This window comes from Bubalus bubalis, chromosome 23 (genome assembly GCF_019923935.1).
Source record: "Bubalus bubalis isolate 160015118507 breed Murrah chromosome 23, NDDB_SH_1, whole genome shotgun sequence".
NCBI lineage: Eukaryota > Metazoa > Chordata > Mammalia > Artiodactyla > Bovidae > Bubalus > Bubalus bubalis.
Genome location: NC_059179.1, coordinates 39743425 through 40031782, shown reverse-complemented (window position 1 = coordinate 40031782; position 288358 = coordinate 39743425). Strand labels below are relative to the sequence as shown.

At 41.1% G+C, this 288358-nt stretch overlaps 3 protein-coding genes, 2 long non-coding RNA genes and 1 other non-coding gene across 16 annotated transcripts; 3 read left to right on the top strand and 3 right to left on the bottom strand.

Annotated features, from left to right (window-relative positions):
* Window positions 1-55583: 55583 nt before the first annotated feature.
* LOC102413093 (SEC23 interacting protein) lies at window positions 55584-95014 on the bottom strand. 2 transcript variants are annotated; one of them, XM_025273807.3, is made up of 19 exons: window positions 94778-95014; window positions 89430-89962; window positions 87066-87288; window positions 85879-86072; window positions 82881-82970; window positions 79619-79739; window positions 78932-79021; window positions 77932-78073; window positions 76314-76522; window positions 75814-75932; window positions 75267-75419; window positions 72781-72876; window positions 68026-68223; window positions 63970-64125; window positions 63484-63586; window positions 62138-62323; window positions 61103-61262; window positions 60516-60617; window positions 55584-57087 (listed from the first exon to the last, which is right to left on the bottom strand). In XM_025273807.3, exons 1-18 carry the CDS (start codon window positions 94938-94940, stop codon window positions 60536-60538), a joined length of 3018 nt encoding a protein of 1005 aa, XP_025129592.3. In that variant the 5' UTR covers window positions 94941-95014; the 3' UTR covers window positions 55584-57087; window positions 60516-60535. The 2 variants fall into 2 exon arrangements, with proteins under 2 accessions (XP_025129592.3, XP_025129590.3); XM_025273805.3 differs by having other exon boundaries at window positions 61103-61265; window positions 94778-95012.
* A 36-nt stretch (window positions 95015-95050) lies between these two features.
* Window positions 95051-98778, top strand: LOC112581526. The gene is made up of 2 exons (XR_003106083.3): window positions 95051-95313; window positions 98376-98778. It is a non-coding gene; the product is annotated as an uncharacterized LOC112581526 (long non-coding RNA).
* An 11667-nt stretch (window positions 98779-110445) lies between these two features.
* On the top strand, window positions 110446-146357 carry LOC102391377 (minichromosome maintenance complex binding protein). Of its 3 annotated transcripts, none has more exons than XM_025273810.3 (16): window positions 110446-110707; window positions 126056-126141; window positions 126741-126881; window positions 127000-127041; window positions 129183-129284; window positions 129784-129928; window positions 132497-132648; window positions 134049-134149; window positions 135219-135397; window positions 135738-135861; window positions 137064-137181; window positions 138753-138918; window positions 139857-139990; window positions 140885-141049; window positions 143764-143852; window positions 144490-146357. In XM_025273810.3, exons 1-16 carry the CDS (start codon window positions 110650-110652, stop codon window positions 144599-144601), a joined length of 1914 nt encoding a protein of 637 aa, XP_025129595.1. In that variant the 5' UTR covers window positions 110446-110649; the 3' UTR covers window positions 144602-146357. The 3 variants fall into 3 exon arrangements, with proteins under 3 accessions (XP_025129595.1, XP_025129594.1, XP_025129593.1); XM_025273809.3 differs by having other exon boundaries at window positions 110494-110707; window positions 135219-135391; window positions 144475-146357; XM_025273808.3 differs by having other exon boundaries at window positions 110498-110707; window positions 144475-146357.
* A 586-nt stretch (window positions 146358-146943) lies between these two features.
* Window positions 146944-240794, bottom strand: INPP5F (inositol polyphosphate-5-phosphatase F). 8 transcript variants are annotated; one of them, XM_044935077.2, is made up of 22 exons: window positions 240354-240794; window positions 215962-216042; window positions 215197-215290; window positions 209335-209477; window positions 192858-192994; window positions 178662-178790; window positions 178273-178437; window positions 178099-178155; window positions 176302-176500; window positions 175497-175676; window positions 174547-174614; window positions 168493-168617; window positions 167377-167454; window positions 166350-166470; window positions 165226-165354; window positions 161065-161182; window positions 159077-159275; window positions 153142-153213; window positions 152118-152191; window positions 151532-151660; window positions 150876-150963; window positions 146944-149197 (listed from the first exon to the last, which is right to left on the bottom strand). In XM_044935077.2, the coding sequence occupies exons 4-22, from the start codon at window positions 209405-209407 to the stop codon at window positions 148042-148044; spliced, it is 3297 nt and encodes a 1098-aa protein (XP_044791012.2). In that variant the 5' UTR covers window positions 209408-209477; window positions 215197-215290; window positions 215962-216042; window positions 240354-240794; the 3' UTR covers window positions 146944-148041. The 8 variants fall into 8 exon arrangements, 7 of the variants coding, with proteins under 7 accessions (XP_044791012.2, XP_044791013.2, XP_044791017.1 ...); XM_044935078.2 differs by lacking the exon at window positions 215197-215290; XM_044935082.2 differs by lacking the exon at window positions 209335-209477 and having other exon boundaries at window positions 215197-215309; window positions 240354-240792.
* On the bottom strand, window positions 200352-209328 carry LOC123331358. Its single transcript, XR_006547940.2, has 2 exons — window positions 207287-209328; window positions 200352-200582 (listed from the first exon to the last, which is right to left on the bottom strand). It is a non-coding gene; the product is annotated as an uncharacterized LOC123331358 (long non-coding RNA).
* Window positions 219227-219333, top strand: LOC112581662. The gene has a single exon (XR_003106282.1). It is a non-coding gene; the product is annotated as a U6 spliceosomal RNA (small nuclear RNA).
* Window positions 240795-288358: the final 47564 nt, after the last annotated feature.

Genomic DNA, 288358 nt, shown 5'->3' with positions numbered 1-288358 from the left:
ATCTGAGCCACGAGGGAAACCTCGCTTAACATAGGAAGAGGGTTAAGGGGCCGGGCAGACAAGTACATTAACATATGCTGCCATCAGCTTTGGCTGGATTTCTTACAGGTAAAAAGAATGCAGAAAATGTTTATTCCTTCTTCCAAAGACAGTACAGATTCTTTGTTCTAAAGTCAAGAATTTACCAGCCCCTGCAATTTGAACAGTTTTATTCTTTAGATGAGGATTGAAGTAATCTGATTTGCTTTGACACTCAGGGAGTTCATGGATTCATCCAGTCATGCAATTCTGCTGTAAGAAATGTTTTATTAATTACACCAAGGTATATAAAAAATTAAAAGTTAAGTTCCCATGATGCACATATTCTGTTTCAGTTACCTATCAGCTTTAACCTTTTATTTCAGCCATAAAACTCAAATTATGTATCAAATAAAATAAAGATCCATTCCAATGAATTAAAATTAGCTGTCCTTTTAACATGCTCTTAAACTATTTTTAATTGATAACTTGCTGATATTAAATGGTCAGTTCAAAGATGGAAAAGCATTACTTATAAAGAGTAATCTTCAAGCAGACACTCTCAGATGGCCTTATGCTTAAAGATTCTATTTCAAGGCAAGCTCCACTGCAGTTAGAATTCTAACGAACCCCACAGAATCCTTTAACAGCCTAGGTGGCAAGGAATGTTCTCCACCACCAGGATCACTTTTTTTTTTTAATTCCATTGCAATTTCTCTCAAAATACTTTTTATAATTGGAGGATAATTGATTTACAATGTTGTACTGGTTTCTGCCATAAACACATATGAGCATAATTATATATATCCCCTCCCTAGCAAGCCTCCCTCCCAACTCCCATCCCACTCCTCTAGGTCATCAAGGCTCACTTTTAAAGTGCAGAACTTGCAAGTCAAAGTTAAAGGTAAGGAAATTAGCCATGTGAATATGCATTCAAATCAGCCAACAAGCACAGAATCTACTGAGACCCCACTCGTGGTAGCTAATGTGCCATGTGTCAGGTGCTGCTATATGCAATTTGTGGGTATCAGTGAATTCTCATGACACCTTCAGAAGTGAGTACTATTATTCTCGTTTACAGAAGTAAACTGAGAAATAAAGTTTTACATGACTTGCCCAGATCACTTCACTAACAAAGCACAGAGCACCAGGACTCTAAACCAAATGGGCTCCAGAGGCCAGGATCCTCACCTGTCCAGGACACAGTGGCCTTACATCCTGCCTTCAAGGGGCTCGCAAGATCTTCGAAGGGATGAAACCCGTCCATGTGAAGTCAGAGACCTTGAGTAAATCACTGCAGTGCTTGATGGCATAGGGTGAAATGGTTCGTACAGAAATCATCCCCTATCAATCACTGAGGTGTATGCCAACCACCACGATGGTCAGGGAAGGTGGGAAAGGAGGTGCCTGAGCCTGAAAGGACAGACTGAACTGGGTGTAGGGGAGCAGGATTTGGGTGCTCACAGCCCAGAGGGAGTCACAATTTGTCTCTTCTTTGTCACAGAACAGAGTTATCTGTTTCCTTTCATGTAGCACAGGCCAGAAGTCACAGGTCACCAGGAAACAGGACAAAACCATCCAGATGAAAAGCTGCAAACCCTTGCAACAGGGTCACAGACTCATCCCGGTTTTCCTGAATTTCCCTGGTTTCTGCCAAAGTCCTGAGTTCCCGAGACCCTGTGTCCTGAGCAAATAAAAGGATGGCACGTCAAATTCTAATCAGAGAAAGACAGCATTTTGAAAAGAAACCGTTTAAAACAAAGCCTATGCCATGCACTTTTTACACTAGGTAAGGAAACCCCTCAAAAGATTAAAACCTTGGAATCTGAGCTCCTCTGGTCACTGCTACATAGAGGCTGTGGAATCTTAGAATGGTCACCTCACCACTCTGAACCCAGCTTCCTCACCTGCAAAATTTAAGGTTTGAAGTTGGATGAGCTTCAAGGTCAAATTCAATGCTAATAACCAGCCTAAAATTCTTTTCTTTTTTTTGGCCATACAGCATGTGAGATCTAGCTCCCTGACCAGGAATCGAACCTGCACCCCCTGCACTGAAAGAGCAGAGTCTAACCACTGGACCACCAGGGAAGTCCCAGCCTGATATTCTTGAGTTAACATCAGTGTTGGTGAGAGTGCCCTGGCCATAAACACACACACACACACACACACACACACCCTATACAAACACACACCCATGCACATCTATACACAGTTTTCGTATTTAGGGGAGCATCTCATGCTGTATGTTATTTTTCATCTGAGATAGAATTCATTGGAAATGCTCTCTAAGATAAATTAAGGTTTCTTTTTTCACCACGATTCTTTCAGAGTTTTAACATTTCCTAAAGGTCTGATGCTGTAAAGAGCAATATTGCATAGGAACCTGGAATGTGAGGTCCATGAATCAAGGCAAATTGGAAGTGGTCAAACAAGAGATGGCAAGAGTGAATGTCAACATTCTAGGAATCAGCGAATTGAAATGGACTGGAATGGCTGAATTTAACTCAGATGACCATTATATCTACTACTGCGGGCAGGAATCCCTCAGAAGAAATGGAGTGGCCATCATGGTCAACAGAAGAGTCCGAAATGCAGTACTTGGATGCAATCTCAAAAACGACAGAATGATCTCTGTTCGTTTCCAAGGCAAACCATTCAATATCACAGTAATCCAAGTCTATGCCCCAACCAGTAATGCTGAAGAAGCTGAAGTTGAACAGTTCTATGAAGACCTACAAGACCTTTTAGAACTAACACCCAAAAAAGATGTCCTTTTCATTATAGGGGACTGGAATGCAAAAGTAGGAAGTCAAGAAACACCTGGAGTAACAGGCAAATTTGGCCTTGGAATACGGAATGAAGCAGGGCAAAGACTAATAGAGTTTTGCCAAGAAAATGCACTGGTCATAACAAACACCCTCTTCCAACAACACAAGAGAAATTTCTATACATGGACATCACCAGATGGTCAACACCGAAATCAGATTGATTATATTCTTTGCAGCCAAAGATGGAGAAGCTCTATACAGTCAACAAAAACAAGACCAGGAGCTGACTGTGGCTCAGATCATGAACTCCTTATTGCCAAATTCAGACTTAAATTGAAGAAAGTAGGGAAAACCACTAGACCATTCAGGTATGATCTAAATCAAATCCCTTAGATTATACAGTGGAAGTGAGAAATAGATTTAAGGGCCTAGATTTGATAGAGTGCCTGATGAACTATGGAATGAAGTTCGTGACATTGTACAGGAGACAGGGATCAAGACCATCCCCATGGAAAAGAAATGCAAAAAAGCCAAATGGCTGTCTGGGGAGGCCTTACAAATAGCTGTGAAAAGAAGAGAAGCAAAAAGCAAAGGACAAAAGGAAAGATATAAGCATCTGAATGCAGAGTTCCAAAGAATAGCAAGAAGAGATAAGAAAGCCTTCTTCAGCAATCAATGCAAAGAAATAGAGGAAAACAACAGAATGGGAAAGACTAGGGATCTCTTCAAGAAAATCAGAGATACCAAAGGAACATTTCATGCAAAGATGGGCTCGATAAACCACAGAAATGGTATGGACCTAACAGAAGCAGAAGATATTAAGAAGAGACGGCAAGAATACACAGAACTGTACAAAAAAGATCTTCACGACCCAGATAATCACGATGGTGTGATCACTGACCTAGAGCCAGACATCCTGGAATGTGAAGTCAAGTGGGCCTTAGAAAGCATCACTATGAACAAAGCTAGTGGAGGTGATGGAATTCCAGTTGAGCTCTTTCAAATCCTGAAAGATGATGCTGTGAAAGTGCTGCACTCAATATGCCAGCAAATTTGGAAAACTCAGCAGTGGCCACAGGACTGGGAAAGGTCAGTTTTCATTCCAATCCCAAAGAAAGGCAATGCCAAAGAATGCTCATACTACCATACAATTGCACTCATCTCACACGCTAGTAAAGTAATGCTCAAAATTCTCCAAGCTAGGCTTCAGCAATATGTGAACTGTGAACTTCCTGATGTTCAAGCTGGTTTTAGAAAAGGCAGAGGAACCAGAGATCAAATTGCCAACATCTGCTGGATCATCAAAAAGGCAAGAGAGTTCCAGAAAAACATCTATTTCTGCTTTATTGACTATGCCAAAGCCTTTGACTGTGTGGATCACAATAAACTGTGGAAAATTCTGAAAGAGATGGGAATACCAGACCACCTGATTTGCCTCTTGAGAAATTTGTATGCAGGTCAGGAAGCAACAGTTAGAACTGGACATGGAACAACAGACTGGTTCCAAATAGGAAAAGGAGTTCGTCAAGGCTGTATATTGTCACCCTGTTTATTTAACTTATATGCAGAGTACATCATGAGAAAAGCTGGACTGGAAGAAACACAAGCTGGAATCAAGATTGCTGGGAGAAATATCAATAACCTCAGATATGCAGATGACACCACCCTTATGGCAGAAAGTGAAGAGGAACTCAAAAGCCTCTTGATGAAAGTGAAAGTGGAGAGTGAAAAAGTTGGCTTAAAGCTCAACATTCAGAAAACGAAGATCATGGCATCCAGTCCCATCACTTCATGGGAAATATATGGGGAAACAGTGGAAACAGTGTCAGACTTTATTTTTCTGGGCTCCAAAATCACTACAGATGGTGACTGCAGCCATGAAATTAAAAGATGCTTACTCCTTGGAAGGAAAGTTATGACCAACCTAGATAGCATATTCAAAAGCAGAGACATTACTTTGCCAACAAAGGTCCGTCTAGTCAAGGCAATCATTTTTCCAGTGGTCATGTATGGATGTGAGAGTTGGACTGTGAAGAAGGCTGAGCGCCAAAGAATTGATGCTTTTGAACTGTGGTGTTGGAGAAGACTCTTGAGAGTCCCTTGGACTGCAAGGAGATCCAACCAGTCCATTCTGAAGGAGATCAGCCCTGGGATTTCTTTGGAAGGAATGAGGCTAAAGCTGAAACTCCAGTACTTTGGCCACCTCATGCGAAGAGTTGACTCATTGGAAAAGACTCTGATGCTGGGAGGAATTGGGGGCAGGAGGAGAAGGGGACGACAGAGGATGAGATGGCTGGATGGCATCACTGACCCGATGGACATGAGTCTGAGTGAACTCTGGGAGTTGGTGATGGACAGGGAGGCCTGGTGTGCTGCGATTCATGGGGTCGCAAAGAGTCGGACATGACTGAGCGACTGATCTGATCTGAATTTTACTTAGTCTTAATCAATTTCACAAATAATAATGGGGGGAAATGCTCTCAGAATAAACTGGCTGATAACAATCAGAAGCTAGTTTTCGTGAATGGTAGCCCTTATCTCCCAGACTTTGCAACCTGGGAAGGCAAGATTAGACAGGACTTAGACAAACAACAATGGGAACTCTGCTCCAAAGAACACAGCCCCAGTTAACTGTGCTACCACACAGTTCCCACGTGAAGAAAGGAGTAGAATTTGTGTAATAGATTGATTGCTGAAGGATTGCAGTGCAGGACAATTCAAGTCAACAAAAATCTCTTAGCACGTAGGCCAAAAGGAGGTGCAGCTCAGCAAATCTGACTGAAGTATAAGCAACTCAACTTCAATAAGTGGAGCAAAATGGCTGTGAACACTCCATTTTCCATGTTGATATTGGGGAGGGGGGAAGCCGACGCTCGGGTAACTTGCCAAACAGTAAATCACGCAATCCGCCCACCAGTCCTATGTGCCCTGCTGCGACACTCTTGCTCTGTTTTCCATGGAACCAGGGCCAGCTCGGTTAATCAAGTCTTTGTCTCCTAAAATAGACCATATGCTCTGGGGAATAGACTCAGACTATGAACACTGATGCCCTTCTGAACTGACTCAGCTTTGTGCTTGCCTTAGTTCCACCTGCTTCTATGGAAGGCAGGTGGCAAATAAATGCACAATTATGTTGTCTTATCTGCTGAAATTGGGATACATCTCAGGTAAGGGTCACACTGTCCATCAAAAGACAGAAGAATTGGATCCTGGGCATCTGATACAAAATCAATAAATATTTCTTCTTTTCATATCAGCAAGAGGGATATCCTGTCTTCACTTTATAGGAACTAGTCCTACAGAGAGATTACAACTTAACCCCCAGCATGCCATCTCTGATGGGCCGCAAGCATTAACTTCCTGCCATTTTATATCTCCAAGTTCAGTGTCAGCGTGTAAGGTCAGATTTATTTTGTTGTTGCTATTGTTATGGAGTAAGAAATAACAACCCACTCCAGTATTCTTGCCTGGAAAATACCATGGACAGAGGAGCCTGGCGGCTACAGTCCATGGGTCACAAAGAGTCAAACACAACTGAGCAACTGTACGTGCACGTGCACACACACACAAGAGGGTTAATGCCATAAAACTTACAAATAAAAGAAATCAAAAAAAATTTTAGGGTTTTGGTTAGGCAAATGTTTCTTAAGTAAGACACAAAAAATACAACTGATTTTTTTGATGTTTTAAAATTAATAAATTGGACTGCATCAATATTTAAATCTTCTGCTTCAAAACCACTTTTTATTGTTAAGACAATAAAAAGACAAGCCACAGGCTGGAAAAAAATATTTACAAAATTTATATCTACCCAAAATATATAAAATAATTCTTACAACTCAATAAGAATAAAACAAATGGTCAAAAAATTTGAATAGACACTTCATCAAATAAGATATATGAATGGGAAATAAGCACAATTATCATCAGGGAAACACAAATTAAAATCACAATGGAATACCACACACATCCACTAAATAGCTAAAATTAAAAAGATTGACACTAACAAGCGTTGATAAAGATGGGGAGAAACTTGAACTCTTACAAATTGATGGTGGGAGTATAAAATGATATAAGTCAACTTCTTATAAAGGTAGTGTACAGATACGATAATCACAGAAAACTAGTCAATCTAGTCACACTAGGACCACAACCTTGTCTAACTCAATGAAACTAAGCCATGCCGGTGGGGCAACCCAAGACAGGCGGGTCATGGTGGAGAGGTCTGACAAAATGTGGTCCACTGGAGAAGGGAATGGCAAACCACTTCAGTATTCTTGCCTTGAGAACCCCATGAACAGTATGAAAAGGCAAAATGATAGGATACTGAAAGAGGAACTCCCCAGGTCAGTAGGTACCCAATATGCTACTGGAAATCAGTGGAGAAATAACTCCAGAAAGAATGAAGGGATGGAGCCAAAGCAAAAACAATACCCAGTGGTAGATGTGACTGGTGATAGAAGCAAGGTCTGATGGAGAAGACTCTTGAGAGTCCCATGGACTGCAAGAAGATCCAATCAGTCCATTCTAAAGGAGATCAGCCCTGGGTGTTCTTTGGAAGGAATGATGCTAAAGCTGAAACTCCAGTACTTTGGCCACCTCATGTGAAGAGTTGACTCATTGGAAAAGACTCTGAGGCTGGGAGGGATTGGGGCAGGAGGAAAAGGGGACAACAGAGGATGAGATGGCTGGATGGCATCACTGACATGATGGACGTGAGTCTGAGTGAACTCCAGGAGTTGGTGATGGACAGGGAGGCTTGGTGTGCTGCGATTCATGGGGTCACAAAGAGTAGGACATGACTGAGCAACTGAACTGAACTGAACAGATACTATAAGAACCAGCAATTCCAATCCTAGTTGCTTACGCAAAAGAAACGAATGCATTCAGTTCAGTTCAGTACAGTCGCTCAGTCGTGTCCGACTCTTTGCGAACCCATGAATCGCAGCATGCCAGGCCTCCCTGTCCATCAACAACTCCCGGAGTTCACTCAGACTCATGTCCATCGAGTCAGTGATGCTATCCAGCCATCTCATCCTCTGTCGTCCCCTTCTCCCTGCCCCCAATTCCTCCCAGCATCAGAGTCTTTTCCAATGAATCAACCCTTTGCATGAGGTGGCCAAAGTACTGGAGTTTCAGCTTTAGCATCATTCCTTCCAAAGAAATCCCAGGGCTGATCTCCTTCAGAATGGACTGGTTGGATCTCCTTGCAGTCCAAGGGACTCTCAAGAGTCTTCTCCAACACCACAGTTCAAAAGCATCAATTCTTCAGCACTCAGCCTTCTTCACAGTCCAACTCTCACATCCATACATGACCACTGGAAAAACGATAGCCTTGACTAGACGGAACTTTGTTGGCAAAGTAATGTCTCTGCTTTTGAATATGCTATCTAGGTTGGTCATAACTTTCCTTCCAAGGAGTAAGCATCTTTTAATTTCATGGCTGCAGTCACCATCTGCAGTGATTTTGGAACCCAGAAAAACAAAGTCTGACACTGTTTCCACTGTTTCCCCATCTATTTCCCATGAAGTGATGGGACTGGATGCCATGATCTTCGTTTTCTGAATGTTGAGCTTTAAGCCAACTTTTTCACTCTCTACTTTCACCTTCATCAAGAGGCTTTTGAGTTCCTCTTCACTTTCTGCCATAAGGGTGGTGTCATCTGCATATCTGAGGTTATTGATATTTCTCCCGGCAATCTTGATTCCAGCTTGTGTTTCTTCCAGTCCAGCTTTTCTCATGATGTACTCTGCATATAAGTTAAATAAACAGGGTGACAATATACAGCCTTGACGAACTCCTTTTCCTATTTGGAACCAGTCTGTTGTTCCATGTCCAGTTCTAACTGTTGCTTCCTGACCTGCATACAAATTTCTCAAGAGGCAGATCAGGTGGTCTGGTATTCCCATCTCTTTCAGAATTTTCCACAGTTTATTGTGATCCACACAGTCAAAGGCTTTGGCATAGTCAATAAAGCAGAAATAGATGTTTTTCTGGATCTCTCTTGATCCAGCGGATGTTGGCAATTTGATCTCTGGTTCCTCTGCCTTTTCTAAAACCAGCTTGAACATCAGGAAATTCACAGTTCACATATTACTGAAGCCTAGCTTGGAGAATTTTGAGCATTACTTTACTAGCGTGTGAGATGAGTGCAATTGTGCGGTAGTTTGAGCATTCTTTGGCATTGCCTTTCTTTGGGATTGGAATGAAAACTGACCTTTTCCAGTCTTGTGGCCACTGCTGAGTTTTCCAAATTTGCTGGCATATTGAGTGCAGCACTTTCACAGCATCATCTTTCAGGATTTGAAAGAGCTCAACTGGAATTCCATCACCTCCACTAGCTTTGTTCATAGTGGTGCTTTCTAAGGCCCACTTGACTTCACATTCCAGGATGTCTGGCTCTAGGTCAGTGATCACACCATCGTGATTATCTGGGTCGTGAAGATCTTTTTTGTACAGTTCTGTGTATTCTTGCCGTCTCTTCTTAATATCTTCTGCTTCTGTTAGGTCCATACCATTTCTGTGGTTTATCGAGCCCATCTTTGCATGAAATGTTCCTTTGGTATCTCTGATTTTCTTGAAGAGATCCCTAGTCTTTCCCATTCTGTTGTTTTTCTCTATTTCTTTGCACTGATCGCTGAGGAAAGCTTTCTTATCTCTTCTTGCTATTCTTTGGAACTCTGCATTCAGATGCTTATATCTTTCCTTTTGTCCTTTGCTTTTTGCTTCTCTTCTTTTCACAGCTATTTGTAAGGCCTCCCCAGACAGCCATTTGGCTTTTTTGCATTTCTTTTCCATGGGGATGGTCTTGATCCCTGTCTCCTGTACAATGTCACGAACTTCATTCCATAGTTCATCAGGCACTCTATCTATCAGATCTAGGCCCTTAAATTTATTTCTCACTTCCACTGTATAATCTAAGGGATTTGTTTAGGTCATACCTGAATGGTCTAGTGGTTTTTCCCTACTTTCTTCAATTTAAGTCTGAAGTTGGCAATAAGGAGTTCATGATCTGAGCCACAGTCAGCTCCTGGTCTTGTTTTTGCTCACTGCATATTTCCACACAAAACATGCATGCAGATGTTCAAAGTAGCTTTATTCATGACAGCCCCAAACTGAAAACATCCAAATAGCCATGAATAGGTGAACAGAGCAACAAATTTTGATATACCCATACAAAAGACCACTACTTAGCAATAAAAACAAACACACTACTAATACGCACAATATGGATGAATCTGAAAAATATTATATAGAATGAAAGAAGCCAGGCACAAAATACGTATATCCTGTGTGATTCCATACACGTTAAATTCTAGAAAATGCAATCAACTCTAGAGTGATATAAACAGATCAGTAATTACCTGGGGCCTGATGTGGAGACAGATTGACCATCAGGGCACAAGGAAGTTGGATGTGGTGGAAATGTTCTGTCTTATTTTGTTGGTGGTTATTTTATACATTTATCAAATTCATCACAATTAAAACCGGTGCACTTTATTTTATGTCAATTTATCTCAATAAAGTTGACTTTTAAATAAAAAGGGAGGGACAGGAATCGCCTAGAAGAGACATTAGCATACACACTGGCAACAAATTGAAGCATTCTTCCCAAGATGATCAGAGAACTGAGAGGAAATTTCTAAAAAAGCTAAATGTGTTTTATCCTCCTACTCATACAAGCACACTTTGATAATGACAAAACCTAAAACGCGTATAAAGTTAGGTTTGGGTGTTTTGTTTTGTCTTGGCCACACTGCGAGCAGCAGCGTGCGGGGGTCTTACTCCCCAATCAGGGATGGAACACACATCCCCTGCGATGGAGGCACAGTCTCAACCACTGGACTCCCAGGGAAGTCCCAAAGTTACGCTTGTTTGTGCCTGAAGGTCGGCAAAATGTCAAACACAACTGAATGCATTATTTCCCAAATCAGGATGTTCAATTAGTCCTCTAACATTGATAAGTCAGAAAGATATGCGTTATTATTAATTACCTTTATTTCATAAATTGTTTCTCAACCTCATTTCGGGGAAATCATAATTATATTTCTACAATTTTCACATAATTTCTATGTTATTGATAGCAGTGACCTAAATGATTAAATAATCAGAATGTAATAATATTCCAATGTACAAAATTGGAATAACTTTTTATTAAAAATACAAGTTAAAAGAAAACAATAAAATGTTTAAATTGAAATTATTTTATGCTTTTAAAATAGGGGTTTTTTCCCTAACATATTCCAAAGTGTTGGGGGGTGGGGAAGCATAGGGTATATATGGACAAAAATAAAATTTTTACTCAATGAAGATAAAAATTTTAAATCAAAAGTACTTAAAACTAAGGTCATTTAATTTTTTGAAAATGTAATCAAGGCATATTAAATATATATTATAGAAGTAAAACTATTCATAATTTTAGCATTCAATTTCCATGCAGCTGCCTATATAAAAAAATCATGCTTCATTAGTTGAAAAATAATATGCAGTGCTTTGAGCTTCTCTGGTGGCTCAGTTGGTAAGGAATCTGCCTGCAATGCAGGAGGCCCGGGTTCAATCACAGGGTAGGGAAGATCCCATGGAGAAAGGAATGGCAACCCACTCCAGTATTCTTGCCTGGAGAAATCCAGGGATGGAGGAGCCTAGCAGGCTACAGTCCATAGGGTCTCAGAGAGTTGGACATGACTGAGCAACTAACACTTTCCCTTTTTCTTCATGCATTGTTTTAATATTGCAGAATATTCTCCAGCTGCCATGTGTAACGACTGCAAATACCATGCTAATTTATGATATCCCTGGAACCAAGGACTGGAACACAAAGAGAAGAAAATGAATGTTGGCACTACTGGGAAACAATAAGTCTTTATGCAAGAATCTATTGAAAGTTAATTAATGATAAATTAATTAAATTGTCTCTTCTTTACCTCAGTGCTCTGCTGCTCAAATCCTTATGTAATAAAGCAGCTCCCACACAGGCAGCAGCACAAGCCTCACCCTTCCTGGCATTTGGGGGCAGTTGCTTTGTTCAAGGGCAAAAGACCTGCAGAATCTTTTCCCTAGGACCTGAATGGAGCTCGTCACAAAAGCAGATGCTTGGGTTTTTAATTAGCATTAAATCATACTGTTCCTAAGTGACAAAGCTACCCACGTGTTCTCTAAGATACAGGACTCTCTAAAACACAGGGCTCAGGGCAAGATCCCCTCTGCCCAGGTCCAAGGGCAGCCCTGCTTATGATATTTGTCTTAAAATTTTAGTCAATATATCTGCTTTTAAGATCTATTAAATTCCTTTTTAATTATACAAGTAACATGAACGTATTTCCTTATTGCAAAAGTATTAACACTTTAAAGATCTGGCTACAGCCCAATTCATCCATCCACCCCACCCCACTGTTAACAACTACAACTTCAGTACAAGTCATTCTAAATGCATTACATCATAGTAGTAGTTAACAGTTTTTACATATTTACACTGTGTAATACATTTGCACATATTTACATTGTTCTAGGAATTTTATGTCCATCATCTTTTCTTAATCCTCATAACAACTTCATGAGACAGCTACTTTCAGTTCAGTTCAGCTCAGTCGTTCAGCCATGTCTGACTCTTTAGGACCCCATGGAAGGCTTCCCTGTCCATCACCAACTGCCAGAGCTTGCTCAAACTCATGTCCATCAAATGGGTGATGCCATCCAACCATCTCATCCTCTGTCGTCCCCTTCTCCTGCCTTCAATCTTTCCCAGCACCACGGTCTTTTCAAATGAATCAGTTCTTCCCATCAGGTTGCCAAAGTACTGGAGCTTCAGCATCAGTCTTTCCAATGAATATTCAGGACTGATTTCCTTTAGGATAGACTGGTTGGATCTCCTGCTGCCCAAAGGACTCTCAAGAGTCTTCTCCAACTCCACAGTTCAAAAGCATCAATTCTTCAGTGCTGAGCTTTCTTTATGGTCCAAATCTCACATCCATACATGACTACTGGAAAAACCATAGCTTTGACTATACAGACATTTGTCAGTAAAGTAATATCTCTGCTTTTTAATATGCTTTCTAGGTTTGTCGTAGCTTCTCTTCCAAGGAGCAAGCATCTTTTAATGTCATGGCTGCAGTCACCATCTGCAGTGATCTTGGAGCCCAAGAAAATAAAGTCTGTCACTGTTTCCATTGTTTCCCCATCTATTTACCATGAAGTGATGGGACCAGATGCCATGATCTTTGTCTTCTGAATGTTGTTTTAAGCCAGCTTTTTCACTCTCCTCTTTCACTTTCATCAAGAGGCTCTTTAGTTCCTCTTTGCCTTCTGCCCTAAGAGTAGTGTCATCTGCATATCTGAGGTTATTGATATTTCTCCCAGCAATCTGGATTCCAGCTTGTACTTCATTGAGCCCAGCATTTCGCATGATGTACTCTGCATTTAAGTTAAATAAGCAGGGTAACAATATACAGCCTTGACGTACTCCTTTCCCTATTTGGAACCAGTCTATTGTTCCATGTCCAGTTGTAACTGTTGCTTCTTGACCTGCATCCAGATTTCTCATGGGGCAGATCAGGTGGTCTGGTATCCCCATCTCTTTAAGAATTTTCCACAGTTTGTTGTGATACACACAGTCAAAGGCTTTGGGGTAATCAATAAAGCAGAAGTAGATGTTTTTTCTGGAACTCTCTTGCTTTTTCAATGATCCAATGGATGTTGGCAATTTGATCTCTGATTCCTCCACCTTTACTAAATCCAACTGAAACATCTGGAAGGTTTCAGTTCACATATTGTTGAAGCCTGGCTTGGAGAATTTTGAGCATTACTTTACTAGCGTGTGAAATGAGTGCAATTGTGCGGTAGTTTGAACATTTTTGGCATTACCTTTCTTTGGGATTGGAATGAAAACTAACCTTTTCCAGTCCTGTGGCCACTGCTGAGTTTTTCAAATTTGCTGGCATATTGACTGCAGCACTTTCACAGCATTATCTTTTAGGATTTGAAATAGCTCAACTGGAATTCCATCACCTCCACTAGCTTTGTTCGTGGTGGTGCTTCCTAAGACCCACTTGACTTTGCATTCCAGGATATCTGGCTCTAGGTGAGTGATCACACCATCATGGTTATCTGGGACATTAAGATATTTTTTATATAGTTCTTCTGTGACAGCTACTTTACATCCCTGTATTCTTGTATTTACTTATAGAGGATCTGTAACAGTGTGTGTGTGTGTGTGTATGTGTGTGTGTATCATGCTTAAGGCTTAGTTCTGAAACCTACTTTGTTGTCTTAACCTCAGAAGAGACTTCCCTGGTGGACCAGTTGTTAAGACTCAGTGCTCCCAATGCAGGGGCATGGGTTTGATCCCTGGTCAGAGAATAAAGATCCCACATGCTACACAATGTGGTCAAAAAATACTGATAATATTAATAAGGCAAAATATATCTTGGAGACTTACTCATGCAAGGACATTTACATCATACTTTCTTTCATAATAGCAAAAGGTAAATGTTAGTGAAACTTGCTTTGGGAAGAAACAAAGGTTTTCTAAAGATCTTCAGAATGTCCCATTTACTGAGATTTCTAATTTTTCATTTTCTAATTAGCTTCAGCTTCTGAGATCCACAGGCAATTCGCCACCAGGTGGAAGGTTAACAGCACAGCTGGCCAAGGCAAAACTTTCCCTGTTCAAATGTCCAATTTTCTGGGCATCATCTTTCTCCCACCAGACAGCTCTCTAAATGAAAGAGCAAAAGTCCCACCAGGCTATTTCTGGATGATTTTCTAATAAACACATAGAATTATTCTAAACAGGATCTAATAAATACAAAGGAGCAAAAATTAAAATATCCATACAATTATTCCTTAATTAAAGAAGCTCTTCTTACACTGGACTAAATCACCAGTCTCCTCAGTCTTCTCCCAGAGCCAGCATCCGGGCACCATCAGCAATTCTCTGGTGTGTTCTGAACCGTCCAAAGCGCCCCTGTGAGCCACAATACCCTCTTCCTTTGCCCTACTCCCACTTCCTTCTCCACTCCCAAAATAGGTAAATCGCTTCATAAGTGTAGCTTTCAACTTGGTGTTGGGAGAAAACCGATGTATTTCACACTAAAACTGAGTGTCTGATACTTCCCCTTTCAGAACTGTCTCAAGATGACTTGTTTTTTTGTTTGTTTGTTTTTTTAATTCTCATTGGAGTATAGTTGATAGATATAACTAAATCCTGTTAGTTTCAGGGATACAACAAAGTGAATCAGTTAAACATATACATATATCATTCGATTTTAGATTCTTTCCCCATATAGGTGAGCATGGCTTGTTTTAATCCAAAGCCTCTATTTGTGAATTGAGATTCATTTAGGGAGACATTTAGGCACAGAGAGAAGGCCCAAATACTTCCTCCTCTTTATTGTTGTCAGTAGGAAAGATTAGCTCATTAATATTTAGGATGCATCAAACAAGTCGTGCCAGAAAGTGGTACAGAGTGGAGCTCAACATAAATAAACAAATAAAATGAACATCATGAACTAATCAAGGCTGCTGGGACCATAAACCTGCAGGCAAGAGATGAAAAGAGAAATGGAGCACAATACCCACAGATTTAATCAACATGGATATTTTTATCCTTTTTTCTTTGCAATTGCAAAGTAGAAATCAACCCCTTTATAAATCAGGGGTTTGGTCTTTAGCATGCTAGAACTTTTCTCTTTCTTCATGAAAAGAAATATCGGGATAATTTTTCTATCACCTATTTGTCTCCACCTATTTGTCTTGTTGGGAGAGTCTTCCACTGTCACCGAGAATCAGTTAGGAAAAGAAAATTCCTGAACACCCAGCCACACAGGTCCTGTCTGGCAATTCTGCATGGTTTTAAGGCTCTCTCACCCTTATGCATGGTCGGGGAGGGGAAATTTCCCCTTCTACTCCTCTTGAGTTCTTGTGGCTGCACTAATAATAAAATTGACATGAGGCTGATTGACGGGAGAAAAGAGAAACTAATTTTAACTTGGGCACATGGAGGTCTTACAGAAATGGGGCCTAAGAAGTAGTCAAAGCACGCAGCTTTTATACTTTTTGGACAAAGAAGCAATAAATGTGTAAGGAATTTGACAGGACTAGGAAACTTAGGATGTGGAAACTTAATGAGTGACCAGTCTAAACAGAATCGGACCTGGGGTAGTACATTAGAAGAATCACTACCTAGCTGGGTAACATGGACAAGTTGGTGAACTTCAGTAGGGCTCTGTGACAGAAAGACCAGGAAGGAGGTGACTCAACAATACCTCAGGTTTCTTCCAACTCTAGAAACTCTGCGATTCTACATGTAGCCCTACCTAAACAGCTAAAATCAAAATACTCTTCCAGGGACTTCCCTGGTGTCCAGTGGTTAAGAATCCGCCTGCCAATGCAGGGGACATGGGTTCAGTCCCTGGTCCAGGAAAATCCCACCTGCCATGGAGCAACTAAACCCATGCACTGCAGCTACTGAAGTCCAAGCGCCCTAGAGCCTGTGCTCCACGACAAGAGAAGCCACCGCAGTGAGAAGCCCGCACACCACAACGAGAGAGCAACCCCTGCCCGCCGCAACCAGAGAACGCCTGCACACAGCAATGAAGGCCAAGCACAGACAAAAATTAAATAATTAGTTAGTTAATTAACTGCAGTGCATGAAATTAAAAGACTCTTGCTCCTTGGAAGAAAAGCTATGACAAACCTAGACAACATATTAAAAAGCAGAGACATTACTTTACCAAGAAAGGGATGTCTAGTCAAAGCTATGGTTTTTCCAGTAGTCATGTATGGATGTGAGAGTTGAACTATAAAGAAAGCTGAGCCCGAAGAATTGATGCTTTTGAACTGTGGTGTTGGAGAAGACTCTTGAGAGTCCCTTGAACTGCAAGGAAATCCAACCAGCCCATCCTAAAGGAAATCAGTCCTGAATATTCGTTGGAAGGACTGAGGCTGAAGCTGAAACTCTAATACTTTGGCCACCTGATTCGAAGAACTGACTCATTTGAAAAGTCCCTGATGCTGGGAAAGACTGAAGGTGGGAGGAGAAGGGGACGACAGAAGATGAGATGGTTGGATGGCATCACCAATGTGATGGAAATGAGTTTGAGTAGTCTCCAGGAGTTGGGATAAACAGGGAAGCCTGGCATGCTGCAGTCCATGGGGTCGCAAAGAGTTGGACATGACTGAGTGGCTGAACTGAGTTAATTAAAGAAAAAATAAAACCTCTTCCAAGTAAAAATATATGACATACCTAACTGCAAGATGTTTGATATCTTACAAACTTTTTAAAGAATGAAATTGCATTCCATTCAGGTGATGCTAAAGACAATGGAAACCAAAACCTCGTTTTCAAGTGCCATAACCTAGAGTTCCTCTAAAAAATTCCCAGGAGAAATGTAGAAGTACTTTTTCTCATTATACAGACCATCATCCTGAAGTCTTACACATACAGTTTGGAATATTTGCCTTCAAGAATCCCAAGCTAATTTATATTACTTTTTAAAGTACCTTTCTTTGTGCCAAGTCAGTGAGAAACAGTGAAAATAAATGCCTTTAAAACTTTACAGAACTTAAGTGTTTCTAAGAACAGCCTCACCTTCAGCCCATTCTGCCCAAAAGTACAGTACATTTCATAGTAATTATTGCTTCACAGTGGGATTCGCCAAGCATTTATTTTAAATAAGCTCTTTTGTGGTATGACAAATGAAATTTTATATATAAACCATTATCTTTACACAACTTTTCAAAAACATAAAACAATAATCTGTGCATATGTGCATGCTAAGTCGCTTCAGTCATGTCCAGCTCTTTGCAACTCTATGCACTGTAACCCACCAGGCTCCTCTGTTCATGGGATTCTCCAGGCAAAAATATTGGAGTGGATTGCCATGCCCTCCTCCAGGGGATCTTCCCAACCCAGGGATCAAACCTGTGCCTCCTGCAGCTGCTACATTGCAGGCGGATTCTTTACCACTGAACCACTGGGGAAGCCCAAAACTGTAACAGCTAGTATTTGTTCAATGCTTCATTTGGTAACAGCCTATATCCCTGGTGTGTTTTGGCTTATTGATCTTAAGAAGAACCTCCCAAGCCAGATACTATTTTTCCCCACTTTACCTGTGAAAAAAGTAGGTTCGTGTTGGTTGAGAAAATTTGAGTTCACGCACACAAAAAATAGAGAGGAATCCAGAGTCTGCACTATTATATAAAATAAGGTGCCTACAACAACCGAACCTAAGATACAGCAGGTGGTAAATCGGAAGCTAAGGTCAACAGCTGACTGAATGTTCTCTTCAGGCTCCCCGTGATGTTAAATCACTGGGATTATCTATCTTGATCTTTGAGGTCTACCTTAATCAGATTGAAATTTTAAAGTTAAAAGACAGTATCACCCTGGGACCTCCTTGGTGGTCCAATGGTTAGGAATCTGCCTTGCAATGCAAGGGAAGCAGGTTTGATGCCTTGTCGGGAAACTAAGATCCCACATGTCACAGGGCAACCAAGCCAGAGTGCAGCAACCACTGAACTCACACACCCCACTAACAGGTCCCAGAGGCTGCAGCGAAGACCCAACGCAGCCAAACACTGAGACAGATAAACAGCATCGGCCTGCTAGACCCAGGGAGACTCCATTAATTCACAGTTTCTCATGCTGCGGTCATTTCCATACCATGCGTATACTTTTTGCCATATTCATGTATCACTCAAACTATTATTTACTTAATGTGTGTGTGCATGCATGCTAAATCGCTTCAGTCGTGTCTGATTCTTTGCGACCCTGTGGACTGTCGGCCGTCGGGCTCCTTGCTTTCATTTAAAGCATCTACTTTATTTCAAAGAGTTATACAATATCTGAATTGATCGGTTTGGTGTTCTAGCTGTATTTTTTTCAACTACTTTAAATATATAGCCACCTAAACTTTAAAAACCATTTGTATATCTCCTAAGATTATTTCTTGTTAAATTTTTGGCAATATACATCACAATAGGAACATGCTGCGATTGAAAACCTGAGGCTTCTGGAACTATGATAGAGATAAAAGATAGCAACAGCAAGGGCATTATCGGCCGCTGACAGGAACCTTGTACTTAGAGAATGTCTTTACCAATAGACACAAGTGCAAGTACAAATTCAACCCCCCCATCTGTGACTTTTAAACCCTGCTCAACTGTCATGAAGAACTGTGAAGAAATAAATATGGTTCCAGGGAATAGTTTTTGTGATCCTCTAAGATATGGTTTGCCCTTACATTAAACATAACACTGCATAGCTTTTAGAATTAGATCTTATTAAGCTCTACCCACCCCCCATTAGAATTTTTTTCTAATTATCAGATATTTGAGTTGACTTTGGAAGGGAAACTTCCCACGGTTTTATAGAGGACAGGATTTCAAGGTCTTCACTAATCTGGGAACTAAGTTACTGACACGTGGCGCCTCTGTACTTCTGTAAAAAGAAATTCCCATAAAAGAAATGGATTTTATCATAGCGCATCATCCCAGTGACAGGAACATATAGGCATGAAGCCAGCAACTATGGCCACATTCCATTCACTCGTTTTTCCTCTCATCCTTACAGCATCAGGCTTATTCTTACATCTTAGAGTCTTGAGAGCTGATTAATCCTTCAGAAGAAAAAGGCGATGAGCCAGAAAAATAGATGAATCAGTAGTTAGCATTGACAGCTTTGAGACCACAATACATTTCCTGTGGACCTTGCAGGCAGTTTTAGAATGTACTGAGGAAGCAGGAGAAAGACATGGGGCGGGGAGCAGGTATTAGGGAAGCATCTGATGCTCTTCTCTATAATTGTCACCCTTATTTCATGTAGAAAAAGGAGCTTTAGACTCTAATAATGGAGAAAGGAACTACACATTCCCATGCCCTACCATTTTACTCTGTTCAAAGAGATAAATAGCATCATAACACTCAAATCACATAGGCTTGAATTTATGTTAGGGAGGTAAGCATGCCCACTGATACTTCCATAAGAAGTTTAATTTCCATTTGGCCTCTATTTACAAAACCACAGAATTTGGTTTTTGTTTTTGTTTTTTTTAGAATGTGAAACACTTTATTTAATTATGTTTTTAATTATTTGCCTTGTGGTTAACTAATTCTTTTTTAAAATTCCAGTCTTAATTATGTTTATAATTAACATGTAGTAAGTACCATGCTGCTACTGCTAAGTCGCTTCAGTCGTGTCCGACTCTGTGCAACCCCATAGACGGCAGCCCACCAGGCTCCCCCGTCCCTGGGATTCTCCAGGCAAGAACACTGGAGTGGGTTGCCATTGCCTTCTCCAAGTAAGTGGTTTTTGTTTTGGTTTTTGGTTTTTGGTTTTTGTTCCTTAAACGAAATGTCTTTAGCATACATTAAAAGCATCTTCAGGCTGGTCCGATGGTAGTGGGTTACCAGAACTTATTAACGTTAGTGTCACTAAGGTTGGTATACAACCCCCCACTGCTAAATTTGACTGGCTTAAAAAAATAAATAAATAAAAGCATCTTCAAAACAGTCACCTTTTGTTTTCAAGTCAGCCCATGAGCCCTCTTAAAGAGTAAACTAAAGAGTGTTTAAAATAACTACTCATCCGATTGGCCTATAAATCACATGAGATAGGCAAGATAAGAACTTTGGGATTTCAGAGAGAGATTCTCTGAAATTATGAAAAAACAATGTAACTCGATGGGGAGGTTGGAATATAGTCCTACAGTGCCATGATGTCAAATGTTAGCCCACAGATGTGGGTTTCTCCACCTGCCTAGAGTTTTGGAAAATTCAGTTAATTAGCTGCATTTAACAATTGGGAGAGCACACAGAAAACTGTGGGTTTCCAACTGCACTACCCTCCAGAAGGTAGAGAGAGGAAGACAGGGGAAGCGGAGAGGGGCGAGCAGGTGGTGTTAAGCCCAGCTGATGACAGAATTAAGAGAGCACTGGGAAATCCCAAGTTCTCCTGTCAGTAGCCGAACCAGCGTTAATATTGCCATGACCCTTCTTAGGAGGTGGGTAATGTCTGTAAGCAACATGTTGCAGGAGAGATGAGACGGGTCAATTTCTTCATGCTTCCAGACACCACCAAAACTTTTCAGACACATTAGAAGCCAACTCAGAAGCTATCTTTCCAGAGTTTCTGGGAGGTTGTTCAAGTACAAGTTTGGAATACATATGAATGCTGCTGCTAAGTCGCTTCAGTTCATGTCTGACTCTGTGCGACTCCATAGATGGCAGCCCACCAGGCTCCTCTGTCTATGGGATTCTCCAGGCAAGAACACTGGAGTGGGTTGCCATTTCCCTCTCCAATGCATGAAAGTGAAAAGTGAAAGTGAAGTCGCCCAGTCGTGTCCGACTCTTAGCGACCCCATGGACTGCAGCCTACCAGGCTCCTCTGTCCATGGGATTCTCCAGGAAAGAACACTGGAGTGGGTTGCCATTTCCTTCTCCAGTACATATGAATGTGCAACAACAAATGCTGAGACATAACATAGCTTTCATTTCTTTAAATCAACTCAAATGTAGGTAGCATCTGCGAAGCCAGCCACAGTCACCATCTAGAGGCTCACTGTGGCAGGGTAGGAATTGTTGAGTCTGATGCCCTGAACAGGGAGGATGGGGGTGGGGGACCCACCCTTGCTCCCAGGGTCATCTACAGACATCCCTGTGGGAAGTTCCTTGTCCCAGAAAGGAAAGTGGACTGTTGCTCCCATCCATGTTCAGTGGCCAGTCCCATGGGCAAGCCCTTATGGGCTGTGATTCAGAAGGGTGCTAGCCAGCTATCGAACCAGCGGCCTCAGTATGTTCAGCAAGGTGAGCTCATTAATTGAGCCAATCAGGCACCAGGACAGGGAACTGGAAGAAGATATTGGAAATCTATGGCCAAATGGCTGTAAGAAAATAGATAGGTAAACAAAATAATTTGCAGGGAGTACATGTGTGAAGAACATATCTAGAAGGATGCACACCAGATATCCACACTGACCTTCCATGAGGTGGTTGGGGAGACCGTCATCGCTGCTCGAGCTTTCTACAGCAAGCCTGTATTGCTGTCATAATTATTAAAAGTTTCTAAATAAAATATTTCTAAAACATTAAGTATATGATATTTATATAATATATGCTACATGTAGGAATATGTGCATAGATAAAAGCTTATCTCTGGGTGGTGGAATGGTGGGTAATTGTTTTCTTCTTTGTAATTGTTTGTATCCTCCAACTTTTCTATTTCTATTGTCTGGGAAAAATACATTAACAATAAGTTCAAAGGTACATTTTGTATCTTAAATCATCTCTGAATTACATCCTCTCACTGCTAAAAATTTTCATTAAAACAGAAAGCGCCCATTTGTCTCCCCTTGCCCCACTCCAGTGATTTTCCAATCTTGTGTCCCCCTGCAACATGTCATCACTCACAGCTATCCGCCTCGTGACATCTGCTGACAGGGCCAATGAATGACAACTTTCAAACAGAAGCCCCGCATCAAGACTGGCTCAGAAGTAAACATTTAAAGGCATCCGACTCCTGGCCATCATCGGGCTCTGTTCCTAGTTCCCAATGTCCACAGCCGCTGTGTTCAGATCAGGACTCAAAGCATAAGTCCTACCAAAGATGACTACAGACCAACAGGTGAGGAGCAAATCCCCCCGGGATGAGTCCAATTTTGTGAGAGCCCCCAGTCAGGGGTTGTTGGAGTTTCAAATGGCTTTATCTAGAGTAGATTCTTGGTAAAGAGTATATGATAAGCTTGCGCTAGATAATATGTATATGATAAGCTCAAATTCCCAATACTTTGGCCACTTGATGCGAAGGGCTGAGTCATTGGAAAAGACCCTGATGCTGGGAAAGACTGAGGGCGGGAGGAGAAGGGGATGACAGAGGATGAGATGGTTGGATGGCATCACTGCCTCAACAGACATGAGCAAACTCTGGGAGACAGTGAAGAACAGAGAAGCCTTGTGTGCTACAGTCCGTGGGGTCGCAAAGAGTCAGACACAACTGAGTGACTGAACAACAAAAGATAATATGGCTGAACCATCCACTACCCTCATTCATGAAACCTGTTCCTGAGCTTGTCCTAAATCCTATAAACTTCTGACACATGTTCTTGGTGTAAAACATGGCTGATGGGTTTTTGGGGAAATGCTCCCCAAACTCTTTAACACAGAAAAATTCATACATGCTAACACCTAATAACAGAGTATTATAGTAAATATATACCAAATAACAGAAACATACAACCACAATAGTTTCTGTACAAAGGGACTTGGTGAAACGTGTCTCATCACATTAAGGATGTGGGACGCAAAGGAAGGATGGAAACACACACACGCGCTCACTCCAAGCAAAGAAAGGCCGCTGGATGACCCTGTGACGCAGGAATCGTGCCCTGTGGCCCCATACTCCCCCTACCCACAGTCTCTTTGGATCATAAAAAGTAGGCTACATTCATGTCCCAGGGGCTGTGGCCAGGTCATGTCCAGACAATGGAGACAACAAACTATTTGCATCTAAGTGCAAAGGGTACGGTCCAAATTTTTAAAAATCTAAATAGCGGTGCTATCTGGCAGAAGCGATTCCCCATCTTGTGCCTTCCCCATCTATTCTCTTACCCTGGAGCAGGAAAAAGAAGGCAGAGAGGTGAAGAGGAAGGGAGGGACCCAAAAAAGCCTGACTTTGGGCTCTGCTCCCAGAAGAGCAGGTGTTGAAGGCTCCTGGAGGAGACCCAGATGGATTAGAAATCCCAGAGTGGAAAGAACCAAGCCTCACCTGTCCCACCTGGAGCCCTGGGCATCTTCTACTTTGTCCCTTGTGCCACAAAGCCCAGGAAGTAACCACACAGGGAGAGCAGCAAGAATGGTCGGGAACTGAGGGGGTCCACACAGTCCCCACAACCCTTCCAGAGGTCCAGAAAGGCAAGAGAAAGAGAACCGTGCTTTCAAAGAGCCTCCAAAATGAGTGGTCAACTCAGAGCCCTCTTCCTATGATTTCAATGCTTCCTATGACACCACAAGATTGGGAGACACCGTGGTAAGAGTTCTCCCATTCCAGCTGAAAGAGGGTTTTATCCCTAGTGACTGAGAGTTGACCAGGTCCTGGAAGATCCAGGAAGATCCCAAAGGACCACCACAGGGTCTGAGGCTATTAATACTTTGCTTGGGCACCTTCTGGGACAGTCAGAGGCCGTCACAGGGGCAGGGGATCTACTGACACTCACAGGTGGCCAGGTGAGCCAAGCTCGTTGGACAGATGCTGGGGTTCAGAGTCTATCCATCCCAGCATTCCTGCCTGGCCCGATGGCCCTGCTACTGGCACTTCAGCCAGAAAGGGATTGAACAGGAACCCAGAGGGTGTGTGCAGTAGGTTCCAGGCCAACTGAGAGACTGTGGACAGGTAAGTTACCTTCTCTGAACCTCACTTTTCTTGACCATCGGAAGGGACACAGTCTCCCCCCGGGGCCTTGGTGAACCACATAGAAGGCCTCAATAAATGGCAACTACTATTTCCCACCCTGGACACCAACTGGAATTCTCTATCTTTGCCACAGAATCCTTACAAAATCGTCAATGTAGCAGAGTGTTTGGCCAAACACTATTTCACTTATGCCCATGGCTTCCTCTCTCCTCAAGTCTGCGTTGAACACATCTGCACATACTTGCCTTAGAAGTACATAGGAAATGTATGAGGAAATATTTTTTAGAGACTTACTTCAAAAGGTGCTTAATAATGTTGATCTTCCTGCTTACCAGGCATTTTGCAGGTGTTTTACAGATATAATCTTATGACCCTAAGGGGTCCTCATGTTATAAATGAGGACAAGAAGGTAAGTATTATCACCTGTGTTTTACATGTATGTAAACTGAGGCCATTAAATCACAGGAAGTTGTCACTAAAAACAGCAACAATCATAGGTAGTATTTTTTAAATATTTATTATATGCCAGACACTATTTTCTTTATATACAAATTAAATAGATATATAAATATACTTGTGTGCCTGGCACATACTAAGCATTAAATGTGTGTTAAAGACTTAATATTATCAGGAGTTTTCACTTAATCTCCTCAACACTCCTCAACCACTCGTAAGAAGTGGGTACTCTTATCTCACGGGAAATCAGGACACAGAGAGGTAAAACAAATTGCCAGGATCTCAGGGTCCTCTGTTCCATGGGTGAAACAGAGATTTGAACCCATAGAGCCAGATCTCAGCTATCACAATCTTTTGCTCACAGCTGGGAAATGGTAAAGATAGAATCTGAACACCAACATCTGTCCAATCTCACATCTCGTGGCCATCTCGATAATTTGCAAGTTAAAAGTAGAATCTGAACCCCAACATCTGTCCGATCTCACATCTGGCCATCTCGATAATTTGCAAGGGTCAGAACTCATTTATCTAGAGAGAGCTTGGTCAGCCTCTGTTCTGCATGCAAGCTGAGTGCACACTGACCCCTCCCTCTTCCCAGGCCCTCTGGAATGTCTGTCTGCTTTGCCCAAATCTGAAGGTGGCAACTTTGTGCCAGACAGACAAGCAAGGTAAGGCAGGCAGTTAAGTTACCATGAATAACAATATCCATGGCCATCAAACCCTAGAGTAATGCTGCTCGCCAAAATTCAGACATCTCTGGGACTTCCCTGGTGGTCCAGTGGCTAAGACTCCAAGCTTCCAATGAAGGGGGCCAGGGTTCAATCCCTGGTTAGGGAACTAGATCCCATGTGCCACAACTAAGACCCAGTGTAGCCAAATCATAAATAAATAAAATTATTTTTTAAAAAACTTAAAAATTCAGACATCCTAATATCTAAAGCACACTTAATTTGCTCTCCTAATGGGGGGTGTGAACCCTCCCTCCTCCAAACTTTCAGAGCATTTATTGAACTCTCTCATGGAATTTCTCTCATCCTGGTACACATTATGGTTATTTAAGAACTTCTCAACCTTTGTGGGCTTCCCTGGTGGCTCAGATGGTAAAGAATCTGCCTGCAATGCAGGAGACTGAGGTTCAATCCCTGGGTCAGGAACTTCCCTTGGAGCAGAGAATGGCCACCCAATCCAATATTCTTGCCTGGAGAAGTCCATGAAAGAGGAAAAAGTCAGACAAGACCAAGGAACTAACAATTTCAACCCTTCTAGAGTTAAATGCCCTGAGAACTGTATGGTTAAAAAATAAATCTGGCTACTGTGTAAGAAACATGTCCAAATAACAATGGCTTTAAAGAGATGGGAGTTTGTTTCTCTCTCATGAAATGCTGCAGAGGCAGTGTGGGGGCTGGAGGGCCACTCTGCTCCCCTGTGTCATGCAGGGATCCAGGCACCTGCCATCTGTGACTCCCCATCCTCAAGAGCGTTGCCTTTATCTGTCTACAATAGTTCCACATCTTGTCTACACTCCAACCAGTAAGAAGGGGGAACTGTGGCAAGGAGAAGAGAAGTCCCTCCCTTCTAAAGGCAGAATCGAGTTAAAAGTTCTTTCATGACTCAAGGAGCTCACATCCAGTGCTCTGTGACAACCTAGAGGGGTGGGATGGGGTGGGAGGTGGGAGGGAACCTCCAGAGGGAGCAGACATATGTATACCCATGGCTGATGCATGTTGATATATGGCAAAAACCAATACAATACTGTAAAGCAATTTTTATCTTCCAATTAAAAATAACTTTTTAAAAAAGCTCTTTCCCTGGCAAAGAAAGAGAGAGCCTGTAGGAAAAGAAAATGAACATCGCAAGGGACCATGTCTTAGGAAATACACTCAAAACGATGTTGTCTGCATGCAGACAACATTTTTTCATCCATCAAATATGTGTAAAATGCTACCATATGTCAGACACTGAGCTAACCCCTGGGAGTCCAACAGAAGGCGTTTACAAGCAATGGGTGAATAAATGAATGAGCCCTTTTATGGAAGAGCAATCTGGAGGGAAGACCATGAAAATTTCATGAGGGCAAATAATTTAAAATATGGACACAAGTAATTTCTTCCCACAGTAGGTCATAGATAAAAACAGACATATTTAAAGCTGAATTTTCCATGACTTGCTGAAAAATATGGAAAATCAATTATAAAGAAAGTGAACAAATAGACCTGATTTATTGGGCTATGCTGCCACTAGCAAAATCTTGAGTTTTTACTTTAATGACTTTTTCTGTGTTTTTTTCTGAAGCACATTTTTGCTTTTTCCCTATAGAAAATATACAACAACAACAACAACAAAAAGACAAAAAAATGGTCACTCACTGCACTTAGATAAATATACAGGTCTAAAACCAAATTCTTTCTGTGTCTTCTATAATAAACATTCGAGGAGTTTAACCTGGGAGAGGAACCAAAAGTTCAACTCCAATTTATTATTATTTCTAATTATTAATATTTCTAATATTAATATTTCTTTAATAATAATGTCAGTTGGGCTGCCACTGGAAGGCACTATCATTTTCAGCCACAGACATCACCAACCTGGGTCATCTCATTTCCCAAATTCCATTAAGATAGAACTTCCCAGATGGTGCCATCAACCCTCCACCTCTCCCCACTGTGAAAAAGTCCAACAAATGATTTGCACTTAGCATTTTAACCAAAATGTGAGTAGCAATATGAATAGTAATATTAAAGAGTGAAATCTTAAAATTCAAATGTAAAAGAGATGGATGAAAATTGTGAAGTGGATTAAAATGAAGCTGTATTTAATTAGAATAAATTTTTCTGTGCTCAGGCTTTAGGTTTCAAAGAGGTAGAGGTGAGCCCTAGGAATCTGTATTTTCTTCCCTAGTGTTGTTAACATGTGATGTTTTTCTCCGCATACATTGCTCCTGAGAACCTGAGTTCATTTCTCCTTCCTCTCCTTGGCACCTAGACACACCCTACTTATTCAGTGTGCTGTTTCTAGGAGGGCAGCTGCTGTACCCCTTCTAGCATCTTCCTTCCAACTGCATTAGGCTTGACTGAAAGGAATAACTCATAAGCATTAAATAAAAGCTACTCATCTGGAGGAAGCAGAGTACTGTGTCTTTGAATTTTGCGGTTCTCGTCTTCTGTGACTTAATTGCATGCTTATTTATTCTGCTGTGGTAATAAAGCATTTGGTAGTGTGTGTGGCAAACAGTTATTATTGTTTAGGACTTACTATAAGAAGGCACAATCCTAAGTTCTCTGAGGACTACGGAGACTCATTCATTTATTTAAATGCTTATGGGGCTTCCCTGGTGGCTCAGTGGTAAAGAATCCGCCTAATAAGGCAGGAGATATGAGTTCAATCCCTGATCAGGAGGATCCTACATGCCAGGCTGCAGAGCAACAGAGCCCACGTACCACAACTACTGAGCCTGTGCTCTAGATCCCTGGAGCCACAACTACTGAGCCCACCCACCGCAACCACTGAAGCCCGACTGCCCTACAGCCTGTGCTCTGCAACCAGAGAAGCCACTGCAGGGAGAAGCCGATGCACTGCAGCTAGGGAGCCGCCTCGCTCTCTGCAACCAGAGAAAAGCCCATGCAGCAACAAAGACCCCATCCAGCCAGAAGGGAAAATAAATAAGCAAAATTATTTTTTAGAAATGCTTATGGGACTTCCCTGGTGGTCCAGGGGTTAAGACTCCGTACTCCCAAATGCAGGGGGCATGGGTTTGACCCCTGATCAGGGAACTAAGATCCCACATGCTGCAGGATATGGCCCAAAATTTAAAAGATTAATAATGCAATAGTATCAGTTTATTAATTGTAACAAATGAATCACACCAGTGTAAGATGCTAATAATAATGGGAACTGAGTGCTGGGTATAAGGGAACACTACACCATCTTCTCAGTTTTTCTGAGATCTCTTGGATGCTCTCCCCAGCGTGATGCTTTTCAGCAGCTGCCCCTGCCCCACCTTGGCAGAAAATGGGAGGTTTATTCATTTGAATGGGTATAAAAAGATGGGGGCACCAGCCCTAGTTGAGGGACAGAGTAAGATACTGAAAATAAGACTGATCTACATATTAATGTTGAAACACTCAGCTCTCCTCCCTGACTCAGAACCCAGGGGAAACCAGGCTTCTAACCCCAAGAAGGAGAATTCAAAATTCTTCTCTGGCCAATTCAAATGAAAAGACATAAAGACAGTTAGGAGAGAGGGAGGAATCCCCAGTGAAATGGTCCTTCCACCCATGGTGAGGCGCTCTATCAATAAGCCCAGTCCCACAGGGGTTCTTGGTATCTCAAGCTTAAAAATAATTATCAGATATTTGAGTAAAATCCTTAACATGAAAGAAAAATAGTAAAAAGCAATTTAGAAGAAGTAGACACTCTAAGAACAAAAGCTTCAAAGCCACATTTAATATTCTCAGGGCAATAAGAGAATAGTTTATCTCCATGAAATTAGAACAGGATGCTATAAAAATGGGGCTTCCCTGGTGGCTCAGCTGGTAAAGAATCTACCTACAATGCGGGAGACCTGGGTTCAATCCCTGGGTTGGGAAGGTCCCCTGAAGAAGGAAAAGGCTACCCACTCTAGTATTCTGGCCTGGAGAATTCCATGGACTGTATAGTCCATGGGGTCGCAAAGACTCGGACATGCCTGAGTGACTTTCACTTTCCCTGAGCACAAAGAAGAAAAAAGTAGAAAAAGAAGAAAAAAGGGGGGGCTCTTGGGAGTTAAATTTTTTAGCAGCCAAAATGAAAAACTCAGAAAACAAAACTCCAAAGGGATGAAAAATATTAGAGAAAGAAGAATAGGAGACCAGTCCAGGAGGTAGAATAATAGTAGACCAGACCACTCACATAAGAGGGGCACTCCCAGAGGAGAGAACAGAAAAACCACAGGGAAGAAAATTAACTTATTTATGTTTCAAGAACATTCTTCAGAATTTAAAGGATGAGTCAGCAGGTTGAAAAGACAACTGACAGTGGATGCAGATAGATGCACACCCAGACACATGATCATGACTTTCTGGAATATGAGAGACATGGTCTAGCCAAACGTAATAGTTCCATGCCCTCCTTGCCAATGACTGGCTCAGGACAGGCCATGCGGTGCAATGCCAGCCACTGAGACGTGAAGGGACGTATGCCTTAGCTCTCCGGGCAAGGTCTCTCAATAACTTACATAGATGCAGGAAGAAAGACTCCCTTCTGATGCTTCTGGATGTTTGGAACTGCCCTAGCCATCTTCAAACCACAGCCTAAGAAGACACACATTTAGTAAGTGGAAGAGCTAGGTCTCAAGTCTGCCTCCAAATTCCATGTTCTATTTTTAATAAATGGTACTGCATTATTATTAGCCAAGCAGCATGTGGGAATCTTAGTTCCCCTTCCAAGGATTGAACCCATACCCCTTGCAGTGGAAACGTGGAGTCTTAACCACTGGACCACCAGGGAAGTCCCAAATCCCATGTTCCCATGTTCTTAGCTCACTGTCTACACTGAAAGACTATCCACAGATAACAGCCCGAGGGAAAAATCATATCTCCTTCAGTCACAATTGCTTATATATCAAGTGCCTCTAATTAGCTCACGGTACTTTTCTAGAGCCTTTGTAACTTGAATTTGTATACTTACTAGTACTAGAAAGTAACTCTAGATCATAAATCCTCAAATATTAATAACCTGGAAGTTCTAGTAATAGCAATTATCACTTTAACCTACAACTCATTCAAAATGTCATCTAATAAACAAGTATAAAAAGAAGACTGTTTCACTTTCAAGTTCATTTATTTTCATGCCAGATAGCAGATTCAGATATTAATTCTCTGGCTGGTTAAAGCAACAGAACAAAAGAGGCCAAAGTCATGAATCTGAACTCCAGGTAAAGCAGTTTAATTATCTTCACCACTGACGTCAATCAGTAGTTTTTCAAACAATGAAGTGTGACTCTAAAACAAGAGGTGAGCTTTATCATGAGACAAAAAATAAAATGAGGTGGTCAAATTGGGGGTGAGGGGTCATCCTAGCCCTGCAAAAAAAAAAAAAAAAAAAAAATGCCAGTAGTTAGAAAGCATCTTTAGCAACAAAGGGAAGCTATTGTGCTTTATGGCTCAGTCTCACTGAATGAAATGATGTTAACTGCTTCCTATGGAGTGATGACACCCATAAACCGACACCGCTGCCCAGGTCACCCTTCTAGATGCCAAGCCTTCATAGCCAACCACAACTCTACAGCTCCTCCTGAAGGTACCATGGCTATCTCAGCCTCAACATAGTGAAAATAGCCCTAGACTTTCTCCTTTCCGTCTTGACGAATGGCACCACCATGCAACAAGTTGGGAAACAAACCTTAGAAGCCATTCACAACCACTCCTTGCCCCTCAACAAAGGTCTGCACATCCTTCCTTCTCTCTCAGTGTTTCTTCACTTTGACCCTCTCTTTGGCATCCCAGTCTAGGCATCTCTTTCCTGTTCTATTTCAGTGGGTTTCTAAGTAGTCATTCTTTTTCTAGTATCTTCTCTCTCCAATCTCCATAGTTACTAGAGTTATACTAAAAGGCAAATCTGATGAGATGAAGCAAAGGAGGAAAGTGGAGAGGTGAGTGTGTGGTCCATTGGGCAGGTAACATGGGTGTGTGTGAAAGTTTTAACACAGGGGAGTAACATAAACTTAAAAACTTTTTTTTTTCTATCAAATGGACATAGGGTCTCATTACTATTTCAGTTTGTGTTTTTCTGACTGATGTTTGAGCATCTCTTTGGATATGTGTCATTCATTCAGGCTTCCTCTTCCATGACTTGTCCATTCATGTAATTTCCCTTTTAATTCTTTTTCCTAATTTATTTTCCTTTTTCTATACTGAGTTTTAGATGTTTTCCCTACACTCTAGAAGTTAATTGCTTTCCAGTCATAGATGTTGCACCTGCATATTACCAGCTGTCATCTATTTACTTTGATGATATCTGCCTATTAACAGCAGCCAAAGAAGTCTGTTTTAAATACCTTCGAGTCTATTGTTTTCTTTAGTGTATACACTTTGAACATCCTATTAAGGAATCCTCCACCACTCAAGATCATAAAGAATTAGCTACATTGTTTTCTATAACATAGCACTTTTATCTTTAAAGTCAGGTCTTTAATCCACCAGGAGTTTATTTCTGTATATAGTAGAGATGAGGATCCAACTTAATCTCCAGATAACAAGCCAAGATTAATTGCCAAATAATCCATCTTTTCCCTAGCTCTCAGATCAGATCAGTCGCTCAGTTGTGTCCGACCCTTTCCGACCCCATGAATTGCAGCGCGCCAGGCCTCCCTGTCCATCACCAACTCAGGGAGTTCACTCAGACTCACGTCCATCGAGTCAGTGATGCCATCCAGCCATCTCATCCTCTGTCGTCCCCTTCTCCCCTAGCTCTATAAAATACCAAAACCCCATTTATACGGGATCTATTTCTAGATGCTTTTCTGTTCAATCGGGCCTGGTTTTATGTCTGGTTCTGTAATATATATTAATATCTGGTAGTGTTAGTCATCTTTCTTTGCTCCTTTTTGTCCCCAAGATATCTCAGATATTCTTGAAGTTTTATTCATCTATGTAATTTTCGGAATCAGTTTATTATTAAGTCCTCTCAAAATACTCTTGGAATTTTATTTGGAATCGCATTGAATTTAAAAATTAAGTGAAATCAATAGTTTTATAATGTTATCCTGTCCACAGCTCTTCTTTCATTTACATTTTATTTTATATTGTCTAATAGAGTTTCAAACTTTTCTTCATAAAGATCTTGAGGCTTTTTATTATGTTAACTCCTAGAAAATGTAAAGGTCTGTGGAGCTTCTAATTGTTTTTGTTTTCATTTTATAATGAGTTATTTCTAGAGTAAGAAGATGCTATTAATATTGATTTTGTACCCAATTTCTTTCAAATTTGTGCTATGGTACATAAATCACTGTGTGCTTATTTTGCGTGTGCTCAAAAGATCGTATATTCTGTGTTGCTTAAATTCATCTCCGTTAATCTGGATTAACTAATCATGTTATTAAACTCTTCTACATCCTTGGTAATTTTTTCTGCTTATCAGCTTTTGAGCATATGTTAAAATCTCCAACTATAACTCTTGATTTATATACCTCTCATCTTAATTCTCAGAGAAGGCAATGGCACCCCACTCCAGTACTCTTGCCTGGAAAATCCCATGGATGGAGGAGCCTGGTGGGCTGCAGTCCATGGGGTCGCTTAGAGTCAGGCATGACTGAGCGACTTCACTTTCACTTTTCACTTTTGTGCATTGGAGAAGGAAATGGCAACCCACTCCAGTGTTCTTGCCTGGAGAATCCCAGGGATGGGGAAGCCTGGTGGGCTGCCGTCTATGGGGTCACACAGAGTCGGACACGACTGAAGTGACTTAGCAGCAGCAGCAGCAGCATCTTAATTCTACTGTATTTTGCTTTATATATTTCAAGGGTATGGGATGAGGGGTATATGTCTATAATCATTAGATCTTCTTGGTTTATTGTGCCTTTCTTCAGCATGCAACTCTTTATCTTTGATGTTTTTCCATAAAATTGTTTTGATACTAAAACTGCTCCTTGAGCTTTAGTTGCCTCGTGTATCTCTTTTCATCTCTTTCTTTTCAGTGTTTCTGTGTCCTTCTGTTTCAAGTGTAATTTGGTAGATAATATGTCACTAGATCTCGGGATTCTCTCATCCCAGAATCTCTGACTTCGGCAGTCATCCCTCTTTCACAGTACTCTTGCTTCTCAGAGGTCTCGTTTTTAAAATTACTTAAACCATTTATTTTATGTTGGGTATAGCCAAGTAACAATGCTGTTTCAGGCGCACAGCAAAGCAACCAGCCATACATATACATGTATCCATTTTCCCCCAAACTCCCCTCCCTTCCAGGCTGCCACATGACACTGAGCAGAGTTCCATGTTCTATACAGTAGGTCCTTGTTGGTTATCACTTTAGATATAGCAATGCGTACATGTCTATCCCAAACTCCCTAACTATCCCTTACCCCCATTCTTCCCCGCCCTGAACCATAAGTTCATTCTCTACGTCTGTGAGCCTGTTCCTGTTTTGTAAATAAGTTCATTAGTATCATTTAAATTCATTTGTATCATTTCTTTTTAGATTCCACATATAAAGGATATCATAGGATATTTCTCTTTCTCTGTCTTTCTTCACTCAGTATGACAATCTCTAGATCCATCCATGTTGCTGCAAATGGCATTATTTCATTCTTTTTAATGGCTGAGTAATATTCCATTGTATATATGTACCACAGCTTCTTTATCCATTCCTCTGTCAATGGACATTTAGGTGGCTTCTCCTCAAAAGTCTCTTAATTGTTCTTCTGCGTTCACCATTATTCCCTTAAGACTAACTATTCCTTGGCTAGTGATGGCTCTCTGGTAGGGAGAATAAGCCCTACCTTGTGCTTCTCCAGGTGAGTTGGAGATACAGAGACAGGAAGTCCCAACTGGGGCTTTCCAAACTCAAGCAATTCCTGCCTGGTCACCCTGCAAGGAGAGCAGTGACAGGCACTCTGGACACATGGCAGTGGGCACTCAGTCAATCAGCATGTTCATCTGCCTGCTAATTTAGATTTCAGAGTTTCAAACAACCTGAGTTCGGATCCAGCCATATAAATCAAAGGTTTGCTAATTGCCCTGGCTCACCAGGGTGATGTAAGAGAGCGAGAAAGCCCAAGTATAACCAGTCCACCATGGCTTTGGCTTCCTACCTTGAACCCATCTCTCCCCTTTCTCCCAAGAGTTTAGGGTCAGCTGTAAAGGGAGGTTTTGAGCACCAATCCCTCCCTAACTCCTCTCAACATCTCTAGGGTCAGATTCAGAAGTTGTTGGTTTCCTTGACCAGAAAATAAATTCTCAATAGCCCATAACAGAGATGTGTTTTCTTTTGCAAGATATTATGCAACTGTTTGTTGCCTGTAAATCAACTTAATTTAGATATTTAGCCTCTCCCATGGTCAGGCTGGAGAAGGCAATGGCACCCCACTCCAGTACCCTTACCTGGAAAATCCCATGGACAGAAGAGCCTGGTAGGCTGCAGTCCATGGGGTCGCTTAGAGTAGGAAACGACTGAGCGATTTCACTTTCACTTTTCACTTTCATGCACTGGAGAAGGAAATGGCAACCCACTCCGGTGTTCTTGCCTGGAGAATCCCAGGGACAGGGAGCCTGGTGGGCTGCCGTCTATGCAGTCGCACAGAGTCGGACATGACCAAAGTGACTTAGCAGCAGTAGCAGCATGGTCAGGCTGGTGGGAAAATACAAACTCTCTCTCTCTTGATTTTCAAAAAATGACCTATTCACGAGGTTTCAGAATAAAAAATATATCTAAAAAGTGATACTGTGAAAATCTTCCCATCCCCAAATATAACCACTGATAATGGTTTGTCATCATTCCAGAGTTTCATTATATAAGCAAGAGTATATACACACACACACACACACAAACAAGAGTAAGAATGTATTATACATATAAATACACAACACACAGTCTTAATGCTCATTTTTTCTGCAAAGTACAGCATACTCTACAATCTAACCAGCATTTCACCTATGTTATTTCACTTAACTATCTGGGAGATCTTTCTCTACAAAAAGGTCGAGCGCCTTTTTTACAGCACTACAATCTCACACAGCGTGGAGAAGCGTGATTTATCTAAGCATTTCCCACTGATAGACATCGAGGTTGTTTATAGTCTCTGCCATTACAAACAATGCTGCATTTAATAATACAGGGCATTTAAATGAAGGTGAGAGGAAGGGAACAAAACAGCCACGGCATTTCATATTGTGAGTCTTTCCCAGTAATTTCTTTCTCTTGCTGCTGCTGCTTCCTGCTGCATTTTTATTTTCCTGGAAGCCACATGTGAATGCTTGATTGCAGCTTCTACATTGTACAGGGTCATTTTAGTGGTTGGAATTACACAATAAAATAGAAAAATGTACATTTGTGAGTAGCAACAGCAGCAGCAAATCTTGCATTTGTCCAGCGCTTTCTGCAGTCACGAGTGCTGAGACAGCAAGCTGGTGGGGGCTTTGACAGCTCAACACACAGTGGCAGTCAACTGAAGACCCCCCCCTTCTGCCTCAGCACTAAGATGCCCAGGGTTTGCTGCTCAGGCCGTTCTTCCAAGGGCTACAGAAACCAAAGAAGGCACACACGAATTTCATCCTTAATGTGCTCTAGCTTTCAAAAACCCACTGGCACATACACATCAAAGAATTGAAAGCAAGGACTCCAAGTGCTATTTGTTCACCTACAATCAAAGCAGAAGTATTCACAATAACCAAGGTGCGAGACAACCCCAGTGTTTACTGACAGATGAATGGATAAACAAAACGTAGTACGTACATATTAATACACTGGGATGTTTTTCAGCTTAAAAAAGGTAGGATAGTCTGACAAATGCTACAATATGGATGAACCTTGAGGACATTAAAGTGTTAGTTGTTCAGTGATGTTCAATTCTTCATGACCCCAGGGACTGCGGCCTTTCAGGCTCCTCGTCCATGGAATCCTCCAGGCAAGAATACTGGAGTGGGTAGCCATTCCTTTCTCCAGGGGAACTTCCCCACCCAGGGATTGAAACTAGGTCTCCTGCATTGCAGGCAGATTCTTTACCATCTGAGCCACCAGGGAAGCCTGGACATTGTGTTCAATGAAATAAGCCAGACACAAAAGGACAAATAATGTATGTTTCTGCTTACATGAGGTACCTAGAGTCATCAAATTCATAGACACAGAAAGCAGAACAGTGCCTGCCAGCATTTGGAAGGGAGTGGCAAGTTACTGCTGATGGGTACGGAGTTTCAGTTTTGCATGATGAAAAGAGTTCTGGAGATGGATGAAGCCGATGGTTGCACAACAATGTGAAAATATTTCATGAGACAGTACTACACTTAAAATGGTTAAGATGGTACATTTTATGTTAGGTGAATTTTGCCAAAATTTTTTAAGCATGTAAAGAGTAAAAAAAAAAAGATTAGTAGCCTCTTGATTGATGTCAGTCTTTCAGTATCAGCAACTGTAAGTAGTGCCTTTTCTGATCAAATCATTTCTCCATGATCCTTTTCCCACAATCAGTGAAGGGAGTTATGAAGAAAAGATCTTATCGTGAGGATGGTGGAAGTGAGACTGCAAATTAATATTAATCAAGCCCCCACTGAGCTGGGCACTAAGCTCAGCTTCTTTATCTCATTCGGTCCTTATTAAAGCTCTGCCACACTTTCTTCATTTCACAGATGATAAAACTGATGTTCAGTAAATACAAAAGAAAAACAACTGAAAATTATTAGTACTCATAAGAGTGAAGAGTTAGGCAAATAACATAAGATTATGAATAATAATCAATACTTGCCCATGTACTAACAATATCCAACTTGAAATTGTTTTTAAAAAATCATCACATCCACAGCAACAAAAACTACAAAATACTGAGGAAACACTATAAAGAAATACAAATAAGAGAGGGACTAGGACAAGGGGATAGAGTGAAAAATTCACTTTTTACCTGGTGCAACAGACTGAACATGTATGTTTCCCCCAAGTCCAAATGTTGAAATCATAACCTCCAACTTTGCAAACGAAGGTCCATATAGTCAAGTCTATGGTTTTTCCAGTGGTCACGTATGGATGTGAGAGTTGGACTGTAAAGAAAGCTGAGTGCCGAAGAATTGACGCTTTTGAACTGTGGTGTTGGAGAAAACTCTTGAAAGTCCCTTGGACTGCAAAGAGATCCAACCAGTCCATCCTAAAGGAGATCAGTCCTGGGTGTTCATTGGAAGGACTGATGCTAAAGCTGAAACTCCAATACTTTGGCCACCTGATGCGAAGAGCTGATTCATTTGAAAAGACCCTGATGCTGGGAAAGATTGAGGGCAGAAGGAGAAGGGGATGACAGAGGATGAGATGGTTGGATAGCATCACTGACTCAATGGACAAGAGTTTGGGTAGGCTCTGAGAGTTGGTGATGGACAGGGAGGCCTGGCATGCTGTGGTTCATGGGGTCGCAAAGAGTCGGACACGACTGAGTGACTAAACTGAACTGAACTGAATGTGATGATATTAGGAGGTGGAGCCTTTAGAAGGTAATTAGGTCACAAGGGTGGAGTCCTCACAAAAGGGATTAGTACCCTTATGAAAAAGACCACAGGGAGCTCCTTCACCCCTTCTGACATGTGAGGACACAGTGAGAAGACAGCCGTCTACAAATCAGGAAAGTGGGCTCTCACAAGATACTGAATCTACTGACACCTTCATCTTGGATTTCTCAGCTTCTAAAACTGTGAGAAATAAATTTCTGTTGTTTGTAATACACACAGTCCGTGGTAGTTTCTATAGCAGTCCAACAGACTAAGATATCTCATATTACTTCTGTACAATTTTATATTCATGGGACTTCCTTGGGGGTCAGTGGTGATGACTCCATGTTTCCTCTGTAGGGGATATGGGTTCAATCCCTGGTTGGTGAACTAAGATCCCACAGGGCATGATCTTTTGCAGTGAAGCCAAAAATAATAGTAATTTTATATTGTATTAAAATGAAATGTCTGCCTAGTGGAAAAAAAAAAAAAAAAATGATGCCCTGGGCCTAAAGTAAAGACTTCTCCAGGTTGCTGTGAAGACCAAATGAGATCCAGCACAGTGATGGCTTCTCCTGGTGCCTGATAAAATAAATGCTCTGTGGATGGAGATTTCTCTTAATTCTCTGAATGGAGAGCCAAATATCAGATAAGTTGATGCTAATAATGGTTAGAAATACTCTTTGAGTGAGATTTTAATTTCCAATTTTATGCAACAATTTTTTTGTATAACTATATATTTACCTAAAGAAAAAGAACACAATGAGAATAAAATATTTTGCAGTATAATAATTACAGAAAATGTGTATGAGTTCATCAGTTCAGTTCAGTCACTCAGTCGTGTCTGACTCTTTGTGACCCCATGAACCGCAGCACGCCAGGCCTCCCTGTCCATCACCAACTCCCAAAGTCCACCCAAACCCATGTCCATTGAGTCGGTGATGCCATCCAACCTTCTTATCTTCTGTCATTCCCTTCTCCTCCTGCCTTCAATCTTTCCCAGAATCAGGGTATTTTCAAATGAGTCAGCTCTTTGCATCAGGCGGCCAAAGTATTGGAGTTTCAGCTTCAACATCAGTCCTTCCAATGAACACCGGACTAATCTCCTTTAGGATGGACTGGTTGGATCTCCTTGCAGTCCAAGGGACTCTCAAGAGTTTTCTCCAACACCACAGTTCAAAAGCTTCAATTCTTCGGCACTCAGCTTTCTTTATACTCCAACTCTCACATCCATACATGACCACTGGAAAAACCATAGCCTTGACTAGATGGACCTTTGTTGACAAAGTAATGTCTCTGCTTTTTGATATGCTGTCTAGGTTGGTCATAACTTTCCTTCCAAGGAGTAAGTGTCTTTTCATTTCATGGCTGCAATCACCATCTGCAGTGATTTTGGAGCCCAGAAAAATAAAGTCAGCCACTGTTTCCACTGTTTCTCCATCTTTTTGCCATGATGTGATGGGACCGGATGCCATGATCTTAGTTCTCTGAATGTTGATCTTTAAGCCAACTTTTTCACTTTCATCAAGAGGCTCTTTAGTTCTTCTTCACTTTCTGCCATAAGGGTGATGTCATTTGCATATCTGAGGTTACTGATATTTCTCCCGGCAATCTTGATTCCAGCTTGTGCTTCATCCAGCCCAGCGTTTCTCATGATGTACTCTGCGTATAAGTTAAATAATCAGGGTGACAATATATAGCCTTACGTACTCCTTTTCCTTTTTGGAACCAGTCTGTTGTTCCATGTCCAGTTCTAACTGTTGCTTCCTAACCTGCATACAGGTTTCTCAAAAGGCAGGTCAGGTGGTCTGGTATTCCCATCTCTTTCAGAATTTTCCACAGTTTATTGTGATCCACACAGTCAAAGGCTTTGGCATAGTCAATAAAGCAGAAATAGATGTTTTTCTGGAACTCTCTTGCTTTTTCGATGATCCAGTGGATGTTAGCAATTTGATCCCTGGTTCCTCTGCCTTTTCTAAAACCAGCTTGAACATCTGGAAGTTCATGGTTCACGTATTGCTGAAGCCTGGCTTGGAGAATTTTAAGCATCACTTTACTAGTGTGTGAGATGAGTGTAATTGTAGTTTGAGCATTCTTTGGCATTGTCTTTCTTTGGACTGGAATGAAAACTGACCTTTTCCAGTCCTGTGGCCACTGCTGAGATTTCCAAATTTGCCAGCATATTGAGTGCAGCACTTTCACAGCATCATCTTTCAGGATTTGAAATAGCTCAACTGGAATTCTACCACCTCCACTAGCTTTGTTCATAGTGATGCTTCCTAAGGCCCACTTGACTTCACATTCTACGATGTCTGGCTCTAGGTGAGTGATCATACCGTCGTGATTATCTGGGTCATGAAGATCTTTTTTGTACAGTTCTTCTGTGTATTCTTGCCACCTCTTCTTACTATCTTCTGCTTCTGTTAGGTCCCTACCATTTCTGTCCTTCATGGAGCCCGTCTTTGCATGAAATGTTCCCTTGGTATCTCTAATTTTCTTGAAGAGATCTCTAGTCTTTCCCATTCTATTGTGTTCCTCTTTTTCTTTGCATTGATCACTGAGGAAGGCTTTCTTATTGCTCCTTGCTCTTCTTTGTAGCTCTGCATTCAAATGGGTATATCTTTCCTTTTCTCCTTTGCTTTTCGCTTCCTTTCTTTTCACAGCTATTTGTAACACTTCCTCAGACAGCCATTTTGCTTTTTTGCATTTCTTTTTCTTGAGGATAGTCTTGATTCCTGTCTCATGTACAATGTCACAAACCTCCATCCATAGTTCATCAGGCACTCTGTCTATCAGATCTAGTTCCTTAAATCTATTTCTCACTTCCACTGTAGAGTCATAAGGGATTTCATTTAGTTCATACCTGAATGGTCTAGTGGTTTCCTCCACTTTCTTCAATTTCAGTCTGAATTTGGCAATAAGGAGTTCATGATGTGAGCCACAGTCAGCTCCTGGTCTTGTTTTTGCTGACTGTATAGAGCTTCTCCATCTTTGGCTGCAAAGAATATAATTAATCTGATTTTGGTGTCGACCATCTGGTGATGTCCATGTGTAGAGTCTTGTCTTGTGTTGTTGGAAGAGGGTGTTTACTATGACCAGTGCGTTCTCTCGGCAGAAGTCTATTGGCCTGCACCCTGCTTCATTCCGTACTCCAAGGCCAAATTTGCCTGTTACTCCTGGTGTTTCTTGACTCACATGCATATATTAAAATGCATCAGTCAAGGAGTTAACAGTAGTCAGAAGGCAGCTGAATCAGGGATACAGGGTCCAAATTAATGGAATTGTTATTAAAGAATTTTATGATAGAGAAAATGGTATATATTTTATGCATCTTTTTTTTTTGTTTTAAGGCAGAAACAGGAACCAAATTTAAATTGGGTCAGGGTAGTAAGAGTGGCAATGTTTAACAATCTAGGTGGCTTATTTGATCTTTTCAGGATCTGATTTCTCTGGTTCTTAAGAAACTTTTCTAACTCCTTGTGAATGTTCACTTCTTTTGAAAGGTGAAGTTCACCAACTCTTGTACATACTTAAGGAGATTAATTTTTAAGCTCTCTCCTCTGATGCAAAATGTATACCACCTCCTCTCCTTTCATGTTACTTCCCACTGGGATGAGCCAGGCACAAAAATCTGAAGAAGCCTCAGCTATTATTAAGGCAGGAATATGTGGCTGCCAATCAGACTGAAGACATGGGTTGAGGAGATTTAAAAATAAACTCATTCACTAATTCCATTAATTCCTGTATGACAAAAATTTTACATCCATGAACTCATCTAATTCTCATAATACCCCTAAAAAGTGTAAATAACCATTATCATCTTTATTGTACATTTTAGGACTGAAAGCTTCAAGAAGTGAAATCACATGATGAGTAAGTGGTGGAACAAAGATAGGAAACCTGGTAATTCCCTGGTGGTCCAGTGGTTAGGACTCCACGCTTTCACTGCTGACCGGTTTCAATCCCTGGTCAGAGAACTAAGATCCCACAAGCTGAGAGGCACAGCCAAAGGAAAAAAAAATTGGCAATGTGTTTCCAGCCCCTCAGCAGGAGGCCAGCGAGGACACACGAGGCACTGAGTGTGCTCCCCTGGGGCCACAGACAAAAGCGCAGCGAGAGGAGAACTCCACCGCTGGGTGCGCAGAGCTCTTACGAAGACCAAAGACCGAAAGCTGGTCCTTAGAAACTGCACCCCGAAAGAGAGACGGGTGTGGTAAGAATTTAAAGGCAAAGCTCTGGAAGCAGTTGTGGGAATTCATAGCCACGGTGCTGCCCACTGAGCTGAAGACATTCTTGCCAATAGCAACTGAAGGAGTGATTTCAAGCCACCTAGCATTTTATCACAATGTGCCTTAGCGTGTGGCTTTCTTTGTGTCCAGACAAGGGTTTACAGTGTTTCTTGAAACCATTCACCAGTTTTGGAAAATCCTCATTATCTCTTCAAATAATGCTCTCTCTCTGTCCTCCTTGCTTTGTGGACCCCAATTACACATATTTAGATTTTCCACCATATTCCATATATCTCTTACACTCTTTCCTGTGCTTTCTATCTTTTTCCTCTGTGAGTTTCAATCTATTTCTTTCTGACTTTCTTACCAATCTACTATTTGTCTCTTCAGTTATGTCCTACCTGGTATGAAATTCACTACTGAATTCTTATCTTCCATTACTATAGTGCTCAGTTCTAGAATTTCCATTCAGTTATATATATGTGTGTGTGTGTGTGTGTGTGTGTATATATATATATATTAGAACTATATATATATTTAGTTAGAACTATATATATATAGTTTATATATATATATTTAGAACTATATATAGTTCTCTAAAATTGTTAATCACTCAGTCATGTCCAACTCTTTGCGACCCCATGGACTGTAGCCCACCAGGCTCTTCTGTCAATGGAATTCTCCAGGCAAGAATACTGGAGTGGTTAGCCATTCCTTTCTCCAGGGAATCTGCCCAACCCTGGGATTGAACCTGGATCCTTTACTGTCTGAGCCACAAAGGAAGCCCAGTTCTCTGAAAGAAGTCTCCAAATTGTCATCCTATTTCTTGACAATATTAATCGCCGTTATTTTAAATCTGTGTCTAAGAAACCCCAATGTCTGGATGTACTATGCTGCTGCTGCTGCTGCTAAGTCGCTTCAGTCGTGTCCGACTCTGTGTGACCCCAGGGACGGCAGCCCACCAGGCTTCCCCATCCCTGGGATTCTCCAGGCAAGAACACTGGAGTGGGTTGCCATTTCCTTCTCCAATGCATGAAAATGAAAAGTGAAAGTGAAGTCGCTCAGTCGTGCCTGACTCTTAGCAACCCCATGGACTGCAGCCCACCAGGCTCTTCCATCCATGGGATTTTCCAGGCAAGAGTACTGGAGTGGGGTGCCATTGTCTTCTCCGGATGTACTATAGGTCTGTCTTTTTTTTTTTTTTTTTTTTTGGCTTTTAGTCATATAGATTAGTTATCATGTATGCAAAACTATACAGTAAATTTGAAGCTCTAGATGATGTTATCTTCCCCAAAAAATGTGTTTTGCCTCTTGCAGGCAGTTTGGAGACGGGTAGATCACTTTACAATCAAGGATTGTTGCTGCTAAGTCACTTCAGTCGTGTCTGACTCTGTGCGACCCCAGAGACGGCAGCCCACCGGGCTCCCCCGTCCCTGGGATTCTCCAGGCAAGAACACTGGAGTGGGTTGCCATTTCCTTCTCCAATGCATGAAAGTGAAAAGTGAAAGTGAAGTCGCTCAGTCATGTCCAACTCTTAGAGACCCCATGGACTGCAGCCTACCAGGCTCCTCCATCCATGGAATTTTCCAGGCAAGAGTACTGGAGTGGGGTGCCATCGCCTTCTCCGAATCCAGGATTAAGCCAATGTAAATCTGGGCCATAGTCCTTGTGAAGGCTGCTCTACTTCTGTTTTATCCCCGTCTGAAGGAATAGCTTGTTAGAAGTCCAAGTTGAAATGATGGGGGTCTTTTTCAGAATCCCTTGTACCTCGCTTCTTTGGTAGGTCTCTGCTACCTTCAAACACTTTTTCCATATATTTTCTAGTTGTTTTTAGTGGGAGGGTTGGTGTACAATCAGCTAGTCTACCATCACTGGAAGTGGAAGTCTCCCTTATGGCATCACAACTGAAAAACGTTATGAGTTGGATGATAAAAATTGGGTGGGGAAAAAAGCTAAAAAGGAACAAGAATATTCTGGAAGATACTATTGCTTGGTAAGAGACAACATTAGGTGGGTTACTCTGCTCCCCTTCCTCCCTTCTTATATACATAATTTGGATTTAAGACTTTTAGAATGTAAATAGAGAGTCTGAACAGATTTGTGAGGAAACGATACACTAAAGCCAATAATTACATGTTCTGAAATCAAAGTTTTATGATCAAAGGCAAATTTCAAGTTAAAAATTTTAACTTTTTATTTTATATTGGAGTATAGTTGATTAGGGTCTTCCCTGGTAGCTCAACTGGTAAAGAATCCACCTGCAATGCAGGAGACCCTGGTTCAATTCCTGGGTCAGGCAGATCCCCTGGAGAAGGGATGGGCTACCCACTGCAGTATTCTTGGGCTTCCTTGGTGGCTCAGATGGTAAAGAATCCACCTACAACTTGGGAGACTTGGGTTCAATCCCTGGGTTAGGAGGAGGGCATGGCAACCCACTCCAGTATTCTTATCTGGAGAATCCCATGGACAAAGAAGCCTGGCAGGCTACAGTCTATGGGGTCGCAAAGAGCTGGACTAGACTAAACAACTAAGCACAGCACAGCACATAGTTGATTAACCATGTTGTGGGTTTCAGGTGGACACCAAACTGATTCAGTTATCCACATACATTTATCTATTTTTCAAATTCAACAATTTTCATTTTTAAATGAGTAAATAAGTGAATGGAGAAGGTGATGGCACCCCACTCCAGTACTCTTGCCTGGAAAACCCCATAGACGGAGGAGCCTGATAGGCTGCAGTCCATGGGGTCGCAAAGAGTCGGACACGACTGAGCGACTTCACTTTCACTTTTCATTTTCCTGCATTGGAGAAGGAAATGGCAACCCACTCCAGTGTTCTTGCCTGGAGAATCCCAGGGACGAGGGAGCCTGTTGGGCTGCCGTCTATGGGGTCGCACAGAGTCAGACACGACTGAAGCGACTTAGCAGCAGCAGCAGCAAATAAGTGAAATTAACAAATACTACAAAAGAGATTTTAAAAATTGCTAACATTAGCTACATAAGTCAGATCAAGTTCTAAAGTAAGATGTATGTCCCAAATGAAAACAAATGAATGCAATATACATCAAATACACAGCATAAACAAGACAACTCAAAACTTCCTGAACTAGGAACCCTTTCCAGAAGATTCTGAAAGGTCAGAAACTCAATCATTAGGCTTACACGATCATACATGTAAGCCATACTTAAATGGCATCCACTGGTGAAACCAGTTTGTAGTTTAGAAACAATTTACCCCCTTTTGGTTAAAGAAAAAAAAGGTCAGCATGTTCTAACAGAGGAATGTCTTCTAGAATTCATATTTCCCATCACTGTCTCACTTTTTTTTTTAATTTAGTTTTTTAGCAGAATTATTTTTGGCCTGAAAAAAATAGAACCACCACTTTACTAGGTAGCTAAGTGACTGAGTTAAATCTACTTGAAACCTACAGGTTGGGAAATACCAAAACAACCATTCAGGAAACAGAATCTTGAAGGTGATTTTAAGGTTGAAAAGAGGTTGTACAAAGACTCAAATAAAATCAAGGGAACAAAGACTTATTTCCTTAGCAACTTCCTATATCATTTGACCTCTGAGAAATCTTAAACCTATTCAGTGATTGAATTTAAAATCTAATTCACATGTTCACGAAGCTTTCTCTGAAAGGAGGTTCATCAAAAGGTTCATTAGCAGGGGCCTCCCTGGTGGCTCAGTGCTAAAAGAATCCACCTGCCATTGCAGGAGACACAGGTTCCATCCCTAATCCAGAAAGATCCCACATGCCTCGGGGCAACTAAGCCCACGTGCCACAACTACTGAGTCTGTGCTCTAGAGCTGGGAGCCACACTACTGAAGCCCACGAGCCCTAGAGCCTGCGCTCTGCAACAAGAGAAGCCACGGCAATAAGAAGCTCAAGCACCACTAGAGAAAAGCCCTCGTAGTAACAAAGACCCAGCATAGCCAAAAATAAATAATTTATTTTTTTTAAACAGTAAAAAAATAAGTTGATCTGATCAACTTCTATGATGTATGTATGGTGTATCTAGATGTATGTAGATAGATAGATCTACATCTATCCACACACACATACATATGCATATGTATATGGAAAACTGAAAACAACAAAAAATAAGTGAAAGTAAAAATCAATTTGACTTTATAGAAAATTGTTTCCATAACAGACAAAATTTAAGAAACAGTAAATGAAAAAAGGAAGTTCCAAATATTATAATGTGACCCCATTTTACTAAGGAAAAATGCAAAATGGTGAGAGCAGAATATGTGTGATCGTTATTTTCTCATTTATGCTTCTCTGCATTTTCCAAATTTTCAGTCCAACACAATGCCGAGAGCTATTTCATGTTTATAAATTTCAAGGACCGTGAGAATTGCCTGTACTGATAAATAATGTATTTCCACACAGAAACAGAATGATGCCACAGTCAGAGGACTGGACTTTGAGGGAGACTTGAGTTCAAGTCCCAGCTTCACCGCTCACTGCTCTGAGTCACTTTAGACAAGTCACAGCACCTCTGGGAATTTTGGTTCTCTCATCTAATTAAAGATGGAGATGCTCATCCCCAGCTTGTCTCCCTCCCTTAATTAGTGCAAATATCAAATGCAAAAAGTTCATGAAAGTCTTCTGCCAAGAGGAAAGTGAGGTTCAGCAAAAGGAGTAACGCTAACTATTAAAGCTGCTTGTAAAGTTTTTTTAATGGATCTGACTCAAGTTTATAAAGTTTTAAGACTGTATTTTGCATCGGAAAAAAAAATATCCATCATCACCACCACACATGTTCCCTCGGGTGAGACAAATGTGGGATCCTGACAAAGCACCAAAGCAGGAGTGGTGGACAGGTAGGTAGTATCCGCCCATAGGGAGAAAAAACAAAATGTTCTCACAAGTCACTAGAGTGAAGAAACAGCTGTCCCAGGTCCCCAGTGGTACCTTATCAACAGTTACATGAGGCAGAAAAAGACAAGGGAAGGATACTGTGGGAGACCCAGCCACATGTGAAGAATAGGAGGACTTTTTTTCAGATGATAACACACTCCTCTCTCTTCCAAATCCACTAAAGAAAGAATATTGGTCAGCAACCTCCAAGACTTTGTCCAAACATTGGAGGAAAACTAAAAGCTTGAATTTTCATCTCATTTTTTAAAAAATTTTCTTTTCTCTACTCTGACCACAATGCCACCAGTTACTTATAATGTGATCTTGGATAGTCACTCCATGTTGCTGATCTCAGTTTCCTTATCTATAAAATGGGCCAATGCCATTCTGATGCCACAAATGCCAGAGTTACATAAAAAGGAGCTATTCTCTTTGGGATTCAAAATGGACACAGATGAACTTGGGCTCAGGAGATTGCAACGCTGGTTTTGTCACTATCTGCGACCCTGACCAGGCTCCCTCCCCTTTCTGATTCTCAGATTGCGGAGGACTTGTTAGGAGGAGTCCTGTGCCCCCAGCTCCAGCCACAGTTCAAGCTCTGCACATCCACTGATCTCCTAGACTGGGCTATTTCTAGCTCGCGTCATCTGAGCTAGGATGGCAGCCCTGTCTGACAAGCTGACCTTGTACAGGTAGTGCTGCCAGCCTGCCTGGCAGCAATACAACTGGGCTGTTGTTATAGTTACAGAAATACAGACTTACATCGAACTGTCCATGGGCTCTTACTGTCCAATAAGACTCTTCGTGGCCAAAACTAGAAATTTGTGAATTTCCAAGTCTTCTTCCCACTTCTCCTCCAACTTCTTCCCAAACTGACCATGTAATTTTGTTTAAACTACCCTGAACATTTGTTTCCAGACTTTCACTCTGTAACTCTCCCAGGATGAACAATCCAGGATATATAAATCTTTGTCCATTTTTTCAAAGACTCTGTTTCTCAGAGTGAAATTACTGGGTTAAAAGGTACAGACCATTTTAAGGCTCTTGATACATATTACACCAAATTGTCTTCTGGAAAAGAAGTATCAGTTGATATTTCTGCCAGCAATGGATGAGCTTTCACGCCAATCTTTTTTTTAATTTGGCATTATGAGCAGTTAAAAAAACAAGTCCCTTCTTTTACATTTTAATTTGTATTTTTTAAGGTAAGTAATGAGGATGAAAATTTTATTTCAAGTGTATGAGTCTGTTTTAGTGACTTATCTGTTTGTGACCTTTTCAGATATTGTAACTTGCTAAAAATTCATCAAAGAAAAATCTGTGGAGTACTTTCTTCCACAGCTAAAAAGGATGGGACAGTTAATTCCAGACAAAAGTTAAAACTGTGAAATTGATTAATGTGAAATGAATTTTAGCCAAATATTGTTAACACACACATTGTTTATAGAAATTAAAGCATATATACTTATTTTTGTGAAATGTTTTCTTGACTTAAAGCAGGTTTAAGAAAAACTGATCTTGTTCTCTACTTCACCATACTAAATATGTCTTATGAACAACGGTGTCTTTTCTTTAGATGTGACACTCTTAAAATGAAATAAAATTCAAAAGCAAAAAAAATAAAACTGAACACTTTAAAGTTGGTTGGGATCTGCACTTTGCAGAGCTAAACAGCTATAAAATAAAAACTTCTTTAAATATTCATTTCCCTTTGGGGCCTGGCAAATGGGAATTTAGTTTCAGCTAACTGCACACATTCACTCTTGCAATTCAAGAAAGTTCTTTCCAGAACTTTAAGATATGCCAAGAGGAGCCTTCATGCTCCTCTTTCAGCTCCAAAGAAAGTGAATGACAGACGTGACTCTACAATCCAGCCAGCAGACTGGATTTAATTCTCTGCAGATAAGCAGCACATGTTCAGCTATCGATGCCCAAGGATTCAGAAACCTTCCTCTTTACAGATTTCATCTGGAAGGGACTGAGACTCAAATTCACCCATTCAAAGCTCATCGTGTACAGTAGAGGTAAACTCTAATTTTCAGTTGGCAAAATATTGTCATTTTCTAGAGAATAAAACTCCACAGGCCCCAGGCAATAAGAAGTAATGATAGAGGGAGATAATCACACACAGTCATCCAAAGACCACAGCCTGAGTAGACTCAGGTGTTGACAAAACTGACTGGGAAAAGAGGAAAGAAAGTGGAAGCATTGAAGGCTTGATTCTGAAATTTGTTGAAAAATGAAAAGTGGCATCAGAAAATGAATTTTAACGGAAGTTCTGTAAAAGATACTTGAGCTAAAAGAAATGAAACACAGCCTCAAAAAAAAACAACTTTCTATTACAAGTGTATATTTTGAATTATAAGACTGAAGAGTTGGCCTAGCGAATGCTGAATAAAATAAACTCCCTCCCTCTCACACCCATGACCTACCTAAAGAATTTCTAATGAAAATGACAGAAACCTTCAAAACAGACAAGAATTTCTGAATGTATCCAGAAAAGTCCATCTAATAAAGGGTATCACAGATATTATTTAAAGAAACTAAGTATTTTGACCTGAGATGATACTTTGGGAAAAATTACAGTTTAAAGAGATGGGAATACCAGACCACCTGACCTGCCTCTTGAGAAATCTGTATGCAGGTCAAGAAACAACAGTTAGAACTGGACATGGAACAACAGACTGGTTCCAAATCGGGAATGGAGTACATCAAGGCTGTATCTTTTCACCCAGCTTATTTAACTTATATGAAGAGTACAGCATGTGAAATGCCAGGCTGGATGAAACACAAGCTAAAATCAAGATTGCTGGGAGAAATATCAATAACCTCAGATATACAGATGACACCACCCTTATGGCAGAAAGTGAAGAACTAAAGAGCCTCTTGATGAAAGTGAAAGAGGAGAGTGAAAAAGTTGGCTTAAAGCTCAACATTCAGAAAAATAAGATCATGGCATCTGGTCCCATCATTTCGTGGCAAATAGATGAGGAAACAATGGAAACAGTGACAGACTTTATTTTGGGGGGCTTCAAAATCACTGCAGATGGTGACTGCAGCCATGAAATTAAAAGATGCTTGCTCCTTGGAAGAAAAGCTATGACCAACCAAGACAGCATATTAAAAAGCAGAGACAGTACTTCACCAACAAAGGTCCATCTAGTCAAAGCTATGGTTTTTCCAGTAGTCATGTATGGATGTGAGAGTTTGACTATAAAGAAAGCTAAGCACTGAAGAATTGATGCTTTTGAACTGTGGTGTTGGAGAAGACTCTTGAGAGCCCCTTAGACTGCAAGGAGATCCAACCAGTCCATCCTAAATGAGATCAGCCCGTGTTCATTGGAAGGACTGATGCTGAAGCTGAAACTCCAATACTTTGGCCACCTGATGCAAAGAACTGACTCATTGGAAAAGACCCTGATGCTGGGAAAGATTGAAGGCGCGAGGAAAAGGGGACGACAGAGAATGAGACGGTTGGATGGCATCACTGACTCGATGGACGTAAGTTTGGGTAAACTCCGGGAGTTGGTGATGGACAGGGAAGCCTGGCGTACTGCAGTCCATGGGCACAACTCACAGAGTCGGACACAACTGGGCGACTGGACTGAACTGAACTGATTCTTTGAGTGGGGAGGGGATTTTATAATGTACCTTTTCACAGGAAAAGTTTTGTAATAAGGTGTTTTATTAAATAGGGGGAACAGAAAGCATTAAATCCAGATCCTTAATATGAAATTCCAGCCTATAAAGGACACCTTACCAGGTAACTGCATGTTTAGAACCATGCACCTCCTTCCCTGCCAGCCACTTGCTGAAATCTACACATGAAGTCTTCCTTTTACCTGATGGATGCCCACAAGGGTCAAGATGTAGCTGTGAGATGAGAAACTCACGTTCCCACTGTGTCTGGGGAGGGGTGCAGGTGGAAGACAGAGAGGCAGAGGCCGCCAGCCTCAGGGAAGGGAGGAAAGGCATTCTTATCGGCTTTTCTGTGCCCTGGGGCTTTGCCTCCCTCTGATGTGGAGGCTGGAATCCCATGCTAGTCATTCTCCCCTGTTGAACGATGCTCTTTAAGACACCTGTGACCAAACCAGGGTAAAATGTCGATTCAACATCACCAAGCAGCACTGGCGAAGCAGCCCTATTTAGGATTTCTGGAGGGCAGAGGCTTTGTGGAGAAGGTGGGAGCCCGAGGCTCTGGTCTCCTGCAGAGGCCAGGAGGGGATGATAAAGGAAGAGCAAACTGGGAAAATGAATAGCCAGCTTGGTTCATACTGCGGGAGCAGCAGGAAAGGCGGCAGAGAGGCTGGGGCAGCGGAGAGAGGAGGACAGGAAATTCTGAACCAGAGAAAGCCCCCAACAGGGAGAGGGGAGGGCAGAGGATGCTGGAGGGTTGCACGGTGTCTCGGTGGCCTGGGCTAAAGGAAAGCCAGGGTGATGGCAGTGAGAATGGAGAACCAACCCCAAGGGAACATCTAAAACCTGGGACCGGTCACTGAGACATTCAGGCGGGCACACAAGCTAGGACACCTCTACACTCTTTTTTTAAGGACAAAGGACCATCTTTTTATTTCTCTTTTCAGTTCAAAGGGTAGTTATTCAAACATTTAGGTCCTGTTCAGACCAATATTTGGGAATCTCCACTAACGAGGCTTTTACCCTCTACGTTAAAAAGAAAAAGCACTCCAGGTGCAAACAACAAAGCAAATTATAATCCACACCTCCTAAAACTTACCCTTTTCTTTCAAAGGATCCTTTGAAAATGCTTTTGCTTGTGGGAGGGAAGAAAAACAAGCAGGGGAGGTAGTGTTGTGACTGCCTAGGTGTTTCAAAAAGAGGCAATTTGCAAGTATCTTCCTATAGCAGAGATCTCCTTCTATTTTTGAGTCTTAAGTACACTCTATTCTTCCCTGCCATTAACTGTGTGGCCCTGGCAAGATGGCTAGCTTCTGTGAGCCTCGGTTCTCTTATCTGTAAAATGGAAGAATAAACCTACTCCCATGGGGTTTCTGTAAAGACACGAAAGAGTTTGCACAGCGCCTGAAACACAGTCCATGCCCCAAAACACAAATTCCTCTCCCCAGTTCTATTCTAAGGAGTAACATTCAGAACTATTACAGCCTCCTTCATGAGAAGCTTCTCCAAAAGTGAGAAGTACTCTCCAAAACAGTTTTTTACCTACTGACTAATGAGACAGTGCAGCCTCTTCATTTAATGCTTCCTTCTTGCAAGTCTCAAAGCAACTGAAACGCATTTAGACAGTTCCTTGGAAAGAGAAGCAGGCAGGTCTCGGAGATACAGCTGGGCACATGCTCTGAGAGACACAGGAAAAAAAGAATGCCTCTTGGCTGGTAGTGAGCACTTTCCAATATTCCAAACCACGTTCCTTTCAGCAAGAGTGAATGCCAGCAGGTGGCTTACAAAAAGAAAAAGCACCACTAGAAATGTTGTCTTTAAAACAATTTTAATGAAAACCATACTCAACACATTCAAACAGCTCTTATTGTGCTTCACGCACAACTTACTTTCTTCCAGTCGCCCCACTGTGTGACGCCGTTTTCCCGCTCAGGTCTTTCCACGTCTTGAACGCACTTTCTTTCCCCACTTGGGCCTGGCTGCCACTGCTCACCTGTCTTTTAGGTTACAGAGAGGCAGACCCTGGCATCACCAGAGGCAAGGGCAGGGGTCCATCCATGGCAATTCATTACACCCTTCTCCACACTTTGGAGTATATGAAAATCTCTACGATAAAACTTTTCAAACGTCGCTCTTTAACAGGATAAGTGAAAGAAAAACACAGTGGGTCACCCCAGGTACACCGACTCCACCTGTCCATGAACCTGAACTGCAGCTCAGCCCCTAGCAAATATGCAGCACTGGCCACTGTCTCCAGGATGCGTCCTCGCTAATCCCTGGTCTGTTCTACAGGTCACTCTGAGGTTTCCTGTATTAAACATATACCTTGACCACTTACTGTCACGAAGTGTGAATACCATCTAAATGCGTTTCAGTTGCTTTGAGACTTGCAAGAAGGAAGCATTAAATGAGGAGGCTGCACTGTCTCACGAGCGCCCACTAGTGTTAACAACATGAAGTCACCCTCAGAGCTCTGTGGGGCCAAAGCTGAATGCATGCCAAGAGACTTGTCATGTCTGACTCTTTGCAACCCCATGGGATGTAACCCGTCAGGCTCCTCTGTTCATGGAGCCAATAGGTTTGAGAAAATCTGCAGCATAGTTGGTGTTTTAAAGCAGGAAAATAAAATATCAGGGAGAAAAGAAGGCAGAATTTAGGGAGGAAAACGTGTTTTTTCGATCCTTATACCAAAAGGAGCTTAGAGAATCAGGGCACGTAGAAGTTATTCAAAGGTGCTTTCTCAGAGTCCCACTGACCTGCACGAAGACAGACTCAGGAGCACTACCACCCCCGCCACTAGCCCCACCCCAACTGGCTCCACATCTCCTGTGTCCTCCCGTCACCTCCACCTCTAGACCTGCACACCTGCAGACACCTGGCATCTGGAGGACGTTCCGCCCTCCCGCATCCCTCAGAGACAAGAAACCTGGCCGAGTGCAGCCCAGGGAGGACTGCAAGTGGCACAGACGTGGGTCTTCCCTGAATCTGAGTGCTCGTGATAAAAAGAGCAACAGTAGTGATAATTAGCTAATGTTCTGAGCGCTTACTAAAGCCCAGAACCACTATATTCTCTTTACTCATATTTTCATTTAAGCTTCACAACTGTGAGGTTGAGGAATTTCATCAAAGAAGAAACTGACCAGAAACACTTTGCCAAGAGCTTAGGCAAAAATGATCTTGCGTGGGTCCCACAGCTAAGAGGAAGAGAGCTTGGACACAACGGCAGGTGGGCACCAGTGGTCTTTAACATACTGTCAAGATTCTGGTAAGCTCACTTTAGAGGTGAAATACCAGAAAAAGACTGATACCTGTTGGAAGTCTTATAGAAATAGCAAGGAGTCAAGTCAACTGACGGTCCATCTGGTGCTTTGCAGGGAGACGGACAAGAGCAGAAATGCCATGTCAGCACCTCAGCTTGTTGTTCAGTCGCTCAGCCATGTGACTCTTTGTGACCCCACAGACTGCAGCATGCCAGGCTTCCCTGTCCTTCACCATCTCCCAGAGCTTGCTCAAACTCATGTTCATGGAGTTGGTGATGTCATCCAACCATCTCATCCTCTGTCATCCCCTTTTCCTCCCGCCTTCAATCTTTCCCAGTATCAGAGTCTTTTCTAATGAATTGGCTCTTCGCATCAGGTGGCCAAAGTATTGAAGCCTCAGCTTCAGCATCAGTCCTTCCAATGAACATTCAGGACTGATTTCCTTTAGGATTGACTGGTTTGGTTTCCTTGCAGTCCAAGGGACTCTCAAGCGTCTTCTCCAACACCACAGCTCAAAAGTATCAATCCTTTGGTGTTCACCCTTCTTTATGGTCCAACTCTCACATTCATACATGACTACTGGAAAAACCATAGCTCTGACTAGATAGACACTTTGTCAGCAAAGTAATGTCCCTTATTTTTAATATGCTGCCTAAGTTTGTCATAACTCATAACGGAACTAAATTCTATCAACTCGCTTTAGAGGACCTGCCTTGGGGAACTATTAATAACTCATACTAACCAGTGCCAAATCATTGGCACAATGAGAACCATTAACTTGGAGTAAAATCAGAGCATTCAGTGTCTGCAGCTCAAAGCATCCTAGACAAACCAGACCTAGGTCGTCCTTACCGGTTTTACAACAACTCTTTGACCTTCGATTTCAGACACTGGAGCTTTTTAACTTTAGTCCCGAACTCTGCATATGAAACAATTTCAGAATCACTAGAGGCTTGACTTCCCTCATTGGAAGAAAATGAGAGCATCAACCCAGGTTAGGAATGGGTAGGAGGGTCCTTGGAGAGGATGAGCTGCTGGGGAAAAGAAGGTCAAGCTTTACTTAACAGCTATACCCTCATCTAAAATATTTAAATGGGGAGCTTTCCTGGTGGTACAGGGCTTAAAAATTCATCTCTGCAGTGCATGGAACACAGGTTCGATCCCTGGTCTGGAAAGATTCCACATGCCTCGGGGCAACTAAGCCCGTGGGCCCCAACTACTGAAGCCTGAGCACCTAGGGTCCATGCTCTGCAACAAGAGAAGTCACAACAGCGAGAAGCCCTTGCACCGCAACTAGAGAAGGCCCAAGAGCAGCAGCAAACACCTGTGCAGACAAAAACAATAAATATATTAAACAGAAAGCAAAATTAAAGAAAATACGTAATTTGTAAAGGGTTTGGTCTGAACAGTCATTCTAAGGTCTCTTATTTAATTCTACTTCTGATTTTCTAAATTGTTTTATTCAACAAATATTTGGCAAGTGCCTCACTTTGTGACAAGACTGTGCTAGGCAGGGCGGTTATAACAGTGAACAACATGCTGATAAAGAGACTCTGCCCTCAGACCTACTTACTGTTTTGACTTTAGGTTTGTTTTTAAGAAACTGAAGAGGGATATAAATACATGCCCCCAAATTCTACGTTATATCTTCTGAAGTGTTAAAATCACAAGATTACTAAAACTGCTCTGGTGTATGTTTCTACTATGGACACTGGTTCAAGGGTTTCTCCTCTGCTCAATGTTCAGAAAACATAGGTTGAAAAATACAGACAAAACCAGCTGTAAGTTGAAAAATCAAACTGGATTTTATTAAAATATACATAAATAACTCTTATTTTTATTTCATCAGTTGGGGAAGTCAGGAGGAAATTAAGTGAAAAGTAACAGCACTGGTGTCGAGAAGTGAAGGCCAAGAGGGAGCGGGGGGAAGCGCACTCCAGCCCAGATCTGCCACCAGCAGCCTGAGAAAGGCATTTAGTGTCGTGTCCTTGGATGCAGAACAAGGTGGTTAGAACATATGCTGTCTGGGGTCAGCTGCAGTTCAAAAACTCTACTGTCCTAATTCTATTATTAGGAGCAAATGCTATAGTTAGACATTAACCATAGAGCAGATGCTCACAATGAAAAGTAAATGAACACTGAACTCAAAGGAATACTTTTAAGGAAGACAAGAAAATTACAGAAGTTTTCTGCTTTAGAAAAATGCACTGATGTTACTGTTTTATTCACACTAATATATATACACAAAAAATGTGTATCATATGTGGCTTTCAAAAAATTCTATGTTCCATGAGAACTATGTAAACAGTGTCAAACGTTCCTACTGCATAACAAAAGCAGATCAGCATTCCCATAGACTATTAGGAAAATATTCAGATAATCTGAAGTTACAGTAAAACAAAGTAAAATATCACAGAACAGTCTTTTGATGAAGTACAGCTACAGTCTAGAAGTTCATACTTCCCAATACTTTGGTATAAGTGAAATTAATACAAGGCAAAAAAACCCAAACCCAGAAAAATTCTACTGTGGTTCTCATATTAACTGCAACTTCAGCAATAAGGCGATTGCACAGCTACCATAGGTGACAAAATGGAGAAACTTCTTGCTTCCTCCCTGCTACTAGCGGAAGCGACACTGGGAGAGCGTTCACAGGACTTCCGTGAGTGCAGAGCGTCTCACTTTCTCTCACCACTCTCCTCCCAGCAACAGCCTGGAAGGCTCCAAGACCACAGCGGAGCTTGGAACAGAAGTGATTTTGGTTACTTCCGCTTAACAAATACAAATAACCCTGCATTGAAGCAGCCCAAACTATAATTCACATTTAAAAAATTGAACATAAATTTTTAAAAAACTGTATTATTATAGTTTCTTGAGAAGTCTGTAGAACATACTACATTAATTTTAAAATGCAAGTTTAATAGACCACTGACAATAGTTTTTTAGGAAAAAGAAACAACCATTTGCATGCAACAAATATTCTTCATTGATATCACATATTACTTTGACAACTGTACAATTGAACTGGTCTGAGGAGTTTTAAACTGCATCATTTTAAACATTTCTTTTTCTCATCTACACAGTCCAAATGTGGTACTGGTTTTTTTCACTGTCTTTTTGTCCTGTATATTTTCTTTAAAATGAACCCCTACATCTGAGAATGACAGCACAGGAACTGTCGATGAATCACTTTTCTGTCAGCCATCCCAGGAGCGGACTGGGAATGTCCTCCGAGGATTTTCTCAGCACTCTAATTTAGACCGCAAGCTTCTGCAAAGACAAGAGTCTTGAAAAGAAAAAAAAGAGTCCTCGGTCAACTTTACAAACTTACAGACATAACACAAAAACTCACTGTCATTCCTTTCTAAAATAAAAGAACACACTGTCAAGTGACAAGCAAACACTGCAAACTGCCTGGAAGAACAAGGTCCGTGAACACAAAGTCCTCAGACAGGCTTTCTGGAGGGACAGAAGGCCATCAGGGAGTGTTCAGTAAGGTTAACTAGCTTAATAATCTTCAAAACAAAATGAGTACAAAAAATAAAAGACAGAACATAGTGAATTATCTGTCAGGTTAATATGAAGCTTTTTAAAGAGCGATTCTAAAATTTAAGGACAGAAAAAAAATTCAGCAAAACTGTCGATGCCTGAATGAACCATGTATAGAAGGACTGTTACGATTTTAAATTATTTTATAGTGTCAGTATACTGTTAGGAACTAAGCTCTTGCCTAAGTTTTACAACCATGTATAAGAAAAAATAAAACAATTACAGTGAACAAATCATGTGTAAGCTGAAAGGGTCTTAATTTTTCATAGCAGGTGATGATGTCACAGTCCTAGAACTGCTATGGTTTGGATTTTGTTTGTTCTGCTTTGTTTTGTGCAGAAAGAATGTCAGGGGAATTTAAATCATTTCAAAATTCATTTGGAATAATAGCCAAGACTATGGTATCCTAAGAAATTGGACTACCAGATATTAAAAACTTTCAATGAATCTAAGACAGCATCAATTGTAATATGCAACACTGTTTTATGCATCATGCAAAGAAAAGATGCCTGGGGTGGGGAGTCTAAAAGGCACAGAGCCCCTCACAAAAAGTGGGGATATCAAATCCCCAACAGCCTCAATGAGGGGTAAAAATATAATAATAAAAATAATAATGCTTCCTCCAGAAAGAAAGCAAAGACGCTGCAGACCACTTCTCTGACAACAGGAAGGAGGGGAAATTCCTTGATATTGACCTGGTGCCTCCACCCCCACCAGCCTGCAGATTTTATGACCTGAGTGCACACTATCAGCACAGGCCAAGAAAATCTGAAGCAGAGAAGGTAGTTTCTTAAGACTCAGACTAACAGTGCCCCCCAGTGACTGGTAGAAGAAAACTCAAACCCTCTCAGGGAGAACTCAACTTTCATTAAGGCAACAGCTGCTTTTTAAGATGCATTCCAAATGTAAAGATGCTGAAATGCAAAAAATATGTAACTTGAAATCAGTAAAATATGGCATACAGATAAATAAGTCAATAGAAAAGATGTCAGAAAACCTAGAAAACAAATACTGGGTGTATGAATAAAAAAAGTCAACAGCACATGATAAAATCATCAAACCAACAACAAAAAGGTACATTATTCAATATATTGCACAGGCAAAAAGATGAAATATTTAAGAAAAAAGTTAAATTCCTCTCTATACCATATCCTTCAAAACTATAAAGTCAGGTGAAAAAACAAAACCATATAAAAACTAAAAAAAAAAAAAAAAAAAAGTAATTATCTAAATAATATTAAAAGACTGGCCTGCACATTTTTAAAACATGCTCCCTGATCCTACCCCCCAAAAATAAAAGGGGGTATTTATTAGAAGGCAAATGCCAAACTCAAAAAAAAACTGTAATGACAAAACATTAATTTGACTATCAAAACTATAAATCAATAAGAAGCAAAAATATCATAGCCCCCACCTCCAGAAAAAAGCATAAAGGTCAAAAACAGGCAATTGACAAAAGAAGAAATGGCCAGTTAAAAACACTTAAACATGCTTAATTTCACTAGTAACAGAAATGCAAAATGAAACAATGATCTAACAACCTCTGGGCTTCCCAGTGGCACTAGTAGTAAAGAACCTGCCTGCCAATGGAGGAGACAGAAGATCCATGGGTGGGGAAGATCTCCTGGAGGAAGGCATGGCACCCCACTCCAGTATTTTTGCCAGGAGAATACCATGAACAGAGGAGACTGGAGGGCTACAGTCCATAGGACTGCAGAGTTGGACATGAATGAAGTGACTTAGCATGTATGCATAACAATTTCTAGCTATCAAATTAGCTTTAAAAAACAGTAATAACCAATATGGATAAGGGTAGAGAAAAACTAGCACTTATATTGACAGTAGCTATGAAACTTCTGCAACCCTTCTGAAATATAACTTCCCAATAAATACAGATCAAAAATCTTTTTAAAATGTGACAACTCTTAGATTTAACAATGCTTCTTCTAGGAATTTAGGCCAAGCAAACAGAGATGCACAAAAAGTACGTACAACTACATGTTAAGAATTATTTATAATAGAGAAAAATTAGAAAATCACCTAAACATGCCACAGTGGTAGATAAATTAAAGATTTTAATAAAAAGAACTATGAATGAAATACAACTATTAAATATAATGTATCTCTGAAGCACTGTTCATACTAGTAAACCTATATGCCCAACAGTAAGGAATAGTTAAAACAAATTATGGTGTAACAGTCAATGAAATACGACACAATCACTAAAAAGAATGAGGCAACTCTTTTGTTCTGATATATATTCTGTCTGTCTGAGATGATCTTCTTTCCCCAGATATCCACCTGGCTCAGTTGCTCCAATGACATTCTATCATTTAGGATGTCCCCTGCCATTTTATATACAACAGCAACTTGTTCCCATCTCAAAGGTATTCCCTCTCCGCCTTATCCTGCTGCTCTATTTTTAACCATCTGACTCACTTCCATTGTTTATTTATTGTCTTTCCTCCCCTACAGGAAAGAAGATCCTTGAGGGCAGACACTGTGTAGTCCATTGCTGTGACCCTCAGGGCCTAGGCACTTAGCAGGTAAGTAAGGTGCGCAGAAAATGATGGATAGATGCTGGGTGGATGGATGGATGGGTGGGTGGGTGGATGCGGGAAAATCACAAAGATACAAAGGTGAGAAGAGTGGGTAAAGTTGGCGGTGGTCAGAGCGGGGTTCTCTGGCTTCTCTCCAAAGTGTGTGAGAGTAGGGTCATGGTCAAGGGCTGTGGGAAACGTGAGGAGAGAGAGGAGTAAAATAACAGTCACCTCAGGGTGTGGGGAAGGGAATTTGCCAGCACAAGCGTGGCAGAACCATACTGCAGGCTTGACTGCCCACTGGATGCTTTGGTCATGGATCTGAAGCGAGTATGGGGAACACAATTGCCTGGCTTTTCTCTGGCCATGTGCTGCTACTCGGGGGAGGTTCAGAGTGAGACACAACTGGGTCTCCTAGGACTAAGATTTTGCCAGGTGACTAAGAGAGGAAGAGAAAGACATGGGACTCCCCTGGTGGTCCAGGAGTTAAGACTCTGCTCCCAACAAAGGGGGCCCAGGTTTGATCCCTGGTCAAGGAACTAAGATCCTACATGCTGCAGGGTGCAGCCAAAAAAAAAAAGCCTCAGAATGAAGCCTTCAGAATTTATACACAAAATAAACTCACACAGTGAAGCTGAAGTTCAATCAATGCTGGGGCTGTTCTGGACTAATGTTCATTGTTCGATAAATTTCTTTAAGTAATAACAGAGCAGTATCTTCTGATTCCCTATTAAAAAGAAAAGCACATTTACTTAAGAGATAATGAGAAATTAACCTCTATGCATAAAGGTGGAAAGGCAGCTTTGGTTCTATTCATCTCTACCTAAGGAGGGCAAATGAAAACAAAGTTGTGTAATCTCAGAGCTGTCCTTAAAAAATGGATAAAGACTGATCAGCAACAAAACAGCTGTGCTGCCGTTCTCCTTGGTGACACAGAATATATGAAAGGATGGTGTTCAAAGTCCCCACCATTCCCGCTCTGAAAGGCATCCCAACAATATGTGCAAGTACCAAGGCCTCTGGTCAAACGCAGGTGACACGCTGCCATCTTGTGGGTAACTAAGCTAATGGGGGAAAAGACTGATTTTGAATATATGGGCGTTCAAATTAATACTCCGTAACAAATGCTAATTCAGCAAGAATCTCATGGAACCGCGGTATGTGCCGGCACCTACAGGCCACATGAACACTTCCAAAGGTGGAAATACTTACCAATAGCATAAGTGACTCTGAAGAGCGAAAAGATATTCATTAAAACTCTCTATTGGCTTTTCTTGAAGAACGTAGTCAATTCGACGGCCTCCGTTCAACATTCCAACCTTTCCTAAGTAGTCCTCATCCTTGGAAAAATCTGGACTTTCAACAATCTTTTCTGCTAGAATTCAAACCATTTCAATATCAAAGTCAATCACTTAATCATTATCCTTTGACTTTAGCTGACTTTCTGGGCTCAAGAGAAAATTGCTTGACACACGCAGCAGCCTGGGGAGCTACCAGGCTCACTTCCCATTCCTCCAAAGAGCCAGGGGGAGAGGGGCTGGCTGCCCGGGAGAGAGGAGAGAGAGCCAACCAGCTGACAGGAGTTTTGAAGAAAAGGAGTGAGAGAGCATTGCAGAGAGAAAGGAAATAGAATTAGAACCTGAAAGAATCAAAAACATCACGGCACAACGACTTGACATTGCACGTATAGTCTACAGTGACACAGTCAGACACAGGAGAGCTTTTCTCACAGGGGGTCATTCAGATGCCTGAATACCAACTTAGTTCTCAACTCCGACATTCCATTCTGGCCTTATGAATCTCAACAAAATTTAAAGCCTGTACAGTAAAACCTGGGCTTCCCAGGTGGCTCAGTGGTAAAGAATCTTCATGCCAGTGTAGGAGATGCAGGAGGAGCAGGCTCAATCCCTGGATGAGGAAGATCCCCTGGAGGAGGAAATGGCAACCCACCCTAGTATTCTTGCCTGGAGAATCCCATGGACAGGAGCCTGATGGGCTACAGTCCATGGGGTTGCAACTGAACAGCAACAGAATAAAACCTGCAACTATCAGCCCAAAACCTAGTTTAAAAAGAAAGGATGACATGCGTTTTGAAGTACAGTTTGTACAAACAGTTTTTCCTTTATAGGAAGAGCCTCTACATTTCAACAAAAAGGACTATAATGGAAAAACAGCATCAAATAATTCATGTGTGCTTTGTTCACAAATAATTTTTGCACTGGAAAATGCCTTAAATGTCAAATTTACCTTCAACTACTTGCTTTTCTTCTTCTTCTTTGATCTGATTGGCTACCTTCTCCAATTCTTCTTGCAACTGAGTTGAAGAGGTATGAGCACGGGCAAATTCGTTTAATGTCTGCCAAGCACTTTTCAGAGAGCTAATGAAACCCTGCTTCAAATCAGATCCCATACGAGAGAGACTTTCTTTCAACTCTAAAGAGATTAAGACGACATAACAAGGTATTAGTTACTGGGTAAAATTCTGCACCACAAAAACTAAAACACAAGTTACATTATCCTCAGACTGGTAAGACCTCTTACTCGTCTCTTAAATGTCAAATAAATACATGGGAGTTTCTCAGCCAAGAACGCTCAACATGTTAAAATATTCTGTGGAGTCTTACTCTATTATTTTCTTAATGACTAAACTTGATCCAGCCTAAACCTATATATTTTCTCTCTCCAAAAAAAAAAAAAAAAAAGACATAATTCAAATACCATAAAAATGTATAAGCACATTTAAGGGCCTTTTTTTATAAGTCAAAAAATGGGCCCACAAGACTAAAAAGATGACTGTTTTTCTAATATGTATTGGTGAATGGTTTTGAGAATTTGAGATTCTGATATAATCACAATTTAAACTCCTAATTTAAAAATGAAACTACTGCCCCTTTACTTTTTCTACTTTTGTCTAATAAATCATATTTTAATTCAAAATCTTAAGAATATCAAAGTATCAAATTTCTCATTTTAACTTCAAAAGTTATGTTTGAAAAGCATGATGCAAGCTTAAAGAAAAAAAAAAAAAATTTAAGAGGGCATGATCACTTTTCCTTCTTTTAAACCTATGAATAAGAAGTAATATACACCATTAATAGACATAAAAGAAACCTAAACCCTACTTGGAATATTATCAATCCATTTTGTTCAATAAAATGTATTTAAAAGAAAAAGTTTATTTATAGTTACCAAGGAAAAAACAGCTCACTTGACTGAGCATCAAATTTATTTCTTGATGGTTTGGTCTTTAGTTCAAAATTAACTCTGCTTCCCAATTCCAAAAACTTTTACCAAGTTTTATCAAAATGTATGCATCTCACTTTATCACCAACTTCCCCCATTCCTCATTATATCAACAATTATATCAATTGTATCAACAAATATCAAATATTATCAAGAAATCATCAAGGAGAAGAAACTCTTTTGTAACTTTATAGCTCCTCCAAATATTTAGTAAACAGGTTCTGAACATAGTAGGCACTTAAATAAGAGCTTAGTGTTAAAATGCAAATGACAGGAAGAACCCAAATCATTAAATGACAGGTCACAAAATGACAGGAAGGAAATGAGTTTTTATAGCATTTTCTCTTTACCTAAATGAAGTCTTTTTCTGCCTTTGTGATGTGGAATGAGAACTGCCTTCAGGTCCAAATCTGGTACAATCATAGGTTCTAATCGATATGCCACTGGATCAAGCTATAAACAGAAGAATTAGAAATTTATGAAAAGCTGTTTTGAGTTATGTATCTTAGTTAAGTGAGAAAACAGATAACTAGCAGAGATTTTTATTTTTTTTCACACCTTATTCAAATACTGGTAATTTTATAAGATGACATTTTTTAGTTTGTGGAGAAAATTACTTTGCAAACAAAACAAAAGAATCATTTCCCTGAACAAAGGCTTTCTGGTAGAAAAGTTTATTGCAAAGTATCAGACTGTATTGTTTAGGTCAGAGGGCTGAGTTGTACAAAATCAAAATCAGTTTTAATTCCCAAGAAATAAAAATCTGAGACTCTATCAGGATAAAGAGGACTAGTGCTTTGTCTTCCTCAAAGCGGAAGTAAATGCAAGTCACTCACTGGGTGATAAATATTGAAGAATCCTTTGCAGGTAGGAAGCCTGTAGTTTTCATCTATCCTATCCACTCCTCGAATAGTGAGAAACATACCAATTGGAGATCCCAAGGCAAAGAAAATCTCTGGTTCAAAGTCTAAGGAGCTGTAAACAACAGAAACCTAGGAAGAATTAGAAAACAATGAAAGACAGTCATTTCAATGTCATGAAACACAAATATCAAAGGTTCAACTAAAACTTCACTTAATTAAAAGCACCCCAATACAGATGATGGTCTGCACGGTGTGGCTTACGATGCTAATGATCACTGTAATGGACAGCTGCTGCTAGCACAAAAGGACCAAAAAATTTCCCTCTGAAACCTTTATCCACAATTACATCCTCTAACTAGACTTTCACTTATTGTATAAAGCATAAAATACACAGTGTACAGAAGTATCATCCCTATGTTAGTTACAAATGTGGTCAAAGCTGCAGACTCTAGAATCAAACTACCTGGGTTTGAGCCCTGACTCCACTCCTCACTCTGTGTCTTCAGGCAAGTTTCTCAATCTCTCTTGCCTCCACCTCAGTTTCCTCATCTATAAAATGGGAATCATAACAATGCCAAACTCATAAGGTGGTTGAAAAACCACACTTAATAATCAAATCCATATAAGGTGCTTAGCATATTTTAAGCATCCAATGACTGTGACTTTTATTACAACTACCATCCTCATTCATTAGGCATGTTTCTCTCCATTAAAAGATGACTTATCCCCAAAGAGCTCCTGTGTGGGGGAAGCTCACATGTAGCCTTTCAGCTCACAGAGAACTGTTAGCATAAGAGAAAGCACCCACATTCGGACAGCTCTCTGTACTTTACAAGCTCTTTTGTTTGCTGCTCAGTGACAGAAATTCTGTCTCCATCATTTCAGTATCCTGAGAATGAAGAACAAGGAATGGCATAATCAAGGGCATGACAGAGGTCCACTGAGAGCAGAGGGCATGGCAGGGACCTTCATGCCCACGTATCAGACGAAGACAGTGAAGCCCAAGTAGGTGACGGCACTTACCCAGGAGCACATGGTGAGTGGCAGAATGACGTCTAACCCCAAATGCAAAGCTCTTTCTACTAACTAGGCTGCCCTTCTAACAAAGTCTAGACTTCACATCCCTTGGTTTGCCCCTAATTTGCAAATTCAATAGTTTATGCTACTAATGGGGACCACAAAGGAGGTGCTCTCAAGATTATGCATCTTCCCTCAGTTCCAGAAAAAAAAAATAAGGTTAAAAAAATTATAAACTGGAAAAAATATTTACATGAAGGGGCCAACATCCCTAATATGTAAAGAATTCTTCAGTACCAGTAAAGAGAAAAGCAACCCAATAGAAAAATAGGAACACTAGTACATCATTGGAAAAAAGCAAAAAAAAAAAAAAAGGCATAAAAAACAGATGACAAAACATCTAACTTCTCTAGTGCTCAAAGAAATACAGTGAGATACAGTTAGCACAGGTATAAATAAAATACTAAAAAAAAAAAATTAAAAACTCCTGTTTGCATGTGAAAAAATTATTTCTTTAGAAGAAGTTATAAAAGTAAGAATATGACATTTTTAAACAAGAATGATAGTACTAGCAAGGGAGAGGAGAGAGAGGCAGTCTTATAAGCTGCCAGGGGGAGTACAAACTTTCCAGGGGCAAGTAGCAATAACTACTAACATTCTTGTGTTCACGGCTTTTGGCCCAGCTATAAATATTTCCAGTTATATAACTGCAAGAAAGAATAAAAAATGTTCACAGAAAATTAGTTTAAAACTGTTTATCACTGGACTGCTTAACAGAGTGAAAAACTGCCTACATGTCCAATATTATGGATTGAATGTGTTACCCCCAAAGAGAACTGTACCAGTACCTCAGGCTTTCTTTGGAAACAGAATCATTACAGCATTAAGGTGGGCCCTAAATCCAGTGACTGGTGTCATTATAAAAAGGAGAAACCTGGACACAGAGACAGGGAAGTGACGTGAACACAAAGGGAGGTGACCACGTGAGAATGGAAGAATGGGGTGGGGGGCTGAAGCACACTTATACCAAAGGACGCTAACCAGTGCTGGCAAACCATCAGAAGGGAAAGAGGCAGGGAAGGGTGCCCCTACAGGGCTTCAGGGGGGAGCAAGGCCCTGCTGACACCTGAGTCATGGACTTCCAGCCTCCAGAACTGTGAGACAGTAAATTTATGGTGATTAAGACCACCCAGCTTGTGATAGTTTGTTATGGCAGCCTATTTAAAAAATGGGCTTTGTGTTGGATAATTCTGCCCAACTGTAGGCTAATAATGTTAAGTGTTCTGAGCATATTTAATGTTTAATGTTCTGATGCTGGGCAGGTTAGGTGTATTAAATCCATTTTTGACTTTGGGTATTTTCAGGTTATAATGGGTTAATCAGGACGTAACCCCATCATAAGTCAAGGAAGACCTGTATAATGTTCTAGTATTTTCCATTTTTATTAAAATAGATATGTAAATATACGCTCAAGAGTCCAAAAGGCCTTGTTCAAACTGCTTATGGTAATTCATCATGGTTAAGGAGATTATGAGATTTTTTTCCCCCTCATCTTTTCCTTAATCAGTACTTTCTGGCTTTCTGGCATGAATGATGCACACTGTGAATTACCGCAACAACCCTCTGGGTAACAAAGGAGATGGCATGGGACCTGGACTGGGTCAATCAAACCATGCCCCACTCCCCAGGCAATAAGAATTGGTCCAGAATGGACTTAAGACTCAAGTCAAGTCAAATAAAATCCTTCCTTAAAAGTTGCTTAACTGGACCTATTAGGTAGATTCCTTTACCTCTATGGTGATGAAGCTATGAAGAGGGGAGTCCAGACCACCAACACCCACAATTCCATGTTCACAAATGCCAACACTTCCAAGGAGAAGCAGGCAGTGAGAGTGTCCTGGTGATGGGGAGGCCCTGTTTCCACAAACCTACTCTTCAGCCTTTACATGCAGCTAAGAAAGTATCTGTCCTTTCTTATTGCCTAGAGTCTGTTAAAGTTTGCTCATGTTTTAAGAAGACATTTTTGGGGACTTTCCTGGTGGCTCATATGGTAAAGAACCCACTTATAATGTGGGAGACCTGGGTTGGGAAGATCCCCTGGAGAAGGGAACAGCTACCCACTCTAGGACTCTGACCTGGAGAATTCCATAGACAAAGGAGCCTGGCAGGCAATAGTCCATGGGGCCGCAAGAGGTCAGACACACCTGAACAACTTTCACTTCACTGGTGGTCCAGTGGTTAAGGATCCACCTTGCAAGCCTTGCAAGGTGGGGAACGCAGGTTTGATCCCTGATCAGGGAACTAAGATCCCACATGCCGTGGGGCAACTGAGCCTGCCAGTTGTAACTACCAAGCTCGTTTACTCTGGAGTAGGCAAACCAATAAGTAAGTTAAGGAAATAAATAAAAATCCTTTTAAATGCAAATTTTATGAATGAATTAGGCTTAAAAGCTTGAATAGGTTGTGTCAAACATCCAGCAATATTTTCTGCCTTCTTTAAATCAGTCATGAACTCACTTAAGAGATTAGAACCATACAAATACAAATAAATTGAAAGTAACCTTCTCTAAAAAGATTTTAATATTTTTAAGCCACTGTGAAACAAGTTTATCATTAAATGCAGCATTATCAACTACTTGGTAGGTTTTTACAGAAACTATTTCCCTCAGGGAACAACTGTGAGTAATAAAAAAGCTTAAGCATACTCTGAAAATAATTTTCTATCACCACTTCTATTTCTAGTGGCTGAGACACTGAACGCTATAAAACCGAGAAGTGAAAAGATTTAAATAGAGACAATTTCAAAGGCGAGGTGATATGTTCAGTACACATTCAATCCCTTATTTCTAACATTATGAAAGCATACTGTTTTTATTAAGAGAAAATCAGTTTTCTCCATCCTCCCCCGAAAAAATTGTTGAATAAATATTTAAAGAATTTAAAGTCGCCCAAACAACCCAGGTAAGTGATTCCAACATAAACCACACAGCCTGAGTCAGTGTGTGGACTTGCCTGTCCGGTGCCAACTTCAAAGGCCTCATAATCAACACGCACAGAAGAGACGGACGCTCCAAGAGGGAGTCTCCTCTTGGACTCGTTCGAGTCTGAGGGAGGAGCAGCCATGTCTTTAGCTTTCTGAGCACTTTCCTCCTGTCCTTTTGCTGATGTGGCCACTGCTGCCTTCTTTTCCGATGCTGCTTTTTTCTCTTCCTGTGAAATACCAAAATTTCATAATATAACTAAGGGGGAAAAGTTATCAGCTATCACTATGAAATATCCATATCAATATTAAGGAATGATTAGTAATTTCTTAGGCCTAAGAATGAAAGCATTGTGGTCAATTAGAGAAATGCCCTTTTAGAGACACATACTAAATAGTCAAGGAAAAAAATGCCATGATGTCTATAAGCTACTTTAAAATTCTTAAGAAAAAGAAAATTAAGAACAAAGAAAAATGTGGCAAAACAGCTACAATTAAATCTAAATATTAGCTATTATTATACTCTGTGCCCTAAACTTTTTATGTTATTTAAAATTTTAATAGAAGTTTTTTTTTTAAATACCAACTTCTTCCTTTATGATCTCAACTTTAGCCAGATAATTTTAGAAGTATTTACGTAACTGTAAAATATATACTTCCTATAAAGAGGTGTCGGAGAAGGCAATGACACCCCACTCCAGTACTCTTGCCTGGAAAATCCCATGGACGGAGGAGCCTGGTAAGCTGCAGTCCATGGGGTCGCTAAGAGTCAGACACGACTGAGCGACTTCACTTTCACTTTTCACTTTCATGCATTGGAGAAGGAAATGGCAACCCACTTCAGTGTTCTTGCCTGGAGAATTCCAGGGACGGGGGAGCCTGGTGGGCTGCCGTCTATGGGGTCACACAGAGTCGGACACGACTGAAGTGACTTAGCATAGCATAGCATAGCATAAAGAGGTGTAAACGTAAGAAATTTATTCCTTCAACATGTTTATATTCTTACGTCTATATGAAGCCACTGACAAGTTTTCCTCAAAAGCATTCTGTAAAGAACACATTGTGGTACATTCATAGAGTGGAAAAACTACTCAGAAATAAAAAGAAGTAAACTGCAAATAAAACTACAACTGCACGGATCTTAAAAACACTATTTTGAGTAAAAGAAGAAAGATACAAAAGAATTTTCAGTGTTGGTTCCATTTATATAAACCTCTAGAACAGGCAAAACTATTGGATAGTGATCAGATTCAGAAGAGGAGCTGGGTGGCAGGAGGAGCTGATTAGAAAGAAGCATGAGAGAACTGAGTGACAAAATGTTCAATTTCTGGTTTTGGCTGGTGATTACACAGGTGCAAAAATTGTCAAAGTTTATTGAACAGAATGCTCAAGATCTATGCGTTTCATAAATAAGTCAGTAAAGAAAATCTCTGGGAGCATCAACAGAACAGCTGTATCACTATAGTAATGAGACAAAATCCGCCCGTGTTGGTTTGTGATCGCGCCCCAGGACAGCGGCAACAATGTCAGGGAAATGTGAACAACCGTCACGGTGGATTTGCTGACTTCCCATGGGCACAGGTCTCAGTGGTCCTCACTCCCCAAGCTGTGAATGCCTGGGTAAGTCTCTGTTTGAACATTACTGACAGTGCCTAAACCCAACAGCTGGTCTAACTGCTTTGTCCATCAGTGAATTCCAAATACTAGGAAACCTGGAAACAAGTCCAACTGGTTAATTCAAAAGATGATATAGCAAAAAGAAAGCTCTCCACCAGCCATTTGGGAACTGATCCCACCATGAAGGTCTGGGTTGGCCTTGTTTTCTCTGCCCTTTGGAGACACCACAGGATTAAACCTAAAACACAAACTGAAGAATGTGACCGACGTTCTTCAGTTTAAATTTGCTTTCTTGCTTCGAAGTACCTCCCATTATAGTCACACAACTTAACAATCTAAATTGCTAAGAGGACGGTCTAAATAGATCCTAAACCGCCCTACTGCAAACTGTTGTTTTGTCTCCCTCTTAGACAGAGGCAGTAACTGGAAAACAAAGTGAGCCAACATTCCCAGCACTAAGAATTATTTCTTTTCAAAGGAAAATGATTAAGATGGTTTACAAAGGGGAAAGAAAAGTTCAGGAAACAAATACCTGATCTCCTTATTAAAAATAATGGGCTAACTTTTCAGTTACAGTAAATCAATAGGATGCACCATTTTATCTCATTATTGATCCAGCAGCACCTTGTTAACGATGAAAAACAGAGCGATCAATGGTAACACGGCTGAGCAAGTGTCATGGTTCATTCAGAGGCAATTATTTTTGAATTTAAAAAATAAAATGACTTTATAGGTTTTTACCCTTTCAAAACATTCTTGTAAGTGCCATGACTGATATAGCCAAGCTACTACAGGAGCCAAACCAAACTCCTTCTAGAGACTTTTCAAGAACTATAAACAGAACACTTTTCTTTTCTTCCTTTTATTGAACTATGAAATCAAGGGCAGATGCAGGGCCTGGAAATCTAGCTTCTTTCTCATTTTTTGTTTCTCTGTTTCTACAGGCCTGTGCTTCACTGATGTGCACATGCAGACGCACGTGCTTACACGTGGAGAACACAGGCTGGTGTCCAGCATGGACACACCTGTGGTGTCCTGGTTTTGGTGTGACCACTGTGCTCACCAGAGATGCTGCCTCTCTACTCGGTCTTCATCATCACCTTCAACCAACCATCACAAACACTATCCTGTATCTAACATGTGTTTTGAGTCGCACCTTCTTTTCCATTTTCTACTACAGCCCAACCATTTCTGAGTCACTGCATAATTACAGTGACGATGCTGAGATTCCCAACAGCCTCTAGCTTCACCCCCTTCCAACTCCATGCCCACATTGTAACCAAGTGAACTCTAAAACACCAGCCCAGTCATGGAAGTGCCCTGACCGCTCCACTGACCCACAGCAGTGGCTCTCACATCGTGTCCCTTAGAACTGACCCAGTGGCTTTACACTGCTGCTAAAATGCAGCCCAGTTCTCGCTCTCTCTCTCTCACACACACATATACACACATTAACGTAAAATTCAGGTTGATAATGGAATTGTCTCAACTTTAAGATTTGCCCCAGCTTTTTCTTCCTTTAGTACTGTGTATCAGCCAGTAGGCCCTAACCAATAGCAAAAGACAGCAAATATTAATGGAAAAACCAGGAAGGAATCAGTGTCTAAAAACTCATTTATTATTTATTATAAGCACATTTGCTCATGGTTGAAACTTTATAGGGACTTCCCTTACTGCTCAGTTGGTAAAGAATCTGACTGCCATGCAGAAGACCCCGATAATGTGGCTTATAGCACATAGCTTTAAATTTTAACATTTCTGAAGTAAAAAATTAAAATTTAGACTAAATAAATGATTTGGTGCTAAATCATAATTTGTGACAAAAATTAATAAGCAAGTCAGCATTTCATGGTGTTAGTTTAAAAAGCACCATGCCCGTCCGGACCATGAGGACCAGCTGCCACTTCTGCCGTTCGGGCCTTCGGCATCCTCTCCCCTACCCTATTCTCAGTCCCCTTGCTGTTTCCACTGCAGAAAAATACTTGCCCCCTCCTGGAAAGCCATTTCCCCTGACCCCACCCCTCCTTCAAGCTCATTCACCAACAGCTGGGGGAAGTGTTCCCTCACCAGCCCGTCCCTTCTCCCACGGCCAGGCCTCACCCGGCTCTGACAGCACAGACAGCGCTGTCAGGGGACCGATACTTTCTCTGTGGTCAAATCTCCCCTCTAGCTAGACCACAGACCGCACAGTTCATCTCTAGGTCCCAAGGATCCAGCACATGCCTGATCCAAAAGATACACTCGGAAAATGCTGAACAACTCAACTGCTTAGCTAATCACAACAGCTCTGTCCTATGACTTTATAACCGTATTACACATAAAGGGGCATGTTAAGTTCTTTCCAAAGTAAAGAACCACAGAAGTTTAAATGATGGAAGGGTCAATGAAGATCATGTTAATTAATATACAATAAAAACAAAATACCTACCCTAAATGCTACCAACTTTTTCTAAGTTTACAGAAAATCTCTGTATAGGTAACTTAATGAAAATTAAATAAAACAAGTGAGTTATTCCCAATTGTTTTACTTCTTCTTAAATGCTTTTTAGTTGTTGCTGTTATTGCTGTGTTTTGGATTGCTGACAATTTTTGCTTTTTGGCTATTATTTAATGAGATGTATGTGTGTGTTCTTTTTATCTCTTTAGAGGGTGAGAAGGATTAGAAAGACAGAAAATGAGCTAATATTTATTGGGTGATTAGCTATACATGCATGGCTTCATCTACTCTGCAATCCTGTAAGGAAGGCATTATCACTCCCACTGTAGAAATGAAGGAAACCAAGGACCAGAAAAGTTAAGCAAATTGCTCATGAATATATAGTTAATGAGTCGTTGAACTGGAAATTAGGGTCACCAGCTCATCTATTTGTCTAGGACTTATCCAGTGTTGCACTGGAAAATATGCAAATACCAACTTAAAAACTTAAAGTCCTTTTAACCTGAACTTTGATCAGCCCCAGGAAAACCATGAATTGGAATTTAATTAGAATTTAAACCCAATTCTGGCTGACTCCCACGTCTGGGCTTCCATCAACTCGATTACTGTTCCCTTGGGCAGGGAGCACAGTAACTGGCCTAACCATAATGGTATGAATAAAAAATTTCCAAAATATAAACAAGCTAGTCAGAGATAAGCTGTGTTTTCTTTTAGGAGCAGAAATGAACCTTACCAGTTTGACAGCTTTATGTTTTACAAAGTTAGCTATCTTCTTTCTGGGTCCAAGTGGTATCCCCATTTCCTTCAGATCATCCACTGTACACATAAGCTTTAAAAGAAAACAGACATGCACATTAGTCAATCTAATGAGACACCAACTGAAATTGAAAAAAGGAAATTATGAAAAGAAACTGTATCATCTAAGGTAATTGAATATCCTAGTCAATTTAATTTTTTTACCCCCACCCTCAGTAATTTTTATTTTTTTTTTTTTTTTTTTTTTTTTTTTTTTTGATGAAACAGGTTTGAAATTTTTATTGAAATCATTAGGTCATCAACCTCATATGACAAAATTCCTAAGACAAACAACATTTGCATGTAGATTTAAGAATGAGATTCTAAATTATTTGAAGTCTAATACAAACCAACCTATAGGCCAGTCACAGGTATTCTGGACTAGTTCCATATTTCGAGATAACTGTTAAGACATCTACAAGTCAAGGTGTGATACCTAGATCAGCAACATCAGCATTGCCCATTGTCCAGGAGCTAGTTAGAAATGCAGACACTCAGCATCCCCCCCACCCCCACTTACGGAAACAAAACCTTCATTTTAACATGGTCCCCAATGACCCATCTGCGTGTAAAAGCTTGAGAAAACTTTCTTTCAGCTATTTCAGAGTCCTTATCCTTTCCTAGTTTACTCAGCTTTGGACTAACGTCCAGCACCCCTCTCTGCTCCTCCCACATATCTACTTCCCCATTATTGTTTCAGTCACTTTCGGTTCCTTATTCTTATCTCCAAAAGGAAAACACAGATTCCAACTAGGTAACTCACAGACTTCATTCACAAGTTTCTATTAGCCAGAGAAAACCCTGCATCTTGATGATTAGTGTTTCTGAACAATATGCTCACAGACAGTAATTTTTAATTACGAACTAATTTAGGTGGTAAACTCTTCAGCCTCCACATCTAAATCATTCTCTTAATTTTTAACAGAAAATACACGCACGGTTGTACGGTATCAGAAGTTATGTCAAGTGTAAAATGAAGTCGCCTCCCTCCACCCACCCGAACCACCCAGTCCTCTGAGCAGATACTGCAGGCAACTTCCTCTCCATCCAGAGATCTCTTATGTATACACAGCATCCCGTTTTTCCATGTGTCTGACTTTTACGCATCACCAACTCAATGGACATGAATTTGAGCAACTCTGGGAGACAGTGTAGGACAGGGAAGCCTGGTGCTCTACAGTCCAAGGAATCACAAAGAGTAGGACATGACTTAGTGACTGAACAACAAACCTATACACAAACAGGTCTGAATTTTGGTCTTTTCACATAACAAACCTTAGAGATCATTCCACACCAATCCCTCTAGCACTGCCTTGTTCATTCAACAGCTGGGTTCGCCACTGTGTGCATACACCATAAATGATTTCACTGGCGCCCTACTAGTGGACACAGGTGTTCCTAAGGTGCTGCTATCACAAATAGTGCTACAGCGAGTATCCTTGGAAGTACTCCTATGTGAGTATTTTTTCATAGGAAATACCCTTCGCAGTGAAATTGCTGGGCTAAGTGCATGCATTCTTTGTATTTTAAAAGACAGGACTTCCCTGGTGGCCCAGTGGCTGAGACTCCACGCTCCCACTGCAGGGTGCCCAGGTCTGATCCCTGGTCAGGGAACAAGATCCCACATACTGCAACTAAACCTGGTGCAGCCAAATAAATAAATACTTTAAAAATAATCAAAGGTATTGGTGGACTGCCCTCCACAGAACTTGTACCAATTTATGCTCTTACTCCAGTATGTATCAGAACCTATTTCCTGTTATCCCGGCCACACAGTGTATGAACATCAAACTCTTAATATTCTTGCCAAACTGACAGGTTAAAAAAAATCTCACTGCACTTTTAATTCATATTTTTCTTGAGTTTCTTGATAAGAAGTTGCTTATTTTATTTTCCATATACATCTGTTCATATCCTTTGCCTATTTTCCTATTGTATTGATGGTTTTCATGTAGTTAATTTGTAGCAACTTTGAATAATAAGGAAATAAATGCTTTGTCTATAAGGTGTGCTCCAAATTGTCTTCTTAACCTATCACTGGCCTTTAGATATTGTTTATGGCATCCCCTACCACACAATTTTTTTTTTCCTGATGGCTTGTGGGTTTTGCTTTACTTAGAAAAGTCTTCCCAGATTATTTTTTTTTTTAAGTTCTCCTGATTTTTTCAATTTTTTAAACATTTAAGTCTCTGCTTTCACTGTGATGTAAAGTGAAGTCGCTCAGTTGTGTCCGACTCCTTGCGACCCGTGGACTGTAGCCCACCAAGCTCCTCCATCCATGGGATTCTCCAGGCAAGAATACTGGAGTGGGTTTCCATTTCCTTATCCAGTGATGTAAAAGGTTAGGTTAAATCTTAATAATTTTCCATCTCATACAAAGGAAAAACAGTTTCAGACAAAAATGAATCAAACTATCATCAGTACCAGAGATTCCATATCAATCTTTTCCTTTTCAAAAGTGCTAATATATTCAGAGAGACTAAGTGCTTCCAGAGTTTCTTGCAAAGTCAGGACTTCTTCACTTTCAACATCAAGTTCACAAGATTCATCCAACATCAGCTTTGGCTCTTCAGGTATCTTTTAAAAAAAGTTGGGAGAACATTACAAAGTTCAGAAAAACTCCCATAAAACATCTTCTGATCTATGGAAAAATCTTAATTCTGTCCCATACATAAATCCTAACTCTGGGCAGTTTGTTATTCCAAGTTTGAATATTCAGAAAATTACTAAAATTACTAAATTTGTATGCCCTCATTTTCTACAATAATTTACTTCACATTTTTCAAACAAACCATAAAAATTCTATCACATTTAAATGTATAATCCATAAGGAAGACAAGTGAGAAACTCAAAGGAGCTCTGTGGTTCCATCATACTTGTAAACCTCAAGGAGTTTTATTACATAAAATCAGTTCAGATTTTGAAAAGCTCTTTGGCTCAAACTGTAAATCTAGATGTTAGTGGGCCATACCTGCTTTTCCTGAAAATGTGGTTGCTTCACAACTCCATTAGCAACAGCAAAAGGCACAGGAGACTTTGATAAGCTCAAATCTTTCTGATTAGACAGGATGTCAAACAATATTAAAGAGCCTTTAAAAAAAAAAAAGAAGAAGCATTTTGCTTTTTTGTTTCATAATGTACTAGGTGCTTCTATAACATTAATTAAATTCTCCTACTCTTTTTGTTCAAAGTCCTAAGAGGAAGTCACATAAAGTTAGATGCTAATCAAGATGTGATAATCAATATTCTTGCTTTACCAAATAGCAGAATAAATTAAAATATAAAGCATTCCTAGGCAACAGGAAAGGTGAATAGCAAAAGGCAGAATGTAAACTCAAAGCATTCACTTCTACCCTTTATAAAATCAAAAATCTATAATTCTAGATCTCTTATGAACCATGTCACCCACAATGAGAACAGTGATGACTCAACAAAAATTGTACTTTAAATGTGGAAATTTAAAAGGTTCACCTAAGCTGTGACCAGCAACGGAGACCCCGCCTTTGAAGTCTGGGTTCCGACTCATGAAGAGTGCATAAAGACGGTTTATCTCCAACCCCACTTTCTCCACAATCATCTGACAGTAGGTGGGGCTGTTGTAAAATAAAATGTCTAGCAAGGTCTCGTTGGTAAAGTGACGAAACCGACCAATACTCGGTAAAGTGATTTTCTTAATATTCCTGTTTGGAAAGAAAAAAGTATACTTAGTAACCACCTTAAATATGAGTTTATTAAAGTTTTTATTTTGAATTCTGAAAATACACTGAGAAAAAAAAACTCACAGACTAATTATGAGTGGATTTCAGTCAGAGTTATTGTAAATAAATCAAGATAAACCAAAAACATTATCAACTTGTGCCTATAACTATCCTGTGACTTTGTGGATTCTCTAAAGTTATCATATAAAATAAGGCCAAAACAAAGATCTTTACTTCATTTTTAAAGAGGAAAGCCTACCTTTTTCTTCCAATTTACTGGAAATCAGGATACCTGACAAAAATTGTAGGTGGCAAGACAACAGAGAATGTGGCAAGAAACTAAGAAAGGAGTTTAAGAGAATGAAAATCTTTCCTGATTTGAGATGGTCATATTTCAGGACACAGCACAGGATACTTCAGGAACACCCAGAAAGAAAGAAAACAGCCCCATAACAGGGCCTCAGTTCAGTTCAGTCGCTCAGTCGTGTCCAACTCTTTGCGACCCATGGACTACAGCATGCCAGGCCTCCCTGTCCATCACCAACTCCCAGAGTTTACTCAAACTCATGTCCATGGAGTCGGTGATACTATGCAACCAGCTCATCCTCTGTACAGGGCCTTGCACGATAAAATGTTCATAGGTTGGTTTTATTAACACACGTGCCCTGAAACATGACGTTCACTAAAATCCAAGTATGTTACCAGCTCTGTGTCCCTAGAATAAATACTTCCTAAATCTGTGGTTCCCAACTGGAAGCAATCAAAATGGAGTGGAGGCCTTTTTAGTTGTCACAGTGCACGGTAAGTGCTGCTGGCAGTTAGTGGCATTTAGACTAAGGATATTAAATGGCCTACAATGCACACAACAGTCTTTCACGACAACTGTCCTGCCAGGAGAGTCTCCACTGAGAAACAATCATCTACACCAGTGGTTCTCAACTAGGGGCAACTCTGCCACCAGGGCACATGTGGCAGTGACTAGAGACAGTTTTGGTTGTTAAATTAGAGGTTAGGTTGTGTTACTCTTATCTGGAGGATAGAAGCCAGGGGTACTGTTCAACAGGCTACAACGCACAGGACAGCCCCATGTCTGAACCACTATACAAGGAAAAAACCACTATAGGTAAGTATTTTTAAACCAGTTTAAGTTTCTTAGATTCTCTTAAATATTTACAATCGAAATATACACACCACATACATACATAATCAGGCATGCACACATACAAAGTAGCAAATAAACTTAACAGTATTTAATAATATATAAGAGCAAATATATAATCAAAGCTTTTTAGTGTACTTGTTGAAGTCATAATAAACTACTTTATATGACAGTTTAAAATCTGAATCTAAGCTTGACTAATCTGAAAACCAAGTTATCAAAATCCACAAACCTGTCAACACCTGTGGCATCTCCACCCAAGGAACTGTGCCAGTGAACTGGAAGGAACTCCACTCTGCTTACTTTCCGATCATCTAAAGATTTCTTGAAATGTGTCTGCAGCAATTTTAGAGAAACCACCCTAAAATCATCCACTTAAAGAAAAAAAAAAATCAGGGAAGACACATGTACTGGATTAAATTTTGCTACCTTGGTAAGCAGTCAGCAATCACCTCAATTATACCAGTATTTTTTGTAACACTAACTTTTCAAAGGAAAAAAATGACAAAATTTAGTTCAGAGAAGAAAAAAACAATCTTTAAGAAGTTCTTCCATTATTTTACAGAAATAGATAAATGACTGAAAAATATTAGCTCAACTACCACTACTGGCAGGCAGAAATGCACTGTGGGTAGACTTAGGAATTACACTGACCTGCTCCAGAACCTCCCAGACTGAGACACAGGAGAGGTTAAGTCACACGCTGGGCCTCAGTTCCTTACCTAACAGCGAAGATGACAGTAACAGCGCCTATACCTCAAAAGGTTATTATGAGGGTTAAATGATACAAAACATGCAAGATACTTGGCACATACCAAGGATTCAATAAATATGAACTATTACTACAGATAAAAAAATAAAATTCATAGCTTTCTATTTATGTAAAACAGAAAAATTCATAGTTCCTTTAAACAACTTCTCACAACTAATCCACCAAAAATCAGTTCAACATGTAGGTGTTCCTAGTAGCTGAAAAGTGTTCAGGCAGAGGCTGTCAGAAGGGCTAAATTATTTCCAAGATCCCTGCTCATTCTTCACAGTCTAGGATTTTATGAGTTACAAATGTCATAAGAGCAAAACAAGTACAAATTAGTATTGCCCAGTGATCAGTTCAATCTCTTCTGACAGTACATCAGCTAACAATACACAGCTGGAAACGCTTTAAAATAAAGGCTTAAAGTTCTCTGAACAGTTTTCAAATCATTTCATGAAATAAAGTGACTAACACTTACCACATTCAATAATGCTTCTAAAGCGCAAGTCACACACAGGTCCAATGCCATGTACCATGAACACCAAATGGTCAACCTGAGGCATTTCTCCTGCAAAAGACAGACAAGACATGCACACATCCATAGATACAAACATACACAAGCTGGAGACTGGTTTAGGTTTTATTAAACGAGTAGCAATATTCAATATCCCTTTTGTCATCACAAACTTGTCAAAATTAGATGAACAAAGCTCAAAGTCCATCCTGGCATAAATCAGTGAACCAGACCAAGGAGTGGAGAAAGCAGCTCACTGGAGAAGCTATGAGCCAAGGACAACCATCAGTTTTGTACCTCTAGAGGCTCCATAACCTTGTCATTTCTCCAGAACTGCCCAGGGCACTAAGCCCCACGTGGAGAAGCAATCTGCCAATATAAAACTTACAATCTTTTTCAAAAATCCTTCTCTTTGTTAGATTTATACACACTATAATGAACATTTTCAAGCTAAACCCACTATTTTACTCTGATTATTTCATTCAGACTGTAGACTGATTCAGATTATTTAATCTGAATAATCAGATTGTTTCATTTCATTCATTATTTCATTCAAATATGGCAGGTAATCCTAATAACTGTTTGCTTTTCTCATCATTTTAAAGTAGAAAAGTTTAAAAATGATCTTGATCCTAAACAAGTTATACACACCATCAGGAATTTCATCCAGGTTATCATCAATTCCGCGCTTTACAACCCTAGGCCTTGTCTGTCCATCTTGTGTGGTCCCCCATTCATCAGGCACTGAGGAAGGCTGGAACTGAACAATAACCTTCAAGATACAGAGAAGGATTATGACAGAGCTCACTACCAAATCCATTTCCACTATAAATTAAATAATTTATTTCGGTACACGATAAACTACTTTATAGTATAGCTTATAAAGCAAGTACTTAAACTGCTCCTCCAAAATTAGTTTTCTAGCAGTCTTGCTGGTGTTTAGTAACCATTAAGATTAAGCAAGTCAATACCATTATTTCCAATGCTTGTGTTGAAAAATAATACAACTAAATGAGAAGTAGTTTGTCTTGATTTAAAATTATAACAAACTTCTAGGTTAACATGTAAGAAATTAAACAAAAGTTACCTGCAGTAGAGGAATCTTTGTTTTATAAACACAAACTCCTCTAAATAACAAAGTACAAATTCAATTTCAATGTCAAAAACGGACTTACCTACCACTTTTCAGGAAGACATACACTATTCTGTTAAATCAATTGTATTAAATTTAGCCCAGTGTCATATGGAAAAATCTCAAACAACCTAATCTACCATCTAAAGGAATCAGAAAAAGAAGAAAAAATGAAGTCCAAAGTCAGCAGAAGGAAAGAACTAATTAAGATGAGACAGGAAACAAATAAAACAGAGACTAAAATAAACAATAAGAGCAATGAAACCAAGAGCTGGTTTTTTGAAAAAAGAACAAAACTGATGAACTGTTAAGCAGGTTTACCAAGAAGAGGACACAACTAAACAAAATAAGAAATGAAAAAGGAGAAATAACAACCAAAATTCAACACCCATTCCTGACAAAACTCTCATCAAAGTTGGTACAGAGAGAACATATCTCAACATAACAAAGGCCATTTATGAAAAAACCCACCACTAATATCATACTCAGTGGTGAAAAGCTGGTAGTATTTCCTCCAAACTGGAAACAAGACAAAGATGCCCACTCTATTTAACATAGTACTGGAAGTCTGGCCACAGCAATCAGAATAGAAAAAGAAACGAACGGCATCTAAACTGAAAAGAAAGAAGTAAAACTGTCACTATTTGCACATGACATGACACTGTATACAGAAAATCCTCAAGTCTCCACCAAACACTATTAGAACTGATATATGAATTCAGTAAAGTGGCAGAATACTAGAATTAATATACAGACCCCTGCTGCTTTTCTATACACTAATAATGAACTAAAAGAGGAAGTAAAAGAAAAAATTCCACTTAAAATCTCTTCGAAAATAAAATACCTAGTAATAAATTTAAACCAAAACACTTAAAAGGTCACAACAGTTCTAATCACACCAGCTAAGATATGGAGGCAATCCAAGTGTCCATCAACAGACAAGTGGATAAAGAAGATGCTGGACAGACACACAGATATAGAGAAATACACACACAATGGAATATTAGCCATAAAAAAGGAATGAAATTCTTCCATCTACAGCAACATGGATGGACCTAGAAAACATGTGTAGTGAAATTAAGTCAGAAAAGACAAATACAAGACAAATACTTATCTGTGGACTCTAAAAAATAAAACAAATTAATGTATATAGAAAAACAGAAAGACTCATAGATTTAAAAAAACAAAAAAAGCAAAGCAGTTTAACAACTAGGGAGAGGGAAAGGAGTAACGCAAGATAGAGGTAGGGGATTAAGAGACACAGTCTACTGTATATAAAATAGATAAGCTATAAGGATATATTGCACAGCACAAGGAATTACAGACACTATCTTGTAATAACTTCCAATGGAGTATAATAATCTATACAATTACTGAGTTGCAATGCTGTACACCTGAAACTAATATATTGTATAGATCAACTATACTTCAATTAAAAAACTAAAATGATAGTTTAACATCAGTCTCTCCCTCCCCCCAAAAAAATGAATGCATGTAAGACGGTATGCAAAGTTTTGTGTGTTGCATAAAAACAAGAGTTAAAAAAAAAAATTTAAAGAGAGTAAGCATGGTTACCATTAAGAGGCAAAACTAGGGGAATGTAGAAGTAAAAGGCTTTTATTTTTCATTTAATACCTTTCAACACTTTAAATTTTGATGGGCTATGGGTGTTTCTATTTACTTATTTCAATATATCAGTAAGGACTATAGAGGTGGTCAGACACAGATTATTTTTTTCTTTTACATTTTTCTGTAATAAACAGCCTATGTCCTGAGAAACTACATATGCACCGTGCTAGATGCTTTTGCACAAACCACCTCACTTCATCTAAAATATGACCCTAGGAGACTGTTGCAGGTGAGAGACCTGGAGCTTAGATTAAGGATGGTAAATGGAAGAATTTGAACACCACACCCGGTGTCTTTAAAGAAACAAGCAAGGTTCCTGGAGACAATATAAATAAAAAGAGGAAGGATGTATTTTTACTGTAAAGGTTGAAACAAACTCCTCTCAAGGGCAAGGTAGGCAAACTATTGCCACAGGTCAAACCTGGCCTACCACTCATTTTTATAAGCAAATGAAAATACTGAAATATTGTTTTAATTGAAATATTGTTTGTTTTATTGAAAATAGCCATGCCCGTTGGTTTACATACTGCCTAAATACCAATACACTTTCAGAGACTACATGGCCACCTGCTGCTGCTGCTAAGTCGCTTCAGTCGTGTCCGACTCTATGCGACCCAATGGACGGCAGCCCACCAGGCTCCCCCGTCCCTGGGATTCTCCAGGCAAGAACACTGGAGTGGGTTGCCATTTCCTTCTCCAGGGCATGAAAGTAAAAAGTGAAAGTGAAGTCGCTCAGTCGTGTCCGACCCTCAGCGACCCCATGGACTGCAGCCTTCCAGGCTCCTCCATCCATGGGATTTTCCAGGCAAGAGTACTGGAGTGGGGTGCCATTGCCTTCTCCGAACTACATAGCCTACAAAGCCTTAAATATTTACTCTCAGACCCTTCACAGAAGTCTGCTGACCTTGGGTCAAGTACAAGAACTTGTCAAGCTTAATTTCAATAATGCATACTAAGCTTTAGCTAATGTGCTACCATAAACAGAAACTTAGTGAGAGAAATTTAAATTTCATTTATTTTTCTATCATCCATGCAACACACTTGTTATAAATATATCCCTACTGTAGAATAAAAATGAACACTTATCAAACACATTCAGCAAAATAATTTTTTAAAACCTAAACATTTTAATATCTTAAACAATATCACTACCTTTGGATTGTGCATAACAATTGTCTCTCCACTTGGAAACTCTAATCTTCGGTGCCACTGATTTGTGGTTACAGCTTTCTTATATTCAGCCTACAATGGAAACAATATACAATCCAGTAAGACAAATCTGTGTCACATTAAAAGAAAGTGTGGAAGAAAATTATTAACAATGATAGTAATAAAAATAACAATAATGGCAGATCTCATTTATTAAGTGGTTACCAAACTTAATATTTTACATATGGTACCTCATTTGATCAACTGCTTTTAATCAGCCCTAAACAACATTATTCCCATTACACAGAGGTGAAAACCAAAGCTTAGAGTTGTCTACTAATTTCTTTGTTGTTGTTGTTCAGTTGCTAATCTGACTCTTTGCAGCCCTACAGACTGCAGCACACCAGGATACCCTGTCCTTCACCATCTCCTGAATTTGCTCATGAGTCAGTGATGCTATCGACCCATCCCAGCCTCTGCCTCCCCTTCTCCTTCTGCCTTCAATCTTTTCCAGCATCAGGATCGTTTCCAATGTGTCAGCCCTTCGCATCACATGGCCAAAGTATTGAAGCTTCAGAATCAGTCTTTCCAATGAATATTCAGGGTTGTTTTCCTTTAGGATTGACTGGTTTGATCTCCTTGCTGTCCAAGGGATTCTCAAGAGTCTTCTCCAGCATCACAATTTGAAAGCATCAAGTCTTCAGTGCTCAGCCTTCTTTATGGTCCAACTCTCACATTCATATATGACTACTAGAAAAATCATAGCTTTGACTAGACAGACCTTTGTCGGCAAAGTGATGTCTCTGCTTTTTAAGACACTGCCTAGATTTGTCATAGCTTTCCTTCCAAGGAGCAACAGTATTTTAATTTCACAGCTGCAGTCACCACCCACAGTGATTTTGGAGCCCAAGAAAATAAAATCTGCCACTGCTTCCACTTTTTCCTCTTCTATTTGCCATGAAGTGATAGGACCAGATGCCATGATCTTAGTTTGTTGAATGCTGAGTTTTAAGCCAGCTTTTTCACTCTCCTTTTTCACCCTCTTCAAGAGACTCTTTAGTTCTTCTTCGCTTTCTGCCGCCATTAAAGTGGTATCATCTGCATATCTGAGGTTGTTGATGTTTCTCCCAGCAATCTTGATTCCAGTCTGTGCTTCATCCAGCCCAGCATTGTGCATAATGTACTCTGTTTATAAGTTAAATAAGCAGGGTGACAATACACAGCCTTGTTGTACTCCTTTCCCAATTCTGAACCAGTCCACTGTTCTATATCTGGTTCTAACTATTGCTTCTTAACCCAAATACAGGTTTCTTAGGAGACAGGTAGGGTGGTCTGGTATTCTCATTTCTTTAAGATTTTCCAGTTTGCTGTGATCCACACAGTCAAATGCTTTAGCTGAGTCAACAAAGCAGAAGCAGATGTTTTACAAGAATTCCCTTGCTTTCTCCATGATCCAACAAATGTTGGCAATTTGATCTCTGGTTCCTCTGCCTTTTCTAAATCCAGCCTGTACATCTGGAAGTTCTCGGTTCACGTACTACTGAAGCCTGGCTTGAAGGATTTTAAGCACAACCTTACTAGCATGTGAAATGAGAGCAACTGTATGGCAGTTTGAGCATTCTTTGGCATTGTCCTTCTTTGGGATTGGAGTGACATTTTCCCGTCCTGTGGCCACTGATCAGTTTTCCAAATTTGCTAACATATTTGATACAGCACTTAAACAGCATTACCTTTTTGGATTTGAAATAACTCAGCTGAAATTCCATCACCTCCACTAGCCTTGTCATAGTAATGCTTCCTAAGGCCCACATGACTTCACACTCCAGGATGTCCGGCTCTAGGTGAGTGACCACACCATCATGGTTATCCAGGTCATTAGACCTTTTTTGTACAGTTCTTCTGTGTATTCTTGCCACCTCTTCTTAAAGGACCCCATTCACAGATCACAGCCCTGTCCTGGCAAAGGGGCTTGCATAATTCAGTGAGGCATGCCATGCAGGGTCACCCAAGACAGCTGAGTCAGAGTGAAGAGTTCTGACAAAACATGGCCCACCGGAGGAGGGAATAGCAATCCATTCCAGTACTCTTGCCAGGAGATCCCCATGAACAGTATGAAAAGACAAAAAGGGACAACAGACAGGTTTACTAACTTGTTTGTGGTGGTGGTTTCACAGGTGTATGGATATGCCCAAACTTTTTGAATCATATACGTATCATAAATATGTATACATTTTGTCAATTATACTTCAATTATACTGTCAATTATACTTCTAATGCTACCTGAAGCCCACTTGACTTCACACTACAGGATGTCTGGCTCTAGGTGAGTAAACACACCATAGTGGTTATCCAGGTCATTAAGATCTTTCTTGTACAGTTCTTCTCTATGTTCCTGCCACCTCTTCATAATCTCTTCTGCTTCTGTTAGGTCTTTTTCATTTCTGTTTGATTTCATTTCTTTTTCATTTCTGTTTGATTTCATTTCTTTTTCATTTCTGTCCTTTATCATGCCCATGTATGCAGATAAATTCACGTTTCAAATATTTAAATACACCAATAAATTAACACTATTATGTAAAGCAACATTAACCACCAGTTTTACGATGGTTAAAAAGTCTGACAACATCTATTCCTATTCTTATGTTTATTTTCATAAACCCTTTTACTGAATATTAATTTGAAAAACATCCATATGCTTGGCATGTATTAGCAGCAGCAGATCCCAGCAGCCTAAGTTCTTTTGAAGGTTTGATACAATATCTTATTATATTAGATCTGTAATGTTCCCCTGAACAACATTCCATCTTCAGACACCAAGACCACAATTAGCACTTCAAAAAAGATGACATTACTTAAAAAGTAGTCTTCTTTGTGAATAGGATCAAGATGAGGTGTCCTGTAAACAAAGCCCGCTCCACTGTGAGAGGTGTTACATGAGGCTCCAATGTATACAGAGTCTATGTGTTTTAAAGAAAGGCATAAAAGAATAAGGCCCACGTACCTCTAGCTTTTCACTGAACTCCTCTGTATAGGGAATAAATCTGCTGTCTGTGTCACCTTTGTAGAACCAAGTACAGCGTCTCACTTCAGCTGGCTCCTCTTCCCAGTACACGGCTTTCCGCATCCGGTCATAGAGGTAGACGTCGTAGCGCCCTCCATCAGTGCCAAGGACCACACTCTCAGGGTCTGGCTGGACTGGAAAACAAAGTCCACATTTTAACTAAACAGTTACAAGGTAGATTTAAAAGTAATAAATAATGAATATGGTGACTCGTCTAACATTAAAGACAAAGAACAAAGCTCATTTCTATTCAAAAACAGAATTTTAAGATTAATCTGTGCTGCTCAAAATGATGACTCTCTTAAGTGGAGAAGAAATAACCAGAGTAAAATATAAAAGCATCATGAAATAATTCCAATAACTGGTAGGCTTTTTCTCTATGTATCAAAGCAGAAAATGCTCCATGAACATACTTCTAAAGAATAGGTGATTTTTAAGTCCTAAGATGAAGTATCTTCAGGATAAACAAAAAAACCTATTTCTATAGTGAAACTTCTCAGTCTTAACTTACTCCTGTGCATCGCCTCAAGAGATGGATGTTCTTGCTCCAGGAAAAAAAAAAGAGAGAGAGAGAGATGGATGTAGTTATAGCATTTTTAAAACTCTTATCTGAAGGAACAAGAGTTCCATAGAAAATGCTTTATAAATGCCCTATGAAGTGAAAGTGAAAGTCACTCAGTCATGTCCAACTCTTTGTGACCCCATGGGTTATACAGTCCATGGCAGTCTCCAGGCCAAAAATACTGGAGTAGGTAGCCTTTCCCTTCTCCAGCAGATCTTCCCAACCCAGGGATTGAACCCAGGTCTCCCACATTGCCCTCTAGCTACAAACAAATAAAGGAAATAAGAAAACTGACACCTGGATTATATGAACTACTTTAGTTCTTGGATTTAAAATTCCTTTAAACAAAAAATTTTTAAAACATGTCTTTAAATACCTTACTCAAATAACCCAGAACTTAATAATACAAGTGTATTACTAAAAGTATCATCACCTTAAGGTACAGAGGCTGGTGAGGTCTACAGGATTAAAGAAAATGACATTCATAAAAAGGAGGCCATGGATACTTACTCTTCATTCCACTCTTCCTCAAATCAGATACAAATGATGCAGGACCCACACTTACCTGAATTATAGATTTCTTCAAGATTCAAAGAGTCAAAAACACTGAAAGGCATCCATAGTTGTTTGTATTCTATCTCCTTGCAGTAAAACCAGTGGGGCTGGACAGGTTCATACTGGTTTTGAAGTAGAAAAGGAGGTGGCGCTTGCAAAGGGGGTCCTGCGGGTCTGGCAGGTGCCTGCTGCTGGATTGGAGGGGGCAACCCTGCCTGCGCTGGAGGAGGGATCTGGGGGTACAAAAGACAGGACCACCAGTCAGTCCAAAGGAACAATTCTGTGTGTGCTGCAGACCCAAACTGACATTAGTAATAATTATTCTTAATATTTCTCTAGACAGCTATTTAATAACTAAGCTCCAGAGCAATTAAATTTTTTAAAAAATATAACAAAACCCCATGCCAGCTGGAAAGTGAACAGGGCTTTCTCACACTGATGGCAAAGTAAACTAATACCTTTATAGAATCAATCCAGCAGTACACCTCCTGTCATTTATTCCATCTTTAAGACACGCATAATCCTCAAGAATTCTGTGGCAGTCCAGTGGTTAGAACTTGCTGCTTTCACTGCTAAGGGTCTGGAGTCATCCCTGGTTCGGGAACCAAGATCCCACAAGCCATGGGGCATGGCCAAAAATAAAATAAAATATAATGCATATTCCTTGACCTACCTATTCCATTTCTAAGAATTCATCCTAAAGACGTAACTGTAAAAATTTACCCACAAGGACGTATACCAAAAGATTATTTATAACAATCACTGGATACAATCCAAAGACCTACCAGAAACCTGATTAAATAAATCATCTTTTACTCATATACTAGAATTCTCTAGAAAGATTAAAAATGTTTTAGAAAAAAATCTTAACATCTAAACTATCTTGACATAAAAAACATACATAATGCTTGTCGAGGAAAAATTATGTTTATCAAGAAAAAAGATAAGAAAGACATAAAAACTAAAAACAAGGTTTTCTCGTGGCAATTTTTACTCATTTGGCTATTAGTCATTTCTCAAATTCTGTGCAGTAAAAATACTTTTAAAAACAGAATACAATTTTTTTTAAATTTTATTAAAAAATGCTTTCAAAATATTCCATTTAGTGAGGTTGATTACTGTGGTCAAGCAAAAGAATATTCTTATTCTTAGGAAATATTAATACACACTAAAGTATCTAGGAGTAAAGAATCATAATGTATGTAAGTGAAAGTCGCTCAGCTGTATACAACTCTTTGCGACCCGATGGACTACACAGTCCATGGAATTCTCCACGCCAGAATACTGGAGTGGGTAGCCTTTCCCTTCTCCAGGGGCTCTTCCCAACCCAGGGATCAAACCCAGGTCTCCTGCATTGCAGGTGGTTTCTTCCCCAGCTGAGCCACCAGGGAAGCCCTATAATGTATGTAATTGATCTTCAAATGTTTCCCCCCAAAACTGCACATACACAGTGTGAGAAAGGAACGGGGGAGGAGAGGACGCCCCCACACATGTCAGTGTGCATGTTCGAGAAGGAGAGAACAAATGCTCGACAGGGAACCTGGGCTAGAGCACTGGAGTGTTCTTTGTCCTATTTCTTATTTTTGCAACAGTTTACTTAAAATTATTTAAACATTTTTAATCAGAACTCTTCAAAGTTTCATCAGCAAACAAGTATACTAACTTACATTACATGCTACCAATCTGCTGAAATCCACCGTTACCAAGAGTTTGTATACCGGTATGATTTAGATTAGTTGGTAAAATGGAGCCCATTCTCTATCGCCACTGACTACAGTACCATTATCCCTGCCACACTGGGTTCTTGACTCTTTTTTCCAATCATTTCCCTTTTTCTGATTCAGTTCACTTCCCTTTGGAAGTCAGCTGAAAAATTAGGGGCGGGGAATGGGGGGAAGCATAAAGGAATTTCATAAAATTTACCCAAGGCAAAAGTTATTCCATCATCTGTCTGAGATAGTCTGTCTAGATTCAAACTTTATAAATGTAAATAAATTATTGGAGTAATCAATTTTAGTCCCAGTAATTGAGTGTTTTGATCAGGCAGTATAATTAAAAAAAGAGAAGCTGATAATAGTTCCTTCGACTCTCACATATCTCCAGATGACATTTGTTACTGCTATCTTATATTAAATCTGGTAATACTGGCATACGGTTAATGCATTAAAATAAATTATTACTTCCATAAATACAAACTATAACCTAAAACATGAACCATTCAATGAGCTACTTTTAAAAGATTGTTTACTTCAAAACATATAGCTTACGAAAAAAAAAAACCACCTGAAAATAATTTGTCATCAAAGCACAGGTAAAAATGAGAGGGATTAGAATTACAGTGAATGATATAAAGATATAAAGCATGTCTTCATACCGGCGGCAAAGACCCTGGAGGCACCCGGTACGCGTGAACGGGGGGTGCGGAGGGCGGAGGATGGGAAGCAGGAGCCGCTGTCTGGCACTGCTGCAGCTGCGCCGGCGCGATGTAAGGACTGGCCCTGCTGCTGACAGCCGTGTGGCGATACGGGTTGTATCCTTGTTGGGGCGTTCCTTGTGGCGGGCTCCCAAAATTCGAAGGAGGGAGATTACTAGGCTGAGAAGGCGGGTAAGGATTTATTCCGATTTGTGAAGCAGGTGGAGCACCATATTGCGCCTTCGAAATGGATGATGAAAATGCATTCGACACATCTTGGGATCCAGTTGTAAAAGGCAGAGACGTTGGGGGCTTGGAGTAGGCTGATTGTCCAGCTGATGCTGCTGCAGTTGTTAACAGGGACTGTCCAATATTCCCAAAAGGATCACTACTGCTTGATACCTGAGAGAAGTAACTAAATGTCTGTGGGGTAGATGTGTGAGCAGAAGTCTGCCCAAGGAAGCTGTCCTCCTCACCCACATCAGTGGAATCCTCTGCAAGGGAACAGGAGGGCACATGGTTTAAAGGGATGCTGTCACTCTGGACAAGATTCTATATGGCAGGTCTAGCAATTATACCTCTTATTTTGTTATTCAAACTTACATTTCTGCCTTAAAGACAATAATGAAAAACTTGTTTTTCTTTTTTCTTTGAAATGAAAAACTAGAAAATACCAGTAAGAAACAACAAAAGGAGGGAAACCTCGCACTCATCCGTAAGCTCACCTCCCAGAGACAATCACTGTTAACGCTGTTAATATGTTAATACACACCTTTCCATACTTTTAAAATAAATATAGTTACATACTATTTATTTGGTAAATATGTATAAATTATGTAGACATATTTGTATATAACCCTGGTTTCCTGCACTCCTGCAGATTCTTTACCATCTGAGCCACCAGGGAAGCCCACATTTGTATACAGGAGAATTTTTCAAAAAATGGAAACAAAATTTGTACCTACTACTTTTAGATGTTATTTTGAATGATTTTTTTCCTAGTAAGAAACAATTCAAACATTATTCCGCTACCCAAATACACAGAACTTTATTTATACAGTAACAACAAGAAGCTAAAGTACAGATATTAACTCTGTTGACAAGAAAAGGTGTGTCAGGGCTCTTACCTACAAAGCACTCATTATACAAGTGAACATGAGGCGATGGCATTCCCGAGGCAAAGTAGGTCAACCATTCACTACCATCCCTAAAACCACACGGTATCACAACTAGGTAATCGTCATTAGAGAATGACAATCAGTATAAAAAAAAGTCATTTCTAACAAAGGGAAGGTCTCCTCACTTCCCTTTGCCAAACATGATCTTCACTGTTGGTATTTTGGCACCAAACTATATTATTTTATTCTCTCTTTCGCTACCAAGTTGTAAAATAATATTTTCCTTCTGCTGCTGCTGCTAAGTCGCTTCAGTCATGTCCGACTCTGTGCGACCCCATAGACTGCAGCCCACTAGGCTCCTCTGTCCCTGGGATTCTCCAGCCAAGAATACTGGAGTGGGTTGCCATTTCCTTCTCCAACGCATGAAAGTGAAAAGTGAAAGTGAAATCGCTCAGTCGTGTCCGACTCCTAGCAACCCCATGGACTGCAGCCTACCAGGCTCCTCCATCCATGGGATTTTCCAGGCAAAAGTACTGGAGTGGGGTGCCATTGCCTTCTCCGATTTTCCTTCTACAAGGCCTAAAAAGTCGTCTAGTTTTCCTTAGGAACTCTTATGAGTCCTTAGCTTGGAACATCACCTTTCTCTTCCTAATCTTTTCTTTCTCCCATCTCAACCCCTTTTCTTCAAATCTCTCTAATCTCCCACCACTGGAGGCACAAAGCACATCAGAATGGTGGACCCCTTCCCAACACACAGGCAGACTGTGGTCCCTGTCCCTGAAACCTGCCAAAGTGTGACCTTTCAAGCTCAGAGCTCCTTCTTGACCTCTGCTGCTGAATGTGGCCTTCAGCTGTTAGGCTGCTCCCAGTTATATTTCACACATCAATTTAACTGAGATACTCCACTATTCAAAATACCCCTCTGAACTGTTTCTTTGTAATTAAAATACCATTTCCTGAGCAAGGCTCCCTTTCTGCTTTTATCATTCTACTTCTCTGATAACATTTCCGGTTCCTATCCTCTCTCCATTCCCATGAACCTCACCTGGACTCAGACTTCAGTTCATCTCTCAACATCTGAAAGCAGGGGGAAAACCTCTGTGTCCTTCATCCTTTAAAGCAACTTGGGATCAATCTGATACAACAAACTTTTCTCTGATTACCATCCTTTACAAACAAAATACTGATCTCAACAAGCTGCCAGTCTCACCTCAGGGGCACTTTCTAATTACATGTGGACACCTTGGCATCAAGACCGTATCTTTAATAAGCGCCTGTATACTTGTGACACTCCCAACTCGGTCCCAAACTGAGACTGATCGTATGTGCCCCAGAACCTATTTCCCAACTGCCTCCTCAGTACTTTTGGCAGGTTCAGACACATACATCTCAAGCTTAGTAAACCTCGACCATCATCTTAACGGTCCCCCTTCATGTGCTCCTTTTACAATCTCACTACCTCAACGGATGTCTACCAACATCCATCCAGACATGAAAACCAGAAACCTCCTGAGACTCCTCCCTCTCTTCCATTTAATCATTTAGATCTTCAATTAAAGAAGTAAGTACACAGTATCTATTATATGCCAGGTGGAGCTGTACCTTGGAGCTGAAACTGAACAGATAAAGAGCCTGTACACTGGACAGTCTGGCCCTCAGTGAGTCACTGCTGCTGCTGCTGCTAAGTCGCTTCAGTCGTGTCCAACTCTGTGCGACCCCATAGACGGCAGCCCACCAGGCTCCCCCGCCCCTGGGATTCTCTAGGCAAGAATACTGGAGTGGATTGCCATTTCCTTCTCCAATGCATGAAAGGTCCCAACGATTTGATGGTGTAAAAATCTCTTACTTCTGTTTCCTGCTCTTCACCTACACCAGGGCTAGAGTGCCACTCGCTCCTGCCTGACTCACAGTGGCATCCAGACTGGACACTTCTGCTACAGTCAGCTTTACTCTGGTGCAATCTCAGAAAGACTAAACATATCTCTAATGTCACTGCCCTGTTTAGAACCCTTTAAGGGCACCCGCACACCACACAGGATGTACTATGAGCTCCTTAATGTGCTGTATGAGGCCCTTCATGACCTGGTTCCCCCACTAACCACTTGAGCCACTCCCCTGCATTCACTCTAGTCACATGGACCTGGGGGAGTGGCGGGGTGGGAGGCAGGAGGACTGGCCAAGAAGGAAAGAGTTGAGAGGGAGAGAGAATGTGAGCACCTACCTCAAAATCCCACCAAATCTGCAGGTTTCTCTCACACCTCCAGACTTTTACAAATGCCTGTCTCCCCAGACTTCCTAATTCCTATGTATCCTTCAACACTCAGCTTAAGAATCACCTCCTCTGTAAAGTTCTAAAGATCTAAGGGATGTCTGCTCCCTGGTCAGCCAGCCTGACAGCCACGGCTCTCACAGCAGCCTATCAATCCCTCTTTTTAGCCATCACAAACCTGGACCACAACCACTTACACAGCTGGGCACAGTGTGTAAAAGTGTGCAGTCACCGGGGACAATGCTATCTGCTCCTCTCTGTCTCTCTGACACTGGGAACAGGGCCTGGCAAACAAGCTGCTCAGTCCACGTTTGCTGAGTGAATGAAACTGCTTCCTGTATGCCTCTTTCACTGACACTGATTCATCGCTGCTTCCAATGCCATTGGTTCTCCTTTTGTCTCTGGAAATTCACTGAATGGACTTCTAATGATCAAATCTTTGTTAAAGGTAGAAAAATATTTGTTAAAGAATTTTAGTTCTAAAACTAATTTTCTTATTAAAAAATAAACCATCTCCAAGAAACAATAGCTTTCAAGACAGGTAAATTACCCTGTACTTGACAATGAAGATGTTAACCATTTACTGACAGTGACAGACACAAACAAAATATTATAAAGGAACATAGGCATGAACCAAACATTTGTGAAGCAGAGGATGGTACGAGAACCCCATGTACAGCCGTATTTATTTGGTTACATCCTGCAACCTCCAAAAGCATTCTGCTCCAGCCATGCTGGTCCTCCACCAAAAATGGCAATGTGGAACCTTTCAGCCACACTATCAAAACAAGACAAACATATTCCTAACTCCCACCCTTTCATTCATTCACGTTTCTATAGAAATAGAAATCTGCCTACAGCATATCAAGATGTGTTCTAGGTATAAGTTCCTGCTCTCTCATGCAGCTTCCGTGCTAGTGCGTCAAGATAAACAAAGATGCGGCCACGTCAGGGGGTAAGCGCCAAGAAGAAACATGACACCAGAGCAGAACCATCGAGTACTGCTCCGCTTCGCCCTTTTTCACCTCTCCATGAAACTCTCCTTGGTCCTCCAAATAAGAACAAATTATTCAAGAGAAAAATATTCACCATTTCCTGAGGAGCTATGTGCTGGGCACTAAACAAGATCCTAGAAATAAAAAGGTAAATAAGTCATAGCTGCAAACTTCACACAGCTCACAGTCCAAACAAACAGGCAGACACGCTTACTTTACAAACGTTTATGCAACATGATGTGCCAGACGCTATATTCAGTGCTTCACAAAAATCAATTCAATTCTCATGACAGCCCTGGGAGGCTGTGCATGTATGGAAAACGAAGCACAGAGGGGTGAAGTAACATGCCTGAGATCACACAGCAAGTTACTGCCAGGGCTAGGATTGGAATACAGTCGGTGCTCCTAACACCAGCTCTGGGTTATGCCGCATAATCATGAAAACGCAAGCTCCGCACACACTAATAAAGATACGTACAAAGTGCTAAGATGAACATAGGAGTGGGTACCTAAGAGAACAAGCAAGAGCTTCTAACAGAAAATGAGGCACGGCCTTGAAAGATGACTGTGTTCTATACCTCTGCTTTGCAAGTATTACGAGCCTACCCTAAGAGATAGTCTACTGTATCCGAGGAGAGGCGGTAATAATTTACCTTCCCTGCAAGCACCTGGCTCACCAGGAGATATTTAACAAAAACGTGAGGAATGCCAGTGCAGGAGTGGCCAGCACTTGAACAGTCCCTTTGACGAAGAGCTTGGCCCCCGCTCCCAAAACCCCAAAGTTCCGAAGCTACTCAAATCTGGCCACTAACTGCCCTGACAAGGTAGCAGAGGGTCTGATCCAGGCAAAGGAAAGCCTCTTGTCCGACCCTTCACCTCACGCCCCCCGCCCACATTTGCCCACCCGGATCTCCATCTCCTTACTACCTCCGGGCAAGAGCAGGGAGGCCGAGGCAGCGGTGGCTTGGGTGACTGGGATAAAGGGCACGTTGAAGCTGAACTCCGTGGCCGAGGAGGAGAAAAGTAAGTTAGTGCCCGACGAGGAGGCCGAGGCGGCGCCACCGCCACCGTTAGGTTTCCTCTCGGCCATGGCTGCGGCCCACCGTCCGTTACACGTCTACGGGCGGCCGGTGCGGAAACACCGGCCGGAAACTGAGCGCAGTCGGGGCCAACACACTTCCGCACTTGCGCACAAGGGCCGAAACTCCGGGCGGCCGCTCAGCTTCCCTTTGCCTTCTCCAACGGGGCCGCCAGAAAGGAACATGGCGACTGCGACCTCGCGCCTGGGTCCTAGCAAGTGACAGCGTCGGCCACTGCCCGGGCGGGGCCGGACAGGCTGGGGCTGGAGCGTGGGAGATGGGGTGCTGCTGTTTGTAGATAAAAGTACGAATCGACACTGCAAGTCTCGGGTTGCGGGGGGCACTCTGTGCTTCCATAAAGTACCAACAGGAGCGTTTAACTAGGTAAGATTTTGAGGAAGTGCGAAAGCCTGCACGTGTAGGTAACATATTGCTAGCAGCAGACCAAAGGAGGACTAGAGGTGTGTGGGCCATTTGTGGCCAAGGTATAGACCAGCTTACCCGCTCTGACTAGATATCCGCATCTTAGCCATCCACACATTCTGCACTGAACTGAATTCTTGTCATTGGTCCAGAAACTGAAATGGTAAAACTTACAGAAAATACACCAGAGGATTTCTCATTTGTTAGTTAATAATGTCTCCTGAATGCATGATATGCGGAGAAACCCCTGTAGTTTTTACCTGCTGCTGCTGTCTGTTGGAGAATAAATTTTGGATGGTTTTTGTTTTCACCAGAAGGGGAAAAAAAAGAAATGGTAAAACTTTTGAAGATTTTAAGCCAAAAAGCGAAAAGAGAGAATTGATGTTTGGGTGTGTGACTTTTTAACAGCTTTCTATAGTGGTGGTGCTGGTTTAGTGGCTAAGTCGTGTCCACCTCTACCCATCCACAATAATCTGACTAGTTTATTGTGGATAATTTGGATATGATTATCTTTCATATAGTTAGATTATGAAATAAAAAAATAACTTCTTGGAGGATAGGAGAAAGCTATAGGAGAAACCCCAAAGAAAGCTTTGAAATAACGAAACTATCATGTCCCTCAGCTGTTTGGTCGCTCAGTCATGTCCAGCTCTTTGCGACCCCATGGACTGCAGCACGCCAGGCTTCCCTGTCCATTACCAACTCCCAGAGCTTGCTCAAACTCATGTCCATTGAGTCGGTGATGCCATCCAACCATCTCATCCTCTGTCCTCCCCTTCTCCTCCTGCCTTCAATCTTTCCCAGCATCAGGGTCTTTTCCAATGAGTCAGTTCTTCAAAACAGGTGGCCAAAATATCAGAGCTTTGGCATCAGTCTTTCCAATGAATATTTAGGACTGATTTCCTTTAGATTGACTTGTTGGATCTCCTTGCAGTCCAAGGGACTCTCAAGAGTCTTCTCCAACACCACAGTTCAAAAGCATCAATTCTTTGGTGCTCAGCTTTCTTTATGGTCCAACTCTCACATCCATACATGACTATTGGAAAAACCATAGCTTTGACTAGATGGACCTTTGTCAGGAAAGTAATGTCTGCTTTTTAACATGGTACCCGTTTATTACCTAATAACTATTTAGTATGCTTACTGTCAGAGAAGGCAATGGCACCCCACTCCAGTACTCTTGCCTGGAAAATCCCATGGATGGAGGAGCCTGGAAGGCTGCAGTCCATGGCATTGCTGAAGGTCGGACACGACTGAGCGACTTCACTTTCACTTTTCATTTTCATGCATTGGAGAAGGAAATGGCAACCCACTCCAGTGTTCTTGCCTGGAGAATCCCAGGGATGGTGGAACCTGGTAGGCTGCTGTCTATGGGGTCGCATAGAGTCAGACACGACTGAAGTGACTTAGCAGCAGCAGCATGCTTACTGTCAAGAGAAAAAAAAACAAAAAGCTAAGGAAAGCACTGAAGAGTGTCATGGGTTGCTGGTACATGTGACTAGGCCACCCAGGTTTGTTAATTGGCACTTATGTGGAGGAGGAATTAACTTTTCATATCTTCATGACAGGCAGTGGTACAAGTTAAAGCAAGGTACCCACCAGGCTTCCCAGGTAGCACTATTGGTAAAGAACCCACCTGCCAATGCAGAAGACGTAAGAGATGTGGGTTCGGTCCCCAGGTGGGAAAGATCCCCTGGAGGTTGGCATGGCAACCCACTCCAATATTCTTGCCTGAAAAATCCCATGAACAGAGGAGCCTGGCGGGCTACAGTCCATGGGGTCGCAAAGAGTCAGACACGACTAAGTGACATGGCATGCATGCTGGCACCCACCAGGCTGAGAGGAGCTATCAAGTCCTTGAGAATACAGTTCTGTGTGACAAAAGCTTTATATCTCAAAGGGGCAGAAAGAAGATTTATAGTAGCTGACTGTTTAAAGTAACTACTTAAGGGAGGATCAGGGGCCTCTATGCCTATCACCTGGTTTAGGTCAGAACTGTCAATTCTCCCTGCATTGTTGAGCTTTCTCATGCAGGCATTTTAAGGGGGACAGGATTCATCCTGGGGACATGGCCTTATGCTGTTAGTAGCCATGGTAGAGTTTGGTCAAGGGGACTTTGCCATTACTGTGAGTGGTCAAGGTGGTATACTAAACCCTGGGGATACCATGGTACATAAGATAGACACAGGACCTTTCCTTCTTGCAGCTTACAGTCTGGTCAGAAAGACAGACAACTAAACACATAATAACAATAAAGTGTGATGAAAGTGATAATGTAAAATTTCCCAAAGTGTCTTATGTGGAATATTGACACCATCAGGAGAGGGAGTTGTAACCTTTCTAGGGGAGGGATAGCAAGTATTTAGAACAATCAGACCATCAACAAAGGGCTTACCTTGTCTGGAGCCACATGAAAGGCTTTCCTGAAGAAAACATATTTAAGTTGAAACCTGAAAGTGAATGAGTAGAAGTTAACCAGAAAAGCTGGAGGAGAGGGGTTGGAGGATGTGGGAAGAGACAACTAACAGATAAAATTACAGTATGTAGGGATGCCTTAAGATGTCATATTTGAATGTAATAAAAGAAACCTGAGTTACAGCATGGCTGGAGCCCAGTGAACAAGTGGGAGAAAGCCTGGAGATAAGAATGAAAAGTAGATCAAGGCCAGCTGATACACAGTCCTTACAAGTTAAGAACAGAAGGGACTGAAAGAAAGGATTAAAGGCGGGTGGAGAAATAATATTTGTTCTGCAGAAAGTTCACTCTGACTTCAGTGTAATAAAATAGATAAGGAAAGAGCAAACCTGAGCATAGAAAGAACAGTTGGCAGCCTGCTGCAGTGGCCAGCTGAGCAATGATGGTGACTCAAAGGAGAGCAATTGCAGTCGGAGTGAACAGAAATAGGAGTGATTTCTGGGCAAAGATGTCAGACTGAGCAGCTGGATCTTCATTTTCTTCCTAAAACTCTGTTGAAAGCACAAACAGGTTTGTTTGATTTGTTGTTGTTGTTTTTGTTTTTTTAGGCATACACCGGTAAGGATGAGGAGAATGTGGGACGATTTGACAGCAACAAGATTTTACCAAAAAAAACAAAGGGCAAGTAATAGATGATTTAGCAAACCAGTAATGGGGAGAGCTCAAAAGCAGCATTATTTGCACCATAGGATCACCAAAAAGTTTAGGACCTGATAACCTCAGGCACCTCTGAAAGTGGCGGTCCAGTGGAAAACAGAGGTCCTGGAATTAGGATTGGAGAAAACTTTTTAAACAGATCCCCTCCCCCCGCTCTGACCCACCCCCTACTCTAGACTACTGACCATCCCCCTTAAAGGAAAAAGACTGAGTTTTCCTTCTGGACAGGGTAAAACAGAAGGAAGATTAAGCATCTATGTACATACTAAGTAATAAAACACTTCCACAACCCTACACTGTAGTCTGCCAGGCTTCTCTGTCCATGGATTTCCCAGGCAAGAATATTGGAGTTGGCTGCCATTCCCTTCTCCAAGGGATCTTCCCCACCCAGGGATCAAACCTGGGTCTCCTGCATTGCAGGCAGATTCTTTACTGTCTGAGTCACCAGGGAAGCCCAAAACAGGAGGAAGATAGAGCAAATATGTACATACTGAGAAATAAAACACTCTCTTCCACAATCCCAGCCCAATTTTCCACTTAGCTCCGAAAACACTAGATGCCACGTCTTCAACCTCTCGGCAGGAGATTAGCAGACTCTTCTTGGGGTCATGTGAACAAACATCTGCTTACTGCTAACTCACTTCAGTCGTGTTTGACTCTGTTCGACCCCATAGATGGCAGCCCACCAGGCTCCACCGTCCCTGGGATTCTCCAGGCAAGAACACTGGAGTGGGTTGCCATTTCCTTCTCCAATGCATGAAAGTGAAAAGTGAAAGTGAAGTCGCTCAGTCGTATCCGACCCTCAGGAACCCCATGGACTGCAGCCTACCAGGCTCCTCCATCCATGGGATTTTCCAGGCAAGAGTACTGGAGTGGGGTGCCAAACATCTAGAGATAATTAAATCAGGGCTCCCCAGTAAGACAGCCCAGGCAGCATGTGATGTGCTCCGTTGTTCAGTCGTATCCGGCTCTTTGCAATGCCATGGACTGTAGCCCGCCAGGCTCTTCTGTCTATGGAATTTTCCAGGCAAGAGTACTGGAGTGGGTTGTCATTTCCTCCTCCAGAGGATCTTCCAGACACAGGGATCAAACTTGCATCTCCGGCATTGGCAGGCAGGTTCTTTTTTAGCTCACAATCAGCTAGCCCAGAATTCCCCTGCCACTGGCCCAAATGTCTTCTTAGCCACTGATTTGGACATCTAGCCTCAACTCAACTCAAAATGAACCCTAAGTGCTCGTGAGCCTCTGGTGGTTCCTGAACCTGCCCCCACTCTTAGTATTTGCTCCTGCAAATGCACCTCCTGCAAATTAGAGCTACTGCTCCTGCTGCCCTGTGGGCAACGCCAAGTGTGCCCAGGGGTGCGTCTGCATATGGGCAGCAGAAATGGGCCGCTGCTGAGCCCAGTGTTGGGAAAGCCTGATCCCAGATGTAAATAGAGAAACACCTACGAATCTCCACTTACAATTTTTTATTCTACTACCCAGACCCTCTTGCTACATTCCTATTTCCATGAAATATTCGTATAAATATTTTTATACAAATTAATGCTTTTGAACTGTGGTATTGGAGAAGACTCTTGAGAGTCCCTTGGACTGCAAGGAGATCAAACCAGTCAATCCTAAAGGAAATCAGTTCTGAATATTCATTGGAAGGATGGATGCTGAAGCCGAAGCTCCAATACTTTGGCCACCCGAGGTGAAGAACTGACTCATTAGAAAAGACCCTGATGCTGGGAAAGATTGAAGGCAGGAGGAGAAGGGGTTGACAGAGGATGAGATGGTTGGATGGCATCACCGACTCAATGGACATGAGTTTGAACAAGCTCTGGGAGTTGGTAATGGACAGTGAAGCCTGGCGTGCTGCAGTCCATGGGGTCACAAAGAGTCAGACACGATTGAGCGACTGAACTGATTCATATAAAAATAAACTCATCTAGACAAAAAATAACCACCAGACCCATTTACCTGCTCTGAGCTCCCAAACACCTTTTTAGTCCCCACACTTTTTTGTTCAGGCATTCCGTCAGCAAATTCTATTATGTGAACTTGCCCTTGTGCCAGACATGGGGGATACAAGAATGGCCAGACCAGCAGAGTCCTGACAGTTCACACCCTGGGGAGCAGCAGCCCTCTCTTCCACACTCACGTCCACCTGGCAAGGCAGGTAAACAGGGAGACAAGGCACAGGAGACTGGATGGAAAGTGTGCTAATTTCTGATTCAGGGAACACAGAGCAACAGGCGGACAAAGTGGAACATAAAAATGGAGATACCCAGCAATTAGATGGCTCTAAAACTGAAGAAAGAAGTCCGGGCTTAAAACGAGATGTAGGAGGCATCAGCTCACATGTGACTGATTTGGAAATTGGGGGTAGTGGGCAGAGAGCCTCATGCTGTCGATGTCAGAAATGGCCATTCTTTTGGAGGAGGGTTTGTGTTGCTTTCTATACAAGGTGACATGCTGGGTGTTAATTCAGGCTGACAGCTGTGATCAGAAGAAGCACAGGTGGGAGGCCGTCCCCACACTTTAAGTTTATTTACCACATGATTGAGACAAGTCATTAACCTGAAAGACAGTGATCCAAACATAACCCACAAAAGGAACAGGAAATGGCAATTTAGAAGAAATAACCCACACAGGAAGGCAGGGACTTTTAAAAAATCTATCAGTAATATCTTCAGAGGGATCTGCAACCAACAAACAGGATCAGGGTGCTGTTTGAGAAAGAAAAGAAATATTTAGGGAACAAACAAGAAAGTAAGTATAAGGAAAATAAATACGAGAAATTTTCTCAAAAAGGAAAACAAAAACAGATGGAAGCTAGGCGAGAAACCTAAGAAAATTAAGAGTACCAGGCAAGAAAAACCAGTATTTGCATTTTAAGAGCTCTGCTAAAAAAGACAGAACATGCAGGGGAGGGAATCATCAAGAAAAAAATTTATATCCAGAAATGAAGGATACCGGTTTCCAAATTAAAAGAGTTTAGTGGGACTTCCCTGGCAATCCAGTGGTTCAGACTTCACATTCCAATGCAGGGGGTGCCGGTTCGATCTCTGGTCAGGAAGCCGAGATCCCACATGCCTCATGGCCAAAAAATCAAAACATAAAACAGAAGCCGTATTGTAATAAATCCAGGAAAGACTTTAAAAATGATCCATTAAAAAATAAATCTGTGGACTTCCCTGGTGACACTGCTGTGCTCTGTTACTCAGTAGTCTCCAACTCACTGCAACCCCATGGACTGTAGCCGGCCAGGCTCCTCTGTCCAAGGGATTCTCCAGGCAAGAATAGTGGAGTGGGTTGCCATTTCCTTCTCCAGGGGATCATCTCGACCCAGGGATTGAACTCGTGTCTCTTTCGTTTCCTGCATTGGCAAGCAGATTCTTTACCACTAACACCACCTGGGACAGAGTTCAATCTCTGGTCCAGGAAGCTTCCACAAGCCAAGAAACAACTAAGCCATCACACAGCAACCGCTGGGCCCTTGTGCTGCAACGACTGAAGGCCACGCCCCTAAAGCCCGTGCGCTGCAAAGAAAAGTAGCCCACACTCACCACAATTACAGAAAGCCTGAGCAAAGCAAGGAAGACCCAGCACAGCCAAAAAAAAAAATTTTTTTTAATCTTAAAAAAAAAGGGGGAAGGGGGTCGGGGGGTGCTTCAGTATTCAGCACAATAGCTGAAAAAACACATCTGAGCACAGGAGACAAAGATCCATACAGATTCCGGAAGTATAAAAACAGGTCAGATGCACAGAAATTCAGCTCCCAAAATATTTACCTCTCAAGCAGACTTTCTAAGAATATGATGGAGGGGCACCACCAAAAATAAAGGAATAAGGCTAAGTCTTCCTATATGGGCTGCAAGTAACAGGATATCCAACACAGGTGTACAGGGGAATTCAAGCACATTCCCAAACAAAAAGACCCAAAAATGCAATGGTTCAAACAGATGTTCCTTTCTCACTCACACAAGAGTACATGTTGGTGACCAGCTTTTGTCTTCAACATAGCACTTCTAAGGCTGCCCCCCAAGGCAATAAGAAGAGGTGAGCTCAGTTCAGAGACAATGTCCCATGTTGTTTTTCTGGCCAAACTGTGAGGTGTGTGGGATCTTAGTTTCCCAACCAGGATACAACCCATGGCCCCTGCAGTGAAAGCATGGAGTCTTAGCCACTGGACCGCCACAGAGTCCAAATGTCCCTTAAGAGAAATAAGACAGAAGTTAACACACATCACTTTGGGTCACATTCCACTAGTGTGAACTTAGACAAAAGGGTACCCTTTAGGTACAAGAAGAGCTGGGAAATAACACTCCACACTTGGGTAACCACAGTTCTGGTGACTACAGTCCTATAACAATGGAGGAAGAAGGTTTTGGTGGGCAAATGACAATTGCCATGGCAGTCTATCCCTCTGGCCACCATTTACCAAGCTTTCTTCCCAAATGGAACATGCTCATGCCCCAAGGGTGGCAACCAGCTGCCTTCAGTTTAAAAGTCCAGGATCTCTGGGCAGCTCAGCTTTTCCCAGTGATTCTGGATGTGGTTCCTCGGGAGCTGTGACTACGAGACACTCAATAGATGGTTGTGGAGCAAGAACAGGGTAACTGCAATGGAGACTTCCGCTAGGAATCAAAGAGGAATGGAAAGCACAGTACTCTCTGTTTCGTAGAAATGATTGAGTCCTTCTAGACAAAAACTGAAAATACCTCTGCCCTGACAGTGGAGGGTATTTGTGGTTAGTCCTGGCTGTCTTTGGTTTGGTTCTCTGTAAATAACCCCCACCCCCATCCACAGTCCTTACTGGCCCTGGCTTTGCCCTCTGGGGGGCTTCTCCTTGACCGTGGTCATCTAAGGCCATAAGTGAAATGGCATTGGGAAGTACATCCTCATTAGGGGCAGTACAGCTTTGGCAGTTTACTTCCTGTTGGTATGAGTTTGCAGCCTGAAACTTGCTTTCAGGCTTGAACAGTTACAGACTCTTTCAGGCCAGCCCCTGGTTTGCTGTTTCCAGTAAAGTAACTTCCGTGTCTGACCTGAGCTCTTTTTTCTCTGAGCGTAACAGTGGTTACTATGGCTTCCCTGATAGCTCAGTTGGTAAAGAATCGGCCTGCAATGCAGGAGACCCCGGTTCAATTCCTGGCTCGGGAAGATCCACTGGAGAAGGGATAGGCTTACCCACTCCAGAATTCTTGGGCTTCCCTTGTGGCTCAGCTGGTAAAGAATCCGCCTGCAGTGCAGGAGACCTGGGTTCGATCCCTGGGTTGGGAAGATTCTTTGGAGAAGGGAAAGGCTACCCACTCCAGTATTCTGGCCTAGAGAATTCTACAGACCGTATAATCCATGGGGGTCAAAAACAGTAGCTCACGACTGAGTGACTTTCAATGGTGGTTAACTTGAGGTCATTTAAAACCAAGCTACAATCTTGATCTGACCTTTGCTACAAAGCTAGATTCTTTAGTTTACCTGAGAAGCCTTAAAGGACCGATCCTTGAAAACACCTTTGAATAAATTCTCCTTGAGTTTGAATACCACATTGTTGTTGTTGTTTTTTTTTTCAATCCAGGAAGGCCCCAATTTCTCCTGTGCTTACAGCTCTCCTGATTTTGTAGCTATGCCCAGCTGTGGTTACTAAGTATTAGAAATGTGGCTATTTGAATTGAGATGTGCTATCAGTATATAATACACTCTGGATTTTGATGAATTCGATTTAAAAAAGATAATAGTCTTCACATGGATCATTTGTACAGATTACAATATTTTTATATGTTGTGTTAAAGTGAAAGTAAAAGTCACTCAGTCGTGTCTGACTCTTTGTGACTCCATGGACTATACAGTCCATGGAATTCTCCAGGCCAGAATAATGGAGTGGGTTCAGTTCAGTTCAGTCAATCAGTCGTGTCCAACTCTGCAACCCCATGAATCGCAGCACGCCAGGCCTCTCTGTCCATCACCAACTCCCAGAGTTCACTCAAACTCATGTCCATCGAGTCAGTGATGCCATCCAGCCATCTCATCCTCTGTGGTCCCCTTCTCCTCCTGCCCCCAATCCCTCCTAGCATCAGGGTCTTTTCAAATGAGTCAACTCTTCGCATGAGGTGGCCAACGTATTGGAGTTTCAGCCTCAGCATCAGTCCTTCCAATGAACACCCAGGACTGGTCTCCTTTAGGATGGACTGGTTAGATCTCTTTGCAGTCCAAGGGACCCTCAAGAGTCTTCTCCAACTCCACAGTTCAAAAGCATCAATTCTTCGGCACTCAGCTTTCTTCACAGTCCAACTCTCACACCCATACATGACCACTGGAAAAACTATAGCCTTGACTAGACGGACTTTGTTGACAAAGTAATATCTCTGCTTTTGAATATGCTATCTAGGTTGGTCATAACTTTCCTTCCAAGGAGTAAGCGTCTTTTACTGCAATCACCATCTGCAGTGATTCTGGAGCCCAAAAAATAAAGTCTGACACTGTTTCCACTGTTTCCCCATCTATTTCCTATGAAGTGATGGGACCAGATGCCATGATCTTAGTTTTCTGAATGTTGAGCTTTAAGCCAACTTTTCACTCATCTCTTTCACTTTCATCAAGAGGCCTTTTAGTTTCTCTTCACTTTCTGCCATAAGGGTGGTGTCATCTGCATATCTGAGGTTATTAATATTTCTCCCAGCAATCTTGATTCCATCTTGTGCTTCTTCCAGCCCAGCGTTTCTCATGATATACTCTGCATAGAAGTTAAATAAGCAGGGTGACAATATACAGCGTTGACGCACTCCTTTTCATATTTGGAACCAGTCTGTTGTTCCATGTCCAGTTCTAGCTGTTGCTTCCTGACCTGCATGTGGGTTTCTCAAGAGGCAGGTCAGGTGGTCTGGGATTCCCATCTCTTTCAGAATTTTCCACAGTTTATTGTGATCCACACAGTCAAAGGCTTTGGCATAGTCAATAAAGCAGAAATAGATGTTTTTCTGAAACTCTTTTGCTTTTTCAATGATACAGCGGATGTTGTCAATTTGATCTCTGGTTCCTCTGCCTTTTCTAAAACCAGCTTGAACAATGGAGTGGGTAGCCTTTCCCTTCTCCAGGGGATCTTCCCAACCTAGGGATCGAAGCCAGGTCTCCCACATTGCTGGCAGATTCTTTACCAGCTGAGACACAAGGGAAACCCATATTGGGTTAAATATATTATTAAAATTAGTGTTACCACTCTGTGCCAGAGCAATGTCTGTTCTTTTTCTCTCCATTGAAAGGACCGCTGCTGCTGCTGCTGCTGCTAAGTCGCTTCAGTTGTGTCTGACTCTGTGCGACCCCATAGATGGCAGCCCACCAGGCTCCCCCATCCCTAGGATTCTCCAGGCAAAAATAGCGGAGTGGGTTGCCATTTCCTTCTCCAGTGCATGAAAGTGAAAAGTGAAAATGAAGTCGCTCAGTCGTGTCCAACTCCTAGCAATCCCATGGACTGCAGCCTACCAGGCTCCTCTGTCCATGGGATTTTCCAGGCAAGAGTACTGGAGTGGGGTGCCATTGCCTTCTCTGATTGAAAGGACTATTTATCCTTTTAAATGTATTCAGAAAGCTCATTAAAAAAAAAAGTGTTACTTGTTTCTTTTTACTTTTTAAATTTTAACTTTTAAATTACATATGTGGTTTGCACAATACATCTGGGAGACTGAATACACAAACAATGGCCAGACTGCATTTAACAATAGAACTCTGACCCACATCCTCTGACAGTAGAGCAATGGATTGGTACGTGCCAACTTTCCTATTTGTTTCCCTCACTCCCCAGAAAATAGGGATGGTTAGAAATTCCTCCTTGGAAATTCCCTGGCAGTCCAGTGGTTAGCATTTGGCGCTTTCACTGCAGGGGCCTAGGTTCAATCCCTGGTCAGGAAACTAAGATCCTGCAAGCCATACAGCATGGTCAAAAAATAAAGAAAATTACTCCTCCCTTTTGTTTTCTAAGAAAGGGCTAAACTGTAAAGGAGGCTCTTGCACTTACCAAAATAAGACTAACCCCATCCTCAGTGACTCTTTTATAAAATCTCCAATTTTAACTCTTTAAAATGTTCCTGAGGGAGGTCACGGGTGGTCCAGAGGTTAAAAGTCTCCCTGCCATTGCAGGGCATGTGGGTTCATCCCCGGTCCTAGAAGATTCCACATGCCTTGGGGCAAGTAAGCCTGAGCGCCACAACTATTGAGCTCACGTACCCTAGAGCCTGTGCTCTGTAACAAGAGAAGTCACCACCAAAGTGAGAAGCCTGCTCAGCGCAACTAGAGAGTAGTCCCCACGCCCTGCAACTAGAGAAATTTCATGTACAGCAACACAGACCCAGTGCAAAAAAAACCACCTCTCCTGAATGTGTGTTCTCTCTATTGCCAACAGCCCAAATAAATCTTCAGCATTCCCAGGGGCATTGTGTCTTTCATCTATTGTCATCCACTATCCAAGCACTAAACTAGAGCCACGTTATGCCTTTTCTCTTTGTTACGGTAGCACATCACTTCTGAAAATAATTTCTGTATTATTTAGAGTAATGCTAGCAGCTGTAAAAAAAAAAAAAGAGCTATCTCAGAATGCAATGTTCATATGAAAATCTAGGCTGGCTTTAGCACAAGGTCATTCGAGACATCACCACCCCATCCATCAGGAAAGAACAAAGAACATATCCAAGGCCAAATTCTTAAGAAATTGAAGTGGAAGTTCCAGATACACTTTCCCTTGGCTGCTTTGGTAAACCTAGTCATATATCCCTGCCTAGCATCAAAGAAGCCTGGGAAATGTAGTTCCTAGCCAGGCAACAAACCTCCCCTACACTTCATAGCTAGGAAATGCAGTTCTTCCCAGGACAAACTTTCCACAACCCTGAAAGGAGAAAACATTTTTTTGAAGTCTCAATGAAAAGATGAACCTAAAGAAGAGAATCTTTAGGATAATGGTGGTGGGAGACCCTAAGAAGACAGTTTTGCACCAGAAGTAGAGGGCAACAAACCAGATCAGAATAGGACAAAGGACTTTAGGAAAATAATGTGTATAAAATACCTGATGTGACTTCCCTGGGGAAGTGGTTAAGAAGCCGCTTGCCAATGCAGGGGCACAGGTTTGAAACCTGTTCCAGGAAGATTCCATATGCCACGGGGCAGCCACAATCACTGGCCCTGCACACGCTAGAGCCTGTGCTCTACCACAAGAGAAGCCACCACAATGAGCCCACACACCTCAACTAGAGAAGGGCCCCCGCTTGCCACAATGAAGACCCAGAGCAGCCAAAATTATAATTTATTAATTAATTAAAAAAATACTCAATGCGTCTATTTAGAAAGGAGATTTAGGCAATTAATGGAAAGTATGCATTATCCATTCAGCAACTATTTATTGTACATCTATGACATCAGACACTGTTCTAGGTACTTGGGAACAATACAGCATAAAAATACCAAAATCACTGCTTCAGAGATCTCATAATCTAGTGGAAATTTCAGTGCAGCTGAGGTTGAATTCATGCTAAGTACATAGAAAATAAGCAAATGTTTACAAGAAACTTTTACCCCATCCTGGAGGCAACAACATTCAATTCTTTCTGCTGATTGTTTCAGTATTTCTGTATTTTCAAATTAACATTATATTGTCACTTCTGAGTTTTCCTTTTTTCCTCCTTTGAATTATGTGTTGACTTCCCAGGTTTAAGATGAGGTTTAAATCTTCTTTATCCTATCACATATATGAATCCTATACATCCTCATCCCCTTAGCTTCCTAAAGTTGAATTATAATGTTGCTTAGATAAATATTCTAATTTAACATTATTATGCTGTTAAATACTCTTGAGAGCTTTGTCATGATATAAATTGTGACTCTTAATTTTCTATTCAAGTTTTTGTTTTCCTTGCCTTAAGACTTGGAATAATTTTCCCTCACGCTTTTCACCTAGCTAACTCTTATTTATCTTTCAAGTCCTAGTGAAAAATGTCACATTTTCAGGAAATCCCTGAAGGATCCTTTCCCCAAAACCCTCCCTCTCTAGACTAGATGGTGCTATTCATTCCTTTTACAGAACTTCACTTTTTCTTTCCTGGTATCTATCATGGTTGTAAATGGATAATTATTCAGTCATAAGTCTCTCACTGAACTGTACATAACATGAAGGCAGTGGGTCTTTGTTGCAGTCCATGGGGGCTTCTCTCGTTGTGGAACACAGGCTCTAGAGTACATGGGCTCAGTAGTTGTAGCCCACCAGCTTAGCTGCCCCTCAGCATTGGAATTTTAGTTTCCCCACGAAGGATCAACTTGGGTCCCCTGCACTGGAAGACAAATTCTTAACCATTGGACCATCACAGAAGTCCCTTAATGCCCTTCTTAAAAATACAGACTTGAGAGTGGGGGAAGTGTGATTGACAGCAGTGGGAAAATTAATCTTGCCATAGAGAAGTACTCTTAAGGACCTTCCCTTGGCCTTTTAAGTTTTCATAACCACTCATTAGTAGTGTCAAAACAGGAAAATTAGAGGGTGAAATTATTCACATTATAAAGCAATTACATTTCAGTAGGATCACAGTGTCTCTTAAAGTTAAATCTGAACAATTGTCTACAAATCACTGACTACAGAGGGAGAAACCAAAAGCTGAAGTGTTCTTAGCCACTGCTGAATTGGTGTCCAGGTGCAATTTCATATACAGCAAATTGAAATTATAATTTAAAAGCAGATGTCCATGACATACATTTAATTTGCATTTTACTGGCCACAAAGCTAAATAGGAGATTTCTCTATGCAATACCAGGAATCTCGAGCCCTTCTCTGCTAAGTGAATGAATGAAAGAAGTAGTAATGCCAAAGATTTGAAACCATTTTCTCAGCTCACCCAAACTCACAAGAGCCAGATGTATAGTATAATATGCCAATCACAGTCATTCCCTGGTATCAATTGCAGGGAATTGGTTCTAGGAACAGATATCTGTGGATGCCAGAGTTCCTTATGTAAAATGGTTCGAAATAGTACAGAGGGCCCTGCGTGATCAGGTCTCCATAGCTTCAGTTTCCATATCCGGGGATTCAACCAGCCTTGACCACCAGATTCAGAGGAATGTAATTAGTTCACAGTGACAGATACAAAATAAACCCTTTTGCCCTAAGGAGGGCTTGAGATCTGAGTTCAGTTCTCCAGCTCCCCACTTTTTAGGGAGTGGAGATGATCGCATTCAGATCATCCTTCTGTTAATACGCTGTATTTCAGGTTATGAGAGGGAGGTTTTTCTCCGATATATTCCAGATCTAGGGGCTGTTTCATTACAGAACTGGGATATTTTCCAAATTTCCTCATCAAAGGTTACTATTAACCAGATCTTTTCTGTGTACAGATACCACTGTCTTGATCCAGTCGAGGGAAGACTTGATCCAGGGGAGGAAAATCACTACAGAGGGTTTCTAGCACGGAACCAAACAAAAGAGTTGCCATTGGCCAAACAAAACAAAAAAAACACCAAGAGGCGGGACGAGGTGGGCAGACACCGGAGGCAACGTTACCTTCTAATTTTGCCCAGAGATAACTTTGAGGTCTCTTTGCGCTTGTGCTTTTGGACTGTTGAGGTCTCCGACCTGTGCAAGGCCTCGACACTATAAACAGATTAAACCAGACTTCGGGAATTTCTCCTTCCGAGTCTGCGGAGAGACACCTAGCAATATGCAGCCCTCAAGTAACCACGCGGCATGCTCGCGAGGTCACCCCTGCCCTTCCCCTCGCCCGTCTCCAAGATGGCGACCGCCCTGCCGCCGCGTCGCCGCCGCGGCCCCGCCCCGCCGAGCCCCGCCCCCCTCCCCGGAGCAAGGCCGCCCCGCCTCCCTGCCGCGGGGCCGCGCCGCGCGCTCCCGCCGCCCCTCCCCGCACGAGCTCCACCCAGGTCGCCGGCAGCGCGGTCGGCGGCGGCGGCGCCTATTTCCCGCCATTGTGCGAAGTGGAGGCTGGGGGCCCGCACGCGCCGCCTGCCCATCGCCGGCAGCGCCTCACAGCCGCCGCCGCCGCCGCCGTTCCCTGAGGCGCGGGGAGGCCGGGCGGCCCGCGCCGCGAGGCTTCCCCTGCGTGGGAGGGCGCGGGCGAGGAGCGGCCGAGCCCCCGACGAGGAGCAGAGGCGCGCGGGACGCCCGGGCCGCGCCGGCTCCGGCCCGTCGGCGAGATGCCCTGTGGGGAGGATTGGCTCAGCCACCCGCTGGGCATCGTGCAGGGCTTCTTCGGTGAGTGGCGGCGCCGGGGGGCGGGCGGGGGCCGGGCGGGCCGCCGAGTTCACCGAGCCCCCGGGGCCCGGACCCTGCCGCGCGGCGCCCAGGCGGGGCCGCCTCGAGGGCTCGAGCGGCCGAGACGGTCAGCCGGGCCTGCGCCGCCGGCGCTCGGCAACCCCCTCCCGCCCGGAGACTCCGGGCCGCGGCTGCCCGGGCCCGGGCCGCAGGTGCCTCCCACCTGCCCGATTCGCGACTCGCGAGCGGCCAAGGTTACGCCGCCAGGAGCCGGCGGCCGGCCGTGATTGCCGGCCTCGCTTCCCCTTTCGTGGCCCCGCGGGCGGCCCCCGAGCCCCCCGTGCGGCCGGACTCTGAGGTTGGGGGTCCTCGAAGCTTTCGGGAGGACCCGCAGAGATGGTCTGAAGCGAAAAGCACTTTGCCTATGGGAAGCCCGCAGGACATTTCAAAACTTCCGGTGTGTGGGGGGAGTGCTCGCTTGCTCGCTCGCTCGCTGCAGAAGTTGGCTGTAACTCCCGTATTACACACATCTTCCATTTTCGAGATAAGATTTAGTGTGATAACTTAGATTTTTTCCGTTAGGACACCTTTAAAACCTGTCTCGTCTCCCCATCTCCTCTTGGGCCAGAGCTTGCAAGAAATGGTGAACGAACTCAGATGCGTTCCTGCATAGAAAGAGCTTAGCATGTGGCAGGCAAGCTCAGGAAATTGCACTTGCAGTCATGGTTAATGACACTTTTCGGGTAGGGTACACTAAGGAAAATTTAGGTCTGGTTGCCGTTCACTAGGCATTTTGGCCCCACCCCGCATGTCTTTTGCACTTAGGAGTGGTGGAAGCAAACCCAACCAGGAATCAGTGTGTAAGATCAGAACACCTGACTTGTCAGGAGGTAACTTGAACTTGTAAAGTGGCCTTCCTCACTTAAGACCTTGTGGAATATTAGTGTGAACGCTTATTAAGAAGCTAAGTAGTCCCCAGCAGCCAAAACGGATGCCAGAAAATGCATTTCTTGCAGGAAAGGCTCACTCAGCAACTCTTTATTCGTTTTCCTTGTGATTTGAACTTGTTCAGTTTTCTGGTTTCCCAGGCTGAAACTAAAGGCAGCAAATTAGGAAAAGCCCTGAGTAGGCATCCAGGTTGTAGCTAGTGAACACTGACAACCTATTAAAGGAGAAATTTCAAACTACGTATATAGTGTTTTAAAAAAAAATTTTTTTTAATCCCTGTATATCCATCCACGGCCCTTTTCAAAAAGGGGCATATGTCTCTCTACTAAATCCTAGTAATTGATGCTCGTAATGAATACTAGAACCCATAATTGTTTTCCGAAATAATGGCCTTAAAATGTGGAGTGAACATTAAATTGCACAGTAGGTTTAAGAGGGTGCAGACACAGAGACGTTTTTTAGGGAACATCATTCAAAAGTAAGTAAGTTTCGGTGCTTAATTGATGTTTAGAAAATTTATGAGACATCTCCGTGTCCTAGTCTGGCTGGATAAATGAGATGATTTTATATTTGGTATATATTTGAATCTGTTTGTGTCAGATTTTGTCTCCTGCTTGTAGGACCCTAAGAGGCAAACAACTCATTATAGTATAATAGGTGTAATTTGGATATAAAACTCTGGCTATACAGTGTTTTGTGAAGTTTGTGTATTGTTGGTGACCTGGACCTTGTTGATGTGTTTTTCCTCTAGAATGTCTTATTCTCATACAGGTTGTGTCTTGCAGAGAAGAAACTAATCCTGTCTTATAGTCATGATGTTTTTGTAGAGGCTGCTTTCATGTATAATGCGTATTTTTGCTATATTTTCCTATTTCTGTGAATATATGGCATTGGATAGCTTTATAATAACAACATTACAAGTATGTTTGTGTGAGAAGTGAGGTGTTAAACTTGTAGACTCTTTGGTCTAATAGGAAATTGTTTTAAATCCATTTTTCCCCCAGAAAGAAAAGTAATACTCATCTTTTGTGGTTTATGAGGCCTTTTGGCCCCACCCCTGCCCAGCTCTGGTGTCTCAGTGGTAAAGAATTCAGCTGTGATGCAGGCGACCCCGGAGACGAAGGTTCGATCCTGGGGTCAGGAAGATCCCTTGGAGAAGGAAATGGCAACCCCACTCCAGTATTCTTCCTGGCAAAATCCCGTGGACCGAGAAGGCTGGCGGTCTGCAGTCCATAGGGTCGCAAAGAGTCAGACACAACTGGGCAGGCACATTGCCCAGCTCTCAGACCTCATCACTGTATTCCCCCTCACAGTGAACCTTCTTCCAGTTCTCTGATCTTAAACCATGCCACTCAGCTTTCTGCATAGGCTGTTCCTTTTGTCTGGTCACAACTTCCTCTCCCACTTCTATTTTCCTGGCTAAATCTTACTCTTCTTTGGGAACCTGAGTTAGGTAACTTCTGCTGCATATAATTATAGGATCCTGTGAAGCCTGAAAATTAACTTGTAAAGCATGTTGTTGAAATCACTCATTTCCTGGGTTCCTTGGCTGTTTTAATCCTGGGGGTTTTAGGATGTGTATCTGTTTTATTTGCCTAGAATGTACCTGTACATCGAAAATCCTCCATGAGGGGTTTTCTGGTGGTCCAGTGGTTAAAGCTCCGCAGTTGCAATGTGCAGGGCACAGGTTCAGTCCCTGGTTAGGGGACCAAGATCCCACATGCTCCTCAGCCAAAAAATAAAATAAGATTTTTTTAAAAAGAGTTCTCTGTGAATGTGTGTTGAGCAGAGGCAGTGAAAAGACTGATTAATCAATCAGAAATGGTGTAAACTGGGGTGGTTACTGTCACCACAAACTTAACTAAAGACAGTCTTGGTGGACATTATATTGGTTCAGAGAATATGATCATACCAGGTATGAGTTACTTTCACATGCAAATCCTAATTCTTTTTTCTTGGTTCAAATAAGAAACTTGGAAATTGTCTTAGTGACCACAATCACAACTATATGAATCATAATTCATCTTTGTGAACCAGTGCGTATTTTGAATTTGTATCTGCCATATTACAAATGTTCATATGTAAATTTTTCCCTATAAGCTTTCATAAAATGCTTTTTCTGTTTCTATTCCAGTTTCTAAAAGATTTTATATATAGAACATTGAGGTCCATAGACTTAAGATTTAGAAATACTTTATTGAGCTCTGTGTGTGTGTGTGTGTGTTAATTGCTCAGTCGTGTCCAGCTCTGCGACTTCATGGACTGTAGCCCACCAGATTCCTCTGTTCATGGGATTCTGGAGTGGGTTGCTGTTTCCTTCTTCAGGGCAACTTCCCAACCCAGGGATCAAACCCCGGTCTCCTGCATTGCAGGCGCATTCTTTACCGTCTGAGCCACCCGGGAAGCTCATATTGAGCTCGATTATGTACATAATGCTGATGGCTTGGTCCCCACAGTGATTGTTCATTAGTAACCTGTAACAACTTGCTTCCCTTAAACAGAAGCAGGCGTTGTAAATGAGAGGAAAAAAAAAAAAAGTTTTGTATACTTTTTTCTTTTAATCTATTTTTTATTTTTAAAAAAGTTTTTTTTTCACTTGAATTAATAACTGCTTTGATTTCAGAATAAGTAGGAATGCTCATCAACTCAGATTTCTTTATGTTCAGATTGTTGGTTGGGTCAAGATCGTTAGTTTCAGTTATATTCAAGGCACTTTGGTCATATCTAACAGAACTAGAATTAGACTAGCTCTTAGAAGAAAAAGGTCACTGATGTGTGGAGGAGAGAAGGGAGTAGTATCTTATCACTAGCATTTTAGCAAATTTAAAGCAATAGTAAAATCATCTAAAAGTCTGTCTGATTTTTTGCTGTCACCATGATTCATTCCTTTCTGTCTGTACCCACCTTGGACCTTCCTACCACCTAGCCCTTGTTCAGTCGCTCAGTCGTGTCCGACTCTGCAGCCCCATGGGCTGCAGCACGCCAGGCCTCCCTGTCCATCACCAACTCCCAGACCTCACTCAAACTCATGTCCATTAGTCAGTGATGCCATCCAACCATCTCATCCTCTGTCGTCCCCTTCTCCTCCCGCCTTCAATCTTTCCCAGCATTAGGGTCTTTTCAGATGAATCAGCTCTTCACATCAGGTGGCCAAAGCATTGGAGTTTCAGCTTCAGCATCAGTCCTTCCAATGAATATTCAGGCCAAAAAGTAATTTATTTTAAGGCTATAGAACCCAAAGGCAGGGCAGGTGGTTTGATAACCCAGGAGACTACAGAGTGAAATTGGAAAGCTAGCAGAAATCCAACCAAGCAGCACATCTCAGTTTTCTCCCCTAGGCTATGTTCATTTCTGCGCACAAACTTTACCTTTCTCTAGTCCAGGGCTCCCAGTTTCACTTGTCAGTTCCAACCCGCTTGAGCTAGCATCTTTATTTTTTCCAAAAAATATTTTTTTGGCTATGCCTGGTCTCAGTTGCAGCATGTAGGACCTCCGGTATTTGTGGCGGCATGCAAGTCTTTAGCTGAGGCATGTGGGACCCTAACCCTAGTTCCCTGACCAGGGTTCAAACCTGGGCACCCTGTATGGGGAGGGCAGAGTCTTAGCAGATGAACCACCAGAGACGTTCCAGCATCTTTATCTTAATCCCAGATTTTAGGGTTAGAGGATCTGATTGGCCCAGCATGGAGTCAGTGGTTCACTCATGGGCCAGTCAGCCACTGCCAGGGCAGTGTTACGTAATGGATGGTCATAACTATTGAGGCCCACACCTCCCCACTGGGGGACGTTCTCAGGGAGGAATGGATTTGTGAGCCATGGCAAAAGGCATGTATATATACACACATAGACACACACATGTATATGTATAGATACATACATGTGTATCTATATGAATTTTAAAATTATTGAATAATTTGCATATGGTTAAAAAAAAAACAGTGTTACAGTATAAAATGAAGAGTAAGCACGTGCTGCTTTTCTCCCACTGAGGGTCCCACTTCTTTAACTGTTTCCAATTATAGTTCTTTTTTTTTTTTGCATTGAGATATAACACAAAATTCACCATTTAAAAATGTACAGTTCAGTGGTTTTTAGTTTATTCATTGTGAACGTGCAGCCATCAGCACATTGTTACTGTTACCCCAGAAAGAAGCCCCATATATGTTAGCAGTCACTCCCGATTGCCCCATCCACCATCCTCTTCAAACCACTCGAGGACTTCTGTCCATGGTTTACCTAGTCTGGACATTTCATATAAATGGAATCACAACTTCTGGCCTCTTGAGTCTGGTTTCTTTAACCTGGCATAATGTCGTCAAGGTTCATGCATGTTGTAGCGTGTGTCAGTACTACATTCCTTTCCGCGACTGCACACAGTGCTCCATAGCATGAACATGCCATGTGTGGTTTATCCATTTCTCCATAGGTGGACACTTGGCTATTGTGAATAGTGCTGCTATGAATACACATGGTTTTTGTGTGAATACATGTTTTCAGTTCTCTTGGGTATATGCCTCTGCGTATGATTGCTGGGCCATATGGTAATTTCACGTTAGAACTTTTCCCCAAAGTATTTGCACCATTTTACATTTCCACCAGCAAAGTATGAGGGTTCCAGTTTCTCCAGTCCACTTCAACGTCTTAATAATAGCCATCCTAATGGGGGTGAAGTGATATCTCATTATGATTTCAGTTTGCATTACTGTAATGTAATAGTATATTGTATCTGTTCACATGCATATAGACCTTCTGTATATCTCATTTGGAGAAATGTCTTTTCAAATTCTTTGCAGATTTTTATTTTTTGACCACACCATGCAGCTGCTTCCCAAATCTTAGTTCCCTGACCAGGGATTGAACCCATGCCCTTGGCAGTGAAAGCCCAGAATCCTAACAACTGCACCTCCAGGGAATTCCCTTTTGCAGATTTTTAAATTGGGGTTTTGTCTTGTATTGTTGCATTATAAAGGTTCTTTATATATTCTGTATATTAGACCCTTATCAGATATATGTTTTAGAAATATTTTTACCTGTTGTATAAATTGCCTTTTTGCTTTCTTGATAACATCTTCTGATGCAGATTTTTCATTTTGATGATGTCCAATTTCTTTTTCCTTTAGTTGCTTATGCTTTTGGTACCATATTTAAGAAACCATTGTCTGACGCAAGGTCACAAAGCTATATATCTGTGTTCTTTCTTAGAATTTTGTAGGTTTAGCTCCTTACATTTAGGTCTTGGATCCATTTTGAATTAATTTTTGTGGATGATGGTATGAGGTCGGGATTCAAATTCATTCTTTTGCATGTGCACATCTGGTTGTCACAGCACCTTGTGTATGTGTGTTTGAACATTTGCCCGTTTATTTTGAAGGATCTCATAAAGTACGCAGATGAAAAGGAGCGTAGGGCAAGGTCTGGTAGGGTCGCTTGTGCGCAGCTTCTGCCTGCAGGGAACTTCGCTGTGCTGCCTTCTCAGCATGTACTTGCCTCCACCATCCTGGAAGCTCCCCCAGCACTTTTTATTGAAAAAGACTATTCTTTCCCCACTGATTCAGTTTGGCAGCTTTTTTTTTTTTTAAACTGTGTGTGTGTCTGTGTGTGTATCAGTTGACCATTGATGTATAGCGTTATTTCTGAACTCTGAGTTCCATTCTGTTGCTCTGTATGCTTACCCTTCTGCCAGTACTGTGTTGTCTTGATTACTGTAACTTTGTAGCAAGTTTTAAAATGATGAAGCATGAGTCCTCCAACTTTGTCCTTGTTCTTTTTATTAAAGATTATTTTGACTCTTCAGAATCCCTTGTATTTCCATATGAATTTAGAATCTGTCATTGCTGCAAAAAAGGCAGTTGGCATTATGGTGGGGATTGCATTGAATCTGTAGCGCATTTAGTTCTTTGGGTAATAGAGAATAGTAAAGATTTCAGATTCTAAAGCCAAACTGCTTCTTAGCTACAGGGCCATACTCAGGGTATTTAGCTCTAATCATTTTTTAATACTTTCTTTCTTTATACTATAGAATTATTTTCAGTAATAGTCATGAAATGAAGCTATGTGCAGTGTTGAAGGTAATTACATATTTCAGTCTAGACATTGCTTCTATCAACTTCTTCCTCAACCCTGCTTATTTTATAATTTTTTTGTGGTTGTTGAGTTCTGTTATGACGACGTTGTTTCATGTTGGTACAGGTACCACACTTTAGATTTGAATAATCTTGTATTAATTGTATAATTAATGAATTTTCTATATTAAGAGTAACAAGTTTCTATAGACAAAAAGCTAAACTATTTACTGAATAGTGTTTATACCTACTAAATAGTTTGAATTTTGGTCTTTTAGTTATAATTCAATATAATAATATTTTATATAAACAGTTCAATTATAAATGAATTTTGATAAAACTGAAACATCTACAAAAGACACAAACTAGAAATCTTTCCACTGATGTTACTAACATTTTATTGATTCATTCTTTACTCTAAAACAAATAGCTGTTTAAGAAAATGTGCTATGCTTAATTGCCCAGTGATGTCTGACTCTTTGCGACCCCATGGACTGTAGCCCACCAGGCTCCTCTGTCCAAGCAAGAATACGGGAGTGAGTTGCCATGCCCTCCTCCAGGGGATCTTCCTGACCCAGGGATCGAACCCAGGTTTCCCACATTGCAGGCAGATTCTTTACGGTCTGGGCCACCAGGGGAGCTCATAAATATTGGAGTGGGTATCCCTTCTGCAGGGGATCTTTGCAACCCAGGAATCAACCGGGGTCTCCTGCATTGCAGGTGGATTCTTTACCAGCTGAGCTACCAGGGAAGCAAGCCCTTAAGAAGGATATATTTCTATATTAAGATATGATTCAAATTCAGTAAAATGTTCACTTACGAGCAAAATTTGCACCAACTGCACCTCTCACTTCATACTGTTTCACTGTTTAAAATGTTAAACACAAAAAGTTGTTCAAGTTGTCCCATGGAAGATAGAATTGAAGTAATTCAAGTTCTCCTTCATCTTTACAGTCACTGGGTTATTGTTTGTTTATTTAAAATCTTTCGTATACCTGTAGGACTCTAGAGTACCATAGGGCTTGGGGGATGCTCACTGCTCTAACCAAGTTTGGACTATTCTGTATCACTTAGAGGGCTTCCCAGGTGGCTCAGTGGTACAGAATCCATCTGCCAATGCAGGAGATGCAGGTTTAAGCCTTCAGTTGGGAAGGTGTCCTGGAGAAGGAAATGGCTACCCACTCCAGTATTCTTGTCTGGAAAATTTACACAGGCAGAGGAGCCTGGCAGGCTACAGTCCCTGGGGTTGCAAAGGGTCAGCCATGACTGGGCATACACACACGTACCACTGAGAAATTTACTGTCCAGACAAATGCATGTGGCTGAGTCTGTTTTGGAAGCTAAGTATATAACAGAGGATGGGGTAGTTAGATAGCATCACCAACTCAGTGTACATGAATTTTGAGCAAACTCTGGGAGATAGTGAAGGACAGAGGAGCCCGTCTATGGGGTCACAAAATGTAACAGAGGTTCTTCAAATAAACGTCTGTGTCTAATGAGATATTTATTAAAGGGTAAATAGTAAAAATGTAGTAATTGCAGCCCTGGGCAGCCATTCCCTTCTCCAGGGGATCTTCCCAACCCAGGGATCGAATTTGGGTCTTCTGCGTTGTGGGCAGATTCTTTACTGTCTGAGCAACTGGGGAAGTCTGTATTAAAACTCAGCAGTAGTCAACAGTTGTTTAGGATTTATACCAGCAGAAGATTTTCAAAGGAAAAATAGTTTATCACTGACATTGTTTAGAATGGTTAATTCATAGTGATGGTAGAAGTAGAATGGATTTTAGTTGGTTTTATTATTTTTAGATTCTCTGCAGCAAAGGTATCTCCTATTGCTAGTGCTTAGGCTAGACCACTCTTACCACTTCTGTAGTGGGTCACTGCTTGACCCCTCCTACTTCCTAACCTTGAGGGTGAACATGTCAATTAACCTTTCTTTACCTCAATTTTACCATCTGTAAAATGGGAATAATAAGATAATCCTTTTTTTTTTTTTTTTTTAAGCCATGTCCTCCTCCAGAGGATCTTCCTGGCTCAGGGATTGAACCTGCGTCTCTGTGCCTCCTGCATTGGAAGGCAGGTTCTTTATCACTAGTGCCACCTGGGAAGCCCCTGCATGAAACTGCCAAACTGTGTTCCAAAGTTGCTGTACTGTTTTGAAAGAGCAGATACCATTAGAGACATGTGAAAGAACAATACAGACAGGAAAAGAGTAATACAAACAGCTCTAGGGTATAAATTCAACAGCTTGGATGAAATAGACCAATTCTTTAAAAAATACACTATTAATTTCCTATTTCTGCTGTAATAAATTACCACAAATTTAATTGCTTAAAACAACATAAATTTATTTTTTTATTGTAATATGGTTGGTTTACAGTGTTGTGTTAATTTCTGCTGTATAGGAAAATGATTCAGTTATATATATAATATATATATTCTTTTTAATATTCTTTTCCATTATGATTTGTCACAGGATACTGTATCCTTTTGAACTATAGGTTTGTCCCAGTATATGCCCAGGAGTGGGATTGCTGGTTCATGTGGCAACTCTAATTTTTAGGTTTTTTTGAAAAACCTCCAAACTGTTTTCCATAGTGGCTACACCAACTTAACATTCCCACCAACAGTGTAAGAGGGCTCACTTTTCTCCACACCCTCTCCAGCGTTTGTTACACAGATGTATTCTCTTACAGTTCTGGAGGCCAGAAGTCTGATGTGGGTGTCACTGGGATAAAGTCAAGTTGTCCATAGGTCTGCCTTCCTTTCTGCAGCCTCTAGGGGATACTCTTATTTCCTTGCCTTTTTTACTGCTTCTAGAGTTGGGCTGATTTCTTGTGTTGCGGCCCCTTCAGTCTTCAAAGTCAGCGACAGCAGGTCGGTTTCTTCCTACATCTTCAGTTCAGTCGCTCAGTCGTGTCTGACTCTTTGCGACCCCATGAATCACAACACACCAGGCCTCCCTGTCCATCACAAACTCCTGGAGTTCACCCAGACTCATGTCCATCGAGTCGGTGATGCCATCCAGCCATCTCATCCTCTGTCGTCCCCTTCTCCTCCTGCCCGCAATCCCTTCCAGCATCAGGGTCTTTCGCATGAGGTGGCCAAAGTATTGGAGTTTCAGCTTCAGCATCAGTCCTTCCAATGAACACCCGGGAATGGTCTCCTTTAGGATGGACTGATTGGATCTCCCTGCAGTCCAAGGGACTTACATCTTAGTTCTCCTCAAATCTATATATGCAGTATATAATCAAATTGAAATTTAAACATCAAAATATAATCTGATAGAAATTTCTGCAGTCGTTTTCAGGTGTTCCTCAGAATTACTTAGAAATGTTGAGAATCTGGAATAATCAAGACAAACTTGAAAGCAAAGATGAAGAACATCACTACCTAATTTTAAGACTCGCTCTCAGGCTATAGTGATTAAGACAATATGGTATTGGCATAAGGATAGACAACTCTTACCAGTTTAACAGAATACAGTAACAAAAACAGGAGTTGAGTTTGACAGTAGTACCACAGCAAAAATATCTCATCTGTCGCTGCTGAGGGCCAGCAAGAAGACTTTCCCCAATTACAGCATCTATTTCTCATCAATGATGGACTTGGACCCATGCAAGTTTGCTAATTCTATAGGAGGAAAGATTGACAGTGTATGAGTGAAGTTCCTCGTCTTTGACCATGGTTTTGTGGCGTATGTTGAGTGAGTGGTTACTTTTTTGCATGTTTTCTCTTTGGTAATTGTGTGACAGTTAATTGTTACTCTGTTTGCCAAAGCAGTTTACCACTAGAAAGCCTTTTAAATAAGGCTGGAACAAATAGATATCTTTCTGGAAAAAAATGAGCCTTGATATCTGTGTCACACTAGAAACAAAAACATTAATTTGGTATATGATGCGTATTGAAAAGATTGACCAGATGAAGTATTGAGGCAGAGCATTGGACCTCTCATAGGCTGTTGGTGAGAGTGTAAAAGTGTGTGTCTTTTGTTCCTCAGTTCCTGTGACCACTTAAACTAGGGCAAGAGAGTGCAGGGGTGCCCACGTTCAGATGGCAGGGAATTCGTGAGAAAGATGATAGTGATATATATGTGCTCAGCAGGATTCTTGGTTGCCCGTGGCCCAAGTCGATTCTGCTTAAACCAAGGAAGATGAACACATTGTTTGAGGTAACAGTTCCTGAGTGGGCTAATGTCTGGCTCAACTACAGCCAAATACTTCAGAAATCAGGCTCTCTACTCCACTTTCCCTTGGGATGGCTTTGTTTTCAGACAGACCTCAGTCGTTGTGGCCACAGGCAGCTCTGGGATTTGTTGGACCCAGCTGCTGAGCCTTATACCCGGGGTTGTCCTTGACTGAGGCCCCCCTCAACCTGATCATTAGAACTACTGTGAGGCCTCCTTCAGGTCCGCCCCGGGGCTGAGAGTGAGGGTGCTATGGTTTCTCCTCAGAAGAGGCACTGTTGCTAGAAAAAGGGGAAATGGGTGCTAGTCTTGCAAAACAGCTTACTTTTCTCAGTGTTTTGTCTGTTTAATGTTTATTTCTCTGACTCCAGTAGCTGTGTCCCAGGTGCTTGCTAGAGCCTGGGAATGTAAAGGTGAATTGTTGATGAACAGAGAGTGGATCTGTAGCCTGGCATTGAAAACTCTGTGATGTGTTTGGTCTCATCTTCCTTTTGTTCGTTAGCTTTGTTCTTTTCTAGCCACTTTGTGCTCGCATATTTGAATTTCTGGTATGTCTGTCCTTGTCTTTGGCTTACTATTACTGTTCCCTCCGCCAGAATGCCCTGTGTCTGCAATATGCCCACCCCTCATACCTCAACATGGTTCCATTCTGCCTCTTTTCCCAGGCCTGGCTCAAACACCACCTCTTTCAGAAGCCCTCTCTGAGATATTTTGACCTTCATTATTTTCTCCTATTTGCTTTTGCCTGTTTTTCTGCCCATAGCTTATCTTAGCTGTCATGTGCTTGCATGCACCTCCAGGAGATCTTCCCAACCTAGGGATCAAACCCACGTCTCCTTAGCAGGAGGATTCTTTATCACTGAGCCACCTGGGAAGCCCTGTCTTAGCTCTGCTGCTGCTGCTAAGTCGCTACAGTCGTGTCCGACTCTGTGCGACCCCATAGACAGCAGCCCACCAGGCTCCCCCGTGCCTGGGATTCTCCAGGCAAGAACACTGAAACGGGTCGCCATTTCCTTCTCCAATGCATGAAGGTGAAAAGTGAAAGTGAAGTCGCTAAGTTCCTTCAGTTCTAAGGATCCTGATAGCACCTGGCAGAGTGCTGGGCATAAAGTAGGCTTAATACATAATGGATAGTTACTGTACTTCTGAGAATTTTGGAATTCTCTGCTGCAGTCCTTAAATTGTTCAGCAATACCAGATGTTTTGTTTAACATTTCATAACATGTAAGTTCCTTCGAAGTAACTTGCTGCTTCCTAGTCACTCTTTGATGTAGCTTCATTGCCTGTGATGTGGTATATTCAACCTTCTTACACAGATGCAGTCAGAATAGTGGTCTTGGCGGTCATGTCTGCTTGTAGGAAACATCCATTTTGACTAGAACCAGAAATACCCAGTCTAGTCCCCCCTCCCCAACCCCATTCAGTGATCCTTTATTGGCATGCATTTAGTTGACCACTGCTTCTCAAATTTCAGTGTGCATCAGAATCCCTGGAGGGTATTGTAAAGCATGAATTGCTAGGCCTCACCTGCAGAGTTTCTCATTCAGTAGTTCTGGGATGGCTGAAGAACCGCCTCGCTAACAACCGCTCAGGCGGTGCTAGTGCTGCTGGTCTGGGCAGCCGCGCTTTGAGGACCAGTTACCAGTAGTAGATTTAACCCTTGGGGGCATTGCTGTAGCTCAGTTGGTAAAGAATCCATCTGCAGTGCAAGAGACCTGGATTGAGAAGATGCCCTGGATTGAGAAGATGCCCTGGAGAAGGAAATAGCAACCCACTCTAGTATTCTTGTCTGGGAAATCCCATGGATAGAGGAGCCTGGCAGCCTACAGTCCATGGGGTTGCAAAGCGGTGGACGTGATGACTAACACACACACACAAGGATTTAACCCTCATTGCAGTCAGAATCACTGAGGGCGCTTTCACCTCCACGAGTGCTTTTTAATAACTGTCCTTTGCTCAGTTAAGTGAAAGCATTAGGAATCTCTGCTACAGCAGGTGTTAGCAGGATCTTATGAGTGTTTCTAACAGAACCAGCTGCATTACAAAGACAAAATCCCTTTACACCACATTTCCATATCACTTGTGTGATGTATATAGTACCCATGCATTGTTGGAAGTATTGACCAGCTCTGGGTCAGTTCAGTTCAGTCGCTCAGTCGTGTCCAACTCTTTGCGGCCCCATGAATCGCAGCACGCCAGGCCTCCCTGTCCATCACCAACTCCTGGAGTTCACCCAGACTCACGTCCATCGAGTCAGTGATGCCATCCAGCCATCTTATCCTCTGTCGTCCCCTTCTCCTCCTGCCCCCAATCCCTCCCAGCATCAGAGTCTTTTCCAACGAGTCAGCTCTTCGCATGAGGTGGCCAAAGTATTGGAGTTTCAGCTTCAGCATCTGTCCTTCCAAAGAACAACCAGGACTGATCTCCTTTAGAATGGACTGGTTGGATCTCCTTGCAGTCCAAGAGACTCTCAAGAGTCTTCTCCAACACCACAGTTCAAAAGCATCAATTCTTCGGTCCTCAGCTTTCTTCACAGTCCAACTCTCACATCCATACATGACCACTGGAAAAACCAAAGCCTTGACCAGATGGACCTTTGTTGGCAAAAGTCTGGTTAGGTAGTTCTAATTCATGAAAACATGTGTATATATATTCCTGGGTTTTTGTTTGTTTTGTTTTTTTTTGATGATTCACTTTTTAGTCTTGGCCAGTTCCCATAATTTTTCAAAAGCTGGTTTCTTATCTTTAATATGACATTAAAAACACCTTTCTCTTATTTTGCAATCATGATTGCAAGAGGTGTGCTGAATCTTGGGAGCAGGACAAGTTTCATGAAAATTACTTGTTTGGTCCTGAGGTATCTTCTGTAGATTGCTTACTAGAGGAGAGAGGGGGAAAGTGACTGCTGTGGAGAACTTGGCTGTCACTTTTACTGGGTGGTGAAAACTAACATGCATGAAGAGAATATGAACATCTCCTGTCTCAGTGAAGCACGTACAACTGTTGAAGGACACCGCACGCTTCTGTAGCACTCGCATGCTTCGGTAGCACTCTCACGCTTCTGTAGCACTCTGACTGGGAACGTGTAACTGCACTCTACGCATAAGGAGACATCACAGACCCAGGGAGGAACATTCTGTTTTTTATAATGGATTTGTATTCTTTATTATCAGTGTCATAAATGATAAAGATTGAGGAACTGTTCTGGAATAAAAAAAGATTAAAAGGAAAAAAAAGATAGCAGAAAGCAGCATGTGATCCTAAACTGGATCTGTACTGAAGTGGAAAAAGTACAATAAACAATAGTGTTAGGTCAGGAGACAAGTTGGAATATGCGTGGTAGACTTGATAAAAAAAAGTTTGGTATTGATTTCAAACTTCCTGAGATTGATAGCAAGTAGCGTGGTTATGTAAGATAATCTCCTTATTCTTAGGAAACACACTGTACTATTTAAGTGAAAGTCGCTCAGTCGCATCCGGCTCTTTGCAGCCCCTTGGACTATACAGTCCATGGAATTCTCCAGGCCAGAATACTGGAGAGTTGGGTAGCCTTTCCCTTCTCCAGGGGATCTTCCCAACTCAGGGATCGAACCCAGGTCTCCTGCATTGCAGGCAAATTCTTTACCAGCTGAGCCACCAGGGAAGCCCAAGTACTATTTAAAGGTAAAAATAAATGATGTGTGTGTAATGTAAGCTCAAGTGAGAAAAATGTGGGAGAGGGAGAGAGAGCAAGCAAATAATAAAGTAAATGGGGGCGAGGGTACAGGTGTTCTTTGTAATTTTCATTGTGACTTTTTGGAAGTTTGAAATTATTCTGAAATAAAAAGTTAAAACAGTAGAAGAAGAACATGCTCTCTTTTCATTTCAGGGTAATTGTAAAAGTGTTTTAAATCTGTATTAAAATGTTTTCAAGCAGCAGAGTGCCTTTCAGGCGATGGTTCCTGTGCTGCTGTGTCTGGGGGCCTCATCTCTCACTGTGGAAGAGCTCTCGGGAGACTGTTAGCACCTGAGAGCCCACAGGGGCTCGGCCTCACCCCGACTGTAATATCCAGCCCCCCACCCGGCAGCTTCTGGTGTCTTGCGCAGCGCTTCCAATAAGGCACCCTAAACTAATGTACCTTCAGCTTTGAAAAGTATATTTTTTTTTTTCAGCTCAAAATGGGGTTAATCCTGACTGGGAGAAGAAAGTAATAGAATATTTTAAGGAAAAGCTGAAGGAGAATAATGCTCCTAAATGGGTAAGCTCATTATTGCTGTTTGCTGGGGGTGGGTGGGTGGGCGAGGGTTGGGCAGACTTCCAATTTCTCACAGTAGTGATCCACATATAACTTAAAAATATATAAATTAACGTGTACCGCCCTCTGCCTTAAGTACATATGTATTAAAAGATTTTGGTCTCTTGCAATTTAAATTCAAGCAAATAAGTGCTTCTGTACTGGCACCTGTAGGTGGCAGTAACTGACCGTGAAAAAGAGTGATTGTGAGCGCTTCGATGATCTTTTATTACCTTCATTTTAAAGAATTACTTGTACGAGTTTTAAGAGACGAGCTCAACAAAGCAAATGCCTTTGTGCTAAGTGGAAAGTGTTCTGAAGGAAAAGCACCCTTTGACATTATGATCAAATGTCATCATACGAACTGAACTTGCAAGAACGCGAAAGGACTTATGTTCAGCAGTTGTGTTGTTGGCTGTTGAAATCATTTGGCTCCCTGATAGGGCCTGATTTTGTATGTGGGGTGGGTAGGTGGGGACGGCGGTTTGTCTGGATATGTATGTGTATGTGCTTAACGTCTTATACACAGACTATTTCGACTTGATTGTTTGTTTTCCTTTAAGGTACCATCACTGAATGAAGTTCCTCTTCATTATTTGAAACCTAACAGTTTTGTGAAGTTTCGTTGCATGGTTCAGGATATGTTTGACCCTGAATTTTACATGGGAGTGTATGAAACTGTTAACCGAAACACAAAAGCACGTGTATGTATTGCCTTTTTCATTAAACTTGGTGTTTACAATTAGTAGGATTAGCTTTGTCTATGGCAGTTTTGATTCGATAATGTTGATATAATACTGGTATTTTTTGTTTTGGTCATAGGTTCTTCATTTTGGAAAATATAGAGATGTAGCAGAGTGTGGGGTATGTATACTTAAAATATATAAAAAACTTTTTAATGAGCATTTTTTCCTGGGCAGGGAATATTATTTTCCTTTGGTGGATCATAAATTTACTTATCTTGTATATAAGTTCTAAGAAGTCATGTGAAATGTTTATTTGCCTTTTACTTGAGTTTCTCTGATATGGTTTTTTTTTTGATCTTCTAAAAATGTCTTAGAAGGTGGAATATTGTAAATGACAAGTTACTTCCTTTCTTTTCCTAATATCTACATACTTGCTTTTAAAAATTACTTAAGTTCTTTTAAAATGAAAAGTAGAAGAAAAAGAATACTACTTTAAGGGCTTTGCATGCGCTTAATTTTTTTATACCTTTTTTTTTTTTTTTTTTTTTTTCCCTTTTGGCCATGCTGCACAGCATGTGGGATCTTAGTTCCCTGACCAGGGATCAAATCCACACCTCCTACATTGGTAGCAAGGAGTCCTAACCCCTGAACTGCCAGGGAAGCCCCTACATGTGCTTAATTAAATTTTATTAAATCCTGCCCTCTTTTCCTGGGAAGAAAAAAGTAAACTTAAGCCTTCTTTGATAAAAGGAAGTAATAGAAACTCTTACATATCAATAATGGGAAAGGGAAGAAGAAAGAAGACAAAATCCTGAAATAAATATTCTAGCTCAGCAGGCTGATCTGTATGGAAGAATGGCCCTAATTAGGAAGGTTTCTGTAGAGAAAGAAATATAACTTCTACACTTACTTAGAGTAATGGACTCGTGAAAGATGAATTTGTTTAATCTTTTGATAACCTCCAGGTCTCCCAGTGTCTTTTGTCTTTTAAGGGTGTTTCCATGACATTGTAATACATTGTTGTGCTGAGTCTAATGAATCAGCTTTATAAATGTTTCCTGCATTCCTGTTTATGGAGCCCTAAGTTATATTAGGCTGATAAATTAATACACAATTTTTCTTCTAGTACATAATAATGCAGTGTCTCTCTAACTCAGTAATCTCAACATCTGGAAATGGGAAAATAAAATAGATGAGGGTGTCCATCTGTGATATTCCCAAAGGCAAAGAGCTTGTGCTCTGTTTCTGAAGAGTCATAAGTAAGAACACCATACCAGGAAAAGGGGACTTTGGCCCTGGAAAGAAAGAAAGAAAGAAAAGCCACTTTGCTTACACATACCATCTCAGATTCAGTTGATGTCTCTGGAATTCTTTCTTTATTTTCTTTGTTTTTCTCTTACAAGATAGAATATAGATTTTGTTTACTTGTAAGGAATTTTTTTGTGTACTATAAAAGTAATATGAGTATCTTGAAATAATTTCTTTTTAATGTTACATCTTGGGTCCTCTACCTATCTATACTTAAGACTTTCTAAGTAGATTTGAAACAGAGAATATGCCTTTTGTAATGAACAGTATCTGATTTTTAAATCTCATCTCAGAGCAACCTCATAAGAAGTGTATCATTAAATTCCTATTTGATAGGCTAATGTTGATAGCATTCCTGTGAGAAAGACAGTGGGATTACCATGAGTGTTGTCTTTGAAAAAAGTTTAACAAAATAGTGTGTTTAGTTTAGGGATTTAATTTTGTAACCTAGGGTATTGTGTATTTTGGATTTGAAGGAAGGTGCAGTATTAATTGGGCTTCCCTGGTGGCTCAGACAGTAAAGAATCCACTTGCAGTGCAGGAGACCTGCATTCGATCCTTAGGTTGGGAAGGTCCCCTGGAGGAGGGCATGGCAACCCGCTCCAGTATTCTTGCCTGGAGAATTCCCATGGACAGAGGAGCCTGGCAGGCTACGGTCCATGGGGTTGCAGAGTCGGACACACTGAGCAAGAGGTGGTGCTGTGTTGCTAAAGAGTCGTAAGAGCACCGTACCAGGAAAAGGGAACTTTGGCCCTGGAAGGAAAGAAAGAAAGAAACAAACAAAACCCACCATGCGTATATATACCGTCTCAGGCTGTACACGCTGTACTGATGATTGCGTCTGAAGTGATTGTATGTCAGTTTTCATTTCAAAAATGATAGTTTAGATTTAGTGGTTGCTTGTTAATTAACTCAGTATGAAGTATTTACTGTGGTTTTATAAACAACCTGAAAACACAGTTGCTAATTTTTTTAAGTATTTTAATAAATAAAATTTTGTGAACATCACAGCCTCAGCAAGAAGTTGATTTAAACTCTCCACGAACTACTACTTTGGAGAGACAGACATTCTATTGTGTTCCAGTGCCTGGAGAATCTATGTGGGTAAAAGAAATATCCTTTATCTGAACCTTCTCATGTGTTGAATGCTTCCTGATAATTTTCTTAATTGAAGAGACCACAATTCATATTGATTTTTTTTTTAAGCTTAGTCTTTTTACATCAATGAAGTTAGCTGGAAAAAATAATTTTCTTATTCTTGTTTCTTTTTTTTTTTAATATATTGAGATGTAGTTGGTTTACAATAGTGTATTAATTTCAGGTACAACATAATGAGTCAAAAATTTTGGTAGATTTTACTTCATATTTATTATAAAATATTGCCTATATTTGTTGTGCTATGCAATATATCTTTGTAGCTTATTTTTTGTATACATCAGTCTTTTTTTTTTTATCAGTTTTCTTTTAAAAAAATTTTTTTTTATTTTAACCAAGCTACCAAAGTAGTAAGTAGTAAGCTACCAAAGTAGTAGTCTTTTATTAGTCATAGAGGTAGCATAATTTTAGGATATTCCCCGGTTCATGGAAGTCTTTCCTTAACCCTTCATTTAACGCCTATGTTAATGCCAACCAAGCTCGAGTCAGCCCTTCAACGTCTTACACCCCCAGCCGTCACAAGAGAAGCTATGAAGATGACGAAGATATGGATCTGCAGCCCAATAAACAGAAAGACCAGCATATGGGCGCCAGACAAGCAGGTAGCGTGTGCCACCCCGCTTTCTGGAGACTTCTGCTCTCCTGCAGTGGTTCATATTCAGAATTCATAGTTCCATAAGTAGCTGTAGATTTAGGGGCTGGCAGTGATTGGACAGCTTTGCTTTCAGGTTTACCAGAATCACAGGCAATTCTGAGAGTTGCAACAGTAGCGCTCTGGTCAGCCTGCGCTTCGTAACTGAGCGGTTGGGCGTCACTCGGAAGGGCTGCTCTGCTGTCGGGTGTGAAGGGTCTCAAGTTGGGAAGCTAGGAGAGGGCTTTTGTGTTTCTTCATGTTTGTTTTTCATCTCAGCCTTTAAGTAATATGAAAGCATAGTACTCGACTCTAAAAATGACTTATTTATATCTGAAAACATCCTTTCTTATTTTCTTTTTGGGATAATGATGCTGTAATTTAGTAAGACTAAGCACATTGGAGGAAAAATGTGAAGTTTTGGTACGCTGAATTACTTATTCCTAAACTTTAAAGCAAATAACCCTTAGAATAGTCACAGTTCTATTTGTTCTATTTAAAGTAGGTTTGTAGTAGTTTATGTATTAAAATATAATTAAAACGCAAGTAATTCTGATTATACAAGGAAGCCAAAAGTTGAAATTTTCTAAGAGAATTTCAAAATTGGTATGTATCATTATTGATTTGCCAATCACAGTTTTTATGAGCAGTGAATTCCTTCATATGGCAGATAAATGAGTTTGTCTTTATTTCTCCTTTTATATCCTGTCACTTCTTAAAGGCAGAGGAAGTAAAACAAATGAATTAATTTAATCTGAAGAGTGGGTTGAGAGAGCAAATATAGCAATCAATGGTAAACAAAGATTTACTACTGAGTTTCATTTAACCATATATTAGTCTATTTTATAAGTTCATATTACTGTATTTCTTTAAGCTAAGGCATATTTTTAAAATTGGAATGTTTTACACCAAATATATGCAAATGTAATAGTATTCTTTCTTTTTCTCCACTCACCCCCAAATGTTTATTCACATTAATGGTGCATCATAACAATAACCTAAATACATATTAGAATCCAGGGCACATGGTAATTCTCTTTCTTAACGTTTAAGCTATTGATGCTTCTTTGTATTTCTTGCCCCTTTTGTTTGAATGCCATACTTCGGGGCTTTTGAATACATTTGAGTGCATTAGTTATGTAAAGTTTACCTTGTTTGTGTCTTCCCTTGTGTTTCAAACAGTAAAGAATCTGCCTGTAATATGGGAGACCTGGGTTCAATACCTGGGTTGGGAAGATCCCCTGGAGAAGGGAATGGCAACCCACTCCAGTATTATTGCCAGGAGAATTCCACAGACAGAGGAGCCTTGAGGGCTACAGTTCATGGTGTCACAAAGAGTTGGACACAACTGAGCGACTAACATTTAACCTTGTTTGTTGGTTTCTAGGCAATCTATCAGACTGTGTTGTGTTTATATATGTATATATTAAGCTGTTTCAGAGATAAGTGTAGATTCACATGGACTTACAAAAAAAAATAATACAGAGAGATCCCCATATATCCTTGATGCAGTTTCAAGTGGGTCAGCATCTTATATAATTATAACATCTTGCATAATTATAGTAGAATATCGTAGCCAGGAAATGGATATTGATGTGGTCCATAGACGTTACTCAGAATTCACATTTTTACATGCACTTGCTTTTGTGCATCAGTCTGTGCAGTTTCATCACTTATGTAGATTCACGTGACCGCTACCACAGTCAGAATACAGAACCGTTCATTTCCTGGATCTCTTATGTTGCCCTTTTAGAATCACATCTACCTCTCCTGCCTCTCTGCCTCCCCCCTGGCAACGACTAATTTGTTCTTCATCCCTAAATTTTGTCATTTATGAATGTTATATAAATGGAATCATACAGTATATAGACCTTATAGATTAGCTTTTGCCATTCAGCATAATTTCCTTGAGGTCTGTCCAAGTTATTGTTTATATCAGTAGTTTATTCTTTTGATTGCTGAGCAGTGTAGTGTGTTATGGCAAGCTATATTTTAATTCTCACTAGTTACCAGTCCTAAATTGTAACTACTTTAGGGGTACAGGCTATCTTTAAATGATCTTTGTAGCCCCAACAATTAGTCTAATTCCTGGTATACAGTGGAAGTTAATAGTTGTTTAGTAAATAAGTTTATTGCTATGTGGTTTTATTCTGCTTAGTAAGTAGAAAGAACTATATTCTACCAAAGTGTTTTTATTGTCTGTAGACCCATATACTCATTGGGTCAAAGATGTTAAATAACCCTATTAAATATTAACTTTTAAAGTTACATCTAGGAGATTTGATGGTGGGGAGGGGCGGGAGTCTGTTGCTGTTTTATTGTAGGGGAAGGTGATCACACTTCCAGATCTTCGTAATCTTTCTTCCCTTTATAGGTGGCTTCTAGTGTGTGTTACTTCCTTTAAAATGGGAACAACTTGAAGTTTGCAAGCTCAGAAATATATCATTTCAGTCAAAACGCAAAAGGCTGTTTAGGAATGTTCTTTATCTCCAGGAAGCCTTTGAAATGACGATGTGCAATGCTGTCCCTTTGAATTTAGGGAATGTTGGTGGTCTTCAATGGTGTGGCGAGCCAAAACGTTTAGAAACTGAAGCTTCTTCTGGACAACAGCTGAGCTCCCTAAACCTCTCTTCTCCTTTTGATCTGAATTTTCCATTGCCAGGAGAGAAGGGTCCTGCATGCCTTGTGAAGGTAAGAAAGTCTTTGACGGGTCTGATGCTGACAAAGATGTGCTAAGTGTCTCAGAAATTAAAACAGAAAAGTCTTAGCATTTGTGTTAGCGAGTTTTCTCTTGCTATAACAAATCACTACAAATTTAGGGGGCTTAAAATAACAAAATTTATCATCTTAGAGGCTTTAGGCCAGAAGTCCAATGTGAATCTCACTGGGGATAAAATGAAAGTGGCTGCAAGACTGGTTCCTCTCTGAAGACTCCAGGGGGCAATCTCTCTTCTAGCCTTTTCCAGCTTCTAGAGGCTTGTGACCCCTTCCTCCATCTTCCAGGGCAGCAGTAATACAGCCCTCTGACCATTTTTTCATAGTCTCATCTCCCTCTGGCCATAGGTAGGAAGGGTTCTCTAATTTTAAGGACGTGAGTAATTAGATCGAGCCCACTCATGTAGTCCAGAGTAATCTCCCCATCTTAAGGTCCTTTAATTTATATAAGTCCCTTTTACATGTAAGGGAACATATTCAAGGATTCCAGTGAGATGTGGATATGTGTATGGCGGGGAGGGGGCATTTTATCTACCACAGCATTGTCTTTATTTTAAAAAAAACAAATATTTCAAATAGAGGTGAAACAGCATTTAAATTAATATCTATATTTTTCCTGTATCATTTCTAACTTACTAATCTCTGCTTTATTTTCACCATTCTTTCTTTTCTTATCAATTAGATTTAAAATAAGGTAGAAGAAAATCTGTTAACAGTTTGCTCCCCTATTTTGCTCATTCTGGTTTTTTAATTGTGAGCAGAGAACAAGTGATACAAGTTTCAGAAACGATCAGTGAGAATTTCCATTCTTAGTTGTTATGGTTTTAAGTTAAATGGCACTTCAGCTATGCCGCACAGGAATCAGAATTAGCCCGTTTTTCCTTCTGTGCTTCTCTTAGGTCTCACCAGTAAGCGGCTGTGACAGTTTCTAATGTGCATCTTGAGAGATGGCTTTGGAGGTTTGGCTCTTTATTGTGAGAAGCCTCATGGCCATTTGAAGTCTGTGTCAGTCCTCCTAATACTGCATAGCTTGTGAATAAGTCCAAAGTTAATAATACTCAGTTTTCCCCATCTCTCAATGGAGTTAATAGATTTTGAGATAATTCATGTTTCTAGTTTTAGTTCATCCTTTGGGAAAAGCTTTTCTCTGAAGTAGTGGGAAAACAGACGTTGGTCAGGAGTCCCGTGTTTTAGTTGTTATTTGCTGACCAGCAAAATGGCTTCAGGTAAGAGCCTTACCTCCCTTGGTCTCCATTTATCAAATAAAGGAGATGCTGTAAGGTTCATTTTCTGATTATTATTACTTCAAGGCTAATATCTTATGCTTTTTTGATGCCATTGAGTCCTAACTGTGATTTTGTGTGGCCTCTTGTTAGGTCTATGAAGACTGGGATTGTTTTAAAGTCAACGATGTTCTTGAGTTATATGGCATACTCTCTGTGGATCCTGTGCTAAGTATACTGAATAATGATGAAAGGTGAGTCTATTTTGAAATAATTTCAAACTTTGAGAAAAGTTGGAGGATGGTTATATAAAGAACTCCCTTTTCCCTTCATTCAGATTTACAGGTTGTTAACACTTCAGCTCCGTTTGTTTTGTCATTCATTTGTGCTTATTTTTATATACATACATTTTTATACATGTGTAGTTTTTGGAAACACCTGAGAGTAAGTTGTGTGTATCACATCCTAAATACTTGCTGTGTCCGTATTTCATTTATAATCAGAGTAGAGCTACACAGTTTGGGAATTTGCCATGAATACAGTGCAGTAACCGTAGGCCACGCTAAACTTCACCAGGTGTCTCAGTAGTGTTCTTTCTGGCAGTCTTTTTCTCTGTCCAGGATCCACAGGATCACTCTCTGCATTAACCTGCAGCAGTCTCCAGCTCTTAGTTGTCCTTCAAGGCCATGATACTTTTCTTTTCTTTTTTTTTTCCCCTGTCCTTCAATGTATTGACACTTTCCTTGACACTGAGAAAATTCATTTCTCATAGTGCGGAGGCACCAAGGTTGAGACACCAGCATTTAGTGAGGGCCCGTTTCCTGGCTTGTAGATGGCCGTCTTCTTGCTGTGTCCTCACATGGCAGAGCAGACTCGCCGCACTGAAGAGTACAGACCAGTTACTCTGTAGGATGTCTGTCCGTTTGGGTTTATCTGATGTGATAGATTAGATCACATCAGATTAGATTGTGATTAGATTCCAGCTATGCATTTTGGGCAGAAAACTACAAAGTCATATGTTCTTCTCAGTGCATCACTTCTGGAGGTGCAGTGTCCTCTTACTGGTGAAGTTCTTTTTGATCACTTTGTTACATTTGGTACACACGTGTACATGCATATACCTTTATCATAATAGGACATGTGTAGGTAGCCTGAAATCGCATGTAACAGTTTGCGAAGAGGAGGAGCATTTTCTGTTCTCTCAGGAGAAGTGCAGGTGGAGCTGTCCTCGGCTTGAGTTCCCATCTTATTTTCAGAGACGGATGTTACTTTTACGTGTGTAGAGCTGCCAACTCTGAACCGAGCTCTGTCTTCTCTCGGCAGGGATGCCTCTTCGCTGCTGGACCCGATGGAGTGCACGGACATGGCTGAGGAACAGAGGGTGCACAGTCCTCCTGCCTCCTTAGTGCCAAGAATCCACGTGGTCCTAGCCCAGAAGCTGCAGCACATCAACCCCTTACTGCCTGCTTGCCTTAACAAAGAGGAGAGCAAGACCTGTAAGTGTAAGTGCTGACGCCTCGTGGCCCAGAGACTCACCTGGCGTGCGGGAGCTGCGTTTTGTGGAGCTGTCGGTCAGGTGCTCAGTCGTCAGGAAAAGTTCCTCCAGCGGTCACCATCACTTTGCCCATTTTCCTGTGTGTTAATTCTCTTCATTAAAATGAGGCCCCTCCCAAAAGGTATACCCTTGTCTTGTTTTGACAGTTGGCATCACTCACGGGCCAATGTTAGAAGTCCCTCCAGTTGTCTGCTGGTGTGCACTGCTTTGTTGCATAGTTACTTTTTAGCCAGAGGCGCGCGAGGGCCTGGCGTGTCTGCTCAATCTGGTCGCCCTTCTCTCTCCAGTTGTTTCCGGTTTCATGTCCGAGTTGTCTCCAGTCAGAGCAGAACTGCTTGGCTTCCTCACTCATGCCCTTCTGGGAGACAGCTTGGCCGCTGAGTACCTTATATTACATCTCATCTCTACAGTGTAAGTGCTGTGTTCCTGGGAGTTGGGTGTTTTGTTGAGAGGGACAAAGAAGAGGAAGGTTTCTGAGATAATTTGTTTTGTTTATTAGGCTTCATCCCCAGATGGCTTTTATTTGTTCAGTGCAACAGCTCTTACACCTAATCTCAGATATTCCTTTTTTCAGCTTTTCTCAGGGTCACGTGTAGCATTTTGATTGTATCTCCTTAAATTTAAGAGCTAAAACTAGGCATAGAACCTAGCTGATGAGTAAAATAAGCTGTCTTGTCATTTTCGCAGTCTGTAAGTCCCCTGTTTATACCTCCTGAGGCTCTGTGTTTACAGTCCGCGAGGCCACTCGCTGGCCTCACTTGTGCATGGACGTGAGCCCCTCTTCCTCTCACCGCGCTATAGCTCTTTGTTTCCCGATTTCAAAGCAATGTGCATGCCTTCAGTAAGCTCCAAGTGCATAAAGAAGAAAGCAGAAACTGTCTGCAATCTCTCCACTTAGAGATGGTATCAGTTAACAGACCTTGGTAGCTGATGATATCAGCTCTTTTTGTTTGCATGTGTATACCTCCCTACTTGGTCTCAGTTATACTCTAAATAGATCATTAGCTTGCTTTTATCATTAATAAATATTAAACATTCTCCCATCATAATTCTCCTTGAGCCTTTTAATGGCTGTACAGTATCTTTCGTTATAGACAGTTGTACTTTTCCCCTAAATGTTAGGCTTCCCTAGTTTTTCTCTGTTTAAATAACTTTGTAGTAAACATGTTTGTCCTAATAAATCTTCCCTCAGGTAGGATTTGAGACAGTAGTACGTAATGGTTGAATGGATAGATGCTGGAACCAAATTGGCTGTGTTCAAGTCCAGCTCTACCACTTCATGGCTGTATGAATGCCGGCATATTATTTAAAATGCCTCAGATTTCTCATCTGTAAAATGAAAATAATATTACCTACCTCAGAGTGTTTGGGAATTAAATGATAAAGTACTTAGAACAGTACCTGGCACGTGGTAGAAGAACAATATCAGCACTTAAGTATTGGCTGTTATTTTCATTTTTGTTTCTGTTTTTTAAAAAAGCTGATGAGAGTAATCTGCTTTATTTTTTATGACAGTATTAAGCTAATTTTTCTTTGTTTGCATTTTGATGGAGATCAGGAAATCACCTGAGTCTCTTATTGGTTCAAACCTTTTTTTTTTTTTTTTTTTTTAGATATACAAGAAGAGATGTTCTTCCACTAGGAAAATTTACGGTTAACTTGAGTGGTTGTCCACGGAATAGTACCTTCACGGAACACTTATATCGAATTATTCAACATCTGGTTCCAGCAGTAAGATCAATATAAACACGTGTTATAAACCTAAGCACACTTTAAAAGTCCATCTAATGGTCTTTCATTCAACCCAAATATTTAACTTTGAGATTTTAATAGATCTCATTAAGGGGAAACAAAGCCTGCCGGTTTCATAATTTTAAAATGTACTTACCTCTAAACATTTCACTTTTCCTTTGTTGCCTTAGCATGAATTTCTTTGAATAACAGTTAATACAACTGTAGTAATTCCTTTAACATTGTAATCTCCTTTGATGCCAGTTCGTTTGTACTATTTGGTATCCTTTGTATGCCTTAAGATTTTAAATGTCAATTAACTCTAAATTGTAGGAGTATAATTCTTTTTAGTTGAGGAAATAACTTTATCTCTGCTGCCCAAGTATAATTCCTGTTTGAAAGTCAAGCTACCTTTATTTGCCAGGGCATCTGGAATGAAGTGTTTGAGTGGTGGTAAGATCTTAGGGGAATAGCTTCTGATTAGTTGTGTGCCTGGCAATGCTGATCACACCTTACTTTGGAAATTTAAGAGATTGAAGTAGATCATTCATTTAACCAGTTTATTCAGCATCTTCTGGGCCCTTAAGAAACACAGCAATAGACCAAATAGACTAGCATTCCTCACTCTCCTTGACTGACTTTACTCTCGTAAAAAATCACTGAGGCCTCAGAGAGAAGTGGTTTGTGTGGGTCGTTTGTATCCTCAGTTTACCATGTTAGAAATTAAAACATACTAAGATAGTCATTGAAAACAAATCAATTATATATGAACATAAGTAAAATTGTGAAAATAGCTATTTTTTCCAAAAAAAAAAAATCAGTGATAAAAGTGACGTTGTTTTAAAATTTTGCCAGTCTCTGTAATGTCTGGATTAATAAACAGCTGGATTGGCATATCTGTTTTTGCATTCAGTCTTTCGTAACATGATGTTTTGACTGAAGTATAGGAAGGAAAGCTAGCCTCACACAGATGAAAATGTAGTTGGCGACGGAAGGACTGTCAACAGCCTTTTCAGATAACTGTGGATGTTCTTTGTGGATGTTCTGATACTGAACAAAAAACTGTCCATGTGGTATTTTCTTCAAAAAGAGTTGCACGTGTGAAATCTGAGATCTCATCAGTGAGCTTTTTATGCTCTGCTGCCATAAATTCGTTGGTCCCTCTTACACACTGAATGGATCCTTTATCCGGGATTTTGACCTCATGGGACCCCATAAACGGGTCTTAGCAAGCTTCTGGCGATATCTTTTTTTTAAGCCTCTGTGTATTTGAGATACATATACCAATATGTATCTCAGTTGTCTATGATTTGTTTCTGGTTCACTAGTAAAATAAAAACTATTCTCCAGGAATACAGAACAGGACAGTTGAGAATAAACCAGCTCATAGAATCAGAGAAATTCTTACTGAGGATGTAGAAATTTTTGTTTCTGAGAGCTCCAGAAACCATGAGCCTACTCCCTTAAAAATTGATAAGATCTTTCTCTCCATATAAAAGGTAGTGTTTAACTCCAAATACATATTTTCTTAAAAGAGTGAAAGTTGCTAATTAGGAAATTTCTCTTTGCAGTCTTTTCGTCTACAGATGACTATAGAGAACATGAACCACTTGAAGTTCATTCCCCACAAAGACTACACAGCCAATCGCTTGGTCAGCGGGCTCCTGCAGCTGCCCAGCAACACTTCGCTTGTAATTGACGAGACTCTCCTGGAGCAGGGGCAGCTGGACACGCCAGGTGTGTGCACCGACGCTTCCCCACCGTTTCTAAGTCCCAGTGAGGCCAGGCTGGGTAATGGTTTTCTAAAAATACAACCGTGAACAAGGGCAGATTCACACTTCACAGATATTTAAGATAAAGGCTTGCTCTGTGAATTTAGTTAAAGCTTATATGGTAAACAAATAAGTTGCATACATCAGCTGTGTTTTATGATGGTATGAAAATTGTACCATGATACAAGTAAGTGATATAGCTTTGTAAAGGCTGCAAGGGAGGAGGCTTTGCCTTTAGGCTTATATTATCTGAAAAGAAAACTTGTAGTAAAAGACCTAATAAAACATTTTTTTTACCAACCAATGTGATTAAACTTTTTTCCCAAAGAATCAAAATATTTAGAAGATCAAATGGCTTGAACTAAAATGTTACGGAACATGTTATGAAATTATAAGAAAGCAGATTGCTTTACCTGTGCTCAAATGAGAATGCAAAAGACACTTTGCTAGTAATCAGTTCAAGAGGTAAAGGTAGAAAAAGCAGTGTTAGACTGGGTAGAATTAAGGCAAAAATGAGTATAAATTCATTAAAATTCAGTAACCTCATCTCTGTATAAAAACCGTTTTGGTCCTGCCAGATTATTTTAGCCCTGTGAACACATCACATACAAAGTAATCTTACTTTTATGGGAACTATTTTCTGTCTAATTGCACACCAGATGCTTGATAGTAAATTTTGGGTGGGTAGGTAGAGAATCTTGGCTCCAGAAATATGTTTTATCTATCTTGACAAATACCTTCTGTGAACCCTCTTAGTTAATGGTCATTTAGAAAATTGGACAGTGCCTCTCATACTTTTTTAAAGCAGTAGAAATCTCATGTCTTATTATCAATGTCAGCAAAACTAATTTGGTTAAGTAATTAAAATCAAGCGACTGAAAAATTATTTTCTTGCTTTTGTAGGTGTTCATAATGTGACTGCCCTGAGCAACCTAATAACTTGGCAGAAGGTGGATTATGACTTCAGCTACCACCAGATGGAATTTCCCTGCAACATTAATGTTTTTATTACTTCAGAGGGGAGATCGCTCCTGCCGGTACGAGGGGTCATTTTGAAGTGGAGGGCAGTTACTGGAGAGACATCGGGACTTCTGCTTTGTTTCTTGGCACTGCGTATTATCAATAAGCTTAGCTTGTTTCAAAATTGTGGCTGCTGATTATTAATGAGGAAATTGAATATTTTGGTTCTCTGGGATGAACACCTCATATCTAGAAAACTACAGGCAAGGAAAGAAAGCTGTTGGCGGCAGAAACCCCCACACGTGGGGAGAAGAAGCTGTCTGTAAATTGCCTGATTAACATCCAGACCTTGGTTCTTGTTGTCTCTGTTCCACTGTTTTCTGCGAATCTTTCGTGAGAAATATTTGAGAGTTCCCTTTAGAATGTTTCTAATCAGCCTGGTTACTTGAGTGGTTCATGGAAGAGCACCTTTACTTCTGAGTCTTTTAATGATGAGAAATATGCCCAGTTGCTTGAAAGACATCTAGTTGCTCACATCTAATGTGCTCACCCGTGATGTTTGAGGACTGCCTGTGAATGAGAACAAGGTGGCCCAGTGGTGAGCTTCTGTGGTGAAAGTGTGATTTGCTTTATGTGGTGTCTAGAAATCCAGTTCAGTAAGACACAGAGTACATATTCATGACGAAAGAAGCATCTAAAACGTTTTAATTAGCCACTTTGTAGAGATGCACTCTCTTTCTATATGCTTACTGATACCACTGAGGAAACATAAATAACCAAGAAAAGGCTAGCTTTGGTAATCATTGCTGCATAGTTACAGTTCACATAAGTTAATATTAAAAAATGACCTCCCCCTAATAATAAATCATATTTCGTATTTCCCTCAGGGATCTGATAGAGCTTAAGCATTCCCTAAAAATTTAGATTAATTTAGGAACTTGGAAAATACTGTGTACTGTTTCTCTTTTTAGGCAGACTGCCAGATCCACTTACAGCCACAGCTAATGCCACCAAACATGGAGGAGTACATGAACAGCCTTCTCTCAGCGGTGCTGCCCTCTGTGCTGAATAAATTCCGCATCTATCTGACCCTTTTGAGGTTCCTGGATTATAGCATCTCTGATGAAATAACCAAGGTGTGTTTGGGTTAAAACAAAGGATTTCTCTGTGTTGAATAGGAGTAATCAATTTACATTTACTGTAATTACTGATAAGGTAATTTTGCTATTTGTTTTCTATGTCATAATGTCTTTTGTTCCTCTGTTAATGTCTTTTTTTTGAAATAGATATTAAAGTGTACAACTTTAATTTTGTCTTCTATGACACAAGTTTTTTTTCATTAGTAGTTGCCTTGGGAGCTATATTAACATCTTAATTATGATAATCTGGGATTAATTTAGGATTAATGCCAATTTACTTATAACAGTATGCAAAAGCTTTGCTCCTTCATAATTCCATTTCTTCCTTTGTGCTTTATTATCATTCAGATTACATCTTATATTGTATGTCTGTCAACACATTTATGATTATTGCTTTATGCAGTTGTCTTTAAAGACATTTATACTGCCTTTTGTATTTACCCATGTGGATACCCTTACCAATGATCTTCACATGGATCCAAGTTACTTTCACTTCAGCCTGGAGAACTTTCATATTTCTCAGGGTTATTCTGTAAGGGAGATCTGCTTGTGACAAATTCTGCGTTTTTGCTTATCTGGGAATATCTTAATTTTTCCTTAATTTTTGAAAGTCGACTAATTTTGCTAGGTGTGAAATTCTTAGTTCATAGGCTTGTTCTTTCAGCACTTTGAGTAAGTCCTCCAGCTGCCTTTTGGACTTTGTGATAAGAAGTGAGTTTCCAGTGAGAGGATTCTTTGTACATTAGTGAGTCATTTTTCTCTTGTCCTTTCAGGATCCTCTCTGGCTCTTGACAGTTGGGCTGTGATGTGTCTAGATGTGGATCTCTGAGTTTACCCTGCTTGCAGTTCATTGAGTTTCTTGGATATGCAGATTAAGGCACACTTTGGGGAGGTTTTCAGGACATTTGGTACATCTCTGACCATTATTTAAGTTTCTTCCTGCCCCTTTCTCCCTCCTCCCTGGCATTCCCAGGTGTGTATGTGGTACACTCGATGGGTCCCACAGGTCTTTGAGGTTCTGTTCAATAATCTTGGTCAGCCTGTCTACAGGTTTTCTGAATCTTCTGCCAGTTAAATTCTGCTGTTGAGCCTTTCAAGTGAATTTTTAATTTAAGCTGTATTTTTCAATTTCAGAATGTTTTAAGTAATTTCTCTTTATTGATATTTTCTATTTGATATCATTCTCATGCTTTCAGTTCTTTACTCCTGTTTCCCTTTAGTTCTCTGAATATATTTAAAATAGCTGATTTAAGGTCTTTGTGTAGTAACTCCAATGTTTAGGTTTCCTCAAGGACTACTTCTTTTCCCACAAAGCGGGCCAGGCATTCTTGTTTCTTTGTAGGTCTTCCAGTTTTTGTGTTGGAAGCCTGGTGCTTTAAATAATATAATCTGGCACCTCTGCTCTGGCAGATTCTCCCCTGCCCTAGGGTTTGTTGTTGTTGCTGTTTGTTGTTGAGTGACTTTTCTGAATTGATTTCTAAAAGTCTGTATTCTTAGTTGTATGTGGGCACAGAAGTCTCCCTCAGTTCAATGGTCAGTGATTGGAGAGAAATTTAATTACCGTAGATGCTTGCAAGTAGTCTCCCACTATAAGCCAAGGGACCCTGTGTCCACGGTGGGGCAGTTCTGCAGTGAGCCATGCAGTTCACAGCTCTGCCCTAGCCTTTGCCTTTTGCTCGCACAGAGCCTCAGGGTTGCTGAGTGAGCGCGTATGGCCTGCCTGCTCAGATCTCCTGAGCACACGCACAGCCCTGTGCATGTGTGTGGCCTTGTGAATTCCTGGTGGTCAGGGGAATATCTGGACATTTCATTCCTAGATTTTCTTTTTAATGGTTTAGATTAGCCTGCTGTTTGCCCCATCTACTGTCCAGGGTCTGGGGCAGCTGAGGTGGTCAATAATTGCTTCTGATTGTTTCTGATAAACATTCAGTGGGGGGTGGAGTGGGGGGAGACAAGCTGTTCACATTGAACAAGCTCCCAGTCAGGTAAAATAAAGATAGCAAGACAGTAAAGCAATTATTCTTCAATTAAAAAAAAAAAAAACCAGCCTTGCGAATGTGTTCTTGGGAGGAACCACCAGGCAGTCAAGTAGTGACAGTTCTCTGGGAATGGTGCTTTGACACTCCAGCCCCACCAGCCTCTCCAGTGGTTGCCTGACCGTTTTCACGGCTGCTTGGAGATGGGGAGGGAATAGGGCAAATTTAAATGCCTCAAAGCACAATGTTCTTTTGTCTTTCTTGGAGAAAATGCTCCCCAGTTTATTTCAGGGGTCTGGTTAATTTCTAGTATTGAAGGAGCTGTTTATGATCATTTTTACCAGTGTTCTTGTTCTCTTTAATGGTGGGGGAGTTTTCAGAGGTCCTGACTTGGCCAATTTTGCTGACATCTCTCTTCCCTGTATTTAAAGGCATCGATCATGTTTGGCTATGCGAACTGCTGGTTTGTATCTGTCTGTCTGACCTCAAATGAGTCTTGAGTTTTGTTATTTTGTTTCCAGTACTCTCCTCAGTGGTATAATTTAGGTGTAAAGCTTGGTTTTGGTCCTTTCACCCATACTGTCTCATTTGTCCAAGGTGCAGGGCTGACCTTGTTTTCACATTGGGCAAGGACCATCTTACTTTAGCTTGGTAAAGAATCCTTTTCCCTACAAAATGCAAATATCATTTCCTCATAAGGAATAACTTTAAAGTTGATTTACTGTTTTGATAAAGGCAGTTGAAGATGACTTTGTGGAGATGCGCAAGAATGATCCTCAGAGCATCACTGCCGACGATCTCCACCAGTTACTCATCGTAGCTCGGTGAGTCAGTCCCTGCCTTTTCAGCGACCTGTGGCTAACTCTCCTTATTTAGGATAACTGAGGCAGACTTACAAAAATGGAAATGAACTGTTGGCTTCTGAAAACCCCCTTGTGAAATGGCTCACGGAGGGGGAATTACGTTTGGCCAGAGATCACTTCAGTGGACAAGGCATGCTCCTTGTTCTCCACTCAAAGGGAAGAAAGTCAAAGTATTAGTCACGCAGTTGTGTCTGACTCTTTGCAACCCTGTGGACTGTAGCCTGCCAGGCTCCTCTATCCATGGAATTCTCCAGTCAAGAATACTGGAATGGGTAGCCATTCACTTCTCCAGAGGATCTTCCTGACCCACAGATCAAACCCCAGTCTCCTGCATTGCAGGCAGATTCTTTACCACGTGAGCCACCAGGGAAGCCCCACTCAAAGAGGGAATCACCCTCCAAATCTGACTCTGAAAGGATTCCTCTGTAGAAGTCTTAACTTGGCTGTTGAGCTGGGTAGCTACCAGATGGTCTTGTCTCCCACAACAACATTTTTTTAAAAACTTCTAAACCAATTCCCCATCCCCCCCCAAGGCCTTATTCTAGGTCTAGAGTCTGTAATTTGTTTCTGTATTTCAAACCAGGTTTCTGTCTCTCAGTGCTGGTCAGACAACGCTGTCAAGAGAACGATGGCTAAGAGCCAAGCAGCTGGAGTCTTTAAGAAGAGCCAGGCTTCAACAGCAGAAATGTGTCAATGGAAATGAACTTTAAAGGTCTGACATCTATAAAGAGTAATGGGCAAATTCTAGCCACATTATTGTAAAATTCAAATATCATTTATATCACATTGTTTTGTAGATAATTTGTATCAAAGAAACCGATGACTTTTCCTGAAATCACGCCTGGTAACATCTAAAGTTTATATAATATTCAGTAAGGGCTTTTACCTTACTGATTTTATGGAGCTTTTGAATTTTGTTTTATAATTATATAAATTAGTAACAATGTACAAAAATGTATTTGATATTAAAAATTTAATATTGATAATGTTGCTGATATACCATTTCCTTAGTTTCCTTAGCTTCAGCTAAGTCATAGGCCAGACTCTGTTGAAATAAGAAATGTGAACATCATTTGAAGAAAACTGTTGCAATTCCAAAGTCAAAGGAATTGTTCACTTCAGATTTTTGTCTCTCCAATGAACAGTGGGTCTGAATATGTATAGTGGTCCAAGTTTGGGGAATGGAGCATACTTGCCATTAATTCACATATGTAGTATCATTTCCCAGACATTAGACCACACCTTTTTTCCATTTATTTAATAATTGTTAACAACATGCAAAGCAAGTCTTTAAATGGCAGTGGTTCCCAGACTTTTGGGTTTCATGGACCAGTAATATTTCCAAAAATTGTGGGGGATTGAGAGTTGCCAATTTATTTTGCCAAGTAATGAAAGAAGTCACTGTATTATCACCTTTTTTTTTCCCATAAAAGAATAGTCTCAGAACAAGAGTCCTTTAAATGGAATAAATGTAGCTATTTTGGAAGGAAAAAAAATGCACTATATTGTCCTTATTTTTCTCATTTTACTCCAGTGCATTTGGGAACCACTGTTTATGGGACTCACTTAAAGGGAATGCTGCCTGCCCTGTGAAGTTGTTTTGCCCAAAGAGGAAGAGAACAAAATAATTTAACTTTTTAAAAAATGCCTTCTTCAGAAAAAAAAATTGGTTTTTATTCTTTTCCTAATAAATGTCATTTAGTTGCTTTGATGATTACCTTGCATTTTGAACTTCTTATATGTTTATCCATTAGTTCAGACGTATTAGATCAACTAACATTATCTGCTAGTCCAGGAATGCCCTGATAAAACTGTATGTAGGTAGGTTATCACCAAATTAACAGTTTTAACAAATTTTTAAAGGAACAAAACTATTATCCATAGCTAGAAAGCAAATTGATACAGCATAGTAGTATAATTGTGGCATCAAGAATCTTTGGAAAGGTTAGAATATTACTTTGTTACACTACCACTGGTTACATATAAAAATTAGTTCCTTTAGTCAGTAACGTAGAAACATTAGAGATCAGTTAAATGATTAGTTAAATTTGGCATCCCCCTAGCCCCGGAGCCTAAACTGAGAAAACAGGGTCAGCCTTGAAAATGGAGCAGTCTACTATGCCTCATGAACTGAAGTGGAAATTATTAGTTCTTTAACTTTTCCTAAACTCAAATCTATTTTTATAAACTAATGTAAATAATCTGTTTATACTTAGAATTCTAACTGGTTTTCATTTTTATAACTGGTAGACTAGACTTTCCTTAAACTTTTAGAAATAAAACAAAGGCTCAGCTGGATTTGTGAGAATAAACTTCAACAGAGTAGGTTAGTTCCTGTGCGTTTACTGTGCCAATGTGGATTGTAATTTACCAAAGAGAAGTACATAATTTGCCTGGTCTTACAGAAAAGTTCCCTTGAAAGGAAAACCCTCTTTCAAATAAATAAAACTTACCAAATTACTAGTACTTTGGGCTGTTTTTCATGAATTATGAGACTCACCCCACATAATCTTCTGTGTGGAAAATTACCAGAGATGAAACTTCAGTATGAGATGATACAGCATGGTGTCCCCCCTCTGAGGGCCCACTCAGGTAAGAGATTGGTACTGTGGGTTTCAGAAGTCCTTTTCTCCATGGGGCAATTTGTTGATATAATGCAATAGTAACCTGATTTGAAGCACTGGGAAAATGAACAGGCATCTGTATTACCCTCACTGGATTTAAACATCACCTCCTTAATTTTAGTTTTTAAAAATCTCTGTGGAATTAATTTCCTTGGAGCTTAAAATACATTTTTATCACTTGACCTTATTTTCTCTCATGTTGTAGGACACCTTAATAGTTGCAAGAAAAGATGGTAAGAGTACATGTTCAGTTTTGATGTTTAGTTTTTAAAATCATGATAACACTTTAAGAATGAAGTATTTGGAAAGGCTGGGACCAAGAGTTTCAGTTATGGCTAACATACTAACCTCTGCTTCTGAATTCTTCAGTCTGACTTAAATCCTTATCTTCAAAATGTTATTCAAGGAATTCTCATACACATTGTCACTTTAAATTATAATGACATTTTATTTTAAATAGTCACATCTGACACTTCAAAAAAAGATACCACTAATAAATAACAAAAGTGGAAATACTTATCAAAGTTACAACAGACATAATGTTTAGCTGAGAATCACTTCAACAGAGTAAGGCTCTAAAGATACCAGACAAACCAATACTTGTTTGGAATAAGATGTGCAATTTTCTTACTGTATGGGCTTACAGACGAGGCCCTGGTTCCACGTGGTCGACATTACAGTAGTGCTTCAGGCTAAAATTTTCAGCAGTTTTGAGAGCCTATACAAGATGTTATGGACTGCACCTTGCAAAAAGTTACAACTTGAAAACTTCTTTCAAGCTTTACTAGTATCCAATGTGTATGTTTTTAACATTTCTGAAGAGAGAACAAAATGAATAGGTGCTGGTAATCACATCTGATATCTCAGGTTTCATGGTAGACAGGTCTTAATGCTCTTAGACTTTGGGGTGTACAAGGTATGAATATTTAAAATTTATTTAAGTAGAATGTGGGGGAAATTAGGATCAAATGGGCATACATTCCTTAATTCCAGTGCCATTAGCCCTAACTCTATAGGGAATGGTTAAGCCATCAAAAATTAAGCCAATAGTTCTTACATTAAAATGTTTCTCCATACTAGTAACACTTAAGAGTCACTAAACTAAGAATTTAACTTGTAGAGGTTAACACACAGAAATGAGCTGACAGAACAGTAACAATTATGAACAATGCTACTCATCTAAAAGTATCATGTCCACCCCTTGAGTCTACTTCATACATTCTACCCACCCACCCCACTCCAAAAGGTTTCATATTATTATGTCCCAAAGTAATCTACTCCTGAATTACTTGTGAAGAGACAAACTGCTCTGTAGTGTATAAGCTACTTAGGTCCTATTCTAGGATGATGCACTTCCATTGTCCTAGCTCTCAAATTTGGAAATCTGCTCAGGTTCGGTCTTTTAAACCTTTCCAAATTAACGTAATTAGAATTTGTGATCCCTAGATTCACATATAGTACACGCTCTGTGACACCTTTTTTTGAGGGGGTTAAATAAAAGCCACAGGATTCTATGTGACTAAAAACTAAATCTGAATTATTCGTGTCTGGCATTGTGTAAACATATTTTTAAGTTCCTTTTGCTGGACTTCATTAACTATTTCAGGATCTGCAGGGCTCTTCTGAACCTTTGCCACTGCAAAGTTTATCCCCTGGGTTAACCCAGCCTGGGTAATGTTAGCAACCTGGACCATAGAACTTCGAATCTTTGCAAAAGGAGAGACTGCTCTGCTGCTACAGCTCTCTGAAGGAGAAGGAGTTACATGAAGCCCTCTCTCAAGTTCAAGCGTGCCAGATTCAGAGCCAGGGGTCTTTTGAGATACAACTGAATGCACTGGTTCAACTGACAAAAACTGTGGGCCTGCTGCAGAAAAAGACACGTCTAATTGAGAAGGTCGAGAAGGTAGCTGTTCCATCGATTCAAACTGAGTTTCTTCGCTAGAAACTTGATTGGTCATTTGATTTCCTTCCTCACTAGCCTGCTGAGAAAGAGAGCTGGTTTCTGATGGCTGGGTCATTTTGTTTTGTGCATCTTGAACAAATCTGTGGCAGTAAATATCCACAGGCTTAGCAAATCCGGTCAATGTGTGTATGTTGTCAGCAGAAGGACTTTTCTTCAAAGAAGACTCGTGGCCTTTTCCAAGCCCACTGTCATGAGCAATAGTAACCTCTGAAGGAACATGAATACTGATATCAGTGCTGCTAATAGACTGGGATCGACTGCCTAACCGAGGTGCTGAAGCAATAATACCACAACTAGGAAGAACATAGTCTATTGGCCCTACATTCTCTGAAGAGTTAGTTAGCTGCCTGTCTTCATCAGATTTGGAATTTGTAAGAAATTCATCAGAGTGATACGAGTCATTATCTGAAGAGATTTCCCCTTCTGACTCTGCCTGGGCTTTATTATCCATCACACTTGTGTTTTCCATGGTTTCAAGACTACTATCTGATTTCCAAAGATTCACTTTTAAGTTGGGTTTTAGAAAGTTAACTTTCATTTCAGGTTTTGTGAAGTTTCCTAGCTTTCGCAGATTGCCAATGTTTACATTGGATTTGGTCTGTTTCACTTTTTGATTTAGAGATGAAAATTTGCTCATTAAAAATTTTTTTCCCTGGGCCAAAGAGCCTTGGTTTTGAGATCTGATGCCAATGATGTCTTCATGAGGTTTACTGCTCTTCCTACAGATTAGAAAAGAAAAAAGTTAATTTCCCATGGAATCCAATATGACAGTTCCAATTATTAATGTAAGTGAAAACTCAAGTTGGCCTCAATTCCTTAAAAGTAACATACTGCTTAATGACAAATCTAAATAACTCCTTTGACTTGATGCTAGAGCATTAATGTCCAATACAAATATGTGGGCTAAATACAATTTTATATACAAAAATTTGTCATTCCAACACATAATTAGTATTAAGAGATGATTAATCAGGTATCTTCATCTTTCTCAAACTTAAAGTCTTTGAAACAACCAATGAAGAAGTATTTTATATTTCATAAAATACATATATTTCATAAAATATATTTCATAACAGGGCAGCAGAAGCCTTTGTTAAGTGACATGGATGAGTCACCTGCAGGCACCGAGAGGGAAGAGGTGGCACACTATGTGACTTTAACCCCGGGGCCAGCAAGCAGGCCACAGACATCTCCCGAGTGAGTGGTCTTCTCTCTCAAGCCGGACACATGGGGTATTGAAGAACCACCCTGGAGGAACACTACCTCCACTGTCTCTTTATCCCACCTCCTGAAGTTCTTCATAGTAATTAGATGAATTATGCTCTCTTGGACCAGACCTTTTGTCTTTACAACTCATCATCACTTGTGATGGCACGCTTCCTTCAACTGTTCTCCCTGGCATTCAGAGAGGAGGGGAGGCAGGGGACGAGGCAGGGAAGCCTAATGGTAGCCTCAACCTCTGTTTTTGCATTATTCTGAGAATCTGTTTCCCCAAAAACCTCACACCCCAAAATTCGAACTATTCACATTTCAAAACAGCCATATGTGGTGACTCACTACAATCTGGGGGAGCACAGATCTACTACATCCACGATCCAAACCACCAGCAAAGGAGACACTGACTATAAATGGATATTTACAGCATTTTAACTAAAGCTGATCTACACACATTGCACTTTGATTGAATTCAGGCAGAGAAGAGGGGAAAGAGCTCCATTTCCTTATGCTTCCCATGGGTTATCTGAATTTATTTGAGAAGACTTGGGACATTTAACATAAACAATCTGTGTTTTCTCCTTAGCCAGCCCTCCTGGTTGCTAAAAATGAGAAAAAAGGCAGTCCTATTTACAACACATCTCAGTACACGAGTTCAACACTTGGTCATACAGGATCACTGGTCATGAGAATATTTCATAAAAATTATGTAAAGAGTTATTGAATACAGTACTGCTTTTTTAAAAAGCTACTGAAATAATTATTTCTAACAGAAGACTGAAAATTTTTATCTAGATGACCAGATGGTCCTTTCTAGTGGAATTTGGAACTTAAAACCTGCTCATTAGATGGAAAAAACCACAAATTTAAAATATAATTTGTTTATAGGCTTTCTTTTCCCAAAGTAACCTAGTGTTTAAAATATACTGGCTGGTTATTTTCTCTAAAACGTTATTTAAATTTGAATGCTCCCTCTCAGGAGTTTTAAAACATAGCACTTGTTTTAACAACAATAAAAAAATTATTACTTTTTGATTCACAAAGATATGATTCTTCCCCCTCTAAATTAATCAACACAGTATCATAATGTGATTTCTCTCCTTTTTGCAGAGACTTTAAAAGAAGTAAAACTTTATTTTCTCTGTAGAATAAAGACACTTTTGTGCAAAGTGGTATACTTACCTCTCAAGCTTTTTCTCTATTATAGGTACATCTAATCCCATGGCTTGCTTGGTGATCTGCAGCATCTCCGCAATGCACTGAAGGGTATCTGAAACCCAAATGTAATTGCTTGCCACTTTAGCCAAAACATTTAAAAACTAGCAGTTCTAACTCAGAACTCAAAATGGGATTTTTAATCTTATAATAAAAGCTTGTTATAATTTACAGAAACATACTACTTGTTCTTCACTCCCCTAATTCAAAATGTTCTAAAATGTTAACAGAAAACTAAATGAACAACAAAAGAACCAAATCAATTGGAATTAAAAGTTTATTCGGAAACTCTCATCTGTCCACACACTGTGCCAGATGCTGAGACAACAGGCACAAACAAGACAGGCGTTGTTCCTGACTTATCCATGAGAGGCGTATGTGGTAGGAAAAGCCATCACACTCAAATGGCCAAGCACGCTGAAGAGTCCCATAATAGATCTCCTTGCCCAAACTGATCAATTTGTATCCCTGCACTGCCGGGAACAAAGTTGCTATTTCAAGATCTCAAATCACAAAGGTATTTTTCCTGATCACTCACTTGTATAATGGTATGTGCAGTCCCCAGCTGCACTTGGGCTTATAAAAGCAGATAAGTTGTAACTGAATACTTTCACCTCTCTTACCCTTCCCATCCTCTTCTGGGTTGCGCATTACAGCTCTCAGTGTGTGGAAATAGCCACTTGCTTCTTTATATCTGTAGTGCAGTCGCATGCAGGAGAACTTTGGCTTACCAAAAAGAGTGGGCTCAGGACCTAAGGACCCAAAAGAATATATGTTAATCTTTCACATAACATTAACTTTCTTCTGTATCTTCAAAATACTGATATTTTGATATTATCCAAATACTTCAAAATATTGATGATTGATTCATCAATTTAGCACTTTTTTTCATCTGAATAAGCACACACGTTTATCATGATGACTTGGTCTAATAAGACTATAAATAAAAATTCTTCAGTCTCAAATATTTAAACTTTCTAGACCCTAGGCTTAATCTTCACAGGACAAGTAATGAAAGAAACAATTATTATTAGACTATATCCACCACTCATTCTAAAACATAAAAGGGAATCTTAAGAAATGGACTACTTAGACTGCTCCTTTCTGATTCCAGTAAGATGTTGTTATACCAGTTGCTTAAATAACAACCCACTCTTGGAAGAAACAGTATTTGCCTTCTAGGACCTGGTTAGTATCTTAAAATTTTACCTATTTCTATTTTTTCCAGGTCTTCAAGACTCAGTCGTTGATACTGGTTTACTTTGTCAACTTCATCATCATAACTAGACAAAGGGAAAGGGAGTAAGAAGAGGATTAAAATCAAAAGCATATTTGGCTTGCAGGCAAAGTCTTCCACAACACAATACATTCTGGGGTTAACAGTTAAATATTTAAAAAACTAGATGAAATTATATATATATATATAGTTCAATAGCTGAATGAAAATCAGTTTATAGATCTTACACTAAAGGAAATTAGAAAGGAAAATTAAATTCAGTTTTACAAAAGTTCTTACAAAAATGAAAATCAACAAGCCTAAAACTTAACCTAAAAGGAAAGCAAAACACATACTGAGCTATGTATTCCTGATTTGGCAAGTAAATCTGATATCCAAAATAAAAAATGATCAGTGCCAACAGGCACCGGGGCCAAGGGCTGAAAAACGACAGTTCATACCAGACCAAAAAGAAGTGACTGTATATTTGAAAAAAATTATCCTGGTTAAGGCTATGAGGAAGTACTTGCATTTCTGCTAGTGGCATTGTTAACTGGGTGTCATTTCTAAGGCATAAAAAGTTGTAATTCATCATATCCTTATAATCAGAGAAGTGCATGTGTACACATACACAATTATCTGCACACAGCTGTCTCATTCCTCATAGCAAAAAAGATAAAGTATGTTAATACCTAACAATGGGGAAACATTTAACTATGGTATCATAATAAAAAATCATGGTATATGGTCAATTACAATAAAAATATGTAGAATACATCAGAACTTGAGACCTATAGGAGATACTATCAAATAAAGAACACTATTATAAATAACTCTAAAATCACATTTTCAAATTGATAAGAGTGATGTAACAATTATGTAAGATAAAGGGGTTCAGTGAAATTTCTTAAAATATATAGCAAAACTAGATTCTTAACTTTTTGTGTTATAGAATCTAAAAAGGATATTTACTCGCATTAAAAGAGAGTAAAAGCTTTAAATCAATAAGCAACTTACTAGGCCACGTAGTATGCAGAGTTAGAAAGCAGTAACAGCACATCCACATCTCTGTGAGTAGCATCAATGAGGCTAAACAAACATGACACAAGGAATTAAATATTTTCATTTTCATCTACATTTTTTCTATAGCAGATCCCCTTAATGATAAAGGGGATCTTTATCATGATCTTGATCACCTTATGGTGGGGGCTAGGGTGGGGAGAAAAATATCAAGTAATCAATGAGTCCTACTTCTGAAGTTAAATGTACACAGTCTATCCATTTGGAGATTAAAAAAACAAAACCAAACCAGGAACACAGTTTAGGAAGGTGGGGTAGGTGGAGGGAAGGACTGGAGTTGAGTAGCCAAGGAGAAGGGAGGGTTCAGGGAAAATAGGATAATGGTATGTGGGGAGGAGGGGGAACTACATGATGGTGGAGGGGGGCAAGGATTGTAAAGAAAAGAAAATAACAGACTGAGAAAAGAGAAATCTAGATCATCTCACATGGCCTAATCTTCAAGTTACACTGCACATTTACCATATGTTTATACTCATGCAGAAAGTATCCTTTGAAAGACTTTTACGTAAATATAACATTTATGTGCAAAAATGGAACCAAGCCCAAACTATCTTGTTTTTTTAAAAAAACTACAGATTAATTTACACAGCTTTTAGAGAATGAATAAACATTTCCTTATTCTAAGTCCACTTTGCTGTATTTTATCTCCACTGTAAAGTCAAATACCAGTGTAAGGGTTAGAAACTGAGTACTGATGAACCATTAAACCAAATACTACTTTTTTTAAAAAGGTCAACATATGAAATCCACAAATACTCAACAGGTAACATGGGCAGAATCTGAACGCAACCTTTTAATTAAATATTCATCTACTAGTAAAACAGCTTTCCAATCAAAAGATGAAAATTAATCTGCACACTTATATTGGTTCTCAAAATTCCACTGCTGGAGTAGAGATTTCTATCTTAGAATAGAAATCTTAGAATTTCAGAGCTATTTGCAAAACCTAACCAAATGCTACTGAAAAACAAATGGGAAACAATAGGGGGAAAAATGACTAATAGATGGAATTTAAGTAAAGTCACGTACATAATCTGCCTAAGAATGAGGTCACTGTTTAACAGGTACTGCAGAGAAAATTTCACCAAGATCTTAAATTGCAGTATTTTACATCAGGGGCATCTTGCTGCACCATAACCAGAACAATTTTAATCTAAAGTAACAAATTGACCTCAATTTTCACCAAAAACATGCCCCCCAAATACAACTAATCAGATTGTAGAAGTCAGAACCCAATTAATACACAGATTGATCCAAAATACGAGCAATAACCAACCAACCAACCAACCGGAAAGAGAAAACCATCTATTCTACGATCTCGGCAGCCTCACCGAGAATAGCGTAGACGAACACCGTAACATATAATTTAGTTTTGCGCATTGGTGCTTACCTGCACTCTTAAAACTGTCGCTTGACCCAAGCCATAAAAATTACGTCACGACACGTAGTTTAATATGAAAAAAAATTTCTACACCTACTAAGTAGTGCTACTTTATCATAGCTTCTATTTTGACACGAATATTTACATTGGTCAAACATGATCTCAGTCAAAAGCATTACGTCTAGAAAGAAAAAGCACTTGGCACGTCACAGGCAATGGAGAAAGAAGTCAGCCCTCCCCCCACCCGCATTTTTACTTAAGTATAAGCTGCAGTGAATACTTAATTTCCCTCCCCACCACCCTCTGCCCCACTTAAACAGAAATAACCCCCCCCCCTTTTTTTTTAAACACAGAAGAAAGAAAACCCCTTTTGGTGCTCCCCCGCCCCTCGCCTGCAGCTCGGACGGAAGGGCTGCTACTCGTTTTTCTCTTCCCGCCAGTCAGGCATGCCCTCCTTCCACACGATGAACACAAACACCGCCAGCACCACATGCAGCCCCACCACCGCGACAATGGTTGCGTAAAAGCCACTGTCATCGGGGGACATTAACAGGAGGCTTTGGAAGAGCAGCAATTTGCAGGAAAAATACAACCCCACTGGAACTTTAACCATCAGTCCTGCAAAAAGGAGAAAAATCTTGAAAGTGGTCGCCAGGCTGCCGCCTTCGGGCTTGGGCTCGGCAGCGTTGCCGGCGGCATTGCCTGTGGCATTCGCCTGCCGCTGAGCGGTTGGAGGAGGCCGGTGGGAGCGCGGCATCTGGTCGGTCAGTCAGTCCGTCAGTCCGTCCGTCAAGTAGTCGAAGCTCAGTCAGAGCCACCTGTGCCAAACCTCACGCCTGCAGCCACTGCGGCAACTGCACCGCGGCCGCGCCAAGTCCCGCCCCCAAACACGGCGCACTTCCGCCACCCACGCTCGCCGCGGTGTGCGCCCAGTGCGCAGGCGCAGCCCATCCAGCACCGCCTACATCAAGAGGAGGGTGCGGCCCCCGATCCCGGAGGGAAGCTGAGGTGGGCTCGGCCCTGGCCCGGGTCCGGGTCCGGGGAGAGTGCATGCACAAACACCTTGGTGAAGAGTTATCCCTCCCGCCCGGAGGGCCACTGGCGCAGGCCTGAGGCACCGTGACTAAGCGCTTGCCCGCACTGCCGCGCGCCTGAGAGAGGTTGCCGCGCACCTCGTGTCCACTAGTCCACTAGTACGAGTACCAGTAGTCAGCTGCTCTCAGTGTAAGAAAAAGCGAGTCCAAGTTGGACCAAATAAAGAGGGGGCTTTGTGCAGATGCTGAAGGGCACGTGGACGGTCCCCTGATTTCCTGTCACATTAAATATTCCTCCAGCCACAAGTGCACCACCCGGCGCTTACGGGCTCGAGTCAGCTCTCCCTGCGGCAGCAGTGGCTGCGGGATGACCAGGAGGTCTGATCTGTGTACGCCAGCGGCTGTCTGCAGGGAATTAACTGAGCTGTGCTCGGGGGTTTAATATAAAAAGGCCCGAGGGTGGGCTCCAGGTGGCTGGACAGTTCCAACTGGAGCCCTGGGAGATCAAGGAAAAGGGAAGGGCAGCCATTCTTGCTGCCTGCGCAATACTGAGCATTTGTAAACAACTCGCGGTAACTTTTTCTGCCGTATGTTTAAAATTAAACAGGACCATAACTGCAGTGAAGTCAGTGAGGCACTAGTTTCTGGCGCAAAATTTATGGGGGTGCCAAAAAAAAACCCTGACATTAACGAAAGTTTTTAATGAAGTCAAAATTAATGCAAACATACCATGATAAACAAAACATCCAACATTTCAAATAAAGATAGGATCCGACTCTGCAACCTGTCCAACCTTGTCTCGCTTGCCTCACCCTAATCCCAGCTCCGTTCCTATAAAGCTTTATTGACAAAAATATGTGGCCCAACTTAACAACAAAAAAAAACCCAGTTTTTTAAATGAGCAAAGGATTTGACTAGACATTTTTCTGAGGAAGACATACAAATATCCAACAAACCCATGAAAAAATCTTCAACATCATTTGTCATGAGGGAAATGCAAATCAAAACCGCAATGTGACAGTACTTCACATCCACTAGGATGACAACAATAAAAAAATGGGGAAAAAAAGGAAAAAAAAAGTGTGGGTGAGGACATGGAAAAACTGGAACCCTCCCACATTACTCGTGGAAATGTAAAATGGTGCAGCCACCAAAGAAAATAGTTTGGTGGTGTCTTAAAAGTTAAGCACGGTAGCCTGGCAATCTCCTCTCCTAGGTATATACCCAAAAGAAAAACAGGTGTTCAAACAAAAACTTGTTTATAAGTATTCACAGCATCACTGTTTGCAACAGAAGAGCCAGAAGGTGAAAACATAAATGCCCCAAAGAAGAGTAAAAAAAGAAAACATGGTCTAGCCATACAATGAAATACTATTCAGCCATGAAAAGAAATGAAGTTCTGCTACATGGCACAACACCCATGAACCATGAAACATTATGCTAAGTGAATGAAGCCAGTCACAAAGGCCACATATTACATGATTACGTTTATATGAAGTGTCCAGAATGCACATATCCAGAGAGATAAAAGTAGATTAGTGGTTGCTTAGGGGGTGAGGGTAGGGATAGAGTACAAGGATTCTCTTTGTGGTGATAAAAATGTTCTAAAACTGACCAAAATGATGGTCTTACAATACTTAGCATATTCTAAAACCCACCCAATTATATACTTAAAATGGATGAAATGTATGCTATATGAATTACATCTCAGTAAAGGTATTTTGGGGCTTTCTGGGTGGCAGCAGAGGTAAAGAACCCCCCTGCCACTGCAGGAGACATAAGAGACATGAGTTCGATCCCTGGTCAGAAAGATCCCCTGGAGGAGGGCATGGCAAGCCACCCTAGTATTCTTGCCTGGAGAATCCCATGGACAGAGGAGCCTGGCAGGCTACAGTCCACGGGGTCGCAGAGTCAGACATGACTGAAGCAACTTCACATACACACACGTTTTTAAAAACCATACATGCAGCTGGAGGCAGACAGGTGCAAACTGCTGCACCCCCAAGCCTGAGGGACTGAGGCCACCACACGCTGTCCAGGATCTGAGCCTGCTCCCAGAGCTACTCTTGCTGTCCTCAACCAGGGGGCACCTGTTCTGGGTCCACATCTCTGAGGCTCTCTAGCAACCTCAGATAGCCTAACGTCAGGTTTCCAAACGTCTCCCTTCAAGAGAAAAGGAAATCTATCCACCATCCAGAAAATCTTTAAGCCTTGCAAATGATAAATACCAGTAGCAAATTTAAAGAAATTTTAGCAGTAATAGAAAGGATGATAACCACAAAGCATCTCTCATAAGAAGGACAGTTCTTAAAGAACTGTCTAATCAAGATAGCAATATAGGGACTTCCCTGGTAGTCTAGTGGTTACAAATCTGCTTTGCATTGTGGAGAATACGGGTTCGATCCCTGGTCAGGCAACTAAGCCCTCACTCTACAACTAGAGTCCACAGGCTACAACAAAAGCTCCCATGTGACACAATGAAGAACCCATGTGTGGCAACTAAGGCCCAAGGCAGCCTAATAAATATCTGACAACAACAACAAAAAAGATGGAGACATATAATGAACTTTGGAAATTCAAATGGGCAGAAAACCTCCTCTCTTATGGATCCCCAAATTGCCTCCATACATACAGTACTGACTATCAAAGCTAAATAATCCATGAACTTGAAATCATGGAAGGACTCCTTATGAACCTACGGTCAATATTGTTTTTTACTCATTATCATATATGTAAATACTCCCTTGCATTCTGTTGTTCTTGCAAGCTTGTTTTATGCCCCTTTTATTAAGAAACATATGTAAAAGAAGATAAAATCTAAATAGAGCCTTTTACTCTTAAAGCTTGGTTTAGAATTTTCTGAAGTGTTTCTGATTCATAATATTGAAAATTATAATTTTAGATTTTAGCCTGAAAGCAAGCAATCTGGTGGATAAATTTGGATCCTGCCATTCAGCTGATATTTTAAAGAACCACTTGAAAGTGGATGGTTTTTGTTTAAAAAAGAATGTTGAGTATTAGTTGGCCTATTTATTTTACGGAAGACCAGGACCACTTAACACCCATCAAGGTAACTAGCATCATTAAACCTCCTGGTGCACATGGTTCTGTGCATTAATACAGTAAACCTCGCTTCTGGGGCATGGGTTGGGGCTGGAGGCAGGGGAGGACCCATGAAGCAAGCTTTGAATTATAGTTTCACAATTTGGGTTTTTAAAAAATCAGATATTACATTATCATATTTTACCTCATTACTGAGTTTTTTAGTGCCCCTTTAATTTTACAGCCGAAGTTGAGTGCCTTGTCAGCTTGCCTTAGTACCAGCCATGTATTTGAGAACTGCCATGCACTTTGCATCCATGCCCCACAGCTTTATGGACAACTGCTAGCAATAATTAGAACAGCTTAACATCAGAAATTTAAGCACATTAGTCACCAGGACACCACTCCAACTTACCTGGGGTCGCAGTCAATAAGGGCCCAGCCACCATGGAACTTTTCGTTATCAGGCAGTAGTAACTTCATGTAACTCTGTAAGAGTTGGCTAATTAGTTCCTGGTGGCTTCTCTGATTTTCCTTATGCAAAGCTTCATGCTCTTTTTCCTTGGTAAATATGGAATAAAGATCTTCTGTCACTGGAATGCCTTGCATCAAATCTAGAGTAGAAAGTATTGATATCTATCATCTTCTTAGTTTACTAATACATTTTTTAAAAGCAAAAGAGAATACAAGGCCTAAAACAATAAGACTCATTTTTAAAAACAGGCATAAATCTTTGTGACCTTGGACTAGGCATTTTTTTCCCCCTTATGAAACTAAAGTCACAAGCAACAAAAAGACAAACTGGACACCATCAAAATTAGAAACTTTTGTGTTTCAAAGGAAAATGCCATGAAAGTTAAAAGGCAACCCATAGAGTAGAAGTGAATATTTAAAAATCATCTATAAGGGACCTGTATCCACGAATATATAAAGAATTCCTGAAAGTGAAAGTTAGTTGCAGTCATGTCTGACTCTTTGCCATCCCAGGGACTGTAGCCCGTCAGGCTCCTCTGTCCATGGGATTTTCCAGGCAAGAAAACTGGAGTGGGTTGCCATTTCCTTCTCCAGGGGATCTTCCCGACCCTGGGATCGAATCCAGGTCTCTTGCATTGCAGGCAGATGCTTTACCAACTGAGCTACTAGGAAAGCCCTACAACTCAATAATAAAAGAATTATTATTAATTATTATCAATAATAAAAGAATTCCTACAACTCAATAATAAAAAGACATTATAAGCCAATTTTCAATTGAGCAAAGGAACTGAACAGACAAGTTAACTTCTTCATGGTATAGGATGCAGCTCAAGGCTTATTAACAAAATCCTTGTAATCCCACTCCTTACACGTGTTTGGGACAGTGAGACTTCTGGGAGAGAATTGCCAACCACTGGCCTTTTATGGAGAAGCAGTGAGCCCAGACTGCTACTAGCCCGTCTCTCTCAAACTTGGAAGAGATTTAGCTTCAGGGTTAGGATGAAGCTGATATTTTTGATGGTCAAAATGAGAAAGGAACAGAATCTGGGTCCTCAGTGACCTAACTGAATTGCTAGATCAACCAACAGAAAAAAATGTATCAATTTTTCCTTTAAAAAACTGCTAAAATCCAATTTTCCTATCAGTACATACCATATCTGTGGCAAATGAACCAAACTTAATTACATCAGACTTCTCAAATTCCTAAATTGCCTATGTGTGGGCCCTACTATTTCATATATAATAAATAATCAGGTTAAAAAAATAGGATTTTAAAAATATTCCTAGAGACCATATGACAATGTTATGTTTGGTTCTAATCCAGAATACTCTACATTTACTTTAATCCTAAAAGGTAATACTTTCATGGAAATTAAATTTAAAGTCACATTTAAAAAAAAGATGCTGTGGCATGAATTCCACTGGGCAATTCACCCTCCATTTTTTCTCTTAAATAATGATAAAAATTGGTTAGGATAGTCTGATATCCTAACACCCTGTTAAATCATGCTTATAAGGAAGGATAGTGTATTTGTCCACAGCAAGAACACATGATAAACATCAGACAAAGAAAGAAAATCATTTTGTTTTGTCTCTCAGGCTTGAGTAATAGGAAAACAGAATATTGAGTTTTTACTTGATGAGGTTTTAGGGCACCATATTCCATAATCCAGGAGCCTCAACCTTGCCTTCTGTTACATGAATAACAAACTGACAAATATGTAAGAAAGTGAGCAGTTTCTTTTGCTGCTCCAAGCCTAAAAATTTGTCAGATTCTAATCTTGTAAAAATTTGATTTATCAGGTAAGATGTTCAATGTAGAAACACAAGTGTATTATAAAACATATGGATTATGTTAATGAAGTTGGTTACTGTAAAATGTTAGTCACAGAAAGTATAACAAATTTTAAAGACATTTGTGTTCCTTACCTATAACAGCTTGCCTGTAAGCATCCTTAAATCGATTCAGGTAATACCTATTTGCCGAGTTAACACCATCTTTCATAACTCCTGCTAACTTCCTTTCTCCTGTCCTTGTAAAGTCACCCTGTCAATAAAAAAGTCACTTTGACAATTTATGCAAACACAAAAATGTTCCTGAAATCAGTAGGCTTTCAATTCAAGACTGGAATTCTACAGGCTTTTACAATTTCCAAATAATGTAATTAAAATATCTACTAGTATTTGACCCAGATCCAAGCATGTCAAATAACTAAACACGCTATTTGTGTTATCCACCTTCACAGTTAGATGGTGCTTTAAGGTAAAGCCATTCTTGGCAGTCTGTAGAATATCTAGAACTTATAGGTCAAAACTTACATATAACAAAACAAAAAGATTTTCAAGCCTCCAATTGGTATGATATTCAAAACACACAAATATCTGATGTGGGAAAATGTGGACAGTTCCCTAGAGCTTATGACAACCGTATTTAACCTGTGTATGTGGCTGTGTGTATATACAGACAGAGCAGAGGTTTCCATACCTTGCTGCACATTACAGTCCCTGTAGAATGATCCAGTGAAGATTTAATTGTTTTGTTTCTCTTGGTTTTCACAACAAAGATGTCAGAGCAAGTCCCTAGAGAGGTAGGGAAAGCACAGTCTCTTTTTTCCCCCATCCCAACCCCACTATTTTCATCCAAGGCAATCTTAGAAATAGGCCCTGTCCTAAAATTGACAATTTAGGAAGAACATGTTGCCAATTAGGTCATTCACAGAAAATATTAATTTAGCAACAGGAATCTATTATGGAAAAGAGAGACATGAATGCTGCATCCAAAGAATTTTAATATCAATGGAAAAAAGTATTCCTCTTTGTTCAGCTTTGTATAATTAAAAAGTACCCCTGCATAAGTTTAAGGTGTACAATATGATATTTTGTGTGTGTATATAGTATTGTTAATTATAGTCACCATGCTGTACTTTAGATCCCCAGAACTTAGAAGTGAAAGTGTGTACTCTGACCAGTCTCTCCCCATTTACCCCATCCTCTGGTAACCATCAGTCTCAGTGTTTCTGTGAGTCTGACTTTTTAAAATTCCACATACAAGTGAGATCATGCACTATTTTTATTTGTTCTGGCTGCGCTGCGTCTTCGTTGCTGCACGCAGGCTTTCTTTAGTTTCTGTGCAGACTTCTCCTGTTGTAGAGCATGGGCTCCAGGGGCCAGTGTCAGTAGTTGAGGCACATGGGCTTACATGCTTCATGGCCTGTGGGATTTTCCTGGACCAAGAATTGAACCTGTGTCCCTTGCATTGACTGGCAGGCAGATTCTTAACCACTGGACCACCAGGGAAGTTCAGAGATCATGCATTACTTACTTGTCTTTCTCTGTTTGCTTGATTTCACTTTTTCACTTAACATAATACCCTCAAGGTTCATCCATGTTGCTAAAAATGTCAGGATTTCCTTCTTTTAAATAAATAAACTACTTATTTATTTTTGGCTGCGCTAGGTCTACATTGCTGTGTGCAGGCTTCCCGTTGCAGTGGCTTCTCTTGTTGTGGAGCATGGGCTCTAGGCACCTGGGCTTCAGTAGATGCAATTCACAGGCTCTACCGAGTGGGTTCTGGAGTTGTGGCAAATGGGCTTGGTTCCTCCTTGGCAGGTGGGATCTTGGACCAGGATCAAACTTGTATGCTTTGCACTGGCAAGCAGACTCCCTACCACTGGACCACCAGAGAAATCCCAGGACTTTCTTCCTTTTATGGCTGAATATTCCATTATATATATATATATATATAAAATTTTGTATGGCTGCTTCCCTTGTCAACATATTCTTTAGCCATTCATTTGGCATCAGATACTTAGGTTCTTCCCAGATCTTGACTACTGTGAATAATGCTACAATGAACACAAGAGTACAGGTATTTCTTCCAGATATTGATGTCATTTTCTCTGGATACATATTTATAAAATAGGGTTTCTGGATCATATGGTAGTTCCATTTTTAATGTTTTGAGGAACTTCCTTACCATTTCCCATAATGGCTATGCCAATTCACATTCCCACCAATGCACAAGGGTGAGCTTTTCTGCCAACCTTGTTATCTCATGCCTTTTAGATAACAGCCATCCCAACAGGTGATAGCTCATTGTGGTTTTGATTTGCATTTCCCTGAGAATTGGTGATACCGAGCACCTTTTTAGGTACCTGCTGGCCATTTGTATATCTTCTTTGGAAAAATGTTCAAATCCTTTGCCCATTTTAAAATCAGGTTTTTTTGTTTTTGTTTTTTGCTATTGAGTGGCATTACTTCTTTACATAGTTTGGATATTAACCCTTTCTCAGACATATGGTTTGCAAATATTTTCCCCCATTCCATGAGCTGTCTTTTCATTCTGTTGATTACTTATTTTGCTATGCAAAACATTTTTTGTTTGATGTTGTCCCACTTGTTTATTTTCACTTTTCTTCTTGTGCTTTTGGTGTCAGTCAAAAAAATTATTGCTAAGACCAATGTCATGAAATGTTTTCCTATGTTTTCTTGTAGGAGTAAAGTTTCAGGTCTTACATTTAAGTCTTTAACCTATTTCAATTCAATTTTTGTGAATGGTGTCCAGTTTAATTATTGTGCATGTGAATATTTCAGTTTCCCAACAGCATTTAGTGAAGAGACTATCATTTCCCTATTGGCTATTCTTGGCTCCCTTGTCAAATTACCAGTTGACTGTACACATGTGGTTTATTTCTGGGCTCTCGGTTCTATTCCATTGGTCTCTGTGCCTGTTTTTACGCCAGTACTATACTGTGTTGATTACTACAACTTGGCAATATAGTTTGAAATCAGAAGTGGGATGCATCCAGTTTTGTTCTTTCCCAAGATTGCTTTGGCTGTTAGGGGTCTTATGTGTTGCCAAATGAATTTTAGGACAGTTTTTCTGTTCTAGTAGAAAATGCCAATGGAATTTTGATAGAGATTACACTGAATCTGAAGATGGCTTTGGGTAATATTTTAATACTAATCTTTCTAAGCCATCAACCTGGGCTATCTTCCACTTATTTGTGCTTTCAATTTCTTTTATCAATGTCTTAGTTTTTAGTGTACAGATCTTTTACCTTGTTTAAATTTATTCCTTAGTATTTTATTGTTTTTGATGCTATTATAAATGAGATTGTTTTATTTCTTTTTTAGATAATCTCTATTAGTACATAGAAATAACTGATTTTCATAGGTGATTTTGTATCCTGCAACTTCACTGAATTAATTTATTAGTTCTAACAGTTTTCTGGTGGAGTCTTTAGGATTTTATTCAGGATTTGTTATAACAAATATTCCGGGGTGAACTATTTACCTTGAAGGAAAATAACTATAAACCTAATTTAAACTAATTCAACCACTTCCTATTGCCAAGAGACAGAGTATCTAGTAACCAGTGACTGTATTTTACATTTACATTAAATTCTGTGAAGATCAGCTTGGTAGGATCCTCAAAGGACTTTATGTAAAACAATCACAAAAAGATAATAAAACATTTCTTCACCATTTACTGTGTGTCAGGGAACGATCTAAGCTCTAACGTTTTAGCTCGTATAATCCCACACCACTTTTTTTGAAGTGGGCCTAGAATTATTCCTGTTTTATGAAAGAAGAGACAGGCACAGAGAATTTAAGTGACTTGCCCACAGTCACAGAGCTAGCAAGAGGCAGGGTTGGGATTCAAAATTAGAGGAGGCAAATTATACTAGGGATCCAAATCGCACCAACCAACACGTTTTATTTTGTCTGTATAAAGTTTTAAAAACAAGCTATTACATATAAAATTGTAGATTTCCAAACTCCCTTGAAAACTGGGAGCTCCGGCAACACTGGGCCTCTAGCCCCATTAGGAAGTAGCAGAGTAGCACCTTCCTGAGTACACATCGCTCATCTCTCCCTTTAAGCTAACGAGTGGTCAGTTCAAGTCACACGACTTGGCACCTGCAGGAATTTGGAAGTGTGACCCCTGCCTTACCCAAACATTCCAGAGTCAACTACGTAGACCTACCACCTGAAACCGACATGCTTTTTTCTCAAAAAGCAAGTTGGTTTTAAACCACACCGTGTGTCCCGCAGAATGACCCACAGATGCTGGCTACAGACACTTACCTTCAGAGCAGCCGTCCCAGCATACTGTCTGCTAATGGAGTCACCATTGTTGGCCCACATTATCTGATAAATCCGATTGCATTTCACTGGTAATGGCTGCTCCGGGGGCATCACACCTAATTTTTTCAGCTAAAATGAATGCATTGGTAGATTAACTGCAGATAAGCCAGGAAACCACAGTATAAAACACATACTGCGGAGAAAAGGAAGCATATGCATGTACAATTTAGGACCCTTCAAGAAATGTTTTCAGACATTTTTCAAAGTTAAGTACCACTTGAGAGACAGCTTTATGAACTGCTACATCTGAATAAATAGAATAAAACATTCATACTGTTCTGGTGTCATTTTTAATGTATATACTCATACTATTGTATCTTTCTTTTAAATTTGGCTATGAAGTGAAGCTAACTATCAAAAAAATCATATAGAAACAACAATAAAATTAATAGTAGCACAGCAGTAAGTGCTCAGTAAAGGTTAAGTCTGGTGCCATATGCTAAGAGCTTTCTAAAATAAATGATCTCATTTATTCCTCATAACAAGTCTATGCAATCAATACTCTTTAGTACCCTCATTTTTGGATGTATCCTTTTTAGTATCCTGTCTAAACTATCTAGACTATCCTGTCTAGACTATCCATTTTAGTATCCTCATTTATGGATGAAAAGAAAGAAGTTTGGAGAGGCTGAGTTTTTTGCATGGGGTCAAAACACCTTGTATGTGGTAGGGCCAGGGCTTCATCACCAAAGCCTAGCTGCTTCAATGCAACAGTAGAAGACTTCCTCTAAGGACAGTCACAAGGCTCTATCAGGAAAACAAAACAAAACACCATGTGAGGAATATCAACCTTGGGAATTCATTACCCAGGTGTTGGAAGGATGAAAGCTCTAAAAGGAGACACAGAGGTAAGAGATGTAATAACTACAGGAAACAGGTGCCACCAGGAGGGTTGGGGCACAAAGGGAAGAGGCTGGTTCTGTGATGCCAAAGGACTCACAGCCCCAGAGAGGGTGCTGATGATGGGAATATAACACAGGTGAACAAACTTGTCCCTTTTTCCTCCTTCAGCCTCACAGTCTTCTTAGAAATGAATATTTACAATCCAGGGGACTCCAAATTACCTGTTGTTCCATGACCACTCGTGCAATGGCAGCTTGGACCACATTGGTGCGATCCAGGCAGTCCATGCAATTAACTCGAAAAATCCCTTCTTGTTTACATATTACTCCAGCTTGATCAACCCTTTTCAAAAACAGTATAGAATTACTTTACAAAGGAAATGCTTGAAAAGTTTTCAAAACCCACAATTCTTTACAGTATAACGATAACAACAGCAACATTGGTTATCTATTTGCTTGGAATATCATGTGGCAGGCATTACTGAGACCTTTGTAGACATTATTGTTAATTTATACAACAACCTGACAAGGAAAATATTACCCTCATTTTGAAAAAAAAAAAAAAACAACTGAGATGCAGAGTGACTTTCCTGAGTCACACAATTACTAGGCAGAGCTGACACAACCCCAGCTATGTTTATCTACACATTTAAAACCAGAAGGCATTTTAAAACAACATCCTGTTCCCTGCTTTTTGACTTCAAGCAGAAATGCATCTAAATGAGCTTGTACAGACTAATTCACTCTACCACCCAGGGTGGAATCATGACGCCTGCCTCACTCATCTAATTCGTCTGGCCACCTGTGGCCTTAAAATCTAATCAAATGTTCTCTTCTGTCCTTTAAGCCAATTTCTCCTTCCTATTTCTCCCTCCTAAAGTCTGAGAATTATCTTTCTTCTCCAGCAATTTTTAAATGTCTCAAAACTGAGACCAAATACCTCTAAGCATTCCTTCCCATGTTAGGGACCAAGAAGAAATGTAGAGGACAGAGCATTAGAAGGAATTAAACAACAGTCATAGAGCACTTTGCTCCATTTTGCCAATCATCTGACACCTTCCTATTCAAAGCTAACAATGCCTAACGACTAATACTTTTGAGAAGGAGAATAGGAATCTGGGGTTGAAACAAGAAAAACAAAAAGTCTTTCCCAGCCTGCTATTATTTTAACGCTTACTGGTACTAGACAAAAAACATATGATTTCACAGACCAAGAGTTTGTCAAACTGATTTCTTATGAAATACCTACCAACACCACTTCATGTCAAGAATAATGTCATGAATGGCATCTGTTAGTGTTTGGACATTCTCAAACTTCATTCCTCGGCTAAAATATATGCCAAAAGAAAGAAAAACATCTTTAAGAATATTTTTTAAGCTTAAGATATGATATCTAAGATTGCTTGGAAAAATTAAAATTATTACTGTAAATATGAGATTAATACTACTTTAAATTATATGGGAAATTATATAAATATTTACAAGTAATCTGCATTATGAAAGAAAATATGCTTAAAAATACACTGAAACACATCACAGCGGCTGGAAGCTTCTTTCCCCACCAAAGTTTTCAGTACCTAGGTAAATGAACCAACGCTAGAGCCAGGCTTATGACAAAAGAAATGTGCTTTCAGAATACACACAAGTTAAAATTACCATCAAAATGATCGTTGTTTTCCAGATAACTAGTGAACTTATCCCAGGGGAGAGCGTTATTACTAAGAGAGTATGAAGACGAGCCAGCAGGGTAAGTTTTAAGTAAGGGAACGCTATTACTCCTGCCAAGCTCAAACTCAAGCAGAAAGAAAAAGCTCCATTAATTAAGTGAAGGATAAGAGGAAAAAAAGGAACTCTAAATCTTGAAGTCATTTTGGAACAAAAAGACTGAATATTTCAGGAAGAATTAACTTAAATTTTTAGGCAAAATAAAACCAATATGAAAATGGAACTAAGAAATGATAGTCTTCTTTCTAACAATGAGAACAAGATTTTCTTCCCAACAAAAAAGAGAAGAAAAACTAAAGTCTCTGTGGCAGTAACTACTACAAATACTGGACCTGATCAAAACTCATCTCAGGAAACCATCTTTTTTTTTTCTCTTTCTTTTTTTTAAATTATGAAAATATGATAACACATTTACAGGAGACTTGGAAAATACAGAACAAAGTTACATATAGTTCTACTATACATTAAAATTCTTTTAAGTAGAGAAATTAAGATTTATATTTGGAGTTTCAATGTCAAACTCTCAAAAATTAATAGAATGAATAGACAGAAAAGTAGAAGGATACAGTAGACCTGAAAAGCACTATGAACCAATTTAACATAATTAAGATTTATACAATTTTTCAGGAAGCCATCTTACCAGTGCTCATGAAAATCAAATGAAACATAGGTGAGGTGTGAGTTGTTAAAGAGCAACACTTGTTTCAGGTAAGCATCACCAATTATTTTCTCTCTTCCTGCCTGGTCTACCAAATTAATAATAACCTGTGAGAGTGGGGAAAAAGAAAAAGTTCAGTTAATCAGATCTGAGACTCATGTTTTCACTGAATCTATTTAGAGTTATGTTTTAGAAATATTTTGTACCCAGACTTAGAAATTAATCCACTCAAGCATCAGTTTTTTCCCCTATAAAATTAGATTTTCATTTGTTACACTTTTTTAGGTTTATGAGAATTTACATCAATGGCAAGAATAGTTTTACACATTATACATGTGCAATAACCTATTAGAATACATAATGAAAACAAGTTCCTTTATGATAGATATTATAAATCTCTAGAATAATTTTTCAGAGAAGGCGATGGCAACCCACTCCAGTACTCTTGCCTGGAAAATCCCATGGACGGAGAGGCCTGGTAGGCTGCAGTCCATGGAGTCGCTAGGAGTCAGACACAACTGAGCGACTTCACTTTCACTTTTCACTTTCATGCATTGGAGAAGGAAATGGCAACCCACTCCAGTGTTCTTGCCTGGAGAATCCCAGGGACGGGGAGCCTGGTGGGCTGCCGTCTATGGGGTCGCACAGAGTCGGATATGACTGAAGCGACTTAGCAGCAGAATAATTTCTAAAGAAATATACAAGACCTACATGTTAGACACTACGAAATGTTGCTGAAACACATGAAGGAAAACCTGAGTAAATGGAGAGAGACACCATGGTGCTGCATGGCAAGATTCAATACTGTAAAGATGTCAGGGCTCCCCAGGTTAATCTACACACTCAACAATTCCAGTCAAAATTCAAACAGGATATTTGTACAGACTTGGCAAGTTAATTCTAAAGTTTTTCTGGAAAAGTGAATAATATGGGGAAATTTTTGAAAAACAATAAAGAACTTGTCCCACAGAAGAGCAAAACATAGGTTAAATCTAGTGATTAAAACTATGGTATGTGTGCAGAAAAATGAACAACTCAACAGAACAAGACAGATGGCCAAGACAGACCTATGAACACTGAGGAATCTAAGCTACAATGATATTATTCTCAGAGAATATGGACTATACTATACACAGACTATACTGCAGATACTGTATATTACTATACTGTAATATACTATAGTAGCATACTATAAATGATATTGGGATAACTGTCTATTTACATGGGGGGACTTAAGTTAGCCCCTTCATTATATATAAAAGAAATTCTAGATGCATTAATAATCTAAATATTTTTTCTTCAAGTTATAAAAAAGCAAGAAGAATGTTGGCATGATTTTTCCCGAACTGTAGGATGTCACAGGACTTTCCAAGCATAATAAAAACCAGAAAGCATAAAGAAAAAGATGGACAGATGCGACAACATGAACATTTAAAACCTTTGTGTACCAAATGACAGTATAAGCAAACATTAAGAAAAATAGACGACTACCTAGGGGAATATACCTGCAACACAAAAACCATAAAAATATAGAGTGCTATAAATTCAGTAAGAAAAATACAGGTAAAGGATTCAGAAGATATTCAGAAGAGAAACTAGACAAATAGCCAATATACATGAGATTTGCAACTTTGTTAATAACGATACATAAATTTTAAAACAGAAAACCAGTTTTAATCTATAGACAGGCAAAAACCAAATACTAAATATGAACAGCATGGTGAATATGTGGAGAAATGGGTACCGGCTCTCGCTGCTAAGAGTATAAACCGGAATGATCTTTTTGGAAGCAACTGAGTGGTGGGTATCAACCTAAAGTTAATCTAATGTGTGATCCCTTAAACTGCAAGGAGATCAAACCAGTCAATCGTAAAGGAAATCAGTCCTGAACATTCATTGGAAGGACTGATGCTGAAGCTGAAGCTCCAATACTCTGGGTGCCTGATACAAAGAACTGACTCATCGGAAAATACCCTGATGCTGGGAAAGATTGAAGACAGGAGGAGAAGGGGACGACAGAGGATGAGATGGTTTGATGGCATTACCAACTTGATGTACATGAGTTTGAGCAAGCTCTGGGACGCCTGGTGTATTGCAGTCTATGGGGTCGCAGAGTCAGACACAACTGAGCGACTGAACTGAATGTTTGATCCAGCCATATCACTTCTAGAAATTTAGTCTATACAGCACATACATATTTTAAAACGTGTAAAAGATGTTCTCTGGGGAATTTTAGAATAGCAAGCAGAAACTATATCCTAAAGGTCCACCAGTGGAGAACTGGTTGAATAACAGCTATCAGCTACTATGTGAAAATAGTTGCAGAACAGTGTATATGGTATAGCTTATAGCCTTCTTTTGACTTAAATTTTGAATGCATATATATGCACATGTCAAGATGTTTCTTTGCTGCAAATAACAAATCCCTGACTCAAATCTCAGGACAGAAGTCTGTTCTGAACCTCAGAAGTCTGGAGGTTGCATGGTTCTGGAACTGCTTTATTCAGTAGTTACCAATACCAGCTCTTTTGTTCTATCATCTTTCACATATTGATCAATACTCAAGCTAATGAACTAGCCTGGTTAAAGTTGCAGCAGTCACCAGTCAAATCCAGACACAACCACCACAGAAGGACTGTGGGTTCCTGTATCTCTTTTTATTAGAGCAGGAAATCTTGTCTGGAGCCTCCCAGCAGACTTCTTTTCACATCAGACCTCGTTGGTCAAAGTGCCAAAAACATACATTGGCCCACACCTATACCAACCACAGGCAAGAGCAACAGTACTGACACCATGACTGAGTCAGACCAACCATAGGACTACCTCCCAGGACAATTACCCAAGAGATGAGGCTGGATAAAAGGATACCTTTGGGGTACTGTTAGAAAGGAACAGATGACTGCTAATACCTATGCCGGTAAGTTTGATATGTACAAACAGGTCATGAAAGTCAGCAGGAAGCAGGAAGGGTGGTCAAGAGGTTATTTCTTCTACTTTCTTTACATACCTCAGTATTACTTCAATTTTTATAACAATTAGGTGTTACCACTGTAAGTAGGTGATACTACGTATTCGCTCTGTTGAGCTTAGTCGTGTCTGACTCTTAGCCCCATGGACTGTAGTCTGCCAAGCTCCCCTGTCCATGGGATTTTCCAGGCAAGAATACTGGAGTGCGTTGCCATTTCCTCCTCCAGGGGATTTTTTGGCACTTGACTCGGAAATCAAACCCACATCTCTTGTGTCTCCTGCATTGGCAGGCGGGTTCTTTACCACTAGAGCCACCTGCTGCTGCTGCTAAGTCGCTTCAGTCGTGTCCGACTCTGTGCGACCCCATAGATGGCAGCCCACCAGGCTCCTCCATCCCTAGGATTCTCCAGGCAAGAACACTGGAGTGGGTTGCCATTTCCTTCTCCAATGCACAAACATGAAAAGTGAAAGTGAAGTCGCTCAGTCATGTCCTACTCTTAGCGACCCCATGGACTGCAGCCTACCGGGCTCCTCTGTCCATGGGATTTTCCAGGCAAGAGTACTGGAATGGGGTGCCACTGCCTTCTCCGAGAGCCACCTGGGAAGCCCACAATACTACTTCTAACTACACATACTGCAAATACATGAAATTTTTTTCAGATTGTAAAAAATTCAAATGTGGATAAAGGTCACATCCTTCCTTACCTTTCCCTGAAGGTAACTCCTGCTACAAGTTTGAAGTGTACCCTTTCAGGCCACCTAAGCACGTCCCTAAAAAAATGTGTATGCCATATGTAGGTGAGAACACACGTATATATGGAAGAGAACTGCATATGTATAAACGGCAGTTTTGTTTTGTGGGATTTTTTAAGTGGTAACATGCCATATGCTGTTATATAGTTTTCCTCTCACTCTGCTATATTATTTTAAGATATTTTCACATTAGTACACACAGATGCATCTCAGCATTTTTAACTATTTGTATTCAACACTTTAGATATGCTGTGCTTTATCCATTGAATGCCTAATGAACAATCAGGGTTTTTTTAATGCTGCAATAAAGAAGGTTTATACATGCCTCCTTGATTGAACACATTTCTCTCAAGGAGATTTAAGTTTTTTGTTTAATTTGTATTAGAGTTATAGCTGCTCCACATCCTTGACAAAACTTGTATTTTCCATCTTTTTTATTTTAGTCATCCTAGTGTGTGAGCAGTGGTTTTAATTTGCATTTCCCCAATGATTAAGAAAGTGGAGTACCTTGTCCAGTTTATTGTACTTGGACTATCCTTTGTCAGGAAGAATCTGCTCAAGTCTTTTGTCCAGTTTTCTTTGGGTTGTACACCTTTTATGAATTTGAAGGCATTCTTAATGTACTCTAGATATAAGCCCTTTGTCATATATATGTCTTCTGCAACTTTCTGAATTGCCTTTCCATTCTCTTAATGGTGCTTTTTAATAATCAAGAATTTCTTTATTTTAGTAAAGTCAAATTACCAATTTCTCATTATGGTTGGTACTTTTCAAGTCTTATTTCATTTTAATAATGAAAGCACCACTTGTAGTGCTTTAATATTGAAAATATATGATAACTCAATAAAGTTTTAATAAAAATAAAAAATTTAGTAAAGTCTACTTTTTTATTGCTGTTAGTTCTTTTAAAACCTTGTTTAAAAGATTTAAGGTCAAAAGATAATCTAACAATATTTTCCTTTAAAAGGCTATTGTTTAACCTTTAATATTTAGATCCATATCTATCTGGAACTGATTTCTGTATATGGCATGAAGGGCCAAAAAGCAAATTACTATACTAACAATACAAGCGTATTTTATTTTGATTGATAATACCATTCAAAAATGGCCACAGCAATTTATGCTCCTCCCAGCGAAGTGTTGCTGCTGTTCAGTTGCTAAATCATATTTAACTCTTTGCAACCCCATGGACTGCAGCATGCCAGGCTTCCCCGTCTTTCTCTAGCTCTCCGAGTTTGCTCAAATTCACGTCCACTGAGATGGTGACATCATCCAACCATCTCATCCTCTCTTGCCCCCTTCTCCTCTTGTCCTTGATCTTTCCCAGCATCAGGGACTTTTGCAATGAGTCAGCTCTTCACATCAGTTGGCCAAAGTACTGAAGCTTCAGCATCCAGTAGTCCTTCTAATGAATATTCAGGACTGATTTCCTTTAGGATTGATTGGTTTGATCTCCAGCAATGTGTGGCAGTTCTCATTTCCCCAGTTACCTGCCTTTATTTCTTCTTTTTACACTTTATATAATTTTTTCCAATGTGAGGATTTCCTTTTTATTTCCCTGCTGGGACTATCTTTGGGACTGCAAAACATTTATATATTAATTTTGCAAGAACTGAAGTGTATTCAATATTGAGTCTTTCCATCCAGGAACATGGTATTGTCTCTCTGTTTATTCAGGTTTTCTTCTATGTTCTCCAGTAGACTTTCCCTCCCAAAAAACCCCTCCCCTCATATATATGCTATCTTTTTTGTATGTTCAATAGATTTTACGCTATTTCTTCCTATTTGTGCTATGGTTATAAAAATGCATCCCATGGCATTATACCTTCAGACTGGTCACTGCTAATAGATAAGAAGAGTCACTGATTATTTTATATTAATCTATATGAAATCTGGTCATCTTATTTAAATTGTATTTCACCCAACAGTTCTCAAATGATTTTGGTTTATATGTTCACATATCTACATATTGACTGTATGAATACATAAGAAAGGTGTGCAGAGAAAAAAAGATACTGAAGGTTATTTCTAATTGTTACCTCAAAGAGGTGGACCTGAAAGATGCCTTTCATATGTTACTCTAGACATATCTCAGATTGTGATAACTGATAGTAGACTAATCTCATCTAAAACAGTCTAAAGTAGCTGACTCAATAATTGTTAAAGAATACTCTTAGCTTATGTGTTTCTTAACGTCATGACAAATGCTGTTTTACTTAATTATGAGCCATATGTCGTTATCTTCATCAAATTTAAACAGATGCACAAACATTTCTAAAAATATGAAGGAACACATTACTACAGATGAAATCCCACCTGTTTTTTGTAAATTTTCAGTTGTTCTTCAAAATGGGCACAGAAATAGGGAACCGTGTCCTTTTCACCTATGAAAAAGTGATACAAAATCTATTTTTCCTTCCCATGTTTAAGACAGAGTTTAGTGTCTATTTCATCTTTACTCTTACTTTAAACACTGACAGCCCACATATAACTAAGATTGTCTAAAACTAGTATTTTTAAATGAAATGCTAAGCTAAAGATTTGATTTCTCTTTTTTCCCCAATTAGACTAAACTGAAACATACTGAAGATGTCAACTATGAAACCGTGGTATTTAATCTATATATTCAACCAACTTGTCAGAAAAGGTTTCATGTAGTTTATAATAAATTAATAAAAACCCCTTAAAGCAAGGATATTAAAAATTAAAGTTTACCGAAGTCTCATAAATATGAATTAAGTTTTGAGTGAAAAATATTCTGTCAACAATTTTAAAATCAGCCCCTTTGAGTAATCTAATTAAATTAATACGATTTAGCTATTCCGGTTAAAATACTTGATTAAATCCTTAATATTTCAAACAACAAACCTTTCACAGCAAACATCTGAAAAGAGATTTTACTTATTCCACAAAGACACTGTCTCGTTAAGGTATTTCCTGCTTCTACACATACTGGCTATATTTACACTTTTCCAAAATTAAGCACTGTAATAAAGTATTCTTCAAAGAAACAACAAATTAAAATCTGTGAAATAAGCTATGCGATGCTCTACTTTGCAATTTTTTATTGTTAATTACTTAAATTGTCAGCAACCACTATAATTAATGCTTTTAAGATTATTGTATCACTATTAAATCTCAGTGTACCAGCTACCATCTTAAATGAACTATCTGGCAAAATAAATTCAAACCTATGAAGTATCTAGGATTTTAAAAACATCTCCTCTGAAATCATCATTTGCAAACCAAATAACTGACAGGCTTACTTCTGTCCAGCCGAGGTCTTGGATTATATCTATACCCAACCTGGCTCCAGAAGACAGGCACAGAGCCTCGTGTCTGAATAAATGACAGAGTGTGATTATGCACATGAATTAACTGCTCAGTCTCCACATAATTTGCGACATTTCCATTTTTATCCACTCCTCTTCGCTTATAACGCATTCCTAAAAAAAATTAAAACAGCAAAAATTTTAAAAATTAGTCTGGTTTGGGGGAGAATGGATACATGTACATGCATGACCAAGCCCCTTCACTGTTCACCTGAAACTATCACAATACTGTTAATTGGCTACAGCCTGATACCAAATAAAAAGTTTTTTAAAAAATCTGTGTCTTTCAGGATAGCCTTGGGGATCTAACATGCAACTGCTTGGCAGCACAGTATCAACTTACCCCAAAATCATGCCTGTATTCACCAGTGTTTTTAGAAGTTGAAGCTGAGATAATGCCTGTGAACTAAGAGAGGAGGGTTTTCCCAAAGGTGCTAGCACTAAGGATTTATTACAGTGATACAAGCTGTCAGTGGGAACAATGGTATTTAGAAGCACATCCCAAGTGACTTTCTGCTCTTTTCCACAATATACCTCCTTTTCTTTCCCCTTTTGTTAACACTCTCCCATTCACTTCTCTCCAAAAAATTGGTCCCCAATTACACCACACTACTGAGAGTCACTGAGCACTTTGAAACTGTTTTTCCAAATCCATTATTGCCATTAGCATTTCAATTCATCTGCAATGTTCCATTCTCGCCTGGATCTGATTTGCACACTATTACAGCCCTCCACTTACCTGCTCTGTGTCTACTTCGGCGTGAAATGAGAGCCACTAGAAATCGTGGGTAAATGTCATCTACACAGGTGGACTCCTGAGGCGGGGTCTCTGGGCTGCTTTTCTCATCGTCAGATGACTCATTATAATTAACCACAAGCTCTTCAATCTGCACAAAACCTTGGATGATGGGGATGATCCAAAAGTCCACATCTCGTGTCTGAAAATAATATGAACACCATGTTATTTCTATTCTGTACAGCACTGCTACTTCCTTAAATCCAAGCAGTGGGCATCACACACTTGCTAGTTTATTAGAAGCAGAAACTTTCCATTCTTTAACCATATTTTCTGCTTACTGGAGAACACTGAGGAATGAAGGGAGGGAGGGGGCAGAGCCTTTCATTTCCTTTATGGTGGTCATTCAAGAAGAGCTGCCTGAGAGGGACCAGAACATAGGAGCTGGATGGCTGGGCACAAATTCAGGCTCCACCACCTACTCCCTCACTCAGGAGAATGACTTAACCTCTCCAGGCCTCCAGACATTCTGCTTTGTGAAGACAACAACCTCATAAGGTTACTGTGAAGATTAAATGAGTAAAATCTAAAATACCTGCCTGCTTAAAGTAAGGATTTAACAAATGTAGCTAATTCCTGTTGGTATAAAAGAAGATATAGCTTAATGGTTGCGTTTCAACTCACAATTGTATTAAGCCTTTAGTAAAGCCAACTTTGATCACTTAGTTATGAAACACAAAGGTCTATTCTACTTTCTAGTTTAGACAAAGTCTTGCTTTGTGCCCAGCTAAAATCTAAGCAGTCAATGAACCAAAAAAAATCATTTCCATAAATATTTTAAAAGTCATCCAATGTAATTAGGTAAGTATTAATTAAAGGCAAAGATCTCCTCTTAGTCTTTAAGACTAAAAATACTCAGAAAATTTCTCAACTGACTGTACCCGGGGACAGTAAAGGATGAAAAGTGCTCCAGAGAAGTTGTTCTTTGTCCCTCTTTCTCCCCTGTCTCCATCTGTATCTACCCTTGATACAGATTTCAGCATCAACTTCAAATCCACCCCTTTTTTTTTTTTTTTTAAACAACCATATCTTCTAAGTCCCCTCACAGTTCTGTTTTATGGAGCCTGTAGACAGGATCTCAGGAAGGTGATTAGAGTTGAAAACAGTGAGGCGAAGGATCTATCCACATTCATTATTTTCATTACCATTCTCATTATTTATAATTTTGTTCCAGCAATAAATGCAAATGAGGAAACAGGAACATTTAATAACTGGGATTCCCTAGTGGCTCAGACGGTAAAAGAGTCTGCCTGCAATGCAGGAGATCTAGGTTTGATCCCTGGGCTGTGAAGATCCTCTGGAGAAGGAAATGGCAACCCACTCCAGTATTTTTGCCTGGAAAATCCCACGGATGGAGGAGCCTGGCAGGCTACAGTCCATGGGGTCACAAAGAGTTAGACATAACTGAGCAACTTCACTTCACTATCTCACTAAAGGAAAACTGGGCTTCAACATTTCCAGTGGGTAAAAACAAAATATCTTTTAGAGGAACTCTATGGATTTAGTTCCATATCTTTAAATTACGAATGTCCTATGGGAACCTGCTAAAAAGATAAGTCTGTGGCCATATAGCTGAATTGTGAATCGCCTTAAAACAGTACCTTGGTTTTCCCTAGCTAAATGATTCCCATTCTACAGGGTAAAACATTATGTGAGTTTTTAAATTTCTTTTAGTACAACTTAAAAATATTTGCTTAACAATTATAACTATCTTAGAATATTTCAGAAACAACTACTCACACCAATCTCAGTAAGGTCTTGTATCATATATTTATTCCAAAAAAATCGGTCATCAACCTGGAAAAGGTAGAAAACAAATAGGTCAGAAACATGTTGCTTCAGTTTTCCCACAGAGGCCACACAGGTCCATAAATTGCTCTGGGGGCAAACCCTGCTCTGAGCTGTGAGGTGTACCTTTTGCCAGAGGGGACGGGGGTCCTCCCCAGCACTTTGCCTTTGCACTGAATTGGTCAGGTCGTAGGTCAAGCTATAGTAAAAGGATTCCGAGTCCATGAACATCTTCAGCAACTCCTCGAGTAATCTTCTCTCCAGCTTCTCCTTTTCTTTACTTTCCTTAACCTATAAGAAATGTATCCACTATTACTGCAGGAATTAAATGCAAGACATTATGTGGATACCACACAACTCCCTAGGAGAAAAGTGAAAAATAATCCCAAGGACATGCAGGGACAGTGCTTTAAGATGATGAGTAGTCTGAAAATAAGTCTCCCAGCAGGAAAGTCGCCCCTCCATTTAAAACTAATCAAAGATGAATTCCAAGCCCATATCAGTCAAACTCTTACTTTCTTTTTATTAGGAGCAGACACATTGGATTTAATATGCGTAAAGGTCTTCAGTAGAAACTTTGAGTCATCAGGAGATGGTATAATCTTCTCTGGTTTGTTAATTCCAAAATGATGCTTCTTACAGAGCTACATAATTAGGAAGAGAAAGAGAATTCATTATTACTAATATCTGCTTGCTAAATGTTCTAGCATGAGTGCACAAGTGTAGCTACTGCTCAAGCATTGTGGTTAAAACCTCAAGAGCAAGTAAAATGACCAAGTAGTCCACTGATATTAGAAAACACAGCTGTGGTTTCAAGGATTAGAAAGCTACAGCAGAGCACAAGCGAAAAATACAGGGCAGGACATACTTGGGGGTTATAGTAAGCTCTTATCTAATATAACTGAAGAATAAAATGCTCTGGTTGGGGTTCATTAATGCTTTACAAATTGGCATCTAAGATTTCCCACAAGGCTCAGTGGCAAAGAATCTGCCTGCCAATGCAGGAGCCTCAGGAGGCTCCTGGGTGGAGAAGATCCCCTAGAGGAGGGCATGGCAACCCACTCCAGTATACTTGCCATGGATAAATCCTATGGACAGGGGAGGCTGGTGGGCTACAGTCCATGGGATTGCAGAGTTGAACACGACTGAAGAGAATTGAGTATGTACAGGCACACAAGATTAAAATTAGTGCAATATACACATTTTCTATGCTCTAGGAACATTTCTTTACAGCAATACGTGCTAAATATTAATGCTAGTTAGTGGAATGTTTTGGGTGAGAAGATGCCAAGAGTCTGCTCTATTAGGAATCTTAAAATCTGGACATTTCAACTACTCTTTCCCCTTCTATCCTCACACACACACTGATACAATCAGCATAAAAACACACTCGTTGGGTCCAGAGATTAAATTTGGAGAACCAGAAAGTTGGAGCTGCAGGAAATGAGCAGCCCACAAAGGTGAGGAAGAGGATGGAAAGGTTTAGACAAGAGAAAGGCACAAAGGTTCTAGAGACAACTATCTGGTTAGAGTTGAGCATTTTACATATAATTTCATGTGACTCAACACACAAACCAAACATTCTAAAGGGGACACATGGATTCTATTAACCATATGCAGACTAATGCCATTTTTTCAATACACTGGTTTTATTGCTGTGCTAAGTGCCAGAACCCTGTTAGGAGGTAACATTTACTATATGCTTATTATTAGTAGTATCTTACTTACAAAATAACTATTACTAGATAATAAACAGGATGAGAAAAACAAGGAGAGCAAAAACTAGTCCAAGTTGGGTTTTTTTCCTTTAATTATTAATTATTTATTTTTGGCTGTGCTGGGTCTTCACTGCTGTATTGGCGGGGTGGGGGGTGGGGGGTGCTTTCTCGAGTTGCAGCGAGCTGGGCCTGCTCTCTAGTTGTGGTGCACAGGTTTCTCATCGTGGTCACTTCTCTTGTTGCAGAGCACAAGCTCTTCCCAGACCAGGGACTGAACCTGTGTCCCCTGCACTGCAAAGCGAATTCTTAACCACTGGACCACCAGAGAAGTCCTAGTTCAAGTTCTGATAGTAAGTTATTTTTTTAAAAAAAGGAAGGAGGCTGTTCCTGTTTTATCAGATTGGAAGTGGAGACTGATAATTGAACCAAGAATTTACATGTAATGCAATCTTATGGGGTTTATGTCTTTTTAAAGCTCTGGCTATCAAACACTCAATTTACATGGGTTTCACAACATGACTACAACTTTACACTCCTCCTGGCCTACCAGGGGAAGAAAAGCGAACCCAAGGGGAAGTAAAAAAGATCTACAGTCATCCTGCTGAAACCCGAACTAACTTAAATTTTCTTCTGAGGCTTTCCTCGGTGGCTCAGAGGTAAAGAATCCACCTGCAATGCAGGCGCCACACAAGATTCTGGTTTGATCCCTGGGTCAGGAAGATCCTGAGGAGGAGGGAATGGCAACCCACTCCAGTATTCTTGCCTGGAGAATCCCATGGACAGAGGAGCCTGGTGGGCTCTAGTCTGTGGGGTCCCAAAGAGTCAAACACGACTGAAGCAACTTAGCACACACACAAGCAAAACTAACCAGATCATGACATGATGGGGAAAGAGAGAAAAAGCATATGGATGTTGCTCTAGCAGTTCTCCCTGTTCTCTTCTTTCTGCCTGATCACTCAACCAGCACAGAAACACAGATATTTCTCTCCTCTAACACCTTCATGTGCCAGCTAGGATCCTATGTCTTTACAACCCTCACTGCCTCCAATTCCTCTCCTCCTGTTCTCTCCCCAGCCCACTGCAACTTGGCTTTGGCCCCCACCACTCCACCTTAACCTATCTTCAGTGTGACCCATGTGGTCTCCTTGGCTAAATGCAATGTGGATTCCTGGTCCTCATCTTAACTGCTCAGTAGCATCTGACACAGTTCCTCTGTCCCTCGTCCTCTCTGATACACTGTCTCACCTGACTTCCACTGGCACTCTTTACCTCTCTTACTGGTTCCTTCCCAACCATTTCACTTCCTAACATCTTGGCACCTCCAGGTTCAGTCCTATCTGCATTCACTTTCTCAGCAATTTCATCCAGTCTCCTGGCTTCAAATACCATCAACATACCAATCCTTCTCTCTCAATGGTATATTTCTAGCTCTGCTCTCCTCCCAAATTCTAGAACCACAAACACCAACATTTCCACTCGGATTTCCATCAGGCACCTCACACTCAACACATCCAAAACTAGACCCTCATCTGCCCTCCCTGCCTTTTTCTCCTGTGGCTCTCTTCCCTTTGCTTACTCCGCTCCGCCCACATCAGCTACCTGCTGTTCCCCACACGTCAGGGCTACTTCCACCTCAGGGCCTTTGTTCTAGCTGTTCGTCCTCTTCCCAAATGTTGTTCAGTTGCTCAGTCTTGTCTGACTCCTTGTGACCCCGTGGACTGGCAGCATGCCAGGTTTCCTGTCCTTCACCATCTCCCAGAGTTTGCTCAAACTCATGTCCATTGAGTCAGTGATGCCCTCCAGACATCTCCCGAGATATCTCACCATAATCTCCGCCCCTGGCACTCCACCCACCACTCTTACTGCACTCAATTTTTCTTTCCCATAGCAACGATTACTTTCCAACATAAGACATAACATAATCATCTTAATGTTTACTGCCTGCCCCACGTTCACCAGACACCTTTGCTTTATTGACTCATCTCTAGGGGCCTTAGCGGTACCTGGTACAGGAGGTCACACAAAAAAACCTTCGTTAAATGAATGAATGGGCTCTGATGTTACAAATGTGACCTCCAGATTCACACACAGGTCATAAGAGCAGTCTTGGGAAACCCTTCTTGATTAGTATAGTAAATGCAAAAATTCAAATAAATTCAAAATTCAGTGTGTACTTTATACTCAGCACATCTAAATTCAGAGGAGGCACGTTTTAGTCATGTAAGAGCTGCAGGTGACTCATGGTTACTGGGACAAGGTGACTCTAGACTGTCTTCCCAGAGCAGCACCCCTGTGCCCCTGGCTGTAATTACCCTGCCAACAAGCACATGTTTTATCTCCAGCCCAGACCTCTCACTTCCCTTCTTCCATGTATACACCTCACACCCCTCGACGTTGGTTAGCACAGAATTCCTGGGACAGCCAAGAAGCTCTGTTAGTCCCCTGTTGCTGCTGCACTTTCTTTTTTTAAAAAAGTCTGAAAACATGCCTCAAACCTAGTTATAAGTTATTACAATTTTAATGTTCCAACAGAATATTATGCATCTGTCAGATACAGTTATTCCTTAAGAGCATTCAAGCCAGCAAGATTTTCCCCCAGGAATACATCAAAGATGATTATTCTAAATATCGAGCTATTCTAAAGTAATCTTGTAGCAGCACACCTAGTCTGCACCCACACTCCCCTCATTTGCAGAAGGACGGGAGTTGTTTTTCTCTGCAAGGCTGGCTTCCCACTGTCTCCCCTTAAGGACAGGGGCCTTGTCCCGTCATCCATTCCCCTTTACTCTATTGCAAACTCCCTCTACTGGCCCCTTTCCTACCGCCTTTTAACACTACTGAAGTTTACTGAATCTTTTTTTTTTTAATCATTCCTCAACCCTGAAATCTCTATGCCATAGTCCTTGGAACTGTGAGGATGCTAGTCTAATTGGGGTAGATCAAGGAGTGATGGCCCAGTGAAATTCCTGAGGCAGAGTGAAACAAGGACCCCGCCTCCCCAACACTGAAAAGGACAAATCAAAGAATGTGGCAGTAATGATCACTTCCTGCTGTCTCTTCCTCTGGTCCCCATGAAACCCGTCTCTCTGGGCTCTTACCAGAACTCTGTTCCTTCTCTGTCTAGCATCTCTATCTCTAAACATGATGGTGGTTCCTGACATTCCATCCTTAGCTCTCTGCCCATCCTTCATGCTCTGCTGAGAAAATTTCATCCTCTATCCTCTGGAGAAGGGAATGGCAACCCATTCCAGTATTCTTGCATGGAGAATCCCATGGACAGAGAAGCCTGGTGAGCTATAGTCCGTAGGGTCGCAAAGAGTTGGACATGACTGAGCGACTAACATACACATCTTCATTTTAACTACTACTATATTTAACTCCTTATTGCCAAATTCAGACTTAAATTGAAGAAAGTAGGGAAAACCACGAGACCATTCAGGTATGACCTAAATCAAATCCCTTATGATTATACAATGGAAGTGAGAAATAGACTAGATCTGATAGATAGAGTGCCTGATGAACTATGGAATGAAGTTCGTGACATTGTACAGGAGACAGGGATCAAGACCATCCCCATGGAAAAGAAATGCAAAAAAGCCAAATGGCTGTCTGGGGAGGCCTTACAAATAGCTGTGAAAAGAAGAGAAGCGAAAAGCAAAGGACAAAAGGAAAGATATAAGCATCTGAATGCAGAGTTCCAAAGAATAGCAAGAAGAGATAAGAAAGCCTTCTTCAGCGATCAATGCAAAGAAATAGAGGAAAACAACAGAATGGGAAAGACTAGAGATCTCTTCAAGAAAATTAGAGATACCCAGGGAATATTTCATGCAAAGATGGGCTTGATAAAGGACAGAAATGATATGGACCTAACAGAAGCAGAAGATACTAAGAAGAGGTGGTAAGAACACAAAGAAGAACTGTACAAAAAAGAGCTTCACGACCCAGATAATCACGATGGTGTGATCACTGACCTAGAGCCAGACATCCTGGAATGTGAAGTCAAGTGGGCCTTAGAAAACATCACTACAAACAAAGCTAGTGGAGGTGATGGAATTCCAGTTGAGTTCTTTCAAATCCTGAAAGATGATGCTGTGAAAGTGTGCACTCAATATGCCAGCAAATTTGGAAAACTCAGCAGTGGCCACAGGACTGGAAAAGGTCAGTTTTCATTCCAATCCCAAAGAAAGGCAATGCCAAAGAAGGCTCAAACGACCGCACAATTGCACTTATCTCACACGCTAGTAAAGTAATGCTCAAAATTCTCCAGGCCAGGCTTCAGCAATACGTGAACCATGAACTTCCAGATGTTCAAGCTGGTTTTAGAAAAGGCAGAGGAACCAGAGATCAAATTGCCAATATCTGCTGGATCATCGAAAAAGCAAGAGAGTTCCAGAAAAACATCTATTTCTGCTTTATTGACTATGCCAAAGCCTTTGACTGTGTGGATCACAATAAACTGTGGAAAATTCTGAAAGAGATGGGAATACCAGACCACCTGATTTGCCTCTTGAGAAACCTATATGCAGGTCAGGAAGCAACAGTTAGAACTGGACATGGAACACAGACTGGTTCCAAACAGGAAAAGGAGTACATCAGGGCTGTATATTGTCACCCTACTTATTTAACTTATATGCAGAGTACATCATGAGAAACGCTGGGCTGGAAGAAGCACAAGGTGGAATCAAGATTGCCGGGAGAAATATCAATAACCTCAGATATGCAGATGACACCATCCTTATGGCAGAAAAGTGAAGAGGAACTCAAAAGCCTCTTGATGAAAGTGAAAGAGGAGAGTGAAAAAGTTGGCTTAAAGCTCACCATTCAGAAAATGAAGATCATGGCATCTGGTCCCATCACTTCACAGCAAATAGATGGGGAAACAGTGGAAACAGTGGCTGACTTTATTTTTTGGGGCTCCAAAATCACTACAGATGGTGACTGCAGCTATGAAATTAAAAGACACTCACTCCTTGGAAGGAAAGTTATGACCAACCTAGATAGCATATTCAAAAGCAGAGACATTACTTTGCCAACAAAGGTCTGTCTAATCAAGGCTATGGTTTTTCCAGTGGTCATGTATGGATGTGAGAGTTGGACTCTGAAGAAAGCTGAGCGCCGAAGAATTGATGCTTTTGAACTGTGGTGTTGGAGAAGACTCCTGAGAGTCCCTTGGACTGCAAGGAGATCCAACCAGTCCATTCTGAAGAAGATCAGCCCTGGGATTTCTTTGGAAGGAATGATGCTGAAGCTGAAACTCCAGTACTTTGGCCACCTCATGTGAAGAGTTGACTCATTGGAAAAGACCCTGATGCTGGGAGGGATTGGGGGCAGGAGGAGAAGGGGACAACAGAGGATGAGATGGCTGGATGGCATCACCGACTCAATGGACATGAGTTTGAGTGAACTCTGGGAGTTGGTGATGGACAAGGAGGCCTGGCGTGCTGCGATTCATGGGGTCGCAAAGAGTCAGACACAACTGAGTGACTGAACTGAACTGATGTTTAACTCCACATTTCTAACTCTACTCTTCTGCTCTGAGCTCATGACCCCAAAATACATTTCCCCACTATTGACACTAGTCTCTCAAGTTCAGCATCTCCAAAACTGACCAACATCTATTTCACAAATCTTGTTCCTTCTCTGGTATGCCCTATCTCAGGCAATACCACCAACTGTACCACTTAAGCAAGAAACCTTCTAGTCATCTTCCGTTACTCTCCCTGATAAAGTCTCTTCTATCAACCCCAACTATTTCATGTTGATTGCTATTGTGTTAATTCAGATCCGTATCTTTTGCCTAAACCATTGCTTCTCGAGGGAGGTGCTACTGGCTTAACAGACTTCTTTTATGCACAATCATCCCACTTAGAGCACAAAACCTAACAGCTTCCTTTCATGAACTGGGGAGTCCACTCCAGCACCACTTGAAGCACTCCAGGCTTCAAGTACTGAAAAGGGTTCCAGGCTTCCATTTCGTTCCCTTTATTGTGTAGAGATCACCTGGAGAAGGGAATGGTTACCCACTTCAGTATTCTTGCCTAGAGAATCCCATGGACAGAGGAGCCTGGTGGGCTACAGTCCATAGGGTTGCAAAGAGTCACAAGACTGAGTGACTAACACTTTCATTTTTTTTCACTGTGTAGACCAAATCTCCACCCACCACTGCCTACTTATGGACCCAGAACCTAGGAGGCCTATGGCCTCTATTTAAGCTGCTATTCCATTTTTGGTCGATGAAGATAAGATGCAGTTTCCCTCTAGGCCTGGCAATGTCTTCCTTGTTTTTCTTTTCTCTTTTTTTAATCTACTCTCCTCCTGGGCTTGGAACAGAGTTGACAGAGGCTCAATATCCCTTAACTTCCTTACCAACAACTTCAAAAAATGCTAAAACTTGAAAGGGTATTTTTAAAGTTTGCTACAAGCTCATCTAATGATAAAATAACCCCCAAAGAGAGGCTATTTATAGTCATCATTTACCTTCCTCAGAATGAACATTTATCTGATTCTTTAAGAAATATGAATGTGTAGTTTTGTAGGGTAACATCCCAGACTAACTGCCCATATAATAAAATACATGGAATAACCTTTTGGAAAGCCCTCAAAACCTGAATTCTAAACTAAATTCAGCCTCAAAGGTTTCAGATAAGGATTGTGATATGCACAGCAGAGCATAAAGTTACCACACCATCTCTCTTAAAGTTGATTTTTCTAAAGAGAAATTTAAAATTACTTTAAACATAAAAATTTTCAATGAATATTTTAGAATCACCCATATATATACATAGTGGTAAAGAATCTGCCTGCCTGCCAATGCAGGAGATGCAAGAGACCCAGGTTCGATCCCTGGTTCAGGAAGATCCCCTGAAGAAGGAAATGCCAACCCACTCCAGTATTCTTGCCTGGAAAGAAATCCCATGGACAGAGGAACCTGGTGGGCTACAGTCTATGGGGTTACAAAGAGTCGGACATGACTGAGCACTTGTGACAGTCAGCATATATATACAGTTAACTTTAGAAAAGAAAGCATGACCACTATCTCATTTTATAAATTAATTTATTTTTAATTGAAGGATAATTGCTTTATAACATTGTGTTGTTTCTGCCATATATCAACATGACTCAGCCATAGGTATACATATGTCCCCTTCCTCTTGAACTTCCCTCACACCTCCCACCCCATCCTAACCCTCTAGGTTGCCCCAGAACCCTGGTTTGAGTTCCCTGAATCATACAGCAAGTTCCTATCTATCTATTTTGTGTATGGTAACATATATGTTTCCTTGCTACTCTCTCCTTTCATCCCACCCTCTCCTCCCCCGACCCCCGCACCGTGTCCACACGTCTGTGCTCTGGCTGGCTCTCCGTTGCTGCGCTGCAAACAGGTTCACTATCTTTTTTTAAAGGTTAAGTTCAGTCCTACCAAGAAATAAGAATATAGAAAATAACTTCTTGGAATTCCTTCCAGTCCTAAAATGCTTTGTTTAGACAGAGCTCTGGGGATTACAATACACAGCGTGTACAGTAAGATCACCTTCCCTTTTCCAGAGGCCCAGCCAGTTCTGCATAATATGTGCTTTGGCCCTTATCACAACATCTCAACACACAATCTCAAAAAGAAAACCACAACCACAGCACCACAGTGCTCCCCTAGTATTTCTACTGCTCTAACCACTTAAGAGTTCACAACCAAGATTAAGGGCTGATGTTGCTGCTGCTGTATAGGGAAAGGAAAATAAATGATTTTATTTTATAAGTTGATATCTATTTGTGTCCATCAGGAGCTAAAATTTTAAACAGATGTCTAATGGGAAACCAAGTATGGAAAATGATGCAGTTATCTATTAAAGCAACGAGATACACCAAGTAAGATATGCAGACATGGAACATAAGCCTATAAAACTTTAAAGGATGTTTTTCCAAAAGCAAGAATATCTATGTTCTCATCTATTTGAACTCCAAAGATTCTTCATATCCTTGTATAGATCTTTTCTTTTTTAAATGGCACACTGCTTTGAAAAACAGTCTGGCAGATCCTCAAAAGGTTAAACCCAGAGTTACTATATAATACAGCAATTCCATTCCTAGGTATAGAATTTCTTTTTCTCACAAGAGAAATGAAAACAATGTCCACCCAAAACTTATATATAAATGTACAAGTTTTGTTATGTACAGAAACTTGTATATAAATATAAAGCAATATTATTCACAAACAGCCCCAAAGTGAAAACAACCCCAACGTCCATCAACTGATGAAAGGATAAATAAAATGTGGTATATCCATACAAAGGGATAAAAAGAAATTAAGTACTGACCCATGCTACAACAAACATGAACCTTGAAAACACGGTGCTAAATGAAAGAAAGTGGGCACAAAAGGCTACATATTTTATGCCATGTAGAAGAACTGTTCAGAACAGGCAAATTTATATAGACACAGAAAGTAGATTAGTGGTTGCCTAGGATTTGCCTGGGGTTGGGGGAAAATGAGTGACTGCTAATGAGTGCAGGGTTATTTTTAGAGTCATGAAAATGTTCTAAAATTAACTGCAGTGATGGTTACAAATCTGTGAATATACTAAACACCACTGAATTATGTGCTTTAAATGGATGAACTGTATAGTATGAAAATTATTTTAAGAATTGGCAAACATAATAAGCCATACAAGTAAAGTAAAAAGTCTACTGGGGTAGAAAACTAGAAATACTAGTAATTCCCAACTCTGTTACAAAATGCTTCTGCTCCAATAACAGAAGACAGATGAGATCCTTGAAAATCTGAGAACAGTGACCACAATAAAGAGCCCAGGGGTTCTGAGGGGAAAGGTAGAAAGCAGTGGGTATTCAAACACAGACACAGATGTCCAAATTATAAAGACATACTAAGAAGCCCTAGACTTCCCTAATAGCTCAGTTGGTAAAGAATCCGCCTGTAATGCAGGATTGGTAAAGAATCTGCCTGCAATGAAGGAGATCCCAGTTCGATTCCTGGGTCGGGAAGCCACTGGAGAAGGGATAGGCTACCCATTCCAGTATTCTTGGTCTTCCCTTGTGGCTCAGCTGGTAAAGAATCTGCCTGCAATGCAGGAGACTTGGGTTCAATCCCTGGATTGGGAAGATTCCCTGGAGAGGGGAAAGGCTACGCACTCCAGTATTCTGGCCTGGAGAATTCCATGGACTGTATAGTCCATGGGGTTGCAAAGAGTTGAATACGACTGAGCAACTTTCACTTTAAAGAAGACCTAAGAGTCAGCTTCATTTAAGAAAGTCTTCTGTGCATAAGATACATATGGTCATGAAAAATAACAGGAATTTTTTAACTAACAGAAATGGGAAAAATATGCAAAGATGCAAAATATAAAAACTACCCTGAAAATTTGAAATATTGCTCCTCCAAAGAGCTGGAGACAAATGGAAACCAGGGAACATATGTATCCCTATGGCTGATTCATGTTGATGTATGACAGAAACCAATACAATATTATAAAGCTATTATCCTTCAATTAAAACTAAATTGTTTTTAAAAACCAGAATATTGACATTGATCATTTCTATGTGGGAGAATATTTTTCCTCCTCCTCAGTTACAATTACTATATAATCAAAAATAAAAAGCCCCACAAAAATTTATCATGCTTCTAAATGCTCTTTTTAACTGGTCTTATATGGAAACTAGAATAAGAATACCAAAAATTTAAATTAACATGTCAGAAAATAAGCAAACAGTTTGTGATTTTCAACAGAGCTGTTCTTTGCCCTTCTATTGTTCACTGTCATAAAGCTGCATTAACAGAAAACAAGATTAAAGGAAGGGGAAAAAAGGCTTAAATGCAAATTTCTGAAATTATATTCTCTTGAGAGAAAGCCATGCCAAACTATCACTAAATTGGGATCTGGAAATACTTTATCTATAATCACGTTTATCCCTAATTAGCAAGGGTCATTATATATTTCCAGCTCTTAACATGGACTGTACCTTTAGTACCCGGGCAAATGCCATCGCTCAGATTGTCCAACAGTACTGTAAAAACACTCAGCTAAGTGGGACTATCTCATTTTCATTTGTATGTGAAGATGATCTCATTCACTTGAGAGTGTCAAGAAAGAAAAGGAAAAGTCTTCAGAATGAAGACATTTTAAAAGCTGTCATCACAGCCACATTTTTTTTGTTGTTTTAAAATTCCACTAAATGTTATTGCCTAAAGATTCCTCCCCCCCCACCACCCACCATCTATACAATAGTCAGCTGAAGCTCCAATTCTTTGGCCACCTGATGCGAAGACCCAATTCACTGGAAAAGACCCTGATTCTGGGAAAGACTTGAAGCAAAAGGAGAAGGGGGCGGCAGAGGATGAGACGGTTAGATAGCATCACTGATTCAACAGACATGAGTTTGAACAAACTCTGGGAGATGGTGAAGGACAGCAAAGTCTGGTGAGCTGCAGTCCATGGGACTGCAAAGAGTCGGACATGACTTAGTGACTGAACAACAACAATAATCTCAAATGATACGGACTGATGGCCACGAAGAACATCTTCCTGAAAAGTCCACTAGGCATCCTATGCAGGCCTCTGGGTGAGGACAGTTCATTTCCCCAGAATTGGGGGTGCCAGATGTGCAAACTGATGACTATCAGGTGACCAAGGCGCTGAGGAGCTGGCCTCTGCTCTAACTGTCCAGGCCCCCAGCTTACTGCTCAAACCAGCACGCTGCCCAAGGAGTGCTCACACTCAAGGCCAAGACTGGTAACAGGAAGCCAGGCTGATCTTTCAATTTGTCAGCAGTCATCCAAAACACACAAGTTTACTGGCTTAATCAATGGATAAAATTTTTTTAGTCTGCTCTTCGCTAAAATAAAATGAAAACAAAAACTGCAAAACACTTGTTTTTAACAGGCCCAATTGCCACCAAAGTTACTTGTCTGAGGATCAGCAATAGTGAATAGCATTCTATCTCTAGTACCAATCAAAGGAAATAAGTACTTGAATCTTTTTTTTTTTATTCCTATAACAGAGTATCAGTGTCCTCCTAAATTCATTATAATACTGGTTAGACTGTCAAACTTCCAGAAAGATCTGAAGCACAAAAATTACTATATTGTTACCGCATACCCTGTTTTATTGTGCTTTGCAGATGCTTTTCAAGGAAAAAAAATAAATAAGAGATTTGTGGCAATCGCAATGAACAGGTTTATTGGTACTATTTTTCCAGCAGCATTTGGTCACTTCATGCGTCTCCCATTTTGGTAATTTCCCACAAGATTTCAAACTTTCTCATTATCATATTTGTTATGGTAATCTTTGATATTATTGTGAAAAGACTGACTCCCTGAAAACTCAGATGGTGGTGAGGGCTTCTCTGGTAGCTCAGATGGTAAAGAATCCATGTACAATGTGGGAGACGTGGGTTCGATCCCTGGGTTGGGAAGATTCCTTGGAGGAGGACATGGCAACCCACTCTAGTATTCTTGCCTGGAGAATCCCCATGGACAGAGGAGCCTGGCGGGCTGTAGTTCATGAGATCACAAACAGTCAGACACGACTGAGTGACTAAGCATACATTTAGTATCTTAGCAATAGTATTTTTAAATTAAGGTTTTTTTTTTTTTTTTTTTTAGGCATAATACTCTTGTACACTTAACAGACTATAGTGTAATATAAACATATCTCGTATATGCACTGAGAAACCAAAAAGTCATATTATTATAATTATTTGCTTTATTGCAATGGTCTGGAACCAAACCCACAGTATCTCCAAGATATGCCTGTATGTATTTTTTTTAATAATTTAACCCTGTGCCCCAATTTCCTTCCCCAAAGTTCAGCCTAGAAAACACATACTGAGTTGTGGGGCAGTGGACACTATGCTACCTGTTACCTGTGGTTCGGGTAACAGGGAGGCAAGCCCAGCAGGAACAGACGGCCTAAGTCCAGGTCTAGATGCACCACGAGCCAGCTGTGTGGTTAATCCTTGCCAAGCCTTCTCTCTTCACCTGTGCAACATGGATTATAACAGTGCCTACTTCACAGGATGGCCCAACGGATGGATGAAATGTGATTATCCACTTAACCCTCAGGGCCTGTCTGGTACACCACACAGTGATCAAATTAGGCCAGGGCTATGACAGTGTGATGACACCCCTAGATGCCACATCCCCACACTGATAGTAGGCATGATACAAGTGCTTTCAGGGGTTATTTCTGCCAGTGTGGAGACAAACACTAGCCCCGGGCAATCTCATTATCTTGGCCCTAACTTACTCAACTTGTGGGCCTGGTTTCCTTTTAGAAAATGAAAGTCTAATAGATCAGTGGGGGGGTTTTTTTTTTCTTCTTCTTTAAAAAAAAAAACAAAAACCCAACTTTAAGAAAAAAAATTACAAGAGAAATATAGCTTTAGAAAAATTTCAAGACATATAGATAAAAGAAGATACAGCAGAAGTTAAATCTAACCTCCTGATTCTCCTCACCCTAAATCAGTTTTCAAATTGTGCTATAGTGACTCAGACGGTCAAGAATCTGCCTGCAATGCGGGAGACCTGAGTTTGATCCCTGGGTCGGGAAGATCCCCTGGAAAAGGAAATGGCAACCCACTCCAGTATTCTTGACTGGAGAATCCCATGCACAGACGAGCCCGGTGGGCCTCAGTCCATGGTGTCGCAAAGAGTCAGACACAACTGAGTGCCTAACACACACAGGAGTCCCCAGAAGCAGAGGTGGGTTTCCAGCAAAGGCAAAGTAGGAAGGGCCCCAAGGAGAAGCTCTTCCCCCATCACCACCTCAACCAGTGCAACTCTGCTTCTATGCATCTTAACTTACTGGCTTTCACAGATTTTAAAACAAAGGATCCACTCCAAAGTCTGAAAACACAGGACTCAATTACTCTAAAGATACCCAGCGCTAGAACTTTATGATTTTGGTCTATTAAATCAAATCCTCATGGTTGCCATTACACCCATATCAAGTTGCCATGAAATTTCCTGAAACTTCACCTTACCTCTAGCTCAAGATCCTGAGGTTCCATTTCAGAAAGTGATAGGACAGCAATTTTGTTTACTTTACAGACCTCATGGTCTCCTGGAAGTTTGCCCACCAAGGCTTTCTGCCGAATTAAAATAAGCCACCACGGAAGATCTGAAAGAGAAAAGGCATATTGAATATCTGGTTTCTATAAAGTACTGCTGTCCTAGCAAGCTGAAGCTGAGTAACACAGTATGCAAACAGTACAGTCCTTTGGTGAAAGTGAAAGTCCAAGGGCTCAGTCATGTCCATCTGTGATCCTCCAGATGCTGGAATTCTCCAGGCCAGAATACTGGAGTGGGTAGCCTTTCCCTTCTCCAGGGCATCTTCCCAACCCAGGGATTGAACCCAGGTCTCCCGCATTACAGGTGGATTCTTTACCAGCTGAACCACCAGGGAAGCCCAAGAACACTGGAGTGAGTAGCCTATCCCTTCTCCAGTGGATCTTCATGACCCAGGAGTCAAACTGGGGTCTCCTGCATTGCAGGTGGATTCTTTACCAACTGAGCCACCAGGGAAGCCCACAGTCCTTTGGTAAACAGCACAACAAAGATAGAAAAATGGCCCTAAAACCTATGAAAAGATGTTCAATGGAGATGTAAATTAAAATGCTTTAATACCATTCTCACCCATCAGCTTGGGGATAATAAAAAAGTATTGTTATGACAGCACATTCTGACAAGGCTGTGGGAACCAGGCACCCTCATAGCGCTTGTGGGAACACAAAGAGATACAACTTTTCCAGATGTTAATTTTACTATAACTAACATTAAAACATACCCACTTACTGTTTTACCCAGCAATCCCATGCTTGTGAATTTACCCTGAAGATACATCTAAACTAAACAAAAATATATACACTCAAATCTATTCACTGCAGCAGTCTAACTGCAAACTACTGGAAACAACTTGAATGCCCAAATTCTTCAACAAAGAATGCCCCATTCTTCAACAAAGAATGGTTGAATAAACTATGGCACATCTATGCAACAGAGTACTATAAAGAATTAGCTATAAAAAAGAATTCAAAGCATTCTATAAACTGATAAGGGGATAAACTGGATATATTATTCATGTATTAATATCTTTATTATTAATATTAATATAATAAGATATAGTATTAAATCAAAGCACAATGGAGTAGCTAGAGTACACTACCCTTTCTGGGAAAAAAAAAGAGAGAGAGAAACGTATTTGCTCATTTGTATAGAAAAAGAGAGGAGAGAGAAATTAGAAATTAACAAGGTTGGTTACCTAACAAGGGGTAGGTGGAAATGAGATGGAAGGAAGAGAAAACAGGAATGAGATAAAAGGGACTGGAACTGACAGCTCTCCAAGTACACCCTTTGACATACTTCTGACTCTGAACCACGATAATGTTTTACATCTCCTCAAAAATAAATGGTTCAAATTAATCAGAATATGAAATGAACCCAAGATGAAATGTAACCCAACTCTGTTACAAATGGAAAATGTAACCCATGTAGGAGACAAGGAAGAAAAAAACTAATCTAAGTAACTTTGGAAAACAGTATTTTGCAGAGATAAAGAAAAAAAGAACTGTATACAATATTGTACTCTGGTAAGCAAGTTATTGATGCTTTTGAACTGTGGTGTTGGAGAAGACTCTTGAGAGTCCCTTGGACTGCAAGGAGATCCAACCAGTCCATTCTGAAGAAGATCAGCCCTGGGATTTCTTTGGAAGGAATGATGCTGAAGCTGAAACTCCAGTACTTTGGCCATCTCATGCGAAGAGTTGACTCATTGGAAAAGACTCTGATGCTGGGAGGGATTGGGGGCAGGAGGAGAAGGGGACCACAGAGGATGAGATGGCTGGATGGCATCACTGACTCGATGGACGTGAGTCTGAGTGAACTCCGGGAGTTGGTGATGGACAGGGAGGCCTGGCATGCTGCGATTCATGGGGTCGCAAAGAGTCAGACACGACTGAGCGACTGAACTGAAGCAAGTTATTTGTCAGAAGAGAATGGGTTAGCAATTCCAGAACTACTTCATGTGCACACTAGGACTGAGCAAATAAGTAAATATATTGATGTAAGTGGGAGAGGGGTATAAAACAAAGAAATACTTAATAAATATAAGAAAGGAAGGAAAGAAAATGCCTAGAGGCCCAACAGTTATCTTTTCAATCCGAATTTCTACTTTTCACAAAAGGTTTTTATTTAAATGAGAAACAGTCTATGAAAGCCAGCATGTAAAAGCAATTTTTCATTCTGAGACTATACCCTTTAAAAATACTACCTAATTACTACCAAAAAAAACACACCCAAAACTATTGAAACAATGTTTCAGAAATGTATTATAGAAAAACAGCATGGTGGATATACATTGTGCCTATGAAAAAATATTTTTTAAAAAGATACAGTATTTTAATTTCTTCCATTTTTCTCCCAAATACTAATCCACTTTCATTTTAGGCATAGTGCTTTGGAGATGTGCGTTAAACATTTCATAAATGCAAGAGTTTGGAAATGTTTCATAAGTATTTATAAAGTAGGATGGAAATTCACTCCAAAGTTTCAAGGCTTTTATAAGTCATTTCATTATTCATGATCATTAAACTTTAACCAAGGACCCACCATATGCTGGGAAGTACGTCAGGCACGGATTAAGGTTACCAAGCATTTAACACACAGTAAACCTAACACATAATAAAGCACTTAATACACAGAACACTTGAATGTTAATGCAGTCAGCTGAGTAAAAGGAAGCCCTTACCACAAATCTCTTAACCTTACAAGAATAACTTTTATTTTACATGGAACAATTTAGAGTGTTGGCAGAGGATAAGACTAGCCAGATTAGGAAGCCCTCTTCCTAGTTTATGCCTTCTTGTCTTCTTATTAACATTATGAACTGCAATTTTAAAAATTACAGCAATGACAAAAACACAATGTGCATAATCAAATGTGATAAATGTATTTCTCATATGACATCTAATGGCATAGTACCAAAAATACCAAATTTCAAACACAGAGGTTTTACCCCATACACAGACTCACTTAGGAAAACAAAAAACATGCTTTTTACATGAAAATGCTGGTATTGTCAATACTGAAATTCAACTTACAAACTTAAAATCACTTAAAACATTACAGACTTAAGTTCAAAATACCTGAGGGGTTATAATGAAGATTAAATCTGAGTAAATACAATGTAAATGATCTCAAACAACAAGGAACAAAATTTGTAAACAATAGTTTCCCTTTTCAGAAAAGCCTCAATGTGTTCTGACTTAGACGTCAGAACCCAGACTCAAATTTTAGCTCCACTATGTCAGTTCAGTTGCTCAGTCGTGTCCAACTCTTTGTGACCCCATGAATCGCAGCACGCCAGGCCTCCCTGTCCATCACCAACTCCCGAGTTCACCCAAACTCATGTCCATCGAGTCAGCGATGCCATCCAGCCATCTCATCTTCTGTCATCCCCTTTTCCTCCTGCCCCCAATCCCTCCCAGCATTAGGGTCTTTTCCAATGAGTCAACTCTTCGCATGAGGTGGCCAAAGTACTGGAGTTTCAGCTTTAGCATCACTTCTTCCAAAGAAATCCCAGGGCTGATCTCCTTTAGAATGGACTGGTTGGATCTCCTTGCAGTCTAAGGGACTCTCAAGAGTCTTCTCCAACACCACAGTTCAAAAGCATCAATTCTTCGGCGCTCAGCCTTCTTCACAGTCCAACTCTCACATCCATACATGATCACTGGAAAAACCAAAGCCTTGACTAGATGGACCTTTGTTGGCAATGTAATGTCTCTGCTTTTCAATATGCTACCTAGGTCGGTCATAACTTTCCTTTCAAGGAGTAAGTGTCTTTTAATTTCATGGCTGCAGTCACCATCTGTAGTGATTTTGAAGCCCAAAAAAATAAAGTCTGACACTGTTTCCACTGTTTCCCCATCTATTTCCCATGAAGTAATGGGACCAGATGCCATGATCTTCGTTTTATGAATGTTGAGCTTGAAGCCAACGTTTTCACTCTCCTCTTTCACTTTCATCAAGAGGCTTTTTAGTTCCTCTTCACTTTCTGCCATAAGGGTGGTGTCATCTGCATATCTGAGGTTATTGACATTTCTCCCGGCAATCTTGATTCCAGCTTGTGCTTCTTCCAGCCCAGCGTTTCTCATGATGTACTCTGCATAAGAGTTAATGTTTACCAGGTAGCAAAACATACTATAAAGCTATGGTAAATAAAACAATGTGGTGCTGGTATAGGAATGGACAAATGAGTACTAGAAAAGAAAACAGACAGAGACCCATGTGAAAATGGGCATCTAAGTTAACAACGATAAAGAGGGGGAAGTATGGTATGTCAATAACTAGTGTTGAAATACATACTGAAGTATCTGAAGACCAATGTATCTACCTGGAACCTGCTTTGAAATAATTTAGACACTGGGAATATGGAGATGATGGATAAAAACACCTTTTTGTAGTTGACTTAGAACCAGCTCTACAAATTGCACTGGGTTAGAACCAGCTCTACAAATTGCACTGGGTTAATGTCTCATAAGTCTTTCACTATAGTTTCCTGCCTTACTGTTTTCAGTCTCACACACTGATCAAAACAAAAAAAACTAAAAGTAAGATAGACAAGAAAATTGATATATACTAGTTATAATCTAAGTAACTTGGGATGATGAAAATACACTGGAGTTACATAGCAGTGATGGTAGGATAACACAACCTTACGATGATACTAAAACCCAGTGAATTGTAATGTTAAAAGAGTGAATTTTATGGTGTGTGAATTTTATCTCAATTTAAAAAAAGCTTCTAAAGAACAAAAAAACTTGCTAGGAGTCTTACTTACTAGAACAGTGAATAAACTAAAAAGTATATTTTCTACCAAACACAGAGATTTAGGTACTTGAAATAGTGTTTAAAGAAACAAGTAAAATTATCAAAATGGAAAGAAAATGTAAAACTTGAATTGGACACTAAGATATTTCTAGGTTGATTCTAGAAAACAAAGCAAAACAAAAAACCTCTTGGGAAATAACAGCAATCTGTATTCCTATTAGGGGCTTCCTAGTGGCTCAGAGGTTAAAGCATCTGCCTGCAATGAGGGAGACCCGGGTTCGATCCCTGGGTCGGGAAGATCCCCTGGAGAAGGAGTATTCCTATAACTATTTTGCCGTAGGTGAAACAAACACAACAGTAAACACATAGAAGCCTGGAAATCCAGCAAAAATGAGTGTGTTAGTTACAGGGTTAAATGGTCCAAATATATTTTCTCTAGTTTGAATTTTAAGCTAAGAAAAATGCAGAAGTATAGCATTACTATTGTTTAGCAGTGTATATCCAGTCAAGCACAATTTTGTAATGAAGCTTTTAAAGGCACCAAAGCAGGTTACTGCATTAATTTATATCACCCACCAGAAAAAGAAACGTAGCTTAATTAAAGCCATCACACTGAGATCTGGCTATGTAGTATAACCAAGGGTCAAAGGTAATTTATTCTAGCAAGGTCTTTTGGTATAAAGATATTTCCTCAACTTTTAAAATATATTACAATGGGGATAAAGGTCAATTTTGTAACCCTGACTCCTTTAAAGTAAAAAAAAGACAAAAAAATGTGACTTTCCCAGCCAGATAAGAAAACTAACTAGGAAGTGATTATCTTGAAAAGCATGACCAGTTAGGGCAAGTAAAACAATAGTCCTGGAAAAGATTCAATTGCTTGCCATATACAATAACTGACTCAGTTAATTAGGGTAAGCAATCGCAGGAGAAAGATTTTTATCCAAAAAAACCTTTTTTTTCTAAAATTAAAATTAGGGGCTTCCCTCATAGCTCAGTCGATAAATCAACTGCCTGCAAGGCAGGAGACCTGGGTTCGATTCCTGGGTCAGGAAGATCCCCTGGAGAAGGAAATGGCAACCCACTCCAGTATTCTTGTCTGGAGAATACCATGGACAGAAGAGCCTGGCAGGCTACAGTCCATGGGGTTGCGAGAGTCGGACACAACTTAGTGACTAAACCACCACCGTATGAAAATCTTTTCTCCCTACTCACCACCTCACCTCTAAGTACTGCATCTAATATTTCTCAACATGGCTATCCATTCTACTGACATGCATCAATAGAAAAGATAAGCATTTGATACAATGCATGTCTAGCAATCCTTTATTTTTATTAACGTTAATCATACAGAAAATACAGGAATACATTCCACATGTTTAAAAATGTAAACATTACATATAAAATTAATATTTCCTTTCACCACTGTTCCCCATTCCATGGAAATCCTTTAAATCTAATCCAAACCCCATTTTATGAGTTCTCTCATATAAGAAGACTAGCAGAGAAAGAACAACTGGTTACCACTGCTGGCATTAGTCCTTTCAACCTTACTTGAGCTTAACAACGACTTTTTTAAAATATTTACTTATTTATGGTTGCACTGGATCTTAGTTGCAGTGTGCAGGCTCAGCAGCCTCGGCTCAAGGGCTCAGTCACTCCTCAGCATATGGGATATTAGTTCCCTGACCAAGGATCAAACCCACATCCCCTGCATTGGAAGATGGACTCAACCCCTGGACCACTGAGAAAGTACCACCAATGACTTTTTAAACATGCATAATTTAGGGAATTTCCCAGCAGTCTAGTGGTTAGAACTCCGAGCTTCCATTACAAGGGCCATAGTTCAGTCCCTAGTCCAGGAAATAAAATCCCATGTTCTTTGAGAATGAGCCCCTAGCATTTTTTTTTTAATGCAACACAGCTTTATCTAGTCTTTTCAAAGCATTCAATTTAGCCTTCATAGAAACAGGAAGTCATTCCTTTTGTACTTACAGTTATTGGGATTATTTAGTTATGTAATTACAGTATCAAGTAAAACAAGTATGAACAGGTATGGAAATAAACACAACCCATAATCTACCAGAAGACAGGGCTTCCTACCCAGTCTCCACCAGCCTTCAGAGCATCCAACACATCTACCAATATATTCCGCAGAGGCAGTGAGGAATGCTGGTTAATCTTAAGTGAGGTTCAATTAAAAGAGCTCCTACTGACAGAAATACATACACAATACATATTCTCTGTGCCAGACACTTGAAGTGAGTAAAGTATCTGTGTGAAAATAATTTTATTTTTCTGATTTTTTTTTCCTTCTGGCTCGCCTTTTTCCAAGACTGTTTCTGATTTGACCGGTTCAGTGGGATTTTTAAGACAATTCAAAAATAACATTTCTTTGGTACTCAGCCTTCTTTATGGTCCAATGCTCCAGCCACACACAACTACTAAAAAAACCATAGCTTTGTCTATACGGACCTTTGTTGGCAAAGTGATGTATCTGCTTTTAAATACGCTGTCTAGCTTTCCTTCCAAGGAACAAGAGTCTTTTAATTTCATGGCTGCAGTCACCATGAAGCCCAAGAAAATAAAATCTGTCACTGCTTCCAATTTTTCCCCTTCAGTTTGCTATAAAGTGATGGGACCAGATGCCATGACCTTAATATTTTTTAATGTTGAGTTTCAAGCCAGCTTATACACAAAAGAATTTACAATTATATCCACATGCCAAATTACTAACATTTATTTACTACATACTCCAAAGTCCTAACATAATATTCAATAACCAATATGTAAATTCTTGAAGAGCTTCTGCAGATTATGCCTCTGGTAAGAGCTTAGAGTCTGCATTCGAACCAGACGAATCAGAGGATGGAAATGCGCTGCTGTGAAGGAAAAAGAGAATTAGGAAAGGCAATCATAGTTGGCTCTCTTTTCCTTTCTTCTGTGTCAGGCTGACAATAAGAATACTTATGTGTTTCTCTGCCATTTCAAGTTGACACTCCAAACTAATAAATTTAAGCCAAATGACTCACTGCTCCTTTTATACTTTAAGGCTTAGGTGCTTACAAATTTAACACTGCTTTATCTTTTTGGTGACTTGAACTTTGGCTGTTTTTGAAATGTATATCTGTTTATGCTTCTTGCCTTAAAGTCTGTTTTGATATTATTATGAGCACATCAGTTTTCAGTAGGTTAGCATTTGCTTGGTTTCTCTTTTTTCTATCCTTTTACTTTTGGCCTTTCTCTATACATATACATATACTTAAGGTATTTGTCTTAAAAGTAGCTTGTAGATGAATTTTATTTTTCCATTATGAAAAGCTTTGCTTTTAAACTACTAAATCCATTCATGGGCTTCCCTGGTGGCTCAGCGGTAAAGAACCCGCCTTCCAACGCAGGTGTAATCTTGCCTGGGAAATCTCATGGACAGAGGAGCTTCGCGGGCAACACTCCATGGGATCACAGAGTCAGACTTGACTTAGTGACTAAACAAGTCCATTTATACATAATGCAATTGTTAAAATATTTAAGAATCATTCTACTGTCTTACCATTTCTTCACCTGTTCTATACACTTTCTTTCCTTGTCTTCTTTTGGATTGAGTTTTAAAATTATTATTCCATTTCTTCCCTTTATTAGTTTTTTATAATCTTTTATTATTCTATTAGTGGTTATATTGCAGGGTCTGATAACATGAGCCCTAACTTACAAAAGCCTAATGTAAATAAGTACTTTTGCCAGTTCCTGGACAGGGAAAAGACCTATTATTGTTGTGTGTTTTCATTCTGTGTTCATTTTAAACCTCATATAAAGCTAACTTTGTTTAAATTTACCAACATTTACTCCTTCCATTATTTTCCGTTCCTTCCAACATTTCCACACTCCTATCTGGAATCATTTTCCTTTTACCTGAAGAACTCCTTAGTATTTATTTTAGTGCAGGTACTAGTGGTGACAAATTCAGTTTGTTTGGCTCAAAATGTCTTTTTTTCCTTAATTTTTGAAGGTATAAAATTCTAGACAGGCACTTTGAAGGTATCATTCCACTGTCTTCCGGCTTCCACTGTTCCTACCGAAGCTTTATTGAATACCATTGAATTTAATGTGTAGCTTTTCTTTGGCTGCTTTAGGATGTTTTGACTTCAGCTTTTATCAGTTTTACTATGAGATGCTCAAGTGTGGTTTTCTTCATATTTTTTCCTCTTGCAGTTCAAAGTATTTCTTGATATTGTGACTGTAAGAAACAATCTCTGACTAGTTTCTCTTGATCTCATTTTTTAAAATGTACCAAGTATCTTTAAATGATCTGTTATATAGCATAGTAACACACTATGCATTCTAAGAGAATCTAATCATTGGGTAATATCCTAATGGCTTTGTTGTTGTTGTTTAGTCACTAAGTCATTTCCGACTCTTTTGTGACCTCATGGACTGTAGCCTGCCAGGCTCTTCTGTCTATGGGATTTCCCAGGCAAGAAAACAGGAGTGGGTTGCCATCTTCTTCTGCAGGGGATATTCCTGACCCAGGGGTTGAACCTGCATCCTCTGCATTGGCAAGTCAATTCTTTACTACTGAGCCAACATGGCTTATCTCAAGATAAATTATGTTCCAATTTGAAGGATCCTGCCTTTTCTTTTTTTAAAATAAATCTTTGGTAGGAATTTAAATTCAGTCCACTGTGTGCATAAAATCTATTTCATTGACACCTATTGCATAAGCTATTAATTGGCCATTTAGTACTTTTAAATGAGTATAACCATAAGTCTATAGATTTTATGTAAGTTTATGCTCAGATGGCAAAGAATCTGCCTGCAATGCAGGAGACCTGGGTTCGATCTGTGCACCAGGAAGATCCCTTGGAGAAGGGAATGGCTATCCACTCTATTCTTGCCTGGAGAATTCTATGGACAGAGGAGCGTGGCAGGCTACAATCCATGGGGTCACAAAGAGTCGGACATGACTGAGCAACTAAATTGCATGAATTTAAATTTCTACTAAAAGATATGGACTCACAGTATGTTTAATACAATTTTTTGCTTTCTATTTAAGGCCATTTCTATTTTTACAAAACTACATCAAGAAAAATACTTTCCCTAAAAGGAACAGAAATAAAGTAGTATATTCTTTTGACTATATTTCAAGGAGCATCATACACCATTGTACATCAAGTAAGTAGAAATACAAGTAATACTACCACACAACAATGCTGTTTTTTTCCACTGTCAGATATCTGTAGTTAAAAGTACATCATATTGGGCTTCTAATATTCTCAGTGACCAAAGAGTCAATCATTAATTTGTTCATCTTCCAAACACAGTAGCTACTCAGTGTTTCTTGATTGATTGCTCTATTGCCTACTAAAGTGTCCTAAGTCTGCACATACAGAAAACTGACAGTGACTCATAATAAGGAGAGTGTCTGGGACATGAGGTACATTTATTAGGGTCCATTTCAAAGGTACCAAATGGTGCAATCAGAAGCATGCTCAGCTTAACCTACTAATTCAAACTCAGCCTAATAACAAAATCCCTAATAATGACCTGCCATAAAATTAATCTATTATAATCTATAAAAATATAAAGGCTTTTCTATCTATAACAGTCCTAGGAAACTACAAAAGTTTAAGTATCAATGGGCAAAATAAGTTTCTATTACAAGAGTACATTTTCCATATAACTGTGTCTTTTTCTTGCTAAAGTTCTAAGTAAGATGCTTCCTTACATATTTATTTAAAATGTTAATGTATTACATACTTTCTTACCTATTAAACCCCAGCATACTAAATATAATTGGGGTTATTTATGGTGAAGGCTTATCATCATGAAGATAAACCACTGTTTTGAGGAGTGACACAAGTATACTGTGAGGCTGGAGGTCACAGGCCTCTCTGCTTGAAGGAACACAAGCCCACAGGCTGTAACAAACCTGACAGCCAAGTCAAAGTCAATTAGATGAATAACCTTCATTTTCTGCCCTGGATGGCTGATACTGGCCAGATCTAAGTAAGTGAGGTTTTTTGAATCAAAAATATCGTTTTTAAAACACAATTAGACCTGATAATAATTTGATTGTAATCACTTCAAAATGTTCAGGAAGATAAAATGTTCAATAAGATAAAAACCTTAATAAGAACATAAAGGAGGAAATAATATAAATATAGGAAACACCTTTATAGGTGGCCCATACATACACTCAGTCACTCTTACCTGTACAAGATTCTTCTCTTTATGGAGTTAGGAACTTTTAATATCACTGCCATAGCAATCACTGAGAAAACAACTGGAGTTTAAGAACAAATTCATTTATAACTGGACAGCAGAATGACTGAAACAGAAGAGGCAAGCTGGCCTACCTCTAATGTATCTCTCTGCCTGAGGATATAAAAATCTGTCAGTTAGAGATATGCTCAGAACTAAGCAGCATGCTTGTCTGATGCCCTTGGGAAAGCTCAGAACTGTGGGTCACCTTCATGTGTCTCATTCAAGCACTGCTTCTACCAGGGTGGTGGAACCATCCACACCAAGGAGACTGGAGCACAGATCAAGGACAAAGGAGGTGATGGGAAATTCTGAAGCATAAAGTAATGGAGCAGACAGAGGGGAGCAAAGAGAGGAGGGAAGGGTCATTCAGCACCTAGGTACCTGGGGAGAGAGTAAAAGGAAGACAGAAGCAAAAAAGAGCAACCAAAAGATGCCAAAGAAAGGAGCCCCTTGCCCCTTAGCCCGCCTGCTTCCAAGACCCAAAGCTATTAACTGAATAGATCAGCTAAACTACAATGAAAGAATCTTTTAAGGGTTAAACAGGAACATAGTAACCAACATGAATCTTACTTCCAAAATTCATGAGTTCTGAGACCCTCATGAATCAAAGTTGCTCAGTCATGTCCGACTGTTTGTGATCCCATGGACTATACAGTCCATGGGATTCTCCAGGCCAGAATACTGGAGTGGGTAGCCTTTCCCTTCTCCAGGGCATCTTCCCAACCCAGGGATCAAACCCAGGTCTCCCATATTGCAGGCGGATTCTTTACCAGCTGAGCCACAAGGGAAGCCATGAATGAAAAACTGAATATAAAATGACTTTTTCAATTACACTTTACATTATCTGGTAGAAATGTTATATGACAATACTGTTAATCTTTAAGATTCTTCCCTCAAAGCAACTTTCAGTTCAGTTCAGTTGCTCAGTCATGTCCAACTCTTTGCGACCCCATGAATCGCAGCACGCCAGGCCTCCCTGTCCATCACCAACTCCTGGAGTTCACCCAAACTCATGTGCATCGAGTCGGTGATGCCATCCAGCCATCTCATCCTCTGTCGTCCCCTTCTCCTCCTGCCCCCAATCCCTCCCAGCATCAGGGTCTTTTCCAATGAGTCAACTCTTCGCATGAGGTGGCCAACATATTGGAGTTTCAGCCTCAGCACCAGTCCTTCCAATGAACACCCAGGACTGGTCTCCTTTAGAATGGACTGGTTGGATCTCCTTGCAGTCCAAGGGACTCTCAAGAGTCTTCTCCAGCACCATAGTTCAAAAGCATCAATTCTTCGGCGCTCAGCTTTCTTCAGAGTCCAACTCTCACATCCATACATGACCACTGGAAAAACCATAGCCTTGACTAGACGGACCTTTGTTGGCAAAGTAATGTCTCTGCTTTTCAATATGCTACCTAGGTTGGTCATAACTTTCCTTCCAAGGAGTAAGCGTCTTTTCATTTCATGGCTGCAGTCACCAACTGCAGTGATTTTGGAGCCCCAAAAAATAAAGTCTGACACTGTTTCCACTGTTTCCCCATCTATTTGCCATGAAGTGATGGAACCAGATGCCATGATCTTCATTTTCTGAATGCTGAGCTTTAAGCCAACTTTTTCACTCTTCACTTTCACTTTCATCAAGAGGCTCTTTAGTTCCTCTTCACTTTCTGCCATAAGGGTGGTGTTATCTGCATATCTGAGGTTATTGATATTTCTCCCGGCAATCTTGATTCCACCTTGTGCTTCTTCCAGCCCAGCGTTTCTCATGATGTACTCTGCATATGAGTTAAATAAGCAGGGTGACAATATGCAGACTTGACGTACTCCTTTTCCTATTTGGAACCAGTCTGTTGTTCCATGTCCAGTTCTAACTGTTGCTTCCTGACCTGCATATAGGTTTCTCAAGAGGCAGGTCAGGTGGTCTGGTATTCCCATCTCTTTCAGAATTTTCCACAGTTTATTGTGATCCACACAGTCAAAGGTTTTGGCATAGTCAATAAAGCAGAAATAGATGTTTTTCTGGAACTCTCTTGCCTTTTTGATGATCCAGCGGATGTTGGCAATTTGATCTCCGGTTCCTCTGCCTTTTCTAAAACCAGCTTGAACATCTGGAAGTTCACGGTTCATGAATTGCTGAAGCCTGGCTTGGAGAATTTTGAGCATTACTTTACTAGCGTGTGAGATGAGTGCAATTGTGCGGTAGTTTGAGCATTCTTTGGCATTGCCTTTCTTTGGGATTGGAATAAAAACTGACCTTTTGAAAAAAGTCACCTTTAAGGTATTAAAAGGTAGATTATTAAATAAGATAAAATCAGAAGTAGTGACAAAAGGATACAAAAAAGTATTCTGACAAATATTTTCAGTGGCTTTATTGAGATATAATTTATATACCATAAAATTCACTCATTTTAAGTGTAAACAAGCCAATGATTTTAATGAATTTATAGTTGTGCAACCATTATCAAAATCCTTACATGTTTCTATAATATGAGTCATCAGTAGACAATAAAACAATCTTCTCCCACAATGCAATTGTACACAGACTATGAAACTCATATTTAAACACCAGTACTATCTAAAGGCTGTGCCCAAGAAGCAGGCCTCAAGCAGGGGCCCTGCCAGGCTTTTCTTCCCTTTTCTCTAGTGCCCCTGAGGGGTGGGCCTTTCTAATGGCTTTTTAGGAAAGTATGAAAGCAATGCTGGTGAAATTCCACTCATTCACACTGTAGGTATAAAAATATTTCATATCACTGAGTGTCACAGCAAAGTCCCCATAGACAGCAAGGGACCAAAATCACACTTTTAAAATCATATACATAATACATTGTGCCATTTTAAGGATCTCAATATCCTCACCACTTTAAAAGTGGAGAAGCAGATGGTGATACTATTTTAATGAATGGGAGAGACTTGAGTGAATTGTGTCTGTTGCTATTCAATACTAGGAGTAGTAATTCTCCTAATTACTAAACAAAGAGCCCCTATTGCTAAATAAATCAGGATTCCTGACAATTCTCTCTTCAAACTAGTTCTGAATACATGGTGGATATATTTGCATTTTATAGTCAGATATTTCATACCCTAACAAGCTTATCCTCGTGGAGCTAGTGGTAAAGAACCCACCTGCCAATGCGGGAGATCTAAGAGACACAGGTCCGATCCCTAGGTTGGGAAGATACCTTGAAGGAGGAAATGGCAACCCACTCCGGTATTCTTGCCTGGAGAATACCATGAACAGAGGAGCCTGGCGGGTTCCAGTCCATGGGGTCACAAAGAGTCAGACACGACTAAAGCAAATTAGCACGCATGCATGCACAGTCTTCAGGACACATACCCACAGGGGATACATTCCAGGATTCTCAGCAGATGCCTGAAACTGCAGATAGAACCAAACCTTATATACACATTCATTCTTGAACACTGGGGTCATTACTAAGTAAAATAAGTGTTACTTGAACACAGCACTATGATTCCAACAGCCAATCTGATAACTGAACCAATTATGTGACTAAATGGGCTGGAAACATACTGTGTGGATACGCTGGACAAAGGGATGACTCATATCCCAGGCCAGAGGGCACAGAGACATCACACTACTCAGAACACCATGCAATTTACAACTCGTGAATTGTTTATTTCTGGAATTTCCCATTTAATATTTTTGGACCATGGCTGACCACAGGTAACTGAAACTTCAGAAAGGGAAACTACGGGCTGGGGTGTGGCAGGGGGAGGACTACTGTATATTTTAAAGAGCTTTTGTAATACATTTAAAACCTCCAGCCTCAGCCATCTTGGGGGTTTCCCAGGTGTCGCTAGTGTAGGATACATAAGAGAGGTGGGTTCAATCTCTGGGTTTGGAAAACCCCTTGGAGAAGGGCATAGAAACCCACTCCAGAATTCTTGCCTGGAGAATCCCATGGACAGAGGGGTCTGGCAGGCTACACTCCATAGAGTCACACAGAGTCGGACATGACTAAAGCAACTTAGCATGTACTCCATCTTTTCAAAGTTATCTGTGTGATGATATACTATCTCCTGGATGGAGGGCATTCCTACTAAGGTGATGTCTGAGTTGAAGTCAGAATTATTTCAGTAGGGTAATTTGGACAGGGTCAGGGTGGGGAAAGTGAGAGGAGAGCAGTTGTTGGCAGAGTAAGCCGTGTGCAAAAAGATCCCTGTGACTGAGAAAACACATTTCAGGCCTCAGCTGAGACATCACTTCCTCAGGGATGCCTTCCATCCAGGAACCCCATCCCCACCAGTCATGCCCCTCTGCTACGTGCTTCACAATATCCCACATTTGTCTTCTTCAGAAGCTTAAGTTTAATGATAAAACTCTGATCGGGCAATTAATGTCTAGCTCTTGGATTTGACTCTATGCTCCTGGAAGCTTTGCATTTTGTTCACCCTGTAGCCCCCAGCCTACAACAGGCACTCTGTAAATATCTGTTAAATATTTTAATATCTGTTAAATATTAATATTCTGTGCTGAATATTTTTGAATAGCCACTGGACAGGGGGATACAGCAGTGAGCACAACAAACACAGCCCCTGTTTTGGAGCTTATCCTCTAGAGAGGGAAGAAGAAGACAAACAGAAAAGAAGAAAACAAAAAATTCATGTGTCGTTACAACTGTGGTAAGATCTGACCATCCTTCTGACTTCCTCCTGGACACTACAAGGAACAGAAGACAATGATTTTTCATGGAGCTTTACCTTTCCTTCATCTATTTACACATTACATGTTCCTTCGACTTTCTGTTCCTCATCCTAATAAATCCCAACCGATCAAAGCAGAGTCAGACACTTTCAGGCTGTCAAAGACAAGACTCATTAGACCCTGGCTGAAAGTCTACCGGCCTGCAAATGTCTAGGGGAAGAGACCTTCCAAACTGAAGAAAGGCCAACTATTCTAAATAGTTTGCTTTCTAGGCACCAGGGTTAATAGAACCATTTGAGGGGCAGAGCTTGCTATAAAAGGAAGGGCAATTATCAGCAAAGGATTCCACAACCAAATAATACTTCTAAACTCTTTTCTACCACACATTTTTCTAAATGGGCACACAACTTATAAAATATAACCTTCATTAATGCTACTAATATTTCACTTCTAAAAACATTGCTTTTATAATCCCCACCATGTCGTCTTTTAGTGACATGTTAGTATCATTAGTTTCAGTAAAAATTAGTGTTACTGGAAAAAACAGTCTAAGTTTAACATTTATTCAAAATTATACATTCAGAACTTAAAGTGTTCTCTAGTGATATGTTTGACCTTTAAAACTAAGGAAAAAATAATAATAATAGCCAGCATCTACTGAATGCCTACTATTATCAGAAGCCATGCTAAGCACTTAATGAGAGTTTTATTAAACTTACCATAACCATATCTAGGTGGTATCATCACCCAGCAACTGAGGCTTGGATAAATAACCTGATCCAAGGCAATCATGTGACCTCAAGCTTAGTCCAGTGCTGGGGCCAGTGCCTACCCAGTGCTATTTGGGGAATGGCCTATTCCACTGTAAGAGAAAAGGGCAGATGCAAAGGTGAGAATTCTCCTGGACATGCTTTTGTAGTGAGCATTCCAGAGGATGTTAGGTTCCTATTATGGATTGAATTAGGTCCCCTGAAAATTCATTATGTTGGAGTCCTAACCCCCAGAGCCTCAGAATGTGAGCCTGTTTTAAAGAATGGGATCTTTAAAGCTGTAATTAAGTTAAATGAGGTCATTAGGGTGCACTCTAATCCCTAATGACCGGTGTCCTTATAAGAGGAAATCTGGAGACACACACAGAGTGAAAATAATGTGAAGACACAAGAAGAAGATCGCCATCTACAAGCCAACAAAAGAGGCCTCAGAAGAAACCAACCCTGATGACTAGATCTTAGACTTTAAGCCTCCAGAACGACAAGAAAATAAATGTGTTTAAGCCCCCAAGTTTGAGGAACTTTGCTGCAGCAGCCTAGCAAACTAATGCCGTTCCAAAGTCACGACTGCCTGATGACAGTCACAGCTCACCCACGCCGCTTTTAGACTGTCAATGACAACTGTTCAAGTAAACTTCGTTCCCATCTCACTAGGCAAGAACAGAAATTCATGCATTAATATGTAGAGAATAAGTAGGAGGGAAAGAGGAGTGAGAAAGAGTTTACGTACAGACATTTTCTTCCCCTCATCTTCTACCCCCAGAAGGTAAGATGCTCCCATGGGAAAGTGCACTTAGAGTGATTATTTCAGTTCTAACACATATCAGGAGCACACTCCCAGCGGGCAAGTTGATAGTGTGGTCAAAGCAAGAGCTTAGGTGGAACACAGGGTGGGGAGGAAATGAGGCATGCCCAGGACAGAGGATGAAGAAAGAGAAGGCGGGAAGAGCAAGCTGGATGCTCAGAGCATGGGAGCCGGGGTGGAGTGGTACCCAGGGTGGGGCTGCAGTTCTCCGGGTGAGGGAAAGAGCAGCTGGGGGCCCAGAAAAGAGATTTTCCCTTGTTTTTTTCCCCTGTATCCTTTCTTAACAGCCAAACCTTAGAAGTGATGCGGCAAGAGGGGACAGGGCAGGGGCAGGGGGGAAGTACAGAGATTAGGAGCGTGAAAAACTTTCCCAGCCCCATTTACTTCTATTTATTATTTTATTATTTTCTCTAGTTCACTCTATTCCCTCACTTTTCCCTCTTCCAAAATATCTGCCTACCAACTTCTTTTTGGTCCAAAGAAAGGCATGAGGTACAAGGAGGGAAGGTGCATGTAAACAGGGGCTGACCACAAAAGACCATAAGAAATGCCCCCACCTGCCTAAAGACCATCCTTTCACTGCATCAAACTCACCAACCAGTAGCATATTTGTACACTGCTTTAGGAAATGACTTGGGGTTTGTCTGCCAAGTTCAAACCCTCCTGCTTTGACCGACTGTCCTGCTTAGTGTAGTGGGCATGTTTGAACTTTGTGACCAGGGGAGGCCCCTGACTCAGACTGAGCCAAAAAGGGTCTCTTCCCTAGGGTCTTAACTAGAGAGCCAGTCAATCTCCAGAAGTTATAGGGAACATCAGATGCTGGTTGGCTTGAGGGCTAAGGTCGGTCTGAGTACCACATAAGGACAGAACATACACAAACACAAAGAAACCCAAAAGAAGACAAGAATGTATAAGAGATGTACAGACTCAAGTGATGGTCAGAGACTGTCTGCCACAAAATGTAATCTCAGATTCTGAACAAATCAACTTTTTGGTTTTGTTCCCTTGAATTCTAACAAAAACTTGTTTGCATAAACTGATAGGTTTGTATTTGCAACCAAAAGAATTGATAAAATAGTGATAATTTACTAAGCACCTTTAGGTATATTACCTCACGTGAGACCCACAATACCCTCAGGAAAAAAAAGTGAGCAGTTATTTTCACTCGTTTTATAGTTTACAAGGAAGTAGAGGCTCTGGGGCATTGGGGGCCCCAATGAACTAGCCTCCTGGGATGCAAACCCTTGTGAAGCCCCTTCCCATGTTGGTTCTGGGTTTGGCTGTGTGACCTCCTCTGACCAATGGGATATTACCAAGTTCAGTGATGCAAGTAGAGGCTTGATAAGCCCTTCTACACTGGAACTTGTCACCTCAGCACCCTGAAAGGATGTCCAGGTATCCAGGAGACAGAGAGGGCCCAAAAAGAGGCCTCGTGAGATGAGCTACATGGAAGAAATGCCACATGAAGGAAAACTAAGATGCCCCAGGCAAACCCCTAGCTGAGTGCTGCCACTCAGATGACCCTGGCCAACAGGCAAAAAGGGCAGAAGAGCCACGTGTCAACCCACAGAACTTGAGATACTCTAAACTGTTACTGTCTTAAGGCTTTAAAACTTTTGTGGCAGTTTATTACACAGCAACAGATGAAACAGATGTTATGTAATTTCTCTCATATCTCAAAGCTCTAATAAATAAAGCTTGAATTTAGGTCTCTTGACTCATGTCAGTGATTTATTCATTGTTTCAAGATGTAACTGAAATTGGAGAAAAATAACTCAAAAGTTTCATATGCTTCACTTAAACAATAGAAAATGAATTTTAGCTCAGAACATTCAACTGTGAAATTATCCTGTCAGCATATAAATGAATTAAAAATATAAGTATGTAAATGTGGACAGGTAGGAGAGTGTGACTAAAATACTTATTAGCATGTTACACAATGTCTAAATGCTTTTCTCCTTTGTACTGAAAGAATTCAAAACTACCAAAGACAGAATGTACAAGAACATTCACAGTGGTCTCATTTCTAATGGCAAAAAAAAGCCCAAAAAAACAAAAATTACCCAATGATGGGGAAAAGGACAAATTATGATATAGTAATACAATAGTGAAGATAGGAACTAAAGTTTCATATATCAAAGTGGACAAATCTCAAAAGAATCCAGTTGTGTGGGGAGGGGCAACAAGTGAAGGAACACAAGTGGCTTAACATCATTTATACAAAATTTCCAAAATATAAAACTTAGCAACATATTATTTAGGGATATATATGTAACAAAAGCAATAATGAAAATCAATGGGCTAATAAGTACAATATTCAAAATCACAGGTTCTCTTGAAGGGAAAGAGACTCTTGCAGAAAGGCAGCAAGAGTTCCAAAGACATTGGTTTCATTTCTTAATCTACATGGTAGATAAATGTGTTTAATTTACAACTAGTATACTGTGTATCAGTGACAAATAGCTCTTTGTGTCAATAAAATATTTAACAAATTTTTTAAATAAAAAAATTAGCAAAAAGAAATTAAGACTCTCTACGGCAATTTGTGCTTTATATTCAGAAATCAACCTGGCTTCCAAATGTGCAATAATTTTACCTTAAAAGAATTTTTTAAAACATACAAGGGTGGCTCCACTCCTGATTGCACAGCAGTAATAGCAAAGCTTCCTATAGCTCTTAACTCACATTAAAATCAGTAACAGCGAAAAAATATATATTTAAATTTTGTGCTTAAAATATTTCAGTTAGTCCTTTTCATGACTTTTTGGAAGCCTATGTAACACCTATCTTTTAACAAAATTCCCTCTGAACTCAGGGCACAGGTGCCTGTCCTGCCAAGGGAGGGTCTGGTGAATGAACCAGACCTTCCATCAATTTGCTTTTCCTGGACAGGACTCCCAGAAGCACCGCACTGTGTACTAACAGACCCTTTCTCTTCCCTGGCCAGAGTTGACTATATGAGGAATAGACAGCTGACCAAAGCCGATCAGTCCTAGTCTGCCACCTGCCTACCTCTCCAGCCTTATTCCCACTATTCTCTCCCTCAAAACCACTGAAGTTGGTGTATCTGTCAGAGCACCTATCACAATTAACAAATAATTATACATTTATTTCAGTGATTAATCACTAATGTCTAGCCTTCCCTCTTAAACCGAAAGCTCCATGACGGTGGGAACAGGTCAGTTTTTGCTCACTATTGTATTCCACTGACTAATGCAATTCCTGAGAGTAGGCATTTAATAAGTTGTTGGGTTTAAGGGGAAGAAAGGATTTTAATATTATGCCTCTTTTCTCTAAAGCTTTATAGGCATCCCTTGGAGATATTGTACATTCAGTTCCAGACTACTGCAATGAAGCAAATACATCAATAAAACAAGTCACACAAATTTTTTTGGTTTCCCAGTGTCTATAAAAGTTGTTTACACCAAACTGTAGTCTACTAAGTGTGCAATGAATTATGTCTAAAAATGTACATACTTTAATTAAAAGTACTTCTTCAATGAACATATTGACTACAATGGAGAAAAGACAGGTTCTTCAGCAAGAGGTGTTGGAAAAGCTGGACAGCTCATGTAAATCAATGAAGTTAAAACACACCCTCACACTCTACAAAAAAATAAACTCAAAATGGTTTAAGTATAAGACGACACCATAAAACTCCTAGATGAGAACAAAGACAAAACATTCTCTGACATAAATCATACCACTGTTTTCTAAGGTCAGTCTCCCCAGGCTATAGACATAAAACCAAAAATAAACAAATGGAACTTAATCCAAACTTATAAGCTTTTATACAACAAAGGAAGCCATAAACAAAATGAAAAGACAATCTACAGAATAGGAGAAAATATTGGCAAACCATGTCACTGACAAGGGCTTAATTTCCAAAATACCACAAACAGCTCATACAACTCAGTAACAAAAAAACAAACAACTCAATCAAAAATGGGCAAAAAATTACCTTAAGTTAACATTTCTCCAAAGACGACATACAGATGGCCAATCGGCAGTTGAAAGAGATGCTCAACAATGCTAATTATTAGAGAAATGTAATCAAAACAATGAGGTACCACCTCACACCAGTCAGAATGGCCATTATTAAAAAGTCCACAAATAACAAATGTTGGAGAGGGTGTGGAGAAAAGGAAACCTTCCAACACTGTTGGTGGGAATGTAAATTGGTGCAGCCACAAAGAAAACAGTATGAAGGTTTCTTTAAAAACTAAAAATACAGTTGCCACATGATCCAGTAATCTCACCCCGGGGGACATACCCAGAGAAAATTATAATTTGAAAAGATACATAGCAATGTACCAAAGTTCATAGCAGCACTATTTATTTATAACAGCCAAGACATGGAAGCAACTAAATGTCCATCAACAGATGAATGGATAAAGAAGATGTGGTATACAGGCAATAGAAAACTATTCAGCCTTAATAAAGAATGAAATAATACCATTTGCAGCAACATGGATAGACCTACAGATTATCATAAAGTAAATAAGCCAGAAAGAGAAAGACAAACACCATATGATATCACTTACCCATGGAATCTAAAATATAACACAAATGAACTTATTTACGAAATAGAGAAAGACTCACAGACTTAAAAAACAAACTTATGGTTACCAAAGGGAAGAAGGATAGGGGAGGGATGAACTAGGAGTTTGGGATTAGCAGATACAAACTTCTATATATAAATATAAAATAGATAAACAAGATCCTACTGTATTACACAGGGAGCTATATTCAGTATCTTATATTAACCTATAATATAAAAGAACATGAAAGTGTATGTGTATGTGTGTATATATATGCATAACTGAATCACTTTGCCGTATACCAGAAACTAACACTGTATATCAACTATCCTTCAATTAAAAAATACTTTCTTACTAAAAAATGTTAACCGTCATCTGAGCCTTCAGTGAATCATAACAGTAACAAAGATCACTGATCACAGATCACCATAACAAATACAAAGTTTGAAATATTGTAAGAATTACCTAAATGTGACACAGAGACATGAAATGATCAAATGCTGCTGGAAAAATGGCACCAATGTATTTGTTGGACTCAGAATTGCCATAAACCTTCAATCTGTAAAAAAACACAACATCTGCAAAGGACAATAAAATGAGGGATGACTGTATTTTTGTTTCCCTTATATGAATGAAGAGGAAAAGTTAAAATTTTACATAACCTCCTTTTCCTTCTGCCTCTATAACTCAGCTTGCCCCTTGCAAAGTCTAGATCACGTAGGTCATGTAGTTTCAGAAAGTGGGGACTTGCAATACTAGGAACTGGAGTTTATCTCACTCACCCTTGTCCTGCTCTTTGCAATCTCCCAGCCCCTGCAAACCTGCTTAATCATGCCTGTCCAGGTCAGGCATCCCCCTCCCCATCTTGACCACTGTTCCTGTGCTCACGAAACTCCTTAGTTTAAACCAGCCTATTAACAGCTAGTGTTGCCCACTACAGTCTGTCTATAAAAGCTCTGTAATCCCTTTGTTCGGGGCTCAGAGCTTGGAGTGTTAACTCCTCTGGGCCCGCTAGCATAATAAACTTGAGTTCTCCAACTCTCCAAAGTGTGGCGCTTGGCTTCTCGAGTACTGGTTTCCGCAACACGGAAATATACCCACTTTGGGTAGATCCAAAATTAAGGTAAAGGAATCCAGGCCATTACAGAATCTACATTTATCCTCAAAGAAGACAATGTCACAGAATGCCACATTAAATTTGACAAGCTTAAAGAGTTTACAGAAACATACCTGAATGAAGCTGAATTTTTCCAATAACACCTTCTACCAACCCCAAACAAATGGGATTCCACGCAAGAAGCAGATCGGTAGCTAAAATAAAATAAGAAGCAGTCATGAGAAAGTATTCATTGGAAAACATTAAAACAATATCTTTATAGAGAACAAACTAGTGGTTACCAGTGGGGAGAGAAGGGACAAGATAAAGGTGACGGAAGGGGAGGCACAAACTACAGGGTGTAAGAGGGCTCAAGGATGGATCATATAATACAGCACACGGGACAGGACCAATATTTCCTGATAACTGTAAATGGAAAGTAACCTTTAACACTGTATAAAAATAAAAAATTTTACAAATAAATGTCACAGAAAAGTCACAAAATGATTTAAAATACACAGTGTCTTTAGCAATGTATTTAAAAATGATCAGCAACCCAAAAGAGCAGGTATCAACACCCAGAACTGAATACATTACTAACAAGCCATTGTAGAGAGGCATTAAATCCGAGGCCTGAGTAAGTTCTCTAACATAAGGACAGTTATGGGAAGATAACTGACATTCTAAAACTCTACTTGGATGGGAGGCAGTACTTTGGCGCCCTGCAGTGGAGGAAGGAGGCTGGTACAATATAAGAGGGCAAAGAGAGGAGTTATCCAAGGTCCTACTGCCAGAGCCAGTCTCAGATCCAGAGATAAGAACTGAGAAACTCCCCACCAGAGATGTCCACTTACTGAATCACACTCCAGAAAATATCCTTTCCCGAAGAAGTTAACACCAAACAAAAGAAATTGGGAAAGCCAGTTCTCTTTCATGTGACTTCTATGGCAACAACAACAGGAATCACTTCTATTTATACTAAGTGCCTACTATGTGCCAGGCATCCCAGTCAGGGTTTCTCACCTGAACCACAGAACAAGACAATGACTTGGATGACTGTATTCTCAATTCTCCCAAGGATGGTAGATCATTTGTACCATTCTAGACACACAGAAAAGAAGCTAATTCATTACACACAACAGATGCCTGAGGACGTTAGGGCTGAATTCTGTTGTGGAACCCAGGCTACAAAAGGCTGTTATACCCATGCAGATAAAGGTAATATTAGTGGTGGTTCAATAGCAGGAAAAGATTAGCAAGAATGAAAACATTATTTCTCTTAGCAGAAATTTTAAATTACATTTTAATTATACCATTTAAATTTTATTTTAATGAAATGTATAATCAATCTGTAACTCATGTGGGTAATTACAAAAGACTTAATAGTCTCCAAATTCATTTGAGTTTTGACTATTGTATCTTGAACATCTTTGTTATTAATGATATATTCAGTGGGAGGCAAAAAAAAAAGTTGACTTCTGTTTTTATTACAAGAATTAAAGTAAAATAGAGAATTAATTTTTTAAAGGCTATTATACATACTATCATTTCTAATCCTGCTGACTCTCTAGCAGTTAGGTACTGCTGCTGCTGCTAAGTCGCTTCAGTCGTGTCCAACTCCGTGCGACCCCATAGACGGCAGCCCACCAGGCTCCTATGTCCCTGGGATTCTCCAGGCAAGAACACTGGAGTGGGTTGCCATTTCCTTCTCCAACACATGAAAGTGAAAAGTGAAAGTGAAGTCGCTCAGTCGTGTCTGACTCTTCGCAACCCCATGGACTGCAGCCTGCCAGGCTCCTCCGTCCATGGGATTTTTCAGGCAAGAGTATTGGAGTGGGTTGCCATTGCCTTCTCTGAGTTAGGTACCAGGAGTCCCAAATCACAGATGAGGAAATGCAGCCTTAGAAAAGTAAAGTGGCCATATCACACAATGGGCCAAGGCCAGAGCTGCAATTCAAAGCCATGTCTACACCACATGGCCTGTGCTCTTAACCATCCAAACACAGAATCTATACACACATGGAACTAATCAATAGACAATATTTACATTTTAAGTAACATGCATTCGTATAAAAGTAATACACTGTAAGATTGGAAAAAACACTTTATCACTTCCATCCTGTCACCCAGAGATAATATTATTTTGCTACATTTCACATCATATATTTGTGTGCATATCCAACTGCAATATTGCAAATATATCACTATATGCTAACTTCTTATAATATTTCATGAGTATTTTCTCACATCTTTAAAATATTCATCAAAATTATAACTTCACAGCTGTCTAATTTTCCACTTAAGGAAGCACTTTCTCACTCTTGGGCATTTAAGTCATTTCCAGTTTTTCCCTATTATAAAAAGTGCTGTGATAAATGATGAATATTATGCAAGTATTTTATTTGCTAATTAATAGCTTTAGGACAAACTCTTAGGGATGAAATCAGTAGGTGAAAACTTAAAAACAAAGTTTTCAATACTATCAACAAAGGTTATATACCAAGTTAGATTCCTGCTAGAAGCATATAAAAATGCTTCTTATGCTTGCCATCATTTAGAATTTCTTTGTAAATTTTGTTATTTTGATGGCATCCATTGCCTAAATGATGCTTACTTTCTTTTCATTGCTGGTAAGATTAAACATTTAATTATAAAACTGGCTGCTTATGGTTCTTCTTCTATGATTTCCTTATTCAGATCTGCTAAGAATTTCTTATGTTCCTTATGGATTTATGAGTTTTTATACTAAGGACATCAACTCTGACATGTTTGTAAATACTTTCAGTTTTAAATTTTTATACAAATCACTTTCATTATCCATCATTTTTTCCCTTAGTATCTTATCAAGTTGTTCCTTAGGGGTAGTAGTGTTAGTCGCTCAGTCGGGTCCGACTCTTTGCAACCCATGGACTGTGGCCTGCCGGGCTCCTCTGTCCATGGGATTCTCCAGGCAAGAATACAGGAGTGGGCTGCCATTTCCTTCTCCAGACGATCTTCCCCACCCAGGGATCGAACCCAAGTCTTCTGCATTGCAGGCAGATTCTTTACCATCTGAGCTACAGGGAAGATCACTAAGTTGTTTCTTATCTGTTATCAATCATTTATTAATTTTACCTCTTTGTTAATTTATAAAAATCTAACTCTAACCCTGGAATTCATGTTGGTGTATAAACTAGAAGTATCCTGATTTCTTTTCAAATAACCAGAATCCCTATCAGGCAGGCCACATCTCAACCTCTGCCAACACTGATGCCCCTGCTAAGGAAAGAGCTCCAGCTATTCATAATCTCACCCTGACCCCCAGATGAACAAGCACAGTTGCAGGATTCTATCCCTTGGGTATCAAATGAGCTCGAGGAACATGGAGGAGGAGGAAAAGTCAGTGCTAAAGCAGTCATGGTGCTCGCTTCGGCAGCACATATATTAAAATTGGAATGATACAGAGAAGATTAGCATGGCCCCTGCGCAAGAATGACACGCAAATTCGTGAAGCGTTCCATATTTTTTTATATATGGAATTTAGAAAGATGGTAACAATAACCCTGTATATGAGACAGCAAAAGAGACACTGATGTATAGAACAGTCTTTTGGACTCTGTGGGAGAGGGAGAGGGTGGGATGATTTGGGAGAATGGCATTGAAATACATATAATATCATGTATGAAACGAGTGGCCCAGGTTCGATGCATGATACTGGATGCTTGGGGCTGGTGCACTGGGACAACCCAGAGGGATGGTATGGGGAGGGAGGAGGGAGGAGGGTTCAGGATGGGGAACACATGTATACCTGTGGCGGATTCATTTCGATATTTGGCAAAACCAATACAATATTGTAAAGTTTAAAAATAAAATAAAAATAAAGAAAATAAGTTCCTACTTCAAAAAAAATAAAAAATAAAAATGTTAATGCAATAATAAAAAAAATAAAATAAAATAAAGCAGTCATGAACAGTTGCACAGAGGAAGTGGAACTTCAAGCATAAGGAAATCAGAAAGAAGAATGATGTGGCAGAAAGAAAGTACAAGGTTTGTTTTGGAATCCATTCCTTCACTGGGGAAATACTTATCAAGTACATTTCAGGAACTGAAAAATATGAGAAGATATGAAAATAAAGGAGCAAACAATATAAATCAGAAGACCAAGGAGTACGGTGAGTATGGTGGAGATCTTCATTGGGAAGACTAGAAAAAGTACACTGAGGCCAATAAAGAGAGACTTGAATAAAAGACTCATTAAGGAACCTTACTTCCTGGAGGCCTTGGCAGGCAAATAATAACAAAAGTAAAACAAGACTGCAGCCAGGGATTAGCTGACAGCACTGAAAGGAGGTGGAAAGGAGCTAGATGGTTTTTATTACAAGAGTGTTGGCTTGAAAGGATATGGTAGTTGGGGAGCAGGGTGGGCAGTAGGTGAAAAAACCACAGAAGGAGATTAACATGAAACACCTTAAAGGAAGCTACACAAAGGACAGGAAGAGGGTAAACTTACAAATGACAGTGAAACAGCTATCCTCTCCAGAGAGGGATAAGATGAGGACGGAGATGAGTAAGAAGGAGCAAGGCACAAAAAGTGGGGTATATAGGAGCTGGGAGAAAAGGTGGGTGAAAACCTCTTAACTTAAATAATACCATTTTGCACCTATGGTATTTTGAACTGTTTGACTATATCAGCCATTGAAGAAAATTAAAATTTCACTTAAAAAAAAAAAAAAAAAAAAAACAGAAAAAGCTATATTTTGTGGTCTAATTGACTAAAAATAATAGTCACTGATAATCTTTGAGATTCAAAGAGAGAACCAGGTAAGTTCATCAAGACTGAGTTCATGATGGGATGGTCAAGGGGAAATGTCTAGGTATAAGAACCAGAGGAGATATTAAAGGAGGAAAGGAAAACAGAAGAAAAGGAAATCAAAAGTACAGGTATAAAAGTGAACCCAGGGAGTGGGGAAGATATTACTTTTTACTAAGTCTGGAAGAAAAGATGAAAAGGCTAAATACAGAAATGGAGCTGAGAAGCAGATGCATGTATCGAATGGCCTTGACTCAGTACAAATAGGAGTCCAAGTCATCTTTTCTATGCAGGGGGAAGGACAGGCAGAACAAGAGGAGCAGCAGATGCTAGGCGTGGTGAGGAGAATCTAGAAAGTCCGTTTGTAAATGTTCTGTGTGTACTTGAAAAGCATGTATATTTGCTTAGTGTTTTCAAGAAAAAAGGGCATCAATTCAATCCATTAGCGGGTCATTTTATCAGTTTTGTACAATGAGATCAGCACTAATGAAACAGAAAACAGAAAAACTGCACCACATAAGGAGCAACATTTCACAAAACTATGTGTCTGTTCAGGTCAGGATTTTTAAAGTATTTCTTACTTCAAACACAGAATACACTGTTAAACTCTGGGGTAAGGGCTCTTTATCAACTTTGTTATTTTCTTCAACTGCTCTATGTACTTGCTAATTATTTGACTGCTTAGCCTAATATTGACAGTTTGAGAGGGTTTTTTATTTTGCTTTGTTTTTTAAATCTCATGCTTTATGTATTCCCCCCTCCCATTTTTCCTTTGTAATTTTTGCATTATATTTTTTGAAACTATGTTGTCAGGCACACACAGATTCAGAATTATCATATCTTCCTGGTGAACTGCTCTGTTCATCAGGATGTAATAACTGCCTTTATTTCAAATACTGCTCTTTTGCCCTAAAGTCGTTTGTCTAAGATTAATATTGTAAAAGAAATATATCAGGCATTAAAAAAAATAAGTACATACAACACAGAGCACTGTTAATCCAATCATATTACTTCTCCTACATCCCAAGCGTGAGAAACAAAGTCCAAATTCCTTGGAAAAGCTTGCAAGGCTGTGCATGTGCTGCTCCTGTCTACTCTCTTCCTGCCTCCCCACCCCCAGCATCCTTCATCTTCCAGAAGTGTCCGAGGGCTGGGCCTGGAATGCTGCTCCCCACCCACTTCAGCCTGCTTTTCATTCCTGACTCAGAACAAGGGTCACTGGTGTTCCCTGACACATTCCCCTCTCCACCCACCCAGCAGAGCTGATCAGGCTCTCTTTTGTGAGCCCCCTGGACCCTGCTCATATACCCTTTGTGACTTATCATTTTGGTTTAATGCACCTAATTATTGATTTGCCTGTCTCTCTGACTGAACAGGAAGCCCATCAAGAACAGAAAATTCATTGAGACCTGGTCTCATTCAGCTTTATGTCTCAGGTGCATGATACATACACCGCAGGCTCCAAAATGCTGAACGGACAACTGACTGAACATATGACTCAGAATGAAGAAATAGGTTGGAGTCAGATAATTTGCACTGAATCACATTAGAAGCGTTCAGTATCTGAAGTGGCAAAGTGAAAGTTATCTGCAGTATTTCAAACAAACATAATCATGGCTGGCAGGGGTTAAAGTGTCTGATACTTACTACCCATATTGTGAAAACCGAAACCCCATTTCTCACTCTCGGTCCAGTGCTCTATCATACCTCTAATACCATAAGCTTCCCTACCAGGTGTAATTACTCAGATATGATGCTTTCATTTTAAAAGTATATGGAGTCTTCCAGCTCACCACCATGATTCCAGCTGCACAAGCCAGAACCTGGAAGACATTCAAAATGCTTTCCTTCCTCACCAAGTCCTGTTGACTCCACCTCCTCATATCTGATGTTTCACTTCTCTCCATCCCCACTGCTGCTGTCCTTGAGAATCAGGACCTCCCCTATCTGGGTCATGAGGAAAGCCCTGGGCAGCCTCACAGCCAGCAGGTTGTTTAATACATAACAGGCACTCGCATATTTACTGAATGCAATGAAGACTAAATGGTTTGGTACAGTAAGGCCCTAAGGTAAAAGGCAGGAAGTTGTAAGAATAAGGTTGAAAAACCAAACAGGGACCACCTCAGGAGGACCACAGACAGTAAATTCTCCTCCAGAGAGGGCAGATTTGCATGTGAGATTGAACTTTAGGGCCACTATGTACAGAGTGGACCCAAAGAGGCAAGCCTAAAGCCAGAGACCCAATGACAGGAGTGTGCACAAGGGCAGCCTGGCACCACGTCTGGAAATGAAAGGCTGGAGAGAGTCAAGAGATTCTACACGATGCAGGCATAACCTGCGTTCCGTGTCCCGAGAGAAAGTCCTACTAGCTCTACTGTAGTCTCGGAACCTCTTTCAACTTCAGGTTCCTCTTTTGTAAGCAGGAATCCATCTAACTTACAGGATTTTCATGAGGATTAAATGAAAGAATTATGTGAAAGTACCCAGCACAATAAATGTTCAATAACTTTTACCTCAAGTTGGGAAATGTATATGCATTTAAAATTCCAGGTTCCTACCACTCAATAAATCTCTCTATAGATTTTTATATCAAGGGTCTACATATGGCTTTTTTTTTTTTTTTAAGAAAAGGATATTTAAAAAAACAACTTCAATAATGTTTTTTTGCATTAAAATTTATGGTAAGGCCATAATCCCTAAAGGCTTTCTGAGAGTAATAAAGGTTTTATGAAATATCTCAATGCTTATGTATGCCCCCAAAATTCTGTTTCTTCAGAATGTGAAACAGATACAGGGCTCTGATACAGCTCAAAATTAGGCATTCAATCTCAGTCCTAGCAACACAATTCAGGTCCAAATGGCAAATCAAGCATGACTGCCAGCTTCCTCCTCTCCCCGAAGTTCCTTACACTGGAGAGGAAAAATCTAGAAGAGATAAAGTCTAAATGGAGGTTGAAATATTGCTTGGGAAAAGACACAGACATCAGTTCAGTTCAGTCCCTCAGTCGTGTTTGATTCTTTGCGACCCTATGGACTGCAGCACGCCAGGCCTCCCTGTCCATCACCAACTCCTGGAGTTTACTCAAACCCATGTCCATTGAGTCAGTGATGCCATCCAACCATCTCATCCTCTGTCATCCCCTTCTCCTCCTGCCTTCAATCTTTCCCAGCATCAGGGTCTTTTCCAGTGAGTTAGTTCTTCCCATCAGGCGGCCAAAGTATTGGAGTTTCAGCTTCAGCATCAGTCCTTTCAATGAATATTCAGGACTGATCTCCTTTAGGATGGACTGGTTGGATCTCCTTGCAGTCCAAGGGATTCTCAAGAGTCTTTTCCAACACCACAATTCAAAAGTATCAATTCTTCAGCACTCAGCTTTCTTTATAGTCCAACTCTCACATCCATACATGACTACTAGAAAAACCATAGCTTTGACTAGACAGACCTTTGTTGGCAAAGTACTGTCTCTGCTTTTTAATATGCTACAGACATCAGTAGACTTCAGTTGTATATGTGAAAATAAGTACTGGTCTGAATCTCTGAGAAACACAAGAATGAAAAACAGGATGGGTAACTTCTAATCAGCAACAGAAAGACATCTGAAAAATTTCACACCATCCAAAAAACAAAAACAAAATAAAATAAAAATCATACTACCCAGTGGAACACAGTAAAAGGTGATAGAACCAAAAAAAAAAAAAAAAAAAACTGAGAAAAGCACAATAAATGGAAAAGATGAGTAAGAAGCAGTGTTGTTGTTATTAATTATAATAAATGTAAAATTTCAACTTACCAATTAAAAGACTCCTAAAGACTCAAAAAGAAGACTATCAAGTCTCAATTTTTCTATCAATTTAATTCTAGACCTATTTTGTTTACAGAATATACTTTTCAAAAGAAGATTAGGAAACAATACATTTGTTGCAGCAGATCAATTACACGGCTGTTGTTCGTGGAAGGATGGGATGTATGCCTGCAGCCTAGCACAGGGTTTGACACACAACAGGGACTCATTCAACGGCTACTGAACCGTTTATGGTTACCTTACCAGATGAACAGGTAAATAGGAACAAGCATGGAAGAGTGAATTGGAAATCTTCTCCCACCAATTGCTTATTGTCTTTGACTTTTAATAAGACTAACATCTTAAGTTTTTACTGTTTTAAAAGACAGTCCCTTAACACTGTTCTTGATTAGAGAAATGCAAATCAAAACTACAATGAAGTATCATCTCATACTGGTCAGAATGGCCATCATCAAAAAGTCTACAAACAATAAATGCTGGAGAGGATGTGGAGTAAAGGGAACCACTGTGGGTGCGAATGCAAATTGATACAGTCACTATGGAGAACAGTATGGACATTCCTTAAACTAAGTATAAAACTACCATATGACCCAGCAATCCCACTACTAAGACTATACCCTGAAAAAAGCCCACAATTCTAAAATATGTGTGTACCCCAATGTTCACCGAATAAGTATTTACAATAGCCAGGACATGGAAGCAACCTATATGTCCATCGACAGATGAATGGATAAAGCAGTTATGGTACATATATACAAAGGAGTATTCAGCTCAGTTCAGTCACTCAGTTGTGTCCGACTCTTTGCGACCCCATAAATGGCACAAAGGAGTATTACTCAGCCATAAAAGGAATAAATTTTAGTCAGCTAAACTGAGGTGGATGAACCTAGACCCCTGTTATACAGAGTAAAGTAAGTCAGAAAGAGAGAAAATAAATATGTACAGAATCTAGAAAAATGTTACTGGTGAACCTATTTGCGGGGCAGGAATAGGGACGCGGATATAGAGAACAGACTTCTGGGCACAGTAGGGGAAGGAAAAGATGGAACAAATTAAGAGAGTACCACTGAAATATATACATTACCATGTGTAAAACAGCCAGCCAGTGGGAAGATGCTCTGTAACGACAGAGGGTGAGATGGGGGACTGGGAGGGAGGCTCAGTTCAGTTCAGTTCAGTTGCTCAATCATGTCTGACTCTTTGCGACCCCATGAATTGCAGCACGCCAGGCCTCCCTGTCCATCACCAACTCCCAGAGTTCACCCAAATTCATGTGCATCGAGTCGGTGATGCCATCCAGCCATCTCATCCTCTATCATCCCCTTCTCCTCCTGCCCCCAATCCCTCCCAGCATCAGAGTCTTTTCCAATGAGTCAACTCCTGCTTCACACTGCTGTACAAAAGAAATCAATACAACATTGTAAAGTAATTATCCTCCAATTAAAAATAAATATTAAAAAATAAGAAAAGTCCCAAAACACAAGTCTCTGCTAGGTGGGTACTTTTAATAATAAAAGCTTTTCTCTTTCAATAAATGTAATAAATGATGATTTCTCATGTGATTTCTAACAATGAAAGACAACTAAAATTTGGGAAACTTTAAATTATCTTAAAATCTCTAAGAAGTGCTCACAGTTTCTCACGCCAATAAAGAGACAAGAGACAAGCCAGTGGAGGAAGGTCTGAAGCAGGATATGTAACTGGCACAAGAAGGGAGGCTAAGTGTGTCTTTTTGAGCTGCTATGACTTTATGCCTGGTACAGTGTCTAACACACAATAGACACTTCAAAATATGTGTGTAGTTTTTATTTTGTTACTAAGGAAATAAAAATAAAAGCACTAGCAGAGTGTTCACATAGAGATCAGTATAAACCATATTGGTCTAAGCATATGTAGTAACTTCAGCTCAGTTGCATCCAACTCTTTTCAACCCCATGGACTGCATGCAGTAACTTAGCATATGCTTATTAATGGACACCCTGTCACCATTATTAATGGTTACTTGGAGGCAGAAGGCATGGGAATGGCAGTGAAAATGGCCAGTGGGCTTGTCCTTCCACAAAGAATAGCCAGGTAATTTACCTGCTCCAACAAATGTACTGCTTTCTAATCCTTCCTTTGAAAGGCATATTCCAACATGGCACACAATTTCAAAAGAGAAACATTCGAAGTTTGTAAATAGGTTTTAAATTTTAGGATTATCAAAATTATCTAGCAAAGTGTAGAGCTGCTTACAAATTATGAAAGCGTAGGGTTTGGGAAATAATGACAAATTTTAATTAGTGAAATCATTAAAGGAACATACACCCAAAACATAAGTATTTTGTCATAAGCTCAATTGTCTGACCCATTAGGTCAACATTTCCACTCTTATTTCAGATCCCATTTGGCAGTCCATGGCTTCTATTTTCATATGCCCTCCTCTTCCTGGTATACAGAAAACAAGTGATTAAGTACTGTGTGCTTGCAGAGAGCATGAGTCACTCATTCCAAGAGCCATAACTGATGTCGCTCTCTGAGCCCAAGAACAACCCTGGGCTTTGCACAGCTGCTGAAGTTTCTCTTGTGTCAAAAAAAAAAAAAAACAAGGTCCAAGGTATGCATACATAATCTGACTCGTTTCATTTCCTGCTAAAGACAAATGGTATTATTGCTCTGAAAAGGCAATTACCAATGCCAAAGTCAAACAGATGAGGGAAAGGGTTCTACAATGAGGAACTAGAAGGTCCAGTGGTTAGCTCATCCATACTTCAATTCTCAAAATTTAATTAGGCCAGAAGAAAAGGTTAAAGAGTAATCTGATTCAGCTGCCTTCTTATAAATGCAAAATTTGATATACATTTCTCTCAACTCTAACAGTAATTATTTTCCAGCATTCAGCAAGCTAAAGAGCTAATCCAATTTAAAAGTTCTAGCAGCTGCTGCTTTTCCAGTGTCAACTCCAGCTCCGTGGCCCTGGACCCTGGCCATCATTGTCGTCATCTGGGAGCTTTATAAATACTGATGCCTGGGCCCCACACCTGGAGAGTCTGACTCTGCTGGTCAGGGTGGGGCCCAGGCATAGGTATTTTGTAAATTTCTTCCAGATGATTCTAAGATAAGCTAGGTTGAGAATTACAGGTCAAACTGATTATAGGCTACTAGTTGGACTCTGCATTAGTAGCTTAGTTTTATCCTACCAGTCTGATTCAAAGATGATGCCTGTCCATATACAGCTTTGAACTATTTTCATATAATTAAGTACCATAAACTGCAGAAAGAGCTCATAATACAATGAACTGGCAAAAGCTGGTTAAGCTAATATAAAAAAAAAATACATTTAAAAAAGTAACCCTAAGGGAAAAATAGAAAAGAAAAACAAACAAAAAAAAACCCTCAGAATAGTTAAAAGATGAGATACATACCAAGAAAAGGGATCCTAAGAATTTCTAGCCTTCTCCATTAAAACAGGGATTTATTAATAATTTACAGTGCAGCAACAGGGCTACAAAGTTTTGATCATGAAGGATATTTGGAAGTGTTTTTTTGGGCAGAAGTTCTAAATAGACACATCTCCAAAGAAGACATACAGGTAACCAACAGGCATGTGAATAGATCCTTAACATCACTAATTATTAGAGAACTACAAGAAGGTATACCACCTCACACAGGTCAGAAGGGCCATCATTAAAAAGTCTACAAATAACAAATGTTGGAGAGAGTATGGAGAAAAGAGAACCCTCTTACACTGTTGATTGGAATGTAAATTGCTGCAACTATTATAGAAAAGAACATGGAGGTTCCTCAAAAAACTAAAAATACAGTTGCCATATGATCCAGTAAGCCACTCCTGGGCATACATCCTGACAAAACTATAACCCAAAGGGACACAGGCACCCCTATGCTCACAGCAGCACTATTTACAATACCCAAGACATGGAGACAACCTGAAAGCCCGTTAACAGATGAAAGGTTATAAAAAGATGTGGTGTATATATAAATACCATGGACTACGACATGGATGGACCTAGAGATTACCATACTAAGCAAAAGAAGTCAGAAAGAGAAAGAGATACAAATACCATTTGATGTCACTTATATGTGCAATCTAAAATACAACACAAATGAACAAATCTATGGAACAGAAATAGACTCCAACACAGAGGAAAAGACTTGTGGTTGCCAGAGGAGGGGTGGAAAAGGGAAGCACTGGGAGTTTAGAATTAGCAAATGTAAACTAATATATGCATGCATGCGTTCATGCTAAGTTGCTTCAGTCATGTCTGGCTCTGTGCGACCCTATGGACTGTAGCCTGCCAGGCTCCTCTGTCCATGGGATTCTCCAGCCAAGAATACTGGAAAGAGTTTCCATGCCCTCCTCCAGGGGATCTTCTCAACCCAGCATCAAACTAGGATATATACAAGATGGATAAACATCAAGGTCCTACTGTAGAACACAGGAATCATAGTCAGTATCCTGTGATAAACCATAATGGAAAAGAATATAAAAAAAGAATATATATGTATAACTGAGTCACTTTGCTACACCGTAGAAATTAACATAACATTGTAAATCAACTATACTTCAATAAAAATTGTTTTTTTAGAGGGATTTCCCTGGTGGTCCAGTGGCTAAGACTCCATGCTCCCAATGCAGGGGGCCCAGGGTTTGATCCTTGGTCAGGGAACTAGATCCCATATGCTGCAACTGAGACTTGTGGCAGTCAAATAAATAAGTAAAAATAGTTAAAAAAAATTTTTTTAACTCTACACTATCCAAACTAAAAACTGTTATGATTCTCTATTTGAAGTATAAAGTTCTAATTGTCACATCTCAAGAAAGACCCGGTGCAACTCAAAAAAAGGACAGAGGACAACTAAAGAAAAAGACTTAGGTCCTGAGAGGATCTGATGAATATATATAAGATTATAAAAGATGTGGGCTTTACAGTACATTCAGAATACCAGTATAGGGCACAGAGATAGAAAAGACACAGTTTGAAAATAAATGAAGGGAAGTACAAGCTTAAATGACAACTTTCCCAACTCATTACCTTAGGAAACTGAAAATATAACCAGTCCAAAGAAGGCTTAGCTAAACCTTTGGATAACAAATTCATAAGGCATCACCCAAGAAACACGGCAGCGTGTTGCGATGCACTCCTGACCTCTGCTCTCCCAAAAACTGTTCTTCAGAACAATATGACTTTCAGAAATAGGATTTGAGAGCTACATAAGAGCACAGGGGAGCTAACAATTGGTCTTTTCCTTAGCTCATTTTAGAGCTGGTAACAGATTAAAATAGCATAAAATTAGCACTCTGAACATAAAATAGAAGTAACCTTTGTCTCTGTCAGTGTTTAAATAACTTCCTAGCTTTTCCCAAAAACTGTTCAAAACTTATTCTCTTCCATCTAGGATTGTCTGTATAGTCATTCTGATACCATAGGTCCTTACCACCAAAAAGCTCTACCTTCAAACACACCAGCAGGTCTATTTTAATTGGCCTCAAGTCAAGAACCGCTTCTAGATCAAGCAGGGGCCACAGCAGAGTGTTCTGTGAGGGTGGGAGTACAGGGGAGAACCTGTACTATTTCAGTCTGGCCAGTTAGGCACTATTCATCCCCATAAGTTTTGTTGTTTTTTTTTGTTTTTTTTTTTTTTGAGTACTTAGTTAGAACCAAGGCACTGTGCATACAAAGTTATTTCTGGCAAGACAAAAAAAAAAAAAAAAAATCCATTAAAGTTCACCAGTCACATAGACAGTTACTTTCAAGACTTTCCACTCTTAGATAAATAATCACAGACTATTTACAGCTGGAAGGAACTTCATGGAATCAAAAAACTCCCTTCTTCCCATTTGTTTATTAGGGAGAAAAATACATTTTCATTATCTTAGAAAAAAGCAGAGGCTTTGAATGTCAAGACCCAGTTAAAATCTCCCACTGAACTCAGCTCTATTACAGTATCTGTCACTCTGAGTCAGTTCAATTCAGTTGCTCAGTGGTGTCTGACTCTTTGCGACCCCATGGACTGCAGCACACCAGGCTTCCCTGTCCATCACCAACCCCCAGAGCTTACTCAAACTCATGTCCATCAAGTCGGTGATGATATCCAACCATCCCATCCTCTGTCGTCCCCTTCTCCTCCTGCCTTCAATCTTTCCCAGCATCAGGGTCTTTTCCAAAGAGTCAGTTCTTCGCATCAGGTGGCCCAAGTATTGGAGTTTCAGCTTCAGCATCAGTCCTCTCAATTAATATTCAAGACTGGTTTAGGATTGACTGGTTTGATCTTCTTGCAGTCCAAGGGATTCTGTCACTCTAGAATCCTATGTATGGCTTTCTCTTGTTGGACCACTACCTGGGCTAGGGCAGAGAGAATGTTTTATCCAACTTTTTATACAGGCACAATGCCTAGCACTCAGATCTTCAATAAAGGTTTGTTGACATAATAAGTAAATGACCTCACAGAATTTCAGACGTAATATAATTTGGATGGAGAACAAAATAGAATACTAAATTAGTTGTTGGGGTGGGGAGTATTTGAAAGGCGCTGCTGCTGCTACTAAGTTGCTTCAGTTGTGTCCAACTCTGTGTGACCGCATAGACGGCAGCCCACCAGGTTCCCCCGTCCCTGGGATTCTCCAGGCAAGAACACTGGAGTGGGTTGCCATTTCCTTCTCCAATGCATGGAAGTGAAAAGTGAAAGTGAAGTCGCTCAGTCGTGTCCGACCCTCAGCGACCCCATGGACTGCAGCCTTCCAGGCTCCTCCGTCCATGGGATTTTCCAGGCAAGAGTACTGGAGTGGGGTGCCATTGCCTTCTCTGGCAAAGGGGGATAAATACAGCTACAAGAGATGAATCCTGAAAGTCAAGAAAAACAAGTGCCCAGAGAGAGAGAGTAGCAAATTAGAAACTCTGCCAAATTCTTTGCTCTGCCCACCACAACTGTTCCCTGGGGGAAGGGAGGACCATTATGCTGGAAATGGGGAGAAGAATGTTTGTATCTGGCATAAAAACAATGTATGAATGACACCATGAAGCATCATTAATATTATACATGCAAACTACTAAAATTAAGAGCACTGTAGCATATTTAAAATGCCCCAACATTTCAGTTAGATGTTAGGACTATTTCAAATTATGTATGTTGACCATTGCAGAAACTGGAATTTGAAGTTCAGTATAAGTAAAAATGTGGTTTCAAAGAATAAGATTTATAAATGTTCATAAAGATAAAATAATGCACTTTGTATTTTTAAATATCCCACTATAAAGTTAAAGAAATTCAAGGTTAAATTTGAAAGAATCTGCAATTAAAATGAGGTAACTTAAGAGAAAACACATGGAATACTGACCTAAAATCAACCTGTACTTCCTTCAACCAGGCTCAAAGAAAGCTGGCAGGAGAGGATGCTTTTTTGTGAATGAGAGCAGTTCCTTTAAGGGTCTCGCAGCAACCAGAAAATGAGTCATCTTAACAGAGCATGGGATTTAATTAAGATACTACCACTATGTGTTGTGATAGTACTACAATGCTAAATGTTCAGTGTTAACCCTCACCTTTTAAATACTACTTAAATATCACTTAATGTATTATCAACAGCTACTGATAATAAAGTAATGTATTATTTCTCTATTTTGGTAAACATAATCTAATTCAAACATTCTCAGCTCAATTATGGTCAGCTGACACATATGATTATGACTTAACCCAGCTAAGGAGTAATTTGTTAGAGATTCGAAGACATTGTTGGAGAAGGAAATGGCAACCCACTCCAGTGTTCTTGCCTGGAGAATTCTATGGACAGAGGAGCCTGGTAGGCTACAGTCCATGGGGTCACAAAGAGTCAGACACGACTGAGTGATTTTCACTTTCTAAAACATTGCTGTTATTTCTTAGACTTGTGTTTGCTAGATTTTAAAAGGTTATATCTTAAAACATGTGAACAGGAATAATACAGCTTACAAAAAGGTGCACAAAGAGATAATAATACAGCTTATAAAGACCTAATACATTTAAATCCCCAGAAAACCACACCAAGGTTAGACTATAGCTCTGAGAATACACTCAATCAATACTATACCCAAATTAGTTTGATTTTCCAATAGCCTTGTATCTATTTGCAAATACATCAGCTAATTTTGTCATAAATCATAAAAACCAAAATCAGCAACAAGCAATTTTTTTGACATAAGGGCCAGCTAGAGAAAAATAAAAAATGTCTTTGGGTCTCATTTATTTTCATTTAAAAACAAAAAAAGATCTGTTGAATCCCACAGAACTAAAATTCAGATTCCTCCCTTTCCTGAATAAAATGATGAGAGATTAGCATCTTTTAAAAAGCTGGTTAAGACAGTAGCATTTTAGTCCTCTGTTCTTATGTTCTCTATTTAATCCTCAGAACAACCTCTTTGCTGCTCAAGATACATGGGGTCAACCAGAAACTAGACTTACTTCAATTCATTCCTACCATTTTTACAGAAGACCAGCAGTGGGCCACGTGGAAGGACACAGTTATGAATCTCCATCTCCCTCTCCCTGAGTGGGCTGAGTCAGGCTGGCCAGGTGGGACAAGGGAAGCCATACGGCTGGACATCCTGGAACAGCACCAATGTAGTCACGTTCTGGAAAGACCAAGCTCTCTGGGCACCCTAGTTCCTGACACCTTCATGCTCTGCCCTAAAGGCCTGCATATTGCCTCTCCTCTGAAGCCAGCCTTTGGCAAGTCCTGGTCTCTGCTGTCATGGCCTGGTCAGAACATAAGCATCTCGGAATCAGTGATGCTAGCAAAGTTCCTCCCCTTTTCGGAGGTGGGTGTCCTAAAGACTTTTCCTCCTCCATTCCCTCTCTGCTTTATGTGCTCTGAAAGGATGTCTGTGAAACTGGATCTGGAACTCTTGCAAAGTTAGACTGGGAAGGCTTCAGGTTGCTCATCACCAGCTGAAATAGTTCCCATCCAGTACTTATCAGTGTTTCTGCTTCAAGATCTTCCCTCTATCTATTCCCTCCCCAACCCCCAAATGTTCCAAAAACTTGAGAAACCTGATAAACTGACCATAACTGGAAAAACTAGTCAATCTATTAAAAAAAACAATATTCCCTGTAACTATATAAACTAGTTTTACAAGAAAAGAGTCAGGACAGGTGAAATATCCAAGAGCCAGTAGTCCCATTATCAGTCTTTTATTCTATCGATCCATAGATCATTCCTCAATGAGCATACTTTGACATTTGAGAGGCTATTTTATTCTCTACATAGACTACATGATAATGAGTATGGTTGTTACAGATATGTTTCAGATATTCCCCATAAAAATATAAATCCCAGGGCTTCCCTGGTGGCTCAGTGGTAAAGAATCCGCCTGCCAACGAAGGAGACACAGGTTCCATCCCTGATCTATGAAGATTCCACATGCCACGGAGCAACAAGCCCCTGGTAATACAATGACTGCGGCCAGGAGCCACAACCACTGAAGCTTGTGCGCCTAGAGAAAAGCCCATGCAGTAATGAAAACCCAGCACAGCCATAAATAAATATTATTAAATATATATATAAATCCTATAACTTTGCGGTCAAGAAGGTAGAAAGGTTTATAAAACATTTTTGTCAATATTGAGAAAAACTTGGCTTTGGAGTCAGTATGGAGTTGCAAGTCTGGCTCTCCCTCTTATTCTTTAAACTTGGGCAAATTACTTCTCTGTCCCTGTAAAATAAGAATTAGAAAAAACTAAGTTTTATTGTGAGGATGACATGAAACAGTATACATACAGGGCTTAGAACAGTGTCTGGTTCAGAAAAACACTCAATAAATAAAAGCTGCTGTTATTAGCTACTATTTTTAATGTATTTATTTTTAATTGAAGGATAATTGCTTTACAATATTATGTTGGTTTCTGCCATGAGCGAGTGAGTGAGTAAAGTCGACTCTTTGCGACCCCATGGACTGTAGCCCACCAGGCTCCTCCGTCCATGGAATTCTCCAGGCAGGAATACTGGACTGCGTTGCCATTTCCTTCTCCAGGGGATCTTCCCGACCCAGGGATCGAACCCAGGTCTCCCACATTGCAGGCAGACACTTTAACCTCTAAGCCACCAGGGAAGTCATGTATGGTTTCTGCCATACATCAACACAAATCAGCCATAGGTATATATATGTCCCCTCACTCTTGAACCTCCCTCCCACCTCCCAACTTTCTAGGTTGTCACCGAGTGTTATTACCTACTATTAATCTTAGCTGACAAAAACTTCCCTCTATCTGTAAAACTTGATTCTGAAAACTGTCATCATTCACCTTACAAAGACTATTTTTTTTGAAAGCCAAAGAAAGGGTGCAAGTTTTTGGAAAGATGTGTTTTCTACTTTGCATGTGTAACAATAAATGTTCATAAAATAAGTTTACAGATCTCAATCCAACTGCTGGCCTGTTAGAAATATAAAATATGGGGTAAGAAGTGTTCAAGGTATAAACCTGGTAAGCTTTAAAAGAAACTGAAAACTACAGACACTAGAAAAAACTGGTTATTCAACAGCAACAAAAATGGTTTAAAAGATTTTTACAATATATTTAACAACTAATTGTTAAATTAAAATGCCCTATTATATTTTGTCATGGTACTTTGTGAATTTTTAGTAAACATGATTTTTTTAAAAGGTTAAGTTAAAACTTTTTTCAAAGTAAATACTAAATAACACAAAATGCTTAACTGAACAGTTTCATAAAATATAATTTTGCAAAGGAGATAAAAGTTCTATTTAGATGCCAGTTCTGTAGCTAATCTCTCATTCAGAAAAGTTTTCATGACATATTAAAAATAATTTCATTATCAAAAAATAACTAGGAAAAACATGAACACATTTTTATGTTTCTGTGCATTCTAACAGATAACTAGCATCCCCCCCAATAACTGTTCACCAGTATTTATCAGAGTTTCATCTCTAAATAGTTTACATGCTTATGAATGTTATGTGTATGACATGCTCTACCATCTTTTGTGGTCACTTCATCTCAGAATGAAGCAATACACAGCAGTAAATTATATAACACTCGTCTATCAGAACAACCTACAAGGACAAGTGGAAGCAATTTTAAGATTAAAGAGATAAGACCATATCACCCTTCCCCAACGGTGGACTGTATTACATTGCTTTTTAAGTCTTTAAATTACAGCCCTTATTCTCAGATAGTGAAACTCCACTCTCAGAAGATTACTGAATGTTTACACAGTACTTTACCATTTTCCCTGGTTGAAAATAAAACTAAATACTTTCCTCTGGTGGCCATTACCCTGAGAGAGACATAGTGAAAAAGTGAAAGGGTTAGTCGTTCAGTCGTGTCCGACTCTCTATGACCCCATGGATTGTAGCTCGCCAGGCTCCTCTGTCCGCGGAATCCTCAAGGCAAGAATACTGGAGTGGGTAGCCATTCCCTTCTTCAGGGGATCTTCCTGACCCAGGAATAGAATTCAGGTTTCCGCATGAGCCACCAGGGAAGCCCCTAACCCAAAAAGCAGTTCTAAGTATGATCCCAGACTACGCATTATCCTTAAAAGAATGGAAACACCAGAAAAAATATTCAACTCTTTAGAAGAAAAAATGTAAACAACATTAAAGAAGAAAATAAGGAATACCATGACAAAGAATTTTTCTAAGTGACATTAAATCAGAAAAACATCACAAGCTGAAATGCATCTTTCCTCACATTTATGTCCTTATTCAGCTGGACAGAGATTTTCCACCCCAGTTAGAAGATATTCAAAATAGTCCCTGAAATGACTGAGTATAACACGATATCCTATATTTATGACAATGATATTACTGAGAGAAAACCTGGACTTAATTTAACTCAGTTCAACTCAACCAAAAATGCCTTCTGTGTCCTAACACTCAAGCTCAGAGATACCAAGATAAGCAGAATAAAGTCCTTGCTTGAGGAATGCTCTGTCCACTGGGGAAGAAGAAAACTATTTTCATATGAAGCAGTTAAGAGCTACAAACAAAATGTGTACCAAGTGTATAAAACACCTGGAAACACAAAAAGGTGACCAATAATTCTGCCCCAGGAATGCAGAGTGTGGTGAGCACAGAGAAGGGGTGGCATCCAAACTGGATCCTACAAAATAAGGAAAAGAGACCAACAGTAACAAACATTCGAAGCTAAGAAAATGGTCATTTTAACCTTAAGTATCAATAATGATCCGTCTGATACCACTAGAAAAGAGTACTGTTTCAGGTTGTTCAATAGCCACAAACATAAAAACCACAATGTTCACAGGCTCTTTTGGTTTTATGATACTGCCCTTTAGAAACAAAAGGGAGCTGGCTAGTAATATATTCAGTTGAATAATCAATAAGAAACTATGAAAGATCATAAATGCTTTAATTACAAACAACAGCAAAACTAGCTGTAAAAGCAGAGGGAAATGATCCAATAAAATGGAGAATTTTAAGTTAGTGTACAGAGATCTGATAACAATTAAAAAGCCATTATTCCATTTTGTAGTTGTTGTACAGTTGCTAAGTCATGTCCAACTCTTTGCAACCCCATGGACTGCAACACACTAGGCTCCTCTGTCCTCTACTATCTCCCAGAGTTTGCTCAAACTCGTCTCCATTGATTCAGTGATTCCATCCAACTATCTCACCCTCTGCCGACCCCATCTCCTTTTGCCTTCACTCTTTCCCAGCATCAGGGTCTTTTCCAATGAGCTGGCTCATTATTCTTCAGTCATTCTTTAGAAAGGCTCTTGAGTACTAGTTAGGATAAACTATTTAAAGTCAAGAGCATGAGGTTCTTTATTTGCTTGCTATATGTACTTGAACACCCGAAGATCAAAACAGGCTTTTCTGTAAGATAATGGCCTCTTCCTTCCTCTGTATTTCTGGTCTACTTTAGTCTGTGGTTGGCTATATCCTAAGAAGTGAGATAAACCTAATTGCCAAGACTGCAACCAATTTACTCAGAAAAAAGTTAATTTGCCTTCTGATAGGGACTTTGGATACATAAATGGTAACTCAAAATACATAGCTTAATTCAAAATCTAGGCCCAGGTTTCCCTTAATTTTCCTTAAAGTCTTAAGCCTATAGCCCGTTTGAGCTTCCTCAGCTCAGAAATATGGGTTTAAGTATTCTTCCGCTAGAAAGGTAAGCTACTAGCCAGCACCCTATAAGGGTAGACTTACTTCACTTGAGGGGAGCAACTTATCCCTAATCAGTATCAGCATTTGTTGCTCAATCGTGTCGGACTCTTTGCAATCCCATGGACTGTAGCCCGCCAGGCTCCTCTGTCCATGGGATTCTCCAGGCAAGAATAACGAAGTGGGTAGCCATTTCCTTCTCTGTGGGATCTTCCCGACCCAGGGATCAAACCCAGGTCTCCCACATTGGGGGCAGATTCTTTACCATCTGAACCACCAAGGAAACCCTGGAAGAGGGCTGACTTACTTCACTTGAGGGAAGCAACTTATCCCTAAAGCTATTAGGACTGGACAGGTTTCTGTGTACAAGAAATGAACACAAACCAAACAGAATGACAAATAATTCACTTAAAGTCATCTATTTAGAGGACTTATCTCCTTTCACGTAATTCCACCAGTCTGGTTCATCTCTATAAATCTTAGGGGCTGAGAGAAAAGGAGAGAGTAGCCCCAGAAATGGAGACAACGCCGCCCACCTCTATTCCTATCTGCCTCAATTCACTATACTGACACACAAGTGACCTAGAGATTTCCTGAGTGTTTTCCATGAAACACATCAATTCTCGTCCTCAAAGAGGTATACCGAACAAACACTTAAACTGGCATTGTTTCAAAAACGTTTCATTATGTACAAAGACCAAAAAAGTCAAACTCTCATTTTATAGCTGAGGAAATGAAGTGCAGAAGTGAGTTAAAGATGATGTCAAGTTCTATCCAGCTGAAATAGTTAATTTTAAGCTCTTAGAATCCAAAGAGCTGGCTCTTTGGCAGCCTAGGGAATTTTGCAATCTACCTTCCCTCAGTTTGCACTTGAAGCCTTCCCCAAACATTGGGGGCAGGGATGGGGGGGAAAGACCAGGCAAATGATCAAATCAGGAAAAACAGAAAAGAATGACTGGAGACTGGCCAAAATTAGCCTATCTATAACACCGTCTGTCTCAAGATTATCAAGAACTTTATCTGGGTGCAGTAGTTTATCTTTCATTCTGAATTGAGGAAATAAAATGTAACAGCAAGAAAATACACCCCAAAACGGGGGGGGGGGGGGGGGGGGGCGGACAGCTAAGTTCTCCTTCACTGCTCTAGCAAATCAACCACAAGAGCTTCCAAGACAAGTAGTAGAACCGGTCAGCAAGTGTCTTGGGGGCCAATTCTCCTCTCTGTGACCTCCAGCAAGTTACTCAACCTTTCACACCTGTCTCCTCACTTGAAAATGAGGATACCACCACCTGCCTGGTAAGGTTGTTGTGAGGATTGGGAATAATAAGGGATCAGATCCTTGGAAACGCTCCTATATACGGTAACTGCTATGATATATACAAAAGGTTGATTTGTACCTTTCATACTTTTCAATTCATACCACGTAATTCTTTGTCTAGATTACACACAAGAATTACAGGTAAACTCGAAATGCTCTCGCGATTTCCTTAAAGAACTCTATTCTCGCACATCTCCTAAAAGGAAAGATCTCTGCGGTGATTAGGAAAAAGGACCCGCAACCTCAACGGGGAGGGGCTACCGAGCCCCTCCAGAGAACCGCCCCCTGGACTGTCAGCTCTCTGAGGGCAGGGACTGTCCTGCTTAACTCACCACTGTGACCTAGTTTTCCTAACGCAAACTAATGTTGTAGAGTGAGGCATCTCGTGACAGCTTACACGACACCGAAACACCGACCCACGAGACTGTCGCACAATACTGAGTCACACATAAACATTAAAAGTTGAACATTACAGGTTAATTGTAATACTAAAAATTTTTTTAAAGGTGCTGTAAATCAGGTGCTTATGAGGTAATCAGAATGAAGCCATGCCCATAATGATAAGGGACCAGAAACACAGAGATGTTAACAGGGACTGAAGCTCCGGCAGGACTTTCTACGGAAACTGGCGCGACCGGGATTCGAACCCAGAACTTGCCCGGAAGGAGGGTCAGAGGGCACTCCAGAGAGGAGGCGGCCTTTAAAGCCAGGCGCACCTCACCCGAACTTTCTGGTGGGCGCCGGCCCGATCCCGACTGCGGGCGCCTCGACCCAGGTTCCCCTCTCTCCGGACAGCGGAGCGGATCTCGACGCGGAAGCGCGCTCGGAGGGACGAGGGTCGCCGGCCCTTTGTCCCCCGCGGAGGGGCAGGGGCCCGGCGAGCGCTCCCTCCCCTCAGGAAATAATGACAGATCTCGCGCCCTCGCTCGCGCCCGCCCCGCCCGACACGGCCGCAGGCGGCGCCCGATCCGCAGCCTCCGGCTGAGGGGCCCGGCCGCGCCCCCTCACCGGCCCCCCACAACCCGCCCAGGGCGACCCCCGCCGCCAGCCTCACCCGGTCGGAGCTGGAGGCCGCCGTCGCGGCGGCTGCACCACAGCGCGCGCTCGCCCTGCTGCAGGATGTAGTGGTCCTTAGCTTGGAAGAGCTCCATGCCGGCCCCGGACGCCGAGGGAGGAGGCGGCGGCTCCGGTGCGCCCGCGGCTCGGCGGCGGCGGCTCGCGCGGGCAGTCTTCGTCGGCCGGGGCCGCCTGAGCCCGCGCGCTTCAGGGAGCGGCGGCTGAGGAAGCGCCCCGGCAGCCCGACCCGCGGGAGGAGAACGCGCCCCGGCGGCGGCGGCGGCGGCCTTGGAGGCCTCTCCCCGGCTCCGCCCCTTTCCCGGCCCCGCCCCCGGCACCTCCCCTGGCTCCTCCTCGCCCCACCCCTTCCCGGCCACTCCCCCTACTTCCCCCAGGCTCCGCCCCCTCCCCGTTTCTTTCCCGCCCCTTTCGCCTGGTTCACCTTTCGGTTCCTCTTGCTGCCCTTTCCCGCGGCCTTTTTCACTGGCTTCTTCTGGCTTTCTCCTCCTGGTTCCTCCCTCGAGGCTCTTCCTCCTGCCTTTTCTCTCCCCTCCGGGCAGCCCCCTTCTCCTACAGCTCCTCTCAAGCCCCGCCCCTGGCGGGCCCTCTTTCCCTCCCCTGGCTGGTACGGTCAGAACCTCCGGCCTGGTTGAGTCTGGCGGCGCAGCTGCTCTGCGGCCTTTGGGGCAGAAGCCCCCTCCTGGGACCTCCTCTCCTTCCTATGCGTCCGGTTATTTGTTACTTTCACCAGCTCTGAGAAAAGCCAGGCCGAATCCCCAAATACAGCCTGAAATCCCCTCGTTCCCGGGCCTGAGCTGCCCGCAGAGACCCAGACTTAGGAGAGCTGGGAAATGCAACCCATGGGGCTGGCTGCAGGGGTCTATCCTGAACCAGACTCTCCTCCTCCGAGCGGGAGCGTCTTCTCTTTTGGAATTTCCTCTTAGAACCTTGTGACATTTGACAACAGCAAACATTCAATAAATGCAAATCAAGAAGAAGCATGTAACAATAGAAATTAAGTATTAGCAGCTGCTGCTGCTGCTAAGTCGCTTCAGTTGTGTCCGACTCGGTGCGACCCCATAGACAGCAGCCTACCAGGCTCCTCTGTCCCTGGGATTCTCCAGGCAAGAATACTAAACAGGGCTCTAATAACGAGGCGGAAGAGAGCAAAGTTCATAAGCTATCATGTCCCGAATTAAGAAGGATGCATGTAAGAAGACTTAATGTCAAGGAAATAAAAGGGGTCTATTTTGACAGGGATGAGATGTCTGGAGAACATCTTGTGGAAGATGGAGACCCTCCCAAATATCTGATCTCTCTTGAAAGGCCAGGTGGTCTATTGAACAGAATGGGGCTTGGGAGTCAGGTCCCCAGTTCCATGTCCCACTCTAGGGGTGATCTAGCTGTGTGATCTTGGGAAGATGTCTTGGTCTCAGATGGTGCTGAACTAAAAGACAGTTTTATGAGTCAGTGAGTCTTTCTAGGTCTATCTCCTGCCTTTTCTAATGCCTTAGAAAGGAAGAAGGAAAAAACAAGTAAAACAACAAAAGGTAGAAGAGAAAGGCAATTCTTTTAACCTTCTGCTAGATAAAAGTGAGAGGGCAGTGGCACCCCACTCCAGTGCTCTTGCCTGGAGGGTCCCATGGACGAAGGAGCCTGGAAGCCTGCAGTCCATGGGGTCGCTGAGGGTCGGACACGACTGAGCGACTTCACTTTCACTTTTCACTTTCATGCATTGGAGAAGGAAATGGCAACCCACTCCAGTGTTCTTGCCTGGAGAATCCCAGGGACTGGGGAGCCTGGTGGGCTGCCGTCCATTGGGTCGCAAAGAGTCGGACACGACTGAGGTGACTTAGCAGTAGCAGCAGCAGATAAAAGTGAGAGGCCCCAAAAGTAGGAAGGAGTTCCAGATTACTAATTATTCCAGTCCACACTGATTTCTCTGTTGAATTTTCACAGCACAGAAAGTCCCAGGATGACAAACTCTCCTGGAATCTCTGATAAGTACTATGCCTTTTGGACTGCCCAAACAGTTCAGCCTGCAGGTCAAAAGGAATGATTACTATGGCAAATGAGATGAGTTGGACAAAGAAGATAATGGCAGTAAGATGGTGAAGATTCGGTGGGACCATCAGTGTCAGATTTATTATTGAATTCGGTCATGTGTGGACATTCATTAGCAACAAGGAATAGATAGTGAGAAAGTCTTAAGAAGACAGGATGTTCTGCAAATTACTTCATTATTTTTTTAATCATATTGCCAGATGTGAAGAAAATAATGCTACTGTAACCATTTTGAGTCAATTGATTAGTTGATTGAAACTTTCTCTGATGTTTTAAATCAGTGATTCCAGCCCTGGCTACTTATTAGAATCACCTAAGGAGTTTTTCAAATTTACCAATGGATCTCAGAACAATTAAAGCAGAATTTAGTTGAGATGGGCTCTGGCAGCAGTATTTTCTTTCTCTAAGCTCCCCAGAGTATTCTGATGCGTAGCCAGGATTAAGCACCACTGTTTTAAATGAAATTAATTGGAAAAAATCTGCCTGACAGCAGCTTAGTAGAACACACCTGTCAGTTATCAACTAATACCCAGGAATGGGGTTTATGACCTGTATGTAAATCCAGGTTTAACAAGCAGAGCTCTTAAGAGAGAGAGAGAAGCTGAAGATGCTCCTGGAATCTATCTGACGCAGATACACATGGCTCTCTTCTTCTCACTCTGAAAGCATGCTTGACTTTGGGGTAGCTGGAGCCTGGGCCTGGTAGCAGGGCCTGGCCAAGCAGAGTGAGTGGAAAGAGTAAACACTGTGTCTCTCATGTTGTCCCTCAGTTTCTGGCCACAGATGCCTTGCCTTGTCCACTAGAGACTTCCTGAACTTCAGATACTGCTTACCTGCCAGGTGCTCCCAACTCTACCAGACCTGGCTGGTCTCCCCATCCTTCATCACTCTCCTCCAACTTCCTAATTCAAGACCTTCCTGCACTTGAAGGATGCCACCCAGTTTATGGTAGAAGGTTCATGTGATGCTATTTTTTAAAAATGAATAACCATCATGTGTATTATGTATCTTTACATGTATCATACATTTATACTAATTTAAGTATGTCCACTAGGAAGTTAGGTTCTAGCCTGTTCTGTATTATAGCATAGGTTTCCTTACTTTTTTAAAAGAGATGATCACTGAGTGTTCTTCTGGCCTTAAAATCAGTGAATGTGAGGTCATGTGTCCACATAGTTAAACTTACCCAAATAATAATGGTAAATGACTCAACTGTGATTATTGATTTGTCTTTCATTCTCACATTTACTGTTTCTGAGATTTGGGGGTTCTCATATTCTAGTGTCCTATGGTGAAATTGGGCTTTTAACATCATCTTCTGTCTACTTGTCTACAGTCTTGTATGCTATTTGTCTACAAGAACATTCTTCAGTCTTATTTGTACATGAGATTTCTTCCAGAGAAGATATATATTTGTTAAATGTATATTCTGCCTGTCAGGAGACTGCTGATTTCTTCAGTCAGCATTTGGGACCATTAAGAGCCTAAGATACTCACAAGCCAAGTTTTCACATTTAACCAATCATCACCAATGTTTCCTGGATTTGACTGCCATATCTCCTCCCATAACTTTATGAAGGACAACTGGAAATTGTAACAACCATTTTGGAACTTTAACATATGTAATAAAAGACGCTTACTCCTTGGAAGGAAAGTTACAACCAACCTAGATAGCATATTCAAAAGCAGCGACATTACTTTGCCAACAAAGGTCCATGTAGTCGAGGCTATGGTTTTTCCAGTGCTCATGTATGGATGTGAGAGTTGGACTGTCAAGAAAGCTGAGTGCCAAGGAATTGATGCTTTTGAACTGTGGTGTTGGAGAAGACTCTTGAGAGTCCCTTAGACTGCAAGGAGATCCAACCAGTCCATCCTAAAGGAGATCAGTCCTGGGTGTTCATTGGAAGGACTGATGCTAAAGCTGAAACTCCAATACGCTGGCCACCTCATGCGAAGAGTCGACTCATTGGAAAAGACTGATGCTGGGAGGGATTGGGGGCAGGAGGAAAAGGGGACGACAGAGGATGAGATGGCTGGATGGCATCGCTAACTCGATGGACATGAGTTTGGGTGAACTCCAGGAGTTGGTGATGGACAGGGAGGCCTGGCGTGCTGCAATTCATGGGGTTGCAAAGAGTTGGACATGACTGAGTGACTGAAATGAAGTGAACTGAACTGAATATTGTTCATTTGAGAAGCACCGGAAGAAAGTCCCTGAAGTCCCTCTGGAAACAGTTAACATTGGTCTAAATGAGAGATACTGTTGTTTAAAAGAGAAGATCATCTCTCCTCCATTGTTATACTTTGGGGGTTAATAAGTTCTGGCTTTTTAGTTGCACAGTCTGACAAACTTGTCAAGGACCCAAATTATTGTTTAAACCAGTGATGATGCTTTTGCGTGTGTGTGTGTGTGTGTGTGTGTGTGTGTGTGAGAGAGGTGGGGCGGGGGTGGGTGGGTGGGGGGCGAGTTGGCGGGGTGGTGGGGGGAGGGAATGGAATGTGTTTTCTGTATCTCGTCTTTCTCCTTCCAGAGGAAAGAAAATTAGCCTTCTACAGTGATAATTTCATATTTGTCCAAAAACAGCTGTCTCTCACTTCCTCTCTGTTATGCATTTATTTTTCAATTTTAAAAATAGCTTAAAAATTAGAGAGTTCTAAATAAGCTAATTTAAAAAAAAAAAGGATACTGTTAAATAGAAAAGGTCCAAGTTGAAGAGAGACTTGAATGTATCCCATTTGGGCTTTTAATGGGGAGAGTGGGAGAGAGATTATGTTTTTATAAGCCCAAAACATTCTGAAACAAAACACAGGAAGTGTGATTACCTCTGAGGAATGGGAATAGGGGTTGGAGGGGGGACACTCAGGAATGGCCTGAAGGAGAATAGAAACTTAATTTTCACTTTATATTTCTGTATATTCTTTTGATTTTTTTAATGTGTTTTTAATGCCTCAAATTAAAATACAGAGTTAAATATGTGTGTGTCTAAAACATATTCTTCCACCGCACACAAAAACGTATTTTTAGGTAACTTATTACCTAAGGATTTAGAACCTTTTGCCTTGACAAGTCAGGAATCCAGGGCATAGCTCTTTTTATTCTACACACGCTACTTAATATTTTTGAGTTTTCCTAACACCTTAAATGCTGTCAAAGTGAGCTGTAGTTAAGTATATAAGCCCTTTTTCTGCCCTGTATCCACTTTTAAATAGAATATAAGGAAGAGTTTTTCCTTTAGCACCTTTTCTTAAACCACAGCAATAGTTGTGGCTTGTCCATCCTCTGCCAATTGTAATTCTCAAGCTGATGGCCTGTTGGGGCCTTTACCATTGTAAATCAGTAACGACTGTCAATAATGCCTCCTGTTAGACAGTCATTTTAAAGGTTTTTCAGAGAAGGCTTTGTGCTGCACGGGAAAGCAATGGCAACGGGGCTGGGGGTGGGGTAGAGGTAGAATTGTGTGTGTGTGCTTAGTCGTGTCCGACTCTTTGCGACCCCATGGACTGTAGACTGTAGAAATTTGGTACACCTTTGGAAAAGCCGCCCAGTGCATTTTCAACCCATTGTTTCTTCTGCTGGTTAAATAATAGCCATTCACAGTGTTTCACCTTTTCATGAGAGCAGCACTAGTGACAAGGAAATTGAGGGTTTGGATTTTCCTAATACTACTCCATTCTTTACCCTGAATTTTACATTAATTCTTCAAAGAGCCTGCAGAAACACAGTGAAGGGTGTGTGTTGGGGGAAAAGGTGTTTGGGCTGCTCCCAACTGGATGAGCGTAGGGAGTGAGGGGTATGTAGGGTTGGAGAGTGGGGCAGCGAATAATACAATGTGATTTGCAGAGTCTCCAAGGTAATGTTTTTAATGAGGCGCATGCTCAGATGGTCAAGAATCCTACTGCAATGCAGGCAACTTGGGTTCGATCCCTGGGTCAGGACAATCCCCTGGAGAAGGGAATGGCAACCCACGCTTCTTGCCTGGAGCATTCCATGGGCAGAGAAGCCTGACGGACTACACAGTCTGTGGGCTTGCAAAGAGTAGGACATGACTGAGCAACTGAGCATGCTCACAGGGTGACTCAGGCTTATTTTCCATAGAGAGGTCTGGCCCTCCTTGGAGGGTGGGAGAGGGGGGAAAAATAGAAGGCTAAACTGGCTAGCTCTCCAGCTGTGGGAAAGAGGGGACAGGCTGGGGCCACTCAGACACTAACAAGTCTATGCCATCACTTCTGCGTGGGCCTATTTCCCCCTTGGGATTCTGTAAAACTATTTCTATTTTGGATGGGAAAAAATCATGGCCCATAAGCAATTTTATCTGGGGCTTTTACATTTAAAGGCCACTGACTAATATCTGGACTTTCTGTTGTGATTTCATGTTTGGAAGTCTGTCTCAGAGGAGGAGAGCAAGGTTCGGGGAACTCTGCCTGCAGAGATGGACAAGCTCTGGATCTGAAGGCATTCCCTAAAGCAACACCAGCCCCTTGTTTTCTGCCGACCTGGCCTATTTGGAGCAAATTACTTACTGTTCTGTCTGTCCAGCTTGGAACTGAGAAGTCCAAAGGGATGGAGAGACACAGAAAGGAAGGATCCGTGTCAGGAGGCAGGCAGTTTAGATGAACTCTCCTGCATCGTTCTCTCTATCCTCACCCCCACCCTAGCCCCAACAGATAGCTAGCAGAGCCCTAGGTCCCTGCCCACTACCCCTATTAATGGAAGCCTGATGTACTTGGGCAAATCTCCCAGCTCTCCAAGTCAATTTCCCTTATGTAGACTGGAGATAAAATATAAAACTGTCATAAGACAAATTGAGAGTAACACAGAAGCATATACATTACCATATGTAAACAGATAGCCAGTGGGAATTTGCTGTATGAAGCAGGGAGCTCAAATCTGATGCTCTATGACAACATAGAGGGGTGGGGTGGGGTGGGAGGTAGGAGGGAGGGAACATATATATACCTATGGCTGATTCCTATTGCTGTATGGCAGAAACCAACAAAATATTGTAAGCAATTAGCCTCAAATTAAAAATAAATTAATAAAAAATATATATAACTTTCTTCACAAGTTTATTGTCAGGATTAAGGGAATTCGTCTTTGAAACAGTGTCCTAAGCTATAAAGTGTTAAAGAATTCTTACTGTATAACTTTTTTAAAATGTACTTTATGTGTAAAGTTTTTCCCTCTAGACCTCAACCTGAGAGATTTCTAACATATTACATATATTTTAACACATATATGATATACCTACTATGTATATATTAACATACATGTGTCTGTGCTCAGTCATGGCCAACTCTGCCACCCCACGGACCGTAGCCCTACTACCAAGCTCCTCTGTCTACCAACCTCCTCTGTCCATGAGAATATACAGGCAAGAATACTGGAGTAGGTTCCCATTTCCCTCCCCAAGGGATCTTCCCAACCCAGAGATGGAACCCGAGTCTCCTGTGTCTCCTGCTTTGGCAGGCAGATTCTTTACCACTGCACCACCTGTGAAGCCCATATATTAATATATACTAAAGATGAAATATGTTAGTATGTATGATTCAGTATATATATATAGGATTGATGTCAGGTAGGTTTATCAGTTACCAGGCAAACCAATGGCTGCAGCAGGGGCAAGCATGTAGACAGTTCCAATTAAGTCCTAAAATTAAGAGGATTGGATAATCACATGAGAGAAGCAGGACCTAGTCAAGCGGGACATGTACATGGAGCAAGAGAACAGCCATCTGTCATGACCTAACCATACAATTCCCCACCAGAGACAGAGGATCTGCCTTAGAGCTAATAAAACTTAAGCTTCGGGACTTTTGTTTGTTTTAATATTCCGTTTAAGTTATTCCAAAATAATGGCTCTGTTTCCTTGTACTGTATAATATATCTTGGATGCTTACTTATTTTACATTAAGCTTCAGGACTTTGGGGGCTTTCCTGGTGGCTCAGATGGTAAAGCATCTGCCTGCAATTCGCGAGACCGGGATTCAATCCCTGGGTTGAAAAGATCCCCTGGAGAAGGAAATGGCAACCCACTCCAGTACCCTTGCTGGAACATCCCATGGACAGAGGAGCCTGGTAGGCTACAGTCCGTGGGGTTTCAAAGAGTTGGACATGACTGAGCGACTTCACTTTCACTTTTCTGGACTTTTGGATTTCATCCAAAGCCCTCTGCATAATTCTGTATTCATTATTTTGTATTCTTCTTTATAAAGAGGAAGCTCCATATGTTGAAAAGCTTCCGGTGCCACAAACCATGATCCCAACAGTAGCATAAAAGAATGTTCTATGCTCTACATCCCAGGAGAATTCGGGGCCTGCTCTTTGTCATCTCTTGATTTGCCTTTCCCCCTTTGGTCATTCTCTTGCGTCACTGTAGCCCCTCCCCTCTTTCTAAATTTGGATATACTTTCTGTTACTCCTAAATCTCTCTCTCTCTCTCTTTTTTTTTCTTGTTTTTTGGCTATGCCATGTGGCATGCAGGATCTTCGTTCCCCAAGTCCAGCAAAGTCCCACCCTTAATTCTCTAATCCACTAACAGTTGTGTAGCTGTTAACACACACACACTTCTATCAAGAGATAAATTTAGAGATCAGAAACAGTATGTTCAAGGATAGTACCATTCATCCCAAATGACTCAGAGAGAGCTATTCCCAGTTAAATGTGGAGCCCTTATCGTGAAAATAGAGCTAGGAAGAAGTCTTTCATTCAATAATGCTAGGGTTGCAGATGTTCCGGGAGTGGGTCCCGAAGTACTATTAATAGGAAGAAATTGTTTTCATCTTGTGATATTAGACTAGACTGTCTTTGGAAGAAACATAACACTCCATGTGCCAGGTGTACTTCACTTTGTGGAATTCAGAAGGAACCTGGTCACACAACACCTGGTCAAGGAAATCCCTGGAAGCAAGCAAGGCACCAGGTCCTCCCCCGGTTCACAGGCACCCAGGCTCACTCCCCACCAGCCCCCCAAACACAACCCAGAGCCAACAGAAGAACATTCTAAGTCACAACAGGATGAAACCTGAAGTGATGGGTATTTGGGGAGATAGTGTAGGTCCTAATCTGTTGAAAGGGTTGAAATTTTCAAAACTGGAGCTGGGAGACATCAGACAGGAGGGAAAGCAAAGGAAGACAGGGGACTTCCCTGATGGTCCAGTGGCTAAGACTCCATTTTCCCAACGCAGGGGGCCTTGGTTCAATCCCTGGTCAGGGAAGTAGATCTCACGTGCTGCAGCTAAGAGTTCAAATCCCGCAACTAACGATCCTGCATGCCACAACAATGACTCAGTGCAGCCAGAAGAAACAAATAAATATAAAAAGTAAAGAAAGAAAGGCAGGCAGCAGACTCTCAAAAATGGGAGAGATGGAAAGGAGGGAACAGGTAGTGTCCATTCAGAGTATTCTCTGAAGGCCTAAACTGAGAGGCCTTGACCTACCCACCCCAACCTTGAGTGGCAGAAGGACTAGACTAAGTTAGATGAAGGCAAGTCTTCCAGGCAAGGCTTCCAGCCCTACTGCTGGACCGCTTTAGGTTGCTTATCCGACATTTCTGTAAAAGCTCAGTCTAAACCCCTGTAGCCAGCTATACCGATATCAGATGTCAGGGCCTAATCCCTGGAACTTGCAAATGTTACTGTATACAGAAAAGTGTCTTTGAATGTATGATAGGATATCTTGAGATGTAATTAAGGCTCCTATCCTGGTCACATTTAGGTGGTTAGGTAGCATCACTGACTCAACTCACCTGAATCTGAGCAAACTCCGGGAGACAGTGGAGGACAGAGGAGCCTCTCGGACTGCAGTCCATGGGATTGCAAAGAGTTGGGCATGACTTAGTGACTGAATAACAACAAATGCAATCACATCTATCCTTCCCAACAGGGAAGTCCCATGATGAGAACTTTTAAGATCTACCTCAACCTCCTTCTTGATAGCATACATGTGATTGCGTTTGTTGTGGTATAGCTGGCTACAGAGGTTTAGACTGAGCTTTTACAGAAATGTCGGAGGAGCAACCTAAAGCGGTCCAGCAGTAAGGCCGGAAGCCTTGCCTTCATCTAACTTGGTCTAGTCCTCCTGCCACTCAAGGTTGGGGTGGGTAGGGCAAGGCCTCTCAGTTTAGGCCTTCAGGGAATACTCTGAATGGACACTACCTGTTCCCTCCTTTCCATCTCTCCCATTTTTGAGGGTCTGTCGCCTGCCTTCCACCTGCCAATGCAGAGGAGGGGCTTCCCTGATAGCTCAGTTGGTAAAGAATCTGCCTGCAGTGCAGGAGACCCTGGTTCAATTCCTGGGTCAGGAAGATCCCCTGGAGAAGGGATAGGCTACCCACTCCAGTATTCTTGGGCTTCCCTGGTGGCTCAGCTGGCAAAGAATCCGCCTGCAATGCAAGAGACTTGGGTTCAATCCCTGGGTTGGGAAGATCCCCTGGAGAAGGAAAAGGCTACCCACTCCAGTATTCTGGTTTGGAGAATTCCATGATCTGTATAGTCCACAGGGTCGCAAAGAGTCTGGACAACTAAGCGACTTTCACTTTTACTTTCACAATGCAGAGGACATGGATTCCATTCCTGGGTCAGGAAGATCCCCTGGAGAAGGAAATGGCAACCCACTCTACTATTCTTGCCTGGGAAATTCCATAGACAGAGGAGCCTGGCAGGCTACAGTCCACGGGTCGCAAAAGAGTCGAACACAACTTAGTAACTGAGCACACACACACATTCAACCCATTACAATGGCCAGACCCTTCCCCACTCAGTGGTGGAATGACAGGGAGCTCTAGCAATCACCTAGCCTAATAAAGAAAGCTGAGCGCCGAAGAGTTGATGTTTTTGAACTGTGGTGTTAGAGAAGACTCTTGAGAGTCCCTTGGACTGCAAGGAAACCCAACCAGTCCATCCTAAAGGAAATCAATCCTCAATATTCATTGGAAGGACTGATGCTGAAACTCCAGTATTTTGGCCACCTGATGCAAAGAACTGACTCACTGGTAAAGACCCTGATGCTGGGAAAGATTGAAGGCGGGAGGAGAAGGGGATGACAGAGGATGAAATGGTAGGATGGCATCAGCAACTTGATGGACATGAGTTTGAGCAAGCTCTGGGAGTTGGTGATGGACAGGGAAGCCTGGTGTGCTGCAGTCCATGGGGTCGAAAAGAGTTGGACATAACTGAGCGACTGAACTGAACTGAACTGAACTAAATGAAGCCTCAGCGAGCTGCAGCAGTTTGCCATACGATCAGGCAGCACATTTCAACATCAGGCTTCACAGAAACCAACCTTGGATTTTCTAATCCAGCATGAGTCCCACCACACCGCCTAGCCTTTCTCTAATTCCCTACCTAGGGATGATGCTATTTCATTCACAACCAACTTCAAATATATACCTCACTCATCTTTACACAATTGCTTTTGGCAGAAAAGACAAGCATATCGTACACTAAACTTTAAAACCAGGGCTTCATATTTCAAATTTACATCTGAAAGATGTAAGAAAACAGTACAGTCCCAAATACTTCCATTTCTATACCTTTTGCTAAATGATAATTCTTCTCATAAAGGGAAAGATTTCTCTCAAAAGTTAGCAGATTTTACATCCCAAAGCAGCTATTCTATATGAGAATGTAGAAGATTCTTTATGCCGGAAGTGCAATAATCACCTCCCAGTTTGTGAAGCATTCTGATTCTAAAATTCTTTAAAAAAAAATTTACTTGTGTTTTGGCTGTGCTGGGTCTTTGTTGCTGCACAGGCTTTCTCTAGTTGCGGGGAGTGAGGGCTACTCTTCATTGCTTAGGCTTCTCACCACAGTGGCTTCTCTTGTTCCAGAGCACAGGTTCAAGGACATGCGGGCTTCAGTATTTGTGGCATGTGGGCCCAGCAGTTGTGGTTCCCAGGCTCTAGAACACAGGCTCAATAGTCGGGACATGGGCTTAGTTGCTCTGAGGCCTGTGGGATCTTCCCGGATCAGGAATCAAATATATGTCCCCTGCATTGGCAGGTGGATCCTTTACCACTGAGTCACCAAAGGAAGCCCCTAAAATTCTTTACATGTGTTATCTTATTTGAGACAATGGATACCCTCAAGGTGTCCTCACGGAACATCAATCTGCAGTTTTCATTTACCATATTTACGTGATGAAAGGAAGGGGAGAGCTATTTCTGAGGGTCTGTGCTAGACACTTTCCCACATATACAATACGCACTACAGGTGTGAAGTTTCTCACTGGGACCTGTAGGATACTTTCAAGCCATCAAGCACTTGTCAATCGCTATGCTTGTCTCTGCCCTACTCACCTTCTGTATCCGTTTCCTGATGCTGCTGTAATCAGGTCCCACAAATTAGGAGGTTTAAAACAATAGAAATCCATCTCTCCTGATGTTAGGAGTCCAAAATCCAGATGTTGGCAGGTCTACATGCTGTCTAGAGGCTTGGAAGTGCATCCTTCCTTGTGCCTTCGAAGCTTCTGGTGACTTCCAGCAATCCTTGACATTTCTTGGCTTGCAGCTACAGGAGTCCAAGTCTCTGCCCCTGCTGTCACATGGCCTTTCCCGCTCCACTTCTTTGTGTCTCTCTCAGTTCTTCTCCTCTTATAAGGACTCCAGTCGTATGGGATTTAGGGCCCATTGTAACTCACTATGACATCATCTTAACAACTAGTTATATCTGCCAAAAGCTCTGTTTCCAAATAAGGTCACGTTCACAGGTTCCTCCTGGATGTGAATTTGGAGGAGAGAGGGACGCTGTTGAACCAAGTGCACTTACCCAAGGAAGATTTACAGGTTTCTTTGGGACGGCTTGATTTTCTTTTACTGTTCCTTTTAATATACTGATTCCGCATATCACTAAGAAAGAGCTATACAGAGAGTAACAGAAGCCTGTGCAAATTAATTGTATTGTTTCCTTCTATTTTTAGAAAGTCGAGATTTATTTACTCCTTAGGAAAGTCATCCGTCATCAGGGACTCGAGTATGACAGCAACCAATTTATTGTTGTTTAGTCACTCAGTCGTGTTCGACTCTTTGCCAACCCATGGACTGCAGCCCGCCAGGCTCCTCTGTCTATGGACAGAGAGATTGTGGGCTGCCATTTCCCTCTCCAGGGGATCTTCCCGACCTGGAGATTGAACCTGAGTCCCCTGCATTGTCAGGCGGATTCTTTACCACTGAACCACCATGGAAAGTGAAAGTGAAAGTGAAAGTGAAGTCGCTCAGTGTTGTCCGACTCTTTGCGGACCCCAGGGACTTTAGCCTACCAGGCTCCTCAGTCCATGGGATTTTCCAGGCAAGAATACTGGAGTGGGTTGCTATTTGCAGCCACTCCTCTCCCTTAGACCCAGGAGTGTGTATTTGTATACTAGTATATGTTCTTCTTACCTGCGCTGTTTCCCTTTCTCTACCCTCAAGGAGGGCCCCATTTCTGCAAGCTGGCCTATGTATGATGACAGTCTTCATTGAGCTTTCAGGGTTGTTCTAAGCAGATCTCCAAATTGACATCTCAGCCCCTCCCACTGCCCTTCTCCTCCAAGCCCCTCCCACTGCCCTTCTCCTCCAAGCCCCTCCCACTGCCCTTCTCCTCCAAGCCCCTCCCACTGCCCTTCTCCTCCAAGCCCCTCCCACTGCCCTTCTCCTCCAAGCCCCTCCCACTGCCCTTCTCCTCCAAGCCCCTCCCACTGCCCGTCTCCTCCAAGCCCCTCCCACTGCCCTTCTCCTCCAAGCCCCTCCCACTGCCCTTCTCCTCCAAGCCCCTCCCACTGCCCTTCTCCTCCAAGCCCCTCCCACTGCCCGTCTCCTCCAAGCCCCTCCCACTGCCCTTCTCCTCCAAGCCCCTCCCACTGCTCTTTTCCTTAGCCCCTCCCACTGCCCGTCAAGCTGAGCTCCACTGGAGGGAAGGCCTTGCAGTCAGTGTCCAGCTGCAGGAGTAGTTCGGGTTGTCATAGCAAAGCACTGCGGGCTGGGTGGCTTAAACAGTAGAAATTTATTTCCTCAGTTGCGGAGATTGGAAGTCCAAGCTCAAAGTGTCGTCAGGGTTCATTTCTTCTGAGGTCTCTCTCCTTGGCTTGCAATCGGCTGCCTTCTTGCTGTATCCTTACACAACTCTCTCTGTTGTGTGCTGTATGTGTCTTTTTTTTTTTTTTTTTTTAAGATATGTTGATGTGGACCATTTTTAAAGTTTTTATTGACTTTGTTACAGTGTTGCTTCTGTTTCATGTTTTTGGTTTTCTGACCAAGAAGTATGTAGGATCTTAGCTCCCTGACTGGGGATCAAACCCTCACCCCCTACAGTGAAAGGTAAAGTCTTAACCACTGGACCACCAGGGAAGTCCCTGTATGTGTCTTAATCTCCTTTTGTTATAAGGATGCCACCACTCATTTGGGATTAGGGCCCATCCCCATAACCTCATTTTTACCTTGACTACTTACTTCTTTAAAGGTCCTGTATCTAAATACAGTCACAATCTGAAGACTTCAGCATAAGAATTTGGAGGGGACACAATTCAGCTAATAATATCAGCCAAAGAGCTCATCATCAGCTTATCTACTCTTCTCTCTTCTTCCCATCACCCCCTTCCCATTCTTGGGGGTCCATCCAGTCACCCTAAAAGATGTGGACTCTTTTCTCTAAGTATAATGTGAAACATACAAAGTAATATAGACACATATAAACAAGATACTTATAACAACTTACCCATAAGTGATGGGGCTTCCCTCATAGTTCAGTTGGTAAAGAATCCACCTGCAATGCAGGAGACCCTGGTTTGATTCCTGGGTCTGGAAGATCCCCTGGAGAAGGGAAAGACTACCCAATCCAGTATTCTGGCCTGGAAAATTCCATGAACTGTTTAGTCCCTGGGGTCACAAAGAGTCGGACACAACTGAGCAACTTTCACTTCCACCCGTAAGTGATAAGTTCTCTAAGGTTATTGGATAAATGAAAGTATCTATTGAAAATGATGATTTTAGAGACCTATTACAAGTATCTCACTGAGGAAATGGAAAAAAATAGAGTTGAGAAATTCAGTTCCATTATTAATTAAATCTAAAACAACAAGCTTGCTGTCTGCTAAAAAATAGCACAGAGTGTGAATGACAAGATGAGTGTGAATATCACTTTTTTAAAATCATAAAATCCTCAAGCATAACTAGCACCTAATGTGAGAAAGCATCTTCTTAAAGCCCATGAGAAAAGGTTAATGATGGGCCAAAAAAGAGCCTACATTTCAGATAAAGAATGAAAGACAAAGGGTCATGTGGGGAGAAAAAAAGAAAACCAAATAGCTATTCATATTTCTCTTTAGGGCTCAAAGAAAAAGAATACTAGCAATGTCCTAAGGGAGGATTAGCACTGAAGCTGGAAAGTAAGCACAGAAAAATTTTCTCAACACCAGGAGAGAGGAATCCTCCTTCAACAGACAAAACAAAACCTTTTTTGGAGTTAGAAAGTGAGACCAGAGAGTTAAAGCACTAATACTAATGTAATTAAGCCACAGATCCTTTTCGGGTCATTGGCTTAGTATCAGTTCCAAGTTCTATATGACTCAATGTAAGTGGTGAGAGATGTTTAAAAAAAAAAAAAAAGCCTAAAGTCAACAGGGGTTAACATAGTAAAACAGGGTTTCACATTTTTTAAAAAAGCCCTCAGTACTAGGGGTGTGTTTCATTAACACTCATCTTTACAACCTAACAAGTTAGGGAATGTAGTCAACCAAAATATCCTTCTCAGCCACAAGTCTAGAATGAATGGAAATAAATAGCTGAGTTCCTGACAGAATGGAAAAATAATACCTTTGCTCAGCTGTGGAATCACCAATGACATCAGGACAAGAATTATTTATCACCAGTTACCAAGGAGAAGATGTCTTGAGGGAAAGATATAAAAAGCAAGCTTGAAGAAGGGAAATCCAGTTTAAAAAAAAAAAAAGGAGGCAAAGGAAGATATTGTTACTTTTAATTTTCCACAGCAGTCTCTATGCTATGCTATGCTAAATCACTTCAGTCGTGTCCGACTCTGTGCGACCCCATAGACAGCAGCCCACCAGGCTCCCCTGTCCCTGGGATTCTCCAGGCAAGAACACTGGAGTGGGCTGCCATTTCTTTCTCCAATGCATGAAAGTGAAAAGTGAAAGTGAAGTCGCTCAGTCGTGTCCGACTCTAAGCGACCCCATGGATTGCAGCCTAACAGGCTCCTCCGTCCATGGGATTTTCCAAGCAACTTAAAACATGTATTTTTATTTTGCGGTGGTTGTTGTTTAGTTGCTAAGTTGTGCCGGACTCTTTTCGACCCCATGGACCGTAGCCCTCCAGGCTCTTCCATGTCCATGGGATTTCCCAGGCAAGAATACTGGAGTGGGTTGCCACTTCCTTCTCCAGGGGATCTTCCTGACTGAGGTATCGAACCTGCTTCTCCTGCATTGGCAGGCAGACTCTTTTGCACTGCGACACCTGGGAAGCTCCTATTTTGAGGTAGCAGGGTGAAAATATCAGCAGCCTTCACAGATGATTTTGTGGTGCCTGTCTTCTTCCAGCAGGGTCTCCTGCACTCAATGGAGCGGCACAAAAGAGGGCTTGTAGAGAGAGCGTCTCGCTTTCTCCTGGGCTCTTACCAACTCAGCCATCTGAAAGGTTCCCCAACCCAAATGTATAATATCCTAATATAAAATACGAAGTATTGATAATTATCTCCATCAGAAACCCCACATCTAGTGAGAGCAAGATTTAGTCCTATTCTATAAACAAGAGAACCATGAACTTCCAGATGTTCAAGCTGGTTTTAAAAAAGTCAGAGGAACCAGAGATCAAATTGCCAACATCCGCTGGATCATTGAAAAAGCAAGAGAGTTCCAGAAAAATATCTATTTCTGCTTTATCGACTATGTCAAAGCCTTTGACTGTGTGGATCACAATAAACTGTGGAAAATTCTGAAAGAGATGGGAATACCAGACCACCTGACCTGCCTCTTGAGAAATCTGTATGCAGGTCAGGAAGCAACAGTTAGAACTGGACATGGAACAACAGACTGGTTCCAAATAGGAAAAGGAGTACATCAAGGCTGTATATTATCACCCTGCTTATTTAACTTATATGCAGAGCACATCATGAGAAACTCTGGGCTGGAAGAAGCACAAGCTGGAATCAAGATTGCTGGGAGAAATATCAATAACCTCAGATATGCAGATGACAACACCCTTATGGCAGAAAGTGAAGAGGAACTAAAAAGCCTCTTGATGAAAGTGAAAGTGTAGAGTGAAAAAGTTGGCGTAAAGCTCAACATTCAGAAAACGAAGATCATGGTATCTGGTCTCATCACTTCATGGCAAATAAATGGAGAAACAGTGGAAATAGTGGCAGACTTTATTTTTGGGGCTCCAAAATCTCTGCAGATGATGACTATAGTCATGAAACAAAAAGACACTCCTTGGAAGGAAAGTTATGACCAACCTAGACAGTGTATTAAAAAGCAGAGACATTACTTTGCCAACCTAGTCAAGACTATGGTTTTTCCAGTAGTCATGTATGGATGTGAGAGTTGGACTATAAAGAAAGCTGAGCACCGAAGAATTGATGCTTTTGAACTGTGGTGTTGGAGAAGACTCTTGAGAGTCCCTTGGACTCCAAGGAGATCCAACCAGTCCATCCTAAAGGAGATCAGTCCTGGGTATTCATTGGAAGGACTGATGTTGAAGCTGAAACTTCAATACTTTGGCCACCTTATGAGAAGAACTGACTCATTTGAAAAGACCCTGATGCTGGGAAAGATTGAAGGCGGGAGGAGAAGGGGACGACAGAGGATGAGATGGTTGGATGGCATCACCAACTCAATGGACATGAATGTGAGTAAACTCCGGGCGTTGGTGATGGACAGGGAGGCCTGGCATGCTGCAGTCCATGGGGTCACAAAGAGTCGGACATGACTGAGCCACTGAACTGAACTGATAGACAAGAAAGGAGACAAGCAAATATTATTTGGTCAATGTGTTAGTTTCTTGGGGCTGTTGCAACAAAGCACCACATACCGAGTGGCTTAAAGCAACAGAAATTTATCCTCTTGCAGTTTTGCAAACTAAATCTAAAATCAAGGTGCTTTAGGGACATGCTCCCTCTGAAAGCTCTAGAGAAGAATCCTTCCTGTCCTAGCTCCTGGTGTTGGCCGGCAATCCTTGGTGTCCCTTGCCTTGTAGATGCATCACTCCAAACTCTGCCTCTATTGTCACGTGATGTTCTTCCAAGTGGATCTGTATGTCTGTATGCAGTTGCCCCTTTTCTTATAAAGGCATCAGCCATTGGATTAGGGCTCCAGTATGACTCCATCTTAACTTAATCACATCTATTGTGGGTCAGTTTACTCAAAACCACCAACAGCCATGATTCTCCAAAGCAAAAGGGAGATTAACATCGTATTTACTGGTGAAATGGCCTAGAATCCCTTTCTGAATAAGCTCTCTATTCTTCCCAAATCCAAAATTCATGATTCTATGACTTAACACTTATTGTCCCATGGAATCTATCTGTAATATCTTGTATGACTTTTCCATTACAGAAATTTCATATTCCTGTCCCTAACGCTAGTAACCGGAGAAGGCAATGGCACCCCACTCCAGTACTCTTGCCTGGAAAATCCCATGGACGGAGAAGCCTGGTAGGCTGCAGTCCATGGGGTCGCTGAGGGTCGGAAACGACTGAATGACTTCACTTTCACTTTTCACTTTCATGCATTGGAGAAGGAAATGGCAACCCACTCCAGTGTTCTTGCCTGGAGAATCCCAGGGACGGGGGAGCCTGCTGCGCTGCCGTCTATGGGGTCGCACAGAGTTGGACACGACTGAAGCGACTTAGCAGCAGCAGCAGCAGCAACGCTAGTAACAGCACTTTTCAGAGAAATCTTCTTTCAAAATGTGGTATTCTGTTCTAAACAATTCATCTTATTCTTTGAAAAGGAAAAAGAATGTCCATGGAGTGAAAACATATTCTAAGAATGATTAACCTTTTGGAGCATTCATTCTGCATAAGACTCTGTGGTAGGCACCCTCAGTCTACTTAACATGATGCACACGAGCACCCCTATTTAGGGATGTGGAAAATGAGAGAGAGAGGACTCAAGGAACTTGTCAAGGTCTCTGAGCCCCTAAGAGGATGAAGGAGACAGACAGCTATACCCTACTTCTGACCTCAAGAGCAAGATAATTGGGACCGAGAGAGAGGAGCAGAGAGGATGGGAAAAGCCCAGAAGAGATGCTTCCTTCCTCCTTTCTGTACCAAGTGATGGTTTGCTCAGGGACTGCCGTTTCTGTTTGTGCAGTGTTGCCTCTGATGGACCAACAGAATCAGAGTAAGCCACTCATACAACACCCTGCAACAGGCCCCATTGTCATGCGGGTCAGGCGGCTGTGAGCTAAGCCGTTCTCCCCTCCTCTGTACTGTGCTTGTTGGAAGGCTGAAGGAAGTCGGGAAATGTAATCGAGGAGAACCAGTAAAATTGAATGATTCATTCACGTGTGACCCCACTTTGTCTCATTTTAGCCCACAACATTCTCTGTCTCTCTTCTCCTTAAAAACCATTTATTCACTCAATAACAGCTATGTACTAGTATTAACTAGTACTAACTAGTTATTATATATATATATATATTATATATATAAATATATAATATAAAATTATATATATATTATATATAATATATATATATAATACTAGTATTAACTAGTATTAACTAGAGCTCAAAGTAGCTACAAAATACCAGCTCTTTTTTTTTTCTTTAGAATTGCTTAGAAAGGCAAGTCATAGGAACTTCTAAAGATTTCATCTCAGTGTAAGAGAAATATAAATAACCAGACTTCTTCTTCCTCTTTGGCTTAAAAATGAAGTTTCATATGATGTATATTTGCAATGCCTTTGAAAACATTTTAGCTTCCATTTCCTCCTTTTTACCTTGTTTTACTTTTCATGCGTGTGCGTGTGTCCAACTCTTTGTGACCCTATGGACTGTAGCCTGCCAGGCTCCTGTGTCTATGGAATTCTCCAGGCAAGAATACTGAAGTGGGTTACCATTTCTTTCTCCAGGGCATCATCCTGACCCAGGGATCAAACCCAAGTCTTCTGAATTAGCAGGTGGATTCTCTACCTTTCTGCTGTTCTAAATTTTTTGTATTGGCTCTTTGTCCTTGGAATTTTCCTTTCCCCTCATTTTCTTTTTTTATTTCTCTGAACAGTTTCTTAATTGTCCCAGCTGTTTCACTCTCTCTTCCTTATGATTCTCTCTAGAATCATGAAAGCATAGAAATTTAAGAGGGGAGGGGACTTTTGGTTAGTTTAACAGCTTTATTTTACAGAAGAAGGGCCAAAGTCTACAGAATTTAAGGAATTTGCTTAAAGTGATGCAGCTAATTCGTGGGTGGATCTGGCACTAGAATCCAGGTGTCTTGATCACAATCACTGATTCCTTCTTTGTACCTAATTCCACATTCATATAAGAAATTTCCATATCCCTGCCATGCTTTCAAAAGAAGGGGAAATTTTGGTGCAGTGTTATCAATAGCAAAAGTTTTGAGAAAGAAGGAAGTGAAATTATACCAACTCAAAAATATACTCATGGTATGCTCATAAATTTCCCTCGTGAACACAATATAACAATGAAACATTTGGGTTATACATTTGGGTTATAGAGCAAACAAGTAATTATAATCAACAGAGAAAAGACAATATTTTCCATTATGTAGGATGGGGTCAAATTTTATTCAGTCTGGCGTTACCACAGTCCTCAGAGTTATTGATGCATCATAAGTGCTCAACACTCTTCATCTAATAAATGCTAGGCAAATGGGTATGTGCCTACAGAAAGTTAAACTGGAAGATGACCTTAACTCTGGGCTCAGGGTTCTTTTAACAGCAATTACCTATAATTCTGATTTTGAAAAGCAACATAAAAATACTGTGTTGGCCAGAAAGTTTGTTCGGGGACCCAAATGAACTTTTTGGCCAAAGCAGTATTACCAGCTAGTAATAGTCTGGACTTCTCTGGTGGCTCAGGGATAAAGAATCTGCCTGCCAATGTAGGAGACCCAGGTTTGATCCTTGGGTTGGGAAGCTCCTGTGGAGAAGAAAATGGCAAATCGATCTATTATTCTTGCCTGGAAAATCCCATGGACAGAGGAGCCTGGAGGGCTACAGTTCATGGGGTTGCAAGAATCAAATATGACTTAGCAATTAAACAATGACAATAGAGTCCCAGTTTTTCTATTTTTTTAATTTTTAAAAACTTTATTGAAGGATAGTTAATTTCCAGTGCTGTGTTAATTTCTGCTGTACACCAAAGTGATTCATATATTCTTTTCTACTATGGTTTATCATAGGATATTGAATATAGTTCCCTGTACAGTAGGACCTTGCTGTTGGCAGAGTCCCCAGTTTTGAGCTTCTTCCATTCACCAGATATTCAGGGTGGCCTGAGCAAGCACATGGAAAACTAGGCTTAAACTCATCATTTCTTCACAACAGCCTTCCCCGGCTTGCCAAATTACGGTATGTCCCTCTGTCTCACACCCACTCAGCCCCCAGTTCTCCTTTGGAACACTCACTGGACTTGTTCAAATCTGTGGGCCTGGTCCAGGAAAGCCCCATGAGGGCAGAGACTGTATTTTTCTTCATGACCCACCATGTCCCCAGGACCTGGTTGAGTACCAAGCACATAGTAGGTGCTCAGTAAATATCTGTGAATGCATGAAAGCAGGAACTAAGGCAGGAAAGTGCATGTTTCAGCAAGATCAGTAACACCTAGGGCAGTATAGCGGTGAGGCAGTTGCTGAGCTGCCAAAAAGCAGGCAAAATGAAGATTGATGGCACTAGGGCTGGGTTTTGTGAGGAATGGGGTCTGCTTCTTAAAAAACTTTTTATTTTGTATTGTTCAGTTCAGTTCAGTCACTCAGTTGTGTCCAACTCTTTGCAACCCCATGAACCACAGCACGCCAGGCCTCCCTGTCCATCACCAACTCCCAGAGTCCACTCAAACTCATGTCCAGTGAGTCGGTGATGCCATCCAACCATCTCATCCTCTGTCGTCCCTTTCTCCCACCTTCAATCTTTCCCAGCATCAGGGCCTTTTCCAATGAGTCAGCTCTTCTCATCAGGTGGCCAAAGTATTGGAGTTTCAGCTTCAACATCAGTCCTTCCAATGAATACCCAGGACTGATCTCCTTTAGGATGGACTGGTTTGATCTCCTCGCAGTCCAAGGGAAACGCAAGAGTCTTCTCCAACACCCCAGTTCAAAAGCATCAATTCTTCTGAGCTCAGCTTTCTTTATAGTCCAACTCTCACATCCATACATGACCACTGGAAAAACCAAAGCCTTGACTAGATGGACCTTTGTTGGCAAAATAATGTCTCTGCTTTTTAATACGCTGTCTAAATTGGTCATAACTTTCCTTCCAAGGAATAAGCATCTTTTAATTTCATGGCTGCAGTCACCATCTGCAGTGATTTTGGACCCCAGAAAATAAAGTCAGCCACTGTTTCCACCGTTTCCCCATCTATTTGCCATGAAGTGATGGGACCGGATGCCATGATCTTTGTTTTCTGAATGTTGAGCTTTAAGCCAACTTTTTCACTCTCCTCTTTCACTTTTATCAAGAGGCTCTTTAGTTCTTCTTCACTTTCTGCCATAAGGGTGGTGTCATCTGCATATCTGAGGTTATTGATATTTCTCCCAGCAATCTTGATTCTAGCTTGTGCTTCATCCAGCCTGGCATTTCACATGCTGTACTCTGCATATAAGTTAAATAAGTAGAATGACAATATACAGCCTTGATGTACTCCTTTTCTTTTGTATTGAGGTATATATAGCCAATTTACAATGTTGTGATAGTTTCAGGTTGTCAGCAAAAAATTCAGCTATATGTACACACCAGTCATCCCACTCACCCAAACTCCTCTCCCATCCAAGCTGCCACACAACATTGAGAAGAGTTGCATGTGCTATACAGTAGGTCTTTGTTGGTTAGCATTTTTAATATAGCAGTGTGTACCTGTCCATCCCAAACTCCCAAACTATCCCTTCTCTCAGCAATTGTAAGTTTGTTCTCTAAGTCTGTGAGTATCTTTTCATTTTGTAGTAAGTTCATTAGAGTGATTTCTTTTTAGTTTCCACATATAATGGATGTCATTTGATATTTCTCCTCTGTCTGACTTACTTTGTTCAATATGAAAATCTCTAGGTCCCATCCATGTTGCTGCAAATGGCATTATTTCATTCTTTTTAATGGTAGAGTAATATTCCATTGTGTATGTGTGTGAGTGTGTGTGTGTGTGTGTGTGGATATATATATATATACATATATATACATACATCTTCTTTGTCCATTCCTATGTCAATGGACATTTAGGTCATCAGGTTGCTTTCACGTCTTGGCTGTTGTAAACAGTACTACAATGAACATTGGGGTGCATGTATCCTTTTGGATCATGTTTTTCTCCAGATATATGCCCAGAAGTGGGATTGCAGGGTCATACAGTAGCTCTATTTTTAACTTTTTAGGGAACCTTCATACTGTTCTCCATAGTGGCTGTACCAATTTACATTCCCACCAAGAGTGTGGAAAGGTTCCCTTCTCTCCACATTGGAGGATGCTTCTAAAAAAAAAAAAAAGAAGAATTTCTCTAGGAGAGTTAATATGATAGTAGTATAGAGGATATCCTCTTTTACAAAATAGAAACAATGATACACATTTGATAGAGTTGTTGCATGCTCGTGCTCAGTTGCATCCAACCCTTTGTGACCCCATGGACTGTAGTCTGCCAGGGATTTCCCAAGCAAAAACACTGGAGTGGGTTGCCATTTCCTCCTCCAAGGGATCTTCCCCACCCAGGGATTGAACCTGCATCTCCTGAGTCTTCTGTACTGTCAGGCAGATTCTTTACCACTGAGCCACCTGGGAAGCCAATAGACTTGTTGAGGGGATGCAGTGAGATCATGGAAGTTACTCAGTAAATAGTAGCTATGACTAGAGCAGGGAGAGCCTGGAGTACATCCGTCAGTTCCCTCATTTACCCAGCAAGAATTTGATGAGAGCACTGGGTGAGAGTCTCTCACCTTCCCCACACACCAGGCTGAACACCAACTGAATAGGGTATGTCTGAGGATCTCCAGCCAAACAGGAAATAGAAAACCAGCCTTCATGCAAATTTCCAGTAAAAGCTGAACTTCAACATGCTTAAACCTAGGCCCAAGAGAGACATAGTTCTCCTATCCCTCTGCTGAGTGAACAGAGCAGGGTCACTGGATCTACCCATCCAGTCTCAGGGAGGTGTTAGAAAAGAAACAAAGACAGATCCCTGCTTCCGCCTCCCAGAGGAGGGTGGCCCTGTCAGGAGGTGCTAACCATACCCATGTGGCCAGCACCATGTGTGAACTCAGGAAGTGAAAGCAGGGTGGAGCCTGGGCCCTGCCTTAAAGACCAGTCACCCCACTCACTGATGAGAGTGGTGCCGTCAGCCTGTCCACCTCTCCCCTGGGAGAGAGCAAGGGTGATGAGAATGTTTGCCCTGATATTATCCCAAATGTGAAGAGAAGCAAGAATCTTTTTCCCTATGTGCTTTCTTGTGCTAAGTTGCTTCAGTCGTGCCAGCTCTGTTCGATCCTGTGGACTGTAGCCCACCAGGCTTCTCTGTCCATGGGATTCTCCAGGAAAGAATGCTGGAGTGGGTTTCCATTGCCTTGGGATTTCCAGGGAATCTTCCCAAGGGATTGAACCTATATCTCTTGAGTCTCCTGCCTTGACGGGTGGGTTCTTTACCACTAGTGCCACCTGGGAAGCCCCTCTTCCTTATGTTCTAGGTCTAAAGAGGAAATAAATTTTTATCTGGTTCTTCTTCATCTGCCAGATGTTTGAATATTGTTAAGGGTGTTCCTGGAATGAAGAAGAGGATGTACAAAGGCATGAAGCCATGAAAGGGCTTGGCAAGTCCAAAAAATAGTCCATAGTTCATTTTGTTTATAGCCTGGTGAGTGTGCAGAGGAAACCTTAGAAGTGTCTAGACAGGTGGGCAGGAAGAAGGTGGTTTGTCAAGATGGGTTAGTTGGAAGAAAAGTGTCTGCTACAGTCTGAATCTTTGTGACCTCCCCAAATTCTTATGTTGAAATCTTAACCTCCAAAGGTGATGATATTAGTAGGTGAGGTCTTTGGAAGGTGGTTAAGTCATGAGGATGGAGTCCTCATGAATGGGATTAGTGCCCTTTTAAGAGAGGGTCCAGAGAGATCTCTAACACCTTCAGCCACAATAAGAACTCTGTGACCCAGCAGAGAGCTATCATCCCAACATGCTGGCACCCTGACTTTCAGCCTCCAGGATTGTGAGAAATAAATATTCGTTGATTATAAGCTACCCAGTCTTTGGTACTTTGTTATAGCAACCTGACTTAGAAATGAAAAGCAAACGTCATATTTATCCATAAAACACTAGAGGCAGTCTCATTAAGTCAAGGAACGGGACAAGGAAGTCTGTTATTCCTCATATTATTCAGCATTTTTCCTGGAAGTTTTAGACACCACAATAACACAATTTTTTAAAGTTGGAGGTATAACAATTAGAAAAGATAAGACAAAATTATCATTATATACAGATATGACTGCCTACCTCCTGCGCTATTACCAAAACAACTGGATTGGAGACTGTTTTAGTCTGCTAAGGCTGCAGTAACAGACTGCTGTAGGCTGGTGTTGGCACATTTGATTTTTCCTGAGACTCTCCCCTTGGCTTACAGATGGCACCCTCTCTCTTTCTTCATATGGTCTTTTCTCTGTTTGAACTTATCCCTTGTGTGTCTTCCTCTTTAGATGAAGACAAGGCCCCACCCTGATGACTTCATTTAACCTTGTGCTGTGTTCTCAGTCACTCAGTCCAACTCTTTGTGACCCCATGGACTGTAGACCACCAGCCACCTCTGTCCATGGGGATTCTCCAGACAAGAATCTCCATTGGAGTGGGTGCCGTGCCCTCCTCCAGGGGATCTTCCCAACTCAGGGATGGAACCCAGGTCTCCCACATTGTGGGCAGATTCTTTACCACCTGAGCCACCAGGGAAGCCCATGAATACTGGAGTGGGTAACCTATCCCTTCTCCAGGAGATCTTCCCAACCCAGGAATCAAAACAGGATCTCCTGCATTACAGGCAGATTCTTTACCAACTGAGCTACCAAGTTTACCACTTTAAAGGCCCTGTGTGCATATTCAGTCATGTCTGACTCTTTGGGACCCCATGGACTGTAGCCCACCAGGTTCCTCTCTCTATGAAATTTCCTGGGCAAGAATACTAAAATGGATTGCCATTTCCCTCTTCAGGGGATTTTCCAACCCAGGGATCAAAACTACCTTCCTTTAGGTGGATTTCTTTTCTTACTGCTGAGTCACCAGTGAAAGTGAAAGTTGCTCAGTTGTGTTTGACTCTTTGCAACCCCATGGACTATACAGTCCATGGAATTCTCCAGGCCATAATACTGGAGTGGGTAGCCTTTCCCTTCTCCAGGGGATCTTCCAGGGATGGAACCCAGGTCTCTAGCATTGTAGGGGGATTCTTTACCAACTGAGCCACCAGGGAAGCCCTTAAAGGCCCTATGCCCAAAGACATTCACACCAAGTGAATTCATGTGAATGGTGAGAAATACAATTCAGTCCATAAGAGAGACTAAGATTTACAGCCATAACTGGGCTTCTTGAGATCTTTCCTGCAGAACTGATCTGAGAGAGGGAAGAGAAAGAGAAAGAGAAGTACAGAGACAGGAGTCAAGCAAACAGACTCAAAGCTCTCTCTCTAGTTACTCCACTTCTCCTGGAGGCAAGAGAGTGGGGAAGGGAGGGAGTAGGTGTGTTACTCTAACAGTGGATCTCAAGCCTTTCTGCTATTAGAATGATCTGGGGAGCTTTCCAAAAATATCCACACCCGGGGGAAGTCTAGGCTTATAAATTGTTTTGTTGAGAAATAGTTCATTTACTATAAGATGCACTTTTAAAAGTATACAACTCAGGGAATTCTCTGGTGGTCCAGTGGTTGGGACGCTGAACTTTCACTGCCAAGCACCTGAACCCGATCCCTGGTCAGAGAACTAGAAGCCACAAGCTGTAAGGTGCAGCCAAAAATAAAACAAACAAACAAACAAAAACCCCACAAAAGTGATACTGAGTGACTTCACTTTCACTTTTCACTTTCATGCGTTGCAGAAGGAAATGGCAACCCACTCCGGTGTTCTTGCCTGGAGAGTCCCAGGGACGGGGGAGCCTGGTGGGCTGCCGTCTCTGGGGTCGCACAGAGTCAGACACAACTGAAGCGACTTAGCAGCAGCAGCAGCAGCAATATATTCACAAAGTCATACATTTATGATTGCTGTCTAATTTCAGAACATTTTCATCATCTCCCCCCCAAAAACCTCAGATCCATTCACAGTCACCATCCATTTCTCCTCATCTCTAACCCCTGGTAAGCACTAAGTTACTTTCTTTCACTATGGATTTGCTGGACATTTCATAAAATGGAATCACATAATATGTGGTCTTTAGAGTCTGGCTTCTTTCATGGGCTAGTGTATTTTTTAAGATCTCTCTGGTTGTGCAGCCAGGATTAAGAAACATGTGCAGAAGTCCCTTAATGGAAACAAGAGAACTTTCACAAGAATTCCTCTGTGCCTCACCTAGGGTCAGTAAACAGCACAAGAGAGTCTCAGCAGCTCCAGAAGAAAAAGCTGATAAAGGGCTCTGATTGGCACAGCTTGGTCACATAATCATTCCTTGACCAATTGCAATGGCCAGAGAACAATAACAAGATCATTCCTGTGGCCTTTAACCTGAGGAAAAGGGGAGCATTGCCCAAGGATTTTAAATAGGGGAGGATGTAATAAGATTTAGACATGTCTACTTGTCCAGGAAATTCAAACTACTAAGGAAAACCGACCAACCTTAAGATCCTAAATATTAGAAGTCTGATGCAATGATGCTGCTAATAAAAAAATATATTCTCTGTTATGGACTGAATGTTTGTACTCCTCTCTCCCTCCCTTCCTCCCCACCAAATTTATTTGCTGAAACCCTAACTCCCAGTGTGATGTTATTTGGAGGTGGGCCCTTTAAGTGAGGTCATGAGGATGAGGCCCCCATGAGGAAATTAGCATCCTAATAAGAAGAGGAGGAGAGATCAGAGCTCTCTCACCACCATGTGAGGGCACAGCAAGAAGCCATGAATAGGGTCCTCATAGAACCCAGCAATGCTGGCACCCTAATCCCAGACTTGCCAGCTACCAGAACTGTGAGGAATAGATTTCTACTGTTGAAGCCAACCAGCCTACAGTATTTTGTTATGACAGCCCTAACTTACTAAAAGATTTTCAAAGTCCAATAGCCAATGTACAGGAAATACAGAAGACTGAGCATCTAGTTAAATACCATGGGGTGCAAAACCCATAATGTGGGAATCACTACAATATGTCTCTTTTCTCTTAATTTCAGTAAATAAACTGCAAGGAAAAGAAAGAGAGAGAAGAAGAAACAGATTTAAAGACATTTAAAGACACAGCAAGAATTTCCCTGGTAGTCCAGTGGCTAAGCCTTCTTGCTCCCAACGCCGGGGGCCCAGTTCCAATCCCTGATCAGGGAACTAGATCCCACAAGCCACAACTGAGAGGTCATATCCCAAAACTAAAAGATCCTGAATGCTGCAATGAAGATCAAAGACCCCACGTGCCAGAACTAAGATCAGGCACAGCCAAACAAATAAAGATTTTTTAAGCAAAAAAAATTAAAAAGATAAAGACACAGCAGTAATTACAATGTATAAACTTCATTTAGATCCTAAGTTTTTAAAAACTTATGACATTTATGAGGCAATTGGAAATCTGAACACTAGATATTTTAGATATTTAATGCTAAGGAATTATATTGTTATTTTAAGTCTGATAATGCTATTTTAAAAATCTTTTATCTTTTAGAAATCCAGGAAGCACAAGCTGGAATCAAGATTGCCGGGAGTGATATCAATAACCTCAGATATCCAGATGATACCACCCTTATGGCAGAAAGTGAAGAGGAGCTGAAGAGCCTCTTGATGATAGTGAAAGAGGAGAGTGAAAAAGTTGGCTTATAGCTCAACATTCAGAAAACTAAGATTATGGCATCTGGTCCCATCACCTCATGGCAAAGAGATGGGGAAACAGTGGCTGACTTTATTTTTTTAGGCTCCAAAATCACTGCAGATGGTTATTGCAGCCATGAAATTAAAAGATGCTTACTCCTTGGAAGGAAAGTTATGACCAACCTAAACGGCATATTAAAAAGCAGAGACATTACTTTGCCAACAAAAGTCCATCTAGTCAAGGCTATGGTTTTTCCAGTGGTCATGTATGGATGTGAGAGTTGGACTGTCAAGAAAGCTGAGTGCTGAAGAATTGATGCTTTTGAACTGTGGTGTTGGAGAAGACTCTTGAGAGTCCCTTGGACTGCAGGGAGATCCAACTGCAGGAGATCAGTCCTGGGTGTTCATTGGAAGGACTGATGTTGAAGCTGAAATTCCAATACTTTGGCCACCTGATGCAAAGGGCCGACTCATTTGAAAAGACCCTGATGCTGGGAAAGATTGAGGGCAGGAGGAGAAGGGGACGACAGAGGATGAGATGGTTGGATGGCATCACCGACTCAATGGACATGGGTTTGGGTGGACTCTGGGAGTTGGTGATGGACAGGGAGGCCTGGCGTGCTGCAGTTCGTGGGGTTGCAAAGAGTCAGACATGACTGAGGGACTGAACTGAACTGAACTAACTACCTAGGAATAAAATCATAGGTTATATGGGGTTTGCTTCAAAATATTATGTGAGTGGTGAGCAGATTGAGACAGGAATTCAGCAGACCTGTCCTGGGCTGATGACTGTTGGGAGTGGGGGAATAGGAACATATAGTATCATAGTATTCTGTCTTCTTTAATATATGTTCAAAATTCTGCATAATAAAAAGTTTAAAAGTAATAAAAGTACATATACATATTCATATTAAGGCCAGCCTGCCTCCATTTTTTTTTGGCTGTGCAAACACCATGTGGGATTTTCCTTCCCCATCCAGGCACCAGGAATGGAATTCATGCCACCTGCAGTGGAAGCTCCTAGTCTTAACCACTGGACCACAAGGGAAGTCCCCTGCCTCCAATTTTTGTAGTGGTTTGAGTCTTTGAGTATTTAAAAAGCACTAAAACTATATTTTTTTAAGAGGAAAAAGAAAAAGAACACCCTGGCCATAGTGGGGTGACTGGATTGGACAGGTTGGAAAACTGAAGGTAGAAAGCCTGGGTTCAAGGCTGTTTGAATGACCCTAGAAGTAATGGTGATGGCAGGAGGGAAAATGAAAAAAAAAGCAAAGAGACACTTAGAAAGTGGAATACTGGGTATTTGCTATATTAAGGAGTTATTATCAATTCTTTTTTGCTTGGTATTTGGTTGGGTGTGGAGAGTGAGGTAGAGAGAGGCATAAAGTATGAGGCCCAGTTTCTGGCTTGAGCAAGGGGGTGGTGCCATCTTGTGAACTTGAAAACATCCAAGGAGGAAAAAGTTTGAGGGAGAAGGTGGTGAGTTCAGACGTACACACAGGGACTTTGAGGTACCTGTGGGGGCATCCAGGTAGAGCAGTCCAGTTGGTGAAGAGTTCTGGGAGGAGGTCAGGCAGGTACAGAAAACTGGAAGCTCTTAGTATAGAGCTGGTGATTGAGGCCGTGTCAGAGGACCAGGTGGCCTGGAGAAGGAAGGACTCTGGAGAAGAAAGGAAATCTGGGCCCAGAGGGAGGCCGACATTGAAAGGAGAGCTGGAGAAAGAGCTGCCCACAAGACAGGCTGGAGGAGAGCAGCCAGAATAGTAAGTGGAGAATTAAGGCGTGTAAATGTCACAGAAGTTGTAGGAAAAGGAAGTAGAAAAGGGTCAAGGGTTTAAAAGCCTTGGAACGTTCAGGGACAGAAATAAATGAATACTAGCCATTGGATTCAACCACAAAGGCATTGTTTATGACCTCGGTGAGGGCAGCTTCTGGGCTGCTGAGCACATAAGCCAATTGCCTTGAGTTGAAGAGTGAATGGGAGGAAAACAAAGATGCTTCTGATGGTCTGCTCTCCTCCTCCGCAGACCCTTCTAACGGAGGCTGCCCTGTGCACGATCCCTTGGCCCTAAATAGTCACATCCTGTAATATGAGGTCAGAGACCTGACTCCTCTCCTCTATTGAGGAAATTACCAGGCTAATTACATTGCATCTCTCTTGGGCATATGTCTGTTGACAGTAGGAGCCAGGCTAAAGATTCTGAGGTTGGCTGGAGCTGATGACATCCTTATGAGAGGGCGCTAGGTGAGATGTAGAGAGATGGGAGAATAGAAGAGATGGTCAGAGAGAAACAGAGAGAGAGAGGAGAGGAGGGAAGGGGAGGGCAGTGGAGTGGAAGGGAGGAAAGGTGAGGAGAATTTGATCCTGATGGACTTGCCATCCTTATTCCAAGTTTCTATGGGACTAGCTTTATTTCATTATCTTAACTCTAGATTTGCATATGGTTTCTCATGTGTCCCTGCAAGAGGCAGCTCCCTCATGCCAGCCAGATGGGTCTCTATTCTAAAGGAACTTGAACAAAACAGGAGGTGAAGACGTAGAGGTGGTGAGTACAGACAACTCCCTCCAGAAACTTGGTTTTGCAAGGGAAGAGAGAGATGGAGCAGTAACTGAATAGAGGGATGAGGATGACTTGAGGATATTTTAATGCTGATGGGAAAATCAAGTGAGAGACAGAAGCTGGACACACAAGAGTGTTGAGATAATGGATAAAGAAAGGTCTCAGAAGAGGTGGGTGGTGAGATCATCCACGAACAGAGCCCATGAGCCCAGTGTCATCGGCATGGATGCATCTGACTAGCATCTGCTCCCCAGGTCAGAGTGAGTCTCTTCTCAGCTGCCCCACTAACCATGCCTCCCAGTAAGAGAGGAGTCACAAGGTCTCTGCTCTGTCATAATCCACCATGCCATTCTAGCAGGCTGTTAGCAGCTTGGGTTCAAGGTATCATATATCATGTGAAATGCCTCATAGGCTTGCTGAGTCACTGGCTAGTAACATTTGACCGCTATATGGGAATGCTTCCTGTTGGACTTCAGTCGCACCCGATTCTAACACAGAGCTTCCAAGATGGGGTTGGTTATATTCTGGCAGTTTATATACATAGTTCACATATGTACTATAAATGCTGGTTTTAGCAGATGAGTTGGGACAATAAAGAGTGATCATGCTTTAAAAAAAAAGTTTTTTTCCAGAAAAAAAATTGAGAGTGCCAGCTGCTGAGTATCGACTCTCTGTCAAGCCAGGTATCTTATCTTCTCAGGCAGTGGGAATAGGATGGATATTAACAGGGGACCTCCATGCCCTACAGGCTTGAACTTAGGCCTCAAGATCCACCCGGTCAATCACACACATGCTGCTGTCCTTTCACCTTGACCTCTGACTTGGCTTTGGTGGAGGCAGGAATCAAGAACAAGATGACATCTTGCCTAAAGAATTCACATGTGTAATGCACAAATTCTCTGTCCAACAGACATCAGTTGCTCCCTATTACCAATCATTTGATACACACACACACACACAGTTAAGGGGTTTTTTGTAAATATTTATTTATTTGGCTGCTCCAGGTCTTAGTGGCAGCATGTGGGATATTTAGTTGCAGCATGAGAACTCTTAGTTATGGCATGTGGGATCTAGTTCCCTGACCAGGGATCAAGCCCAGGCCCCCTGCATTGGGAACAGAGTCTTAGCCACTGGACCACCAGGGAATTCCTTCACCTTAAGTTTTAAGGCATAATATGCATGCATGCTCAATCGTATCAGACTCTTTGGGACCCCATGGACTGTAGCCTCCCAGCCTCCTCTGTTCATGGGATTTACCAGGCAAGAAAGCTGGAGTGAGTTGCCATGCCTTCCTCCAGGGGATCTTTTGCACCCAGGGATCGAATCTGCAACTCCTGGCACCTCCTGCAGGCGGATTCTTAACCACTGTGCCACCTGGGAAGCCTAAGGCCTAACCTGACAGATGGATTCACTATCTCTCACCTCTTCTTTGCCCACATTCCATGCTCTAGCTACTCCAGACAGCTCACTGTAGAACTTCTCCCCATCAAGGCTTGGAAATCTCTTGTTTCCTTTTCAAACTTCATTACTGGATCAGCCTGAGCAACCTGGAGAGAAGGACTGAGTCTTGCTCGCCGAAGTCCATCTCCCTCCTAGCACAATGCCTGGTAGAGAGTAGGTGCTCAACAACTACTGGGTAAAAATTTTCCTGAATGGTGACTTCCCTGGTGGCCCAGTGGCTAAGACTCTACACTCCCGATGCAGGAGACCTGGGTTCAATCCTTGATCAGGGAACTAGATTCTCCATGTGCAACTAAGACCTGGTGTAGCCACATAAATAAAAATAAATATTAAGAAAAAATTTTCTCTGAATGAACTTGTTGCTTTTCCATCTGCAGACTTTTGTTCATATTACTCCTGCTCCCCAGAAGACGCTTAAGCCAGATTCCCCTGATCTACTGTTCTCTCTCCATGAACTACTTGTCCCGATTATACTTGCATTTTATTAGCAAATTATGTTCTGCCATGCACAACCTCCACACACTGTGTTCAAGCTATTGGTTTACTTGGTTTGCTCCACTCACCCCTTCACTCCCACTGGGCTGGGAGGAGCTCCCTGGAGGCAAAGGACAGGTCTTACCCATCTCTATGTCCCGGTCTTATACTCTCTGCATCTCGGCAGCAATTAGAATAATGTCTGCCATATAGCATGTATCAATAATACCCGTGTAACCCCAGTGGTACAGGCCCCTCTTCTGTGTCCTGGAGGGCTTTTTGCTCACACTTTGAGGGGAGGGTTAGGACAGGAATCAGATAGTCAGTCCCACTGTGCCCTAATTTGGAAAAAGCCCTGAGATAATAGGATGCCAAGTCTGGTGATACCTGGTGGTGCCTCCATGGCAGGGGGCTGGGAAAAAGAGAATTCAGCTGCAGGTGTGTTGGAGACATACTCCGCAGTTGATCAGAAAGCGCTGACCACTGCTTTGCCTGCCTTACTAGTCTTTGCTAACACAAGCATCACTGAACACGATGGAGGCCACAGCTGTAGACTGAGATGAACAGAGATCGCACAGAGCAGCTAGTATAGACTTTAGAGGAAGGAACAAAAAAACTCTTCACTTGGGCAGTTCCCTTGTAGCACCCACAGTCAGGAGGTCTCATAGCGTTAGGCTTTCAGCATAAGTGGGCTACAAAGACGTGTCTTTGCTCGCCATCTGTTCATCTTCCCTAATGCCTCCTTTTCCTCCAGCACCCCCACATTCTCCGTTGTGGAACTGCCCTCCTGTTTCCTTCCAGAAACTCTCCCTTCTTCACAGGTTATTAACCCCATTGCCCAAACCTTGTTGATTTTTTTTTTTTCCTATTTATTCCATCTATTTCTGAAAAACGTGTTCTAAAATATCCCACCATGATTGTGGATTGTCTATTTCCTTTCATGTCTATCAACTTTATCATCTGTTTTAAAGTGATGTTTTTATTAGGTACTGGATATCATGTATAAAAAAAATTACAAATATAATTTGAGGTTTTGGATGATGGAAGGATTTACTTTTGTTTCTGGCAGGCAGTAAGGTCTAGGGAGATACCCTCACACTCTGGTTTTAAATCATAAAGGATTCTGTTCACCAAGGGACACTGGCAATGCCTGGAGACGTCTCTGGTTGTCAGAACTTGGCAGAGGGTGCTACTGGCCTCTAGTGGGTAGAAGCCAGGGGAGGCTGCTCAACATCCTACAAGGCACAGGCTGGTCCCATTTGTGTGTGTGCGTGCTAAGTCGCTTCAGTCGTGTCCCACCCTTTGTGACCCTATGGACTGTAGCCTGCCAGGCTCCTCTGTCCATAGGATTCTCCAGGCAAGAATACTGGAGGGGGTGGCCATGCCCTTCTCCAGGGGATCTTCTCAACCAGGGATGGAACCCTTGTCTCCTGTATTGCAGGCAGATTCTTTACCCATTGTGCTACTGGGGAAGCCCATTAGCTGCCCCCAAATGATAATAACACTGAGGCTGAGAAACCTTGACTTAACCCAATCAAAAACTGAGCTGATTGGAAGCTGAGTTTCAATCTTTGGGAGAGTTTCTCTATTTTCACCCCAGTCCTTGGTGTAGCGTATCGGAACTCCCAGCTGAATGCCCAGGTGATTACGTGGGCTCTTCCTCCTTGGGGGCTCTGAACTCCAATTTTTGTCCCTTTAGCGTAAGAGGCTGGAAACGTCTCTACCTCTTAAGAATGGGCAAATATCTCAAAAGTAAATGCTCCGCTAACCCTTTTTTCTAGGATCTTGGCCCCCAAACCCTCACCACCTTGGTAATTCACCTTCACACACTTGTCTTCGATGTTTTGTTCAGCTTTCCTCACTATTCTTAATAGAATTCGTCTGACATTATGGACTCACCACTTTCCCCAGGGGGAAAGAGTTGCTTCTCATTTTTCTCCAGTTTTTCAAATGCAGGTTTTAGGCCTTGCCATGATGCTGAGAATCTTCTCTGCTTGTAACCTTTTCCGTTTGCCTGGAGAGGGACAGCTCTAGTCCCTGTAGAGGACTGATGATGGATGCTACGATTTCCCGTAATTGCTGCCACCAGCAAGAGCTATGGGAGAGAGCCGTGGGGTGATGGGGTTTCTTACTAGTTATCTAAGAAATAAATGTGACTCATTAATTTTTCCATTCCCTTACAAGGATAAAATAGCCCCATCTCATACAAAGACATTTTATTTTGACCCTGCTCTTTGTGAAAGAACAAACCTGGCCTAAGGAAATGGCAGCCCACTCCAGTATTCTGGCCTGGAAAATCCCACGGAGCCTGGAGGGCTATAGTCTATGGGGTCGAAAAAGAGAGTTGGACACAACTTAGCAGCTAAAAGACAAAAACAGAAGTGCTAAGACCACTTGCCTTTCCCTCAAAATCAGGCTTATATTGCTAGAAAATCAACCAAGATGTGAATGGGCCATAACATACCATGTATCATCTCAAATGCGAGTGGTCACTTCTCATTATTAGAATAGAATTATAATCAGACTGTATACTTTTTCTGATTCATAAATCTTTCCAATTTTAGAAAATGGGGGTGTCTCATTGATTCATGGAATGAAAACATGAATGGCCGTCACTCAGTCATGTCCAACTCTTTGTGACCCGATGGGCTATTATAGTCCATGGAATTCTCCAGGTCGGAATACTGGAGTGGGTAGCTGTTCCCTTCTCCAGGGGATCTTCCCAACCCAGGGATCGAACCCAGGTCTCCCGCATTGCAGGCGGATTCTTTACCAGCTGAGCCACAAGGGAAGCCCTCCCATCCTAGAGCTGTGTCCTAATCTTAGATCAGCACCACATCCTGTACTTGTTTTTTTTTTTTTAACTTGGTCTTCAAATAAGGCTTTGGTCTTTGTTAGTGCATCGATTGTGCTATAAGAAATAAAAAATAATGAAAGAAGGAATTCATTCTGAAATGGAGCCCACAATCTCAGGAATGACTTCCTGTGAAAGCAGGAAAGATTTTCTTCCAGCTGGGGTAAAAACAAAAGGCATAGTCATGAGTCGCCCCCTACCGCTCAATGGGGTGAAATCCTTGACCTCAGATTTTGATTATTTGTGGTGTTGAGTCTTGTATTAGCAGTCATGGAACTGAAGCAGAATTTCAAGAGCCCAAGGGAAGCGAGTCCCTAATACACACAGTGAGTTACTGAGGATTCTGGCGTGAAGAGCCAAGATCTCAGGACTCTAGGGCCTAATGTAATAGCCACAGTCCATCCACCCAGGCCAGTAGGTGCCAGCTTTAGCCTGTGCTTGTAAATTAACTCCCCTGGAGATTTGTAACTTTCAAATAGCTTTTAGTAAAGCCTTACTTTAAAGAACACTATTTCAAGGTTTGCATTTCAACGTACCACAAATAAAATCTCATGTATAATAAACCATCTCAGCCATGCACTTTATACTAATTAATAAAGTTATTCTTGGGACCCCCTTCCCTCCCCCTCCCTTTTTCCTCCTCCTCCTCCCCCCCCCACCCCCTCCCTTCCCCTCTTTTTCTCTCTTTTGTTTTTCATTCTAAGAAACTTAATCTTTAAAACCATTCATCATATGATTATGAAATGTTTTATTTTTAAACTATTTTATAAAATCTTGATCATTAGAAAAAAAATCTTGATCATTAGGGTGAAATATAATGAACAAAATGGAAGTTACCATATTTTTTAGTATTTTTAAATCCTGAGAGTTAAAAAATATATGAAAAAAAATGATCATTTGTCTCTTTTTGTCTGAAAGAACTTTGCGACACAATAATTGGTCAAAATTATCTAAAAATTTTGAAAAATACAACTGGGCACCTATTGAGAGAAATTTATAAATTATGCCATACTTATGATTATGCCACAGGGTGGAATCATCAGGCAAGAGTCTTCATGTAGATTCTTTCAGTTATGAAAATTCTGAGCAAGTAGGCGCTCATTGCCCTAGTGGAAGGTGATAAAGCTTTTTTTAAAGGTTTGATGAAGCCCATTTCTCCCTGAACACCTCTTAATAAGCAAATCCAGTAGCCGAGGAGAAAGAATATAAACTTGCCCAACAGTAAAGGAGGCTGGCTTCCCAGGCGGCTTAGTGGTAAAGAGCTCACCTGCCAATGCAGGAGATTCGATCCCTGGGTCAGGAAGGTCCCCCAGAGTAGGAGATGGCAGCCCACTCCTGTATCCTTGCCTGGATAATCCCATGGACAGAGGAGCCTGGTGGGCTGCCATCAGGGTCGCAAACAGACGTGACTGAGCACGCACAGACTCAACAGTAAAGGAGATTTGTCAGGGCAAAATCTCCAAATCTCAGCCTTTTCTCTCTGAGATTCAAAGACAGGAAAACCTGTTGGGATAAATGAAAGGTTGCTGACAGAAAAGAATACCGAAAGCCCCAAGGGAAACTGTGTAAGAGAGTTCTGAACTGGAGACCAGAGGTGTGAGTGTGAGGATGGGGAAATGGTTGGAAGACTGCAAGGAGGTTAGCGAGGATTCACAGGAGGACATACCTGGAGGTCCAGAGGTGGGGGTCCACAGGAAAAAACTGGTTGACTATTCTCAGCTGCGTTCTGTCGAAGTTGGCTAAGAGGCTTGTTCAGGTGAAGGTGTTGAGAAGAGTAGTGTTCAGTCGCTAAGTCATGTACGATTCTGCAAAACCATGGACTGCAGCACTCCAGGCTTTCCTGTCCTTCACCATCTCCCAGAGTTTGTTTGAAGAGTCCTCTTATGGTGATAAACACCTCTTCTGCATCACAGCTGGGAAGGAAAGTAAACAGTCAACGTGCAGCCCAGTGGAGGGTATCTCAGGGCCCCTCCTGGTTTTGCCATTTGACAAATGTAATGAATTTCCACTCTCGTCTGTGAGCGAAGCATGTTCTGCACATCTGCCTAGTACCCTTCTCAGCAGGCATATTCTTTATGTCAAAGTACACAGATGTGAGAGCTGGACCATAAAGATGGCTGAGTGCTGAAGAGTTGATGCTTTTGAATTATGGTGCTGGAGAAGAGTCCTGAGAGTCCCTCGGACTTCAAGGAGATCAAATTTGTCAATCCTAAAGGAAATCAACCCTAAATATTCATTGGGAAGGCTGTTGCTGAAGCTGAAGCTCCAATATTTTGGCCACGTGATGCGAAGAACTGACTCATTGGAAAGGACCCTGATGCTGGGAAAGATTGAAAGCAGAAGGAGAAGGGGAAAACAGAGGATGAGATGGTTAGATAGCATTACCAACTCAATGAATGTGAATCTGAGCAAATTCTGGGAGACAGTGGAAGACAGAGGAGCCTGGCATGCTGCAGTCCATGGGATCACAAAGATTTGGACATGACTTAGTGACTGAACAACAACAAGTAAGCTGTTTATCTGCTTATACTAATAGCCATGTGAGTCTGTGATCCAGTGAGCTGGAAAGGTCCGTGTCCGTAAGCCCTGGGCCTCATCCTGGGATGAATCTTCATGGGGACCGCATGCTGGTTCCCACAGCAGGTATGGCTGAGAAGGAAGCTCTGGATTCAACTGCTGGTTGTATCAGTGTGATCCAAGAAAGCTTTGAACTTGGAGCCTGGAATGCAGCTGCAGATGGTGGCCTTAGGCTTCTGGGTCAGGTCTCTGCAAAAGGAGCAAGTGTCCACCCAGTAAAGAAGGCCTGCTTTCAGTGCTGACGCTGAGGTGCCTATGAGACACTAGCTGGTGAACAAAGCCAGCCCCTTGTCCTCTCTCTTTCCACAACTGCAGCAGGATGGACCCCCTGACCTGAGTGAGAGCCCCCTGAGATTCTTGGCAACTCAGGGAGGAAAGGAGAGGCCTTGCGATGGAGACACTGGGCTTCTTGGCCACGACGGCATGCAGATGCTTTAGCGACTAAGGGAAAAATTAGAGACCTGACTGTATGTAGACTCCACAGCATTGGTTGAAGCAGATGAAACTCATTATGAGGCCTCCTAATTTGCCTTGTTGAGAGTCTCAAGAAAAGCAATACCATTTTGTTTCTGTAGCCAGCTGCCCTCTGTGCACAAATGGTCCTGAGATGAAGCTGGTTTCATCCTCAAGGCCTCTGTCTTTAGGGAATCACATCATTCAAACCTCTTTTCTTCCCCATGGGCTGTGCTGAAGGTATGGGCGCTCTGCACCTTTACTTTGAATATGTTACTCTGCTTCATCACCCTGGCCCTAGGTGACTTGACCAACACTGACTATCCAACCTAAGGCAGACTCCATGGACTAGACAGTGAACTGTATCTCCTGGTGGTAAGAGATGCCCTGTCAGTCCAATCTATATTCAAACATTGTAACTAAGATACATAGAATGAGATGCAGAGAAATTGGAACCTTTCTACACTGCTGGCAGAAATGTAAAAATGGTGCAGCCACTTTGGAAGACAGTCTGGCAGTTCCTCAGGAAGTTAAAGAGTTACCATGTGACCCAGCAAGTATATTCACTCAAGTGAAATGAAAACATATGTCTGCACAAAAATTTACATACAAATCTTCATAGCAGCATTATTCATGATAGCCCCAAAAGTGGAAACAGCCTAAATGTCCTCAAACTGAGGAATGGATAAATAAAATGTGGTGTATCCACACAATAGATGCTTTTCAGCAATAAAAGGAAGTCTGGATTCATATTACAACATGGATGAATCTTGAAAACATTACATTGTGAAGGAAGCCAGTGAAAAGATCAAATATTGAGTGATTCCGTTTCTATGAAATGTTGAGAAGAGATGAATCTACAGAGACAGAAAGCAGATTAATGGTTTCCAAGGGCTGGGTGTAGGGAGAGGGTTAAGAGGAAATGGGGAGTAATACTAATGGGTATGGAGTTTCGTTTAGGGGGTGATGAAAATGTCCTAATATTGACTGTGGTTATGGTCACACAACTCTGTGAATATACTAAAAACCTGAATTGTACATTTAAATGAGACAATTACATGGTACATGAATTATATATGAATAAAGTTTTAGAAAAGGCAGAGGAACCAGAGATCAAATTGCCAACATCCGCTGGATCATCAAAAAGGCAAGAGAGTTCCAGAAAAACCTCTATTTCTGCTTTATTGACTATGCCAAAGCCTTTGACTGTGAGGATCACCACAAACTGTGGAAAATTCTGAAAGAGATGTGAATACCAGACCACCTGACCTGCCTCTTGAGAAATCTGTATGCAGGTCAGGAAGCAACAGTTAGAACTGGACATGGAACAATAGACTGGTTCCAAATAGGAAAAGTTCATCAAGTCTGTATATTGTCACCTTGCTTATTTAACTTTTATGCAGAGTACATCATGAGAAATTCTGGGCTGGAAGAAACACAAGCTGGAATCAAGATTGCTGGGAGAAATATCAATAACCTCAGATATGCAGATGACACCATCCTTATGGCAGAAAGTGAAGAGGAACTAAAAAGCCTCTTGATGAAAGTGAAAGTGGAGAGTGAAAAGGTTGGCTTAAAGCTCAACATTCAGAAAACGAAGATCATGGCATCTGGTCCCGTCACTTCATGGCAAATAGATGGGGAAACAGTGGAAACAGTGTCAGACTTTATTTCTGGGGCTCCAAAATCACTGCAGATGGTGACTGCAGCCATGAAATTAAAAGATGCTTACTCCTTGGAAGGAAAGTTATGACTAACCTAGATAGCATATTCAAAAGCAGAGACACTACTTTGACAACAAAGGTCCATCTAGTCAAGGCTATGGTTTTTCCAGTGGTCATGTATAGATGTGAGAGTTGGACTGTGAAGAAGGCTGAGTGCCGAAGAATTGATGCTTTTGAACTGTGGTGTTGGAGAAGACTCTTTAGAGTCCCTTGGACTGCAAGGAGATCCAACCAGTCCATTCTAAAGGAGATCAGTCCTAGGTGTTCATTGGAAGGACTGATGTTAAAGCTGAAACTCCAGTACTTTGGCCACCTCATGAGAAGAGTTGACTCATTGGAAAAGACTCTGATGCTGGGAGGGATTGGGGGCAGGAGGAGAAGGGGACGACAGAGGATGAGATGGCTGGATGGCATCACCAACTCAATGGATATGAGTTTGAGTGAACTCTGGGTGTTGGTGGTGGACAGGGAGGCCTGGCATGCTGTGATTCATGGGGTCGCAAAGAGTTGGACATGACTGAGTGACTGAACTGAACTGAACTGAAGGTTGAAGTTAAAAAAAAACATGGGGGACTTCCTTGGTGGTCCAGTGGCTAGGACTCCCAGCGCAGGGGGCCTGGGTTTGATCCCTGGTTGGGGAACTAGATCCCACATGCCACAACTAAGACCCATCCCAGTCAAATAAAAAAGTAAATATTAAAAAAAAAAACTTGACTTCTCTGGTGGTACAGTGAATAAGAATCCACCTGCCAATGCAGGGGACAGAGGTTCGATTCTTGGTTCGGGAAGAGTCTGCATGAGCAACTAAGCCCATGCACTGCACCTACTGAAGCCCGTATGCCTAGAGCCTGTGCTCTACAACAAGAGAAGTCACTGCAATGAGAAGCCCGTGCACCATCCTCACCATAATGGAGAGTAGCCCCCTGCTCGCTGGGATGCGAGAAAGCCCACACGCAGCAATGAAGACCCAGCAGAGCTCCCGAATAAAACAAACCCAAAAAGCTTATGTAGGTAATGAAACAGTGAACAGTGGCAGAGGAAGCAAAAAGGCTCAGATACAATGAAAGACCAACTGGCCATGAGCAGCCTGTGTAAACCGAAGCTGTGAGTGTGTAGAAGCTGTATCTCTAGGGAGGAGTGAAAGGAGGAGGTGCGTGATTAAGTCGTCACAGACCCAGTGCGGTTGCCACCATCTCTAAAGACTCCTCTACAACTTTCCAGTGCTCTGTCTCACCCAGCTGCGAGCCACCAGAGGAACATCCTTGTCCTCCAGAATAGCCTTCTCATGTGAGAGTTAATGCTCATGTCCACGGTCTTCCCTGATAACTCAAGCAGTAAAGAATCCTCCGAGACTCAGGTTCCATCCCTGGGCCAGGAAGATCCCTTGGAGGAGGAAATGGCAACCCACTCCAGTATTCTTGCTGGGAAAATCCCATGGACAGAGGAGCCTGGCAGGCTACAGTCCATAGAGTCACAAAAGAGTTGGACATGACTGAGCACGAAAGCACACACACACACACATGCACACCAATGTTCACATTATTCCCACACTGGCTTGGTCATTTGAAGCTAAGCAGTTCCAAGAATCTATAGGTCGCGAGAAGTCTCATGATAGGTATTCCTGGAGCTTGTCCATTGTGAATTTCCAGGTGGCTGATTCCTAACCGAAGCTTTTTTGCTGGAAACTTGTCTGTTCTGTCACATCCTTCCTGCATCCATGGGAGGCTGCTAGGAAAGCAGGTGGGTTTTGGGCACGGATGCCTTGAAGACTCCAGGTCATGAGCTGGCCCTCATGCATGCTCTGTCTGGCTCAACACGCCACCACCTGGGATTGACTGGTTACATTTTGTTTAGAAAAGTATAAAGGGGCATCTTTTTGTGTCTCAGTTTTGGAATTGGGCTGTCCCCTTCCGTACACATGAAGTTGAGGGGCCCTGAATGGTAACTGCAATGGTTAGGTACCAACTGTCAGGGGCATTAAGGATGGGTGTGCTCGTACAGCCCAGCCCCCATTTGTATATTCCTGTGTTTACCAACAGCAGATTCCAGCTCCCGGGAACCATGCTGTTTCCTGGTCTCCTTGCCAAGGTCACTCTTTGCAAAGGTTCCATCTCACAGAGGTTGGAATGGCCAGTGGTTGCCAGCCTGAGTGCTTCCCTGATGGCATCATGTGCCCTGATTCTTATGTCCTAATCGTTGTTGGGGAGAGAACAGCAGAGCAATTTAAGAAAGAGCTGGCAGCCTACTGCAATGGCAGACCCTGGGCCTCTCCAGATCCCAGCCTTGCTTCAGCTCCTGATTGCCTCAAGGCCTGACCTGGGTGTTTCCTGGGTTCCAGGAATCAGAGATCTTTGCAGTAAACCCTGTTGCTTGAAGTCCTATGTCAAAGATCTTTGCAGTAAACCCTGTTGCTTGAGGTCCTATGAGGGGAAGGGGCCTCTGTTCCTAGTTTCCGGGAACTGTGGAATCTTTGCCTGGAACTTACTATAAAAAGACATCATCTAGGGACTTCCCTAATGGTTCAGTGGTTAAGACTCCACACTCCCAATGCGGGGGGCCTGGGTTCGATCCCTGGTCGGGGAATTAGAGCCCACATGCTGCAACTAAGTGTTCGGATACTTCAACCAAAGATAGGAGATCCTATGTGCTATACCTAAGGCCTGAAACAGCCAAATAATAAAAAATAAATAAATTTAAAAGATGCCATCCAGGCCTGAATGGTGGTGGTTGGGGGCGGGGGGTTGCAGAGATGGATGGGGATGGCAGGGCGAGAGGAAACAGAGGCATATGCAATTATTCCTCCCCTGGACTCTGCCCGGATCCCATCTTGAGGTTGCAGAGCAGAAGGACCTGTGGACCTGTTCTTGGCCCTCTTCTCCTTGCCATCAGGGCATGTGTAGGGAAGGATGGTAGAAACAATGCTCCCAATTGGGCAAGTGGTTGTCCCCAGGATTAAATGTATTACTTTGTGTAGACTTAGGTACTCTATTTTTTAAAATTTATTTTTGATTGGAGTATGATCACTTTACAATGTTGTGTTGGTTTCTACTGTACAACAAAGTGAATCAGCTCTAAGTGTATATACGTATACACATATCCCTTCCCTCTTGAGCTTCCCTCCTGTCCCTTCACCCCCATCACAAACCACTAAACCGAGCCCCCTGTGCTGCACAGCAGCTTCCCGCTAGCTCTGTCTCTTAACCTGGTAGTGTATATATGTCAGCGCTACCCTCCCCGTTTGTCTCACCCTCCCCTTCCTTTGGAGAAGGGCATGGCAGCCCACTCCAGTATTCTTGCCTGGAGAATCCCATGGACAGAAGAACCTGGTGGGCTACAGTGCATAGGGTCGCACAGAGTTGGACACAGTTGAAGCAACTTAGCACACATGCCCCTTCCTTGGCTGTGCCCACATGTCAGTTCTCTATGTTTGTATCTCTAGTCCTGCCCTGCAAATAGGTTCATCTGTACCATTTTTCTAGATTCCATTAGTTCAGTTCAGTTCATTCGCTCAGTTGTGTCCGATTCTTTACGACCCCACGAATCACAGCACGCCAGGCCTCCCTGTCCATCACTAACTCCCAGAGTTCACTCAGACTCACATCCATTGAGTCAGTGATGCCATCCAGCCATCTCATCTTCTGTCGTCCCCTTCTCCTCCTTCCCCCAATCCCTCTCAGCATCAGAGTCTTTTCCAATGAGTCAACTCTTCTCATGAGGTGGCCAAAGTACTAGAGTTTCAGCTTTAGCATCATTCCTTCCAAAGAACACCCAGGACTGATCTCCTTTAGAATGGACTGGTTGGATCTCCTTGCAGTCAAGGGACTCTAAAGAGTCTTCTCCAACACCACAGTTCAAAAGCATCAATTCTTCGGCGCTCAGCCTTCTTCACAGTCCAACTCTCACATCTATACATGACCACTGGAAAAACGATAGCCTTGACTAGACGGACCTTTGTTGGCAAAGTAATGTCTCTGCTTTTCAATATGCTATCTAGGTTGGTCATAACTTTCCTTCCAAGGAGTAAGCGTCTTTTAATTTCATGGCTGCAGTCACCATCTGCAGTGATTTTGGAGCCCAGAAAAATAAAGTCTGACACTGTTTCCCCATCTATTTCCCATGAAGTGATGGGACTGGATGCCATGATCTTCGTTTTCTGAATGTTGAGCTTTAAGCCAACCTTTTCACTCTCCACTTTCACTTTCATCAAGAGGCTTTTTAGTTCCTCTTCACTTTCTGCCATAAGGATGGTGTCATCTGCATATCTGAGGTTATTGATATTTCTCCCAGCAATCTTGATTCCAGCTTGTGCTTCTTCCAGCCCAGAGTTTCTCATGATGTACTCTGCATATAAGCTAAATAAGCAGGGTGATAATATACAGCCTTGATGTACTCCTTTTCCTATTTGGAACCAGTCTGTTGTTCCATGTCCAGTTCTAACTGTTGCTTCCTGACCTGCATACAAATTTCTCAAGAGGCAGATCAGGTGGTCTGGTATTCCCATCTCTTTCAGAATTTTCCACAGTTTGTGGTGATCCACACAGTCAAAGGTTTTGGCATAGTCAATAAAGCAGAAATAGATGCTTTTCTGGAACTCTCTTGCTTTTTCAATAATCCAGCGGATGTTGGCAATTTGATCTCTGGTTCTTCTGCCTTTCCTAAAACCAGCTTGGACAACTGGAAGTTCACAGTTCACATATTGCTGAAGCCTGGCTTGGAGAATTTTGAGCATTACTTTACTAGCGTGTAAGATGAGTGCAATTGTGTGGTAGTTTGAGTCTTCTTTGGCATTGCCTTTCTTTGGGATTGGAATGAAAACTGACCTTTTCCAGTCCTGTGGCCACTGCTGCGTTTTCCAAATTTGCTGGCATATTGAGTGCAGCACTTTCACAGCATCATCTTTCAGGATTTGAAAGAGCTCAACTGGAATTCCATCACCTCCACTAGCTTTGTTTGTAGTGATGCTTTCTAAGGCCCACTTGACTTCACATTCCAGGATGTCTGGCTCTAGGTCAGTGATCACACCATCGTGATTATATGGGTCGTGAAGCTCTTTTTTGTACAGTTCTTCTGTGTATTCTTGCCGTCTCTTCTTAATATCTTCTGCTTCTGTTAGGTCCATACCATTTCTGTCCTTTATCGAGCCCTCTTTGCATGAAAAGATTCCCTTGGTATCTCTGATTTTCTTGAAGAGATCCCTAGTCTTTCCCATTCTGTTGTTTTCCTCTATTTCTTTGCATTGATCACTGAGGAAGGCTTTCTTATCTCTTCTTGCTATTCTTTGGAACTCTGCATTCAGATGCTTATATCTTTCCTTTTCTCCTTTGCTTTTCGCTTCTCTTCTTTTCACAGCTATTTGTAAGGCCTCCCCAGACAGCCATTTTGCTTTTTTGCATTTCTTTTCCATGGGGGTGGTCTTGATCCCTGTCTCCTGTACAATGTCACGAACCTCAATCCATAGTTCATCAGGCACTCTATCTATCGGATCTAGTCCCTTAAATCTATTTCTCACTTCCACTGTATAATCACAAGGGATTTGATTTAGGTCATACCTGAATGGTCTCGTGGTTTTCCCTACTTTCTTCAATTTCAGTCTGAATTTGGCTATAAGGAGTTCATGATCTGAGCCACAATCAGCTCCTGGTCTTGTTTTTGTGACTATATAGAGCTTCTCCATCTTTGGCTGCAAAGAATATAATCAATCTGATTTCAGTGTTGACCATCTGGTGATGTCCATGTGTAGAGTCTTCTCTTGTGTTGTTGGAAGAGGGTGTTTGCTATGACCAGTGCATTTTCTTGGCAAAACTCCATTAGTCTAGATTCCATAAATATGCATTAATATGTTAATATGATATTTGTTTTCTCTTTCTAATTTACTTCACTTTGTATGACAGACTCTAGGTCCATCCACATCACTACAAAATAGAATTAGGTATTTATCACTGACTCAATGGACATGAGCTTGAACAAACTCCGGGAGACGGTGAAGGTCAGGGAAGCCTGGCGTCTTGCAGTCCATGGGGTCGCAGAGAGTTGGACTCGACTGAGCAGCTGACCAACAACGACAACTTTCACTTTAACTGAGGGAGACACCAGTCTCATAAAGGTCAAGAACATGTCTTAAGGAGGCAGAGTTACTGAGTGAGGAAGCTGGGACTGGGGCTAAGCCTACCTGACCCCAGAGCCGACCCCCAGTGGATGACCCTAAAACATGTGTGAAGCACGTGGGCCAGCAAAAGAGCCGGACCCGAAAATGTGTTTGCACAAGGGGACCTGGAGGCAGCCTGCTGACTTCTTTGGAACAGCGTTGTCGGGGGCTGGGGACCTTGAAGGCAGGCCAACTCTGAAGTAGACAGTGCTGGCAGCGTTGGTGGTCTTGTGGGGTAGGATGAAAGCCTTGGACGTGGTGGAGAATAAAACAGGATTTCAGCAAGACGCAGAGAGGGGAGCAGGGAGCCGAGCTCTGTCTCTGCTGCCATTTCTCCCAGTCACGCATTCCACCCCAGGCACAGGGCTCCAAGAATCCAGGCCACAGGGCTTTGCTCTCTCAACTCCCAGACGTAGAGGGAAGGAAGGAGGGCCGAGACAGAATTAAGTATTCACAGTACAGTAGGATTTGAGCCTTGCACATGGGCAGTTGGAGGCCAAATCTGGCCTGCAGATGGGTTTTGTTGGATCCAATTTTTTTTTTTAAACATTTGTTGTTCAGTCACTCAGTCGCGTCCGATTCTTTGTGACCCCCATGGACTGCAGCACGCCAGGCTTCCCTGTACTTTTAAACATTTAAAAATATTTTAAAATTGAGAGATTTCACACACACACACACAAAACAGATTTCTGGCTTTCTTGGAAGTTAGAAAGCCCTTACAACACTGGCCCCACGTCCTCCCGTGGCAGCCGAGGGCTGGACTGAGCAGGGATGTCCCTACCCACCTCTGTGGGACCTGGGTCTGCTGTCCCTCCAGCCCGTGGCCTCTGTGAACATTTGGGATTGTGCCCCCACGGAAGGCTGGTGGTGTGAGAGCCCTGATGAGGCTGAAAGCATCCTGCAATCAGGATTCTGGGTTCCTGGAAGGTAGAAGTGAATGCTCACTTTCCCAGGTGCCCTGAAGGCAACTGCGCATAGCAGTTTGGTGTTCAGGAGGAAGTAGGTACCAGAAACACACACCCAGCGGTA

Bases quoted from the DNA above. Each gene is read 5' to 3' on its own strand.
- INPP5F (XM_025273804.3), bottom strand. From the start codon at position 240,006: ATGGAGCTCTTCCAAGCTAAGGACCACTACATCCTGCAGCAGGGCGAG. The intron at 175,677-176,301 runs GTAAGTGGAGGG...AATTTTTTTTAG, and splicing joins CCGAAGTAGACACAGAGCAG to GAATGCGTTATAAGCGAAGA. The intron at 153,214-159,076 runs GTAAGTTGGAGT...ATGTTTGTTTAG, and splicing joins CTTATTGACTGCGACCCCAG to CCTCATTGATGCTACTCACA.
- LOC102391377 (XM_025273808.3), top strand. From the start codon at position 110,650: ATGCCCTGTGGGGAGGATTGGCTCAGCCACCCGCTGGGCATCGTGCAG. The intron at 134,150-135,218 runs GTGAGTCTATTT...TTCTCTCGGCAG, and splicing joins ATACTGAATAATGATGAAAG to GGATGCCTCTTCGCTGCTGG. The intron at 135,398-135,737 runs GTAAGTGCTGAC...TTCTCTCTCCAG, and splicing joins GGAGAGCAAGACCTGTAAGT to TTGTTTCCGGTTTCATGTCC.
- LOC102413093 (XM_025273805.3), bottom strand. From the start codon at position 94,940: ATGGCCGAGAGGAAACCTAACGGTGGCGGTGGCGCCGCCTCGGCCTCC. The intron at 79,022-79,618 runs GTGTGTATAACT...TGTCTTTTGCAG, and splicing joins CCTGGATGAAATTCCTGATG to GAGAAATGCCTCAGGTTGAC. The intron at 75,420-75,813 runs GTATGGCCCACT...TTTTTTTAAAAG, and splicing joins CACATTTTCAGGAAAAGCAG to ATACCTGAAGAGCCAAAGCT.